At 42.7% G+C, this 268,129-nt stretch overlaps 2 protein-coding genes and 3 long non-coding RNA genes across 9 annotated transcripts; 2 read left to right on the top strand and 3 right to left on the bottom strand.

Annotated features, from left to right (window-relative positions):
* Nucleotides 1-42,618: 42,618 nt before the first annotated feature.
* MET (MET proto-oncogene, receptor tyrosine kinase) lies at nt 42,619-170,514 on the bottom strand. Of its 3 annotated transcripts, XR_006275284.1 has the most exons (22): nt 170,306-170,499; nt 138,767-139,981; nt 116,366-116,557; nt 102,801-102,935; nt 101,356-101,529; nt 94,332-94,492; nt 88,332-88,434; nt 87,965-88,101; nt 85,667-85,831; nt 85,144-85,243; nt 75,322-75,540; nt 68,106-68,252; nt 65,573-65,729; nt 64,902-65,042; nt 62,309-62,539; nt 59,565-59,645; nt 58,236-58,417; nt 55,272-55,381; nt 52,738-52,903; nt 51,774-51,910; nt 50,327-51,662; nt 42,619-42,631 (listed from the first exon to the last, which is right to left on the bottom strand). XR_006275284.1 is itself a non-coding variant. In XM_038384468.2 (21 exons), exons 2-21 carry the CDS (start codon nt 139,964-139,966, stop codon nt 51,452-51,454), a joined length of 4,149 nt encoding a protein of 1,382 aa, XP_038240396.1. In that variant the 5' UTR covers nt 139,967-139,981; nt 170,306-170,514; the 3' UTR covers nt 49,231-51,451. The 3 variants fall into 3 exon arrangements, 2 of the variants coding, with proteins under 2 accessions (XP_038240396.1, XP_038240426.1); XM_038384468.2 differs by lacking the exon at nt 42,619-42,631 and having other exon boundaries at nt 49,231-51,662; nt 170,306-170,514; XM_038384498.2 differs by lacking the exons at nt 42,619-42,631; nt 170,306-170,499 and adding an exon at nt 169,531-169,963 and having other exon boundaries at nt 49,231-51,662.
* Nucleotides 63,525-65,711, top strand: LOC122456376. The gene is made up of 2 exons (XR_006275291.1): nt 63,525-63,819; nt 65,604-65,711. It is a non-coding gene; the product is annotated as an uncharacterized LOC122456376 (long non-coding RNA).
* Nucleotides 170,515-237,273: 66,759 nt separating the features above from the next.
* CAV1 (caveolin 1) lies at nt 237,274-266,834 on the bottom strand. 3 transcript variants are annotated; one of them, XM_043495392.1, is made up of 3 exons: nt 266,517-266,834; nt 265,200-265,364; nt 237,274-239,438 (listed from the first exon to the last, which is right to left on the bottom strand). In XM_043495392.1, the coding sequence occupies exons 1-3, from the start codon at nt 266,544-266,546 to the stop codon at nt 239,097-239,099; spliced, it is 537 nt and encodes a 178-aa protein (XP_043351327.1). In that variant the 5' UTR covers nt 266,547-266,834; the 3' UTR covers nt 237,274-239,096. The 3 variants fall into 3 exon arrangements, with proteins under 3 accessions (XP_043351327.1, XP_043351341.1, XP_043351333.1); XM_043495406.1 differs by lacking the exon at nt 266,517-266,834 and adding an exon at nt 265,892-266,031; XM_043495398.1 differs by lacking the exon at nt 266,517-266,834 and adding an exon at nt 265,733-265,747 and having other exon boundaries at nt 265,200-265,560.
* On the bottom strand, nt 247,132-253,451 carry LOC122456374. The gene is made up of 2 exons (XR_006275283.1): nt 249,647-253,451; nt 247,132-248,870 (listed from the first exon to the last, which is right to left on the bottom strand). It is a non-coding gene; the product is annotated as an uncharacterized LOC122456374 (long non-coding RNA).
* LOC122456373 lies at nt 247,133-266,130 on the top strand. The gene is made up of 3 exons (XR_006275282.1): nt 247,133-247,143; nt 254,898-254,903; nt 266,043-266,130. It is a non-coding gene; the product is annotated as an uncharacterized LOC122456373 (long non-coding RNA).
* Nucleotides 266,835-268,129: the final 1,295 nt, after the last annotated feature.

The following is a 268,129-nucleotide window of genomic DNA, read 5'->3' as shown; positions in this document are numbered from 1 at the left end:
GCGGCCATAGGGGGCAAGAGCGAGGACATGGTAGGATCAGGGAGGGGGCAGGAAGGGGTGGAGTGGGGGCAGGGCCTGTGGTAGAGCCAGGGGTTGATAAGTCAGCACCCTGTGGCGCATTGAAAAGTTGGCACCTGTAGCTCCAACCCCAGAGTTGGTGCCTATACAAGGAGCTGCATATTAACTTCTGAAGAGCCTGATGTGGCTCCTGATCACAGGTTGGCCAGCCCTGATCTAGCCAATATCCCATCTTCCCACAGCAGCTGCTAGATGCTTTAGAGGGAATGAAAAGAACAGGACATTTATCAAATGATCCAACCCCCAGTGTCCAGTCCCAGTATCTGGCAGCTGAATGTTTAAAAGGACACACTCAGCATGGTGTGTCCCAGATGAGCTTGGCTAATAGCCTCCAGGAATTTACCTAATTCTTTCTTGAACCTCATTATATTTTTGGCCTTCACGATATCCACAGCAATGAGTTTGGCAGGTTGACTGCACTGCATGAAGAATTACTTCCTTGTGTTTGTTTTAAACCTGCTGCCTATTAATGTCAGTGAGTGACCCTTACTTCATTTGTTATGTGAATGGGGTAAACAACACTTCCTTATTCATTTTCTCCTCTCCATTCATGATTGGGTAGACTGCTATCATCTCTCTCCCCTTGACTGTCTCTTTTCTAAAATGAACTGGCCTAGTCTTTTTTAATCTCTCCTCATATGGAAGCTGTTCCGTATCCCTCATCCTTTTTGTTGCCTTTTTCTGTACCTTTTCCAAGTCAATATATCCTTTTTGAGATGGAGCAAGCAAAAATGCCGAGTATTCAAGATGTGAGCATATAATGGATTTATATAGTGGCATTATTATATTTTCTGCTTTATTATCTATCCCTTTCCTAATGGTTCCTAACACTGTTAGCTTTTTTTGTCTTCCACTGTACATTGAGCAAGTATTTTCACAGAACTAATCACGACTCCAAGATCTTGTTCTTGAATGGTAACATCTAATTTAGACCCCATCGTTTGGGATACCAATTATCAGAGAGCAGCCAGGGCAGGGAAGGAGTTATTATGAACTCACCCTCACTATCACCCACTCTGGCAGGTTTTTCATCTCTCCAGCTGAATGCACAAGCACCAGGATTTCCTAGAAAGGGAAACTACTCAGAATGTGGTACAGAGGGCTGATAGTGAAGACAGACACCCATGGGAACCATGGAGAGGGTAGGAGGAGAGTGGCTGCTCTTGCTACTAAATAGTCACTAACATGTCTCTCCTGGTCTGTCATTCCACAGATGACAGTAGTCATATATATACCTCTCTGCTGCTGCTATCAGCAGTAACATGATACACATGGTAACATGGACTGACCTCAGGGTTTGGCAACAGCAGCAAAACCGCACAGGAGATGCCACTAGCTCTGAGTTGCACATGGTTCATTGTTGACACAGACTGGGCTGAATTTTCACAGGGAAAAAGCTGCCCATGAAGCAGGTCAGTAGCAAAGACTTCAGTCTATAGCACTCACATTACTGCCAGCCTACAGTATGGGCAGCACGGGGCTGGGTTTGTCTGGAGAACTAGAGCTCCAGCGTGATGCTGAGCACAACAGACCCCCACCCTCCTCAACATTTTCAGAATACACAATATTAATTCCCCTGTGATAGAGCCCGTGCAACTGTCCTTGCTTTTTGGTTTCAATAGTAACATGAGCCATTTAAATATCTCATTGGAAGTTTGTATGGGCAGACACACAGCTGAAAACGCCCAAGTGTTCAGACACCCACTCAGCAACATCCCCATGGCACAGTGACAACTACTGCTGCTTCTGGAAGGGATACACAACTACTGAGGTTGCAGTGTCTGGGCTGCAAGAAGGTGCTTTCAAGGGGACAGTAACAGATAAGAGAGAGAAGGCTATGAACAATAAGTGAACCAAATGTTTACATTGCCAATCCCAAGAATTCAAAAATCATGCATCAGGCCCCCAAGTCTTTTGGGTACTTTTTGTTTGCCTTCTGGTTTTTGAGTCTTTTAGGTTGCACTTGTGTTGTGTTTTCAAGCTTTTCTCCACATTCACTAGAAACTTAGCTTCCATTCAAAACAAAAGTGAGATTCTCGTGCATTCACATGAATCTAGGAGCTGGGACTTTAAGAAAAAAATTCCACCAAATGTTGCAAGACCTGCAATGAAGTTATGAGTGTTGGCACCACTGTGTTCAGAGCACAAAAACAAAGTGTTGTTTTACAATCAGGAAGACTGCTATGCTGTTTATGAAAGTGAATCCTAAATTTGATATTATGCAGGGGAAGCCTCCACAAACATTTCATTTGCAGTAAAAACGTGATATCCCTTCCGAAATTCAAAACAAGCAGCCAAATATTTAATTACATCACATCTAACACTTTTGTTCCCTGTGCCTGCTGGGCTGTACAGGGCCTATTGCAACTGCTTATCTCCCTTTTCAAAAATGTCATGACAGTCCAGAGGCTCCAAAAAACTCTTTTTAGCCACCTGTCCTGGGTCTAGCTGCATCTCTGGCCCCTTTATGAGTACACCCCTTCAGCTGTTGGGCCTCATGCCCTTACCTGTCCTGGGTGGACCTTTACAATTCTCCCATTCTTAGACCAGGAGCAGAACTACTGTACCCTGTGTAATCAACCATTCTTACCCCACAGGTATGACTTGAGTTCAGGCTGCAGTGGTTCTTACCTTCAAGAGTCTGTGACCAGTGGTATATAGTAACAAAACAGCCCTCTTAAAACAAAAGTGTTGTTTATTTTTGCAGTAGGCATTAAGTATTACAGAAAAAAGAACTTTAAAAGAAAGTCTACATACATGTCTAATTTACCTAAAGTCTTACTACACCCTGATGGTAACCCAGACAGGCTTTCTGTATTCAGATACCCCTAGCGAAGTCCTGGGTCTCACTGACTCTGGTTCCCTGCCAGACAACTACTTTCTTTCTTTTGAGAGAGGGTCTCATTAAATCCCACCAGGATTCTTTGGTAATTTGTGTTCATTGGGCTTTTTCTTTTCCTGGTCAAAACCAGGTTTGTAGGTTGGCTGGAGACAGAGGCAAAAATCATCAAAACTAATAGAGCTGACATTATCCCTTAGCAACTCATGTTTTCTGAGGTGGCTATTTTAACCAATTCTATTTCGGATAGCCCCCTATTTAGCTAAACAAGTATATTAATGTACTAAATATTCCAGTAACCAGGCCTCCAATATTAATAAGTTAGCACAAGCAGTTCCAAATCCAGTAAGTCACCCAAACTGCCAATTTTGGCTCATTCAAGCTTTTGAAAATACTCACCGTATTGAAACCAATATCCATCTGTTGCAGGGCGAATGTGCTTCTACCGACTTTTTAGCCCACAAATTGCATGGAGAGTTAAAAATACCTCACACAATTTATTTGCAGTGTTCATTTCCACCACCTTTGCAGACTATGCAGCCTCATCCCAACAGCAACATGGAGCCCCCAGCTCCTGAGACAAGGCGGGGAAAGATCTCCAGTGGCTCTAGCTTACTCTCTTCTCCCCTTCTTGCTTCCTTCCTGTGCCCATCTGGGCTAATGAGTTAATTAGCCTTTTACCTCCTTCCAGGCAGCGCTTTCCAGGCTATCAACTGGGAGCCATTCCCATAGTCAGGTATGCTCTGGGACAACTAATTGGAGATGCAGTGACGAGATCGCTGGCCCAGCTCCTGTTGCCCAGGGTGTCACAGCCCCAACCAGGCCGAGATCACTCTTGCTGGCTGCCTGCTGGCCTTCCTCCTGGGAGGTAGCATGTGACACCACCACCACCAGGTTCTCTTCTGGCTGGGAGCCTGTTGCTGCTACTATTGCTGCCACTGTCAGAGGACTTGCTGCGGCTACTGCTGCTGGAGGAGGCTGTCAGAGGTGCTATTGCTGTGACAGAGACTGCTGCTATTATCAGGACTGAGTTTTGTTCCATCATTGTTTTTGCTGGCACTGCTGTCATCTGGGAGCGGGAGGGGGCATGGAGCTCTCTCCCCAGGCCATCTGCTCCCCGAATACCTCCATCACCTCCGCAACCCATAGGTGTTGAGTTATATGGGCCCATAGTGCCCATGCTCCACCAATATTTGGGATCGTGGGCCCAGCTCCACCAATGTTTGGGCTTACTGCACTTCGGGGGGAAGCATGGTCCTCGGCAGCCTGGGGGATTAGTGGGGGGCCTGGCGCTGCCAGCAGCAAGCAGCCCAGCTCCAGGGCCCCTGTCCTCTGAGTTCTTGAAGATAATTTCTAATCATTCTGAGATTCATAGATACTAAGGTCAGAAGGGACCATTCTGATCATCTAGTCTGACCTGCACAACGCAGGCCACAGAATCTCACCACTCACTCGTACTAAAAACCTCACCTATGTCTGAGCTATTGAAGTCCTTAAATCATGGTTCAAAGACTTCAAGGAGCAGAGAAGCCTCCCTCAAGTCAACCATGCCACATGCTACAGAGGAAGGCGAAAAACCTCCAGGGCCTCTCCAATCTGCCCTGGAGGAAAATTCCTTCCCGACCCCAAATATGGCAATCAGCTAAACCCTGAGCATATGGGCAAGATTCACCAGCCAGATACTACAGAAAATTCTTTCCTGGGTAACTCAGATCCCATCCATCTAATATCCCATCTCAGGGGATTAGGCCTATTTACCATGATATTTAAAGATCAATTAATTACCAAAATCACATTATCCCATCATACCATCTCCTCCATAAACGTATCAAGTAGAATCTTAAAGCAGATAGATCTTTTCCCCCACTGCTTCCCTTGGAAGGCTATTCCAAAACTTCACTCCTCTGCTGGTTAGAAACCTTCATCTAAACTCAAATCTAAACTTCCTGGTGGCCAGTTTATACCCATTTGTTCTTGTGTCCACATTGGTGCTGAGCTGAAATAATTCCTCTCCCTCTCCTGTATTTATCCCTCTGATATATTTATAGAGAGCAATCATATCTCCCCTCAACCTTCTCTTAGTTAGGCTAAACAAGCCAAGCTCCTTCAGTCTCCTTTCATAAGACAAGTTTTCCATTCCTCGGATCATACTAGTAGCCCTTCTCTGTACCTGCTCCAGTTTGAATTCATCCTTTTTAAACATGGGAGACCAGAACTGCACACAGTATTCCAGGTGAGGTCTCACCAGTGCCTTGTATAATGGTACTAAAACCGCCTTATCCCTACTGGAAATACTTCTCCTGATGCATCCCAAAACCGGATTAGCTTTTTTCACAGCCATATCACATTGGCAGCTCATAGTCATCCTATGATCAACCAATACTCCAAGGTCCTTCTCCTCTTCCGTTACTTCTAATTGATGCGTCCCCAGCTTATAACTAAAATTCTTGTTGTTAATCCCTAAATGCATAACCTTTTTTTTTTTTCCAGTTTGTTTATATTGGGCATTTAATGCACTAGTCAATTTCACTGCTTCCCCTGTATAGAGATTAGGACCTCCAGCTGCATCCACTGGGCAGATCCTTGTGCCATGAGGAGTCATGGGGTCAATCTCGCATCACATTGGCTCACGGACTCACCTGCACAGAAGCAGTTGCAGGATCCAGGACTTAGGCAGGACTTAGGAAAGCTCCATACGACAGAGGAGAGGAAAACATGTTTTTAAAAATAGCAAAATGTGGTTGTAAAGCCAAAAAAACTGAGGGTGGGGGGAGGAATCAGAGACAGGTATAGTACTTTCATCACAAGAAGTTGCTCCTAAACAAAGATGCCTAGGCTTTAAAACTTCTTTATGCTTCAGAACCACCTTCCCATCCAGCCCAGAGGTAAGTTTGTGAAAGAGGACTGGTTCTACTGCAATTGCATCATCATCATCATGATTGTGTTCCCATTACACCTCTGGCGTTTAGGGCAGAGACGAAGCTCCTCCACTCCTGTCTGTTTCTGGCAAATCTTTCAATAGTTCCCCAGCTGTGCCCCAGGTTTTTCAGCTCGGCTTCCACAACTCTTCGCCATGTAGTTTTCGGGTGGCCTTGTTTTTGCTTGCCTTCAGGTGTCCACCTTATTGCTACCCTGGTAATGAAATCAGTTTCCATCTGAAGTACATGGCCAATCCATCTCCAGTGCCTCCTGGCAATGAGGGTGCTCATATTCTCTTGGCTGCATTGTGTCAATAGATCTTGTTTTGAGATTGTTCTGGGCCAAAAGATATGGAGGATTTTTCTGAGGCAGGTGTTCTGGAATGAAGACAGTTTGAACATGTCATACTTTCTCATTCCCCAGTATTCTGCACTGTAATGTTGAAAGTACGCAGCTCTGATAAATCTTGAGTTTGGTTTTGGTGTTGTATTTTGATGATTTCCAGACTGTATTTAAGCTTCTGAAGGTGGTCATGGCTTTATTGATTTTGTTCTGGATGTCCTGGTTCGTTCCACCATCCTGACTGATGGTGCTGCCCTAGTATGTGAATGTTTCTACACTGGTGAGAACATAATCTTCTATCCATGCTGGTAATGGTGAGGCAATCTTAAAGGTCATGATATGTATCTTTTGCAGTTGATTTTCAGTCCAATTTGCTGGCTGAATGCATTGTGTTGAGTTGTTTTTTCTTGCATATGGTGTTGGGTATGTGATAGGAGAGCGAGATCATCTGCAAAGTCCAGGTCTTCAAGGGATGAAAAGGTTGTCCATTTAATGCCTTTTGGCATGTCTTCTGTTGTATTTTGCATTACCCAGTTGATGGCAATGTTGAAGAGGATTGCAGACATGACACACCCCTGATGTACTCCTGTTTTGACTTCAAAACTGAGTTCACTGAGATCAACACTGCATGTAAAGTTGAAATAAAAGCTTTTGATGATGTTGATTATATGGAGAGGGATTCCATATGCCCACAGAATGCGCCATAGACTGGTCCTGTGAATGCTATCAAAAGCCTTCTCAAAGTCTATGAAGTTTATGTAGAGCTGCCATTGCCATTCTAAGCATTGTTCTATTTTGTTTCGTAGAGTGAAGATCTGGTTTGTGCATCCACGCCCTTTCCAAAAACCAGTTTGCTCTTTTCTGAGAACTCTATCAACTGCTTCTCATATGTGCTGGACTATGATCTTTCACAATATTTTGCTTGGCACAGATAAAAGTGTGGTGCCACACCAGTTATAACAATCACAGAGAGTTCCTTTCTTTGGTATCTTCACTATAACCCCATTGGTGCACACATCTGGCACTTTTTCCCTTTCCCAGACTGATGTAAATAGAGGGGTCAGGATAGATGCTTACTCAGGATTTACCTTGAACAAGTCTGCATTCAAGTTATCCTTGCCGGGAGCTTTCCCATTTTTTAAGGATGTGATGGCTTGAATGATCTTTTCCTTAGTTGGGGTGTCTGAGTTGATATTGCATCAATTGCAATGGCATCAAAAGGTAATTAATTCACAGGCTACACTCAACTGAAATGATGAAAACTTCTTTATAACCCAATTCTACTTTAAATGTTCTCTGGTGACTAGATGCTGTGAAATACAACTTAATTCTATAACATGCCTTTCAATAATATTTGGATTATGGAGAGGAAGTGCTTTGATGCCATGGTGGTAGCTACTATATTAGAAATAGAGAGCCAAGATTGATTTAGAAATAAAAATACAAGATCTAATCCTACAGTCTTTGCAAATCCCATTTATTTGAATGTTTGGGTTTGTACAAAGGAAGTTGAAGTTGTAGCTGATTTGAGTTGCCCTAATTCCTTCTCTGGCAGGCTTTTTGTCTTGGAAACCCTGTGCCTGAATTTACCCAGGTGTAACCCTGCTTTGAATCTGGTCCATTTCCATTGTCAGCATAGTTAACTCATTTAAAAATAAAATAGATATGATTTTTTTCCTTCCTTTGATGCAAAACTCGGAAGCATCCCATGAAAATGAATTACTGTCATAAAGAGCTGAACAGAATCTCATGCTGGCATGTGGACTAAAACCCTTTTCTGCCCATACATGAAAACTATGAGTACTGATATCTGAAATCTCCAACAGCTTCAAGAACTTCCCCTTGCATCTCACTCTCAACAGAAAGCCAGGTAATCAATAGTGCTCACCAGTAGTTGTACTGTTACCCCATAGTTATTCAGACAGCAGAGACACTCCCAGTCTGTATTTCTTAGCATTACCTAAGTCTCACTGTACAGTTCCTGCATTTTCTGGTATTGATTCACAAGCCATTGCTCAGCTGAATTGAGAATGTCACTTTATTCTTTTCCTGCCCATCCAGTGTGAATGGGAGCCTCCTCCTATTTGCACAAACACTAAAGATACAGGGCTCAGGCCAGTTGGACTTTGCTGGCATCCACCTGTAGAAGGCAACATTAGCATATTTTTCAGTACATTTTATACGTCATCATTGCTTTGCTCATTCACGTTCTTATCCACCAAAGAGAAACACCTATGGCAAAAGGCCTAGCTTTTCAAATGTCTAGTGATTTTTGAGTGCTGCAATTGCAGGGTTCCCAACCTGAGACACCTGAAAGGTACCTGATTATCATTGCTGAGCTCCTGCTCTTTCTAAATCAGGCCCCTTTAAGGATCTAACTGATAGTCATATGTGGGGTCAGAAAGGAAATATCCCCCCGGTCAAGGGGTCCCTTCCTCTGCAGCACGTATACAGGTGGTCATTTGCCAGGTCATTTGCCTGGGTATATCTCACGTAATCAGGCACTGGAGCACCTAAATCCCTCCTAGTCTCTGTCTGTCACACATAATAGCCTAATCTCCTGTGGGCTGTAATATTTTGGTCTCATTTTGGCTGTTGGTTGTAGTATGCAGGTGCTGGGTGGTGGTGGTGGCGGCGGCCTGTGATATACAGGAGGTCAGACTTGATGATCTGATGTGATCCCTTTGGCCTTCACTCTATGACTCTAAATTGCCTCAGATGGGGTACCTTGAAACAGAGGCACTCAGAATCACTATTCATTGCTGAAACTCATAGTTTCAAAACTAGAAGCCTAAAGTTAGTCTTCTGCATCCATATCTGCGCTTGATTTTCAGCAGTGCTTAGCCCTAGCTCCTCCCACTGAGTACACTGGGAATTTTGGTTGTTCAGCACTCCTGCAAATCAAGCAGAGGCCTAAACATGTATGTCGAAAAATAGCTTTAGGCTTCTATTTTAGAAAATCTTGGCCTTTGTGTTCTTTGATTTCTTGTAATACGTGGTACTCAATAGTCTCTCAGTTAGAACCAAGCCCATGTTCCATAGGGTATGCTAGAGCTGAATTATGCAGCAGGGGGCCCTGAATTATGTAGCTCTGTTCGCCAAGCTCTCTCCCAGTAACTAGAGGAGCTCTATAGAGAACAGGAGTCCTTCAGGCAGAACCTTTAGTTCATTCATCTGCCCATGGAGGGAAGTTAGCTCAAACTGTGGTTTCTATTTGTTGGGATTTTATCTTCAGATGAAAGTGAACTCGAAGGAGGGCAGGGAGAGAAGAATGTTGGACTCCTGTTGTGGAACCCTACTGGGTTATACAAACCAGGACATTTTCAATTTCCTGTTGAAAAAAAGTAAGATTGCCAGGCTGTGTCCTTTCTAAAGCACCAGCTGGAAAACTACAGTTTCTGTTTTAGAAACCAAACCAATTTTTGTAAAAAAGAAAAATCAGGTGTGGTGAAAGGGAAAGAAAGCAGTTGGCATGTTTTGTTTATGCAACCTCTGAAAACTAGGGTGGTTATATTGTTCTAATAGATTAGGGTCTGGGAAAATCCTGGCAAGCCCTGCTCCTGCCTTGCTCTGCTTGTTTCTCTTTACTCTCTTACAGCTCCTTGATCTTTTTCCTCTTCCTCCAGGTTTACCCATAGGGCCAGATTCATCCTGGTGTAGCAAGGATGGAGAAAGGCAGCTGGAGGATCCCATATTCAGGGACTGAATCACCCCTTGACTCAGGCTACTGAGAACGCTTGTAGCTTCCTTAAGTTGTGCCCCTACTTTAATGGCCCTGATGAGCCACTGCAAGGGTTCAGGACCACCTTGGCCATGCCTCCTCCCACTCCCAATCTGCCCATTCCCTCTGATGGCCTTTGCCTACTCCTGATCTTCCTGTGCTCCTGTAATACCACTCTGCCTGTGTGGGGGCTGCTGTAGAGATGGCACAGAAATACAGCTAGGTTGGTGCAAAGCAGCACTAGGGCATTTGCCCTTCCCCACTCTAGTGAATACCTCTAAAGTAAAAGAGTCCCTAGGGAGCATAGGACTAGCAGCCAAATTCAGCATTGTTCTTTCTCCTTTCCAGTGGTCCTTCTGCCTCTCTTGGTCTGTTTTCCCTTTTCTCCTTGATCCTGTTTCCCCAGCCTTTGTTTACTTCTCCTACTGATCCCTTCTTGAATCTTTCTTCTTGTCACTGAATGCTCTATTTCATACATATGCCCCTTGGATTCCTCTCCAGCTTTCCGCTGGATTCTTTCCCCATCCTGTTCCATTCCCACCTGAGTTTGTCTCCATTGGTAGCTGTACTGAGGAGAACCCCAAAAGGCTTAGGCTGCCACCTCTGAATAACTGGGTATACATCCGATGAAGTGAGCTGTAGCTCACAAAAGCTTATGCTCAAAAAAATTTGTTAGTCTCTCAGGTGCCACAAGTACTCCTGTTCTTTTTGCAAATACAGATTAACACGGCTGCTACTCTGAAACCTGGGTATACAATGGGAACTCTAATAGGCCTTCTAGTTTCTATTGTACAGTTAGGGCACATTGCTATCATCTCATTCTAGTAAAAATACTTATCTGTCAAGGTTCCTTCCCGATTCTGAATGCTAGAGAACAGATGTAGGAACCTGCATGAAAACCTCCTAAGCTTACTTTTACCAGTTTAGGTTAAAACTTTCCCAAGGTACAAACTATTTTACCTATTGCCCTTGGACTTTCGCTGCCACCTCCAAACGTTTAACCGGGTTTTTTATTAGGAAAGAGACATTTGGAAATATCTTTCCCCCCAAAATCCTCACCAAAACCTTGCACCCCCTTCCTGGGGAAGGCTTGATAAAAATCCTCACCAATTTGCATAGGTGACCACAGACCCAAACCCTTGGATCTTAAGAACAATGAAAAAGCATTCAGTTTCTTAAAAGAAGAATTTTATTAGAAGTAAAAGTAAAAAGAATCACCTCTGTAAAATCAGGATGGTAAATACCTTACAGGGTAATTAGATTCAAAACATAGAGAATCCCTCTAGGCAAAACCTTAAGTTACAAAAAGACACAAAAACAGGATATCCATTCCATTCAGCACAGCTTATTTTCTCAGCCATTTAAAGAAATCATAATCTAATGCATATCTAGCTAGATTACTTACTAAGTTCTAAGACTCCATTCCTGTTCTGTCCCCGGTAAAAGCCTCACTCAGACAGACCCAGACCCAGACCCTTTGTTTCTACCCCACTCCAGCTTTGAAAGTATCTTGTCTCCTCATTGGTCATTGTGGTCAGGTGCCAGCGAGGTTATCTTAGCTTCTTAACCCTTTACAGGTGCAAGGGTTTTTCCTCTGGCCTGGAGGGATTTTAAAGGTGTTTACCCTTCCCTTTATATTTATGACATCATCAGAAAGGCCAAAGCCCATAGTGGCAAGTTTTCAGTAAGGCACAGTGAGCAATCCTCATACTAGTCAGAAAGTTTCCAACGGTCTTCCCCTTAGTCCAGATAACACTGGTGCTGGAATTTCAAGGCTTATCATTTCTCAATACAAGCAAGCATATCTGAATCAAACTACCTTGTAATGATCTCAGAATTCATTTTTATTACACTGCAGTTCTTCACACTTCAAAAAGAAAAGACAACTGGTGCAGCTGCAATTTAAATAAATGGATTAGCTTTGAAACAAAATACACCATAAATCTCTGCTAATCTCTCTTTGCCTAGTAAATGAGATATGAGAATATTGTTTCTTCCCAGAGGAAATCAGGAATATTTCATCAAAGAGTTTTGGACTGAAATGCTTTTGCACATCTGATATGTTATCAACTGTTAAACTCCAAACTTGAGACATGTGGCTGGTGACACAAAGGCAGCCAGGAAACTAAGGGAGTGAGACGGTGCGTATCACTGGGGTATATCACTTTATTGCTATTGATTAACTTTAGGAAGGGCAAAAGAGGAACGCTTTCTGTGCTGGGAACTTGTCATCATGCTTGGTAGAACTCTGGGCTGGTTGGTGTGATTGCTGTGTTTTGAAATCTCAGCTTGGTTGCTGGCTGGCTGAGCTAGGTTGACCTTCAGTTAGGTGAGTAAGCACCTGCTTTCTAGCAAGGCTCTTTGAAGGGCTTGATCAGGGATCTTTGAAGTGGGAGCCGTGCAGTTTCTGATTGGATAGGCCAGTGATTAGAGGCAGCTGATCAACAGGGGTTGAGTTACCCATTCCAGCTGTGTGTGAGGCCCAGGCTTTAAAAAGCACACAGGCTCCCAGTGGCTGTATTAAGATACACAGTTGATGACATGCAGGCAGCTGGGAGAGTAAGGAAGTTCACCAGGTGTAGTTCGGTTCGGTTCGGTTCGGTTCGGTTCCTTAACCTTCAAGTATTCTACAAGAAAGAACCACAATGGGAGGGAAATGGTGTGTAGCCAACACCACTGTTAGCTTTTTCTTTACTTGCACCTGTGGGGCCCTCAACCAAAGGGGTATCCTGACCCTAGAGGCTTCCACCCAGGTCCTGGTCTTGACTTTGCTGAGTATGTGGCCTGTGTGGTCTCCACTGATTAAAGCCAGGCAGGGGGAGCCACCTGGTGTGGGAGGTGTTTGTTGATGGGTTCCTTCAGAAAGTAGGTAAGACAGGTGGAGGTGGCTTGTCTGCACTGCATTTAGGAGCATGAGGACTTCATTGACAGGATGCAGGTGGAAACATCTGGGATGGAGGATGCTAGCCAGTTACAGATGACTAGAGCAGCACCAGAGGAAGAAGGAGAGAACTGACTGCTCTATGGGGAGGAGATTAACTGCTGGCCCTCTTGGGCAGTAGATAATGCTTCTACACCTACCCATATCCTACATCCATTGCAGCAAAAACTGGAGATGAGGAGCAGATCCTAATGACAGAAGAGGAGGGGTCACTTATCCCAAAGGCTGGTAGGCTCATGGCCACCCAGTCCAAGAGGAGGAGGAGGCATAGGCCATTTGTGGTCGGGGACTCCCTTCTGAGGGGAAAAGAGGCATCCATCTGCTGACCTGACATGATGCACCAGGAGATGTGCTGTCTGCCTGGGGCCCATGTTTGAGACATTATGAAAAAGTTGCTGAGGCTCATCTGTTCCTCTGACCACTACCCCATGCTGCTCATAGATGTGGGCACTAATGACACTGCCAGGTGTGGCCCTGAGCAGATCAACAGTGAAAACAGGGCTCTGGGAGCAAGAGTGAAAGAGTCAGGGGTGAAGGTTGGGTTCTTGACCATTGTCCTAGCTGAGTTTAAGGGCCCAGGCAGAGACCCGGACATCCTGGAGATGAATGCATGGCTGCACAGATGGTGTCAATGGGAAGGCTTCAGCTTCCTAAACCATGGGATTCTGTTCCAGGAAGGTCTGCTGGAAAGAGTTGAAGTCAACCTGACAAAGAAGGGGAAGAACATCTTCTCACACTGATTCGCCAACCGACTGAGAAGGGATTTAAACTACTTTCAAAGGGGCCTGGTAACATAAAAAAGATGACCTTAGTAGAAGGCTAGATGTTGGGAGGAATATGGAAAATTACAATAAGGATATAGAAGCAACAAGAGGGAAATCAGTAGGGAATCTACTCAATTTAGATGTCTATATGCAAATGTAAGAGTATGGAGAATAAACAGGAAGAATCAGAAATCTTAGTACACAGTCTAAATTATGACAATTGGCATCACAGAAACCTGGTGAAATAAGTGTCATGACTGCAATATTGGTATAGAGGGGTATAGCTTGTTTAGGAAGGACAGGCAGGGTAAAAAGGGAGAACACATCAAGAATATATAGACACTTGTATTGAGGTCCAGAAGGAGGTGAGAGGAACATCAGTTGAAAGTCTCTGGGTAAAGATAAAAGGAGTAAAAAATAGGGGTGATGTCATGGTAGGGGTCTACTACAGATAACAAAATCAGGATGGGGAGGTGGATGAGGCATTTCTAGAAAAAATAACAAATATCCAAAACACAAGATCTGGTGGTAAATGGGGGACTTTAACAACCCAGATATGTGTTGGAAAAGTAATGTGGCAAAACACAATGTTTTCAATAAGTTCTTGGAATGTATTGGGGATAAATTTTTGAAGTGGAAGAAGGAACCAGCAGGACAGCCATTTTAGACATGATTCTGAGCAAAAGGGAGGAATTGGTAATAAATCTGAAGGTGGAAGGCAATTTAGGTGAAAGTGATCATGAAATGCTAGATTTCATGATCCTAAGGAAAGGAAGCAGTGAGAGCAGCAAAATAAGGATAATGAACTTCAAAAAAGCAGATTTTTATCAAACAAAGGTCCTTGGGAAGAAAATTTAGAGAAAACTGAGTTCAGGAGAGCTGGCAGTTTCTCAAGGAGACAATATTAAAAGCACGACTGCAGATTAACCTGATGTAAAGGAAAGAATAGTAAAAGGCCAATATGACTCCATCAAGAGCTTTTTAATTACCTGAAAACTAAAAAGAAATCCTACAAAAAGTGGAAACATGGACAAACTGCTAAGGAGGAGTACAAAAAATAGCACAAGCATCAGAAAGGCTAAGGCACAATATGCATTAAACCTAGCAAGGAGGTCAATAAAAAAATAAAAGCCAATACAAAGAGGTTCTTTCAATACATTTGGAGCAAGAGAAAGATGAAGGAAAGTGTAGGTCCTCTACTTAGTGGGGAAGGAGAGCTAATAACTAATGACATCAAGAAGACTGAGATGTTTAATGCCTGTTTTGCTACAATTGTCACTAAAAAGGTTAATGGTGACAGATACTCAACACAATTAATATTAACAAGAGGGAAGGAATGCAACCCAAAAAGGGGAACTAACAGGTTAAGGAATATTTACATAAATTAGGTGTATTCAACTCAGCAGGACCTGATGAAATTCATCCTGCAGTACTTAAGGAACTAACCGAAGCAATCTTCAGGGGAGATGGTTGGGAGATGTCCAGGAAATCTCCACGCCAGATTTTAGCATTGAGAGGGAAGAAGATGAAGTAAGAAAAGATACAGCCGTGGGTAGGAGAATGTATATAAGGAGCGAGGGCAGTGTGGATACCAGTCTAATAGGTTATACTGGCTGTAGAATGACTGTGCCTAATAGGGTACAAAACGTGAGCGAGGCCAAACAGCAAAAATTAAGATGTTTGTACACCAATGGGAGGAGCCTAGGTAACAAAATGGAGGAACTAGAGCTACTGGTGCAGGAAGTGAAACCAGATATTGTAGGGATAACAGAAACATGGTGGAATAGTAGTCATGACTGGACTACAGGTATTGAAGGGTATGTGCTGTTTAGGAAAGACAGAAATAAAGGTAAAGGTGGTGGAGTAGCATTGTATATCAATGAAAAATAAAAATAAATAAATAAACCTCCCTTTTTTCTGTTCTCTTTTAGTTATTATAAGTGTAGGGGTTACTGTAACTATATTAGCAATAAAGTTTTCAGAGAGCATGGGTGAAATTCTGGTGCCACTGATGTCAATGGCAAAACTCTCATTGACTTCAATGGCACAAAGATTTCACCGACAGTATTGTGGTCCTGAAATTGAAGGTATCCTAGTGCCTCAACCATATGGAAAATGGAGATGATGATACTTTCTATTGCTACCTACTGTGGTAAATTGTTTGTAAAGTGCTTTGAGATCTTTCAATCTGACTGGCAATATAGAAGTTCAAAATATTATTTTTCAGTGCTTTTGTCCAGAATAAAACTAAAGCCATATTAGAACTCATGGAGGAAGGTTATAGGCAAATGGGCCATGTGTCTAGGAGATTACAACAAGTTCTTCTTTGAGCATTTGCACATGTCCATTCTGATTTAGGTGTGTGTGTGGCCGAGCACAGCTGTCGGAATTTTTCCCCTAGTGGTATCCATTTGTGCCCCCTCATGTCACGCACTCATAGCACGGGTATAAGGGGGCCCGGCCGAGCCTGTGCTCCTCAGTTCCTTCTTACCATCTGTGCGGCTGTTGGAACTTCATCTCTTTGCCTTGAGCAAAGCGTTTTAGTGGTTTATAGTATTTTTATTGTAAATAGTTCATAGTTTATAGTTCATAGCATAGTAGTTTTAGTAGTTTAGTAGTGTTAGTATAGTAGCTTGGGACTCCTCTCCATACTCGGAAAGGTGGTTCATTTGTCCCCTGGTACTGGGGCATCCCTTGGGTGCCGGGGTTTAAGCAGTGTTCTTCATGTGGCAAGCCTATACTAACTAGTGACCCTCACTTGAGTTTCCTCAGGTGTTTGGGAGAGGGTCATAGAAAAGAACACTGCCACATTTGTTGGAAATTTAAACCCAAAGCAGCAGGACAGAGCGGTGAGACTGAAAGTCCTCCTTATGGAGGCAGCACTGACCTGCCTTGGAACCAAGGTTAGACTCAGCACTGAGTACTTCGATGTCAGTGCACAATGCACCGCCGGCCACTGAGAGCTCTCAGCACTGTTCCTCCTCTCTGGTGCCGAAGAAGAGACATCGAGGCCACCGGGAGAAGACCCGCTCTCCAGCACAGAAGAGAGATAAGTGGGCAGAATAGAATAGAATGAGACCTGAGCTGGGCTGTTCTCCCTCCCTGGCATCGTGGCAAACGCCAGTAGTGGCGGCTGCACCAGCACTAGCACCACAGACCCCAGATGTGCAGCCAGCTTAGCAGTGCTGGGCAGACCAGTTCATGGTACCATCAATCCTGGAGGCCTACACAGTGGTGAAGACCTTATTAACTTGTATCAAGCCTGGCCGGGAGGCAGGACACAGCACCTCCAGCACCACCCAGCGACACTGAAGCATTGACCAGCTTCAGTCTCAGGTCTCTGGTCTCAGGGCCAGCCTCCAGGGTCAAGCCACTTTCATTGCCTTGCTGGAGACATCTGCACAGCACTGATCATCGGCATCGGGAGGATTGGTGCTGCCGTGGTCACCACAGTCCTCCTCCTCCTCTTCCAGTTTGGACTTGGGGTCCGATATTGCAAAACACTGGCACTAGCGGGAGGGTCTATGTCAATCCCTGCACCCAGCTATATCTTCAGGGGTGCTGGGAACAGTGATGCCACACACAACACATGGCTCATTGGTCTGTGGGTCCTGGCACCCCTACAATGGTCCTTTTGGAACCCGTGGGGGTTCCCCAGGGCCAAGGCACCAGCTCGAGGCAGTCTTACTTGGTGTGCTTGGTGACCACAGCAGCATCAGGGGCACACTGGGAGACTCTGGTACTGATATCCAGACAATACATCATCCATGTACTACATCAATAGACAGGGAGGGGCTCATTCTTCCCCCTTGTGATGAGAAGCAGTACCTCTATGGGACTTCTGCATTGAACACTTGATCGAGGTCTCTTATCTGCCAGGGGTACAGAACCAGTTTGCGGACTGGCTCAGCAGGTCCTTCTTGACTCATCACAAGTGGTCCCTATGCCCAGATGTCGCGATGAGTATCTTCCACAGATGGGGCTTTCCCCACTTAGAGCTGCTCTCCACACGGTCCAACTGGATGTGCCAGCAGTTCTGCTCCCTGAGGGATCACAGCCTTGGCTCCATGACGGATGCCTTCTTGAAGAAGTGGTCTCATAACCTGTTCTACGCCTTTCTGCCCATCCAACTAATCCACAAGATGCTGACAAAGATCAAGCAGGATCGGGCTCAGTTCATAGTGATAGCTCAGGCATGGCCCAGGCAACACTGGTACACCTTGCTCGTCCGTCTGTCCTGCAAGGCCTCAATTAAGCTTCCCCTGTGCTCGGACTTGATCTCACAAGACTATGGTTGGTTATTCCACTCAAACCTTAGCTCCCTGTATTTGACGGCCTGGAATCTGCGTGACTGAGCCCTGAGGAATGGACTTGTTCAGAACAGGTTCACAAGATTCTTTTGGGCAGTAGGAAACCTTCCACGAGGTCAGTTTACTATGCAAAATTGAAGCGGTTCTCCCTCTGGTCTTCAGCTCATGGGGTCCCACAATGCAAGCGTCGATCCAGCTTACCTTGGACTACCTTTTATCATTGAAGGAGCAGGGCCTGGTCTTCTCCTCTCTAAAGGTCCACCTGGTGGCCATTTCAGCATTCCGCCCAAAGGTTGACAATAGGTTGGTGTTTACACATGAAATGGTGATCCATTTCCTCAAAGGCCTATGTAATGGGATGCCTGCCCCACACTGGCCTGAAAGGGGTTAAAGCAACCCTATAGAGGCTGCGCAGCAGGCAGCCAATTGGAGAGGACCCTACGAAGACTGTGCAGGAGACAGCCTATTGGAAAAGGGCTGCGAGGAGCAGCCAATCAGGACCAGGCAGGCCCATATAAGAAGAGCCACAGGGCAGAGCAGGTCAGTCACTTCCTGGAGCTCCAGGAGGGAGGAGGACTGGCTACCTTGCAGCTGGAAGGCAGCTAGCACCTTGGACAGAGTAGTGCTAGGCAGGATCAGGGGAGCGAGTGTGAGCTCCCGACTGACAGTGGGCATGCTGAGGCCCTGAGACAAGGGTGGAGAAGGTGCTGGAGCTGCGGGGAAGTGGCCCAGGGAATTAGACTGTGGGGTTGGAGGGGATGCAGCACATGGTTGCCATCTGCAGGGTCCCTGAGCCGGGTCCCAGAATATTCGGCAGGCCTGGGTCCCCTCCCTGCCCCCACTTGCCACTGAGGAAGTGGCTGGACAGTGGACTACAGTTCCCCCGGAAAGGGGGAGAACAGAGTGTGACACAGCCAGAGGGCTGTGTCCTGAAGAGGATGCTATGTTCTTTGGGACAACGTGCTTCCTGGAGAAGATGTGACGGCGCAGAGACATTCCCAGATGAGGGCGCACTGGTGAACTAAGCTAATTCCCAGGACAGCCAGCAGGAGGCACCACAGCAGTGAGTCTACCCCGTCACAGCCTAGAAAAGATTTTTCCGCAGATAAGAGAACCTCTCCCTCCATGGGACTTGTATCTTGTCCTCTCAAAACTAATGGGGCTACCCTTTGAGCCGATGGTGACATGCTCTCTGCTGCATCTTTCATGTAAGACAGCCTTCCTGGTGGCGATTACTTCAGCCAGGAGGGTTTTAGAGATTCAGGCCCTCACGGCAGAGCCCCCCATATGGTTTTCTTTATGGACAAAGTGCAGCTTTGGTTGCACCTAAAATTTCTTCCGAAGGTTGTATCCCAATTCCATTACAACCAATTCCATTTCTGCCAGTCTTTTACCCCCAAGCCTCATGCAAATAGGGAAGAACATTGCCTGCATTCCCTGGAAGTCAGATGTGCTCTAGCCCTTTACACTGAAAGGGCCAAACCATTTAGTAAATCACCACAGCTCTTCGTGGTGACTGCCGAGAGAATGAAAGTATCTCATCTTGCATCACATCCCGCATAAGAACATGCTATGACCTCACGGGCCTTCCCCCTCCATCAAACTAAACTGCCCACTCCACAAAGTCCCAAGCCTCTTCAGTGGCTTCCTAGCATAGGTCCTGATCCAGGACATGTGTAAAGCAGCGATCTGATCCTCAGCGCACACATTCTCGACGCACTATGCTATCACACAGCAGGCTAGAGACGACACCCACTTTGGCAGAGCGGTTCTACAGTCGGCTTGTCCTTAATCTCTGAGCCCACTTCTGAGTCTGCTTGCTAGTCACCTAAATTGGAATGGACATGTTCAAGCACTCAAAGAAGAAAAATTGGTTACTAACCTTTCTGTAACTGTTGTTCTTCGATATGTGTGGCACATGTCCATTCCAAGACCTGCCCACTGGCTCCTCTCTCAGACAGGTCAATAAGAAGAAACTGAGGAGCGCAGGCTCGGTGGGGCCCCTTATACAGGTGCTTTGAGCGTGTGACACCAGGGGGTGCCAGAGCCAAGCCGATAGATACCACTAGGGGAAAAAATTCCGACAGCTGTGCTCGGGGCGCACCCGCAACTAAATCAGAATGGACATGTGCAACACATCTCGAAGAACAACAGTTACAGAAAGACTAGTAACTTTTTTTTTTTAAAGATAACATATTGTCTCTAGCTTTTATTTTCACTCACTAGTTGACTTCAGAAAGACTCCTTTCCTTATCTCTAGGTGTATCCCCCTTGTTGTGAGCTGAGTTATGTGAGCTCCAATTGCATGGAGCCCTTTGCAGGCTCAGGGCCTAAGTCGTAAGCAAACCCATCTGCCAGGTGGTGTCAATGGCAACAAGGGCCAGGTTCAACATCTAGGGATTTCTCTTAATCTGTCTAGTAATCTGGGAAAACTAAAAACCACCCCTGGGCAGCTCTAAGAGGCAATATTTCCCCACTCACAAGTACTGAGTCTGTGTATAATAACAGAAAACTTTTATTAAAAGAGAGAGAACCCAGCATTAATTTGGGAAAACACCACAACCTTGTAATCATAAACAGGTAACCATAAGCAAACAGACACCCAACGGTGCACTGTGCAGTGTCCTTTGCCTCAGTTTCCCAGCCTGAGATGTGAAAGCCCAACAAATCAATGTCCCTTTAACACGCCACCCCCTTTCCCTCTGCTGCACCCCATTCACAGTGGGCTGTCTTTGGTCTTCAAAGACTCAGATGCATTCACATGGTTCACCTCCCAACCCTGAAAAAAGGGGTGGGGCAAATGCCTCAGCTGCTGCTGCTACCTCTACAGCGGGTTCATTGCTGCTATCTCTGCTGCCACTTGCTGCTGCCTCTGATCCTGTGTTCTGCCACCCTCGCCGCTGGCCGTGGACTGCCACTTCTGCTGCTGCTACGCCTGATGCTATCACCGTTGCTGCTCGCGGCTCATTGCCACAACTGCATTGCAGCATTCTGAGGTTCTGCCACTTACCCAGCTCTTAGTAAATTCATTGGGTAGTGTGGAACCTCACATCTAGTGCAGTCTCTGCATTGTCCATCACTATAACACTGTCCCCACATCGGGTCTCAGCCCTGATCTACATTACAGGCTAAGGCAGCTTACGTCAACCTAACTCCGTAAGTGTCCAAACTAAAATTTTGCTCCCACTGACGTAACTTACCCACTAGCCTGACTTAATAACTCCAGCTCCGTGAAAGGCGTAGAGTCAACATCAATGTATTAAGGTCAACACATGTCAGTGTAAGCACTATATTACTTGCATCAACTGTTGCTGATTTTCAGAAGCTATCCCACAATGCCTCATGCTGACCATTCAATGGGTGCAAGCGCTTGGTGAGAATGCACGCTGCTGACACAAGGAACAAAGTATAGACACGCACAAGTAATGTAATTACTACAGCACCTATTTGTTGAGTCCCATCAGCTCTGTCATTAAACACTAACAACAGAAGGGTCAAATAATGTCCTCTCTTTAAGTAACATCCACAGCACCAATTAGGAACATAAGTCCCCACTTTCATTTTCTTGTACTAGGATTTGGCATACGTACCCCCTGCGTAGCAACTGAAGTTCAAAGTAGGGTGACCTCAGTTAGGGCATGTTAAATACACTTCTTCTACCATTCAGTAAGGATAACAACATTTCATTACCCCTGCATTCAATACAAAAATGAACTGCAACCCAAAAACCAGCCAAAATTGATCACTTTGGCAAAGCTGCTCTGTCTGTTGAAGACCTAGGCAGAGGAGGTGTGTCTATGCAAATACAGTCTCCTCCTAAAGTCTTTTCCCTCCAGTTCATCATGGGAGACCCTGCTTATATATAAAAGGCCAGCTGCAATGCCTCCTGCTTCTCTCACTTTCCTCAAGTGGGCCCTGCGAGATGGTTCTCCCTTTCCACTCCTATCTCCTAGTCCTTTGGAACTCATCATTGGGCCCCTGCCCCGCAAGTCTCCCCAGCCACCCGACATGCCACTTGAGCCGTCTGCATGACATCCAACTGGTCTGCTTCCTTTACCTGCGCCCAGAAAACATCTGTACATGCTCGTGCTTCATACCATCCACTTCCTCATCCTTGTGTCCTGCTCTGACACCAAGTGATGGGAACTCCTGCCGTGGGTAAGGAACCCTGGTGAGCCAGCCTGTATTCCACACTGGTTCCATGCCCTGGTGGGGATATGAGTTGGCAGTTCCTCCATGGAGCTGTGAGCATGTGTGTGTACCTGGTGCAGTTCATGAACTCCCCTGACTCATGCCACTTCTGAAGCAAGAGGGATACCCTGGTACACATCTATGTGGGGTGCATCAGGCAGCAGCCCCTCTTCCCACTCTTCTTCCCTGCATCTCCTGATCGATGCATGCCCCATCCATGGCCCCACATAGTTGCAGGACCTCTTGTCAGCCTCCTCCTGGTGCTGGCCAAGATGGCCATCCACCATACCAGGAGGAAGGTGGATGAGAGGCTGCTCTGTGACTGTGGGGCCTATTTCCATTCCTTTGTTTGATCATGTCTCCCCTGGGCCATGTCCACTGACTCCTTAGATACCTTTGAGGAGTGGTGGGCACTATCTGGATTTCTCTGCTCGTTGTCCTCTTCTGGTTCCCTGATTTTCAACCTTTGACCTCACTCCCATTCCTGTTTTTTTCATTTGTTGACTCACGTATTCACTTATGGTCTGGGCTTAGTGGTTCCTCCCCGTGAGCTAACTGGGTAGGCCTTTAGTTTTGGGCAGGCCTAGACCCGTCCCAGACCCGCAAATAAAAAAGAAAACACCAGCTGCAAGAATTGTCCGCTCCACAGCTGTACCTCAATGGTGCTTCACTTTGATTTGTTTTGTAGATTTCATATTGACAGCTCTTTACTGTTTTACTTTAGCAGCTCTAAAAGTATTTCCAGTGATGATTATTTATATCGGGACAGAGTTTTCATTAAGGTTATAATTCATCCTATTGCCAATGAAACAATTAAAAAGAAAAGAAAAGTGATTTTTTTTTGTTCTGGTAACTGTGGTGTTGGGATTATAATCTAAATTTTTTCCTAGCTTCTAAAAGGAATGTAGGGCAATTGACAAAGGTCTCATGCAAACCAAGGAGAAATAAATCTCATTACAGTTCTGCCAAGAACATAGACTTTTGTTAAGGAGGACAGCTCAAAGCAAAAACAACACTAGATTAAAGGTCAAATTGTGTTGGTTTTGTTTCTTTCTCCTTGCTACAAGAATGCACACAGGAACAAGCCTTAAAGCTAGTTCTAGCAGGAATCATTGCAATTTTCCTCTTTGTAACCCTATAATAGCACTTGTTTGGGCTGACTGAGATAAGAATCCAGGTGCCAAGATTTTCTATTTTGGTGATACAAGTAGTTGCACTAGAGACTTTCAACAACTCATTGGACTATCAGTCAATATTTTTTTAACTTAAATGTCTTACACATCTTGAAAAGGAATGATGTTGTAATCCACAATTACTATAAATTAGTTCCTCAATTCTTTATAACCTTTTGATTTGTTTTTTCCTTCTTCTGTGTACCTGTGCTCATCTGAACGCCTGCAGATGATGATGTAGTGACATTCCGAGCTTCAGCACTGCATAAACCTTGTTAACAATGATCATTAATCCAAAATGTATCTCTCTCTCTAACAGAAGTTGGTCCAATAAGAGCTACAGAGCCATAACTACGCATTTTAGCACCCGGGGTGAGCAAGCATATTTGTGCCCCCTGCAGATGACGCGTGGAGGGGCATTCAGGGACATGTGCCCCCCCAGATTTCTGCTTTCTATTTAGCACAGAGGTTTTCACACTCTGGGGTGAACCTCCCTAGGGTTATGAACCCCACAGTTTGAAAACCATCGCCTACTCCTGAAGGCATTCTGTACCAAAAAATTAAAAATTCTGTGCACAATATTTTAAAATTCTGCAATTGTATTTGTCAAAATTATGTGGAGGCTCCAGCATGGCATTGGGAGAGCACAACCCACTGGCTGCACAGAGGTGGGAGATGACTGCGCAGCTCCAGCTTGGGACACGGACACAGCAGTGAGGCAGCACCCAACTCTGACACAGTGCAAGGACTGGGCCTGCCCCAGAAACACCCCAGTGCCTTGTCCCTCCATGCCAAATGCACCAGGTGTGGGCAGGCAGGATCCAAGTGTGGAGGGGCTTAGTGTGGAGGGAACCAGGGGTGGGTTGCAAGGGTTCTGTGTGAGGCAATCTGGGTGTGGGTGGCTCAGAGTGGGGTCTGGATGCACAAGGGCTTGTTGGAGGGTTCTGGGTGCAACAATAATGGGACTCTACAGGGGGGTCCAGGTGAAGGTGCTTGGGGCTCAGTGTGGGGGGGATAGAGCTTGGCAGGGGGTGTCTGGGTGTGGGGGTCTCAGTGAGGGGTCCAGATGTTGGGGGAGTGGGGCTCAGTGGAGGTGGGGATCCAGGTATGGGTGACTCATTGGGATAGTGCAGGCACAGGGGGAGTGGGGCTCATGAGGGAGGGTTCTGAGTGTGTGGGGGGTGAGATTCAGTGGGAGGGTCTTGGTAGGAGGGAATCTGGATGCACGGGGTTTGGTGGATGGGGGAGCAGCTCCCTGTACGGGGAACCCTCCCTCTGCAGCTGAGGAGCGATGGGTGCAGGAAGCAGGGGTGGGTAAGTTTTCAGAGCTTCCTGCAGCCCGGGGAGAAATCTGGGTGTGGGTCTAACCTGGCCCTAGATGCTGTGCAGAGGAAGGGGAAGTCCCGTCCTCCCCTGCCCAGCCGGGACTAGCAGCTGAGCCCAGCACAGGGAGGAGCCACCAGCCAGGTCTTCTCCAGTCCTGCCTCCTACCCCACAGTAATTTACCTCTCTGCCAGCTGCCCAGGGCACCCAAAACATACTGCTGGGGAGGGTTGCATGACTGATCTTGTGGCTTCCCTTTGCTTCCCCATCAGAAAGTAAGTTTTCTGTGGGGAAGCAAAGAAATCTGCGGGGATCATCAATTCTGCACATGTGCAGTGGTACAGAATTCTCCCAGAAGTAATCACCTGCTGTCAGGAGTCAGGATGTTATGTCAAAACTTACCACTGACCGATTTTGCTACCAGTAGTTACTGACATTCATGGGTGTTCTCTTTTGCTGCCCTGTCACAATTTGCTACCTCTCACCTTTGTCATCCTCTAGTCCAGGAGTAGCCAACTGGTAACAGATAAGGTAAATTTGTGAACTGCTAGGAGACTTTATGCAAACATATAAGGGGTTCATTTAAACACTGAAAATGTGACACACATATTTTTACATATGCCCGCAAAAACTGTTTCATTGAATCAAGTCTCCTGTAGCACCTCAGTACCTTATATCAGATAGAGAGGAGCTGCTGTGTCTAGGCCTTGGGAAGCCCTGTGCCTTTGAGGACACAGCCTAGGGAAGTGCTTGCTGAGAGGTACTGTCCTGTGGGAGGGGAAATAAAAAGCCCCTCTGCTTCCCCACACCCTGTTTTTGCAAGCATCTGGGGTAACTGTTACCCCTTCTGCCCCTCCCTGTGCTGGGGTTTTGTCTTCTGCCACTGTCTGGCAGCACCTTACCCTTGGGAGGATGGGGGACGCTGAGCATCCTGGGCTCCAACCAATGCTGCTGGGCCTGATCCTGCACCACCCAATTTTGGTGCCCCTGCTGGCTTTGCGCCCTGGGTGGCTGTCCCTCTCATCCCGTCCGGTTGGAGTCAGTCTGAGGATCTGGGGCTATGAAGGCGGGTGCAGGGCTGGAGAGGGTCTGTAACAGACCTGGAGCAAGGTCAGAGTAGGGCACAGACAAGGCTGGAGAGGGCTGGACCAAGACTCAGGAAAGGCTGGGGCAGGAACCGAACCCAGACCAAGGGCAGGCTGAAAGCCTAGGGCACGTGTGACACTGTGAGGTGGCGGCAGCAGGAGTCCTGGCCAGGTAGTTCTGTTGCACACACTAACTTGCAGCTCAGTGAAATACCTGTGCCTGGGGCTCATCTGACCTGGACCCTACTCACGGATACGCTGTTGCCACATGCCTGAGGGCGGAATCACTTCACGCTTTGTTGGTTGAGGTGAGTCACAGCAGCTGAGTGAGCAGCCCTGGGCTGGCTGCAGGTTTGCCTCACACTTCCTGAAACTACAGTAGTAATCTACTGTGAACATATAGTTCCTCTCCTCAAAAATGAACAGGTCTGTTCCAACCTTTTCCCAGGGTCAGGTTGGGATTTCGTGAGGCTGTACACTGATCCGCCTGTCCTTGACCACTATTCTCTTTACACACCTGCAGAGCCATGTGCACTCTTAATTGGGCATTCATGCCTGAGACAGGCATGCTTGACATGAACCAGGGAGTGAGGAGCGTATCTGCATCATCATGTCATCTCTTAAATCTGCTGGGGTTACTGCCTGGTCCCCTTTAAACAAAATCCCATTTTGCACACACAGTTCATCCCTTACCTGGCCATAGGGGTAACCTCCTGTTGCACTTGCTCCTTGCGATCTAGCAGTATGAATTGTGTTACTGTCTGTAGCACATCATCCTGTTCAGTATTTTGTTGGATTGCCTGGAGCTTGCCTTTGAAGGTGCAAAGGCACTGCAGTATGTTGACAGACTATCTTCTGTTCCACAGAGCCATCTGTGTTTCACTCTGGAAGGGAGGCCCTGCTTGGTGTATCTGCCACCAGTAGTGACTTTCCTTGGCAGTACCACATCCTCACATCAAATCGCTGGAGTCTCAATAATATGCATTGTAGTCAGCTGGGTGCACTCAGCAGTGGCTTCTTCTTGATGCTTTCTAATGATTTGTGATCAGACTGCACGTCCAGCTGGTGCCAAAAGGTGAACAGCCAGAATTGTTCCATCCAAAGAGCACAAACAGAAGCTCCTTTGTATCTGACCATATCCTCTTCTGTGTCTGCCAGGGCTCTCCTAGCAAATGCTACAGGCAGCAGGCTTTGCATCAGTGCTGCTCCTAGGCCTCCTTCCGAGGATTCTCCACAGGGTTTCAGTACTTTAGGACTGGTGCCTTCCTGTGATTTTCTTTACTCTTTTAAATACCTTCTTGTGGGTCTGTGACCATTTGCATATCACATCATGTGTTAACTATCTCAAGGGTTCACAGGCTTCTGATAGGTGTATGGAGAATCTGAAAAGATTGTTGGTCTTCCCTCTAAATTACTGGACTTCCTTCACATCCTTTGGGCTGGACATTTCCTTAATGGCTCTGTGACAATCCTCACTCAGGGGCTGGTTGGTTGGATAGTGTCATCTAGTGATCATGGATAAGGCCCGTGACCTGCAGGGAGGTTGTTGGTAGGGGAGCCGGGGCCTTCCCACTCCACCGGGCTCCGATCTAGGCCCTTTGAGGGCTATCAGTGATCTGACAGCCAAGGCTGCTTAAGGCTGCCATCCCTGGGCCACTTCCTATCTTCCCTCCTTCACACCTCTGCCCACAATTGTCCCAAAGTCACCATCCAGGTTCAGGCAGTGTGAAGGGTGCCTGCTCACCACAGGACACCTTCTGGTGGCAGCATGCAGTGTGGTAACTCTCTTTCTCAGATGGCAAGTGCCTCCTTCTGTGGTATGGTCCTTGCTCCTGTGCCAGATCAATCCAAACTGATGGGGTAGTCCAAACAAAAAGTAAAGGGGATTACCACAGCCCAGAATTCATATGAGAGGGAGAGGGAAATGCTTCCCTCTCTGGCTGTCTCTGTGGTAGGTCCTTCCTTCCCTCAGGGAGGGACGTTTGGGCAGTTGTCTTAGGAAGAAATTCTGCCTTCCCTCCACTCTCTGCTGAAGTTGCAGGTCTGCTCTCTTCCCTGGTCTATCACCAAATGAGCTGTTCCCCTGCCTTTTAACTCCTACTCTAGTTGGAGCATATCCTACAGGTATGGCGGGGCGGGGCTGGGCTGGATGGGCCCAAAGTAGTTCCTTAGCCCCTTGTTGCCCAGTGTGGGGTTGGTACACCCCATCACAGGCTCTCAGTTTCTCAGGGTCCATCTGGAGTTTCTCAGAAGCTAACAGATATCCAATGTAGGGGAATTCAGTTCTCAGCTTCAGCCTGTCTGCATTCAGCCTATTATTTCGCTCCTGGCACCTGCTTAGGAATTGTCACAGCTTGGTGTCATGTTCCTGGATTGCCTCTCCTTTGTCATCTCCTTCTCCTACAATAAGAATGTCATCAGCTACATCAGCCTGAGAGTCCCTCTAGTGCCTGGTTCAGATTACACTGGAACACCTCTGCAGCTGGGCTGATGCCCATAGGCATTCGTACCAGCAGTACCTGCTAATTAAGTTCAATATGCCAGAGCCCATTTTTGACATCACAAACAGTGAATACTTGTGCCCTGGTTAGATCAGGCAGTATGTCCTCAAACTTTGGGAGCAGGTAGTGACTTCTTTTCAGTGCTCTGTTAAATGGATTTGGATCAATGCAGTGTGAAAACAGCAGTGTAGATGAGGAAGACACTGCTTGAGCATGTAGAGAGCCATGTAGGATATATACCAGGGGTGGCCAAACCACAGCTCGTGAGCCGCATGTGACTCAGTTACAGTTACAATGGGGCTTGTGAAGCACCCTCATGTTCCCCCGGTTCACCACCTACCAGATTGGGGGGGGAGGGTGGAAAAGTACAGGGCTTCTGCCCTGAGGCAGGGTGGTGGGGCTAGGGGCTTCTGCCAGAGATGACTGGAGCCTGCTGACCATGGGGGGAATACAATTTAAAGGTTCGGGCCCTCCCAACAGCTTGAGTCAGGCCCCCGACTGGCGTGACCCTCTCTTACCCTCAGTGGCCCCACCTCCCTACAACTCCCAGGTGTTAGCTCTGCAGGGAGTGGCAGCAGCAAAAGCAGGAGCTCTCCCTGCAGCTCTCAGCTGTTTGTCGCTGCCTCTCCCCATGGCCAAAGCTCCCAGCTTGCCAGGTCCAGCAGCTGCCATGCAGGCAGTGATGAGCTGGAGCCGGTTTGCACCGGTTCACTAGAACTGGTTGTTAAATTTAGAAGCCCTTTTAGAACTGGTTGTTCCGTGAGGGACAACTGGTTCTAAAAGGGCTTTTAAATTTAACCGGCCAAAAGTGGCACCTTAGGCACTGACTCCACGGGTACTCCAGCCCTGGAGCACCCAAGGGGAAAATTTGGTGGGTGCAGAGCACTCACCAGTGGCTCCCCACCCCAACCCCGGCCCCAGCTCGCCTCTGCCTCCTCCCCTGAATGCGCTGCCCTGCTCTGCTTCTCCGCCCCCCCCAGGCTTCCCACGAATCAGCTGTTCGCGTGGGGAGCTGGGGCAGGCTGAGAAGCAAGTGGTGGCTTCCCGCTCAGGCCCAGGGAGGGGGAGGTGAGCTCGGGCAGGCGGGGGTGCGAGGAGGGCCGCCCGCACTGCAGCAGGTAACCCGGGAGGGGAGGCACGCGCAGGGGAACTGCTCCCCGCCCCAGCTCACCTCTGCCACCCTTGGCCTGAGTGGGAAGCCACGGCCTGCTTCTCAGCCCTCCCCGGCTTCCCGCTGAACAGCTGATTCGTGGGAAGCCGGGGGGAGGGGGCGCGGAGAAGCAGAGTGGGGCAGTGCGTTCAGGGGAGGAGGCGGAGTGGAGGGGAGCTGGGGCCAGGCTTGGGCCGGGGAGCTGCCGGTGGGTGCTCTTCACCCACCAATTTTCCCCGTGGGTGCTCCAGCCCTGGAGCACCAGGGAGTCGGCACCTAATGCGCCACTTTTGATGTGATCAGTGGGGGAGCGGCCGCTCCCCCTGCTCCCTCCCAGCTACGCTCCCCCACCCCTAGGAGCCAGAGGGACCTGCCGGATGCTTCCTGTCGCCCCCCAGCAGGTCCCTCTGACTCTTAGGGGTGGGGTGGGCACCCACTACGGTGGCCCACGAGACCCTCCTGCCCAATCTGGGGGCAGACAGGGGAGGAGGGTGGATGGGGCAGGGGTCCTGGGGGGGTGTCAAGGAATGCAGGGGGATTGGATGGGGTAGGAGTCCCGGGGGGCGGGGGTGGGCAACGACCCCCTCATGGGGTGAGGAGGGAACCCGTTGTTAAGATTTTGGCAGCTCATCACTGCATGCAGGGAGGGGGACTCAGAGGCACCATGTGACTGAGCAGAGCAAGCAAACCCTGTAAAAAATCTGGGGAAGCACGTGACCCCATGTGCACCCCCACACGCCCCCCCACACATCTCCTCTGGCTTCTACCTAGCTGGGAAATGGGTCTCAGGGCTTCAGTTCTGTGGGGAGTACCTGCCGGGGCTCAGGACTTTAGGCCCCACTTCTGCTGAAACCCTAAGCCCCTGCAAGTATGCCCCACTCTTGAACTTCTGAAAATTGTCATATGCAGCTCAGAGGGTCAGTAAGGTTGGCCATCCCTGATATATACCTTAAGGTTCTGGAATATCTTTACTCTGCTTGCCTAAACAGTGCTCACCCTCTACATTGCTAGGTGGGTGTGGAGTGTCTGTATTCTATATGCTACCATAAGTGTAGACATAGCCTTAGAGACATTAGGTTTGAGAGACTTGAATTGCAATCTTGCCTAGAGAATAAAATATGAAACCTAAATAATGCATAATTGACTCTTCTTTTTGCCATTTGCTATATACAGCAATATGTTTGTCATTTTGAGTCTTACCCTACACTATTGCCTATGGGCGTAAGATTAGTAAAGTCAAGAAGGATTATAAAGAACAGTGTGAAATTTGAATCCTCACAGTAGAAAGGAATCCGAGGCAATTGGCATCAAGATTATAATCTTTCTCTTCCTGTTATAGGATTTATAACCTTTATCTTGGGCTCCTTTTTATGGTACAGTCACTCTAAGTTAACAATAGACAATAAACATATATCGTAGGCTAGTGTGAGGCGCCAAATATAATCTCTATGTTATGCTTCATGAGAACTGCAGAACATCGGGTAAGGGAAGCAAAACTAATGTCCAGTGTTCTTGAAAGGCAGCTTTCTTATAATAGGAGATACCTTGAATTAGTCATTCGAACAATACATCTTAGATAAAGTATAAAACAAAACAACAACAAAAGACAAGAGTGCAGTCCTGCAAACCTGTTATTCATCCATGTAGCCCTTCACATGAGTCAGTCAATGGAACTATGCACATGACTAAATGCGGGATCAGCCCTATCATTTTTATCAACACTCTTTTGATTTAACTAAAGTTATTGGGCTCAATTTAGGAGTATCTGGGTGAAATTTAATGGCCTGTGATATACTGGAGTTCAGATTAGATGATCTAATGGTCCCTTTTGACCTTAAACTCTATGAAATCTATAACATTTACTTTATATAAAATAAAATTTTATTTAATTACTTAATTTTGTCTAATATAGAATTGGTACGTAAAACCCCTATGATACTAGCTAGAGAATAGGATCAAAAGGCAAATCTGTCTAACAGATCCCATTATCCACTGAACCACTGATTAGGAAATGTTGCCTTCCTTTTTCCCTTCTTATTTTTACTCCCCGGGATAGTGTCTCAAGAAACACGATTCCGTATCATAAGAGTCTTAGTGGGATCCCAGTCATAAAACTCCAACTGATAGTACTGCAGTGCAGAATAAATAGTTCAATATAATATAATTATACTATCTAACATAGACAACAAGGAGTAGTTCAATTTCAGTTTTATGTAAAGATGTAATCCAATTGTCTGAAAAGTAATTGTTAATGTAGAGTTGTTAACTATAGCAGTTAATTCACAGCTGCTGTAATAATCAAATAGACCAGTCGTTATATTCTTATAACAGCTATTAATAATACAAAAACAAAGATTTTGTCAGTCTAGAAGCCATTTATTTTATGTTGGAAGGACTTTGGGGGGGGGACTTTAAGCCCACTGAGTCATTTTCATTTATGTCATTAGCCATTTCTATTTAGTAGCAGGAGCACCATCTGAAATGTAGAATGTAATACACAGAGCTTTGTTTGTTATTATTTAAGAACATGTTGAGGCACTAGATGGCACTGTTGGTTTTAGTGTATCTACTACTTTCTCTGCGAGAAAGAACTGGTCTTTGAAACTTTAATTAGCTTCCTTTGGAAAATAAACATGGTGTTTCAACAGAAGGTCAGTGTACATTGTTCTGGGCTGCTGCTTTTATGTTTATAGTCATATACTCAATAGGTCGGAAGAATAATTAATTTTTAACTTCAGTCCAATTGTAGATCAAATACCAGTGGAGTCACTGGGTGTAGAAGGTTTAATTTCTTTTGAAGCAAAGATACTGATTAGCTGAAAAAGGAGTTTGCAGTTAGTTGTTAGGGTTACACAAGACCTTGTGCTTTGAAATAGTGAAGCTAACCTTAAACTAATATTATTAAAACAGATTCAGATTAATGATTGGATGCTGCAATACTGATAAAGTTACTGTAACACATCTGCTGTAAGTCTCCTCTAATCATATTTTCTGGAACTTTTAAACAGCTTTTGGTTCCTTTGACTATCATGATCATTATAGTCATAGATGCGGACTCCGTGGGTGCTCTGGGGCGGGAAAAATATAGTGGGTGCTCAGCACCCACCAGATACCCATCGATCAGCTGTTTGTTGGGCCCCGCTCATAAGCTGTTCGGTGAGCCCTGCCAATCTGCTGCTTGGTGGGCCTTGCCAATCAGCTTTTTGGCAGTGGTGAGGAGGTGCTGGGGAAGGGGGTGGAGCGGGGGCAGGAAGAGGCGGAGCGGGGGCAGAGCATGCTTGGGGGAGGGGGTGGGGCCTCAGGGGAGGGGATGGGGGCAGGAAGAGGTAGAACGAGGGTGGGGTCTTGGGGGAGGTGGTAGAGTGGGGGCAGGGCCTCAGGGGAGAGTGGGGGTGAGGGGGAGCATCCACCCAGAAAGAAAGTCGGCGCTTCTACCTATAGTGATGAAATACCACTAAAATACTATGTCACCCTAACTTAATCAAGCCCCCCTTTCTCCTTTTTAACCATTCTTTGCCAATACTCTGTCATCCCAGGCCCTATTTTGAGGTATCTTGATTATTCCCTGCTTCCTTCTGTCCCATCTGGCCTCTTGACTTTGTCTTGTCCTTTCTGTTGATCTCCCTTGCTCCTGTTCTCATTCCCACCTCTTGTGTTAATCCCTAATCTCTTCCAGTCCCCTGGCTTCTTTTCTTCAGCATTCAGGCATGCTCTAGTATTTCTCATAATCAAACAAACAAAAATCCAGTAATCCGCAACTCCACTTGTTTATCCAATTATTTTTTCTCCCTTTTCCCCTTCATCGCTAAGATCAATGAAGGGGCCTATGATGGGGTAAAACCCATTGTGAGCTCAAAAAGGGTTAATAGTTAGTTAATGATGGCATAGGTGCAAGAGGTGTACCTAATTAGCCATGGGGACTAAGGAAAAATCAAGTGGTAGCTTAATAAACACCTGGGCCAAATAAAAGGAGAGAGAATTCAGTCTGAAGGGAGAAGCCACAGGGAGCAGGCAGGCAGGCTCCTGTGAAGGGAGCCAGAGCCAGAGCCAGAGCCAGAGCCAGAGCCAGAGCCAGAGCCAGAGCCAGAGCCAGTTGGAGATCTCAGGAAGCCTTTGGTTGGGCAGGACAGCGCTTGATGATACCAGAGCCAGGGACAGGCAATGGAATGCCAGGAAAGTGCTGAACTCAGGCCCCAGAGGACAGGATGATTCCTTGGGACTTTGGACTATACCTGGACATTGGTTACCCAGGAAAGCATTTGGTTTAGCTGCTTCTCAGCCTGAGGGCTGACTGGCATGCAAAGGTAGACAGCCTGCAACAGTGCCAGAGACAAAAAACCCTGCAACATCACATCCTGATGCAATGGGGTGCCCTGGTGGTGAGTAGCTATGTAATACATTATACCAAAAGTGGGATTAACCATTCCCCCCTCTGGGAAAGGAGGAAAGAGAGACAGAGTAAGGGTTTTATTATTATTAGAGTTAGCCAGCCAAATGGAGAAAAACATCCTCGAGTTGGCTGCACAACAGGAGCAGACTCACATGTTGCTATGACTTTTACCAGGGCAGCAGAAGCAGCAAGAGGCCCAACAGTTACAGCAAGAACATTTTCTCCAGTGCCTTGAGATATGGAGACCTGACAGATGGGTAGCTCCATGGAAAGAGGACCCTAGTAGGACAGTCCTGATGCCATCAAAAGTAGGCCCTGGAGATGACATGGAGACATTTTTATATGCTTTCAAATGAGTGGCAGTAGTGTCAGATTGGGCCTAAGCAGTGGCAGCCCGGGGGGCCCTGCTCCTCTCGGGAGGCACAAGCCACTTCCTGTGCTCTCTCAGATAAATCTACAGAACCTGGCAAAACAGTGGTTGTGTCCATAAATGAACTCATCGGATAAAGTGCTGGATTTTGTAGTCTTAGAACAGTTTTTACAAGTTCTGCCAGTTGCAGACTAAAGTTTGGTCTGAAAGTTTCAACCACAATCCATCAAAGAGGCTGTAGAGAGGACAAAGGCCTATCTAGAAGCCAATGGCATAAAACAGCCTGAGCAATGGCTTAAATTAAGGATATTTTACCAAGGGAGGTAGGATGGAGGAGAACCCCAAACTCCAGAGGGTAAGGGAGATGGATTAGGAAAGACACTTCTACATTTATAAGTATTAGGGACAAGAGGTGCTAAAAACACCCCAACAGTTCCCACAGACGTGCAAGGGACCATCAGAGGGCAATCAGGAACACTGTGGTCTGTTTCTGCTGTGGTCAGCCTTATCTGCTGCCTTATGGAATACACCTCTCTGGGGTGCTATTATAGCCAAGTTTGTGGATGGGGAGGCTCCCATAATAGGGGTCAAACCCCACCATATGTAGTACCCACTAGACTATGGGACTGAGTAGCCCTGGGCTTGGTGTGACCCAGGAACCTCTCTGTGCCAAGGGGGGCATAAAGTCTTACAGGGATCCCCTGGCCAAGTATATGCACAACAATTCACCAAAAGGTGGCATGTAAGCTCTCTGCCAAGAGCCCACTGGCATCATAATCATTGCCAAGTGAATGTACGGATACATAACTTCTTAAATTTTATCTATATTGAAAGCTATGTTCTTCGTACCTTGAAATTAAAGGTTCTGTTCTGGCAGGGGGTAGTAGGCACTTATCTCTCTGTCTGGTCATTGTGTGTCTCACAACCGTATGCCTAATTGCTCATGGAACCAGATGCTGATTAAAAGTTGCAAAGTCAACAAGAGACGGGGGTCACAGGGGAAAAAAATAGTAGCGGGGTTGACCTGTTTACGAAAAAAACTGTTCTTATATATCTAAAGGTACCAAAAAATACTCTGGGTCTTTCACCTAGAAAGCAAGCTGACAGCATGACTTGTCTCATGAAAGGAAAATCATAGCCAAGCCTGGCTGAAAATCGCTGGATGGATTTTGAGTGAGCTTTTTTCATTAAGACATGAAAATATCTAGCTAAATGAGTCGAGGGTCTAGAATGCATGTTATGATTTTACTTTATAAGTAATCATTTGTTTCTAGGTTTCAGAGTAGCAGCCGTGTTAGTCTGTATCCACAAAAAGAAAAGGAGTACTTGTGGCACCTTAGAGACTAACACATTTATCTGAGCATAAGCTTTCTTGAGCTACAGCATGCATCTGATGAAGTGAGCTGTAGCTCATGAAAGCTTATGTTCTGATAAATTTGTTAGTCTCTAAGGTGCCACAAGTACTCCTTTTTTCTTTTTGCATTTGTTTCTAATATTTCTGCTTGGGTCACTTGAATCTCTATACTTGATTGAATAAACTTGTACTTGTTTTCACTATAAACATATTGAAATGCTGTGGGTTAAGCAGGGCTGTGATGTGAGGTGTAACAAGTAGGGAACAGCCAATCTAAGTTGTAACTTTGGGAACAGCCAGTCTGAATACTGCAAGTGTCCAGTGGAACAGGGGCTGGACACTCCAGGGAGGGGTCAGGGGTTGGAGTGTGCCTATTGCTAACCTGCAAAGGAACAGCAGAACCTGCATGGGCTGAGATGGGACTGGTTGTGTGGCTCATGGCTGGTGGAGTCAGGGAACTGACTCAGGGCAGGCACAGATAACGCTTCCTCATGCTAAGGGCGTGTGGTAGTGACGTGCCTCACCGCCCTCGGAATCCTGGAGAAGGGTCACACCTGGTCGACTTGGGCTCTGGACAGACATTGGTCTGGGGGCAACAGCCTTCTATTAATAAAGATGGACAGACACTTGCTGGCACACATTTCTTGTGTGCATGGGAAGAACCATGTGAACCGGAGAGCAGAGGCAGATATTGAAGTACGAGGTCAGCGGTGCTGGCTGTGGGTGGGGTGGCAAGGTAGCTGCCCCGCCCATAATTGTGGGATGAGACAGGTGGGGTTTTTCAACCCTGAGGCAACACTCAGTATTTCCTGAGTTGCTAGGTGACGTCTCAGCCCTGGCCCAGGAACCAGGCTTGGGGTCACTTAGCCTTGCTGAACAGAAGGGAAGTGATCTGAGAGACCTGACTGTCCATGTAGGAGATGTTGAAAGGGCCGAAGAGAAAGCTTTAAAGTATCTTCAAAGCCTGGGGTGAAATGACAGGAGGTGAGGGCCAGAGATGGGGTAAGTGAAAGCCTCCCGGCAGAAGATTATGTTCGGACCAGAGAAATGGGAACAGAGGTTGCTACAAGGTGGAATTGGATCATAGAAGTTTATCCATCAAAGGAAGCGCCAAGACTCAGGAAGTCAGGAACAAGCCTCCATGGGCACTGAAGGGGAAGAAATTTGGGCAGACCTCTGGGAAAAGGAGGTTTTCTGTGAGAGGGCAGAGGAGTCTGCACTAACCATAGAACATGGTTCTCAACCTTGGGAGAAATCAGAGAAGGCTGAGGGAAAGGCTCAGGGAACATGGACTGAAAAACTGCAGAAAAGATTGGTGTCTACCAGTCAGGCCCTACAAAAGGTCACACACAAAAAAGAATGGCTAGAGGAATATAGCAAGAGATCCTGTAGGAAAAAGACCTGTGGTTTATGTGGATGGATGAACTGGAAGCTGGAACTGTAGTTTGGATCACCTGAAGAGTACCCAGTTGGCAGGGCCAATCAGAGGGAGAGCCAGGAGGGCCATTTGGCCAGGGCCTCAAATTTAGACACTTGTTAATTTTTGGGCATTTGATAAGTTTTGCAGCTTGTTTTTATGCGCATCCCCATCTGACCAAAATGCGACACACTCTCTCAGCTTAGAGCTGCACATTTAAGAAATAAGATGTGATTTGGTAAAAGACTTTTTTTTGTTAACTGATATAGATTTTGTCATATTAAAGAGTTACAAATGTTCATAAATTTAATAAAAATATCAGTTCTGATGGCACAAGGTTAGACCATGTGTTGTGATTTTTAATTTTTATTATAGCTAGGGGCCTTAAAATGCTGAAAGTGGCCTGGGCTTCTCTGCACCCCTGAGAGGGCCTGCCAGTTGGGTACTATCTGGAGATGGGGGGAGTGTGGGAGAGATGTGTGATGGGGTGACGTGCATCATGGGCTAGAAAAGGGTTGAAAGTTAATTATGGAACAGATGCAATAGGTGTACTAAAATTAGCCACAGGAATTAAGGAAAGATCAGGTGATAATTTAATGGATGCTTGGGCTCTATCAAAGCACTTGAACGCATTACCTAGGGAGGTGGTGGAATCCCCTTCCTTAGAGGTTTTTAAGGTCAGGCCTGACAAAGCCCGGCTGGGATGATTTAGTTGGGATTGGTCCTGCTTTGAGCAGGGGGTTGGACTAGATGACCTCCTGAGGTCCCTTCCAACCCTGATATTCTATGAAAGGGGAGAGAATTCAGTTTGAAAGGAGAAACCACAGGGAGGTGACAGGCTTGCTTGCTTCTGTGAAAGGCTGAAGAGCTAGAGACTGTAGATCGCCAGAAGACTCTGTTTGGGCATGACAATTCTTGATACCTGAGCTAGGGAAAGGCAGTGGAAGCCCAGGAAAGTGTTCAGCACAGCGCTCAGAGGACAGGACGATTCCTTGGGACTTTGGACTATACCTGGACATTTGTTAGCCTGAAAGGGGTTTCAACTAGCTGCTTCTCAGCTAAAGGGTTGAGTGGTGCATTAAGACAGATGGCCTGCACCACAGATGAAAACCCCTGCAACATCACACCCTGACACTAGTGGTGAGTTAACTATGTAACAACGAATGGCCTACTGACTTCTCTCCATTATATTGAAACTACTCATGCTATGGGCTCCAACAATCTATTTCCTGTCAGGTGTCAGGGCCTGCACTCTGTTCTCATCATGCTTGATCTCTCTTGTATTTAGCTGTGACACTCTGAGTAAGTTTCCCAGACCTGAAGAAGAGTTCTATGTAAGCTCAGAATCTTGTCTCTCTCACCAACACAAGTTGGTCCTGTAAAAAATATTATCTCACCCACCTTGTCTCTCTAATATCCTGGGACCCACATGGCTCCAACAACACTGCATAACTCCCCAGCAAGGCAGACTGCCTAAACTGGCCTGCTTTGTCTTCTTGTCAGAGGATATAAACAGCATAATTGCCCAGGGTTTTAGGTTACCACACAGCTCATTCGAAGACAGCACATTTATTCTTGAGGTAAAAGCATTACAGAGAAAACATATTAAAAACAATAAAAGAACATGCATGCATGCTAATAAGCTTACCAGCAATCACTCCAATTCCAACAAGTGCTCTGGTAGGCGTGATTGCTTTCCTAAGGATTGGGACCTTCCTGTGGGAAAGAAGGTCTTGTCCATTTGCTGGATGAGATAAAAGGCCCTGGGTCAATTCAGGCTATTTATCCAAAAGTCCTTTCTGTGCCTGTTGGCTTCTGGAGAATCCAGTTTGAACCAGTATAGGAAAGCATCTCCAGGAGGTAGCATCTCTCTGGAGCTGTTATAGCCTGAGTGAATTTGTCTAATCACCCCCACTGGGTTCTTAGTTCCTGAAGGAGCCGTGGTTACCTCCCCTGTGCAATTACATATAACCCCTGACCCACAATGATACATTAATTTAATTCAATACAGTTTGTCCAGGATATTATGGGAAATTGCCATACCTGTCACAGTTGCATCGACATTTACACAAAGGAGTGTTTGGTCAGGAGCATTAACTGGAGGAAGTGGAAGAGTCTTTGTTCATCATATTACCCTGATTTCCCTTAATTACCTTGTGGCATTCCCCTATCTTTCCTTCTCCAAGCTCAGTATTTGACAGCCAATTTTGATCTCCACTTCCTTGGACGTTGTTCTTGGATCATGCCTTCATACTGGATGTGTTCATGTGATCTTAGCTGATCCTAGAAGCAGCATGCATTTGCCTATTTTAAAATATTCTTATCAATTTCCCCTTATCACTAAATTAAAATAATTGTTATCCCTTAGGCCTGAGCAGCTAACCAATATTTGAGACCTTGTTGGCGGTTTTTGTTAGGAAGAGGAACTGATGATGGAGTCAGATTATTTCTTGGGTGCTTATTTACCACGAATGTATACAAAGTCCTGTTTCCTTGACACAGGAGGAACAAACAATAGGATGCAATTTCCTTGCTCAGTAATTCAAACCTGTTTCCAACCAGCATTCTATCTAAAAGAATCTCTCTCAAGTTTTCAGTGCCCAATTACCAGTGTTTCTCTCACTGTCTCCTGGCTTTCTCTAGTTGTTTTTCTGCTTCTTTCACACACAGGCGCACACACAGCTGCCCTGCTTGCAATCAGTTCCCAGGGAAACCCCTCTGATTACATAGCTCAGCTTCTGATCAGACTTATATGCAGCCAGTTTCTTGGGCAGTGATGTCTATTGTTTCTGTAATCTTATTCCATAAAGGAGTTTAATTACTTTGTAGAGTTTAAGGCCAGCAGAACCACCCGATCACCTAGTTTGACATTCTGTATTTCACAAGCCATCAACACCACCCAGCACCCACTCTCTAAACCCCACAACAGAAATTAGGTCTTTTGTGAGTCAGACAGGCTGGATACTGCACCCTGGTTCCCCAAGAACACAGAGCTGATAGGTAAGAAATTAGACCAAAGTATTACAGCTCACATGGTACTAGACTTATATGCCATAGGAAGAGAATAGGAGGGACTGAAGCGCACCAGTGCCTAAGAAATGATGGATTAACCCTGGGCCACCAGCGCCTGTGCCCAGGGACCCTGACCAATTGGGGGGGGCCCTGGAAAAATGGGTGACCCTCACCCCGCTCCCCCTGCCTGCCCAGCACTCCTGCTGGGGAGCAGGGTAGGGGTGTGGAGGCTTGCCCCACTCACCCATCTGGCACTCCTGCCAGGGAGTGAGGGAAGCTCCCGTGCCCTGACCCCACTCCCCGGCAGGAGCGCCAAGTGGGCAGGTGGAGCAGGCAAGCCCCCACAAGGACGGGTGGGCATCCTCTGGTGTGTGTATGGGGGAACACAGCAGGCTTCAGCAGGGAGCCCGCTGCACCCGCTTGCCCAGGCGGTACCCAGCTGCAGTAGGAACCCCTTGGTCCAGGTGCAGGACTCAGGCCCATCAGGGGGCTGGCGCGCTGGCCCCCCCACCCCACCAGTGTTCTGGTGGAGCTGCAGCAGCCAGTTTATCCTTTCCCACCTCCCCCCCCCGCCCACTCCTAGCCAGGCACAGGTATGGTAACCCCTCTCCAGTGTCAGCCCATTGCATCTCTGTGCTTTGCAGCTGATCCCTCAGCGAACCAGGCATGGAGGCCGCCTGTCCCTGCTGGGGATCTGCTCCTATTCTGTCCCCTCTCCACTGAGGGTACATCCCATCACCAGCTGCCCGTGTCACTGCAGGTTCAGCAGGGAGTGGTCCCTGTCAGAGCCTGGCTCCAGCCTCCTCCAATGCCAGCCCCAGCAGCTGTGCCCTTAGTAGAAGCTTGGGGAGGACAGTGACCCCCACTCCGCTGGAAAGCCGGGAAGTCTGCACAAGGGGACAAGATTGGTGATGCAGTCCCTCCCAGGGGACTAGGCTAGAGCAGGGCTGCTCCCTTCCCTCCCTGCTGGAGAGGCCATCCTCCTCTCTCTCTCTGCTCACACAGTTACAAGGCCCCTTTGAGCAAAGCAGTAGCCCCCTGAAACTGAGACACCCCCTTCCCCACACAGCACAGGCTCTGGGCTTGGAAGGGAGTCCTTATCCTAAAGACCTCGCCACCTACAAACTGCGTGCAGGCCATTCTAATATTGTTATGGCTCATGTCCTGACCCTGCTCCCTGGCAGGAGCCCCAGGTGGGTGGAGTGGGGACCCTGTTCCCAGGTAGGAGTGTCAGGCAGGCCAGGGAAGCCCCCCGCACCCTGACCCCATTTCCCTGGCAGGAGTGCTGGAGTGTGTGTGTGTGGCGGGGTGAGGGGTGGGAGGGGGACTGTAGGCAGAAGCACTGGGGAGAGGCCCCCACTTGCTGTGGCCCAGGGCCCCACGAAACCTTAATCTGCCTCTGTGCCCAAGGCCCCTGCAATGATCAAGTGAGATATACCCATTTAGTTTTTGGGCTGTATCTAGATTATCTTTAATCTCCTTCCCATCCACATGGCACAGTGGCCCAGCCTCATCCTTTCTGAGTCTCTTTTTATTTATATACTATACCTCTTATTTATTTTAATTTCCTTGGCAAGAGCTAATTCTGCTTGACTTTTAGCAATCCTCACTTTATTCCTACATTTTCTAACCTTTGCAGCATTCTTTGCTCATTGGTCTCTTTTTCCATTCTCTGGGGGCTCTTTGCTTACTCCTCGTAAGCTTTTTCAGGTGGTTATTTATCCAGCTTGGTCTGGAGCCTTTCCCTACATGTTTTTTTCCCGCTGGCTTGGATGCAAATTTCAGATAGTTTTAGTATAGCTGATTTGAAGAAATTCAAAGCTTCCTCTGCTTTTAAGTCCTTGAGCTTTTCAGTCCAGTTGACTTCTTTAACTAATTTACTTAATTTTCCAAAGTCTGCCATTTTGGATTAATAAACCATAGCTGACAACCTGGTTTTGATTATCCTTCCATTTAATTTAAACTGGATGAACGTGATCCAAAGTTATTTCCTACTACTGGCTCGTCTATGATGTCCTCACTACTTATCAAAACCAATTCTAAAATTTCATCACCTCTTGCTGGGTTGGTGACAATTTGATGAAGAAAACTGTCAACTGTCACAGCCAGGAATAACTGGGCCCTATCGGTATTAGTAGCATATAGTCTCAAATCTATAGATGGGAAGTTAGTCTCCCAGTATGACACAATTCCCAGCGGTACTTCTCTCTCTAACAACATTAAAGAGATCTCTATCCATATCTGGGTCTGATCTGGGGTGGAGACCTATAGCAGACTCCTAACATTAGCGCAATAGAACATCTTTTACAATCCTTCGCTACAGTGATTTTGACCCAAACAGATACTGTTTTGTCCATACTATTGCTTATTTCTTAACAGTTTATTGTATCATTGATGTACAATGTTACTCAACCACCATTACCTTTCTTTTCTAAACAGCACATACCATTCAGTACTTGTATTCCAGTGTGAACGCTATTCCATCATGTTTCTGTAATCCCTGTAATATCTGGTTTGACCTTCTGCACCAGTAGTTCCACGTCCTCCGTTCTATTGCCCAGACTTTGCATTCATGTACATTGTTTCCCTTGGACCTCACCCAGTTTTCTAGCTGGGTTAGATGTAGTCCTTTCACTAACTGTGACTACTTGTCCAATCAATATTTGTATTTTCTTTCTCCAGGCTGTCCATGCTATTACTTCTGAGGTGTTCAATTGTCTCTTACTATAGCTTCATTTAGTTGACTTTCCTCCTCCTGTGTATTGATGGCAGGAGTGGAGAGTTCATGAATCTCTCCCAACCTTCTCCCTTCATCTCCTAGTTTAAAGACCTGATCAGTCATGCCAGACTTGATCCCAAAAGATTAGTAGCCCAGGTACTCAAGTGGAGTCTATCAGTTGAGAAGAGTCTTCCTTCTGTGAATGCTTCCCAATGATCGATCATCCCAAACTTTCCTCATGGCATCAATCCTTGAGCCATCCATTGATCTTCATTATCATGCTTTCACCCTCCTTCCCTAGGGACTGAAAGCACTCTGCTGAAAATCACCTGAGCTTCCACTTCCTTAAGTGTCCCACGCACCCAAGCATAGTTATCCTTGATCTATTATCTTGACTGAATGGTGGCTAGAATTCCCATCAGCTTCAGAGTGGTCTGTGATTGGCTATATATCAAAGACACACCTGCACATAGCCTGATGCTCTGCTCCTCAAGAAGTTTTATTTATTTAGATATTGATGGGAATGCTAAAAGCCACTCTACATGCCTTGCACACATCCTCTTGGTGCCTTTGATGTACATTTAAAAACACCATGACATAGGCATTACAAAACATAAAGCATCCAATGCAACAGTGCTTCTCCTTCCTTCCACCCATCATTTACTTACCATTCATGTGACCAATACATCTTAAATCAGCATTGCACTTTCCTACCCTCAACCTCCTATGTCCATCACTTCGTGCTCAGACATGTGGAATTTACAATGTATCCAGAAGATCAAAAGACTGGGGCTAGAAGGGGGAATGGGGAGGGAGGAAGAGCACTATTTAGATCTCAGGGAAGCAGAGCATTCCAAAGGAAAGGATCCTTACAGAGAATGTTCCTCCAACAGCTTTTATAGCTGTTGCCATTATTGTGGTATTATGGGACCACTGAGACCTAAACATTAGTGATGGTAAATAAATACATAACAGGAAAAAAGCAATAATATTAAACTACAAAAGAGGATATCGGGCATCTCAAGCTGTGAAAACCTCTGATCTCATCTTCTTCTTTAATTTCCTGATTGTGGCTGAATGTGTGAACAATGAACAAAGATTCTGTATCATCATTCAGGCATTTAAAAAAAAAGGGGGGGAAGGGGGCTAGTCTTCACTCAGATGAAACAACTCTACAAACTGAATTCATGCTGAAAAATATCACCGTGATTACTCTGCCAGCATATGCCACATTTTATGAATGAGTCTGTTTTATAATATCTCCTTGGCAGAACAAGCACATAAATATTACAGATATTATCTAAACTAAGCATTGCATAAAGCATGGATATTTCCTAGTGTATTTTTAGCATGGGCCATTAACCCCTAATGGACATTCATTTTTTCATGGCATGAAGGTAGTATTATTATTATTTTAATCTCCTTGGGGTTTTATTCTGCAAAATATAGGACCAAATAATCCTCTACAGAGAGGGATAAAATCCTGTGGATCCCAGCAGAAGAGCCATGGATGGGGAGAGCTGCTTTGGCACAGTGACTCCTATGCAGGGCTAGGGATCTGAGCTTATGGAGGGGTAGGACAGGATTCATAATTAATAATTGTGATCCAGAAACCTCCTGGTGCCAACTGTCAGAGGGCACGGGGTACAAGGATCCCGTGTGCACCTAGGGTCTCTATGTAAGGTTTATATTTAAAGCATGTGTCACACTGGTCATCATGATTAGGGCTCCGTGTCTGCCACGGAGATCACAGTTCTGTGACCTCCATGACTTCTGCAGGGACCAGTGTGGCTGACCCCAGGCCTGCTCCAGCAGCTGGCTCCAGGGCCAGCTGCTCAGGTGGCCCCTGGGACAGTCACACCAGCTGCTGCTCTGGCGGCCCCAGGCTACGGTCCCCAGCCGGCCGGAGCATCCACTGGCAGCTGGTGCTGCTGGCCCCAAGTGCCCCCCCTCAGCAACACCCCCATTGCCCTCCCCCGGAGCAGCACCAACCCCCTGCCCCCAAGATTTAGTCGCAGGTATTTTTAGTAAAAGTCATGGACAGGTCACAGGTCATGAATTTTTGTGTATTGCCCGTGACCTGTCCATGACTTTTACTAAAAGTACCTGTGACTAAATCGTAGCCTTAATCATGATCCTTGTGAAGTGGATGTGCAGATAATGTGAAAGGAGTTATGTATGTCTACCGAAAATTATGTTCTTAAAGTAGGCAAATTAAGACGGGTAACTAGATGAGAAACAGATTCTAGGAAGGAAGGGGTTAGTAAACACTTATCTGCCTGGCAGACCTTCGTGTATTGTATACATCCGTGCCAACTCAATCGGCGTAAAAACAATGGCTGTTCTTGGAAACAGGCTATGTTTGCTGTCTGGGTCAGGTACAGACCTGAGGATTTACAAAGACAAAGAAACCCCAATATCAGTCTCTGAAGCAGGGACCTCCTGGGGTAAGGGACCATGTTCTGTAACTGCATAAAAGTGGAAAGGGGACGAGATTTCATCCTTTGGTGTGGGAAGAGAAGCTGTCACCAGGCTTGATCTTATCAAAGGAGTGTCTCAGCCATCCTGGTTGAGAACACTAGGAAAAAGACTTGGGATAAGCTAGCCTAACAGAGGAATGTCTTGTGTGTTACATTTAGGCTATAGAATGAGTGTCATGAGTTTGCTTTATATGCAACTCCTTGTTTTCAGTAGTCTGAGTTAGTATCATTTGCTTTCATAAACTTTATTCTTGTTTTCGCTATATCTAAGTGCTCCGTGTTTAAGTGCAGTGGTGAGTCTGAGGTGAAACTAGTAAGATGATGAGTGTTATTCCTTTGGGAGTAGAGAAGCTGAGATTCCTGTGAGCACTCAGTCCAAGAGGGATGCTTGGAGGACTTGGGAGTCGGTGTGTGCCTATTGCTAACTTGGACACAGAGCGAGGCATGGAAGGTAGGGCTTGTGCTGCCAGAGGCTGGTGGAGTCTGGGAGCTGACCCACAGACTTCCTCACGCTAAGAGCAAGTGGTAGTGAGGTGCCTCACAACCCTAGATACCCCTGGGAAGCATCACAATAACGTCCCAGGCTTTGGAAAACTATCTACCAGTTTGCTGGAACTTGATGTGATTTCCATTATGACCAGTTCTGCTATCAGGGGCTATAGGTTTATAAGGTACATATCTATTTACCATTAAGTTCATACAGTCTCCATACTAATATTACAAACTTCCACTCAGCTTTCTTATTTAAATTGTACTTCGATTTTAGAGCCATAAGTGCGATGAGCGAGTAGAGATCTCCCTAGCCTGAAGTACTTTTTTGTGGCTTAATAAGCCAGTAAGCCCCAGTCAATGTGTACAAAGCATTCCTTTTGACACACACCCTGCACCCTAAAGTTTTTGGCAGTAGCACTTACTACACCGTAGGGGAGTGTTTTCAAGTCTCATTTATTCTGAGGAGGGGTTCAAATGTACTTAGTAATTAAAATGGGCAAATCTGAATCTCTTTTCAAATTGCCATAACCAGACACATTAGCTCTACTCTTGGTCTCAAGGAGGCAGAGATTTAGGGTCAAATCTTCCCTATCTAGGTTATGCCACTCATGTAGTTTCCTGTATATCATTCTGTTGGGAGCTGCCTCCCATCCTGGAATTGATAGGGGGTTCAGACCAAAGAAGACACAGATCCCTCACACATCACTGAAGCCAGATCATGGCACAGTAGCCCAGTGTGAAACGATTTTCCCTGATTCCACATGACCTTTTAGTCCCACAGAGTTTCCCTGAAAGGCTGTGGCAGAGTCAAGGTTTATGCCGCTAAAGAGAAACTTCACAAAACTCCTTCTCTGGGGATTCACATTTATTTTTATGTTATGTTACATACAAGACCACACAAAGTCCAAACTCCATCCCAGTCTCTTGCCACATTCTCCTCATGTAGCTTACATCCTTGAACACCTATGATTTTATCTTTTCCTGATTTACAGAGCTGGGGCCAAATTCCACCCCTCATATGATTTCTGAGGGTAGAATTTGTCATATAGATTAAATCCTTTTGAAGCAGTTTTAAGAGATTCCTCAGCCTTACTAATCCAGGAAACTATAAGAAATGTTGGCATACATTCTTATATACATTAAGTTGTATATAGCAATTACAGTGATATTATCAGATTAATATTTCAACAATAACAAACCTGCAAGAATACCAGTGGGAGGGAGGGAAATACTAGTGTGCGACACCTAGCCAACTCAGTGTGGTGGTAAAGTATCACTGGTTCCCTTGTTTTAGTAGAAACTTTATTGTATTTTTATTTTAAGTATCTACTATAAAATATAAAAGCTGTGTAAAAGAGCTGAGTAAACATTACATTAAAAACATGGGTGAAATCCTGGCACCATTTAAATCAATGGCAAAACTTCAGTGTGGTCAGGATTTCTCCCCTTGATTTCTAACCTCTTGGCTTTTGTGGGCTTGATTTTCTCAAACCTTAGTGTTTGCTTTCTTGTTAGCTTTTGCACTAATGTGCCAGAACTACAGATAGTATTAACTTAAATAGAGTGATGCCAATTTAGGCCAGCTGAAGATCTGCTCCACTATGTTATGTGCATTATATAAAGAAAGTTACTAGAGCACATAACCAAGTGTGTTAGTCTTGTGATTCTGGTGTCCTTTCAGCAGCGCAGCAAACTTCAAGTCTTAACAAATCATGGGAAGGAAGCAGAGGAATGCATTACAAGTCGGTATTTCAGCTAAGTACTACATTTGGCTATACATTGCAATGCAACAGACTGATGACACTGCAACTGATTTTTTGACTGCAGTAAAATCTCCAGGTTCATCGAGAAGTTTTAGATGACTTTTTCCAGTGCAATCTTCAATCCCAACATGTAAGATGTACTAATGGAGAATAACTCACTGATATTAAAATTGGCAACACTATTAGTTGTATTGGGGCTTATGAGACAACAAAAGTGCACTTTCATTTTAAGCCCTTATTTTCAATAACTTTTTTTTTCAAAATTACCTTTGGGGTTGAAGTTGCTCATTCTTGTCCTCAGGCAACAAGTCAGATTTTCTCCAAACAAACTCTTCAGCTATTCCTGAGTTAGAGCACAAAAATGTTGTTTTCAACCAATTAGACATTGATTTTTAACTCCACTTAGTTAACTAAAAAATGGTTTGGATTTAAAACATAGGCAAATCATCTAGGCCAGGTCTACACTACATAGTTCTGCCAGCACAACTATGCTGGTAAAGGGTGTAGAAAATAAGAGAAACAGCTATGTGGCAAAACCCCCATGTAGACGCAGCTTATACAGGCAAAAGAGTCTAGTCTAGGTGGTTTATGGTTTAACTATACTGGCCAAAGCACTCCTTTGACCAGTATATGCTGCATCTCCACCGGGGGGCTTTGCCAGTATAGAAATAACAGTATATAGCTGTATCAGCAAAACCTTTGAGCTGTGATACTCAGAGCTCAGTGGTTCAGGGGCCAAATTAGCGATCAACATTATCCAAAAGAGCCACAGTCGTGTGAATTCATTGTTTCATTTACTATTTTATTTATATCTATCTATCTAGATAGATAGATAAAATCTGACAGCAAAATGACTGACCAAGTATTCTACAATTGGTTAATAACAGTAAAAGCAGCCTAATTAGTTGTTAATTAAATCACAGTGTTTTAATATCATGCGCGCAATATAGAATAGACAGGCCAAGGGACGACTGGCACCTCAGACACTGTTGGTCTACACAACAGAGTGGTTAGAACGCTGGCAGCCACTGGTGCCTTATCCGTACAAGTACTTTCACCACTGCATACGTGAGATCAGAACCAGAGTCAATGCCACTGAATTAGTGATTACGGCACTTCCCTGAATATTTGCTGAATATTGCATTCTTGCCCATGCTCCCAGTCACCCTGGAGATTGCTGTAACTGGGAGAAATCTAACGGAAAAACACTTTTGTTTCTCTGCTTTGTGCATCTGACAACACTTCAGCTGATTCCATCCATCTTGGAGAAGAATTAACTCCCATTCAAATAGCCACCTGGCTTAGAGAGGAGCATGCTAGAAAGTGTAGTGTTAATGTGGCCCTCCCTCTGTTGACACCCTCCTCCCACAGCTCTCATTAACTTGGGATGGAGCGTTTCTGTGGGGAGGGAAATCCTTCCCCCCTACCTACAATCATGTCTAATTATCTATGGCCCTCCCTGAAACCGATTGTCATTGAGACCTGGAGCTTAGAGGGATTCAGGACTAGAGAAATCTAGTTACATTAAATAGGACAAAAATGTAAAAATGATACAAACCTTGCTCCAGAATGGAAGCTGAGCACCAAATTCCTGCTGTCTGGAAGAGACTAATGGACAGGCTGTGCCACAATTGTCCATTATAGGGAATCTTGTGCCTTACTTTAAAGCATCTAGTACTGGCCATTGCCAGGGACCGGATACTGCACTAGACGTACCATTGTCTGATCCACCGTGGCAATCCCTATGTTTTTATGTGGCTAAACTGCTCCCTCAGTCCAGTTCCACAAGTTTCCGATCCCTCTGCTCATGTTAGTGGAAGGGAAGATAAAGACCTATTCAGCTTAACAGTCAAATACAAATAGTAATAACATGAATTATCAGCACACAGAATGTTACGATACTTCATTTTAATAACTTTTATTAGGTCACACCAACAACTATCTCCATAAGTACCATTCAGCTCATTTGCAAATGCATGAATTGACAAACATCAAATCCTTACCAGAATCATATACTCTTACAGGTGTCCCAGACACAACATTAACTATATTAAGCAAAATTCATAAATAGTAAAAATGTTTTTTTTTTTTTTTTTCACATTGCAGCCTTCCTCAAGCATGGATGTACGGCTTTGGAGTATCCTCCCCAAATCTTTGTGTCATAAACTTTCTTAGCCATTGTAATGACCGTAGAGATGATTCTTTTTCCTGCAGTAAAATCTTTTGTCCTTTATCAGTTTACAGTTAGTAGTGCTCTTAGCACACATGAAATGTTTGCATCTGAAATGAAAGTGGTGGTGTAATACAATACAGTATTATCAGCTTGTAGTTTGCCCACACACTCCACCCTCATTAGAAATCTTTCTGTTGAAACACTCTTCCTCAAGAACAATAAATCTCCCTCATAATCAGGTCCTTTCTAAACACTACCTCACCTTGCACATATTAAAGTGTTTGACTTCCAGCAATGGTTATATTATAGTTAGGGTAGAGTATCAATCAGTTCTTTTCCTCCTTAATATTTACATAGTCATTTTTAAGCTCGCTACAATGTATGACTCAAACATTGACATACATTTTCTGAAACGTTCACAGTGCAGTATTTTGTGGCCTGACCAAACCTGATATATGTCATTAAAAATAAACATTTTTTATAAAAATAGAATACTTTAAGTGTTTACACTAACAACCAGTTATATCCTACACCAAACAAGCTATACAGTAAAACGCACAGAATTCCACAGGAACAGAAATGACACATGATGCTTGCCCTAAAGCTACAGTACTCTTCCCTATATAACAAAAACTTTAATTAGTATCTCTTTTTTTGAAAATCACTTCTGGTCATGCTTTAGGAATATACTGTGTATCATAACTCACTGGGCTGGATTAACTCAAGGAGCAACTATGGGTGCTAAAAAATGTTTCTTCTTTTGTTCAGTTTTCTTAATCCTTCAGTCCTGGCATGCAAAGGTTGGCAGCAATCCCACTACATTGCAGTCTTGTTGGCTTTCCTCAGCTGGTTCAGCATCTCTTCTCAAGCCCTTACACACACTATGCTGCAGCTCCTTTGCGTGGCTGGCTGGCAGAGTTGCAGCTACTAAACATGTGGTCATACCAGCTCCTCGGGGTCACTTGGCTCCTCGCACTGTTACTGGTCCACTGTTTACTTGATTACCTCTCCAAATGGTGCTTCCAAAACTGCTGCATCATAGGCTTTAGCCTACTGGTTAATATGGGCTCCTTAAGTTTTTACTCTCATGGAACAATTAAAGCACTTTATTGACAGAAGAGAAGCCTCATAATTTTCAATAAGAAATCTGTACATACAAATTATTACTCAAAGGAGCGATTGAATTTTGGAATGACAGTGACATTAACATTGAGATAGCTTTTTTCTGGGTGTATTCCCTTACATTTTATGTACAGCATAAATATACTGCTCCTCAAAAGCTAACACACATTTTATTTCATGGCATTTTGGAATGTTGACTATCATTTTAGAAACTTGCCATGAAACTGGCTCTAAGGAACCGTATTGATATGATGGGCAAACGAAGAACAAAGGCAGAGTCTATTTTATACAACAGGAGACAATGTACAGTCTTGGAATTCTCATTATCTGGCCTGGTCTTTGTGTGAAAACCGTTACTGCACTGCCCATTGCCCAATAGCACACGCAACATCAAGCTTGAGCGATTGGCACTCTAGCTTTTCCCTTCTTTGCATTAATCGTGAGTCTCTGTACATCCCTGCTCCTCACCTCTCATTCTGTTGTACATGCTCTAAACTACAATAAAACCCAGGCTGCAAAGGGTGAGCACATTCATTTCACAAATGAATGAGAGCTGGTGGGTATTAGCACTAGATGGTGGTAGATGTAGTCTGATAAATAGATACAGCCACCCCAAATATTTGGGATTTACCACTGTAGTGTGTAGAATCCCATAGCTATAAACAACATATCTCATCAACAGTGCAGTTTGGACAACATCAAACATGTGCAACAGTGTTTTCACAAAAACTGGGCAGTGAAAAAGTAGTGGACAAAACATTTACTTTTGTTCATACTACTACTAATGGATTTCTCTCTGGTATTGTATTGTAGACAGACCTGGTCATGTATCCATATCCCTGTCTCTGTTATCTTGTGATGACAAAAGAGAAGGATAGGGAGCAACACATTTCACATTGACATATGTAGCATTGACATGAACATAATGCTCGCCGATAAAAGTGGAGAAGATTGTTGATATATTAGAAACCAGTTCAGAAAATGCTGGGCGCATTTCAGGTTTTGGATGCCAACACTTTAGCATGACTTCATACCTGCCATTGAAATAAAAAGACAGTAAGTGCTCAACTATGAAATATGTAAAATAAACCCAACAACCCAGAATCAATAACACTTGCAGGATATGTTGAAATCTATTTACTTACAGTGGATCAGGGCAGTATTCCGGTTGCAGTAGCCTTCTTCCTTGTAACAAGTAAACAGTTATATCAAAAGAATTCACGTCTGGGTAGGGCGGTGCTCCTCTCGTCATAAGTTCCCACAACAATACACCAAAGGACCACTAATAAAACAAACCAATAGTAAATCACAGGGGAGAGAAGGTTTTGAACTCCATTTGTAGAATATGGTCTGACAGATTTGATCATATCCATTTTCCCTGTGAAACAAGCTATTTTACTGCATGAGCCTATAATGCTGCAAAGAATTGAGGAACCACCTAAATTAGAACCAGAGAAACTGAACTAAGTAAGGTGAAATTGGCAGCAATTTACCGCAGCTGAGGACTGGGCTAATGCCATATAAATAAATATTGGAGAATACAAATGGCTGAAATTCCATACATCAGACTAATCTGAATCTGAATTGAATTTAGGCTAAAATACAAAGTGATGCAGCCAACTAGTGACTTCAGCTAGTAACTTTTTTTCTTCATATGTAGCCAGGTAACATTTGGTCGCAATGGTCAAAGTATTTATAAAGCAAATAAAGCCTCTTCAAGAGGTGTTATCTTTTAAGAATGTGAAAGCTAACTTTGTGTTTTCTACAGTTGCAGACCTAGGAACTAATCCTGCTCTCAGTAAACTCAGTGACAGATTTCTCCTCTGTTTCACTGGGAGTGCGATTAGGCCTCCATTTCTTTTCTGAGCAGCAACTGACAAACATGCCAAACTGCTGTCGCTTTGTGATGAGCACAGATATATCCTGTGCACTTGGATAACACCAATTTCATATTCTTTTGTGAGCTAGAGTAGGATTCCACCCTAGTCTTGGCTTGGACATATAGTCTTAGTGTATTAATCAAATGCCATAAAGATGCCTTTGGTGGTATTTCTAGGGGTGTTTTTAAATGAGGTACATATAAATATATATAAATAGTCTGTACATTACCACATCTGATTTTGTAGTGAACTTCTGAGTTTGCAAACTTTCTAAAGCCATCCATTTCACTGGCAGTTTAGCTCCTGTTTTATTGTGCACACTGTAGTATTCTTTATCATAGACATCTCTAGCAAGACCAAAATCAGCAACCTTGACAGTGAATTTTTCATCCAGCCTATGAAAATGACAAAAATTATTATCTGTAGCTGAGCAGACAGGATTTACAATGACTGTGAATATTCTCTAAATTATAATAAGTGACTTGTGTGTTTGAGACCGTAACTTTTGAAGCCAGCACTCTATCTTGCATCTATTAACTCATGCTAAATTGAAACAAAAGACATGTGATATCCATTTAACAAACTGAATGAACTCAGGAATATTATTGCTATTGCCTTGATCATTCAAATTTCAATTCTTTAAAAACAGTTGCATCATAAAAAAAGGTCTGTAATACTGCCCTGTACATCCAGACAGTGAATGCTGAACCATTTCTTATATAGTTGCTTCTTCTTCTTCCATCTACCTGGAAATCTACTAGTTTTCATATTGAGATACCACCTTTCCCATTCACTGATAGTTTAGACAAGACAACTCCCCTTTATCACACTAATTGTTCAGATTTGATGATAATCCATAGCAAAGGCGGTATTAGGTGTACATATTGAAATACACAGAGCCAATCCATTGGTTGGTGTATTTTTGTTATTTAATAGATAAGTAATACTAGATGGAAAAAGACCTTTAGGGCAAATCCTTCCCCCTTCCTTCCTGGCTTTGGAGGGTCCCAGACACAGTATTATTGGTGTGGTTTTATTGGGTGGGAAGGCAGCATTTGGGGACCCCACACAGGAGGTTCATGTTTCCTGCGTGCTGTGAAACCCAGCTCTATGTGGGCTCCAAGGTTATCCATAAAGCAGGGGTAGGGAAGGATTTGGGGTGAAGGTGGACCCACCAGCTGCTGAGAAGAGTCACTGGCCACTACTCTGTATGAAATGGAGGTGGATAAGTAGCAGTAACTAGTGCAACCTCAAGGCTACGGTAAAAGCCATGTTGCATCCGAGGAAGAAGGATGTTTCCACCCAAGCCCCAAGAGGACAATCCTGTACCACACCCAGCCACCTGGGTGAAGGGAGATATTTTAGCCCTTACACTGTAACTAAAATAAATTTTTGGAGTAAACTTGAGATTGTTTGCCTAAGAAGGAGTCCTATAAGAGGGAACAAAATAGAAGTATGTAAACTAATGCATGTAACAGAGGAAGTTCTGTTCTTTCCTCCTCAAAGAACAAGGGAACATTCAATAAAACTGAACCATGGCAATAAAAAACTGATCAAAAGAAATTTTTTTCACACAACACATGATTACTTAGACAGTGGAACTCATTGCCACATGATATCATTGATGGATCTTGCTAGTAAGATTCAAAGAGGGATTGAACATTTATAGGGATAACAAAAACATCCAAAGAATTCTAATAGATAATGCTAAAGAAGTAGTATTGGAAGAGACATTAAACCCCATGCTCAGTGCTTGAACCAATGTCTAATTATTAGTGATTGGGATGAGACCTTCATGGGGCAAATTATTCCATATCTGCTGAAAGTGGGGTTTCTTGCATATTCCTCTGAAGTATCTGGCACCAGAGAGAGAACACTATACTAGATGGACCATTGGGTCTGATCCAGTCTGGCAACTCCTTTGTTCATAAAAAGCCTGAAAAATAGGTTACCCCTCACTCTTCATTACAAATCCCTGGATCTGCAGAGTAACTGAATTAGGAGATGCTTTCCACAGCAGGCACATTTAAAAATATTATATAGCAAGGGTGAATAACCTTTTTGCTACCAGGGCTCTACTTCCTCACACGTACAGAAAGTAAATTCCAATGATTAATACTGAAGCACATTAATTCCTACTGTAGGTGATGAATCAGCATAATATGGGCAAGGACTATGTCAGTCATTGTGCGAACTAAGCTATCTGGTCACCCAGACACTAATAAGATTCTTTGCATAATTTTGTTTCATGCCCTTTTGTGCAGAATCAAGCCAAAATGATGTCAAGTCCATGCAATGAAAGACCCACTGTCAAGCAGTCTCATTGTTACTGTTTCTTTGTTTTCCCCATTTTGTGTTCCACAAAGTTTCACCTCATTTACCTCCTTACTGCCAGGTGAGGCAGCACAGAAAGGCAGTTTATGAGTAGCTTGGGTGAAAGCACAGCGTTAAAAAAGGCAAGTTGAGACAATGCAGTTTAAATTCCCTCAAAGGATTACTTCTTAATTCTCTGGTAGCTCAACCTTGAGAGCTGCCATCCTCCCTGTCCTTTTCCTTCTGCCTGCACAAAACATGCATATGTGTAACCGTAAATCTTTAGCAGGCTAAAGCAGCTCATTTTTATGTGAGATTAATAGTATCAGTATAACATAAAAAATACATTTCTGCTGCAATATATAGTCCAGGAAGCTTTACATTTACCACAGGGTTACTCTTCCCACAATAATGTGATACTGTGGCATGGAATTAGATTATTGTACTTACATACAATTTCTTGCAGCCAAATCTCTATGGACAAACTTTTTGCTTGCAAGGTATTTCATACCTTTTGCTACTTGAAGGCCAAATCCAATCAAATCTTTAACTGTTGGGTTCTGTAAAACATGGACATTTACAATCGTTAAAAGGATATAGTAAATTATGGGGAGTACTGATTGGGAATGCAGTTGGCCATCTAGACTAACTTTTTGCCATGACCATAATGTTTTGGGGCTTTGTATCCTGCCTTTAATTTGTATTAAAAACTCCCAGTGAGAGGCAGAAGTTGGCAATGAAACCAGGACTAAGCTTCGATCAGGCTCCAGCTAATAGAAGCTAAACACAACTTTTATCTTGATAGGAAGACAACATAAGAAGCAGCAAGTAAAACCAGCAAAACTTCCGGTCTGTGGATTCATGGAATATATAATATAATGGACCAGAACCCCTGGCCTAGTCAAGCTCAGTGCAGTACCAAGGGGATGGGTTAGGTAAAGGCTGGCAGGGGGCCAGTTTGACCCCCTGTATAATTTCAAGCAGCCTGTAGGCTGCACTCAAATTACACCTGGCTGCCATTGTCCCAAAGGATCATCCCAGCAACTGGAGGTCACCAGAGTGCAGAGGACTCACACTTGGCCTTACCTGCCTCAATGCTGGGGCTGGGGTCACATGTAGTTACTATGCCAACTCTATACCAGGAATCCCCAGGTAGCAGATTAAATTTAAAGTTCACATCAGTAAGAGAACAGCATTTAGGCCATTCTCTTTACATACTCACTTCCAATCACTATACAGTCACTACAATCTTTTGTTCCCTGTCACAGTGACTGTATCAATTTATGAATTCTTCTCTGTTTTACGAACAACAATGATGATTGCAACCTTCAGTGTGGATTAGAACCTCTGTTTTGGGGGCAGGAACCGACTAAGGCTGGGAGACTGAAACAGGCCCATTGACAACTGAATAGTTCAGCCCTGGCAGAACAATGAGGTTGCTCTGACACAACCACTGACGTTTAATGACTCTGCCTCAGCAATTCCAGTGGGTTGGAGCATGGAAAATACCTACTGGAAGAGCAGAAAGAGAAAAGGCTTCACATGCCGCTTTTAAAATGACATGCTCTCCAAGCAAGGAGAGTCATTCCAACCTGAGAAACATGACATAGCTGGAGGAGTGGAGGCAGTAGGATCTGGCATTCCCCCAATGCCAATGCCAACTGACCAAATCCCAACACCACTCAGGAATGACAAGGACTTGGGATGGAGGGGTGCCTTCAAGATTGCCTACATTTGCCTACAGGAGTATTGCTTCTATGCTGAGAGTAAAGTGTGGGTGTTAAAGAAGTTCCTGTGCAAAGCCTGCCATGTGTTCACAAGGAGTTAAACTATACACTAGCGTGCCCATGGGGGTAGAGCTCTGGGGGGAGTCTGAATAAATGACTGGGAAGGCCTGGGAGGTTCAGCACTGGTTTCAGGGCCTAGGGCAGGGTCCCACACCTCAAGGAGGGAGCCAGATGGGGAGTATGCACTCTGGGAGTGTGCCTTGAAGACCAGGCCTAGCAATAGTGTTTGGACTCTGCCCAGACCCTGCAGGCCTCGAAATATGTGGGATCCAAAGGTTGGGACTGATGCAGCAGACTGGTGACCATCCACTAGGGGGGCTCAGCCAGGATTGTCACAGTTGTTATTTGGAGTCCAGTCTGAACATATTGCCTAGGCAGACCTGATGCCCAAGGCCAGCAATCCAATTTATTCAATCAGAAATTACATAGACTCAGAAGTTTAATACCAATGTGTAAATTCTGTATCTGGCTGCATGACTGTTTGTTATATGACTATAACACCCTCCAGGTTTCTATGAGGTTAAGCTTGTTCTGGACAGTTCTTTCTGTGAAACACTGTTCCACTGGTTTTTGTTTCTTTATTATATTATCATTTGTATCACTGTATCCCCTAAGAGCCCCAAACACGGACCAGGACTGCACTGTGTTAGCTGCTGTATAAACACAGAGCATCCAGACAGTCTCTGCCCCAAAGAGCTTACCATTCTAGCACATCATTTGTTTAACTGAATATTTACTAAGTGAACTGACTATTTACTAACTGTATCTTGCTACACATATACAGCCTCAGTTACCCAAAGGCTCCTTTACACTGCTATAAGTGAGCAAAAATGCGCCAGAGCCATGTAAAAGAGCCTTAACAGAATGGAGTATCAGGTCCATTATCTTATACTTGGTAAAAGTGCTAAAACACATTCTACTAACCTGTACTCTTAGTACAAATTTGAGAGACTTGAACTGGTACCAACCATTGCTCTGTTTTCTCATTTCTTAAAAAAAAAAATCACAAAGACTTTGTAGTGAGTAAAAAGAAAAGGAGGACCTGTGGCACCTTAGAGACTAACAAATTTATTTGAGCATAAGCTTTCATGAGCTACAGCTCTCTGATGAAGTGAGCTGTAGCTCATGAAAGCTTATGCTCAAATAAATGTGTTAGTCTCTAAGGTGCCACAAGTACTCCTTTTCTTTTTGCGGCTACAGACTAGCCTGGCTGCTATTCTGAAATTTGTTGTGAGTGTGGCACTGACGACAGCAGCCAGATACGATTGTCCCTTTACATCAAAAACACAGGGCCAGATCTGCAGCGGGTGTAAACTGGCACAGCTCCCTTGAAGTTAATGAACTGTGCCAATTTACACCACCTGGATGGTCTCACACACCAACTTGAATCTAAGATACCAAATTTGTTTATAACAAGGGGCTTATGGATGGCAATGGTAAATCTTTATTGTCAACGAGTTTTGGGACTATATTCTGAAAAAGAATATAGGACTCTCAGAACAGTAGTTAATATACAAAAATAATACCATTTTATAAACAGAATGTAGTGGTCAGATCTGGTAACCTATAATACTGTTATAGGGAGTGCTCAAACGTCACCATTTAACAGATCTGATAATATACTTACATGAGTCTCATTCCTAATGAAGTTTTGAAGATCTCCATGTTTCATATATGGAAGCACCACCAAAGGAGACCCCTCACTGGGCAAGCAAATTCCCAGTAGTGACAGGACGTTGGGATGAGTGAAATCTTTCATGATGATCCCTTCTTTGAGAAACTGAGCTACTTCTTCCAGGTCTGTAATTCCTGAGAGATCCGGCAGTGGGAGTTGGGGTGGGGGGAGAGAGAGATCAATTTACAATACATCTAAGGTGCAATAAATTCTAACTTACCAGAAACTAGAGGGGAGAGATATAATTTTGAAAATGGGCCATTTTCTTCCCCTTCTCAAGCAGGGAGATATAGTTGAAACAATGATCCAAATCTGGTTGTGGAGTTTGACACATGGTTCACATTGAAGTCAGGGGACCTGATTCCATAAAGCAGGGGTTCTCAAACTGGGGGTCGTAACCCCTCAGGGGGTCGTGAGGTTATTTCGTGGGGGTCATGAATTGTCAGCCTCCACCCCCAAACTCTGCTTTGCCTCCAGCATTTATAATAGTGTTAAATATTTAAAAATGTGTTTTTAATTAATAAAGTTGGTCAGGTTCAGAGGCTTGCTGTGTGAAAGGGGTCACCAATACAAAAGTTTGAGAACCACTGCCATAAAGCATGACTTTACTCATGAACATGCTCATAAACTACTCATGTGAAAAGCTTCATTGAGGTCAAAGTTACCAGCATGTATGAGTGTTTTCAGGCTTGGGCTGAGTTTGAACTACATACTAATATTTATATTTAGAGTATAGTCCAGTAAGTTTTCAACACTGTCAGGTTCAAAGCAAGCTGTGTAATAGAACATATTCAATAATCCATCATCTGGATATATCTGTCTCTCTCAATACTTGATTTTTTATTCCCCCCTTTTTATATTCATTTTTTAAAAAAGTAATGCCTGAAGATAAAGCCAGGAATGAATCATTACTACACTATGTACAAACTTCCTTCTGCTGGTTTTCAATTTCATTTATAAAAACCAAACCTAAGCCAAGTTAATGGTGTGCAAAATGCTATTTGCCCTCCCCTACCTCTTCCCCCATGCCCGTGTTTGTATTTGGAGAAGATGTGAACGTTCTCCTTGACAAACAAATTTACAGAGCCAAATGTATCCCTTCTGTAGCTGAACTGAAAGCAGAAGAATTACCCCAGGGATGAATTAGGCTCATAGTAGTTGCAGCTGAAGTCAGTCTTTTATAGGTGAAAGTGGAACTCTACAGTGCAATTTGCTATTTTGTGTTACTCTGGCTGCCTTACGAGCTATGATGATATCTCACTATTAAAAAATGTAACTCACTGTTCAAGGACTTCACAGCACAATGAATTTTCCTGCCATCATTATCCAACAATGTCCCATGGTACACACACCCAAAATGCCCTGTGTGAAGAATGAGTAAGGTTAACCTCAATCTCAGTAATTAAGATTAGCTTTATATTACTTTTTACTTTACTGACTAGCAGTTATGCTATAACGTAGTCATAATAGACTCTAATTTCAGACTGTTGCAATGTATATTTTATAACACATTAAGTTGCAAGTACATAAAGCTAAAACTCTATTTGCAGCATAATTGATATTTCTTGATTTAAATGGAAAGAATAAATAAATGACACAAGGCTAGCTCCAAACTGCCTAATATTCTTGCAATGACTATTTTAAAAAACAACATTTCTTCTTTCCCCCCCATACTCTGCTATTTGATGTATTCTGGAGGAGGGGACTGAATGGCTCAAGGGAGCGATAAGGGGGAACTAAGCATTTCACCTGCAGTTCATGAGTTAAAAATCCAGTCTGTAGGGCATGATCAGAGGTCTCTGTGAAATAAGCTGGGTGTCTTGCATTGGGTCAGATTCAAAGCTCTCCGAAGTCAATTGGAGTCTTCCCATTGACATCAATGGGCTTTGGAACATGACCCTAGTTTCCACATGGTGTGTCACCGAAAAATGATAATCACAATTTGCCTTCTTGCTGGCAGTCTCAGCAGAGAAATGAATAGGTGTGTAGAGTAGACTGAAATCCTCTCTCTCATCCCTGGAGAGGGGCCTTTGGGTTAAGGAAGGGGTAGTGTAGAGAAGCACCCCCTGTTACAGCCCATGCTAACCTGCTCTGTGGATTAACAGAGATCTTAGAGCTTCAGGGCTGTGCATTTTCTGAGAACACTTACTTATCACAATTAATAAAAATCGATATTCTGGAGGATCCCAGTCAATGAGGTTGCAGGTTCTTAAACAGGTCTAACTATAGGGTTTGCCTGCCAACATCATGAATGCACATTCATTGGGCACAAGAGGTAAAAGATCATTTAAAGTTAATATTAACATCTGCAGTCACAGAGCTGAAGCAAAAAGAAAAGGAGTACTTGCAGTTTTTCAAGCATTAGCATTGCAGAAAATAAGGCTGAGGAATTCAATTTAGGATCCAGAGTCACAAGTTCTGGGCAAATCCAAAGGCGGCTTTGGTCCTGCAAACTGGAATTGGCCAGGAGTCTGTTTTGCAAAAGCAACCAAAATTTCCCAATCTTGGAAACTGGGCACATTTTATGCAAACCCTCAAGTATGGGTCAGTTAAATTTTTCTGGTTTTGGCCCTTTTCTGGTTTTGGCCCCCTTAAAAAAGGGGATGAGGGGACATAGTAAATTAAATCAATGACATTTTCTGCCAGTTTTCCAATATTTAAAAAAATGTAGGGAATTTTTTATGTTTGTTTGGGGAAAAATGCCCTGCTCTTGCTATAGGAAACAATCTATATCTAGGGTTGGCAGAATTCAGTTTTTTTAAATAATTTCAACAGATATCAATATTTTATTTTTAAGCTTTTTTTTATCAATTTTAATTTTCACAGTTGTGGGAAATTATGGGGGCATCAGACAACAATTATTTAATGACAGACCTTGCGATTCAAAAAGTTAAAGCTATACAACCATTAAAACTCACACTGTCAATATCACGTCAAAATATACAACGTAAACATCCATAAATCACAGGTTTCAGAGTAGCAGCCGTGTTAGTCTGTATTCGCAAAAAGAAAAGGAGTACTTGTGGCACCTTAGAGACTAACAAATTTATATAAATTTGTTAGTCTCTAAGGTGCCACAAGTACTCCTTTTCTTTTTATCCATAAATCAAACTCTATTAAGTTCTCAAGCAGCATTTTTCTTACTTTGCTCATCTGTAAATGTTGATTATTATCAGTAGAAATATTGTGAGGTACGGTGAAATCAACGTTTACGAATTCAGAACCCAATCCTTCCCAGTCTAACTATAATGCGCTGAGGGGAATATAGTGCCTGTTTATTTGATTTGTGACTATTTTCCTGCACCACAGAAATTGAACAAATGGTTTACAGCCAAGTTTCCATCATTGTTCACTGGTTTTCTACCCCTCAGTTTTTGTGTGTGCAACTGGAGACATTTTATGCCTATTTGGAGAGGTGCTGAAAACCCCAAACTTTCACGTAAGTCACTCAGGTATATTGAAGTGCACAAAATTAGTGAACACCTCTAAATATATTGACCTTGGCATGGGGGTCAGGAAGAATGGGGGACCCTGGTGTGCGGGGGAAAGGAGGAGATGGGGGTGGGTCAGGCACACAAAATCTCTGGCATTAAAGGAAAGAACTGGGCCATTGTTATAGGGGGAAGGGAGAATGAGGGGCACACAGAGCCCCTGGCATGGGGGGAAAGGGAGCAATGAGGGGAGAGGGACATGGTGGACACAGAGCCCATGCCACGTGGCAGATGATGGAATGGGGGAGGATGAGACAGAGCCCCTGGCATGGGGGATAATGCAGGGAGTCCATGAAACAGAGGGGGATGGTGGGTAGCACACAGGGAGGTTGGGGTTGGGGTGCATATGGAGGGATGCAAGATGTCCCTGTTACCAGCAATGTGGTCAACCTATAAAGACAACAAAGTGTGCAAGTCTCTGGTTAAATGATTGCAGTATCTTTCAGTGATATGTAAGATGCTGCCTTCAGAAAGGAATATGATGAATGGCTGTGCAAAAATGTTATTTAGCAAGATAAGAGTTGAAATACTTACCTCTTCCTATTATCTCACTAAAATGCACAATCAGGCTGTCAGCACCAATGACTACATGCTGAACTTCTTTGACCAGGTCTGGATTTAAGGCACTGATGTCAATGTGGACATTAGTTTGCAGCAGTGGACTGGCTAAATCCGAGTCCCCACTAGACAGAATGGATGATAGGTCTGTGTGAGGATACTGTACTGGTCTGCATGAGCCATTCTGAGACAAATTTGGAAACTGATCTGAAAGATGAACAGAAATTATTTTAATTCTTTTACGCTTCCTGCTGTGCTCAATGGAAGATCAAGAGGTGTATTTAACTGGTACTTGTGCAAAGTCAGTTATACTCAATCAGTCTAGAAGTTAGCCTGCTTTACAACACACTCCGTCACAAAAGGGAAAAGAAAAATATACGTAGCTGCCTTGCCAAAGCTCATGTAAACTTCATCACCAAAGACAGAAATTTACTCTGGGGCCAACACAGCTTCTTTTGAAGTTAATGGCAAAACTGCCACTTACGTCAGAGGGATCAGTACCAGGCCCTTCCACTTCTAGCCAATGTAAAAAAAAAAAAAGAAGTGTGTAGTATATTTAGACTATGTAGCCATAGGAATACAATTGGAAAAGAACACAGATGCAAGTAGGAAGTAGTAAAGGATGCAAAATACAAAACTTTGGGTTATTGTCAGGTTGTAATTTGGTAGGCAACTTTAAATTGCATGAAATTTCATTAAATTCCCAAATTGCCAGTGACAAGCTATATTTATCTAATGGTCAATATTCAACCAGGGAAATGCCTAAAGGTGAGTCATATCTTGTAGCTTCCAAAGATAATACCGTTGGTGTAACATGAAAAAAAACAACAATTTGTCAACAGATTTTAAATTACAGCAATTGCAATGTTTTAGTTAAGCATAGTAAATGATTTGGGAATAGTTTAAATCAATATAACATTCACTTTTTTGGTATTGTTTCTTAAACATTTGTATAATAGAATCAAAGAGCCAAATTTTACTTTCAGTTACATATGGAATGACTCCAGTAGAGTCAATGAGCATAATTTAGCCCACTGTCAGAGAAAACCCCTAACAGATGAGGCTATTTTATCAAGGAGAAAAAAGGAATTGGACATAGATATGTTACATGAAATTATAAAATACAGATAGTGCTAAAATTATTCATTACATTCCAGATACTAACTTCATGCTGTTATGTTTAGAAACACAAATCCCTCACATTTATGCTGCACAAGGAGGAAATATATCCAATTATCACTATGTAACTGAGGCGAGTCTTTCCAGTTTTGTAAAATAATCTTAATAGCTGTTACCAATGGACCTTGAAGTTTTCCAGTGTTCTTTTCATTTTATTCCTTACAGTAACTGATATGCATATCAAAGGCATATTCAATATTAATTTAGTTCTTGTGATTTTCTAGGAATAAGCTGTAGCTTTCTTTTATGTCAAGAAGATGAAGAAGCCTTGTAGGAGAGTATGGCATACATGTCCTGCATAGAGCGAGGTGAATAACTTATTTTTCAGTTTGCTGGTAGTTCAAAAAAAAAAATTTGGGGAGAGGAAACATCAGTTTGACTTAAACCAAATTAGAAAATTCTGAAAAATTTCAGAAGTCAAAAAAGTCCACAAAAATTATTTTCTAGTTAAACAAAGCATTTACTTTGACCCATAATGAACTGTTTGGTGCCGTTTCTGGACATCTTTTTAACATAAAAGCAAAGGAAATTAAGGGCTAGCTTCACCAAACAGCTGGAGGCGGAGGTGGTGATACCTTTAGCCCATTGGTTAGGGCACTCACCAAGGATGTGGGAGACCCACATTCAGTTCCCCACTCTGCCTGATGTAGACCAGCAATCTGAACTTAGGTCTCCCACATCACAGGAGAGTGCCCTAGTCATTGTGGTCTGGATTTCTTGATTTCTCCTGTATGTCTCCCCTGGTGAATGCTCTAACCATCAGGCTAGCCTCCAGCCCAGTGACTATTCAAGCATTTTGTACAAAGTGGAACAGCTTTGACAGGAGTGACTGAGAAAGACCCACATAACCAGACTTAATCATACAGCTTGATTTTTGAACCATCAGTTGAGTTGCAGTGTTGGGCAATTAGAATATATGTCATTTCATTTTTAAGTGAGCATAACTGATGTAGGAGTCATTGAGACACACTTAATGTTATCCTTGCAGGCTCTTTCTGGAGTAGAATTGCACTTTTACCGGGTAGACCTACATAAACATATAAGAGTAAAAAATTCATAAATCCGCAGCTCCTCATTAAGGTTTGGAATATGGTATTTTTTTCTTTAATTTTTTTACACTGATTTTACAATGTGTTCACTAATCTCATCTCTTTTTGCTACTCAGACTATAGTAAAAATTAAAAAAAACCCTCAGTTTAACATGGTGAAATACCCCTGAAGTCTACTTTCTATAAAAAAACAGGTGAAGGTCCCTAACAAAAGACAGACAGGTCTGATGAAAAATTGAGCAATAAGATATAGTTCAAAACAGGTGGTCATATGAAGATAGCTGAAAAACAAGAAAGTTCAAATATGGCAATGTCTGCTCAGATTAACAAGAGAGACGCACCTTCTAGCAATGTTGATCTGTAGTCTACAGAGTCACTAGAAACCATTTCTGTAGTTGGACTTACGCTCCTTGCGTTCACAAGCCTATCCAAATGAGGAGTGTGCACTCTTCCATCATAACGAACTAAATCACTACCCAGATCTGAAAGGGGGTTTGAAAGAAACAGTGTCAAACACTCATGTTTTTGGCTGTGCTGAGAAGGGAGGCCACCAGGGAAATTCAGGGAAATGTGCTGTCCTGAGCCTCAACAAAAGTTAGAGCAGCTTGGGGGCTGCTTTAATTTATACCAGCTGGTTATAGTCCCCCACAAGGGGACCACACAACAGTTGAGTATAGATGAAGTACAGTTCACTACAGCCATGCCCTCTTCCTGCCCCTTATGCCAAGACTGACTTAGGGAGAGGAATGGCTAGGGTTCTGCCCCACTTGAGAGCTCCCCGACCTCAGGGGAATTGTCAGCTGGCCAGATCTGCTCTCTGGCCCTTCACACAGCCCTGGCATCAAAAAGGAGTTGAAATGCAACCGAAGATTGGACCTATATTTTGCAATTTCTACTGGCAGGGTATATGAGAAGGATATTACATTACATGTAGGCAGTGCATAAAATAGTTTAAGCTTTAATAGAACCCATATATTTTTAAAATTACATCAGAAAGTTAGCAATGATGCACCTTTAATTTGTTTTTTCTTCTTCATCCATAGAACGCCCACCAACAACAATAAAAATAACACTGATGTTGAGACAACTCCAGCAATCAGTCCTGTGAAATTCTGATCTTGCAGAATCATCACTTTCCCAATAAGCGTTGACAAAACTTCTTGCTTCCACTAACAGAAATAAAGAAAAAGATATTGTAATACTATGAGGATTTAAAATAAAAAATCCACCAAAAATATATAATACATATTAGCACTGAAATAGTGAGTCTGAAATACCCTTTATGGGCTAAATCCTGGCCTGAAAGGCTCCACCATGGAGAGAAGTTTGGAGTAATGAATTTACACTGGTGGAAATGAAATTGGAATCTGGTCCTCTGTGGTTCATCACATCCTTTCAAGAAGCCAAGTAGCCGTCACACTGACAATATGATATTATACACATGAAACTCAGCATTTGCACACACAGACAATTACTTTGTTCTTTGCATTATGTAACACATAGGAGCTGCAGGCCTGGACCAGAACCCCTTTGTGATAGGCATAAGCGGCAGGTGAATGTCCCCTTTGGGGAGGCTAGCCCCCAGCCCCGCCCCTTCCGCCTGAGACCCTGCCCTTGCCTGCTAGAGCCCTGATCCACCCCCCTGCAGCTGGAGGAACCCCGACCCCACCCTGTGTCTGGAGGAGCCTACAATCTAAACTGCCACTTTCTGTTAATCACCTTTTACTCAAATTGCACTGGCAAAAGTGGGGGTTTATAGGAAAAAACACTGTAATTGATTTTAACACAGCCCTAGTACATGTCCTTCTGGCTGAAATATGCTGCAGTTCCTGTAGTACAGTTCCCAACGTCATGCGATTCTATCCTTCACAATTTTTAGCTAGTCAACAAGTTTTAAAAAAACAAGCAAACAAACACTGACCAGCTACCAGGACAAAATTATTTTAGGACACATGGCACTATCTCAGTCAACTGGAATGCATTTGGCAATCCTTCGTCTTTCTTGTGTGGAAGTCAGTCTGTACTGACTCTGGGTACTGTAATGAAGGATTAGTCCATCAAAAGTGCAAAATGTCTTCTTTGCTGGGCAGACAGCAATTTCCAAGACTTTTTGCCAATAAACAAGTACACAACATGATTAACCCCTTCACTACTGAGCTCTTTGCTTCCACACGTAGAATGTGCCACACCGGTGGTTGTTAGGAGTCAAAGGGTTAAGGAAATATGACATAATAGAACTGATTAAATAAGTTACATAACCAATGACATAAATGTAAAAGTGCCTTTGTATTTAATATCATATATACATAGATAAAATGTGAGAGATGTGGCATTTTCCATCTTCTATGAAAATGTGTTTGCCAAAGGGAAAGCACCCAAACTGCAGGGCGCACCAAGGAACATTAAGAGGGGTGGGTCAGCCCCCACAGGAAGCGTGGAGGGAGCCTCCCAGCTCCACTCCAGCTCCAGCCCCAGCCTTGCCCCCAGCAGAGGCCCTGGCTTTACCTCCTGTCCTTGACCGAAGCCTGGCCCTGGCCTTGACCCCCGACTGCGGCCCCCAGCCCTGGCCCCACTCCCGCCTGTGGCTCTCGCTCCCAGCTGTGGCTCTGGCTGTGGTCTCAGCCCTGCTCCTGGCAGGGCACGGACAAATTACATTATGGGTAAGTGGGGGCCATGACATAAAAAATTTGGGGACCACCAAACTAAATGAAAGTCATACTGTAGGTTTCGATCCTATTCACTCTAAAGTCATTGTTGATTTTAGTGGAGCAGGACAAGGCCCATAATGTGTAAGCTGCATAGTTTAAAGGAACATCATTTGTGATTTTTGTCTTTTCTCAACAATTTTATCAACAATTTTGAAAGATGCTTGTAATGCCATATGAATCAACACAGGGTCAAATCCTGGCCTTATTTAAATCAATGGCAACACTGTCAGTAACTCAGTGGGACCAGGTTTTGGTTCATAGCGGGTGAAGGACCTGGGTTCAAGTACTTGTCCTAAATATCTGGATTTTATCAAACTAATAAAACTGAATTGTTGTAGGTGGAAAACAGGTTATTTCATGCTTTTTCTACACAAAGAGCCTGATCCCATTGACTCCATGGAAGGCCTTCAGAATCAGGACCAAAACTGTTGCCTCATGGTTGCCTAATGCTTCCCTGTCTCTGTTCACATCCACCTGTTGTCTCTTGTCTTACAATTTGATTGTAACCGCTTTGGGGGCAGGGACCATTTTTTTGTTGTTTGTCTGTACAGCACCTAATACAATGGAGTCCTGGTCCATGACTGGGGCTCCTAAGTGCTACCACAATACAGATAATAATCATGTTTCTCGTAAAAGAATTCACATTTTTCTGAAGAAAGCTGGAACTTAGAAATAATAAGACCTACACAAACACACACACACACACACAAAAGGGACAGTTCGTGAACTAAAACCACCAGCAACATGAGGATTAGATTTGCATTTTAAATTTGCAGGCACCATAATTCCAGTGGGATCGTTATTAGCTACATCATATATGGAGTGAGGGTATCCCACCTCTATATTTAGCTCACTGTGCAATTTCAGCAGATCTCTGGGAATCATACAGAAAACTGATTCAGACTGTAAGTAGATGTTCTCACAACTTCTATTTCCAACTTTTAGCACTTCGCCTTTAATAGCTTCTGAATCAATGTAATTTCCCTAGAAAAAAATTTAAAAAATATTACATTAACAATCATTTAATATAATTCTTAAGGAGATGCTCTACTATTGACTCGGAAAACGTTATTTTAAGGTGGCAAAAGCAACGATTATGAAATCAAACAAAGTACTACACAATTGGTCTTCTATGGCCCAGCCAATGTACATGTTTAATATCTGTTAATGTAAATGGAAATTTGGCAGAAAAACAAAAAGTGAAGTAAAATGTTTAAGGCCAAACTCTGTTCTCAGTTACACTCATGCAACCCACATGATTTCTAAAAATGTAAACATCCAAGGAACATATTCTGCTTGTTTTTTTTACTGTCTGACATTCTTGCATAATTCACATGAGAAAGGAAGCATTATATAGCCCTGTTTACACAAAACTGGCATTCTGTTATCCACTACATTGTAGGCATCTCAAACATTTTGTTTTGCAAATGGCGAGGGGAGATACATTATATTTACAAAGGGAGTGAAACTTAACAGCGAATTGCTCTCACAGAATTGAGCAAATAGTAGGACCATCCTATTTTGGCTGGGACAGACCCCTTTTTAAGTCCTATCCCAGATGTCCCAACTTTTTTGGCAAGACTAGGCATTTCCTGATGATCAGTTGGCAAGAGCAAATGGGACAAATGCCCGGTTTTGCCAAAAAAGTAGGGCACACCTCCCTAGGGAGAGTGCAGAGGAACCGTCTGGGGGCGTGTAGTGACACCAGATGGCAAGGCTCAGGCTATCAGCCCCAGCCCCAGGTGGCAGGGCTTGGGCAAGCAGTGACGTCAGGCAGTTCAGGCCAGCTCCATGCAGGATGGGTGAGGGCTTGGGCCAGCCTCTCGTGGTATCCCGTTTTCACTTTAGGAAATATGGTCACCCCAGTAAATTGGATAAAAAGAAACATGTTCTACAAGCAAAGATGAGCATTTACCAGTAAAAATGACAGCATTAAAAGGATCTCATTCTGCACTCCTTACCTAGGAAAATTGCCCTTCACTATATCCAGACTAAGCATTATTATTGCTACTTGTATCATGTTAGTTCCCAAAGGCCCTGTTCAGGATTAAGGAGCGTGGCCACTCATGCATCCCCAGAATACTGAACATTCGGGTACTTCTGGGAATAGCATGGACCTGCCCCCGGCTGTGAGACTCCACCCCGCCAGAGTGACCTTGCACACACAGTGTGTACAAGGTCACAATGGTAGGGGAAGAGCAGTGCATTCTTCAAAATGGTGTCCCTGTGATAGTGTGCTGGGCAACAGCAGCTGTACTGCTGTATCACCAATTAAATTGCCCTGGAGTGAACCTATGGGGCAAAGCTGTGCCCAGTTGATAGATTGGGGATGGGCAGGAGAGAGCTGCAAGGCTAATTAGCCCAGAAGGTAGAAGGGCACAGGAAGGAAGTGCCCATGGGGGAAGAAAGACTGGTAGCGTTTTCAGGATCAGAGCCAAGAGAGATCTCTCAGGTGGAAGATACCTTGTAAGGAGCTAAGGAGTGTATGCTATTGTAAATACAGAGTTGTGCAAATTTGCAAGGGTGGTGGGGAGAACACTAAATAAATTGCAAAGGTGTTTGACCAGAAGAAAGTTTGTGATTTGTGGCTAGAAAAGAGACAGGATCAGGACTCCGTCCTGTCATAGTCCCCCAGCCATGATAGCAGACATAACCACTGCCGTTTTTGTCTCTGTACCGACAGGGACAAACCATTTAAAAACAGGGCTGTCCAACTTAAATCCTCTCTAGGATTAGTGTCCCCTTGGTGCTGGGCAGTATACAATATTTAAGAAGATACAGCTCCTGCCATGAAGACCTTTCAATCTAATTTGAGACAGACACAAAGAGTAATTTTAACAAACAATTGGAGGGAAGTGGGGCAGGCAGGCTGAGTGTAACAGTAATAAGACCAAAAAGAAAAGGAGTACTTGTGGCACCTTAGAGACTAAGGTGCCACAAGTACTCCTTTTCTTTTTGCGAATACAGACTAACTCGGCTGCTACTCTGAAACCTGTCCGTAATAAGAACACACTTTACATTGGCTAGCTATAGATTTATTATTAATTATTATTATTTTTCCCTAAGAAAGGAGCGCTGAAGAACACATAGCCCTGACCCTGCAATGAGTTACATGGGAGCAGATCCCTGTACCCATGCATAGCAGATCATAATAAATATAGGATAGATTTGTAGGATTAAATTCTAAGATCCTTAATCAAGCCTCTTATTCAATGGCAATTATGCTCAGTTAAGGACCACAGAATGTGTCACATATTTTAGGGATAGAAGGGAGTACTTATTGATTACTACCGGGGTAGGAGAATAAGATGCCCTTTCATATTAGTTCTTTTGTTTTTTAAAAAAAATCTGTTACCCATCCCCACCCTGTTTTTAATAGCTGGTGCCTCTTTAAGCCAGACGGAGCAGTTAGTTACTGCTTGGAGTAGCCATCACAGACCAACTCCATATACCATTTGTTCCCACAACTATAAGTATCTGAAGCATGTTGAACAGTACTGAAGGATTAGAATGGTCCTACAGATCATAAGTAGGAATAATAGAATGCAATTTAAGAATGGAAGATGCAGGCTTAATGTCAGAATAATTCCGAATGGGAAGATTCTAGACTGTAACAATCTGCTAAAGGACACAGAAGGAGATAGATCAATAGAGTCATTTAAAAATGGACTGGACAAGTTTCTTAATGTAATAGGGACTACAAACTCCATACTACGCATAGACAGAGGCGGGAGGAGAGTCTCTCTGGTTTACAAGCTGCAGCTTGATCACACCCTGACATAGCTGCCAGAACTACCAATCCTGGAGGCAGGCACCCACAACTACAACCAATAGAGAAAACAAGACCTACTAATAAAGGGGAGAGCACAGAGAAGGAAAGGGGAGGCAGAAAGGCCTGAGCTAGCAAAGGGGCGACAGCTCTACACCAGGCTGCCTCCAAGAAAACAGCCAGGAGACAGAAGGAGACTACAAGCCCTAAAATTGAAGGGTTGATGGACTTAATTGGATGTGAGGATCCAGGAACTGACCTGATTGAGACCAAGCTCAGAAGGGTCAGTCAGAAGAAGCTGAGACCCCTAAAAAGACCACACCAAGAGGTAGTGACATTTAAGATTACCCCACAGGGAACATCCTACACTGGATTGGGAATGGACAAAGAGGCTTAATAGATCACTTCCATCATTGATTTCCAGGGCAGATGTGTCAAGTTTGATTTTTTTGACATAAAATTGTGACGGTCCCAATATTTTCCATGGCCAGAATGAGTTCTGTTTAAAAATCAAGTCCTGCTATATATAAGTAATACTTGTAGTCTGTCTCTGGTTTGGTATGTGTGTATGAGCTCTGATCAGGCAAAGCCTTGGGCTGTTGCTCAGTCCCTGCTTAGAAATTGAATGGAAATGGGGATTGAAGTTGATATAAAATTGCAGTAAGAGCATGAGAGGAATCCGTGTTGGTGGTGAGGACAGTGGACTCAGACAATACTCTAGAATCTGGAGGACTGGCCCTACAGAGATACAACTGGAGTCAATTACAACTACCTGGGCCCAGTTCTCTGTCCCATTTACACTGTTAATTGAATTGTCTAGTTCTTTAAGCTGATGGACTCCTGTAGAACAGCTGCTCCAGAAAGTGTAGTGCACTTATGCACAATCTTGTAGGGGCTCAGATGTAGCAGCATTTAATTAAATAGCCTGCCTCTGACTCAGGACTGCACTGATGGGCATTTTCAAGAGAATTTTAAGTAATGATCACATGCAGAGCTAAGACAAGTTAAAGTGTCTCACTGATAATTCTGACCTAGAGCTGCTATGGAGTCGGTTGCAGCTGTTTCTTCTACTTCTGTGTATTTGCCTGTCACTTCCTACATGCTGGGGCAAGCTGCTGACCTGATCTGATAGGCTGTTAAAGTTCCTTGTTGCCCTGCTTGCCAGGCATGTCCAACCAGAGGCTTAAAACAAACATTGGTCTGTTCCTATGGCTTCTTTGTGAATGCCACTGGACTGCAGTTATGTACTATGATAATGGATGACAGAAATACCCAAGAATAGACAGACAGATATTGCATTTGGGAGTTTGGAAGATGAAAACATGTATAATTAGCCTATATGTATGATACGGAGCAATTGGTTGAGTGGTGCCATAGAAGGAATTCAACAAAAGGAGCAGGCCATGTGGACAAATCATCCATTCCTTCTGCAGTCTGGTGATGTTCACAAGCAAACTTGGACAGGAGGTAATTTTTCATTTACAGCTAGGATGCACTGGGCAGTCAGCAGGCCCAAAGTTCATAAGAATGGGTCACTGACTTCTTTTGGCAGGCAATAAGTAATTACATTTTCTTATCCAGACCGAGTTTTTGGTTGTCCTAGATTGACAGACAATAAGATTTATCCTAACTTGTGTGCTTTGCAAGTTGGCAGGAGATGGGAGCATTTCAGAAGCAGTGTGCTCAGCTCATTGGGTGGGAACTGACCAAGAGAGTGCCTCATGTCACTCGACCATGACCCCTCTGACCAGCCTACGAGTAGCACTGATAGACTTCAAAGAGAGTCATATACCTGGCAAAGGAAGATGGCTGTGATGAGGGACCTTGACAAAGAGTGTAATATGGAGTTTTGGAAGCCTTCCACTGAAGACAAAAAACATCTGGCACTCCAGGAATACAATGCCTAGCTGGACAAAGTCCTAGATAAAGCAATTGAATAAATATAGTTTTTCTGAGCAATATTTTCTATAAAACATCTTGTGTTCATCAAGGGAAACCAGAGAGAACCTTTCAGTCAGTATCCAGTCATTTGTTGAAAGCTAAATGTGTCACACTAGATTAGTCCGACTGAAAAACTCGTGATAAAAGCTCTCCCCACTTCTAAAACTAATTAAGAAAAAGATAAAAGAACTTTGGTTTGGTAGAACAGTTTGCTCACTGAAGCAAGCTGCCATTTAATTTCATGCTGTGGTTGCTTAATTATTGCTCAAATAAGACCATGAGGCATGTAAACTTACGTGTGTGTGATTTTATCTGTATGTCAGGGGCGAGGGGAAAGTGTTGCCAGTACGGCTTATAATGATCTTTTGGCTCCTGAACATAAATTCTAAAGTCGCCTCAGTGTTTAGATGGAAGCATCCCACTATAACTAATTTTATTTGGAGGAAGATGTTAAATTGCCTCCTGCTCATGCTTTATTCTAGGAGACCAGCTTCGACTAACATCATTCTCTAGTTGGTTGCCAGGAAATCATCCGGGCATTGGACTTCAGAAGGCAGCTGCCTAGGGCACCATGACAAGGTAAACCAACAGAGCTGAACTGTCATTGCGGTCACTCTCCAATAAGCCAGTCCTAAACCAAACTCCTCAACCATCATGACTGCTTCCAACGAAGCAGAAACAGGACACCTCTTGGAGGATGGTAAATATAGTTGTGGGGACTAAGCTAGGTGGGCAAAACAAAGCATGGAGTGAATGGGGAAGCACCAAATCCCAAATCTTCACCTACAGGAGCAGCCTGTCTCCCACGCAGTGAGTGTGCAAGACCTGGAGTGCAATGGCAATGCTATGTTGCCACTGCATGAAGAAGCTGGGTAGAGAGAGAGATTCCATGCTCTCTCTGTACGCTGCACAGCTGAATGCTGTAGAGAGTCTCTCCAGCTGAAGGAGAGAGGATGGTGTGAGCAGGGGTTCCAGGTGAGGCTGGTTGGGAAAATGGCAATGAAATGCTCTTTTGTCAGAATTTGCTGGTTAGTCAAAATTGAAATGTTTTGTGGACATGGTTGAATTTTGTTGAAGTTCCAATGGAACCCAGGCATAGGTCTGACAGAACCCTGCCTGATTTCCTGGCAGCTTGCTCACCTGATTCCTTGGCAGCCTACTTGCTGGACTGTTGCGGAGTCAGGGACCCCAGGTCTTCCAGGGGTTCATGGCTCCAGGACAGTCTGGCAGGTGGGCTGCCTCACAGGTCAGACCAACTTCCCTTTTGTGGAGAATTTTGAAATTTTTGGTTTTCATTCTGAATCAGAATGAAACCAGATTTTGCTCTATCGAAATCCTCTGCACAGTGGAATTACCTTTCTTTGCCCAGCGCTAGTTCCAAGCACACAGCCTGGGCTGTGTCTGCTAGTACACCCACCCCCTGCATTAACCCTATATGCTGGGTTGGGACTAAGAATGCCATTCCTCAGTGCACACAGCCTGGTTATTCAGAACATGCACTCATTATCAAGTTTGCACCCTTCATAAATTCATACATTTTAAGGCCATAAGGGACCATTGAGATCATCTTGTTAGACCTCCTGCATCACACAGGCCATAGAATTTCACCCAGTAATTCCTGCATCCAAGATCTAGAATGCCAGTGCTGCTAAGGCAGTTCCATTTTCCTCCAGAGGAAAGGACACAAAACCATAGAGGAGGAATAGATGAGTCTACAGACCAACCATTTCAAATTCTGAGCTAGATCTTTACTCCTGCTAATTCTTAAGTGTGCAGCTGAAGATTCCCCAAGTGTTCCTGAGCTCATGGTGCGAAGGAGATATTGCTGGAGCATGCTGTGCTCTGGATTATCCATTCTGGTATAACATCTTGTAATAGGCTGTTAGAAGCTGGTGCAATTTAGAACAGTCCTGAGACTGCTCTAACTTGCACTGGGGCTGAATTAGCCCCTGGCTCCTTTGAGGACCAGGAAAGTCACCTTTGCATTCCCAGCCGGTGTGCCAAGTGTTCCCCTGGCATATCTGTGAAATCAGCTCTTTATAGTTCATGACAACTGGGACTTCAGAAGAATGTGGTACAAGGAGAGAACAATGCTCTCAAGATATTTCCTGCTGAACATTTTTCTGCAGAGATCCTTTAGATCTTTTCTCCAAGCCTTCATTAAACATTAGCCCCCACTACACATAAGTGTTATGACAGCTAGTTTGTGTTTTAGTACCTATTTGCTGGTGTAAGCTGCAATATTATTACAGAATATTGTTTATTGAATAGTGTTTCAGTTTATCTGCATAAAGTCTAGTAGATCAAAGCCAACGATTTAAAAGACCATTACACATTTCTTACCTTAATTTCCAGTATATTATGATTGCCCCTTGAGATCACCACTGGCTTTTCAAAAGGTTTAAATACAGGATTATTCACATAATCAAAATCGAAGTATTGGTTGGTGACTCCATCAAAAATGAAAAATACTTTTGTTGCAAAAGGTAGTTGCAGATTAAAGGATTTCAGTGAAGGAGTTGTGCAACAGATTATCTCTGTATTAGAACGATGGTTACATATCTGTAATAAGAAAGGGGTACAGAATAGAGAGATGCATTAATATACTGGAGGTGCATAAACATTTTCAAATATCAGGCAAATACTTACATTAAAATATATTCAATTGCCAACTCTTTTCAAATAAAGTTTATAAAAGCTGCAGAGCAGTAGGTATCTTGCTATAAAAAAATCAAAGTAAAACTATCATGCATCTTATGCAGCATTTTTCTTAGATCTGAGTGATCAGTGCAAAAACTTCACTTTGACGGCATTTACACACTTCTGAGGAAGTATATTAGCAAACATATTTCCTAGCATCAGTGTGCACATTTTAGGTGAATATTTTGCAGATAATTAATGGAAAGTAAATCTCAAAGCCAAGGATCATCAGTATATTATGTTCTGGCTGCTTTGTTACTGCTCCAGTGACCCAACTCAGCCAAAACCCAAAATAACCAGTCTTGGTCAGAGGGCCTCCCATGTGGAGATCTGCTGGAGTGCTTTATACTGCCAAAGTGACATGAAGTGAGCAGAACATGGCTGCCAAAAATGCTATGAGAACCTGTGCCAAAAATTCTCTTTTATTATTATTATTAATTTTCTTTTAAAATTATATAGTTAAGGCTCCAGTCCTGCAACATACAATGCTCAAGTGGACTAATGTGCCCATGCAGAGCACCACTGAAGTCTGCCCGTGTGTTGTATGCTACAGGATCCATTTCAACCTGTATTTCCTGGCAACAGCTGAGACAAACTGATCCCAGGATGAGCTTTTGAAGGGTTGTGTCTTTGGTTATACCTTTAAAAAAAGTGATTAGAGAGGATGATAGAGCTGCCACTGGAGATGGTCAGGAATATTTTGACAAAAGCTTTTTTCATGGCAACACGTTGATTCATTGGGAAGGTTTCTCAGGTCTAGGATGGAATTTTCTAGTCAGAAAGAGAGAGCTCCCACCTCATGATAGCTCACAGGTTCAGAGCAGACTTGAACCTGGATCTGGGTGAGTGCCCTAACTATTGACTTAGTGGCTATTCTGGGGTGGGTCTTTCTCTCAAATATTTTTTGAAAGGTCGCAATTTCTTTCCAATGAGGGATGAAAACAAATTCTGAAATCTCATTTTCCACCCCCACCAATATCTCTCTTCATCTCCATTCCTCTACTGTGCACCTCAATTGGGTGTAAACAGGAGTCAGCTAAGCCAAGGGTAGGAAATACATGAATACCAAAAGCACAGCACTTAATATTTATTTCAATATTCACCTTAACAAAATACTTCGTATTTTGCAGTAGTCGTTGCTGCCAAAATAGGTGGCGCTTCCTCTGATATGTTAACCAGATTTTCAAACGAGGACACTGGTGGTGGATGTCACAAGGAGGGGTTTGGTGGAGGGTGAAGGAGGTTGATTGGAAAATAGAAAGAAAGGAGCCCTCTCTTCCCCCACTTTGCATCCTCCTCATTTCAGAATGAAAACATAGGGCACATTACAGTACAGGACAGGGCACAGAGAAAGGAGTATTTGTCTCCACGGGACTGCTTGTACTCTTGCCTTCTTGCTCCCTACTGTATACCACTGGCTCATCTACATTCACCTTCATTCACCAGTTCCCTCATTCCCAACCCCTATTCCTTCCATTCTCCCACCTCAGCTCTGCCAAATCTTCCCCCTCAATTCCCTCCCAGCAACCGAACTCACTTCTTAGAAATCTTCTCCTTCCCCTAAACCCTCATCCTGGGCAATGCCCGGCTATGCACACAAAACCCCTCCCATCTGATCATGACTCAAAATAACCCCCTATCAGAAAATCCCCTCCATCCCATAGGGTTGCCAACTTTCTAATCCCTGAAAACTGAACCCCTCCCCGCCCCGATCCCCTGGGACTCACCTGCCACCTGCAGAGCCAGGCTGGGAGGAGCTGATGCAGAGCCTGCCCACCTGCCCAATCAGGGCACAACAGGGCACGGCAGGCATCAGTCCCCAGAGCGAGGGGCTTGGGTGGGGAAATCAGGGCACAGCAGGGTGGGGGGCTCAGTCCCTGGAGCGAGGGGCTGGGGAAATTGGGGCACAGCAGGGCAGAGGAATCCCCGGAGCAAGGGGCTGGGGAAATCGGGGCACAGAGGGGTGGGGGGCAGACAGGTTACCCCCCTCGATGGCGCTGGTACCTACTTTGGAGCCCAGACTGGGAGACAGCCAGTACTCTCCATCAGGCTGGGGGGTGGGAAAAGCAGCACCTGCTAAGCAAAGCCACTTCACCATGCTCCAGCAGCAGCTGCTGCTCTTCCCACTCCACCCTACAGTAGCAAAAGCCAGTTACTGCAGGTAACCAAACTTTTAGTGTCTGGTCAGATGTGCTGACCGGATCTTGCCAGTTTTCCTTTTCGACCAGACATTCTGGTCAAAAACTGGACTCCTGGCAACTCTACTGTTTCACATAGCACCCCCTCAGTTCAGAGCCCCCCATTTTTGCTTGGCCTAGTCAAGAGGCAGAGGAAGCAAGGAAGGCCTATATCTACAGTAAACATATCTAGGGGGCATAGTGACTGTCCCTGAGGCTCTAATATGAGTCAGTCCTACAGAAGCCTGTATTTTCTACTTTGAGTCCATTCCCTCTGCTGCCTGCAGCTCATATGCAGATGGGGTTACTTCAGCTCCGCAAGAAGTCCCCCAAAGGTAAGCAAGTGCACTGCACCCTCCAGCACAGCAGCCACTTCTTAGAGACTATACTTGTCTGTAGCATGGCTGACAGTTGGGACATTAATGATGGTTCTTAGCTCTACCAGCTAGGGTGACCAGATGTCCTGATTTTACAGGGAAAGTCCCGTTATTCAGGGCTTTGTCTTACATAGGTGCCTATTACCCCCATACTCCAAGTTTTCACACTTGCTATCTGGTCACCCTACAGCTGCCCCTAGTGTTCTGTACTCTAACCCCCTCACCCAAATCCTTAGAAAACCAATATTACTGTTGAATAACTCTGTATACATAAATAGAGCCAAAATACTCCTTTTTAGTTATATTGGTTCTCATTATAAAATCCAGTCTGAATGTTGCCTTGAAATTAATTTCCATTTGTTTCTTTCATACCAAGTTAATGTAGTACAATTTAGCTCTGTATCAAATTAGTATAATAATGGTTAAAGCTATTTATTCACATTAGCTTAAAAAGTGGGATTAAATTATCTGTCTCTAGATCAGCACTTTTTCTTATCATCACAGTAATTCATGTTTTCATACCTAACAGTGTGAAATCTTAGCTCTGCCAACATTTTTTCAAGAATCTGGAAAGGAACACTGGAGTTTTAAATCTGTACTACAAGTTTTACTTAGCTACGGACTATGGGCCTAGTTCTGTTCTCAGTTAAATGGTTGCAGCTCTCACTGAAGATAATGGGAATTGCACCCATGTAACTAAGAGCTATTTGGTTTTATGGACCATACTCTGCCTTCAGATATACCTACACATTCCTGTTGACACCAGTGTGATCTCTGGGGTGCAACAGAAGGTGCAGAATCAGGCACCATAATTTTATAGTACAACTAAACTATGTTCTTTTCTATATTTCAGTTGCATTTGTTACTTGGCTCCCTGGTCAAAAGGTGATCTACTGCTGTTGGCATGAAAACTGTATTTTAACCAACAGTATAACACTTATTGAACTTCAGTTCTGCAGTGAAGTGCCCCAGTTTCTTTAGTAGTTACAGGTTTCTTTGATTTTTTTTAAAGAACTATCCTGGTGTCCTTCTGAAAAACCAACAGGTGGCAGAAATGTCTCAATGAGAGCAGCTCAGAATTTAACAGGATACATTTTAAATTCCCCTTATTTTTTGACAAGTGTTGGTCCCAGTGTTGCTATATTGACCATTTTCCTGTGCACGGAGATCTGAGTTTTAAATCCTGCTCAGACCTCCTTCTTTCTGGTTTATGGATCAGTCTAAGGCAGAGCAGAATTTCAAAATTAAATTTGTGTGCATGCTGTAGGGAGAAAGGAGATAGCTTTTCTTACTGTTAAGACAATCTGGGATGCAGAAGATTAATGTGAACACATGTAACAGGAACATATTCTAAATGGGTGCTTCTCTCTCTCTCGTTGCTCTTGTGGGCCTCCCTTCAGATATTTAGGTGTGGGCTTTTCACCTTGCCATGTCAAGCTCTAACTGAAGGACCTGCAAAACTCTCATCGACTTCAATGGGAGCAGGAACAGGCCCAAAAGTCAACACCCTGGACGTAACTACATACAGGTGCCTTCCTCCCTGTAATGTCTTTTCAAATTCAGCTGGCTAGGAGCATACAGAGAGTTAATAATTCATAGATTCCAAGGCCAGAAGGGACCATCGTGATCATCTAGTCTGACCTCCTGTATAACACAGGCTGTAGAAGAATTCATAGAGCAGATCTTTTAGAAAAACTTCCTATCTTGATTTAAAAATTGTCAGTGATGAAGAATCCACCATGACCCTTGGTAAATAGTTCCGGTGGTTACCATCTCTGTCTGATCCCCAACAAGTCCAGCTCACTTATCTCCTGCAACATAACCAAGTTTCTTTGGCCCAATGGAACATTGTTGTAGGATTCTCTTTTTAACTCAGGTCTAACACACCCTAATATATTAAACTGACTAGCCTACTATAAATGAATTGTTAAAAATAACTATTAAACAAGGTGGGGTCAAATCCTGAGCTGATGTAAATCGTCATAGCAATTTACTCCAGCTGAGGATGTGCTCTGGTATGTTTACTTCTGAATGCTGAGTGATGGGCCATGTACTGTAGTTCAAGTTTTACTGTGTCTAATGGACCTAGAAGATAATTTGAGTCAATGTGTTAATAACAAATGTATGATGAAAATATAGAATCAAGCTATTTTTTCCTTATTTATGACTATCCTTTTTAAAGATTCCTACAGCATTGTGCTGGTCAGTAAGTCATCACTAAAATACATATGTTTAAACTACCAAATACGTCTTAGGTAATCGTTATACTTATTTGATTAATGTGAATTCATTACACATCTTATCTACTGTACAGTAGTGATGTCTTTTAAATCAATAGCAGTGGTATTCATAACTTTGTTTGTGGCTATCTGTTAGAATTGGTTCTGAAGCCATCTACTTTATCAGGCTGGTCTCTGAAGGGGATGCTCTCAGAGAATGATAAAAATCTAATAATACTCTTTAGAGGTGATGCAATGTGACTGATTGGTAAGGTCAAGATAAATCTTATTTGCAATGCCCTTTTTGTTATGTGATTTGACATGACATTTTTACCTTGAAATTGGTTTTAGCAATTGAAAAATATGATGGTTTAGTTTTCAAGAAATATTGGATTGAGAATCTATAAGGAAAGAATTATAATTCAATCAATTGCCTACTCAATTAAGATACTGCCTATCAGGCAGCACCTTTAACTTTTATTTAATTAGGTTTTAAAATACATTTACTTTAAAAGCTGAACCTGTGTTCTGCTTATGACTATAATCTGCAACAGAAGAAAATGAGGAAGAAAAGATGCCAAAAATGTGGAGTGTTTCATAAGCATATAACAAATAAGTTTACCCAGCAGAGAATAATGACCCTTTGCTTAATGTATTTGACTCACCACTTAAAGATATGTACTTTTGCCTTCATAAAATGTGACTCTTGAGGCAATTAATGAAAGCTTGATTTACAGAATCTAAACTTCAATCCACAGTTTGATTTTTTTCAACCGGATAAAGAGCAGAAATATTACTCCAGATTTAAGGGGTCACCCAGCAGCTGACCCAGATAACATGGGTCAAATGTGATTTGAAACTGTCAGAAGGGGCAGAGAGGAGAACTTCACGTTTGACATGGAGTCTAAAATTTTGGAGTTTTCCAATGATGAATGAAAGATGGATGAGATCTACAGCAATTTGGGAGACTTTTATATTGTCTCTGCTCCCCTAGATATCTGTATCTCAGAGTCCAAAGGGTGATTTCTCAGTAATCTGGTAGACAACAAAATGAGAGGTAGGGATAGGAATTCAATGGCCAGCTTGGGGAGTATAGTCTCCCATCTCAACATGATTTTCTCTCTTGGTGAGAATGTCCGAGGTAACCTTACTTGGTCTGTTGATCATGAAGATCTGTCACAGAATGCACTAGCCTTTGCAAGGACAGATGCTGCTGTTTAGGCTGCTGCACAAGTGGGTATTAATGATTCAGTGGCATCTGCCCCTATTTCTCTTCTAGTCATCTTATTGGATGAAAACACAGAAAAAGAGTGTCTGTTCCAGATAGTACAAACTCCAAGCTGTCAGATCTCTGTGCCAAATAGTAGACAGAGCTACAGACTCACCTGATTTTGGGTTCCTGATTCTGAAGGCCAGACCTGGCCTCAATAGAAATTTCAGCTGCTACCAGTTCTACCACTGGCTTAGGGTCTTTAATGGACTCTACATCACTGGAGGATTGGTGTATCTTCAGCACTCCTCCCTTTTACCCCTCCTGCACAGTCCATATACCAGGAGAGATGCAAGGCCCATGAACATCTGCAGGGAGTTCCCCTCCAACAAGGGAATTCTCTGCTGGGCATTTGTGGCAGGCTTACAGCTGCTGTGTATGACTGAGGTAATCCAGCTAGATAATCTGACCCTCAATATCTGTTAGGGGCAGGCAGAAAGTTCTTCAAGAGAGGAAATGATGAGCTTCTGTGATTTCCATGGAATAGAATAAACCAGCAAAGTTACCTCCAACATTATCTCATAAAGCTACCCTAGAATCACATGATCCCAGGCTTTAGGGTTTGATGGGTACTACAAACAGGGATAGATTCAGGATATCCCAAATCTGAGAAAGCTTTTATACTATTCCTTTAATCTCATGGGAAGTGACTGGGAATAGGCGAGAGAGAGCAGCATCACAGGGGAGCAATTAAAAGGTTCTCAAGGCCATCCAATGGAAGGGGCTAAATATTGTGGACCCAGTTTTGTAAATGCTTGAAATGAAAAAATAATAATGAGAAAAGAGATGATCTTATGCTGTTACAATGCCAAAGCCACAAAATACCTGGTCTGATAGCAGAACAAATCCAAATTGGATCATAGATGTGACAACTGACTATTATTTTACAGGCTGTGGAGGTAGAGGAGGTTTTGTCTAAAAATCTAAGTATTCCTAATTTTGCACCTCAGACACCCTGGGACATTCCTTTATAGAAGAAGTTAAGAGTATGAATATACTGTCCAAATCAATGGATGGGGATGAGCCATACCTCTACAGTAAAAGATTCCCAAATGACCACTTGTTTGCTATTAGGGAATCAATGCAAAGTACAGGCTTTCAAAGAGAAAATATTGACCTCAAATGCTTAGGGGACAGAAGAGATCCATTAACAAGACTTACAGCAGAGGTTAGAGGGACTTCATTTTGCAGGCAGGCACATGAGATCAAAATTTGTTTCCAGATGGTAAGGCCAGATTATACAAAGCCTTTATATAACCGCACAAGAAAGAAGGAGTTTCTCTCCTCCTTCTATACTTAGCCTGGGATGGGGTGTATGAGAGTTCTTCATCAGGGAATTCAAGGCCTCTGCAGAGCTAATGCTATTCTTGAAACTAACTAGTGCTGGTCAGAAAATGGAATTTCCGCTCGGAAGGAAATTCCAACTTCTCAAAATCTGATTTCCATCTGACTTGGAAGGAAGTCAAAATTTCAACATCATAGAACAGAAATGCAGAAAAAATTCAATTTGGAAACATCAAAATGTTTCTTTTCAATAATGCAGAATCATTTTATTACAATAAGGGGAAATGTTGTTTTGATAATGTCAACGTGTTATAATATTTAATATAAAACAGTAAATACAATATATATAATATTAAAATTAACACTTGAATATAGGAAAGTCTAAGTGAAAAAAATCAAAATGATAAAGTTGAAATGAAACTCTTTCATGTTATTGAAATGAAATATTCTGACATAAAGAAATGAGAAAACCTAAATGATTCCTGTCAGAAATTTTGTTATGAAACATTTTGATTTTGAGAAAACTGCATCTTCTGATGGAAAACTATTCCGCTAATTTTTTTTGACCAGCTCAAACACTGACTTCTTCAAAGGGCCGAGGAGAACAGGCAGAGCAGAGCAAACTCTCTCCAAAGCTGGCTAATTGCTGTGTTCCCTAAAGCTTCAGGCTACCCAGTACCTCCAGCAGCTCCCACTGGGGAAGTCAACTTCTGTGCACACATATTGCCCATCATGGAGATGTGGCCCTATGTCATATACATGCAGGGCACTTGGATGCTCTGGATCCTAGCTGAGGGAAATGGAAGGAAGAGTAATATCTTCTCCTTCTCTTGACACTATGGTTGCTCCTCTGTGGGTGTTCCTCATGATTAAGGGCAGCAGCCAAGCCCACGTTGCACCACCCAACCCTTGCAGGATCTGAGTGCTGAGCCTGTCAATATTAACTCTCTTTCCCCCGCACTTCTCCCTTTGCAAAGCGGAACCTGCCTTCAGGAATAAATCTGGGGCAGAGACTGGTGGAGGAATGACTGGTAGTGAAACTCAACAGGAGGTAGGCTGGCACAGAAGCACAAAAACCCAGGGAGCATAGCAACAGGCTCCAATGTTTTATTCTTCTTCAATGATTTAATTTAAAATGTAAAAAAAAAGTGTGATGTGATTTCTTATTTGTGCTTATCTTTATGTTTCTTTTTTTGAACTGCGCTTTGCAATGTAACTTGCAATTTAATTTGGGTTGAATCATCACTCATGTCTCAAGCACAGGTCCAGTCCCATACCATTAAAGTCAAAGGCAGTCTGGCAGTTGGCTTCAATTGGAGCATAATCTGTCCCTAAAATTTCTTTAATTATTTACTTTGCACTATTTTATTGCTCTCAAATTGCAAAACTCCTCTATAGCATCCTTTATACGATATTATTATTATTAGTGCTAAATAGATTTTAAAAATCTAGTTTTCAAATTATCATGAGCTTTGTTGCATGTAGCAGAATCAATCAGAATTATGCAGATAATGAAATCCGGGTCTGATCCTGTTCCCAATGGTGTCAATGGAAAACCTCCCTGTAACAAGGAGGGGCTTCTCCCAAGCTTCCAAAGACTCACTATTATACCCAGTCTCCTTTTGGAAGGCTCATTTTCTGACCCCAACCAAGTACCATAATAGAAAACAGTCTTAACTCACTCCTTTCCCCCTAGCTTCAGGTTCCACTGGTCTCTGGTCCTCCTTCTCCTGGCAGCTTCCCAATTTGAGTCCCCTCTATTTCCTTCCTGGGGCAGTAGTCCCAGGGCTGCTTCCCTGAGCACCTGACCCCCATTGCTCCAGGGACCCAGATACAGCCAGTCCCACCCATTCTGTTCCCTCTCTCATTTCCTGCCCTCTGCCAGCCCTTTATAGGCCCACTTCTAGCCTAGCCCCCTTGAATTGGCTGGATTGGGCTTACCTGCTCTGACACTGGGGCACTGGGCCCAGTTCTACTCACAAGGACCAATTCCCCTCTGACACTTCTGTTGACTCCAATGGGGGCAGGATCAAGCCCCCAAGGTACAAGGTACAAACAAGCCAGGCTGACCAAAGAGAACAAAGTCATTCAGGTTACGATGATGAGATGATATTTTATCACCCAGGAGGATGACTCACCACAGTGAAGTTCTTTCCTAGCTTAGGTACAGTGATCACCATCTGAGGAAGACACACTGAATTCAAGTTGATTCCATGAACTGTGATTGTGCTCCCACCACTGGTAAAAATTAAAAATGAATCATTACCATTGTATTTTCTAGAAAAATCCATATAATCAAATATATTTTAGATCAAATTACAGCATGGAAACAAAATTAAAGACATACAAATGGAATAGGAAATACAAGCTGAAATATAGCTTATAGTAGTGATATTTATTTCTGGGAAGTAAGTTTCTTTCACACTCACAATAAAAAAACCACACAAACAGGAACAAAAGAAAAAAAAGAAGAAGAATTTACAAAACTGAATAATTGCATTTAATTTCTGATACACCAGAACAAAAAAAGAAAATGTACATTTAAAGGAAGATAGAAAAAAGTCCTAAGTATTTGCTAGTGTATTTTACACATTGCTTTCAAAGCATAGCTTAAAAGAGTCTGTCCTTTTCACACTGCTGACTTGAGATACTTTTACTCACCTAAGAAAAGATTTAGCTGGATGAATTTTAAAAACAAAAGGGTCTTCCTTATACGTAAAATGAACCTTAGCTTCTCGAGTAGCTAAATCAATCTTCATTTTAACAGGATATTCTGATGGAATTCTTTGTGCAGGTGTGTAACACACTATGGTGCTATCAGATTCACTGAAAGGAAATTACAGAAGAGGGGAATTTGTCTTGTAATAATCACAAAACACATAATCTGTTTAAAACACACTCCTAAATTGGGCCCTGATTTTGCAGGAGGATCCACTAGCACAAATTGCTACTGGGGTCCAAACAAGCAATTCACATTGCAAGATCAGGGCCTCAAAAGTAAACATGAGATGAGGATGAGACAATAATGCCATTTATGCTAAGCTATCTTTCAAATGTCTTTGTCCTTGTCATCCCAGTCCTGCTCTGATGAAAAAAGACTGACATTGTACAATATCTCTATAATGACCTTGGCCCTTCAAAAACAGGCTATGTGAAGTTAAACTGGGATTTTGGTCTTGGAGAATGTCAGCATTTTAAGCCTATTCCAACTACGTTGCATATATATGGCCACACAAGGCCAGATCTTTAGCTGTAGTAAATTGCTGTAGCACCACTAATGCTGATGGATCTATCCTGATTTACATCAGTTGAGGATTTGGCCCATAGCCTTTAATAATGAGACAAAGGGCTTTTACTGAGTAGGCTTTGAAAGTCACCTAATACTGTACATGTGGAAGTGGCCTAAGATAATTGTTTGTCACCCAGCACAGGTCACAAGGCCTTTCAAAAGGTGAAGGAAGAATGAACAAAGGTCAATACTAAAAAAAAACAAGGACAAAAGACCATATTGTAATCCCATGATGGCAATTTGGCTGCAGTAGAGGCTATCTCAGTTTGTCTTGGGGAGGAGGTGAGAGTCAACTTGTGCCTTTATGTATTCAGGTAGTTTGAGAGATCAGTGGATGTAAGGCTCATCACTTTCACTAGTGAAACTCAGGAGTAACTTAACCAAAATCAGTGGAATTACACTAGTGTAAAACAAGTATGAGTGTGAGGAGAATCAAACTCATTGCCTTAACAAACTGAAATAGGCTGTTAATGGGCAACAATATTTTCATTATTTTGAAGTGTTTTTCAGACTTCCTGCAGTCACATTTGCAAAATGCCTTTATTTTGCATGAGCAATTCTCGTAATTTTAAAAAAACATATATGATACAATACCTTTGCACCTTAGATCAAATTGCTTCTCTGCAAGGTAAGTATCTCCATTTTACAGACTGGGAAATGGAGTTTCAGAGAATTCAAACGACTTGGTCAAGAACGTACATTAAATCAGTGTCAGAGCCAGGAATGAAATACACTCCTCCTGACTCTGGGTCCTCTACACTAACACATAGACCATTGCTCTCTCATGTGTCCCACAAGTGTGAGTTTTTGCCATTAGGTCTCTCCATAACCATGTGGAAAAACTCAATATTTAGACCAATTCTGCCCCAAAGAAAATGGATACAACTTCCATTACCTTAAGTATGCATCACACCCATTTAACCAAGGATAGGAATGGGCACAACATATGCAACAATAAATGCAACATCAGTGTTTGTACAGCACCCAGCATAACAGGGTCCTGGTCCATGATTGGAGCTAAGCACTACAATAATACAAATATTATTATTGTAGATGGCAAAATAACCAGAACTTCATGACATTTCTCAGCCCAAAACCTATAGCTATTATTATTATTTAATGATTATACGGAGGATTTTTAGGATACGTCTACACAGCAAAACAATACCTGCAGCAGCCAGTCTCAGAACCCGGGTTAACTGAGACTTGGTGCAGGGGGAGGCCTAGAGGCCTCAAGCAGGTCAGGGCCCCACTGTGTTAGATGCTGTACAAACATACATAAAAAACCTCAATGGTCTTAAAGACAAGATATAACAGATGGACCAGAAGAACAAATGGGTTGGCGTGGGGGAGGGGCAGACAAAAATAATAGGATGTGTTCAATTCTTAGCCAGTCAGGAGCTATCATCACAACTTGTCATCACCTTTTTACTTCCTCTCAGGCTGTAGTGAAATGTACGCACTACAGAAAAGATGAAATCTTCTCCTGACCTGTAGGGCAAAGGGACTACACCAGAACGGAAAACTAGCACATTCAAATACTCTGCACATATACTACAGTGCCACTTCTACATAGCATTAAGGGATGGATTCATTTACTTTGTTGTCCAAAACATTTAAACAAACCCAGTTCAGAATACAAAGCAAACACACTCTTGTGAATATAATACCTTTTTAAGGTGCATGGTTTCTCACCAACATAAATCTCTCTGGATTTTCCACTCTTTAAGTATTTCCCTGATAATGTTAATAATGTTCCACCAGACTTGGGGCCATAGGTGGGAGAGATACTTGTTATTACTGGATTCTGTAGGGGTAAAAATAGTAAATGGCCTTGTTAAATTGTGCTTCAATATCTTTAAAAAAGGATTTTAGAAGATACAATCATAATATTCTTAGCACTTTAATGAGGCTACAATGACACAAATAGGAACATAGGAATTGCTGTGCTGGGTCAGATCCATGCTCCATCTAATCTCCTGTTTTAATGAATAATTAAATTAATTTTGGCACTACAATTTTAATCAGAGTGCTTACCACATAGGAAAATGTGTTGAAGGGAGATGTGCCATGTCCACTTGAAACACTGCTGGTATTATTAAAACTGGGGTTCTTTGCAGCAGCAACAGTGCATTCTAGCCTTTGAAAAATAAAAAACAAGATGGTTTTTATTTTTTTTTCTGGATTGACTATTTCATATGAAAATGGAGTCACATGAACTCATAATAATATAACATCTATACTAAACAAAAATCATAAATCCATCTCAGTGATGGATACTTTAGAAATAATCTAATGAACTGTAGTTCTTTAGTATCACACTAAACTTCACATTACTATAGTGTTTGTATAGAGCCAGGGAAAATTATGTTGATATATCGAATATTATATTTCTTTAAACACTGAGCATGTGACAGAAAGCCAATGTATCTTACACATGTAAATAGTTACTTTGTTTTAAAAATTTCCCTTTACATCTGAATTTTGTCAGGCAGCAAAAATGTACAACTATTAGCTTCTTTTTTAAATTTAAACTTTACTGAAAAAATGAATTAGAATGTGATGGCAATATGCATCAATAAATTTTTTTTATATATATATATGGTCAATTTCTTTTCCTTAAATTGTTTTATTTGCCATGTTAAACTATTCAGGAGAGTTATCATGGCATAGCAGTGACATCTCTATTAGAAAAGAAAGAGCACATCTTTGCGCAGCTTAAGATAGCAACAGTGGCTATACATGGCATTTTCTATCTGGAACTAGATGGGTAGTGATGTATCTAGCAAGACCCTGAGACAGCAGGTTGCTTTATCAATATATAGGCAGATGTCATCAGCTGAAAGAGAATATTCATAGAATTTGCCAGTTCCTCAAGATGGTAACCAATGTCTCTGTCTTGTCCACAGTGAGCTTAAGACTTTCATCCTGGTGTCTCTGCCAGACATCAGGAAAATACGGAAACAGTTTTGTTAGTGTCTGAGGCAGAGGAGATGTACAAAGAGTCATCAGACTTGATGACAACAATGCATGTATCCCCTCTTCATCTCCCCAGCAGCTTCTCAAATTTGAAAGGGAGAGATGGCAAAACCGAGCCCTATGGGACCTTGACTAAGGTATCTTAGTTATGAAGAGCAGTTATTCATTACCACCTTCTTGGATCTCATTAACAGAAACAAGCAGAACTTTCCTAAGACCCTTTCATCTTTGCCAGGTCCCACAGATGTGGCAGCACACCTCATGGTCAATCGCAGTAAAAACTACTGAAAGAACTATCAGCCTTAGCTAGGATATCAGACCTCCAACATGGAGATCCTCAATGGATTCCCCTTTTCTGAGGAGGTTGTTGCCCAAGACTAATGCTGTTTCTATACTATTCTATGGGTCTGAAACCTGAGAACTGGAGGAAGCCAAATGCTGTTGGAGAGCTACAATCCAGCAAGTAGAAAAGGAGTACTTGTGGCACCTTAGAAACTAACAAATTTATTTGAGCATAAGCTTTCGTAAGCCACAGCTCACTTCCTCGGATGCCTGATATCTGCTGGGAGAGCAATACAGCGGTGCATAGACAATCCAGGAAGTTTTTGGAAAGCGTAGGGGACAATTTCCTGGTGCAAGTGCTAGGGGAGCCAACTAGGGGGAGCGCTTTTCTTGACCTGCTGCTCACAAACCGGGTAGAATTAGTGGGGGAAGCAAAAGTGGATGGGAATCTGGGAGGCAGTGACCATGAGTTGGTTGAGTTCAGGATCCTGACGCAGGGAAGAAAGGTAAGCAGCAGGATACGGACCCTGGACTTCAGGAAAGCAGACTTTGACTCCCTCAGGGAACAGATGGCCAGGATCCCCTGGGGGACTAACATGAAAGGGAAGGGAGTCCAGGAGAGCTGGCTGTATTTCAAGGAATCCCTGTTGAGGTTACAGGGACAAACCATCCCGATGAGTCGAAAGAATAGTAAATATGGCAGGCGACCAGCTTGGCTTAATGGTGAAATCTTAGCGGATCTTAAACATAAAAAAGAAGCTTACAAGAAGTGGAAGGTTGGACATATGACCAGGGAAGAGTATAAAAATATTGCTCGGGCATGTAGGAAAGATATCAGGAGGGCCAAATCGCACCTGGAGCTGCAGCTAGCAAGAGATGTCAAGAGTAACAAGAAGGGTTTCTTCAGGTATGTTGGCAACAAGAAGAAAGCCAAGGAAAGTGTGGGCCCCTTACTGAATGAGGGAGGCAAGCTAGTGACAGAGGATGTGGAAAAAGCTAATGTACTCAATGCTTTTTTTGCCTCTGTTTTCACTAACAAGGTCAGCTCCCAGACTGCTGTGCTGGGCATCACAAAACGGGGAAGAGATGGCCAGCCCTCTGTAGAGATAGAGGTGGTTAGGGACTATTTAGAAAAGCTGGACGTGCACAAGTCCATGGGGCCGGACGAATTGCATCCGAGAGTGCTGAGGGAATTGGCGGCTGTGATTGCAGAGCCCTTGGCCATTATCTTTGAAAACTCGTGGCGAACGGGGGAAGTCCCGGATGACTGGAAAAAGGCTAATGTAGTGCCCATCTTTAAAAAAGGGAAGAAGGAGGATCCTGGGAACTACAGGCCGGTCAGCCTCACCTCAGTCCCTGGAAAAATCATGGAGCAGGTCCTCAAAGAATCAATCCTGAAGCACTTAGAGGAGAGGAAAGTGATCAGGAACAGTCAGCATGGATTCACCAAGGGAAGGTCATGCCTGACTAATCTAATCGCCTTTTATGATGAGATTACTGGTTCTGTGGATGAAGGGAAAGCAGTGGATGTATTGTTTCTTGACTTTAGCAAAGCTTTTGACACGGTCTCCCACAGCATTCTTGTCAGCAAGTTAAGAAAGTATGGGCTGGATGAATGCACTATAAGGTGGGTAGAAAGCTGGCTAGATTGTCGGGCTCAACGGGTAGTGATCAATGGCTCCATGTCTAGTTGGCAGCCGGTGTCAAGTGGAGTGCCCCAGGGGTCGGTCCTGGGGCCCGTTTTGTTCAATATCTTCATAAATGATCTGGAGGATGGTGTGGATTGCACTCTCAGCAAATTTGCGGATGATACTAAACTGGGAGGAGTGGTAGATACGCTGGAGGGGAGGGATAGGATACAGAAGGACCTAGACAAATTGGAAGATTGGGCCAAAAGAAATCTAATGAGGTTCAATAAGGATAAGTGCAGGGTCCTGCACTTAGGATGGAAGAATCCAATGCACCGCTACAGACTAGGGACCGAATGGCTCGGCAGCAGTTCTGCGGAAAAGGACCTAGGGGTGACAGTGGACGAGAAGCTGGATATGAGTCAGCAGTGTGCCCTTGTTGCCAAGAAGGCCAATGGCATTTTGGGATGTATAAGTAGGGGCATAGCGAGCAGATCGAGGGACGTGATCGTTCCCCTCTATTCGACACTGGTGAGGCCTCATCTGGAGTACTGTGTCCAGTTTTGGGCCCCACACTACAAGAAGGATGTGGATAAATTGGAAAGAGTACAGCGAAGGGCAACAAAAATGATTAGGGGTCTAGAGCACATGACTTACGAGGAGAGGCTGAGAGAGCTGGGATTGTTTAGTCTGCAGAAGAGAAGAATGAGGGGGGATTTGATAGCTGCTTTCAACTACCTGAAAGGGGGTTTCAAAGAGGATGGCTCTAGACTGTTCTCAATGGTAGCAGATGACAGAACGAGGAGTAATGGTCTCAAGTTGCAATGGGGGAGGTTTAGATTGGATATTAGGAAAAACTTTTTCACTAAGAGGGTGGTGAAACACTGGAATGCGTTACCTAGGGAGGTGGTAGAATCTCCTTCCTTAGAGGTTTTTAAGGTCAGGCTTGACAAAGCCCTGGCTAGGATGATTTAACTGGGACTTGGTCCTGCTTTGAGCAGGGGGTTGGACTAGATGACCTTCTGGGGTCCCTTCCAACCCTGATATTCTATGATTCTATGTAGTGGAAAATACAGTGGGGAGATTTTATGTACACAGAGAACATGAAACAAAGGGTGTTACCATACACACTGTAACAAGAGTGATCAGGTAAGGTGAGCTATTATCAGCAGGAGAGCAGAAGAGGGGGGAACGTTTTGTAGTGATAATCAAGATGGGCCATTTCCAGCAGTTGACAAGAACGTGTGAGGAACAGTGTGTGTGTGTGGGAGGGGGGAATAAACATGGGGAAATAGTTTTACTTTGTGTAATGACACATCCACTCCCAGTCTTTATTCAAGCCTAAATTAATTGTATCCAGCTTGCAAATTAATTCCCATTCAGCAGTCTCTCGTTGGAGTCTGTTTTTGAAGCTTTTTTGTTGAAGTATAGCCACTCTTAGGTCTGTGATCGAGTGACCAGAGAGATTGAAGTGTTCTCCAACTAGTTTTTGAATGTTATAATTCTTGATGTCTGATTTGTGTTCATTTATTCTTTTACGGAGAGACTGTCCAGTTTGGCCAATGTACATGGCAGAGGGGCATTGCTGGCACATGATGGCATATATCACATTGGTAGACGAGCAGGTGAACGAGCCTCTGATAGTGTGGCTGATGTGATTAGGCCCTGTGATGGTGTCCCCTGAATAGATATGTGGACAGAGTTGGCAACGGACTTTATTGCAAGGATAGGTTCCTGGGTTAGTGTTTTTGTTGTGTGGTGTGTGGTTGCTGGTGAGTATTTGCTTCAGTCTGGGGAGCTGTCTGTAAGCAAGGACTGGGCTGTCTCCCAAGATCTGTCAGAATGATGGGTCGTCCTTCAGGATAGGTTGTAGATCCTTGATGATGCGTTGGAGAGGTTTTAGTTGGGGGCTGAAGGTGATGGCTAGTGGCATTCCGTTATTTTTTTTGTTGGGCCTGTCCTGTAGTAGGTAACTTCTGGGTACTCTTCTGGCTCTGTCAATCTGTTTCTTCACTTCAGCAGGTGGGTATTGTAGTTGTAGGAATGCTTGATAGAAATCTTTTAGGTGTTTGTCTCTGTCTGAGGGGTTGGAGCAAATGCGGTTGTATCGTAGCGGTTGGCTATAGACAATGGATCGTGTGGTGTGGTCTGGATGAAAGTTGGAGGCATGTAGATAAGCATAGCGGTCAGTAGGTTTCCAGTATAGGGTTGTGTTTATGTGACCATCGCTTATTAGCACCGTAGTGTCCAGGAAGTGGATCTCTTGTGTGGACTGGTCCAGGCTGACGTTGATGGTGGGATGGAAATTGTTGAAATCACGGTGGAATTCCTCAAGGGCTTCTTTTCCATGGGTCCAGATGATGAAGATGTCATCAATGTAGTGCAAGTAGAGTAGGGGCATTAGGGGACGAGAGCTGAGGAAGCGATGTTCTAAGTCAGCCATAAAAATGTTGGCATACTGTGGGGCCATGCGGGTACCCATAGCAGTGCCGCTGATTTGAAGGTATACATTATCCCCAAATGTGAAATCAAGAATTATAATATTCAAAAACCAGTTGGAGAACACTTCAATCTCTTTGGTCACTCGATTACAGACCTAAAAGTGGAAATTCTTCAACAAAAAAACTTCAAAAACAGACTCCAATGAGAGACTGCTGAATTGGAATTAATTTGCAAACTGGATACAATTAACTTAGGCTTGAATAAAGACTGAGAGTGGATGTGTCATTACAGAAAGTAAAACTATTTCCCCATGTTTATTCCTTCCCCCCCATTCCTCATACGTTCTTGTCAACTGCTGGAAATGGCCTACTTTGATTGTCGCTACAAAAAGTCCCCACTTGCCCCCGCTCTCCTGCTGGTAATAGCTCACCTTACCTGATCACTCTTGTTACAGTGTGTATGGTAACACCAATTGTTTCATGATCTCTGTGTATATAAAATCTCCCCACTGTATTTTCCACTACATGCATCCTATGAAGTGAGCTGTAGTTTACGAATGCTTATGCTCAAATAAATTTGTTAGTGTCTAAGGTGCCACAAGTACTCCTTTTCTTTTTGTGGATACAGACTAACACAGCTGCTACTCTGAATCCAGCAAGTGAAGACTCTAAGGGATTTATTATGCAGGACATTTTAAGTATCTTACTTGTTTTTGTTGCTAACTCTTACTTCCAGAGTACAAGGCATTCCTCCTATAAGAACTGTTGTATTTTTTAAGTCGAATCTATTATTTTTGCTGAATCCAAAGTCCCAGCCACACACTGTAAGTGTTGTTCCGCCTTCTAATGGAGCGCTCCTTGGGACAATCTATAAGAAAAAAATATACTGTTGTATCAGTTTTGCTAGAACTTCAGCAAAATTTGCTAGAATTTTACAGAATGTGCAAAGGAGAAGAATAGTTTTATAGAAGCACTTCTTCGGGTAGACGATATCCTACCATTTATCTAAATTGTTCATCACCTTTCATTCATCACATTATAGGCTTCCTCAGACAGTAGCAATAAATAACAAAACCTTTGCTAGAAAGCTTTGAGGGATAGTGTTTAGGGGCACTGAACAAGCTGTGCACTGTAATAGCCTTTTTAATCCTCCTGATCTTGTCTTTTACGTCCCATTTCTGGTATGTTAAACATATAATGTATGTATTTTATTACAAGCTGGATGCTGAACAAAAAAAGAGTCCAAAAATGACCATGTCACTTTTTTGTTAGCTTGGTGAAAGGGCAGGTTCATAATGGAGCAGCTTCAAAGACATCTTAATCAGATATTGCTTTGGCAGTTACAAAGTTAATAAGACTTCTACTATTCTTTGACTAAAATCTGTTACATTTGGTTACTTCTAATTCTGAGTTAAAAATAAACTACCTCTCAGCAACATACTGACAATCTAGAAAGGAAATGCTTTTTTTCTGTATATTGTAAATTGTGTTGTAAAATAGAACAATGGTGGGAAAAACATAGGAACACTATAGAAGTTGTACAAACCTCAGTTAAGGTATTCAGCAAAGCACTGCCAATAAAAATCTAAAAGACACGGGGGTTTAGGATTGATGTGGGCTTTTAACAATACTGCCTAAGTTTGCAAACATTCCAACTACATTCAAACATTCACTACCAGATAATCAACAGGGAACAAAAGACTTAACTTATACTTGTGATCATAGTACTTAAATGTCTTTGGCTTAATACTCCTAGAGATAGCACATTTGCCCTTAAAATTCAATACAATTGTGCCTTTCATAAATTCTACTTCCGCACTCTCAAGCTGAAAGAAAACTGCTTAAGAACTACGTGGCTATTATTTCATCTAAAATCCAGTAAGACAGACTCATTTCCTTTCAACTCTCCTAGTAGCTATACATGAAGAATCTCACAAATGAAACTGTAGGTAAAAAGCAGTTGAGAAATACTTCACAGGAATTATATCATATATTCTATACAGTGAAATTTACTACTGTCATCAAAAACCAGAAGAAGGTCATTGAAAGCAGTGGGAGTCTTTCCATTGACTTCAACAGGCTTTGGATCAGGCTGTGACTGACCAAAGCACAGGGGACCTATCCAAGGGTTGGGGGAATGGAGTTAGAGTAAAACAGAGATGCCCACATAGCCACTCAGCACATTATACTACAGCCAGTATTACACCTTCTACAGTACGGTGCACTAGGCCATTGTAGGTTTGTGTTCACTGGTTCTCAGAGTTACATTTTCCTTACTTGTTTTCTGTTTCTAGGTCCCCAAAGTTGAGACTGACTTTGGATCATTGCCCCTGCTCCACGTAACTCAGCATGCACTCTGCCTTCGGGGTAACACTCACCATGGAGCCCTACTAGGGAACGAAATTGTTTTGTAGGGGTGAGGTAAATCCCATTGTCTGAACAATAATGCACAGGTCCGTACCATTTGAATATCCCCATTTGTAGCCAGTCAGCTATCAAATAAGGAAATTAAAAGCAAACTTCACAAAACTATGCAATATTGTAAGCGAAGGGACTTACCTGACCCCTCTCAAATGGCCTTATTCCTCAAAGGTAGGGTGTGACATCAGCCATTTAATGTATGCTAGGGGATGACATGAATCAAGAGATACCAAATCTAGCCATTACATCCTGAAAAACAAGCTTAAAAGGTAAGTTTTAGAAGTGGATATTAAAGGATAAAAAACAATTTCTGATCTTTTGTGTTTTTTATATTGAATAAAAAGGCCTGACATGAGTTTTAATTCATTTATTTATTTTTATTGTTTGTTTTGTACCTTAAATATATCAAGAGTCCAGACTTGTTTTCCAGACTTTTTCTTGGAGGACTCACAGAAACTGAATTGTATGCCTTCTGAAGGGTGTTTAACAAACAGGTCTTTTCTGCAAACTCTTCACAGTGCATTTGCATTAATTAGGTGTTAATAAAGGTAAACAAAAAACAAACAGTTCTAAACAGTCTGAAACTCAGGACCTGTCTACCTGTTTTAATTAGAAGAATTTATGGAATGAGTGGAGAACTAGTAGGAGTAAGAAAACATCACAGATAACAGCAATGAAACCCAATTCATGGCTTGATCCAAAGCCCTTTGAAGTCAAAGGCGGTCTTTCCATCATCTTTCCTGGGCTTTGGATCAGGCCTTAAATGAGAGCAGAAGTGATTTTTATGCAGAAAGTTTAAAGCTCTGGTTTTTTACTTGGTTTTAACAGCCACCATGTTTAACTTCAAATGCCCTGTAAATTGTTGGAAGAAAAAACGTTAAAGATTCAACAGCTCCATCCCTTCAATTAAGGGACAAGAAAGCTCACAATGCACATCTGAAACCTCGAATGGGTCCTCGTATTAAACAGGGAACAAAAGGCCTGACATTCCTGATATTTCTAAGATAAAAAGCCACCCTGTTTAAAAACAACAACAAAACCTCTCAGGGCTTCTTCATACACAGTAAACAAGTAAGATTGGACACAATCCTATTTTTTTCTCCTGTGCAGTTCACATGCCACAGTGACCTGAATCCCACAAATGGAGCATTGCAATTTGTTCCATTACCAAGTTATCTCTGATGAGACCCATCCAAGACTCCTGGATTTGATTTAGCACTCTCTGTACAGGCTGAGAAAACGCACTTATTTGTTGGCATAAGCAATAATTGCAAAACATTTTGATAGGTGTACTGTGCCAAACAGTTGAGTGTTCAAAGAAACCCTCTCTGTGAGAACTGGAGTTGTTTGTCTCACCAACAGCTAGCTGTGTTTTTCTATATGGCACGATGGAGGGATTCAGTCTGTTATTACCATTTAGAGAATGTTTGGAAAGAAGCAGTTTGGAGTGCAAGAATCCTGTTGAGACCTCTCCAGTTGGGAGAATGGTCACTGTGACCCAAAACTCCAAGTAAAGATCTGGGATATTTAAAGCAAGGGGACAACAACTGGGAGATCTACAAGGCTCCTTTTTTCCTTGCTTACAGGGAAAAAATTCCCTAGTAGATTTTTCATGGAATAAAACGCTATGGAATATACTGGGAACGATTTTTTCAGACCCTGATCCAAATCCCACTGACATCAACCATTTACTTCAGTGGGCTTTGGATCAGGCCCTCAAAGCATCTCTTGCATCTGCTTCAGGTGAAAGATATCATATAACATATTTAAACCCTCTGCCTCCCTGAAATCTCGCTTACTTTCTGTGGGATTTTAGGATTGAATGTCAAATATCATGCAAAGCAGGCTTCCTCCATTTGTTAGGAACAAAACATGCTTAGCTCTTGTATTTTATGCACATGGGTTTAAAGATAGAACAGAAAAAGATTAATAATCTGTTTAAAATAATTTTTTCAGTAATAATGTTAAATGTCATGGTCAAGCAAAGCAAGAAATTTGCCTTAACAGCTAGCAATCCACAGGGAATTAAGCACTTAGCTGCATTATTTTCCTTCCAAGTCTTCTAGAAACAAGTTTTACAAACTTGTGCATGCTGTAATACAAACCTTCAGGAGACTCACTTTGAAGATCAATCACTGCCACATATTAACTGAAATTTAAAATATATACACACACACATTTGAATACAGGGCACTAAATTATAAATAATTACGAAAAACCTTATGAGATCTTGCTCTCTTTAAAGTTCTAGGGGTCCAATTGTGCAATCCCCACTTGTACTGAGAAATACTTTATTGAGAGGAATCATTGCATTGAACTTAAAGGGATTACCTCATGAGTCAGCATTACTCAATATAAGGATTGCAGAACTGGGCTCTACAGGACAGGTTTTAAGAATGGCTCAGTACACTCAACTCTGATTGAAGTCAATGTACGTGCTCAGGATATCTGAAAATCAGAGCCTACGCACAAAATAAGCTATGTTATATAGCTTTGAACAGTTTGGTCTTGTAGAAACATCATATGTATATATTTAATTATGATGCAATGGAAACTCTCTGGGCTTGATTCTCTACTCCCTTGTGTCCAATGTTATGCACCCATGTACATGTGTGATTCACAAATTCATAGATTTCAAGGCCAGAAGGGTCATTAGATCATCTAGTCTGGACTGTATAACACAGGCCATAGAATGAGGTGGGCAAACTACGGCCCGTGGGCCACATCCGTGGGCCCCTGAGCTCCCGACCAGGGAGGCTAGCCCCCGGCCCCTCCTCCGCTGTTTCCCTTCCCCTGCAATTATGCCACTGCGCGGGCAGTGCAGCTTGTGCCTGCCCACCTCACAGGCTTTCAAATGAGCCTGTCCTGCTGCTCTGAGCAGCCTGGTAAGGGTAAGGGGACAAGGGAGGGCAGGAGGTCCCAGGGGGCAGTAAGGGGACAGGGGGCGGATGGATGGGGTGGAGGTTCAGTGGGGGCGATCAGGAGACAGGGACTAGGGGGGTTGGATAGGGGGTGGGGTCCTGGGGGGGCAGTTAGGGATGGGGGTCCTGGAAGGAGTTGGTCAGGGGAGAAGGAATGGGGGAGGGATGGATGGGTTGGGGGTTCCAGGGGGTTTGTTGGGGCGGGGGTGTGGATACGGGTTGGGGCAGTCAGGGGACAGGAAGCAGGGGGGATTGGATAGGGTGTGGGGTCCCGGAGGGGCGGTCAGGAGATAAGGAGCCGGAGGGGTTGGATGGGTCGGAGGTTCTGAGGGGGGCAGTCAGGGGGTGGATAGGGGGCAGGGGCCAGGCTGTTTGGGGAGGCACAGCCTTCCCTACCTGGCCCTCTATACTGTTTCGCAACCCCAATGTGGCCCTTGGGCCAAAAAGTTTGCCCACCCCTGCCATAGAATGTTGTGCACTTGTACAAAGTGAGTGTAAAACATTCCCATTCTTATTTTACAGACCTTTGCACAGATGTAAATGACTGCACAAGCAGTGGAGAAGCAGCAACAAAATCATTTTGGTATTCACAATCCTAATATAAACATAAATAAGATTTTTGTAGGTTTGTTTCCCATTAAAATTTCATTGTTTGTTGATTGGGTTTTGCCTCCTTTACCCCCAGAGTGACTTTGTATTTGAAACATGAATGTAGAAAAGAAAAACCACCATTTAAAATGTTTTTTTTACAGGTTATTAACAACTCAAACTTCTTTCAGCAGCTTTGCTTGGATATTATGTTTAAGCAGTTACAGCATGTGAAATCATTCACCTCTGGGTTTAGTGAAATATTATTTATTTTAAAAAGTGTCTCTCTCTTTGTGCTGAGTCTTTCAAGTTTCTAAGTTTCATCCCTATTTATGAGTTCAGATGTGCAAAAGGAATAAGATTTTAACACTGTATACATCAGTAAAAATAATGGCTATAAATGCTATAAGGTTTTATGCTTGTTCTCCACTCCATTTACTAGTGTATTAACTACTCCATGAAACAAGGCCTTCATAATTGTGTCACACTTAACACAAAATGATTTGGTTAAATGCACAGTCAGCCAGTACAAATCTTGCCTTAACCATAGCTAAATGAAAACAGCAATGAGCTAGTGGGCTCTTTGATTATCAGTGTAATTTTGCTCTTGTGTACTTTTTAACATTTATGGGGTCTTCTACAACTGAAAGCAGCCTTCAACTGTCCTTTTTCCCAGGGACAGAGCCATAGACTCTGCCCTGCCCCAGGGCCATGCATATGGCAATCAGGCCTATGGGAATGACACTCAAGAAACTGTCCAGGCTGTGAAGATGTTTGAAAAAGCACCTGGCGTAAAGATGTTCCCTTTCTCTCCCATCAATGCCACAAACCAAAAAGTGGCAGGGGTGGTGGGAGGGAAGAAGGGACAGAGCCATCCATCAAAATGTGAGATGGGATGGGGAGCTCCTCCACATCATCTCTAGCAGCTGTGAGCAGGAAGCTTCTTCTTACCCATTCTCCCTATGAGGAAGGCTTTGAGAGGTGACTTGCCCTCCTTCTCCCCACCAGGAGAAGGGAATTTCCTTTTTTAAAATCACAAACAGATCAGCTGAAAACCTGTCCCAGTTCCACATTTAAGCTTATGCTCAAATAAATTTGTTAGTCTCTAAGGTGCCACAAGTACTCCTTTTCTTTTTGCGAAGACAGTAAATGGTAGTTACTGAAGACCAGGGCTTCTTCCACAGACCCCAGCAGAGGGACAAATCCAGAATGGGAGAGCTGTGGAGCACAGAATGTGGGGTATTTATTTACAAGAGGCCAGCAGCCAGTTAAGGGTAATTACACTGAGGGGAAAGTAAAGACAGTGGAAACTTTATTTATCATAATTTAAAAAAAAAAGAGAAAACATATATATTAAAATTGTATCTATTTGGTTGTAGTCCTCTCCCCTCAGCATCCATGTGTAATTTGTGTTCATACATTGTAAGCTCTTTGGGGCAGGGCCATGCCTTCCTACATGTTTATACAGATCCTAATGCGATGACACCACCAGTCCTGATACTATTGGAATGCAGAATAACAGGAATAAACAGTTACATTAACACAAATTCTCGTCATCACAGACAGCTCTGCTCCTGGTCTTGAAAAGCTCTGAGATTTTTTTTTTAAGGGGAAGGGGCAGCTTGCCCTTTTTACTGCCTAGGCTGGCTAGCTGAAAAGCTAGCATCTGCAGACTTCCAGGGCTCAGAAGGCTCAAGAGGCCTGAGGTACATTCAGTTGGACAGGTATGCTTGAAATAGCGTCCTACCTCTGAGATAGCAGTCCTACCTCTGAGATAAATTTTTGGGGAAAAAAAATTTACCTCATAAACTCTCGGCAAACATGTCTCCTGGGTCCACATTCTTTTAACACACTCCCAGGACCTCAGACACCGATCACTACACCAGCCACACTGCATGAAAGGAGGTGCTGAAAGACACTGACTGCAGGACTTAAAGTGATCACAGCCTGGTCCATTCAACGGAATCTTGGTTATCTGTTGATAAGAGAATTATAAACAGATCTTTACAAAAATATCTTAACTAGCAAGGAGAAACTCCTAATTTATGCAAAGTATAATGATGTTATTCTGGTTTTAAATGTGAAAATTACTCCTCTACTGTAGTTTAGTTCAGTAATTAGAAGATCTGATAAGTAATTTAATTGGCACATACCTAAATTCACTCTTAAACCCTAAAGCCATACTGATAATATCTATAGTCACAATAAACAGCTGTTGCTTACAAAGAGGGGTTACCATCTTGTGATTAGAACTTGGACAGAGTATCAGGAGAACACCTGGTTTCTTCACCCAGCTCTGCATTAACTCACTGGAAAAATCAGTCAGTATAAATCAGTTTACTCATTTGTAAAATGGACATAATACCTACTTCACAGGTATGTTGTGAAGATTACTTGTTATCTGTAACCCATGTTAAGAGTTTTAGAGCAAAGATGCTCTGCAAGTGATTTTCATTTTATGACTTTAATTAATATACAGTTACTTCACCATATTTCCATGCCACATTTAAGCCTATTTTGATCATACTTCGTTTTAAGGTTACATTTATATCTAATTCTTAAAGGATTAGTAAATGATTAATAGATATTTCAATAAATGGTTAATCAATTCTTATAGATTGTTAGAGAATTCAACAGGTCAAGAGGTTGCCTATAACCATGGCTTAAAATCATCTATAACATCTTCTACCAATGTGCTTTCAACCATTTATAACACACAGTACTCATGCCGTAACATACTTATATCATCTATTAATCAATCATTCATTAACCTTTGACAAACTATTGCTAAATGCAATCTTAATATGAATTGTGACCCTGGTTTTAAACACCCACAACTACCCCCCCCCATTTAAATAGTGTTATAATGTTACAATACCAATCCAGAAAGACCAGGAAATTCTAAACACTATTTTTTACTCAAGCCATTGTGTATTTTTCTTTACAAGAGCTTGAATTAAGAACAGGGTGTAAGCCTTAAATTTGCATTTCCTGGCTTTTTGTTGGTTTCTATCACAATTCTCACATTATTTGCACATTTCTCAATGTTAATTTACTTGTTGGTTTAATAGAAAAAAAAAAAAAGCTTTTGAGGAAACCAACATACCCAAGAGACTGGAAAGGATGCAAAGGTTGCATGTTATGAGAACTCAAAATACTGTACTGTCTAACCACTCTTATGTAAAGCTGATACTATGAATGTAGGTTTACATAATACAAAGCGTGATTAGATTATGAACCACTCACCTTCATTCCGGTGACAACCAGAGTATAGCCATCTGCTACTAATGAATGGTGAATAATAACTTGTGGGGATACTGGGTGGGAGTCCAGGGGAAAATTCACATGTGGTGGAGTAGCTTCTGAACGTGAAATCACTATCTAAAACAGAAAAACCCTCAAAATCAATAGGGGCAAAGAGTCCTGTGGCACCTTATAGACTAACAGACGTATTGGAGTATGAGCTTTCGTGGGTGAATACCCACTTCATCGGATGCAGACTAACATGGCTAACCCTCTGAAGCTTAAATTCAATAGGCTGCATGTTACTTGTGTGCAAATTGAGCAGTGATTCCACATTCCCAATATTTTCTCTGTCTGATGGTTAGTACTAACCAGCATTGTTGCACTAACTCCTTTGAAATACATTATGAAGCAATAAAGCCATGCTTTATAACATATGCTTTGCTTAAACAGACCAATCTCATGACTGCCTGAAAGACTTTTATAATATATCATATTTGTAACACTAAGAAGGAATCATCCCTTGCTTCATAATCCTTAAATTTCAGGTGTTTATGAAATAAATTGTAAAAAATTCAGTATCTATTTAATCAGCCTCCCTGCACTTAAGAGAAAAGTAAAGGAATTTTGCCAACAAGGTCTATTTAAAAGCATATTAAACCAGTGAGTTTGTCCCCTCTCTGTTTTAGAAAGGTAACAATATTTTAAATTGTTTTCCTTTTAATCCTTTGGTTTGAAAATTAAGATTTGCTCTATATATTATATATTTTAAAAAAATTTAAAATCTGTATTGAACATACAATATTGAGAGCCCTCTCAACTTCTAACCTGGGATTTAAATTGGTACGTATTTTACTGCATAAACATATTGCACTTTAAAAAACCCCCATTAAAGTAGTAAAAGAAAAGAAAAAGAAGAGCAAGAATTGTACTATCCTTATTTAACTTTTCTTTATGGTGCCAGAGGTGTGCACAGCACCTTACAGAGAGAATAAGAAAGTCAATGATCTGAGCTCAGGCTCATTTAGTTCAACGAGACTCTATTGGCATGACAAGCTGTAAAAGAATTGCTAAAGTGTAAAAAATATTTGTCAGAGGTAGGTAAGATCCTCCCAGGATAGGGCTACAAGTGTGTTTGAGGTTTGAACCTCATGTTCATATGTCACTGCTATCCACTCCTGATCTGGTGACAGGCTTCTGTAGTGCAATGTTATCTCTGCTGTTTGGGTGCATGCTGCTTACTCTGAGTAGAACCACAGGTGATTTCAACAGGTGTTAGGTACCTAGGTGCTTTTGAAAATCCCACTAGATGTCTAGCTCCACCTTTAGGTGCCTAAATACCTTTGACAATCCAGGTCTATAGTTCTGATCCTGTGAAAACATAGGCACATGCTTAACTTTACTACCATGATTAGCCCCACAGATTTCAGTCACTATGTCCGAGAGCAAGGATGTACAGGACTGGGCCCATAATTAGGGCATGAGCTGGAAGGTGATAACATCATGCAACAAGGACAGAGGATCATTTAAACAAACATTACAAGGGTACTTGTTTCCAGAAGTTACAGCTCAGGTTATTTATTTATTTATCTGAAGAATTTAGAATATCAGTGTTTGATGAGAAAGTGAGACTCACTGGATTTCATTATTTAGAGCAGTTTAACAATCATTAAAACACCTAATAAACAAAATGTTTATTTTATGACTATAAAAATTTTTCACCTAACTTCTAAGCCAATCCTAAAACAGCTAGGCCATGGGTTTCGAGGATTTCATTGGCCTTCCACACTGCCATTGTCTTTTGGCAAGATGGCCAACTCCAGAACTAGCCTTAGAAATTCCCACTTTGCTGTCATTCAAAACTTCAATAAAATATGTTCCCAGTTAATTCATGGTGATATGTGTTTCACACCCTGCGGATGTTTAGATTCTTGGGTGGAAACAAATAACAGGGAAAGTTTTTCTTTAAGGTAAAGCTATTTTTGGTAAAGAATTGCCATTCAGGTTTGATTCACAGCACAGAAAAATGCAGTTTTTAGAAATCAATAAGGTTTGATGGTTTTCTGCGACACAGAGCTATGATCTTTGGCACAATACATTAGGAGATGAGCTCTGTTTTTATAGGCAGGACAGAGTGAAAAATGGAATGAACTGCAAAGCTGCATGGAAAAGCTTGATTAATGTTAGTATTATATGAGCAGAGGTAACACCACAGCTGCAAATATCTTTTTAGTTGATCATTAGCCATGTCTCCTCTCAAATACCCACTGCTATAAAATGCTAAGAATTCTTTTCTGTCATTAATCCAGGATTCTTCTTATTGCCAAACATTCTTTCTGATTGAGCAACAATGTTAACCCTTAAATACTTCTGGGTTTCAGCCAAAGAACAATATAAGAAATGATATTATTATTACTGTAATTAAATATCTGTATTGCAATAGCAATGAGGAACCTTAGTCATGGAGGAGGATCTGTTTGTGCTAGCTATGCACTGTGCAAACACAGAACAAAAAGACAGTCCCTGCCTCAAGGGCTTACAATCTACAGGTATGTCTAGACTTCGAGCTGAAGGTGTAACCACCAGTTTGAGGAGACATACCCATGATAGCTCTGATCAAGTTAGTACGCTAAAATTAGAATGTAGCCGAAGCAGTGCGAGAGGGGCTAGTGGCTCCCAGTATGATCATGTCTGAGACCCTAGGTATGTACTCGGGTGGCTAACCCCTCCCACCACTTGCACTGCCACAAATGCACTTCTAGTGTTAGCATGGTAACTCCATCAGAGCTAGTGCAAGTATGTGTCCTTAAGCTGGAAATTACATCCCAGCTCAAAACGCAGACATAGCCTAAGTAAATTTAATATCCTATTTTTATGGTTCTAGAGAATGTTTGGTCTTTAAAACACTGAATGATTCATCACAGATAAAGTTCACATCAGCTGCTCAAAGCTTGAGTAAAATGGTTTTCTACCTGGTGATGTGATCTGAGGTTGGAGAAATAGAATTTACCCCCCCACCCCACCCACATCTTGGGACTATGGTGTGAAATACCCATGCAACTGATCTACAGCCAACACTATGACTATGTCTATACTACAGAGCTGATGTTGGCATAGCTATGCCACCACTGCCTCTAGTGTAAACACAGTACACACAGGAGTTTTTCTGCAGGTGCAGGAACATCACCTACCTGAATGACATTAGCTACATCAACAGCAGCACTCTTCCATTGGCACAGTTGCATCTACACTGGGATTTTTGTTGGCACAGCTGTGTCAGTCAGGGGTGTGTTTTTTTCTACACTCCTCACCAACGTAGCTATGCTGATGCAACTTTTAAGCGTAGACCAAGCCTGTAATTAAGGAACTGTAGAAGTAGCCAAGAGATTCAAAATAAATAAATAAAAATGTGGGGGCCAACGTATCTGTGTAGTTTGTGATCTCACTGGCCAAGCCCATAGAATCAAAGAAATGTAGGTCTGAAAGGGACCTCAAGAGTTCATCTAGTCGAGCTCCCTGTGCTAAGGCAGGACCAAATAAACCTTGACCATCCAGGACTGGCATTTATGAACATATTCTTAAAAACCTCCAGTGATGGGGTTTCCACAGCGTCCCTCAGAAGCTTATTTCAAAGCTTAAAAACCTTTATAGTTAGAAAATATTTCCTAATATCTAACCTAAAGCTTCCTTACTGCAGATTAAGCCCATTACTTCCTGTCCTACCTTCAGTGGACATGGAGAACAGATCACAATCCTCTTTATAACACCCCTTAACATATCTGAAGACTATTATCAGGTCCGCCCTCATTCTGGTTTTCTCAAGACTAAACATGTCCAGGTTTTTTTTTTTAACCTTTCTTCATAGGTAAGATTTTCTAAACCTTTTATAATGTGTGTTGCTCTCCTTTGAGCTCTCTCCACTTTGTCCACATCTTTCCTAAAGTGTGGCACCAGAATTGGATGCAGTACTCCAGTTGAGGCATGATCAGTGCCAAGCAGAGAGGGACAATTATCTCCCATGTCTTACATGCAACATTCGTGTTAATATACCCCAGAATGATATTAGCCTTTTTCGCAACTGCATCACATTGTTAACTCATATTCAGTTGTGATCCACTTTAAGGCCCAGATCTTTTTCAGCAGTACTACCACCTAGCCAGTTATTCCCAATTTTGTAGTTGGGGATTTGATTTTTCCTTCTTAAGTGAAGTACTTTGCACTTTATTGAATTTCATCTTGTTGAGTTCAGACCAATTCTTTGTCAAGGTTGTTTTGAATTCTAATTCTGTCCTCCAAAGTTCTTGCAACACCTCCCAGCTTGGAGTCATCTGCAAATTTTATAAGCATACTCTCTACTCCATTATCCAAGTCATTAATGAAAATATTTAATAGTACTGGACTGAGGACTGACCCATGGGAGACAACATTAGATACACCCTCCCCATTTGACAGTAAATAATTGACAAGTACTCTGAGTACTTTTTCACCAGCTGTGCACCCCCCTGATAGCAACTCCTTGGCCTGCCTAAACCTTGTCTTACATAATCCTACAGAGAGAGCACAAGAGAGACAGACTCCTAAGGCATGCTCTTCATCATGCAGCTGGGTTGCATGGTATTCCTGCACAGTTACTCAGCACCCATCTTCCCTCTGCCATGGGACGGGGTGGTGCGGCTGTGGTATGACCCTAGGAAGCGGTGTAGTGGAAGCGAGGATTACTCCCTAAAAATAACAAATTTGATTGTCTATCTCCTGGGGCACATATACCATTTTCATAAGAAATCAAACATCTCTCCAAAGCACACAAAGAGCAGAACACGTGTGCCAGCTGCCCTCCAGAAAAGCACGTTCATAGACAATAAGCAGTGCAATTCTTGACATTCCTCTCAAGACAAATACAAATATAACATTTTAGCCACTCCATCCTTGAGGGATATGGATAATTCACCAGTTCACTGACTGAACTATAGACTTCAATTTACACTGCTAGCTTTGAAGGTGGGTATGTTTTACTTCCAACATCCAAAAAGACACATACAAAAGGAACCATGGGAACTGAAAATATATGTAGTAGCCTTCTAGTACAGCTCAGAGTATTTCAGTGATGCTGACTTTAGAGATGATAGGCTTTGAAGACAGGAGGTCAATACATTAATTAGTATCTACTTTATACTGGAAATGAATCATCATTTTTATGTCCATGGATATCAGGTGCATTCTTTTAAACTCTATTTCATTATCACAAACCAATCAATGTTCAGTCAGAAGCCTTGACATTTGGTTAATTTATATACAACTTTGCATATTAAGACCATAATAACTTCAGCACAAAAGCATGCATGTAATGTATATTTTACTCATTTTGATGATCAGTCCTGCTAGTCAGTAGGATTGAGTTACAAATGTTACTGTATGCATGTCAGAATATCTTCTGCAAAAATCAGAGGCTACTTAAAACAAGCCAGTCTCAGTATCATATTGTTAGTTTTCCCTAGATGTCTGGCAGGTGTAGGCCATTATCCAGCAGAGATAGGTTCAGGGTTAATGTTATTATGTAACCCCCAAGCGCCCCAGGATATGCAGCATAGCCTTGTAAAGGGCACACATGTAGCTCTCTGGATGCTGTATATATATCATTGTAATCCATTGAGTATAATGGATCCACTTTGAAGGGCATAAGCTTTTCTACTGGAACTGAATATTAAAACATGTGCTCTCTCAAAACAGTAACTTAGTTCCAGGTGTTAATTTTAAACTGCAGTATAAAGATTTCCTCTCGTTTCCCTTTCTATTTGAGTTTACTTTGAGACTATCTAGGCATGCTCTCTATACAGAAACAAGAACTCTCTTCTCTACTCTCTTGCCCTACTCAAAAACCCATTAAATATTAAAAAGTAAGTTTAAAAATATTAATAACTCTTTACTAATATAGATTATGGCATTTAATTTCATTGGTTTAAAACCAGAGAAAGAAAAGAAGCACTGTGATTGATTACACATTCACATAAATGCATATATGTATGTCTTATATTGCCAACTCTGGAAAGTCAAGTCCTTTAGCCATAAAACATGGTATAACAAACAGGTAAAATATAGGAAGCAGGCTTTGCGTAGGGGGGCGGGAGGGCTCCATGGCTCCACCAAACTGCCCCCTTTCTGGGGGGACCGCTTCTAGGGATGTCGGCATTGTTCAATTCGGTGTTCATTCATTCCTTGGTCTCTTTGCCAATGCTTCCAACAAAGGTTGCCATTCATACTGGTGGATTTTCTTACGTGTACACCTGACCAGTAGAAAATGAATGGAGACCACCAACTCAAAGGCCACTGATCAGCCAAAAGATGGTAATGATTTCCTGGGACTTTAGATATGCATTGGATTTGAATGACTGACCTAAAGATGAAAGGCTCTGTACATCATTACTCTGAACCATTGCTGTTTATGAATATATACCATGGGCCTGATCCTTCACCACTGAAGTAATGGCAATTCTGCCACTGACTTACTTCAATGTAAGCAGATCACAGGTTGTGAGATGCTAAGTGTTGAAGGCCCAATTCTGCTCCCATTGAATTCTGTGGCAATTCTTGACTTCAGTGGATACATGGTCCAGCCCCAAATGTAATCACTGAGTTAAACACAGTTGTGATTATTTCTACCTAGCTTTCTTCCAGAAGTATCTATCATGCATGCAGGTATCTAAGCACTGAAAACAAGCATACAGTGTCCATAGCAGTTTTCTGCTCCACAGGTATGGAGAGCAAGACCTGCATGTGCTAGGGGTTTTCATTTGTTTGTTAGTTTTTAATCTGGGGTGGTGTCCTGAGAAAAGGCTTTGTCAAACAAGAGTGCCACACACTTTGAACTGAAAACAAACAGATTTGGGATCAGCATGTGGAAACTCCACCTCTTGTATGGCTATCAAAAATGTGGTGGAAAATGTATATAAAAATATTCCTCCTTGCCCAGGGCCCATTATTATTAACTATTTGTATTAAAGTAGTGCAGAGAGGCCCTAGTGAGGTGTGTTTGGTGTGGCATAAACCTATAGGAAGATATGTTCCTTGCCCCAGAAAGCTTACTGTGCAGCCATACTGCTGCTGTTTCTCTGCAGGAAGCAGACAGGCTGCACAGTCAGGAGCTCTCTGTTCCCTGAGCACCAGAGGGCAGGGTTCTTCCGTGGTTCTCTCTACAATGCTGTGGAGTGGGGTTTGTCAGCAGGCCAAGGGTCAGTAGATCCATGAATGATATGGCTTCCCTGCCAAAGCCAGATATAGAGGGAAGATAGGGAACTGCAGCTGTTCCTACTGCTCTGAGAGGTTGTATGAATTGTAAGGAGAGGTTTCCCGTCCTGTGCTTCCACATGTAGGGCACCTACATGAAGCTCATTTTCCTGGGCTTCACACTGGTGAGGTCAATTTCACTCATAGTGAGCATGCTAGGTGTGCAATTTCCAAACACTGGGAACCTCATTGTTTCCAAAACAGATTTCATCAGGCACATCAAAGACATATTCCTCTTACTGACAATTAAGTCCATTGCAAATCTGAATATCACAGGGTAACTGGCCCTCTACAGGAAGATGGGTCCTTCACTTATGATGGATGAGCTACGTCTCAGCTGACTTTGATCAGCTAGGGACCAGGTGGTTTAAAAGATAGCAAGCAGCACAGTTGCAGTAGAGACCTGTAAGGACCAGGAAAGCTCCTGCAGGAGACCTTGGGGCATGAGGGATGGAATGGGGAGGTGGGGTGGGGTGTGGTGGAGAGAGGGGAAGGGGAAAGCACTACTGGAAGTAGAGTGGCTCTGTGGCAGGGTGACTCTCAGGCAAGTGGCTGGTAGAGAGACAATCTGAGGGGAACAGACTGATCCCTGCAGGAGATCCTGGGTTCCAAGGGAAGAGATGATCGATATGCTGAATTTGTCTTATTTGGAGGAAATAAAGCTAAGAGTCCGAACTAGACTCGTGGTAGGGTGTCACTCCTTCCTGGGCTGGGGAAACAGGTTAGCAGCCTACACTGAGCAGTTAAAAATAAGTCATTTTGACACCCTCCTCCACACCCCCAAAAATCAACAAAATCTCCCATCAGTGAAATGGACTGTTCACATTGAGAGCTCAAAAATGGCCAAACAGAACATTATCGTACTCAAGGGAAAAAAGTTTCCCTTTGGGCTCCAGAAATTTCAGCCCAATTTATTATGTAACTTTTGTGACAATTTCTAATTGCCTGAAAATAGAGGCTTATTATTAGGCTTGGGAAGATTAGATTTTTACTGGTAAATGTCGGTAAACATCACCATACACACACAAACTACTCAGAATTTACCAATAGTCAAAGAAAGAAAAATGCTGCTTTAGAACTTATTAGAGTTTGGTTTAAGGATATTTACATTGCATATTTTGACGTGATGTTGACGTGTTTTAATGGTTATAAAGCTTTAACTTTTTGAATCTTAACATCCAAGGACAGTAAATTATTCTCTGAGCCCTCTCCCCACCCCCTACCCATAATGTTCCCATCAACTGAAAATTTAAATAGATAAAAATAGGAAAAAAGCCTAAAAATAAACATTTTATAATTTCTATGGATAATATCAAAGAAAATAAAATTCTGCCATGCTTATTTATAATGAAAGAGTCTTTTCAGTCATGAGCCAGATCTACAGGTGGTGAAAGATGGTGTAGCTCTTCTGACTTCAGAGGAGCTATGCTGATTTACACCAGCTAAGAATCTGGCTCCATAACTATAGCATCTCCACTGTGACAGTATCCTACTTTCAAATCAAATAACCACTGTGAAATACCTGATTCACTTTGCACCCAACAGCTGTACTTATGGCCTGTGTTCCCAGCCACACACTCAAAACAAGGACAATAGGAAAGGCAGAAACAGCTGCAACCACTCAGAAGAAAAAAAAAACTGTTAAAAAAAGCTTGTTGTCAGACTCCAGCTTAGGAAGGAAGTCAAACCATTTTTCTTTGCCTTCTCATGCATGGCAGCTGTCTTAGAAAAATTATTACTGTTCTGTTTTGTAACAGAAACTCCATAGTATTTAGTAAACTATGAACTCCAAACTATTCATGGCCAAACACAGGTTTAACACTTTTGATGCAATCAAAACATTATCAGTGCATCAATGGGCTGCGACTTCTCTGTTGGAGAACACGGAATTCCCATCTTCCCAATTACTTTCTTTAAAAGAACTTGTGAGTTTTCTGTATCTAGACCATACAGATCAATTTAATTAATCTTAGCTTGGCTGAATAAAAATGCACAACTTTCTACATTTAGTGCAGGAGAATGTGTCTCCTTTTCAACCAGTTCTCAATCCTCAAATAAAATCACAGAAGGTAAAGAATGAGACATCTTTTACTGACTCAATAAAATATACAAGCTTTTGGGCCACATGCAAATGCATTTGTTAAACAAACAAAATACGACTACATTCTGATACCCTTTCACTGATTTAGTATTGTAGCACTTGACTTCAATGGAACCACTCACAAAGTAAGGTATTGTACCTTGTGAGTAAGGGTATCAGATTCTATCCCTAAATAAATACATGCAGCAACCACCACGGTAATTTGGGCCACAAAATCAGTGTGTTAGAGATTACATTTGTTTTGTAGTAGTGTTGTACTACAATTGTATGGAGAGCAGAGGGAAGGTCTGAAAGTTAGGCCACCTATTTAGGTACCTAAATATGAATTTAAGGCCTGGATCCACAAAGAGGCTCTCGTGTTGAAAGACCTAACTTTTAGGCATGTAGAAAATTACAATGAAAAATAATGGGAACCACCAAAGCCTGAGTTAGGTGTCTTTATACAATGAATGGGGAGAGATAGGCACCTAAGAATGGGATGCATAAAAACCAGCTCAATAGGCAGGGCATCATCTAAGTTAGCCAGTGGGAGATACCAATGAGAGAGGTATGTCTTAAACCCAACCTCTCTTAGGAAATTAGGCACCTCAATCCATGCTGCAGGGAGGCACTTGTCTCTATTTGTGATTCAAGATCGACTCTTGGAGTCAGGCTGCCTAGGCACCTAAGCCATTTCTTGTAAGAAACTCTGGAGGAGGAGGTATTGGCGCTGCTTCCCTTATTGCCTTTTAGCCAGAGGCTAGCACACTCACCCAGAATCTGGGGGACCCAGGTTCAATTTCTCCCCCACTACTAGAGAGAAAGGACTTGAATGGGGGTCTCCCACCTCCCAGGAAAGTGCTCAAGCTATTCTGACACAGTGTGGGGTGCTCCCTCAATCTCTCTTGTTAAAGCTGTTCTGCTTTGGATAAATAATTAAATAGTCATTGGAACAGCAGGATTGGACCCTGCGTCTACCATCTGAGTGCTCTAACCGCTGGACTATAGAGTCATTCTCACTCTCTCCCCAGTCCAATAACTCTTTAATATTTATCCAAAGTAGAACAGTTTCTACAGGAGAGACTGAGGAAGACCACTTCCCCCCACATCAGAATACCCCATAGCCTGGTGGTTAGGGCACTCACCAGAGAGATGGGAGATCCCTCTTCAGTTTCTTTCTCCCCAACATACAGAGGAAGGAATTGAACCTGGGATCTCCCACCTCCCAGGTGAGTACTTTAACCACTGGGCTAAAAGTTATAAGGTGGGCACCTCCTCATCTCTGGTCTTGAATGGGGTCCATGCAGGCCTACTAGATAGGGCCATGAAGGCTAGATAAGCAGGCGAATGCCTAGCTCCTGGTGGTTTGTGGATTGCACTGTGTTTTAGGAAGGAGACTGGTGTTGGGACACCTAGTGTGAGGCAGCAGTGCACATACCCAGAGGCAGAAACTTAGGCACTGAGGAAACTTTACAGTGAAAATTTAAGCATGTAGCAAGTTTAAGCACGTATAGGATTAGGCAACAGCCTAGTGGGGCTTAGGTGCCTAAATCCCTTTATGGATGGGGGCCCAAGATTAGGGATCTACATTTGAAATTTTTTGCTTTGCTATTAATAGTTGTCTTGAAAATTTATTTGGTTGAAATAGTATATAGGCACATATTTTCAATGCATGGCCTGTGTTTGTGTGCACTCAAAGTGTAGAAATTTTAGACCTTGATCCTGCAGCTGACTGCCCATTGAAGTTAAAGTGGCTCTGCATGATCACAGTCAACTTGCAGGATCAGGGTCCTAATATGCAAAATCCATTCGTTTGACCACAAACAGATTTTGTGCATATAAATTCAATCATTTACATACACAAATGCTAATCCACTAAATGAATGCAAACGACTTGTGAGAGCAAATATGGATGAGTACAAAGACAGGGCAAGTTGAGGCCCATTGCAAATTTAGCCCATCAGGTAGGTATGGTAAATAAAATCACTATTATGAAATGTGACTTTTCGCTATACAATTTGAATACAATCTTTAGACGGTTGAGTAGCACACTGAATTGTTTCATTGTGAGGTTATCCTGATTTTTAGCAATTACATCCCAACAAGTGGTCCATATGCTATGAATTTATTTCTATTCATTGCAGATACCAGACAGATTACTATAAAAACTCCATTGCATTTTGCCTTTAGTTGAAAATTTGCTAATCAACACATGTTTGGAAGTAATACCTAGACAACTATTAGTGGGGCAAAAAAAAGATTTAATTTGAGTGTATTACATTCTGGAAAATACTGTAATTCCTGTATCCTGGAGACATGGTACCTTTTTTCAAGGCAATAAATATTACATTTGGTTATACAGATGTGCTGTTACGAGTCATTAAAGGCTGTCTGAGTGTTCACTGTGCTGTTGGAGGTACTAGACCCTAAGGCTGTTCAGGATAAAGAAAGGCTTAGAGTGTTATTATAGTATGATCTTCCCGATAACTTCCCCCTGTAACTCAAGCCAATCTAATTCAATGATGTGAATATTTCTGTTAATGGCAATACGCAGCTCACACAATAGCCTTTCTTTTCATCTATGGCTGGCCCTAGAATGAGAAATGTAGACTGGAAGTATTTTAATTGTTATATTTTATTGTTCTTGAGATGGACAAAATCCTGAATAAAAAGTCTGGTTCAAGACATGAATGCATAATAAAAATATAATAAATAAAAGTACTGCTTTGTATTTTCCTCCAGAGATCACCAAAGGCTTTACCCAAAACCCTTTGAAGTCCCACAGTGAACCTTACAAAGAGGGTAGTAAGCATTATTGCCCATGCTTATAGGTGGGAAAGTGAGGCAAGAGGTTAAGATACTTGCTCAGGATTACACAGTGAGTCAGAGATTACGTTCAGGCCTAGAATTTGGGTCCCCTGGCTTGCAGGACTCTGCTCTAACCACTAGGCATCCCATATTGAAAGCAATCTCCATCCTTAAGGCAGTGAGTTCATCACGGGGATTTCTAGTAAACATTACAGCGTAATCACTTCATATTTTGCTAAATTCACATTTGAGATTCATACTGATTTTTTCTAAGGTGTCCCATGTGTCCTTTCCAGTAGGGTGGTGGGATTCCTTCAGCCCCTGAGGGGGGTGGAACAGCAAGTATGACATGTACATGGATGTCCTGTAACAATCTGTTAATAATGTATGTGGACTGGCTTTGGCACGTTTTTTTTCTGAACAAATATCTTTGATTAAAATGCTTCCCAATGGGGGACCATCTGGGTGGGTCAGATGGGAAGGAGAAATGGCTCAAGATCCATTTCCACTTCCTCCGATCAGCTTCCACTTAAGGATGGAAAGAGAAAATGCCAGAACTATTAGCTCTGATGACTCAGTTCAGTTCCCAGACAGCCTATGGAACTAATTTGACCAGGAGATGCCAAAGTCCACCAACAACTGATGAACCCTCCTGGAGGATAAAGAACACTGGCAGGGTTTAAAAGGACATTTTCTCTGGGCTGTAGGGGGCAGGGGGAACCTGACTGAGACACAGGCAACACAGGAATCTGTGGGGGGTGTCGCTAAGCCTGGCCTAGGTTGCCATTATTGGTAGAGGCTCTCTCTTGCTTTAACCTCCTTTTTTCCTCTAATGTTTTGTTCTGACTGCTAAATAAGAATATTTTGTTTTAAGAAAGTTATCAGCATTATAATACTGATTACAGGTCCCAGAAGGGAGGAAACTCATGTGCCCAAAACCAAGGTAATCCTGCAGAGTGTTAAGTGATTAATATAGGTGAAGCAGCCTGACCCTGGTCCCGGTCGAAGAGCGGGAGAATTGCAATATTCCACACAGAAAAAGGTAAGAGCAAGAGGCCTAAGATCCAAGGGGGTGCACTCAGTGAGACCAGAAAGGGGACAAGCTAACCTTATTACCATGGCTACAGGGCTAAAAATAAGAAAGTCATAGAACCCTTGAGTCTTGTGATGAACTCAAAGCTGACTTCCTTCAGAGATGCTGTATCGGGTATTCTGTCGTATGTTTCTTTATAGATGCTTCAATTTATTCAGCTCACCTGATTTTCCATTAATCTGTGACTATACTGCCCCACTCTTTCCCCAACCCCATTTATCTATAATTGGCTTCTTATGGTTATAATTGATCTTGCTTACTCTTTACACTCATGTTAAAGTGTGCTAATGTCACAGATATATTTACCTGCATGAAGCGGCCCTCAGACGTTCCCAGATTAGCAACAGTAAGATTCCCTTTGGTGAAGACAGATATTGAAGTTAGCAGGATACTGTTGAATCGCCCCATAAACAAGTCAACCCGTTGCAAAGGAGTTGTAACCTCTAGACGATATTCATCATCTTGTGCTCCACAGTACGAGGCATTTCTTGAAAATGTCTGTCAGAAAATAAAGTAGATATGAATAGTCTCTCTTCAGCAGGGCACAGGCAGGAAAAGCTCTTTGTTAGAAAAAAGTCATTTGGCAAGTGGACACAAATGCATTTGATCAGAAGTACTTAGAGGTTTCAAACTGCAATTGTTTCACCAGTTATCACGTTCCACAGGGAAGATAATGATTTCTTAACATTATGGGAATATTTCCCATTTGTTTTAATACGTTTTGTCTGGATGCCCAGAAGATAATGATGGTTTTTCTATTCAACAAGTAGATATATGTAAGCATTTATATTAAGATATAGTATAGTATACGTAATATATTTTACAGTACTTTTCATCTGAAGGTCTCAAAAATGCTTTAAACTTAGAGCTGCCCAAATATAATATCTTTTGCAAAAATATACAGAAAAAATTGGGAAGGAATGTTCACAACATTTTGAAATGTTCAACTCCCTCCCCCTGATTTTTCCTTCTCTCCCTCCCCATTTTTATCCTTCCCCCTTTTCCAGTGACAAAAAGTAAAAAAAAAAAAGGGGGGGGGCAAGGGAAAGAGAGGAAGTGAGGGAGATAAAATGGGTAAAATCTGTGTCCTGATTCTGATTAAAAATAAAACTAGGTCAATATAATTACTTAGGCTGAGATTATTTAGATCATCTACTGCTCATACATTATTCTTTTCAATCTCTTTTTATATTTCTCATGAACATTATTAGAATGGATGCTGCATTTGCAGAGTTTTAAAAAAATTCTCTTCTGATTATTAATGGAGAATACATGGATTTTTCTTTTCATTGGAAAAATTTCTTGAACAATATTTTTTAAGTTAATCTTTAGAAAAGAAGATAACTACGCTGTACTGACAATTCAATAGTAATCTATTAACTGATAATTCCATTACTATTGATGCTTCATTTTCCATTTTGATGAAATAATATAGATAATAAACACTGATCCCTTAAAAGATCTATAACCACTTTAAAATTGGAAATAGTCTAGCTATGTTTCTACTGGAACATGTTCTATGACTACATGTATAAAGAAAGCAAAATATCATGGATCTCTCTTTTGAAACCAGTATTGAGCTTGTGTTTTTTTCTTTCAATTTTTATGTATTGATTTTTTTAAAAAAGGAATTTTTGGTGGGGGATATTAAAATTTGATCCATAACTCTTTGACTTCAATGGCAGTATTTCCATTTACTTCAGTGAAGTCTGGATCAGGCCCTTAAACAGCAAGCCAGAATAAGCCTTTACTACAACATAGTTATTCTAATTCTCCTGCTGCAGATGATTTACCTTATATTACTTATGAACAGAATATTATCAAAGAGAAGGCAACCAAATACATAATTAAGTTAGTTCCTTGAGACTTGTCAGTCAGTCAGTGCTGGATAAATGGTCAAAGGCATTTAAGGCCCTTTTCCAACCTACCCAATGGTTTTATTAATTGTAGTGTTTATGAAGAGACCCTCATTGGCAGCACTAGAAAGTTAAGACTCTCTTAATCCTTGGAACAATTCTAGCATAAACTGTAGCAGTGCCAGCTTCCCCCTGCTGCCCAATCAATGTGTTCTGACTGTGACCTGAAGAAAGAATCACATATATGGGTGATGGAAGGTAGTTTATGCATGTAGAACTGTATGCATCTCTACAGCAATACTGCCAAGAAGGGGTTCCAAATTAGTCCTGGTGTAGGGAATGGGGCATGGACGGTCATGCCTAATGGTTAGCATCAGCAGCCTAGAACTCCCAGAGCTAGAGTCAGAGCCAGGCCCCAAGCCAAAGGTAAGAGCCAGAGTCAGGTGCCAAACTGAAGGTCAGAGCCGGAGTCAAAGCCAGGCGCCAAGCCAGGGGTTGAAGCCGGAGTTAACATCGGGGTAAGGTGTAGGAGCAGGGACCTGGAATGAGGCAGGAAATCAAGAACTGGGAAAAGACAGAGGTCTGGAATAAGGAGGAACTAAGAACAGTCTGGGAGGCAGGGCTCAGGAGTCAAGTAGGCAGGCTCGATAGCAGCCACTAGCCAAGGACTTCTTTAGTTGTGCAGGCAATTTCTTGTGCCTCTTTCTGACCTAAGTAGAGTTTCTCCGCCAATCAATGGGGCTTAACGTCTTCCCCAGTCAGGAGCTTTGTGGGTGGGGCCTTTTGCAAGTTAGAGCTTCGCTGGCCCCTTTCTCCAGTCATTCAAGTGACCATGGTCTGAGCACTGCCTGGGGACATGGGCTCAGGTTCAAGGCTGTTGATTCCTCCCACCTGGTCCAGCACTGATTTTTCATTGGGACTGTTTGTATGTTTGAAGTGCTTTGCTGGATTGGTTTTGGTACTGACTGTTACTGTGATGTGGACACCTGCCCATAAGAACTGTTTTGGACAATGAGCTCGTTTCATATAGGCCATCAAATTATCATCAGAGGATAATGACTATAGGTAATTGCCACTACGCTCACTTCCTCTAAAAGGTCATGTTTGATTCATACATAATAAATTTAGCCCCTCTTCTCTTCTGTCCTCAAAAGCAGGGTTATTTTGCAGTTCTAGTCTGGCCAGTCTAGAAGTGTCTTCAAAACATCTGCACAGAGATACAATGAACACAAATAGTTCCACCAGAGCAGGATATACAACTCAGCTGTACCTCCTCTGAACATGTATCCATCTCAGCCTCTGTTCCCTTGCTATATTCCTCTCCCCATATTGAGAAAGGAACTTTGGACTCCTCTACATCTGTACTGCTGACCTCCTTTGAAGATTTCCCATCTGGGGCACAAAATGTACATCAAAACCTCATCTTCTGCAATCTGAACACCCTGCCAGTCCTCATTAAACATTTTCCAATACCTTATTAAGAACAAGTGGCCTATATTTTCCCTCCTGCTCCTAACAGATGACACCCTCCTGTATCCTCCTAAAGACAGATGTGACCAAACTGACCCTCCTCCCAGATGTCCAAGGACATGTTGAACACAAGGCCTTTCCACAAATCCTGGCTCTGCATGGGATAAACACAAAGCTGCTCTTTGAATGGAGCAGAGAGGCAAAAAGGCCACCCCAAAAACTAGAGCAAGAAGTCGGACGGAAAGTTTTAAATGGTCTCACCCATTTCTCTTAGCTTTTGCTAGGCAACCCAAAGTAAATCACTCTTTGAGCTAACACAAAATACTACTGGGAAAAGGAGGTGCTGTTGTTTTAACCCTTTGACCCTGTGAAGCCTGAGTCTCTTCCTGACACGAATACTCTGCCAAGTGTTCTGTGGTAATATGGAAAATAACTGATCTCTGGGTTACACATTTACAATATTATGCCAAATCCTAGTGACAAATCAAACAAATATTGAAATAACCAGGGACCCTGCTGGTATGAGTTTGGGTTTAGTTACATTGTTTTTTATGCATGACTAGGAGTGCAAGTGGTGTATATGACTCAGAAAGAAAAATGTTAATGTGATAGAGGTGTGCCATTGGAATGTGATGAGGTGTAGTAGGCAAGTGTTGAATTCTACCCATACCCAGTATGGACATGAGATAATAATCCTATTTGCTCAAAGGGGAGATTGTAACTACTTGGAATTTGCCTTGGATCCAGTCTGCAAAATACATGTTGCCAGTTGGTCAAAAAAGTCTCTGAACTAGGCTAGCAAGAATTGTCACTGCCTGAAGATTAACTGATGCTTGTACATTCAATTTAGCTGACATAAAATTAAAATGTCTTGACATAAAGTTGCACATTTGAAACCAAATGTCAAAAATGTGATGGCCTCAAAATATTTGCCACCCTCTCTCTTCCAACTCCTCCAAAAGTGACTTTTTACGAAGCTACCCAATTAGACAAGTATCATAATTCAAAATATCCAATATAAACCAGACTGAGAGAAATAAAGGTTTTAGCTAAGGATTTTTACTAAGTCTCTGCAATAGCTTCAGATCCTGCAATCCCCAGTGGTCTGTACTGGGACCAGTCCTATTCAACATATTCATAAATGATCTGGAAAATGCGATAAACAGGGAGGGGCAAAATTTGTAAATGATACAAAACTACTCAAGATAGTTAAGTCCCAGGAAGATTGCGAAGAGCTACAAAAGGATCTCGCAACACTGGGTGACGGCAACAAAATGGCAGATGAAATTCAATGTTGATAAATGCAAAGTAATGCACATTCGAAAACATAATCCCAACTATATACATATAAAATGATGGGGTCTAAATTAGCTGTTACCACTCAAGAAAGAGATCTTGGAGTTATTATGGATAGTTCTCTGAAAACATCCACTCAATGTGCAGTGGGAGTCAAAAAAACAAACAGAATATTGGAAATCATTAAGAAAGGGATACATAATAAGACAGAAAATATCATATTGCCTCTATATAAATCCATGGTATGCCCACATCTTGAATACGTCATGCAGATGTGGTCGCTCCATCTCAAAAAAGATATATTGGAATTGGAAAAGGTTCAGAAAAGGGCAACAAAAATGATTAGGGGTATGGAACAGCTGCCATATGAGCAGACAGGTGTAAGACTGGGTCTTTTCATCTTGGAAAAGAGACGACTAAGGGGGGATATAATTGAGGTCTATAAAATCATGACTTGTGTGAAGAAAGTAAATAAGGAAGTGTTATTTACTCCTCCTCATTACACAAGAACTAGGGGTCACCAAATGAAATTAATAGGCAGCAGGTTTAAAACAAACAAAAGGAAGTATTTTTTCACAATGCACAGTCAACCTGTGGAATTTCTTGCCAGAGGATGTTGTGAAAGCCAAGACTATAACAGGGTTCAAAAAAGAACTAGATAAATTAATGCAGGATAGGTCCATCAATGGCTATTAGCCAGGATGGGCAGGGATGGTGTCCCTAGCCTCTGTTTGCCAGAAGCTGGGAATGGGCAAAAGGGGATGGACACCTGATGATTACCTGTTCTGTTCATTCCCTCTGGGACACCTGGCATTGGCCACTGTTGGAAGATAGGATACTGGGCTAGATGGACCTTTGGTCTGACCCAGTATGGCCGTTCTTATGTTCTTATTATGTTCTAATCTGCAAACATTAATGGTCTCTTCAGGTCTCTGCTTCTGCAGTCCAAAACCCTGCTCCCAAATTAAGTGAGTTCCTCAATCAGAAGAAAGACATAATATTTAATATCTTCAATGAACTAGAAATGAATTATTAATCATGGCAGAACGTTTCATGATTCAAGTGAATGGAGAATGTGTAAAAAAGCACACTGACTTTTCAATACAAAAGCAAAATAATAAATGTGCAGGTAGCAGTACTTAGAGGTTTGGGGAATCTGAAACTAACTTGATAGAGAGAAATGGATTAACATTTTTGAAAAGAGGCAAAAAACATAATTAGAACATGGCAGATATGAAGACTTTATATTTCTATGTATTTAACTAAAATTAGTTAAAATTATGAAGCCAATCAGTTACATGGCATCTTTGTGCAGTCTGCAGTATGCAGCCTGAGGTCAGCTTCATCAAACACAAATGGTAGTGTAGTCTTTGAAGATCTAAAAATAATTAAACATTTGCTTAATTCTTTTTAAGGCCCCAATGCAGGAACATACAGAATCTGTTTTCCATTGAATTATGTTCCACTGAATGGTCCAATTAAGCACATGCTCAAATGCTTTCTTGACTAGGGATGGACTTAAATATGTGCTCTTCAGGCAGGGACTGCCTTTTGGTTCTCATAGAATCATAGAATCATAGAATATCAGGGTTGGAAGGGACCCCAGAAGGTCATCTAGTCCAACCCCCTGCTCAAAGCAGGACCAAGTCCCAGTTAAATCATCCCAGCTAGGGCTTTGTCAAGCCTGACCTTAAAAACCTCTAAGGAAGGAGATTCTACCACCTCCCTAGGTAACGCATTCCAGTGTTTCACCACCCTCTTAGTGAAAAAGTTTTTCCTAATATCCAATCTAAACCTCCCCCATTGCAACTTGAGACCATTACTCCTCGTTCTGTCATCTGCTACCATTGAGAACAGTCTAGAGCCATCCTCTTTGAAACCCCCTTTCAGGTAGTTGAAAGCAGCTATCAAATCCCCCCTCATTCTTCTCTTCTGCAGACTAAACAATCCCAGCTCCCTCAGCCTCTCCTCATAAGTCATGTGCTCTAGACCCCTAATCATTTTCGTTGCCCTTCGTTGTACTCTTTCCAATTTATCCACATCCTTCCTGTAGTGTGGGGCCCAAAACTGGACACAGTACTCCAGATGAGGCCTCACCAGTGTCGAATAGAGGGGAACGATCACGTCCCTCGATCTGCTCGCTATGCCCCTACTTATACAACCCAAAATGCCATTGGCCTTCTTGGCAACAAGGGCACACTGCTGACTCATATCCAGCTTCTCGTCCACTGTCACCCCTAGGTCCTTTTCCGCAGAACTGCTGCCGAGCCATTCGGTCCCTAGTCTGTAGCGGTGCATTGGATTCTTCCATCCTAAGTGCAGGACCCTGCATTTATCCTTATTGAACCTCATTAGATTTCTTTTGGCCCAATCCTCCAATTTGTCTAGGTCCTTCTGTATCCTATCCCTCCCCTCCAGCGTATCTACCACTCCTCCCAGTTTGGTATCATCCGCAAATTTGCTGAGAGTGCAATCCACACCATCCTCCAGATCATTTATGAAGATATTGAACAAAACGGGCCCCAGGACCGACCCCTGGGGCACTCCACTTGACACCGGCTGCCAACTAGACATGGAGCCATTGATCACTACCCGTTGAGCCCGACAATCTAGCCAGCTTTCTACCCACCTTATAGTGCATTCATCCAGCCCATACTTCCTTAACTTGCTGACAAGAATGCTGTGGGAGACCGTGTCAAAAGCTTTGCTAAAGTCAAGAAACAATACATCCACTGCTTTCCCTTCATCCACAGAACCAGTAATCTCATCATAAAAGGCGATTAGATTAGTCAGGCATGACCTTCCCTTGGTGAATCCATGCTGACTGTTCCTGATCACTTTCCTCTCCTCTAAGTGCTTCAGGATTGATTCTTTGAGGACCTGCTCCATGATTTTTCCAGGGACTGAGGTGAGGCTGACCGGCCTGTAGTTCCCAGGATCCTCCTTCTTCCCTTTTTTAAAGATGGGCACTACATTAGCCTTTTTCCAGTCATCCGGGACTTCCCCCGTTCGCCACGAGTTTTCAAAGATAATGGCCAAGGGCTCTGCAATCACAGCCGCCAATTCCTTCAGCACTCTCGGATGCAATTCGTCCGGCCCCATGGACTTGTGCACGTCCAGCTTTTCTAAATAGTCCCTAACCACCTCTATCTCTACAGAGGGCTGGCCATCTCTTCCCCATTTTGTGTTGCCCAGCACAGCAGTCTGGGAGCTGACCTTGTTAGTGAAAACAGAGGCAAAAAAAGCATTGAGTACATTAGCTTTTTCCACATCCTCTGTCACTAGCTTGCCTCCCTCATTCAGTAAGGGGCCCACACTTTCCTTGGCTTTCTTCTTGTTGCCAACATACCTGAAGAAACCCTTCTTGTTACTCTTGACATCTCTTGCTAGCTGCAGCTCCAGGTGCGATTTGGCCCTCCTGATATCTTTCCTACATGCCCGAGCAATATTTTTATACTCTTCCCTGGTCATATGTCCAAGCTTCCACTTCTTGTAAGCTTCTTTTTTATGTTTAAGATCCGCTAGGATTTCACCATTAAGCCAAGCTGGTCGCCTGCCATATTTACTATTCTTTCGACTCATCGGGATGGTTTGTCCCTGTAACCTCAACAGGGATTCCTTGAAATACAGCCAGCTCTCCTGGACTCCCTTCCCTTTCATGTTAGTCCCCCAGGGGATCCTGGCCATCTGTTCCCTGAGGGAGTCAAAGTCTGCTTTCCTGAAGTCCAGGGTCCGTATCCTGCTGCTTACCTTTCTTCCCTGCGTCAGGATCCTGAACTGAACCAACTCATGGTCACTGCCTCCCAGATTCCCATCCACTTTTGCTTCCCCCACTAATTCTACCCGGTTTGTGAGCAGCAGGTCAAGAAAAGCGCTCCCCCTAGTTGGCTCCCCTAGCACTTGCACCAGGAAATTGTCCCCTACGCTTTCCAAAAACTTCCTGGATTGTCTATGCACCGCTGTATTGTTCTCTGTTTGTACAACTCCTAGCACAATGGGCTTCTGGTCTATGACTGAGCCTCCTAGGCACTACAGCAGTGGTTCTCAACCTATTTGTCATTGTGGGTTGTTGTCAAGGTTCCTTCCCCTCTCTGAACTCTAGGGTACAGATGTGGGGACCTGCATGAAAACCTCCTAAGCTTACTTTTACCAGCTTAGGTTAAAACTCCCGAAGATACAAACTATTTTACCTTTTGCCCTTGGACTTTTGCTGCCACCACCAAACGTCTAACCGGGTTTTTTTTATTAGGAAAGAGCCGTTTGGAAACGTCTTTCCCCCCAAAATCCTCACCAAAACCTTGCACCCCCCCTTCCTGGGAAAGGTTTGGTAAAAAACCTGATCGATTTGCATAGGTGACCACAGACACAAACCCTTGGATCTTAAGAACAATGAAAAAACATTCAGTTTCTTAAAAGAAGAATTTTAATAGAAGAAAAAGTAAAAAGAATCACCTCTGTAAAATCAGGATGGTAAATACCTTACAGGGTAATTAGATTCAAAACATAGAGAATCCCTCTAGGCAAAACCTTAAGTTACAAAAAGACACAAAACCAGGAATATCCATTCCATTCAGTACATCTTATTTTCTCAGCCATTTAAAGAAATCATAATCTAATGCATATCTAGCTAGATTACTTACTAAATTCTAAGACTCCATTCCTGTTCTGTCCCCGGCAAAAGCATCGCACAGACAGACCCAGACCCTTTGTTTTTCCCCCCTTTCAGCTTTGAAAGGATCTTGTCTCCTCATTGTGGTAAGGCGCCAGCGAGGTTATCCTAGCTTTTTAACCCTTTACAGGTGAAAGGATTTTTCCTCTGGCCAGGAGGGATTTTAAAGGTGTTTACCCTTCCCTTTATATTTATGACAGTTGTCTATTTATAACATGGGCCACATCCACACAATATATATACTACCTTTAGGGCACTGAGGATGTCACATGGGCTGCAGCTGTGTGCTGATTGGGCTGCAAGTGGTCACAGGCCACAGATTGAGAACCACTCTGCACTACAATAATACAAATAAATAAATAAATAAATGTGCTTAAGCACGTTGCTGAATCAAAGCCTATATTTTTAGCAAAGAAAAGGCAAGGAAATGTTTGCAATATATATCAACACACATACTGTCCCACAATAACATCTCCATGATCAGGCACTCCCATCCACACAGAGAGTGGGCAGGACCACCAGCATTTAGTGGGTCTGGAGATTTGTAAATGATGGTATAAATATTCAAAAAATAAATTTGGTGTAAAGTGCACAGAATAGATAGTCTTAGGTATTGGACTGATTTCCTAGCCTATTTGGAAGGAAGAAAGCCAAGGTCTCTGTAGAGACAGCTCTTCAAAACAATGTTTTGTCTCTATGGTTCCAAGGGTCAAGGAACTAGGATTAGTGATAAACAAATAGTATTGTCACCCATAGAACACAATTTTCAAGGGTGTCTGCCCTCATGAAAGATGGTTAAGAAAAAGTAGGAAGCTTAGATGTATCAAAACAGTCTCAAGAAAAAGAGCAAATAAGGGGAAAATGGGGCAACCCTGGTGGTTCCCCTCTCTAAACAGTCTCGTATATTTTTAATAAAATACAAATACTTTTCTCCCCTAGAGTGACTTCCATCTGAGACGTCAAGACAGTATACAAACAATGAATTAGTTTAGTTTCATGACCCTCCAGTGAGGTAGATGAGTACTATTACCCTCTCTGTTTCACAATGAAACCGAGACACAAAGGATGAAAACCTGGCCCTGTGGACTTCAGAGAGGCCAGGATTTCATCCACAGAGCTAACATCACTTGCCTAATGTCACATTGGAAGTCTGTTGGAAGGCTGGGAACAGAACCCATATCTCCAGTTTCCCAGTCCTGTGCAGAACCCAAAACCCATTACAAAAGTGCCCAAAAGAACTGGACTTTCAGTCACTGCTTGCTTTGGAAGGAATTATTCCTGAGGTTTCACATAACTCATAAATTTCCGCTTCTGTCACATACCGAGCTGTTTAATTCTGGGCTCTGGTAGAGACAACTATATGGTTCTTGCAGTTATAACTCCTCAACCAAAAGAGAAGAGGGGGAAAAACAACGACAAACTTTCCTGTTTCTGACACAATTACAAACCCTATTTGCTTCATCCTTCTCTGGCCTGTTTCCTTAACAAAGGACAACTTGAAGAATCTCCTTTTTCATTTCCCAAGTGGTGTCAAGGCACAGCTGGACAAAATGAATAAAATACAAGGAAAAAGGTAAAGCAGACATGTAAATGGATTTCCCCTTTCATCCCTCAAAGGCAGAAGGGTGAATTTTTTCTACATGATTAAGTAGTACAGAATGTTTGTGAAACTGGACAAAATGTTATTTAAAATCTTGAAGATTTCCTACCTCTGTGGGTATATAAACTGGCACTCACGGTCTGAATTCCTTTCAAGTTACTCACATGACTAATTCACATGATTTCCTTTGGAAGAAAGCAGATTAGAAGAAATCTCTATAGAACAAACATCTACCGTACAATGGACCAAACTTCAAGAAATAAGTACAGTAAATAAATGAGAGATGCAAATTCTGCAGCTACAGAGGCAATTGCAAGGTGCTCTTCTAGAATGTATGCAAATCCTCACCCAGGGCCACATTTAGATCCAGCACCCAGTCCAAGGAGTTGGGTGAAGCAGTTGTGAAATGCACTAGGGAATGAGACAACAGATTTTCCTACCTGTGCCATAGAAGAGTTGCAAAGCCCAATTGCTAACCTCTGGGGGGAACCTATACTGACAGGTGGATCCATGAAACACTGGGTTCCCTGATCCTAACCCTGAGCTACCTCCCTCCATATCAGCCATGGAAAGGACTCATGCTGAGCCATCATTTATTTCATGCCCTGTGCAGACCCTCCCACTCATCCAATACTGTAATCAGTCTGGGTCTGCTCCTTAGTAAAACATTGCACAACTTATGCATGTTCCCAGAACAAGCTGGTGTGTTCCCAAGAAATGCTGCAGCATGTAAATAAGCAGGAAATGCCATACAAACAATATTTGGGTTTTGTTTTTCACTGATCCACAGAGTAAATGCTCATGAAAAGAACAATGTAACTTGTTGGTACCTAAGTTATTGCTGGTGCTAACTTCATGTCCATATCCTCCCATCTGGCTTTCTCAACAAAATATTATGAATAAAGGCACTGATTCACTCCCATTGGTACATTGCACCCTCCTTGCACTGATGAGCTGCTGAGGAGGGCAGGCACTATCCTCCCTGGGTATCCTGGCTTAATAGGGTAGGTTTAATTTGCAGCAGAGACTTCATAGAAGCCTGTCCAGTATAGGCTGTCTGGGGGACTCAATGAATTAGTACATGACCTAATAATGCTGCCCGGTTTTGGGGTAGCTCTGGACCACTGCTCGTTCCCATTGTAAAGTAGGAGTTGTGGTGTCTTGTGCCATGTAATACCCACCCTCAGCCAGGCAGACTTTTTACCACCAGGCATTTACAGCCAGGGGTGCTGGAACAATTTGTATAGTGGGGGTGCTGAGAACCACTGAACAAAACGGTAAACCTTGTATACGATGAAAATCACTTCAAGCCAGGGGGTGCTGCCCCACCCCCAGAACTGCTAGTTCCAGCACCTATGCTTAAGGCTCCAATCCAGGACCTGATTCTTCTGCATGTGTCCCCGTCATAGATGAATTCCACCCAGGAAGAATTTATTGGCTGTCTGTTGGGATTAGAGAAATGTCCATTTTCAAAACGGCGATCAAAACACATGGAATATTTTTCTTTGGCTTCAACAAAGCAGCATTGGGACCCACACTTCTTTATCAGGGCTGTACAGAGGGTTTTGGAGGCCTGGGTCAAAATTTGAAACGGAGGTGTTCCCCCCCCCATCCAAAAAAATTACCATGGAGGTGAAAGAGCTTAAGAAGGGGGGAAAAAAGTGAAGTCAAAGAGGGCCCAAGATTGTGGAGTTGCTGCCCTCCTCACAGGGATGGGTGGGGCTCCACCCTGCATGTGGCCAGGAGCATGCTTGTCCCTGAGCTCTGACCCCACTGCTAGTGGGACTGGTATCTCCCAACCTGCTCCTGCCTCTGGGCTCCTGGCCTGGTGTGTTGCCTCAGGCCTGGTACAATGATGCCAATGGTAGCTATGATGGGATCTGGGCTCCACTAGGGCAGGCGAGTCACTCCATGCAATATTGAAGGCAGACACCAAACCTGAGTGGCACTGTGACCCAGTGTGCCAGGTTGGAATCCCACTCACTCTAATTTAGCCCCTCTGTAACACTGGGGACTCGCTCAAATGGGGGGCCTGAGCAAACTGACCCTTTTGCCTCTTCCACCCAGACCTGCTTCTTGTAACAAATGAAGTGCTGAAACAGAGGAAAAATATGCAGAACGGGACAGATTTTGTTCTCATACACCTGGGCAAATCCACTGGGCTAAATTCATCCCTGGTATAAGCAGATCCATCTTCCACTATCTTTGGACAAGTCAAATCTGAGTTTCTATGAACCAATGAAAGGCACATTTACGACTGAGGAACTATGGAGTTGACCCAGCACTCATTTAAGTCAATGGAAAGAATCCTACAGATTTCAATATATTGTATTGGACCCTCTGTCCTTTTCAAACATTAAGTTTCTAACAAACTTCAGCTAAAACACTAGAGCTTTTCTTTAAAACATAAAAAAAGTTGCAATTTTTTTAAAGCAGAAAATTGTTCCCACCTCCCACTCCTTTTGTGCTTGAAAATGACTCAAATGTTTTTGATGAAACTTTCAGGGGAAAAGTACACTCCCTTTCTGAGAACAAGCATCTCATATTTTGGCTACAAAGGTAAAGCGCTGAGAAAGCTATAAACAACTGAAAATAATCCTTTAGAAAGGAAATGTTTAGGCAACCTTAGCTATAGGTGATGCTACATGTGTTGCCTATAATCACAACTACACATGCAAAAAGTCACATGGAAATAGCACCTTGTAGCAAAACAAAAAACAGACAAACGAAAAGCTTGGAAGGAAGTGTTATATTTACACTTTACACTTTAAAGACCTGATCCCAAATCCACTGAAGTCAACAGAGAGATTATTTAAATTGATCAGACCCCAAATAAATGGTAGTTCTGTGAAAAAAGTCACTGGTGTACATTTCTCATAGCAGTATCATCATTCCAATCAACTCTTAATACTTGTTGCTTTGGTCTATTTCACTGCTGAATAACAGAAAAAAAGAGGTGAGACAGATTATTTTAAGATAACGAGGTAGAAAAGACATACATATTAGTGCAATTAGTTAATACAAATTAAAAACATTGCACATTCTATTGTCAAGATCATTCAAAGAATTATTTGTTTTTGTCACTGACCACCGTTGCATTAGTTCTTGTAATCTAGTTAGTGCATTAGCACTAAGTAAATACTATTGATTCAGTCAGATATAATGGACCTATGCAATCTTTGAATTTTGTCCATTTCCTTTATACTAATTTTATGACGTTTCACTCAGTACACAGATTATCATTCTGGAGGTGTTGGTTCATTATTCAGTTTAATGAATTAAAAATAAGACACAGATGATGTTGGTAAAATATCTCAGTGTCACTGAGCTAAATACAGACTTGGTGTCAGCAAGTGAATCTCCCATGGAAGTCCCTAGGACACATTCATTTGTGACTTATGCCTTGTCTGTGAAAGTTATTGCAGAAAAAAGGTAGGGTATGAATTTACAACGCAATAGTTATTGTGGAATAATTCCATGTTTAGAGAAGCCCTTAAACAGTGGTGTAAGACAGTGCTACTCAAAGTGGTGGTCTGCGGACCGGTGCTGGTCCGCGAGCCATTGGCTGCCAGTCTGCGAGCACATTGGAAAAAAAATCCCCCACATCAGATAGCTTGAGAAGCACTAGTGTAAGACATGGGATGAACGTAGGTCAGAAAATGGGTACGAGTTTAAGGGTAAAGTAGTATAATTTGTACCTATTTCCATTCAGTAAGTGTGCAAAAGCAGAATAACATACACACAGAGTAGGCAGAGCACATCCTCCTGTTGGGTGCTTTTTTTTTGGCTGCAATCTCTTCTTCCGCTCCGTCAGTACTTTTCTTGCTACAACCGTTCATTCTGCTCACCTGCTGCAAGCTAAATTGCACAGCTTGCATTGCTTTGCCACCTGAATTTGTCTTCTACTAAACCATTTATGTCACAGCTTAAGCCACCAATAAATTTGGCCCATTGTTTGCAGTAATGGTATTCTTTATAAAATACAGGATCTGATTCTGGTTTCTCTGAATCAGGTGTAAATCAGGAGACATGGAGTTACAATGATGTCAAACCTGTGTGAGAGCAGAATCTGTCCCAAAGCATATGTTACACAATTGCTTACTTCTGTGACAAGCTAATGCATTTACTGCAAAGGTGCTGAAGGCAGATCTGTACTAAGGAACTGAAGTTCCTTCAAAGTCTCCTGATGCTGAAGTCCAATTTCCTATTGCTGCTCTAGGGCTGGCAGTTGTGAAAGTGCCAAGGAGTCAACTCAGATAAAACTACAAATCAGATTGGACTGGACCTGACTGGAAGCAATGCTGAGAATAGCTGAAGTAGGATAGGTACTGAGGGAGTTGAAGTGCCATACATATGTGTTTGCATGATTTAGACTTTCAGTTCAGACATGACAAAAAGGGGGAACTAGGAGTGGAGGTACATGGGTTATAATACCAACTATCAGAGGGGTGAGATTCTGGAATAGCCTCCCGTTGGGAGTTGTAGGGGCAGACAACAGTTAGTTTTAAGAGAGAGCTGGACAATCGTGTTCAGTTGTATGATGGGGTTGTTTGCGACGGGAGTGGGCTGGGCTCACGTCCATAATAATTATGTTCCTAAAAGCTCATGCTTCAGGGTCTCTGCTGGTCACCTGGGGCCAGGAAGGGAGTTCCCCCTCCTCCAGTGTATTCTGAGTGGGTTTTTTTTAAATCATCTTCCTCTATAGTATCAGAAGAGACAGTGTCTATGGCTGGAGACAGTGGATGGGGAGAGCCAGGGCTCTGAGATGAAAGTGATCTTTGCCTCTCTCAGGTGGCTAGTTCTTACTCACATGTTTAGGGTCTAACTGATCACCATATGTGGGGTTGGGAAAGCATTTTCTCCTAGGTCAGATTGGCAGTGACTTTTGGGGGTGAGGTTCATCTTCACCTGCCAGGATTATCTGTATATATTTCACTTAATCATTCCCCTGCCAGTGCAGGGTCCTTGGGTATTGGTGCACCTTGATCCCTCATATTCTCTTTCTGTAGCATATAATAGTCTAGTCTCCCAGGGGCTGTAATATTTGGGTCTAATTTTGGTTGTTGGGTTTAACATGGGGTTCTGCGTGGTTTTGGTACCCTGTGATGTATAGGAGGTCAGACTAAAGGACCTGGTGGTCTCTTCTGGCCTTAAACTCTATGACTGTATATTCAATGTGGTTACGCAGTAAGGCAAATGTGTACATTTGGACGATGCAGTGCGTTATTATGTTTGTTCATTTTGTTTCACATAGGTGACATAGCAAAAGCGGGTTTTTAGGAGTGATGTGACTGAGAAGGAGGTGACATTAGAAACAGACCTAGGGAGAGTGTCCCAGGCATAGGGGATGGGATGGAAGGAGGGTCAGAGGCAGGAGTGGGACAACGGATGGCATCATTTGTGGAATGGAGGGGACAGAGGAGGAACTTTGAAGGAGGCCAGGTTGCAGACTAGCTGGGGCTTCAGCCTGATATGAAAAAACCTGTTATTTTGTTATTTAATTAATGTTCACATGCTTTAAGAGACATTTAAAGACATTTTACAAATATGAGACAAAAAAAATGCAATTTTTCAATCCACTGGTTAACATCTAGAAACTGTTCATTGAGCTACTAGAAGTTTGGGCTCTGCATTTTCAGAGTATGGAGTACACTCTCTTGCTACACTAGTGACCAATGGGCAGCCTTCTCTTCAATCAAAGGATTTGATTTAAAAGTCTGGAGGTGAGCATTGGCTTTCCTGAAAAAGCAGCGTCTTTGCCAGAAGATGACAGGAGAACAAATGTCAGTTTCACAGAATAACCCGACTTTCAGAAAGAAAATGATTAAAAACAAAAAAAATCCTCATCACGCTGAACAACAGAGTAGGAGATACACAGAGACCAGCCCCGAGCAGGGAGCTCAGGAGGAGGGAAATTCAGCAAGGTTCTCTTTGCAGAGCTTTCTCCCCATCAGGGTAGCAAGTGGCAGCCCCAAACTCCATGGATCCCAGGGATCAGCAGGAGGACATTTCTGCACCACATCTGGGTCTCCAAAAGTCACCTCCTACTTCCTGGCAGTGTGATTCCAATAGAATGATAGGGCTTCTATACCTGGTTCCTTCCCTGGATCTCTCTTTTAATGGAGAATGATCATACAGAGATAAGGAGTACTTGTGGCACCTTAGAGACTAACAAATTTATTAGAGCATAAGCTTTCGTGAGCTACAGCTCACTTCATCGGATGCATTTGGTGGAAAAAACTGTTTTTTCCACCAAATGCATCCAATGAAGTGAGCTGTAGCTCACGAAAGCTTATGCTCTAATAAATTTGTTAGTCTCTAAGGTGCCACAAGTACAGTTTTTTCCATCAAATGCATCCGATGAAGTGAGCTGTAGCTCACGAAAGCTTATGCTCTAATAAATTTGTTAGTCTCTAAGGTGCCACAAGTACAGTTTTTTCCATCAAATGCATCCGATGAAGTGAGCTGTAGCTCACGAAAGCTTATGCTCTAATAAATTTGTTAGTCTCTAAGGTGCCACAAGTACTCCTTTTCTTTTTGCGAATACAGACTAACACGGCTGCTACTCTGAAACCTGTCATACAGAGATAATACACCTTTACACTGTATTATCTTTCTGCCGTGAGCTAAGCATGTTTTCCTAGAGGACAATGTAAATTTCCCATTGCCCCGTCACATCCTGTTTACGCATCCAACAGATGACCTACCGAGAACCCCTACAGATGCTGTAAAGGCGAGAGGGGATGCTGCAGCATACGCCAGTACCCTCTATGCATAGATTTAGTGGGTACAATCAGGCCCTTAACCTTTACAGCTTTTTAATTTGGATTACTGTGGTATACCAACCTTAAGGAAGGTTACATGCCCACAGTTCTTTTTAGCATCACAAGTGAGGATCTCAGATGATATTTTTATGTTTTTTAATATATAGCATTTCCAAAAGCATCAACTAATGAAAAATTAGGACTCTAGTTTCTGATTCTTAGGAGAAATATTTCAGCCCATATTATATTCTACTTGTAATAGAAAATCCATTTCCTTTACTGTGCGAGATTGTTTAAATGAGCTCCTCCAAGCCTTTATAATCACAGAGATGTGGGGCTATTTTTAATTCTGCCAAAAATTTGTAATCCAAATGGTGTGGGAGATTACAGGGCCTCTAAAGAGTTATTTTTCTCTGTTTATTTTATTAAATATTACTAGACATACCCTGAGGATGACAGATCAATAAGGGTCTTTGTGGTTTCCTGATGGAAGGTCACAATTATTTTCTTCCATTATAATATAAGCATAACCCAATTTAACTCATCTATCATCTTTGCAACAGTAATAAAGAAACATCACTGCATGTTTATTTTACTGTCTTTTTCACTTTGTTTTCATTTCACCTTCCTTCAAAATTATTTTTATCTGTGCTCTTCCTTTGATAGGAGTGGTGACCAGTTTGTCTGGCCACATCCCAGGTTATTTGGTGACAAAGAACAGCCTATGGTTTCTCTGTTTGTTTGCAAAGTGCTTTACCATGCTTTGGATCAAAGACACTGTATGGAGTAACTTTGGATCTGAAAACTCACAGGAAAAACAAAACAAAAGGAATCCCTGTGCCACAGGAAATCTAGAGCTGAATTCTGCTTGCAGTTCCACAGGCACGGCTCCATGGGAATTGGATCCACGTAACTGAGAGCCAAATTGGCTCACAATTGTTTACTACATAAAAAAAAATCAATGTGAAAAAACTCTAAATAAAAAAATTCTAAGCTTACTGCTCAGTAAAAATATTACAATGTAGAATACATCTGTACCTGTTGAGCCCAAAACCTGCTCATCTCACCCACCTAAGGAGTCCCATTGAAGTCAGAACTTAGATAGGCACCTTGGGACTATGTGCATAAGTGAGGAAAGGCAAGTAGTATTTGGCTCTTGATCTGAATCTTCATCTATTTTAGTAGCTGAACATGACTAATTTTGAACCAGTGACTAAGGCTCAATCCACTAAAACCGACACCCAGTTTCCACAGCGGGTGAGGATGAGGAGATGCCAGAGCAATGATTCGAAAACCTCCAGGAGAGATTTGCAAACACTTCACAGTACTCTTCTTGCCCTAGCTTAGGCACTAGAAAACCTTTAGTTTTACTCCACTTTTTTATTTCTGATTCAAAACTGATTCTGATTGCTCTCTTGTTCCCATTGAAATCAATGTCAAAACTGGAGCAGATCCTCATCTGGTGTTCAAGGTCATATTTCCATTGACTTAAATAGGGCTATGACGATTTATACCAGCTGTGGATCTGCACGCCTGACTTTAATGGGCTGGGTCTTGTATGAGCTTCCCTGAAAGACAGGGAAAACTGGAGCCAGTTTTGATTCATGTTTTGTAAAAACCGACAGGCTTTTATAACCAAAACCAGTTTTGTCAACCAAACCGAGATGAGTTGAAACATTTTCATTCAAACACCCAAATTAGGGAAGGAAGGGTAGAGGGAAAGTTTCAGATAATTTGTTCTTGTTTGGGCCCATTTCTTGCTTCAACTGCTTCACACCAAACAACAAAAGCACGAGGAATAGTCATTCAAAGGGTTATCTGTTAGCCTAACAGAAACAAAGGCAATGTGTCTTGCAACACTTTCTGCTAATGTGATTTGTCCATCACCTATCAGCCTTTGACTGTAAATGATCATATATTGTAGGATTGCCTTGAAAAGAGTGCTAAAGACGCAGCATTTGGTTTGGATGTTGCTAACATTACTGCAGTACTGTTTGAACTCTCTTATTATTTAATCCTGTAGAAGTCAGTACATTTTCTCTTGCATCAGAGGACTGTGGTTTGCATCTCTCATAACATTAAAGAGAGACATCATTTTGGCTAAATTACATAAAATAACATTCTGATTCTGCCAAAATAAGCTATGACAAATTGTCATAGTTTACACAAAGTTTTATAACAAGTGAAAGGTGACCTACAAAAGGGAAAAGTTGGGTTGTGGCCTTTTAAATTTCTCTATGACGCATAAAGAACGCCTGAAAAGTGCTTTTGTTTGATGAGTTTTTAAAAGGAAATTTTTCCCTTTTTGTTTTTTACATTAGAAATTTATGTCCTTCTAGACTGGAAAAATATGTGAAATGGTGACATTACAAGAGTCAAGAAAATGAAAGCTGAGTAATTGACAGGGGAAGAGATTTTCAGTCAGACTTTTTAAAACTCTTTGATTTTTGTTTTTATAATTTCCTATTGAACTTCAAAAAGAAAAGGAGTACTTGTGGCATTTTAGAGACTAACAAATTAGTCTCTAAGGTGCCACAAGTACTCCTTTTCTTTTTGCGGATACAGACTAACGTGGCTGCTACCGTGAAACCTATTGAACGTGAGTGATTAAAGAACACTCTGGATAAAGGAAACCGTAAGATAAATATTCAAACTCCTAATCTCTTCAATTAAGGTGTTGAACTTCACAGTAAACATCCCTAAAACCACCCAGAGGTTCTCCAGCAAAATCTGAGATTTGACATTCTTGATATTTCTGAGATTAAAAGAAAAAAAAAAAAAGAGAAAAAAAGACCTTTATTTCCCTCCTAAAACCAAACCAAAACCTTTTATGTCTTCTTTATACATTATAATGAAGCAATGAAAGGGCATACTCCCAGTTTTTAAAAATCCTTTGCTAATCACCTACCCTTTCAATCCAGGGCCAAGAAAGCTCACAATAGATATTTAAGCCTTCCAATGAGTTCTCCACCAAAAAAAGAATGTTAATCTTGACAGTCTTGATATTTCCATGGTAAAAAACTACATTCAAGCCTTCTTTATACAAAATAAAGGTGCACAAAAGGCACAGGCCCATTTTCCTCCTTTTGAAGCAATCCTTTATCAATGTTATATAGCTGAAGTAAGAGCAGAAATCTGCAATTCTGATGACATTTCTTGGAAACATGCAACTGTAATAAACCCTCTGTAGCCATAATACATTCAGCTCAGATATGCAAAACGGTGGCAGAGCCTAGAAAGCATTTTGAAGCAGGAAAAAAATTCTTAGAATGTGAAAACTCACAGATTATTCCATCAATATATTAAAGGGACACTTTGCTGTGAAAAGACCATCTTATTAAGAGGCTTGGCTGGGTAACAGGAGAATGAGATAAAAGGATCAAAAGGATCTTAACCCCCCCCCCCCAATAAATAATCTGAGAATAAGGAAGAAAACTATTTTCAGAGAATAAAAATGGATATTCAGAGTGAAACACAAAATGAAAAATAAAGAAGAAATATTAAGGTTTGAGAAAAGACGAGGACAAAGCACTTGAAAAAGATAACAGAAGTTACTATATTAAGAATTTTCTAAACTGTATTTATTTTCCTGAAAATTAGGAAGAAAAATAGTAAAATATAGAATGTGACATGTTCACAGTGCCAGCACTAAGTGGCAACTCTAGTATCTCAGCTCAGTTCTGGGAACCTCTGGCAAGGAATCCTTCACTGAAGGCTGCAGAATCATAATGGAGCCTATTTAGAGATTATTCTAGCCCAATGGCTAGGTGACTCTCCACAGTGGAGCATGACTCTGCCACAAGGGAAATGCCAGAGGATCTGTGCAGTGATTGATTCGCCAAGTGTGACCTTCGCCCCATCCGGGTGCTGAACGCCTAACATCCGCTGCCATCTGGGAGGGACTGTGCAAAGCCTGTAAGGTCTCAGGTCCTTAACAGAATGTGTTACAAACATGTCTACATTTTAAATATTTTGTTTGTAAAATCCTTCTTGTCCAGTCCTGAATACAGGATTCCATATTTCTGCTGACATCACCACAGACCACTCAATAGAGAGGAAGGAGGGGTTTTTCTTTTGTTTCCTCTTTGTTGTTCTAATTGCTTGGGATGCCACCAGCACTATCAGGGAAACCCTCAATATGTAGTAGATTTGTGAAAGCATAGATGTAAAGATATGGAATCCTTCATTATCTGAATTCAGGTTGCATCTTTTGGTAGACAATATTTATCACAAAAAACTCCTCTTACCCAGATTCCCATTTATCTAATAAACCCTACATTGCATTCAGAAAAAATGAGCTTCTAGGTTACTTCTTTAGGACACAATCCTTCACAGAGAAATTTGCAGAGACAAGAGTACATTTGCTTAGTTCTCTCTGCAGGACTGGGACTGTATTCGGGTAGGGTGAGATTCAGCACTTCACTCTACGAGAAATCCTACAGATTGAATTAACTAAACTGACTTCAGTGGGACTGTTTGTGTATGAAACATGAGTAAGGGTAGCACAATCTGGCCCTTAATGATTTAGATTATGAAACAGATTTTTTTTTCCTACCAAAAAACCCCCAAACCTTTATTTCACCTTTAACATTCTCTGTGAGTTGACTCAATGCACAAGAGGACTGATATTAGTGAACCCCTTTTAATGACAGCAGGAGATAAAATTCCCTCATTGTTCCATCTACAGCCTAATGATCCTTAGAAACAAAAGCACACAAAACCAGAAAACAAATTAGTTGTTTTTTAAAAAGAATTTTTTCAGTCCCTTTAATATTTTATTTTATCTCCTTAAGCCCCTCATTGACTCCTGCAGTCGATTTACAGTAATTGCTTTTTGCAAAGATGAATAATTGGCAAACTTGTGCTAATCACTGCTTATTTAAATGGACAGTTCAAATAACCTGTAAATGATTAGGGGCCTTAGCCAGCAAAGACTTGCATCTCACTACTGCAATCAATGGGACAATCACACAGTAATGGAGTAATCAATGTGAGTAACAGGTGGAAGAATCCTGTACCAAATTTATATGTGACAAAGTAATTTTCACTTACCCTTTTCAAACAGTATTTGCTATCTTTCCCATAAAAGTGCTGAAGACATTTCATGTTTTGCTTGTTTACAATCTTGTTGAAGAATTCATTGATTGTTCGGACAGAGACTGCACAGACAGCAGATCTGTTTGTTGGTTCCGAAGAGTCCGGCTTGCTTTGTGCAAAGACACCATACAGAATGTCATCGTTCACACTAAGCCCCATTTCATGGGCCAGAACTGCACCTGGCTTACTGACATATGCAGCCTGCAGAACATTAAATATCTCATTTCGAATTGACCTCTTCCTCCGCTTTTCAGTGAAAATGCACTCAAGAGGCATCTCCATGTAAGAGCGCAACTCGGAATCAAAAGAGCAGAAACGAATGATTCTTGTGTGAAAAACCTGGGAGTCAAGAGATTCACGCTGGACTGTTAGGAAGTAGACGAAGTGGTCATTTTCAAAGGCATGGACATACTTAATGGTATAAGAGTCCCTGAACTGTGGGAGAATATCCATATAAGAATGATCTGTGAGAAACTCAAAACCATCCTGGGTTTCTTTTAACCTTCTAACCGACACTGAATGTAGTGCATGCTGTGGTTGAAATGAAGACTTCACAGTATTCCCAACAAAAAAGTTTACAAATCTGTCCTTTTCGGTCACCAAAACTTTGGTTCCTAAAGTGCTTACAACACAGTCAGGGCAGCTGTCTGACTCGCCATCCCTCTGCTTTGAGTACATGCAGTGCACTTCACTTTCTATGTCAGCAGGGTTGTTGGGGTGAATGATGTGACGTTGACATACACCTCGAGTTACACTACCACAGCTGATGAGCTGATCATCATAGTACGTTTCTAGGAGCAGAGCCATGTTGACATTATCCTTCCAACTACTATTGGATAAATTGGCTCTCTCTTTGCAATCTTCACATGGTGCACAATCAGGATTCTCCAGGACGGGTCCAGTCTTGTACACAGAAATGTTCTGAAGGTTTTCATTTAAGACATAGATCTTGTTGACTGCTCCAATATAGATATGATGCTTATATAAAACTATATTCTGTATTGGCGTTTCTGTGATAAAATGAGGAAGCTGATAATTGATGCTCACATTCATCTCTGACTTTATAGCTGCTTCTTTACATTGTCCACTGGTCCTTTGCACCAAAGAAAACAGGAATATAATAATCCCAGAAGTAAACGCAGCAACAGTCTTCATTGTTATAGATTTAACCTGTCAAAATATATTTAAATAAATAGTGTTTATATTTCATATAGTAAAGCTTCAGTTTATCAATTATCAGAGATCTGCTTCTATGCTGCATGTATATTAGCCATTCTAATCCAGTTTGAGAACAAGTTGCAGTTTTGTCCTGTGTCCTGTTCTAAACTGTTGCCATTACAATGTCTAATGGATACCTATCTCAAAACTGCCAGCACACTTCCCAGCAGCAATGGATTATGATGGATTTTGAAAGACCACTGGTGCATTGTGGGGTAGTAGTGGGGAGCTGATAATATCAGCTACTCTATTTCCACATTGATGCTAAAACAGTTTAGACTGAAATGGCTTAGATCAACCCAATCCTTAAATAGTCTGAAAGAAATTCTCATCAGAGCAGTTCTTGAAACACATATAAAGTGTCTGAAGAACTTTGTGTGGGAAAGAGATGTTCTGCAAAACCTAGGGGTTGGAGTGGTTTTTAGTATAGCTGGTCAAAAAAAAAAAAATCACAAAAAATACTGACATTTGTATTTAAGTGGACTCATTTTGTTCTTTGCTCAGTGTTTCACAACATTTTTATCAAAATCATTATTGAAATGGTTAATTAAATTTTTCACTACCAAAAAGCCATTCTGTTTTCCCCTGTAAATTCCATAAAAGGCAAAAAAATGTTTTGTCTGAAAAGAATTCAACCAGTTCTAGTTCTTGGAATGGTCATTTTCTCTCATGTAAACAAGGCATTACAATATATCCTTAAAACATTCTATGTATGTATTGTGGTTCTTGACATGTGCAAGTTAATTTTAGGCCCTGTACCACAGCGATAAGTCACTTGAGAGAACCTTCAGAAGATACAGGCAAAGCCCTGTGTTGTAAACAAAGAGATATCAAATGAATTAGAGCCATGAAGTGATGAAATCAACAAACCTAGCACATTTCTTTCTTACTTATTTTCCTCATTTATTTGATGTGGCTTTAAAAATCAAAAGCCCATGACTAGTGTGATATTTAAGACCCTCTCATTTGACCAAGTACATGAATTGTGGTTGGCGTGTATTTTGGTTCAGTGTCTACATTATATCATAAATCATACCAGACATTGTTCTCTTAATATCTTGCCACAATTGCTAAGCTCAATTTGGCTTCCTTATGTAGAAAACAATTATACTTTCTAAAAGAAATATGATTACATGCTGTTTAGAAGATTTTATGGAAAAAACATCTTATAATTTGGCTATAGTTAAACAATTGTTTCTGATAGACAAATGCTCACAAGGACATTGAGTCTCTAGAGACCTAAATAGAGACTTAAAATACAAAATATAATCATCAGGAGTTTTGTACTGACTTTTTTAAAAAAAAAAAAAGCAAAATTTTGGTTAAAATGACAGAATTTTACAAGTCACCGAAAATTTTATATAACAAATATATAACTTTTATATTTTCGTTAGATTGGTTTAAACAACACAAATACTTCTGATGTACTCTTTCATATACTTTATTTCAATGTATATTGCATTCTTTCTGCGGCTTACATCATTAATCTATACACATAGTGTTTGCAAACAAGAGAATTGTCCCTTGTCCAAAAACCTCTCAACGGTCTGTCAAGAACCATTTTTTGTTTTGTTTTTTTCTACTCGATAAGTTTATGGAGGAGATGGTATGATGGGATAATGGGATTTTGGTAAGTAATTGATCTTTAAATATTCAGGGTAAATAGGCCAAATCCCCTGAGATGGGATATTAGATGGATGGGATCTGAGTTACTATAGAAAATTCTTTCCTGGGTATCTGGCTGGTGAATGTTGCCCATATGCTCAGGGTTTAAGCTGATTGCCATATTTGGGGTCGGGAAGGAATTTTCCTCCAGGGCAGATTGGAGAGGCCCTGGAGGTTTTTCGCCTTCCTCTGTAGCATGGGGCATGGTTGACTTGAGGGAGGCTTCTCTGCTCCTTGAAGTCTTTGAACCATGATTTAAGGACTTCAATAGCTCAGACATGGGTGAGGTTTTTCATAGGAGTGGGTGGGTGAGATTCTGTGGCCTGCGCTGTGCAGGAGGTCGGACTAGATGATCAGAATGGTCCCTTCTGACCTTAGTATCTATGAATCTATAAACCATGATCAAGAATGGAGAAAAAAAATCAAAGACTATCAGCAACAATCTCTGAAAAACTGCTAGGAAAGACAATCCACTCATGTGGTAGTGAGTAATGAAAGTATTATTTTTTAAGCAACTGGCATTTTCTGCTATTAATTAGCAATACAATAGCAGAATATTGGGAAGAAAAAGAATTTGATTTGGGGAAAAAAAGAGCAAGGATATTATTATTATAAAATAGTGATAATTTGATTTAATATTTTTACCTGTAGTATCTACAGAGTGCTGGCTCCTGGCAGAACATATAGGCAGACACGTTCCTTACCCTAACTAGCTTAAGTTCTAATACTGAACAAGACACAAGAATTGAGAGCTACAAACAATAGGTTGAGAAATTGAAGGGTGGATAGATGAAATTTACAAAAATTGTCACAAGGTTACTTGATTGCAATACACTCATCTTCTTCCAATGTATTAGACAATACACACAAATACTTCCCCTCCTCCCCGGTCCCCTAAAATCCCCTACAGAACACAGACCCCTTACCCAAACCCACCTTCCTAGTCCCTTGGATATCTGAGAGGCGCAGGGAACTCCTGCAGAGGTTGTCCTGGGTGTTCAAGACCAAAAGAGCAAAATGCCAGCTTTTAATGACACTGGGACCCAGAAGATGTAAAGAAAGGGTGGACTATTCTTTTCCCATATCACACTGGTGTTCAGGTCCCAGAGGTAAAGGGAAAGCCCCAGCTGGGTCACTGTCCCCACTTCCCTCTCGGTGTGGCAGCACTAGCTGCTACTAGCAATTATGTAGCTCCTGACGGGAACTGGTTCTACACTGGAAAAAGTGTTGCCCAGCTCCCTAGGTTCCTTGTGGTCTTGAAGAGCTGCTAATCACCGGTGCTAACTAATCTCCTTGCTGGAATTCAAGTCCCAGGCTTGACTCTGCAGTCTGGAACAGACAAATTCCTGCTGAAGTTGATTTACAGAATCAGTTCCAAGGTGAATGAGTACTTGTGGCACCTTAGAGACTAACAAATTTATTTGAGCATAAGCTTTCGTGAGCTACAGCTCACTTCATCGGATGCCAGTTCCAAGGTGCAGAGCTAAATAGCTCCCTTAATTCAGTGCACTGCAACGGGGGCACTAATAAAATGTACCACGCTCAACTCCATGAGCAAGGAAGGAAAATATGAACAACACATGAGAACGAAACTTCCTCCAGGCTTTGCAGTCTGAGCCCTCCCATCATGTTTACACCTTGTCTTCCTTTGTGTTTGTGACATGTGCCAAGAAGTCTCAGATGCCGACTCCTGCAGAGTTCCGTCCATAGAACCCTCAAGGTCAATACATGTATACAGTTGCAAAAGGAGATGGCTCCCCACAAACCCATACACTATGGATTTCCTGCTTCACAGTGTCTAAGAATGGGAAGCAGAAGCAAACTGCTGTAGGCTCAACCTTGGTGAGACAGGAATGATGCTTATAGGCAGAGGGACACAGCTTCAGGAAAGGGTGCATGGTTCAGAATGCACCAACTCTTGGAGGTGTATATCTGGCATTTCAACCTTGGGGTTATATCATCTTCGTTGCTGCTTTTGGATCTCAAGGAGACACTGATGGCACACAATGTCTCTTTTCACCTAATTTTCGGCCTGGAGACTGTCACTATTCCTCTTTTGCAGACTTCTGCATAGTGAGCCATCTTGTTATATCCTCAAGGCTGCAAAATGCTTTACTTCGTGATACCCTTGAAAAGTACTTGGAAGCGTCAGCTAGTAAAAAAATGCAGCAGATCATCTCTTGAGAGATGTTAGCACCCCAAGTCAACAAAGTACTTAAACATATGCTTAACTTTAATTTGATTTCAGTGGGACTTTAGCACATGCTTAGATGCTTTGCTGAATCAGTGCCATAATACCCAGGCTATGGACTTGTTCCATTTTCTCTTCTTGGTGCAAGTCAAGGTATTAGTTAATACCTTTCTGTTGCTAAGGAAAAAAATTAATCTGTTAGTTTCTATGTTGTGTTTTAGTGACCTCCCTTTGATCAGTTTATCCCCATCTGCGTCATCTGTCTAGAAGAGTCTTAACTTATTTTGACCTGTGGGTGCTTCCTATTAAGCTAATTCTGTGGATGGATTCTGTCTTTTGTGAGTGGATATTTTCAAAGGTCATGTCACAATGCCCCCATTTTTCCATTCCTCAGCAGACACTAGCTCATATAACCCATGAGAAATTGGGTTTTGGTCAGCCCGTGGTGCTGGCAGCGTCAGTGCTGTGGTTGATGCTTCCCATACATATTTGGTACTTGGAGTCTGTGTGCTAGTGACTAACATCCATCACTGGGAACTTGATAGCTTTTTTCCAATGACAAGCCTCATTCACACTGTGTCATCATTTGTAAGAATACAAGTGCGATACCTTTTCTTGATGGCAATGAGGACGTTGCTCTTATTGCGGTGATATTCCAGACCAACGCTGGTTGCTAGGTAATGTCAAGTCTGCAACATGTGAGGAAGCCAAATGCCATAGCTGTGCTTGGTCTTATGGCATTAATGTTAACAATTTCTCTTCCTTTTTGGTTTGATCACAGTGCACTTCATGAAACTTCAGAGAGAATGATACTGTTTAACCTACAAATCCAGGCTTTTGTATGTTGTTATTTGGCACATCTCAACTTTCCTTGCTTTATTACCTGACAAGAAATGATAGGGGTCTGTTTGTGTCATATACAAACATAGTAGTGCCCAAAAGTTGGGACTGGATGACAAGTGATGGATCCCTGAAAAATTGCTCTGTTCTGTTCATTCCCTCTGAAGCAACTGTTCCCGGCCACTGTCAAGATACTGGGCTAGATGGACCATTGGTCTGACCCAGTATGACCATTCTTATGTTGTTAATGGCAAGTTTACACTAGAAAACACATTCTTAAAATAGGTCCTTTCCAGTGAGAAATAGCCAAGCTGTGGTAATTCACACTTCACTAATCTGCAAACTCTATGATCACCACACAAAAATGATGGCTTCTTCCCATTTTTAGCTAAGATTTAATAGCAGAGCACTACAGTAATTAATTATGGGACTGTAGATCTTATTAGGAGCATTTCAGACACCACTTACTAAGACACCATGATTTCTACAAAATACATTGCAGAGCACTTAATAGAGAGCACGTCAAAGTACTGTCATAACTAATCAAATCAAAACTGCACTTGGCAAATAAACTAGAGACATAGAGTCATAGAATTTATAGCCACCCAGATCATTCAGTCCAACTTCCTGCACATCAAAGGCTTCCAACACCATCCAGCACCTGCACACCAACCTGAACAACCAAAATTAAAAAGACCAAAGTACTACAAACCCACAGAGATTAGATGATTACGTACCACAGGCAGAGAATTGAAGGGACCCCGATGCACTAGTGGTGGAGGCCTCTGCAATGGCAGAGAAATGATTACGTGAGATATACCCTGGCAAGTGACAAAGAATGTTTTGTGCTGCAGGGTTCTTGCTTTTTATATTGTTTATTCACTTGGGGAAAGTGCACTGTAACATGTTAACCAGCGGAATGTTAAACATAACTTAGCTCTTAGTGGGCTCATCTTTGCTAACTTCTGTACCTTGAGTTAATTGATTGCCAATTAATTTGAGGTACAGAGTACAGTGAGGACACACCCGTTGTGAATAATCACAGGACAGTCATATTAAGAAATGTGTTAGGTAGTTGTGCTTTCTAACTGATTTCTAACATGAGAATTTTTTTCAATGTAGACCTACTCTGAGGGCAAATACAGCCCTTCCACCCCAACTGTGGGGCGTAAGTTAGCAATGGAACTGGTTCTGTGGTAAGGAGGGAGCTGGGTAGGGCAGGTTTGTGTGTGCAAGCTCCATACATGGCAGAATAAATGGGGTGATGGAGCAAAGGTGGGCTGGGCGGAGGTAAGGCCAAGGCTGGAGGATGGGCATACTAAATGAATCATCCAGTCCTCCTCTGCGGGGTGCATGTGTGTGTGTGTGTCTCAGGGGGAGTACCTTAGAGAAGTGCAGGTTTACTTCAGTCATTAGGCTGAAGCAGCCTCCCTGGAATGGCTGTGGAACTTCTCCATGAATTTGGGGAAGGAGGAGGATGCTTTCCCCTTTCCCACTGCATATCTACACAGCTCCCAGCCCAAACTGCTTGAATAAAACATTATGACCTGATCCAACTCTCCGTTGACTTTAATGGGAGATGGTTTTGGACTTCATTCCTTACTTGCCAATTTTCAAAATGAAATAGTTTAACGTGTCTGAGTAATTAGTGCAAATTAGTGAGATCCCACTCTTGTCAAATAAATCTTTCTTCATTTATGAAGCAAGTTTAGACTCAAGTAAAGGCAATAACATTAAGATGTATTCTGCCACTGCTGTCTATACTGAGACTGGCATTCGCTTCAGTTTCAGTTTCTGGGATCTATTTGCTTGTGATTTTTTTCATAAATAACTGATCAGCAGCAAGCAAAACTGGGGTCAAGGTAATGGTATCTGTATATGTGCCTGCTTTTCAGCCAGTAGAAAACCATTAACTAGTTTCTCCCTGCTGGTAGGAGGGGTTTCATTGAAAAGATTTGGGAAGGTTTCGTTTGCTTAACCTTGGCCCAACTATTGCTTATATAATTGATGTGCAAGTGTCCAGAACATTTGATAAGCACATTTATTATATACACTGAAAGAAAAGTATAGGGAATCATACTTTATGCTATCATACATCACTGCTTTATGCTAAAAATGAAATGCTAATCTGAACAATACTGACAATATGTGCAATGGTTTTCCAAGAGATGAATTCATTAGCCTGTTGGGCTGATCTGAAAGCTTTTTACTGTATTCATTCTAACATGAAAATCTAGTACAGTAGAAATCAGATAAATTTATAAACTCAATGCATAAAATATATTAATTAATATGCACAGTCCATTAACAGGTCCAATATATTATTGTCATTTACAGTTGTTTACAGTAAAAAGAGTGTTCATTGTTTTGTCAGGATTATTTTAAACACACACTAGAACACAAAACAATCAATTTATTCTTTGCTAGGGGGAAAACTATTTTTTTTACTTGTTTAACATTAATTTACTGTAAAGTATATTGCAATGCAATACAAATCCCAGCATTTCTTTTGAAACCTCCTGTAGTGCTTAACATCCTAAGGACAAGGCAGGTCTTGAGTCTGTAGCACAATTTTTGTTTTTAATTGCTTCTGCTAGTGACGGATTACAATGGCAGTAGAGGTGCTCTCATAATGACAGAGCTGATTGGTACATTCCAAATGAATGGAGTAGATTGATAGTGTTACATTGTTCAAAAAGGGCTAATTTGGAATTCAGCATTTGTTGAGATTCACTGGGACTACTAGCATGAGGAAGTGCTACTCAATGTAAGGATTGCAGAGCCAAATCCATAATGAGAAAAGATCAGAAAGATGCTGAAAGTATTGAAAGAATAATTGAAAAACAAGACAAACACACAAGAATGGATAGTCCATATGTTAATCTGTGATACTGCTAACATTTTCAGATGGACTGGGACTTGTCAATACAGTAGCGTTTTCCACATCCTGACGTACAAGGACATGGCTTTTCTTTTTGAAGGTGTTATTAGTTGACAATAGCAGGAAAATAGAAAACAGACTTTGAATAGCATTCATTTGGAATATACTAGTCAGTATTTGCTGAGGTTCATTATCATAGAATCATAGAACTGGAAGGGACCTTGAGAGGTCCCCTAGTCCAGTCCCCTGCACTCGTGGCAGGACTAAGTCTTATCTAGACCATTCCTGACAGGTGTTTGTCTAACCTGCTCTTAAAAATCTCCAATGATGGAGACTCCACAACCTCCCTAGGTAATTTATTCCAGTGCTTACCCACCCTGACAATTAGGAAGTTTTTCCTAATGTCCAACCTAAACCACCATTGCTGCAATTCAAGCCCATTGCTTCTTAAGAACATAAGAACATAAGAATGGCCATATTGGGTCAGACCAAAGGTCCATCCAGCCCAGTATCCTGTCTGCCAACAGTGGCCTATGCCAGGTGCCCCAGAGGAAGTGAACCTAACAGGTAATGATCAAGTGATCTCTCTCCTGCCATCCATCTCCACTCTCTGACAAATAGAGGCTAGGGACACCATTCCTTACCCGTCCTGGCTAATAGCCATTAATGGACTTAACCTCCATGAATTTATCTAGTTCTCTTTTAAATCCTGTTATAGACCTAGCCTTCACAATCTCCTCAGGCAAGGAACTCCACAGGTTGACTGTGTGCTGTGTGAAGAACTTCCTTTTATTTGTTTGCCCATTAATTTCATTTGGTGGCCCCTACCCTTGTCCTATCCTCAGAGGTTAAGAAAACCAATTCTTCTCCCTCCTCCTTGTAACAACCTTTTACGTAATTGAAAACTGTTATGTCCCCTCTCAGTCTTCTCTTCTCTAGACTAAACAACCCCAATTTTTTCAATCTTCCCTCATCGGTCATGTTTTCTAGACCTTTAATCATTTTTGTTGCTCTTCTCTGGACTCTCTCCAATTTATCCACATCTTTCCTGAAATGTGACGCCCAGAACCGGACACAATATTCCAGATGAGGCCTAATCAGCAAGGAGTAGATCAAGGCACACAACCTCAAGTAAAGATGTGGGTCCTTTAACAGTCATTTTGTTATAAGTAAAAAAAGTCACCCTGTAGGGAAACAGTTTTCTGACACTTCACTGTTCCTGACAAGTTCTGTCCTTTTGAAGATCTGCTTGCATAAGTGCAAATTTGTTGTGGTGGTCTGCACAGAACAGGGGCAGCCTAATTTCCCTGGTATGCAGTCTTTGCTTTCACGAAGATCCAAGTAGGCAAGCCTGGCTGTAAGCAGAGTTTTATTTCCACCCATTTGACTACCCTGATGTATTACTTTTCCATTTGTGTTCTTGCCATATGCGTAGTTCTTGCATTGAACTAGAAAGCAGGTTTTGTACACCATTCCATACTTGTAGTAAAGCTAGCAGTTTTACATACTGGGATAATAAACAGAATGGAATGGGTCATAAAATGAAAGGGAAAAGGGCAAATAATAAGTAACCCAGGGAAAGTACAAAGATGGTCAAAATGTTATAATAGCAATTATGAATGATCCTGATGCAGGGCATTTCCTGGGGTTTAGTTATCAGTTAATGATTTTAACTGTACCAGAACCAATAACTCTTCCTAGCCAGTTACTAATTCCTAAAAAATGTCCTGCACATCAATGTTTATTGTTCACAGATAGAATATTATCTGAACACGAAGCCAACATAAAGGATCAATCTATGTACATAACATATATTAAGTGATTTATTAATTTTCTCTGAGGCCTTGTCTACAATACAGGGAAAAGTCGATCTAAGCTACGCAATTTGAGTTACATGAATAGCATAACTCAAGTCGACGTAGATTAGATATACTTACCGCGGGATCCACACTATACGATGTCGATGGGAGACACTCTCCTGTCAACTCCCCCTATTCATCTCAATCTGGTGGAGTACAGGAGTCAATGGGAGATTGATCTGCGGTCAATTTAGTGGGTCTAAGACCCACTAAATCGACCACCAAAGTATCGATCGCCACTCATCGATCCGCCAATAAGCGTAGACAAGCCCTGAGAGTCCATACTAGTGTTGGTCAATTGCTTTTTTTGTCCTAAGGGCGGTCTATGGTCTGTGTCCTCACCCATCTTATTCAATATGTCTATGAGGAGAGTTAGTGAGGAGAACCAGGGCAGGGCAGGCCAGGGCAGTCTACACTACAGGGTAAAGTCAACCTACGTTACGCAACTTGTACCTTAGGTCAACTTATTGAGGTGTCTACACCGTGCTGGGTTGATGGGAGAAACTCTCCCATCTACTTACCTTATGCTCTTCGTTCCGGCGGAGTACTGGAGTCGACGGGAGAGCAGGTCTTCACTAGACACGCTAAATCGACCCCCGGTGGATTGATCGCCACAGCGTCAATCCATGCTAAGTGAAGACAAGCCCAAAGAGTCAGATATTTTCAGTAGGCTGCTGTCACACTCCTTTATCATCTAGTGCAGACAGGATGATTGACTGCCCTCACTGTCTAAGTGAAATTGGTGCATAGATAAGACTATGTTGATTAAGCAGGTTAAACCTTAAATACTAAGGTGATAATGGTGGGCTGGGAGAAGCAACCAAAGGAAATGGAGAAGCAGCCTCTTTGCTTATCATACAAATTCCAGGAATCTTGCTCTCCAGCTCCAAAAAGGTCTCCAAAACCAGGCATGTTTTGGCCTAAAGAGTAAGTCTGAACAAGTCTGAAATTAAGTGAAAATCATTTTACAAATGACTCTTAGGACTATTGGTTATGCATTTTAGCCTTCTCAGATATCTAGAGCTGGATGGAGAAATGCTAATGGACCATATTCTGTCAGAGTATGTGGTTCCATTGAAATAAAAATGATTTGTGAAATTGGGCTGATTTTGCCAGATTTTTATTTTTGGAAGAAAACCAGGAAAAAAAGAGTTCTGACAATGGTGACTTTTTTTAAATTAAATATTTCAATTTTTCATTTGGATACAACTTTTTGTTTTGAATATTTTTAAATTTTGTATAATACAAAATAAAGTTGAAATAAAAAACTATTTTGTTGGAACAAAACCTTTTGATTGCCCCAACATGATTCCCCCCCCACCCCTCAGAATTTTCCTTCATAAAACTTCAAAATTTTCAGTTCGTTTTCATTCAGAACAAAGCCAAATGCTGAAATTGCTAAATCCTCACAAAAACAGAACTACGATCTTCTACACACCATTGGTTGGTGGTGTATATCCATCATATGTTATCAAAATTAATATTTTGAGTGTCCGGGTAGATTCCCTGTAGCTTTTGGATGATCAAATAGGTGCAATGTTTTTTTCCCAACTGTGTTTAGGCTCAGTGCTTGTGACTTTCTCTTTTGAATGCTAACCTTCCCTTTCTCACAACAAGATTAGATTATTAAAATGTACTCTAGACAAGGTCACCCACCTTAACTCAGTTTAGAAGCTGAGCTACTGCTGACCCATTTGTTAAGCTAAACAGCTCGCTGTGAGAATGACACCAGTGCTTACTGACCTGTTTTGAAAGAGTTTATGGTATTGGTGATGACTTATACATGCCTAAATTGCCTGGGACTAGCCTATCTGATAGGCCAGCTCTCTCCTGTGCAACATTGTTACAATTAGTGGAGATGGCTGAGCTGGAACTAACTTGGTTCTTGTTGGCAGAGCTTTCTCTTGAGGGGCCATCAACTATAAAATTAATGTCCACTTTTATTCTGAAAGCCCTCCAGTCTGCTGACTTCAGGATCTGCTAGGATGACCAGATTGCAAGTGTGAAAATTGATACGGGGTGGGGGATAGTAGGTGCTTATATAAGAAAAAGCCCCAAATATCGGGACTGTCTATAAAATCAGGACATCTGGCCACCCTAGGATCATATGAAAAGCCCATTTGTTTGGTGCGGAGTTTTGGGATGCTGAGCGGTCAGAGTGTAGGGGTGGGTTTATTTTCATGCTAAGTGTCTGGCTTTGTATTGGATGGGATCTGCTGTCATATTGTTTATGCTTCTCCCTCCATTTTGGATCAGTTTGAAGCTCCTATCTGAGTGCCTAGCACTTGGGATAAGTGTCTATTAAATAGTAAAACTGAAATAAGCAAAATATTTGCTCCTGATACTGCTAGAGCTGTGAAGACAGACTTGAAGACAGACAGTTCCATTAGCTAGATATCTGAAAAGGCTAAAATGCACAACTAATAGTCCTAAGGGCCATTTGTAAAATGATTTTCATTTAATTTCAAACTTGTTCATACTTACTCTTTAGGCCAAAACACGCCTGGTTTGGAGACCTTTTTGGAGCTGGAAAGCAGGATTCCCGGAGTTTGTAAGATAAGCAAAGAAGCTGCTTCCAGACTTCAGATTATTTATCTTTCACACAAGGGTGACATGAGGATAAGTAAGTTCATGCTTGCAAAATGCTTTGAAAATATAACGTGCTAAGTATTACTACTTACAAGTAAAAACTGGAGAGTAGCCTTGGATCTGATGGCAGAGATTATCCTTAAGCATAGTTTCTATAAAAAAATATTGCATGCACAATCAATTTAAAAACTTCAACATCAAGGCCTTGATTTTACCCATTGCCACAATGAACAGGCAGGCCCAGCAGTGTTAGTTGAAGGGCTAATAAACTCTGGCCTTGCTGAACTAAACATTCCAGAGTTGAGGGCTTTCCACCAAAAGCACAGAGACTGCTGGGGCAGAACAAGAGGTATTCTTTCAGGGGGCCAGGACTACCTTCTATTGGGCTTGGATTGCACCTATATAGGTGTGTGATGTGTTTCAGTTGCTGTTAGTCTTGATGAAGAGAATATTTTAAATAAATTAATTAATTATGAAGTCTGTTCTCTATTTGGGAACAATGAACTAACACATGTTAAATCCTGCCACAGACATGCAGGTGGTTATTGACTGACAGAGTCCTACAAATCACAGGGATCTGTACGATTTTGCATTTATATAAACAGATTCCAAAAAGTACAGGTGAGTCCCAAATAAGGGCTTGGAATGGACTGGTGTGGGACACTACACCATAACAGCACCTACCCCAGATTGCTAACTTGTGCACCAGAATCTCAGCTTTCATAAAATAAGGTTGCACCTTCACTAGAAAAAAAAAGGGTTTAACTAACTTGAAAGCAAAATCCTAATGAAGCCAAGGCAGTTTGTAGTTTCCACATGAGTAGGGCAACACAAGTTAGAGACAAAGCTCCCCCTTAGGTTACATCTACACTTAAAACGCTACAGCAGCATAGCTGCAGTTTTGCAGCTGCACTGTTGTAGTGCTTCAGTGTAGACACTCACTCCAGTGATGGGATGGGTTCTCCCATCTCTGTAGTTAATCCACCTCCCTGAGAGGCTGTAGCTTGGTCAACAGAAGAATTCTAGCATTGTTTGCACCAGAGGTTAGTTCGGCACAACTATTTCTTTCAGGGGGGTGGATTTTTCATATCCCTGAGTGACGTAGCTATGCTGGTGTAAGTTTTCAGGGTAGACCAGCCCTTAGTCTTTATTTTGCTTTCAAGTTAGCCGGTCAAGTTAAAGTGACAGGGATAAAACTAGCAGATGCTTATTTTGTATATGTGCGTCACTTAGGACTTGATCCTGCAATGTTTACTCCTGTGAGTAATGCTTGCTCAAATAAGTAACACCATTGAATTCAATGTTTTAATAGCAGCCCCTGGCATCAGTCAGTGAACCTTGTCATGTAACAAGAGTATTGACTTTTGGATCCCTGACCCAGATCATGTAACTGGGGTCAGGAAATCAAGCTGAAGTTTCTTGCCTGCACTCCTGTGAATCAGACCTTTATCCCAAGTTAGACTTCTTGTGTGACTAAGAATTACTCACTAGAATAAGGGTTCAGAATTGGGCTTTTAACTTGCACAGGATACAGCTGCCAGGGATGGGGGAGTGGCAGGTCTAAGTTACTATGCACCTGGATATTTGTAGAAAAGCCTGGGTTTGGAAGTGAGGAAACAACATGCCTGTCTGGGCAAGTGATATCCCTTTATTGTGAATGTACCACCTTTTCCAAGTAACTAAAGGCACAGTCCTGCAACCCTTACTCAGACAACATTCTCATTGATTCCAATAAGAGTTTAGCTGAGTAAGGACTGGAGAATGGGCCCTTAAACATCCTAAGAGGCAGAAGAACTTTTCAGATAACAAAATCTCAATATTTCATCATTTAAAATAAGCAACACTTAATACATGACAAACAGTGAGATGTGCAGGGCATAAGTCAAAAGGATGACAGGGAGTAAAACAATAAATCTTTAAAAATCTTACATATTGTTTAATGAAGAAATGAATTATTCTCTAATGAATGAATGAAAAAACATATTATTTCCCAATAACATTAATTAATGGACATGGGCATTGTCTTTTCAAATATCTTTGAATTTCCTATAAATAAGGCTTTGGGTTTGTCAGAGGTCACGGATTCCATGACTTTCCGTGACCTCTGTGACTTCTGCAGCAGCTGGTGCGCCTGGCCCGGGGGCCACCTGAGCAGCTCAGGCAGCCACCCAGGTCAGGCGCACCAGCTCTGCTGGGGCAGTCTTGGGCCCCTCCGCCCCTTAGCAGCAGGAGTTTGGGTGTGAGGGGGCTCAGGGCTGGGGGGGTGGGGCGGTGCTTACCTGGGGAAGGGGGGGGAGGCTCCCTGGAAGGCAACAGCAACTCCCCTCCCTCAGTTCCTAGCTCCACGTGCTGCCTCTGCCCGCAGGCACCACCCCCACAGCTCCCATTGGCCACGGTTCCCAGATAATGGGAGCTCCAGAAGCAGGGTTTGGGGCACAGTGGATGCAGCACGTGGAGTTAGGAGCTGGTGCCTGCCCCAGCCCCATCAACCCCCCCACACACAGCACCTGCAGCGCCCCCCAGGCCACGACTCCCGCCCTGAGCACCCATGGCACCCCCCAGGATGTTACTCTTCCCCGCCCACCAGCACCTGCAGCTCCACCCTGGGCCACGCCCCTGCCAGCACCCACAGCACTCCCCGAGGCCATGACCCACTCCCCAGCACCCACCATGTCCCAGGGCCACTCTCCTGAGCCACCCACCCCCCAAGCTTTAGTCAAGTGTTTATAGTAAAAATCATGGACAGGTCACTGGTTGTGAATTTTTGTTTACTGCCTGTGACCTGTCCATGACTTTTACTAAAAATACCCGACTAAAACGTAGCCTTACTTATAAATACACAGACTTGTCAGAGACTTGACTGATTTCTCATTTCTCAGTCAATAACTTATGTTCAGAATTGAATTTGAAAAATGCTAAAGATTCACCAATAAGTAGTAGGGAAACAGGTCTCTTATTCTTCAGCTATCTCTTACTGTTCAGTGTTGTTTCCTGGAAGAGGTTTTGTACTGTAGAAAGAATTAACTTGTTGTATTAGCTTCTGTTGTAGCCAGAAGGAACTTCAAGCCAAACATTACTCTCACATAAGCAGGAAGAACTCCCACCACAGCCAATGGAAGTTGTGTGCGCTTATCTGAAGGAAGTTTGGCCCAACTTTTACTTAGTTTGAAAGTAGTGTGGTGTTACTTTCCAGAAAATACATTTTTTGAAAGCATGTTAAGCAAAAAAAATCCTCAGTTTAAAAAAAAAAAGCTATTTTCTCTGGAAGCAGCAAACATGACACTGAACTACTCGCAAGCAGATTTTATCATGACAGCTTAAGGTTTATGAAACAAAATCATGTGATTAATCTTCTAAACACATTCTCAGAAAAACTGAAATGACAGAGATTCACAAGGAATTAGTAGTCCTTCAGACAGATAATGACCCAGCACCATGTTATCACTTTCCCACCCTGAAGAAGAAACAGGGAGTTCAGCCCCACAAAGCAGTCGAACCTCTGAAGAATTTGGATTCACATGTGATATATGGAAATCAATGTGAGGGTTATACACTTCCGTGCTGACTTCCAGCTTTCCAGACTCCTCTGAGCATGATGCCTACAAAACCTACAGAATGGAGGGGAAAACCCAGTAAGTTACTACCAGTAACTTACCCATAAAAGTTCCAAGGGATTGATTAGGCAGTGGGGGGTGGGGACGGTGCTGCGTCTTGTCTTCTGATTAAGAAGTATAACCCTAGTTCAGACCCACTTTATATCCAGGTTTTTACCACACTGCTTATTACCATAAGTATTGACAAGATCTTCCTACTCCTCACCCTGACACATATCCAGCAATTTGCCACCTCCCTGCACACAAGATCCTGACCCTTATGGAGTAATCCTATAGAGTTTGAGAGACATGAAACCCATGAGGTTCCATGGAATTGAATAGAAAGTGTTAACCATAGTACAGCGTGTGGCGGGATTGTCTTGTTTTGTTTTCAATCTATAGAACTCTATAGCAAACATATAATTCGCTATTAAATTCTATAAGGACCACTCAAAGAACCTTGAGTGCATATTCCTGCATTTTGGGCCTGTTCTGCCTAATTTGGGATGGGTGGTCAGCCTATCTGTAACAGGTTGTTGTTCTTATTGACCGTTTATTAGACCTGCGCAGAAAATGCTTTGTTTCCATAATCTTTTTTTTTGAGAAAACCGCCTTTTTCCATGGACACTTCCATTTTGACAACAACAAAAAGAAGAATTTTTTTCTCAGAGAAATATTTCGAATGAAAAAATTGATCCAGCTCTGCTATTTATATTGCAGACTGCAGCCCCATTGTGCTATGTACTGTACAAACTCATGCAAAGCATTGGGGTGAAATCCAGAGTCCATTAAAGTCAATGGCAAGACTCACACTGACTTCAATGGGGCCAGATTTCACCCATGATTCCTGTACCACAAAAGTTACTCAAAGGTTCTAATTTAATATTAAATTCTATAGGATTTTTCCATAAGAGAAGCCTGGTTGAAGACCTCAAAGAGGGACTTTGGTGGGGTCAGGAGAAGGGAGGAGCAATGGTCCTCTCCAGGCAAGGAACTGCTTGATCCTTAGACCCTCCACTCATAGAAGTGGAGAGTTTAACATAGCTCCAAGAAATGTCACTGTACTACGTTCCCCTGCCCATCTTATTTGTAGGGCAAATGCCAGCAACACCAGGCAAAATGGTCACAGGGAAATTTTTTATTCAGATTTGAAACTGCTTGGTAAACACTAAATACTTAGGGTTGCCAACTTTCTAATTGCTGAAAACCAAACACCCTTCTCTGAAGCCCCAGCCCCCACTCAGTCCATCCCCCCTCCCTCTGTCGCTCGCTCTTCCCCATCTTTGCTCAGTCACTCATTTTCACCAGGCTGGGGCAGGAGCTTGGGTTGTAGGAGGGGGCTCTGGGCTGGGGAGTGGGGCCGAGGGATTTGGAGTGTAGGAGGGGACTCTGGGCTGAAGCAGGGGATTGGGGTGTGGGAGGGGGTGAAGGCTCTGGATGGGGGTGCAGGCTCTGGTGTGGGGCTGGGGATGAGGAGTTTGGGGGGCAGGAGGGGACTCCAGGCTGGGGCCAAGGAGTTGGGGTGTGGGAGGGGTGCGGGCTCTGGGAGGGAGTTTGGATGCAGGAGGGGGCTCAGAGTGGGACAGGGAGTTGGGGCGTGGGAGGGGGTTCGGGCTCCAGGTGGTGCTTAACTCCGATGCCTCCGGGAAGCGCCTGGCATGTCCCTCAAGTTCCTAGGTGCAGGTGTGGCCTGGGGTCTCCTGGCCAATGGGAGCTGCAGAGTTGGCACTCAGGGTGGGGGCAGTGCACGGAACCCCCTGACCACCCCCCAGCTAGAGGGACATGTCGCCGCTTCCGATAGCTGCGCGGAGCCAGGTAGGGATGGGACCTTGCCTGTCCTGCTGCGCCGCCAACCAGACTTTTAACAGCCTGGTCAGCAGTGCTGACTGGAGCCACCAGGGTCCGTTTTGACTGGGTACTCGGTTGAAAACTGGATGCCTGGCAACCCTGTAAATACTGGAATTAGAAAAAATGGGGTTAAGGTGTAAATGGGGCTCTAGCCTGCTCTCAGGACACATGCAACACTCCCATTGAAGTTGGTGGGAGTTTTACCTGAGTTTGGAGAGTAGATGGGGTCCTAAATTTGGCAGATGTAGCCCATGTACCAAAAAGCTGAGCGTGTGGATTTAGTAAACTGGAGCAGTGTATGCAAACAAGGACACATTTTATTCTGATGCAACACTCTGTCCTTGCACATTTGCCCAAAGGTAGTGGCAGACAACATTGGCAAGTTTGCCCTCATCAGAAGGGTTAACCAATAATCAAGATAACCATTATGAATAATCAGTTACTATGGGCCAAGTTCTGTCCTTAAATGCACATGGGCATTTCCCAGTGACTTCAGTAGGAGCTAAGCACATTTCCAAGGCAAAACCTGGCCTTATAGTCTCTGGTAGTAGGAGGTCTATTGGATTTCAAAGTCCCCAATGTTGCAATGAGCTTTAGATAGACCGACTCCTGGGTATCCCAAGCCTGCATGGTATGCATGTATGCATGATGCCTGTGAAAGGTTCATTAAAAGATCAGGGCCCAATTTTGTAAGCACAAAATGTACATAAACAATATTAATGTTTGATTGTATTAGTTTTAAACCACAGTTTTTGGGACATCTGGAAGGATGATACCTATGGCACCACCAAACACAAAGTATTAATTACAAACAACTTTCTTTCAACAAGATACGGAGCTCTGGTTTTTAGGAAAAAATGCAAAGAATCTAAAGATTTTAAACAAAGGATTTGCATCATAGTATTATGTAGTATTTAAAAGTAAAATCCACTTAGAATTTGCCAGGAAGCCTGAATACTAGTCCAGTAATTCATTTATCATTTTCAATAACATTTTGGAGAGGTAATTAATCGACTTATGATATATATTCAAGTACTGTCACCTTTCATTGTCTTTAATTAAACTCTCCATCTGGTATTTATCATATGTTCTCTAAACTGATTTACAGAAACTGATTTTTTGGGAGGTGGGGGTACAGGTTATATAAAAATATATGTGGTAACTGTGTTTCTCAAAGCAGAGATTCTAGTCCTGCTTCAGAGAAATATCAAGTCTTAAATAGACAGGGGTAAATTCTGCTCCCATATACACCAGCATAAATCTGTAATAAACTGAAGTCTGTGGTTTTACTCCAGATTTAAACAGTGTGAGTGCAAAAATGTGTTCCTCTACAAATACAGGATTTTATTACACTTACTGTAAAATCTACAAACAGGCCAAGCCACAAACCTCAGATCCAGAGGGGGGTATTTAGATTTAGGCTTTTCCATGTTTTCACCATAAAAATAAGGGCCAATATCAAAATTTTGATCCTGATTCATCTCCAAGTATTCCTGCATTTTGGGCCTGTTCTGCCCAATTTGGGATGGGTGGTCAGCCTAACTGTAACAGGTTGTTGTTCTTATTGACCGTTTATTAGACCCGCGCAGAAAATGCTTTGTTTCCATAATCTTTTTTTTTGAGAAAACCGCCTTTTTCCATGGACGCTTCCATTTTGACAACAACAAAAAGAAGAATTTTTTTCTCAACAGAGAAATATTTCAAATGAAAAAATTGATCCAGCTCTGCTATTTATATTGCAGACTGCAGCCCCATTGCGCTATGTACTGTACAAACACATGCAAAGCATTGGGGTGAAATCCAGAGTCCATTAAAGTCAATGGCAAGACTCACACCGACTTCAATGGGGCCAGATTTCACCCATGATTCCTGTACCACAAAAGTTACAATTTGAGGATCAGATTGTGCCTGGCTCCTAACACGGCCACATAGGGCAGTAAGGAGAAGTAAGTCTCTGTGGCCATGTTACAGATCCCTGCACTGTGGGTTTGGGCATGGGAGGGGAAAAGAGCAGGGACTAGTCCTCTTGTACTTCTCACTTCAAGTAGGCCCCTCTTCCTCAAGGCACTAGCCAGCAGAACTGAGCTGGTCCAAAAGAGAAGGAACATACAGCTGGTAAATGGCTATAGCGAATGACTTCTCCACAGGAGCTGTCATAAATATAAAGGGAAGGGTAAACACCTTTAAATCCCTCCTGGCCAGAGGAAAAACCCTTTCACCTGTAAAGGGTTAAGAAGCTAAGATAACCTTGCTGGCACCTGACCAAAATGACCAAAGAGGAGACAAGACACTTTCAAAGCTGGAAGGGGGGGACAAAGGGTTCTGTCTGTCTGTCTGTGTGATGCTTTTGCCGGGACCAGAGCAAGAATGCAGGTCAGAACTCCTGTAAAGAGTTAGTAAACAATCTAGTTAGATATGTGTTAGATTCTGTTTTGTTTAAATGGCTGATAAAATAAGTTGTGCTGAATGGAATGTGTATTCCTGTTTTTGTGTCTTTTTGTAACTTAAGGTTTTCCCTAGAGGGATTCTCTATGTTTTGAATCTGATTGAATTTTGAATCTGTTTTGAATCTAAATACCTGTAAGGTATTTACCATCTTGATTTTACATAGGTGATTCTTTTACTTTTTCTTTAATTAAAATTCTTCTTTTAAGAACCTGATTGCTTTTCATTGTTCTTAAGATCCAAGGGTTTGGGTCTGTGTTCACCTATGCAAATTGGTGAGGATTTTTATCAAGCCTTCCCCAGGAAAGGGGGTGTAGTGCTTGGGGGGATATTTTGGGCGGGAGATGTTTCCAAGTGGGCACTTCCCCTGTTCTTTATGTAACACTTTGGTGGCAGCTTTTAACCTAAGCTGGTAAGAATAAGCTTGGGGGTCTTTCATGCAGGTCCCCACATCTGTACCCTAGAGTTCAGAATGGGGAAGGAACCTTGACAGGAGCAAAGTGGTGGGAGCCAGGAAGAAATTGTGACTTCCTCCCGGGGGGTCCTCCTAAGGCAGCACAGCTTTGTTCTGCTGCATACACTGTGCAAAGCTTCAATCTAGTCCCTAAACAATTGACATATGGGGGAGAGGTGAGGGATGCATTCAAATGCATACAATGTTAATATATATTTGCAATTTTTAAAATTGTTTTTATGGGTTGGATTAAACCTTGTTGCAACTGGTGGTTGCAACAGCTGTCTTTCATTTAAAGTAGTGGTCAGAAACCAGTCAGCTCCTTTATGGAACCAGTTAGCCAGGGGTGAAAGTAACTTAAAGGACTTACTGGTATGCTGGAGTCCTGAGGGGGGCATGGCCTCAACCAGAAGAGGTGGGGCCTTTAAATCAAGATTTAAAGGCCCTGGGGCTTCAGCTGTGACTGGGAGCCTCAGGTCCTTTAAACCACCCCAGAGCTACCAGCTGCAGAGGCAGCTGAGAGCCCCAGAGATTAGGGGAGAATTAAAGGGCCCTGGGCTCCGGCCACTGTGGCGCTCTGGGCCCTTTAAATCACTGCGGGAGCCCTGCTTGGATGGGGGCTGCCGGGGTAGCAGCGGCAGGGCTCCGGCAGTGATTTAAAGGGCCTGGGGCTCCAGCCGCTGTGGCTGGATCCCCAGGCCCTTTAAATCACTGCCGGGGAAGTCGGTCCAGTCCGGCACAGCATGCTGGCTCTTGCTGGTACGCTGTACCGAACCAGACTGGCTTACTTGCACCTCTGCAGCTAGCTGAAACAGCACAGCCTCCACCCAAAAAACAGGCATATGCAAAGCACATGGAGGCAGAGGGAGTTTACAGGGTATTGTTCTACTAACAGGGCATGTGTGTGCAAGAGAGAGAGCAACAAAAAAATCCACCACAGAAGCAGATCAAGAGGAGAAGCAAAAAGCCAAAGACAATACAGCCTGGACAAACACTGGGAGAGTGGCACTGAGGAAAAAAAAGCCTAGAGAGAGCTTTTGCAAATGAATGTTGGCTGACAGAGGCTTGGAACTGCAAGCAAAGAACTCTATCCTGTTTGATTCCTACTGTGTCCAGGGAAACAGAACTTTGTATATTCCTGACTCCAACAATTTCTCCTATTTCTAATAGCCAAGATGGTCTGGATGCAACTTCTTGTTCTGGGTATCTCTAGCCTTTGATTGCCAGAAGCTGGGAATTGACAACAGGAGATAGATCACTCTGATTGCCTATTCTGCTCATTCCCTCTGAATCACCTGGCACTGGTATATTGGGCTACATAGACCATTGGTCTGAGCCACTATTGCCATTATTATTTCCTCGTAACAGAAACAACTTATAGGACCCCAAATTTTGGCAACTGCTCTGGTCAAAAGGAAATAATGCTTTTATACATAAAAGTAAGTGTCAGCTATCCCCATCTGCCTCTCAACTCAGCCAGGATTAAGTTGGCTGATTTCTTGGAGGCATCTCAGTGTTAAATAAGGATATAAAAGAATAGAGGGTGATAGCCTATTTATTACCTCTCAAAAGATATGAAGCAGCTGCTGCACATTGGGTCAAATACATATTTAGAGATATTTTAAACAGAGACATATTTCCCAACATTATGTTTTTATTTATTATAAAGAAAAAATTACAACTAATTATTGACCCACAAAAGCCCTAACTATTGGAGCCAATGGGGCTCAATGGTGGAGGGGTTGCCCAAAATTTTCAGCCCTGAATCAGAGATGTTGGACCCAATCCTGCAAATCACTTCCTAGTGAGCAAAAATTAATGAGTAAAAGTCAAGTTTTAACCTTTCTGCTCTAACAGAGTCAATGAGTCATTAGGGGAGAATTGTGGTGAGGAGAAAGCAGACCAAGACAAACTCTGGACTAGAGCCCTGTGTGGGACTATTTTTTAATCCTGCTCCTGCCCTGCAATACCTACTCCCACCCTCTCCTGCATGGTCATCCCATTCCCACCTGCAAAAACATTAGATCCTGCAAGAGAGACAGATTCCACATACACGAAATTCAGACACAATTTTTATCATTAAAAGAATAAATACTTTAGCTCCTGTTATAACAGACATCAAATCTCTTTCTAACCCTCGCTTAAATTTAAGTATTAAAACCATTATTGTTTTTTTTAAAAAGAAAAACTTGCTTTACATTGCTAAAATTCTAGTTATGACAAACTGACAAGAGATTTAATGTTTTCCCACAAATTACCACAATTGGGGGGGTTTTCACCCATCAAATCCTGCCGCAACAAAGTACATTTTATCTGCTCCTGCTATTATGGCAGTGGGTGGGATCCTATGAATCATTAGTATTTGTCTTCAGTCAAAAGCTACATGTGTGGGAAATGAGAAACTTACAATGTGTTAGCCACATAAATCTGTCTTGATTTATACCTGTGCAACTTTAATAAGTAAGCTCAGTCAGGTTGCAGGAGTGTAACCAAGGGCATAATTTGGCCCCTATACTTTGTCATCAGCTCCAAATGCACAGTTATTTTGTAAAAATAAGTACTATATCCTGTCCAAAAAAGTAAGCTCATGGGATAGCTCATAACTACCATTTTGGATTACGAAGAAAAGTTTGGTCAACACACAGGGGAAGGTTTAGTTCCAGCAAACACACACAAACAGGAAATCTCTCCACAGTAAGAAGGTGTTTTTCTTTACACAATAGAATTTAAAGATGTGTCATCATGTAGTTTAAAACAAAAATGGCTATTGCTAAGTAAGTTCACCCTTTCCAGTAGGTTATGAGTATACCAGACTTACAGTACATTTCAAAACCTGTTAGAACTTGCATGGATGGCATACAAACACAAACAAATGAAACCTGTCTTAGTCTGTGCCTGGTTTTTAATCAGTAAGCATGTCAAGCTTTGGGGGGGGAAATCAATTTTCAGAAGGCAAATGGTAACAACTGCCGATTTAATCAAATTGCATCTGCAATCCTTTACTATTCTCTATATGTTTGAAATGAAGTAGCTCTGTGGTAAAAAATGAATTTCAATGAATGTCGTATATTTAGTTATATGCCTTATTTTTTTTAATTTATCAAGCTAGATCACTGATCCTTAGCAGAAATTATGCCAGCACATGTCAAAAGAAGTTGGATGCTATTTAGTAGGATAAGTATTAATATGAAGGAGCTATAGTAGAGAAGAGTGACTAAGGATATGAATCCTTATTTGTACCTTACCATACAGGAAGAAAAATTATTCAGACACAGCTCATAAGACAAGAATTGCAGCTGTGGCATACACAACAGAATGCTGCTGGGAATCAAATACCACAATGATGGGCATGGTATAAGAAACTGAATAAAATAGTAATTTTTTGAAGGCACAGCATTTAAGTATTTTTCATTTCACACAAGGTTTCATCTGAATTTGATGAATTCCAGGATTGCCTCCCCTACAAAAAAAAAAAATCTATTTCATGTTGATTTCCTTAGGGCTAGTAAGTAGAAGAAGCTGTATAATACAATTGTAAAACACACTTCAAAGACTCTCTGTTGAAGTTCTTCTGCAACTATTATATATTGCAGCAGTTCTCAAACTGTGGGTCGGGCCCCCAAAATGGGTCGCGATCACATTTTAGTGGGGTTGCCAGCACTGGCTTAGACTTGCTGGGGCCCAGGGCTGAAGCTGAAGCCCTGAGCCCCACCACCTGGGGCCAAAGCCTGAGGGCTTCAGCCTTGGGTGATGGGGCTTAAGTTTCAGGCCCCCTGCCTTGGGCTGAAGCCCTTGGCCTTCAGTTTTTTCCCCCACCTCCCTGCCTGCACAGGGTGGAGGGGCTCAGGCTTTGGCCCCCCCATCCTGGGCCCTGGGGCTCGGGTGGGCTCAGGCTTTGTTTCCCCCCTCCTGGGGTCGTGTAGTAATTTTTGTTGTCAGAAGGGGATCGTGGTGCAATGAAGTTTGAGAACACCAGATATCGGTATGTTATGAAAACCATTGTTATTGAAATCTTCTAGCAAAATTGTACACCACCTACTCTTCGGAGAACTCTGCGCCAAAAATTTAAAAATTCTGCATACAATATTTTAAAATTCCGCAAAATTCTGCATTTTTTTGGTCAAAATAATGCAATATAATCCAGCTGGTTTCAATTATTTTTGTAATTTATTTAAACTACAGTACAATGGATGGAAAATGGGAGTGGGGAGCATTGGAGGAAATCACCACACCAACTCGGCCTAATAGTAGTGTAGCTAGTAATTGACTGTTTACCTCTAGTTATTAGTCAACAAATATATGCATCCATATGCTTAGTGTTACATCCTAGGCAACTGAAGAGCAAGTAGGGGCTGGGGACTCAAACTCACAATTTATATTGGCTACTGACCATCTCCAAAAAAGATCAATAGCAAACAGTTCATGGAGCACATTTTAATAGGAAATTTTTTCAGTCCAAAAACTTAGACCAGTTCTAACCACTAAAGCATCATAAGCATTTATAAGGCCATACTGTCCTTTACCATATAGTTCCTTTACAGCACTCTGGCAATGTAAAAGGAATGTAAAATGTAAAAATGTTTACACCTGTTTTATACTCCGAGGGAATTCAATAAGAACAATGGGAACAATTCACTAAGCAGGCAGGCTGCTACATTCTCCTCTGTCTGAGGGAACAGATTCTGCCCCACGTCTCCCTCTTCAGAAACAACCCAAAGCCCTGCCCCTCCACGCGGAGCACACCACAACAGCAGTTGAGAGAGACAGAGTGTCTCTCTCACACTCATGACTACTCAGACCACCATCCACCTTGAGTGATGATTTACATCTCTTTTGGCTGCTGTGGGTGCCCAAACCGACTTGCTTGCACTGTCAGGAAGTGGGCGCATGACCATTCCTGTGGTTTCCCTTTGCTTCCCCATCAGAAGTCATTTTTCTGCTGGGAAACAAAGATATCTGCAGGGGGCATGAATTCTGCGCACGTGCAGTGATGCAGAATTCCCCCAGGAGTAACTATCGAGTGCCCCAAATTCTCTTGCTTCAGTTTCACGTCCGAACCCAAATATCTGTGCAAACAGTACCCACCTGATTCAAAGCCCATTGGAGTCAACAGGATAGACTGCTATGGGCTTTGTATCAGGCACTATCTGATCACATCAGGTGGCATAACAATATAATTGTGTAATTTAAAAACAAAACAAGAAATGGCCCTCGATCTCCTTGAGCAATATTCATCCTTAAAACAACACCTTTTCCCTCACAGGCATTACACCTGGACGAATCTGGCCCAATAACTTTACCCTTTTTTTCCTCCCATATTTAAAATTGCAGGAAAAATGCTCTATCTTCCTGTACAACATAATAATATTCCTGAAGGCAAATAGCTTGGCAATTTGGGAGATTTGTTAATGTTAAAGGAAACAAGTTAGCACACATACCATGTGTATGACTGCCTTTAGAAATTAGATTGTAACCCTGATTGGATTTCCTAAAAGGTATTTGAAACAAGGAAAGCAACACAAGGTTAGCGATTCTAAGAGTAATGAGAATTTGTGGGATTTCAAACAGCTCTACATAAAACAGGCCTGATGTTCTGGGGAAAAGAGGTCACCTAATTATTCCTTTCTTTAAGGCCCTGTCTACACTACTTTTCCCCTGGGTGACAAAACTGCTTTAAAGACGGTTTCTGCTTACATGCCTGTGTTAGCTGCTGTGGATGAGGTATAGATTTGTTAAAACCATTGCTAAGATAAATACATTCTTTAGAAAGAAAGCCCAACAAAACAGAACCTGATGGTTTGGCTGCACAGTGGGGGATGGGCAGGCCATGCAGATCAATACTTTACATTGAGGTCAGCTCACCTCCACAGTGGCTCACTCCATAGAACTACGTGGGAGAGGAGAGGTTTGGGTAGACTAGGGAACTAGAAAGAGCATGGCTAGAATCTGCAAACTGTGAATTCAATGACTACACACTCTATAAAGGAGGCAACCATAGACAAGATGCACAAGATGATGCCTCCACTGACTGGTAATGGGCTGTTTAAACATTCGGTCTTTGTGCCAATGCTTTAAATGCAGCCCAAAGAGGTAATGACCATAAGTGGGGGAAACCTGGTCACATGGGTTTCATGTACTAAAGCTAGGGGAGCTGGTTTGCAGACAAGAAACCCCTATGCGTTTGTTCAGAGTGACAGGTGGCAAATATCCCTGAGAATTCCCCGCTCTCTTCCCTCCCCGCCAACACACCTTGGAACTGGGATCCTTAAGGCTCCTTGGGGCCAGTGTCTTGGTCCTGGGATCTTCAGAGGATACCAGGCGACTGCTCTTTTATCTCCCCATTTTATCATTGGTATTATTAATATTTATTATGTGTATTACTATTGAGCCCAGAGATCCCAGGCAGGATCCCATTGTGCTAGGTACTGTACAAACATGTGAAGACACTGTATCTGTCCCAATGTGTAGAGTTAAGATAGGTGCCTACTACAAAGGGGTGCTGGGTCCTGAGAGAGACCTCAGAATTCCTTGTGTGGACGCTGCCCTGGAGTCTGCACTGTAGCTAGGGAAGCCCTGATTTCTGAGGTATCTTTCAGGCATCAGGTTCCCTTGGCTGCTGTGGAGTCAGGCATATTTACAGCTACACAGCTGCCAGTTGGCTAGGGTGAGCTCCAGAATGTCTTTACTCTGATTTGGGGTCCAGCAGACCGAAGAGGCCATTCTCTTTCCCCTCTGAGATAAACAATGTGGAGCAGCCCCTGGAGGATCACAGAAGGATGAGGAAAAGCCACTTGGCCCCCCAACAGCACTGGACAAAGCAGAAGGGGGTTGCAGGTCACCATGCAAGCCCCCAGAAGATTACAAATGAAGGAGGGGTCTCAGAGCCAGTAGAGCGGGGGAAAGAGGAGGTTAGGGACTTGTACACTTGATGAGGTAAGAGGCCAAAATTTGCTAACAATTCTTTGTTCATGAACCTCTCAATGAACCTGTGCTAAGTTTTGGGTTTCTAACTGATTTAGGCCTTAATTACTCTGTTTCCCATTGCATTACCATCAACTGTAAGCCATAGGCTGGCTTCAGAACTACCTTTGTAAAGAAAGCAACCTTCTAACAAGAAGATCTGCAGCTGTGTCTCAAGAGAAACAAGTGTTAGGGAATGGTCATAAATTCTGAAAAACACTAAGACAAAAGACAAGACAAAACTTCTGCAACCCTCTGGAAATAGATTTTGATAAGAATTTAAAAGCGATTATTGTACATAACTAATTTGGTGTATTTACCTTTCTTCAAATTATCAATTGTGTACTAAAAGACCTGTATTACAAATTATCTATGGCTATAGAAGTTTAAGGAGGTAATGGGTACAAAGGACAATGAGGTAGTTAATCTCTCAGGTTATTTTGTTTTTAATGTGTGACTCTTGCAAAACAGTAGCGTTGTGGTCTTTATTGGATAACACACTGTAAATATTAGCTGCAAATATTTAAACAGCTCTTATAGAGAAGTGGGACTTTTGTACCTTGCCTAAGTATGAGTTTGTGCCTTTTTGAATCTCAAAAATGATTCCCACCTAATTCTGCTTCCCAGCAATGCAAAAGGACATTTTGAATGAGATATATCAAAAGCAAATGAATTACCACAACATGCAAAGGTATTTTGGGAAAACTGAAAACATCCATACATTGCAGCTTCTCAAAGTAAATCCTGTAGATTATAAATGCAACAAATCCCAATGAACTGCACAGATATTAACATGTTTGTATTATTTAAATATTATTCAACATTTTAGGAGGTGAGGATTAACCTAAATACTTACAGTTTCTAGAACATACATAAATATTTATAAAGAAGAGACCATCTAACTTAATGTTGATATGGGCACAGTACTAAGGTTTCATTACAGAGTATAAATTATTCCTAACTGTGAACAAATTTAATCTTTAAAATAAAAAATCTACAATACAACAGCAAGAAATATTTTAAATACACCAGATCTGTAAAGTACATAATCTGGTCATTTGAAAGATAGTATACTTTTTTAAAAAAAAAAAAAAGCATTTAACTTGATGTAAGCCTGATTGACTATGCAAAAATGTATCAGTAGCCAAATATTTAAAACACATTTTTTTCTAAAATGAACTTTCAAGTTAAATTTGACAAAACCATCTGAATAACCCAAAGCCTTTGACTTCATTTGCATTTCTGCACCTCTTATGCCCCAAACAGCACAGCTAATGGTCTATATGATCATTGCAAACAGACAGTCACAAAGAGAAAGTATAATAGCTGACAAGAAAAATAGTACACAAGATGCATGTTAAAAGCAACATATGTACGGTAGGTGGCTGGCTCCTAGGGACTGACATACAAGCCTAAATATTGTGTTATAGGTTTCAGAGTAGCAGCCGTGTTAGTCTGTATTCGCAAAAAGAAAAGGAGTACCCGTGGCACCTTAGAGACTAACAAATTTATTAGAGCATAAGCTTTCGTGAGCTACAGCTCACTTCATCGGATGCATCCGATGAAGTGAGCTGTAGCTCACGAAAGCTTATGCTCTAATAAATTTGTTAGTCGATGCATCCGATGAAGTGAGCTGTAGCTCACGAAAGCTTATGCTCTAATAAATTTGTTAGTCGATGCATCCGATGAAGTGAGCTGTAGCTCACGAAAGCTTATGCTCTAATAAATTTGTTAGTCTCTAAGGTGCCACGGGTACTCCTCTTCTTATTGTGTTATACAATGTGATGCTTCTTACAACATTTCTGGAGAGAGGGCTTTGTAAGTGTGGCATTTTCTTTCTAATGCCGTTTGGAACAATTACCCTTGTAGTAATTGACTAGGATATCTTAAAAATGAAAAAAGTATAGAGATAATCATCTGATAAAAGTTTAGAAGAACTGGCATGATTATGTCAAAATTAGACTCTGTGACGCTCCTCACACACAGGAGGGGGGTAAAGGGTTTTATTATTACATCTCAAACCCGGGAAGCGTCCAGCTGCTAAAGCAGCGATTGCTGTAAAATAAAACACTACTGCAGAAGACACCAGCGTGGAGTTGACGTTTCCCTTGGTCGGCATTAATCTGAGCCCCTTAACCGACTCCCACGCCAGGGCGGTGCAACATGCATACAGTACCTGCCTCTGCTAAAGCCAACCACGCGGTATGCCAGCCGGGGTCCGCTCTAGGGTTTCTAGCAGGACACCAACGCCGCGCGCCACATTCCCGAGCAGCCGGGTCATCTCATTGGGAATGCGCGAGGGCAGAAGCCGCCCGGGAGGCGCAGCGCTAAGGACGCCAGCAGAGATGCACGCGCACCTGCGGGCAGGGCGAGGCGATCCCCGTTCAGCGCCGGAGGGTGCGGGGGCTCCTGGCGGCTACTGCGCGGCTCGGCCGCTTCCCCGCCGCGGCCGTCAGGCTGAGTCAGACGGCGGTGGTTCCCGAGCGGGTGACTGTAGGCGCCGCGCGCGCGCGCGCGCGCCCCCCGTCTTCATTCACCTTCCCGCCTCTGCCCTCGGCGGCGTCGCTCCCTCCTGAATCCTGCAGCCTCGCTCTCCTCGCGCTCAGCCCCAGGCGCGCGCGGCCCCGCCCCACCGCCCCTGCGGTCCCCGGGCTTACTGACAGCTACAAGTGCGCTAACCCCTCCTCCCCGCCCCCCCTGGCCGCGGGCTCCAGTCCACGGCCACAGCCAACGGGGTCGATTCGGATTCGCACGAGTTTGGGGCCAGATCCTCCCGTCCTCGCTCAGGCTGAGGACGGCGGGATCTGGCCCCTTCCCCGGGCCGCTGAGGCTCCAGCGCGCGGAGCCGGGCGCGGGGGGAATCCCCCTCCCACACGGGGAGGGAGGAGCGGGGGGCTGAGCATGGACCCGGCTGGCGGGACAGGCCGGTCCCCGGCGCTCTCCGTTGGTACCTTGAGCGGGCGGGGAAGCCGAGGCAGCCGCTCCGCATCTGGGTCCCCGACTCCCGCGCTGCGCTCCCGCCAGCTGGAGGCGACCTCGCTGCTGGGGGGGGGGGGGCGCCGCCCTGCTGCTCCCCAAGGCACCTGGAGGCGCCGGTCACTCTGGCGCTGCGCGCTTCCCTCGGCGCCTCTGCCGCTCCTGTGGCGGCTCCCAGCGGTAAATCAGCGGGTGGCCTCGGCTCCCCCGCCCCGCCCCGCCCCGCCCCGCGCGGTCCTGACCTGGCCGTGACTCACCGCCTGCCTCGCAGGGGCCCGGGAGCGCGGGGGAAGCGGCCCTTCCCCCTCTCCCGGGAGGGGGGCGGCGGCGGCGGCGGCGCTGCCCACGTGGAGAGCCCCCCCCGGCCCCGCCCACGTGGAGAGCCCCGCGGCCCCACAGCTCCGTCTCCCCGCGCCCCAACTTTCCAGGTGAAAAGGGGGCGGTTCCTGCGACGCTCCCCTCAACCAGTTGGGTCAGCAGCCCAGCGACTAAGCCCAGGCGAGCAGCGACGAGCCGGACTCAGCGGGGACAACAAGCGAGGCATTGGCTCGGGGAGCGGGCAATGGGGGTCTGGGAGGGGATCCAAACTTGGCCAGGCCCCGCAGAGCCCCAGTGGCCTTTTGGGCCCTGCCACCCGTCGGGATTCCCCTCCACCTTTGCTGCTGTTTGCCTCTCCCTCGTTGGGTAACTGCCCCCAAGCAAACTCCGGGGGACCTGGACTTCCCCCGAAGGGCCACGCACCGCCCAGAGTACAGTGGAAAGACCGCAACTGCCTCCCCACTCCTCATCCCTAACCGCCCCTGAGCCTGCTCCCAGCGGCAGCTGCAGAGCCCCACTGAACTCACTGATCTGGTTCCTGCAAGCCCATCGGGAGAGACTTGCCGGATCCAGCCCTTAGGTGGTTCCTCTAAGGCCGGAAGACAAAACGTGTTCAGACAGAGGGGGGCTATTTATGCTGCCTTCAAAAAAAAAAAAATCGGATTTAAAAGCAGATCTTCTCCCCTGTGTTACTACTTGAGAGTATTGGTACCTGAAGAAATATTACCTTCTCATCCAGCAACTCAGTGGCAGTGTCCCGGCCATGCTGCCCAAGCTACAGCACAAACCAGGCAGTCCTGAGAAGGGGAATTGGTCCATAGTCTCTCCACCGGCAGTGTCAGAGGTGGGAATTGTATTGTGAACATCTGTTCTCTAGGAAATGGATTTAAATAATCCCATATAGATAATTAAATAACCATCTGTCAGTAAAGGTGCCTCTGTGAGTCACAAGGGATACTAAGAAAAGGAGTACTGGTGGCACCTTAGAGACTAACAAATTTTGACAGATTTCCACTCTCTACTCTGAAAAAAGGGATACTAAGTGCTCAGATATGTAGTACTGGGGATTTATCTTCACAACACCTCTGTAAGGTAGGTATCCTCTCCATTTTTACAGATCAGAAACTGAGGCACTGTCTGAGGGTATGTCTTCACAGCAATGTAAGCCCATGGTTTGAACTCGCTTTCAAGCCTAACCTCCCTTCCCATCTACACACAAATTGTGCTAACCCAGGTTTCCGAGTCCACAGGAGTGGAGGGGCTGAGCCTGAGTGAAGCCGAGATCCAGGCTTCAAGCCTTATGGCTTTGCACTGGAGACACAGCCCCACTGGATTTGTGCTCTGGGAGTCTGCCAGAAGTATTCCATATTCCCAAAAAGGACTGACTTTTTTTGTCCTCTTGTCAATCACGTTTGGTGGAAAGTCAAGTTTTCCCATACTGCACCAGGAATAAAGAGCTAGAGCAGCTATAGTTTGGGAAGGTGCTAGAAAGTCTGAGATTTGTACGGCTTAAATTCAGTTGGAGCTGTCTGGAGCAGAGTTCTGGTAAATAATGACTCCAGCCTGATTCTGTTGGTTCTCAACTGGGGGTCTGCAGCCCTTTGGGGGTCTGCGAGCCGGTTTCTAGGGGTGCTTGGGGCTCCACACCTGAAGCCGGGAGCCCTGAGCTGCCGGGGATCCCCCCGTGGGCCTGAAGCCCTGAGCGGGATGGGAGACTAGGAGCTCCAGGAAATATTCTATGAGAATTTAGGCCCTGGAGATATGGGTTGTTGGATTGGGGCTTGCATAATGCTGGAGCCCCAGGTTTGGAGCCAGAGTTCAACAATTCCTAACCTGGGGTTATAAATGGTTGTAGATGCTCAAGCCCTGTGTTAATGAACCCAGGATCTGCTAACTTGAGTTGTACTAGTTCTGGATTTACATTGCATTGTAGACATACCCTGAGAGATTGAGGTCCAGTTTTACAAAGGGACTTTAGCTTTGCAACACTCGACTTTTAGGTGCCTACAAAAATCACTGCAATAACAGTCTGATCCACAAAGCCTTGAGGCACTTCCTCATAACCTTTAGCCCAGTGGTTATTTTTATAAAGCAGTCAGCCAACCTACCACTAATATGCATCATCAGCATTTTCACAATTTGCTTATATGTCTGTGTTTCACACTAACTTGTTGGCTTTAGTGATAGAGGTATCTAACCTAGATGGGAAATGATTCATTGCCAAAAGCAAATGTGTCAACAAACCAGAATTTTACTCTTTTTATTTTATCTGCTTAATTTGTAGAATCTCATACTATAATATCTTGCACTTCCAAAACTAACATAAAGGAGTTCATATTTTAATAAGAAAAACCCTACAGTCCTATGACTACAGGACAACTAAAGGATTATTTTTATTTGTTGTTTCATTATTTCATAAACGCTGACAAAATGTGTGGTGCTGTGCAAAACAAAAATAAAAACAGCCTTTGCCCTCCAAAACAAAATCAACACTAAAGATATCATTTTGATTGATTCAGGGCCTGATATAATTTGTTTCACAGTCAATTGGAATCTTTCCATTGACTTCAATGGGCTTTGGATCAGGCCCTTATAATGTAACAAAATATGATGAGGCCCTTCATTAGTGCTCAAAATACTAATACAGATTAAAGGCTCTTGTCTATTGCCTCTGAACAGGGACCAGCCTTCCAAGGAGGATATGGAGGTAGAACACACAAATGCCCGTCCCCAGAGGCATTCTGTGTGCTCCCAGGCAGACACAATGCTTCCAGAGGTAGTGAAAAACATGATTAGAGGTGCCTTCTACTTCTTTGTGGAGGTACAGTATGTGTACCCCTCTGCCAACCAGTGTAGAAGGCTCTCCCTACCCCACAATTCCCCTTGTGCTCCCATGCAGGATCATTCATCATCCAGCACTAATAGGACAGAAGTATAAACAGCTACAACAGACTTGGATAGATCCTTATTATTTTTAAAAGGAAAAGGTAAAGAAAAAGGGATCAATCGAATGATCACCCACATGTAAGGATAGCCGTGATCAAGAAAGCAAGTCATATGCTCTTTGTCTGCTCTCTAGTTCCTGATGCACCTGCTTTGGCAGAATAATAGCCAGCACCAAAACTGTTATTAATGTCATAGTCAGTGCTATTCTAACGTTAACAAATGGATTGTCACCCAGCATAAAAAGGAGAAACAGATGTTTCCTTTACATTTTTTACCATGCTGATGCCATGTTATTTTAGATTAGCAATATGAGACACAAACTGCAGAACACATGGATATCCCAGATACATATTGATCCTAAAATCAGAGAGATGATTTATAAACACCTTAACTGGAAGCTGAAACCTCTTTCAGAAGCAAAAATTAGGTAGCAGGACCTCAGCTTGATTCCCATTTTTTTCAAGTTCTTCTCATGACTTAACTTTTGCCATTGTCCACAGCTGCACTTTGAAAAGAAGGCTGGCATAGATACGATGGTGTGGAGCATTTTGGAAGCTGGCCCCAGCTGAAAAACAGTTCAATAGTGAGCTGGTGCAATCTATTCAAATAAAAGAAGTGGAATGTACAAATTGTACTGTCAGAGAGTCCTGGCTATATGCTTTCCACCCTTACTTGCTTCAAGATAAAGGTAGGATGAATAAGCACAAGCACTGACCAAAGAACAGGATTAGAAAAATGACACAAGATATGAGTTTTCAAGGTGATCTCTCCAGGGCCAAAGATGGAGAATGAAAATGCAAAAATATGTATTTGTGAGTTACTGCTGCTGTACCTGTGACACGTAAGGGCCAAATTCAGCCACCTTTATTCATTCCAAGTAGTACTCATAGAATACGGTATTATTTAACATAAGCATAGATGACAGAATTGGGCCCTAAGTGCTTTTCTTGCCTAACTTCATATTCTTACATTCAGTATTAGAAATTGGCTATGAACATTTGTATAAAAATATATCATACTATATCTCCTGCAGACAGAGGACCTGATCCTCTGTACCCTCATGTAGTCATTTACACCTGTGCAAAATAGATGTAAAAGGGACTAGGTACTACAGAGTGTTTATAAGACTTGCCAGAGATCACATAGCAAGTCCACGGCAGAGTCAGGAATAGAAATCATGAGTTGTGGTTCCAAGTTCCCAGTTTTAAGCCCTAAATCTCACTGAGCAATTCAGCTCCAGCCAGATGGGCAGGGCCATCCATGGGGGGGAGGGGGGAGAAGAAGGCCAAACCAAGTAGCATTGGGACCTGGTTTATGGGGTTATAGTGCCCCTCTGATTTGGCCCAGCCTGGCCGGGCCAAAGCTGAATGGCGCTGTGGCCCCATGCACCAGGTCTCAACACCTGGAGTGGAGAGCTGGGTCCAGTCCTATGGGACAGGAGCCACTGCTTTAAGGTTAGTGCAGGCCAGGCTTACTCTCCAGTCCCCTCTCCCCCAGGGCTTCTCTCGGTGTTTTTACATTCTTGATCTCATGATTTCTGTCATTTCATGACTCATTATCTCCATGATAATTTCTTTGGAAGGGTGGGGGCCTCAGTTTCAGATTTTGCCCCAGACCTCCCAAAACAGAGCCTTGGAGATGGGATCACTAGAACAATGCAAATGACATAATTAACACGTGTCCAGTGAATGCAAAGTTTCCATTGTGTATCGCAAGTGACATCTTTTCTGTTTTCATTGGCTAAGCAAAGTGAGGCCCTACACTCAACTTGATGGCGTTTCTCTGCCTCTCTGTCTCTGTGGATTTAACATGATAATGTTTGAACACTGTATACGATCAATTCCAAAATTTTAGAGAATATTCTAGGAGTCAGTGGGTAGACCTCTATCGATTTTGGTAAAAACTGGTAAACTGGAAGGGAGAAATCAGGGACACAGAGTGCGCCTGGCATCTGGTTAGCACGCCTAGTAACTTTAAGTCGGTCTGTAATTGTCTATAGAGCAAATAACTGGTTGACAGCAACCATTACCACCTTCCAACATACCCCTCTTCCATTTCAGCTCTGCCCATCCCGCCAATCAAACATAAAATGTTGACACCCTTAATGACTTATCTCTCAGATAGAAAGAAAAAAAATAATTTCACGAATTAAAAATTGTATGAGTTTAACTATTATATATGTCCCTGAAATAAATGGCGATGGGAGAGTGGCACTCAGAGAACTTGTGGAAGGAAATGGAGGAATGCAAGGAAACCATGGTGTGTGCAATGAGCTCAGCCTACAGAAGCAATGGTGTGACCTCTAGTACTTTTCAAAAGTACATTAATTCAGAATAGTGCATGGATCAAAAACCAGCATAATATCAAATACATATCTACTCAGAGCGGTAAATTCAAGCATACATTGCATAGCTTAAAATTAGGTTGTTATAAACAGAAGGAAAATGTTTATGACATATGGGGTTTGGAATGTGTTATAGGCATACTGCAATTTATGTTATATCTTCATTGGATTTGGTTTATCTTAAAGGATCTGATAAATATGGACATTCCTTGACATTTTTTCAGTGCCATCCTTTTTTCACTGGATTTTTTTTGTATCTATTTTCACTACAAGGCAGATTGTATGGAGCTATGTGCTAAAGTCTTTCTGATTAGGATCTTTCCTATTTTGTGCGATTATCTTTAAAACAACTATTCCAGAATTGTCCATGAGCCTTTTCTAGTCTGATACATAAAGTTCAGGTGACAGCATTTTTTTTTATAGTTTACTGTGCCTGTTTACAGAGTTCATAACCTGCATAAAGATCATTGCCCAGGCTGGAAATAGCAAATCTATCTATTTGAAAGCTTTGAGGCAGATTGTGTTCTCAGTTACACACGCACAAATGCATTTGTTGCGCATGGTGAGGCGCATGGTACGAATACGCTTTTGAATCTCTTTGCATACATAAGCAGTCCCATTGGCACTAATGGGACTATTTGTAGCCCCGATCCATCAAGATACATAAGTAGATGCCTAACATTAAGGGGCACTAGCTTCATTGTAACTTCTTATGTGTTTAAGTTAGGTACATGCATAAGTACTTCGCTAAAGCAGGTCATATGTGTAAGTGTTTGCAGGACTGGACCCTGTGGCGGTACTACACCCTATGCTTGACTACGCAGTTCCACATTGTGTCACTTGCCAAACACAAGCCTGTACCACACTTACTCTACATTTAAAAAGACACCATCAACTTAAAAATTCTCCTTTATCTGACAATATTTTAGCATACGACTGCTAACATTACTAGTGGTGCAAGCAACACCTAGAGGAGTATAACTTACAGATATTAAATAAACAGCTCTCTTTTTCCATTTGTTTACTCTTTGTATTTGGCAGCACTTTGGGTACAATCCACAAAGTTCTGAGGTCCCTAAGTTCCGTTTTTGGGCAACACTGCAACCCAGAAAACTCCTGCATGGCTGCTGCTGAACCTTGTAGACATAGAGTTGCCAACCTTCCAGGATTGTCCTAGAGTCTCCAGGAATTAAAGATTAATCTTCAATTAAAGAGTATGTCAGGTGATGAAACTTACAGGAATACAGCCAACCAAAATTGGCAACCCTATTAGGTGCCTAAACTCACTAGGTGCCTACGATTTTGCCTCTGGGCATGCGTTCTGCAGTCTCACTCTAGGCACCTGGGTGCTTATCTCCCACAGGAGCATGCACACTGCTGTCTCCTGTTAGATGTCCGGATGCCTATCTCCCACTCCAAAGCCCCATAGTGATTCACAAACCAGGAAAGATAGGCCTTCAGCTGCCTAAGTCACGTGTGGGGGCCTAAACTGGTAAGTATGCTCAAACCTACTGGATTTGGCTCCTCAGACAAGTTTACATAAAACATCTGGGGGGTGGCAGAGGACCAAGAGTAGGGGATTTCCCTTATAACCTTGTGGACAGGGAACTCCCCCAGATTAGGGGAAGACCCCCTGTTCAAATCCCCTATCTCCTGACAGGGAGAAGGGGTTTGAACTGCAACTATCACCTCACAGGTACATGTGTGATTCCTTCACTCTCTCCTATGAAGTTGTTCCATTTTAATTAAATAACTGAATAATTAAATATTAGTCAGGAGAGTGCAAGAGTTAGACTGTCTCTGTAGCCTAGTGTGTAGGGCACTCACCTAAGGGGGTGGGCAGTGGAACTTGAATCATGTGTGGTTAAACCCAGGACAAACAGCTACAAAAGGGGGATAGTAATTAGTCCCAGGGGATTAAAAGGCCCCTCCCTATCCACTGAGGAGAGAGAACCATGGGACAATAAAGTTCAGCTGAAAAAGAGGTTGCTAGGGAACCAATTAGGTTCAGCTGACTCCAACTACTTGGGACCTTTTTAAACCCTCCCCTGGGTAGTAGGAAGGGGAGAGTAAGGAAGCTGCCACTAGGCTGTTTGCAGCTAGGCACTAGACTCTCCCGGTAGGGAGGCTACAGTTGGTCCCCAGAAGGGAAGGAAAACAAGCACAAGGGACTGACTGATGAGAGGAGTAGCAGGACTCTGTGCTACCTATAAGGATTCGCCTTGCCCCAAACCTGAGTCTCCAAGGCTAAAAAGGACTGAGCCTACTGAGGTGAACAAGGTATTTTGCTACACATGGATCTCCCACATCCTGTGTAAATACCCTACTCACTAGACTAGATGATAGAGAGAAGGTACAACGCTATTTGTAGTAAAGCTAAGCACATGCATATGTGTTTGCATGATCAGGTTCTTATATCCAAATGTAGATTGAAGCAGCCTTTGCCTTGCATCTCCAGTTTTGGGGAGCTGTAAACAAGTTTCAGAGACTTTTTCACCTTTACAGTCTTTCACCAAAAAGTTCCTTGCTGGTCTGGAAAATCTGGCCCTTTAGATACTAATCTGTATATAAAATATATTTGTGCATATCAGAAGAGCACAACTCTGAAGAAGGTTATTAGCTTTTTTTTACTTTGTATCATAAATACTATGTACTTTCCAAATGTAACTTGGAGTGTGTTCTCTGCATTACCTATTTTGATGCAATTTAAAAGATAATGGGACATATTCAGTGATGAACTAATGAAGTGTAAGGCTGGATTTGGCTCATTATTTTTTTTTAAGTGTCTACATTGTTTGGATTAACTTTTTAAAAAAATTATTTTGCACAGATGTAACTATACAATATTTGCCAAAAACTTTCCTTCATAAGGTTTAGGATATAAATTAGTCATAAAAATCTTAATAGGAAACTTTTTCTTTTAATAACTTGCATAATTTAATTAGATGTTCTGATAATGGATCTAATTCTACTGTGAATGAAGTCAATATTAAGCTCCCATTGATTTCAGTTAGGGAAGATCACACTCATATTGTATAGCCTGCATTCAGGAAGCATTTGTCCCCTTAACGTACTAATAGCAATATATTTTTTTCACATTAAAATAGTTTCAAATTGCTCTAGTTCTGTTTGTTAACTTATCACTTGTGCTAGTCTGTCATGCAGTCAAAAACATTGCAGCATAATAGTCATTGGAGAGCTAGGCTTAACAAGCTGTCTGGGACTCAGAAAAGTTTATTGTTTAACTTTGTGTTTGGGAACTTGTTCAAGTCAAACAGTATTGTGGAAGATGTTTAATCCTTTCTAAATAATATTAAAACCAGATCATTGGTTACTAAACTTGAAATGCAATTTCATGTTTTTTATATTTTGTCATGTTAAGGTGTTTGGACTTTGACCTAACATGCCACTAGCCTTGAAGCAAAATTCCATGTTAAAATTTGTTTTTGTAACACTTGGCTTTTTTACCAATACCATCCTTTTAATCATCTACAGGAAAAAGAGAGAAAAGGAAACAATAAATAAGTCAGAACTGGGAGAATTAGAGATGAACAGCACAGACAACATAAATTTTCTAATTAAAAGCTAGAAAGGTGACAGTTTTAAAATGCTGCTGGCAAGGAACTTTTGATTATTAATAGCATGCTTCCACAGGTGTTGGCTTCCTCCTTTCCCTGGAGGTGCTAAGCCCCTGCTCCTGCCCCTCATCTTCCTGTCCCTGCTCCACCTGTCTTTTCCTGCCCAGTTCTCCCCCTCCCCTGAGCCTCCTGCATGCTGCAGAACAGCTGATCACAGCTGGCAGGAGGCACTGGGAGGGTGGGGGATGAGTTGATCAGTGGGAGGGTGGGAGAGGAACTGGCTGCTGATGGATGCTAAGCACCCACTAATTTTTTTTCTATGGGTGTTCTAGCCCTGGAGCACCCATGGAGTCAGCACCTATGCATGCTTCTAATACAGAAAGATTTTTCTTTATTAGACAGAAGATTTAAATGATCTTATAAAGGCTGGAACTACCCTCTCAAACCAACTCTACCTCTGACTTCTTCATAAGTGTCAACTCCATAACAATGTTTTGTCTTCTCTTTCTTATGTACTCACCTGGCCTCCATTACCTAATATCAAGAACCTCAATGTGTAATGTATTTATGCTCAACACCTCTGTGAGGTAGAGAAGTGCTATTATCCCCGTTTTACAGATGGGGATCAAAGGCACAGACTGTGGCCTGGATGCACAAAGTTATTTAAGCTCTTAACTTCCATTAATTTTGAAATCAATAGACATTAGGAGCCTAAATATCTTTGTGGATCTGAGTCCCTGAGTCTATCACTATAAGGCATGCTATCTAATCCTGTGATCATTCTTGTGACTCTTCTCTGAACCCTCTCCAATTTGTGTTCTTATCAACTTCCTTCTTGAATTGTGGGCACCAGAACTGGACATAGTATTCCAGCAGCAGTAGCACCGTACCAAATACACAGGTAAAATAACCCCTCTACTCCTACTTGAGATTCCCCTTTATGCATCCAAGGATCGCATTGGCTCTTTTGGCCAGAGTGTCACATTCGGAGCTCATGTTCAGCTGATTATCCACTACATTTCATGTTCAGTTTATTATCCACTACACTCCAAATCTTTATTAGAGAACTGCTTCCCCATCCTGTAAGCATAGCCAACATTCTTTGTTCCTAGATGTATATGTTTATATTTAGCTGTGCCCACTGCTGACTCAGGCAAGTATCTAGATGCCTACCTCAGGCCTAATCTCCAACGTGATCCACAAACCAGGGGAAGAGACATTTCTCACCTATCTTGCCTGCAGAGCCAGATCTGGTAGGTGTGCTCAGGCACCATTAAAAATCTGGCTAGCAATAGCAGTTTACTGATAAATATCAGCCCAGTGTTAGACCACTCACCCAGGATGTTGGAGACTTAGGTTTAGTTCTTCCCTATGCCTGAATGATTTTTTTTATGGGATATTTTGATACAGGCTCCCTTAGACTCTCCTGTTAAAACTGGTTCACTCTGGATTAAATAGTCATTTAATTGGAGACCCAGCATCCATTCCACTCCTCTAATGATACTTTATTATAAAAAGTGGAACATTTTCCACAGGAGAGAGCCCAATTCGAGGACACCCTCTAGCCAGTCATTAGGACACTCATTTTGGAGGGGGGAGATTCAAATTCAGGCTCCAGATTAGGGATTTAAACCTAGGTCTCACACATCCCTGTTGAGTGCTCTGGCTATTGGGAATAATTAATCATCCTGATCATCTTTCATGCAGGTTAGGTGTGCTTAAAGTATGCCAGGCAAATTGGGACCTGCTGGGGAGACAGGCAGGGGAAACCTAGTTTGTCAATCCTGCCAGGACATAGGCATAAACTAGGTTGCCAAACACTTTGCATCACCAAGATTTAGGTGCTTTCCAAGTGCCCACTGACAGAAACCTAGGTGGCAGCTTGAGCAGGGATTTTGAATGAATATTTGATTTTTCAGTTCAGCAGCCAAACCAAAAAAAAAACAACAAATAGCTTTAACTGAAACTATTTTTGTTTTGTTTGTTCTCACTGAATCAAAACACAAAAATTGCATTTGGGTTGACTGAAATGTCTTGACAGTTTTAACTTTTTTTTAAAACAAACTATTTGCCAAATTACATCCAAAATTGTAAATAGTCTTCAGGTCCCCAAAATGCATTTTTTGGCACATTTACTATTGGCTGAAAAAATTTCACTCAACTTCAGATCTGAAGATCTCAGTGGTGGCTAAATGTTGGATTTAATGGTAGTTGGGCACTTAAATTCCTTTGTGTATCTAGCCCAAAGTTACTTAGGCACTTCTGAAAATGTTACCCCTTGCAAGAATGTATTGTTAATATTTTAATAATAAATACTTAACATTAGAATCTTTTGGGATGAACAAAGTGTTCTCATATCACATAGTCTAGCTGCATTAACTCCCATGTAGGTTTCAGCTTGGAAATATGCTGTGTCCCAAGGTGAGTATGCCACAAAGAGGGTCTGCTTCCCATCTTCAGCCACATCCTGCCCCCAACATACCCCATCATAGGATGACCAGATGTCATGTTTTTATAGGGACAGTCCTGTTTTTGGGACTTTTTCTTATATAGGTGCCTATTATGCCCCTAACCCCCATCCCTTTTTTTTCCACAATTGCTATCTGGTCACCCTACCCCATCACCTCATAGAACTGGAAGAGACCTCAAGAGGTCATCTAGTCCAGTCCCCTGCACTCAGGGTAGGACTAAGTATTATCTAGACCATCCCTGACAGGTGCTTGTCTAACCTGCTCTTAAAAATCTCCAATGATAGAGATTCTACAATCTCCCTAAGCAATTTATTCCAGTGCTTCACCATCCTGACTGTTATGAATTGTTTCCTAATGTCCAGCCTAAACTGCCCTTGCTGCAGTCATTGCTACTTGACCTGTCCTCAAAGGTTAAGGAGAACAATTTTTCTCCCTTCTCCTTCCAACAGCCTTTTATGTAGTTGAAAACTGTTATGTCCCCTCTCAGTCTTCTCTTCTCCAGACTAAACAAACCCAACTTTTCAATCTTGCCTCACATGGAGGGGCTTCCATGGCTCCTCAGCACCAGAGGGCATGTACCAGAGCTTCTGCTTCTATTCCTCAGCCAGTTTCATTTGCTACCCCTTTATCCAACTAATAAGAGGAAAACTGGCTAAGTCAGCAGGTGGAAGTTTATAAACCCATGAATCAGATTAAGTCTCAAGGGGAATATTCCTAATAACCTTTATCTCCAATGATCAAGACTGGAGTTAGAAATTATTTGAGTGTTGTGACAACTTGTTCTATGGCAACCCCCCACCCAAAAAACAAACAAAAAAACCCAGTAAAGTTTCTGGACTTATCCAGCTTGACTGAAGATGCTAGATATTGGATCTTCCTATGAAAGGAAGACATTTTAGATCACAGTGCAGAGTACTCTCTCATTTACTAGTAAATGCAGGGAAAAATAGATGGACATTTTCATTGCCTGTGATACAGATCAGTTAGCAAGTTTTATTAAAGGCAGGGCTAATCAGATGCAGTTGGAATCCTAATCTGTTTCTACTAGAGTGGATCTGGAGATAACATGGCTCATTTAAGGATTGTATTGTTTCCCTTTTGATATTTGTAAGGAAAGATCCATGTGTCTTCTGGGGAGGATATGACTAGAGCTTACTTTTATATTGAACCTATTGGAGATTTTTAAATTTGACATTTCAAATAAGAAATTGCTCATGGAGATTATTCACAAATTTAAACTGTGCCTGTCTTGAGGAGGGTGCAGCCTGCATTCCCCTCACCTGGGTTCACTAATGGTGCTGCTATGCCTGTCCTCTCTGGAGAAGCTAATAGCACAGTGGCCACAAGCCTCTTGCAGACCTTGGGCAAAGCCCTTTGTAGTCACTGAGAGTCTTTCCAGGCCCTGAGGCTTGTTGTGGCCTCTTTCTCTTACGCTTATTTCCTTTGTACCGATTGTAAAGCTAGGTTTTTATTTTTCACAGGGTGTACACTGGAGATGTGTTTTTGGAAGTTTGGGGGCTTGTATGGGAGGATACTTTTTCCTTAAGAAGGCTAGTTATTTTGCATTGATAACTTGTAAGAAAGCATTAAACAGATGTTTTTAAAAACATATTAGTAGGCACATCCTGTATCCCAGAAGACTTTTATTAAAGGGATACTGACAAACAGATTAGGTCTAAATTCAGGGTGCTTGTTGGGGGACTGGCTGGTTTTAGGATCCGCTCCTGAAGGTACTGAGCACCTCCTGTGATGCTCTGTGCACCCATAATTCACTTCAATGATAGTTCAGGGCTCTCAGCACCTTACAGAACTGGGCATTTACACATCTGAGAGATACTGAACATGTAGCATGATTGGTCCCAAAATATGTTACATAGCATTCTGAATTCCCATGTTTTTATTTGACATAGGTGTGGCTGGATCTTGCTACGGTGCTGAAGGCCATTGAAGTCAGTGTCAATTGAAAGCATTCAGCACTCTTCAGTGATCTTAGAACCACCCCATATTGAGCCCATGATAATTAGGGACATGAAAGATATCTTGCAGAAGCCATAGCTCCTCATATAGTTACACAACTAGTTTCAATGAAACTTCCTTATACCTTTAAGTAACTTTGCATAACTGGCAGGCTATAAAAAGGACATAGGCACTAGGAAATACTTCCTGAACATTTTTAAAACTAATTTTCAAGGTAAGGATAATGCTATGAATGTATCATTTAAATGTTTTCTTAACTTATTTCCTTGCTAACTATGATAACAAAACAAGATAACTACGATACTGCCATCTGGTGGTTTCTGTTACAATATAGAGAGGTGTTTCAGAGTAGCAGCCGTGTTAGTCTGTATTCGCAAAAAGAAAAGGAGTACTTGCGGCACCTTAGAGACTAACAAATTTATTAGAGCATAAGCTTTCGTGAGCTACAGCTCATTTCATCGGATGCATTTGGTGGAAAAAACAGAGGAGAGATTTATATACACACACACAGAGAACATGAAACAATGGGTTTATCATACACACTGTAAGGAGAGTGATCACTTAAGATAAGCCATCACCAGCAGTGGGGGGGGGGGGGGAGGAGGAAAACCTTTCATGGTGACAAGCAAGGTAGGCTAATTCCAGCAGTTAACAAGAATATCAGAGGAACAGTGAGGGGTGGGGTGGGGGGGAGAAATACCATGGGGAAATAGTTTTACTTTGTGTAATAACTCATCCATTCCCAGTCTCTATTCAAGCCTAAGTTAATTGTATCCAGTTTGCAAATTAATTCCAATTCAGCAGTCTCTCGTTGGAGTCTGTTTTTGAAGCTTTTTTGTTGAAGGATAGCCACTCTTAGGTCTGTGATCGAGTGACCAGAGAGATTGAAGTGTTCTCCAACTGGTTTTTGAATGTTATAATTCTTGACGTCTGATTTGTGTCCATTCATTCTTTTACGTAGAGACTGTCCAGTTTGGCCAATGTACATGGCAGAGGGTCATTGCTGGCACATGATGGCATATATCACATTGGTAGATGCGCAGGTGAACAAGCCTCTGATAGTGTGGCTGATGTGATTAGGCCCTATGATGGTATCCCCTGAATAGATATGTGGACAGAGTTGGCAACGGGCTTTGTTGCAAGGATAGGTTCCTGGGTTAGTGGTTCTGTTGTGTGGTGTGTGGTTGCTGGTGAGTATTTGCTTCAGATTGGGGGGCTGTCTGTAAGCAAGGACTGGTCTGTCTCCCAAGATCTGAGAGAGCGATGGCTCGTCCTTCAGGATAGGTTGTAGATCCTTGATGATGCGTTGGAGGGGTTTTAGTTGGGGGCTGAAGGTGATGGCTAGTGGCGTTCTGTTGTTTTCTTTGTTGGGCCTGTCCTGTAGTAGGTGACTTCTGGGTACGCTTCTGGCTCTGTCAATCTGTTTCTTCACTTCAGCAGGTGGGTATTGTAGTTGTAGGAATGCATGATGGAGATCTTGTAGGTGTTTGTCTCTGTCTGAGGGGTTGAAGCAAATGCGGTTACATCGTAGAGCTTGGCTGTAGACAATGGATCGAGTGGTATGCCACTATGGATGTAGAAGCCCTCTACACCAACATTGCACACAAAGATGGACTGCAAGCCGTCAGGAACAGTATCCCTGATTCTGTCACGGCTAACCTGGTGGCTGAACTTTGACTTTGTCCTCACCCATAACTATTTCACATTTGGTGACAATGTATACCTTCAAATCAGCGGCACTGCGATGGGTACCTGCATGGCCCCACAGTATGCCAACACTTTTATGGCTGACTTAGAACAACGCTTCCTCAGCTCTCATCCCCTAATGCCCCTACTCTACTTGCGCTACATTGATATCTTCATCATCTGGACCCATGGAAAAGAAGCTCTTGAGGAATTCCACCATGATTTCAACAATTTCCATCCCACCATCAACCTCAGCCTGGACCTGTCCACACGAGATCCACTTCCTGGACACTACGGTGCTAATAAGCAATGGTCACAAACACCACCCTATATCGGAAACCTACTGACCGCTATTCCTACCTACATGCCTCTAGCTTTCATCCAGATCATACCACTCAATCCATTGTCTACAGCCAAGCTCTAAGATATAACCGCATTTGCTCCAACCCCTCAGACAGAGACAAACACCTACAAGATCTCTATCATGCATTCCTACAACTACAATACCCACCTGCTGAAGTGAAGAAACAGATTGACAGAGCCAGAAGCGTACCCAGAAGTCACCTACTACAGGACAGGCCCAACAAAGAAAACAACGCCACTAGCCATCACCTCCAGCCCCCAACTAAAACCTCTCCAACGCATCAAGGATCTACAACCCATCCTGAAGGACGACCCATCACTCTCACAGATCTTGGGAGACAGGCCAGTCCTTGCTTACAGACAGCCCCCCAATCTGAAGCAAATACTCACCAGCAACCACACACCACACAACAGAACCACTAACCCAGGAACCTATCCTTGCAACAAAGCCCGTTGCCAACTCTGTCCACATATCTATTCAGGGGATACCATCAGCCACACTATCAGAGGCTTGTTCACCTGCACATCTACCAATGTGATATATGCCATCATGTGCCAGCAATGACCCTCTGCCATGTACATTGGCCAAACTGGACAGTCTCTACATAAAAGAATGAATGGACACAAATCAGACGTCAAGAATTATAACATTCAAAAACCAGTTGGAGAACACTTCAATCTCTCTGGTCACTCGATCACAGACCTAAGAGTGGCTATACTTCAACAAAAAAGCTTCAAAAACAGACTCCAACGAGAGACTGCTGAATTGGAATTAATTTGCAAACTGGATACAATTAACTTAGGCTTGAATAGAGACTGGGAATGGATGAGTCATTACACAAAGTAAAACATCCAATGAAGTGAGCTGTAGCTCACGAAAGCTTATGCTCAAATTTGTTAGTCTCTAAGGTGCCACAAGTCCTCCTTTTCTTTTTGCAAATATAGAGAGGTTTCAGAGTAGCAGCCGTGTTGGTCTGTATTCCCAAAAAGAAAAGGAGTACTTGTGGCACCTTAGAGACTAACAAATTTATTTGAGCATAAGCTTTTGTAAGCTACAGCTCACTTCAATTATTGATTTTTTTTTTTTTATGATGACACAAAGGTGCATGATTTACACACAAATAAAAAGCAGTTTCTGCCTAGAGAAGCTTACACTCTAAGGGCTAGATTTTCAGAGATATTTTAGATGGCCACCTGTTGGCACCTAGCAGGTGAGGTGCTTAAGTCCCAATTATTTCAGTTAGGTGAATAGGTGGCCTGTCCTCTTCTATGTAATATTTTGTTTTTTAACACTACTGGTTTAGATGCAACTCCTACAGTAATGCAGCCCCATCATCCCATTAATGCAAGTTAATAACCTGAGAGTGGCAGTGATGCCTCCAGATTGCATTTGAGAAGTTATGATCCTGAGAGGAAGAAGTTGTAAAATGTAGGAAGCGGAGAGCATAGCCTCATGCAGCTCTGTGGTTTTGTGATGTAACCAGTGTCTGGCTGTCTGGAGTTGCTCGGGAGAATGAGTACCAACGTCATGGCACGCTGTTAAAGGAGCAGGGCACAAACCCAAAACTGGCTGTGAGTTCTATACTTAGATTTCACCAACTAAGTATCAAATGTAAACTCCTCAGGCACTATAACATCCTATCCATGGAATCAGATAGTCCCCTTTCGGTGCTCAGGTATATCTTGCTAAGCAAACTTGCCTTTGTGATAGATGGTCCCTTTCACCAAAAAATCAGTTTGAAGCAAAGCTGCTCATAAAATGTTGCTGCAGCATGATGTGCAGCATGAATTGTTAAGATAACTCTTATTAAAAAAAATTGCTATGCTCAAGGTAGCAGAATTATTATTTCTGGCAAAACAACTCAGCCTTTTAAGGAAATGAGTAACTCCTTTGAAAATCAGATTTAAAGACACTTATGGAAGGAGGTTAGATTGTGTTATACAAAGAAGAAATCGGAGGTCTTGGCCATAGTGGGATTAAAAACTCCTAAATACTAGAAGGCCATGTTAGTACAAAATTATATGGGATAATAGACAATGTCACCAATTGTTGGCATACGCTTCTTTTTAGTTTGTGCTAAAGCCATCTTTTCATGTGCTGTAAAATATATATATATATATACTGCTTACTGTATTTTCCACTCCATGAATCTGATGAAGTGGGTTTGAGCCCACGAAAGCTTATGCCCAAATAAATTTTAGTCTCTAAGGTGCCACAAGGACTCCTCATTGTTTTTGCTAATACAGACTAACATGGCTACCACTCTGAAACCTAAAGCCAGACAATGATTCATACTTTCACTAGACTCTCAGCATGCTGCAAAAGGCACTTGAAATAATTAACAGAATTAAACTACTTAACTTTCACATCAGACTTAACTTTCTGTAATCTCCACTTCAGCTAATATATTCGCTCCATTTATCCATTCTAATGACAAATATTTGTCTTGTAGTTTAAGTTGCTCATAATTTGTTCTTCATTCAGTCTGAAGAATGACTGAAAGCATTTCTACACTTCCCTCTTGTACTAGAAGTGTTGGGACATTTCCATTAACAAAATATAACAGTCCATCCATTTGATTTATTAGCAGTTGTCCACAAGTTCATAAGCTCAAGTGAGTCTCTCTGCTCTTTCATAAGTTCTGGTTCTGATGGTGGAAGCTTCTGCATCTCTTTTCAGTTTATTTCACATTAAGCAAAATTTCTGCACCAATTTTAGTTCCATTGTCCAACTGAAGTCAGTTTGAACACTTAAGATATTAATCTAGTTGGGGATTTATGAAACCATTCATGTATAATCAATGGTTAACTATTTAACTCCAAGTTACTGAGCATATGGCAAGCTATTTAGAAAGTGTACCAAACAAGTAAACTATCCAAAACTATAACACACTTCATGTACCAATATCATATCCTGCTTGGATAGAATGCAGGATAAGATGCAGAAATAGGCACTTGGTATGGCATATAACAAATATGAGGATAACCTCATGGGGCATTCACCAGTCCAATAGTTGGATTTAGACACTGATAAGTAGGTGTCCTTAATTGTTCATGTGTCAGTGTCTCTTCTGTCTCTAGATGGATGACCTTCTGTGTCAGTGGATTGTTGTGGTGGTCTGCCCCCTTGCACTGCTGGTTTTGTGTTCCATTTTGGCATTCATGTCTTTCTACGGCTGGTGTGAATGTCTCATCAGTCTGACCAGCAGTTTCCAAGTTTACTGTATCAATAACATCATTTCCCAGACATGGATGAAATGTCTCTGCCTCTGGATTCAAAGTCTCTGTGCCATGAGCAGTATCACTGGCATCCAAATTTCTATCTTCCTTTTGATCTCTTCTGTGCTAGTTTATGGTGGTGATTTAGAGAGCAGTGTCATATCCAAGGCAAGAAGTCAGTCACAGAATGTAAAAGATTGTGGTGAAGAACTAACCATGTTTTTCTGCTTTTACTTCCTTTCCTTTTTAGTACTACAAGAAGCTCATCTTCCCAGTAAAATCTTAAATCGCCTGGTCCCCCACTCTCTGAAAGGCTCCTGACAAATACTGTCACTTGGTAATGCATGGCACTGCCCTTTTTTGCTGATCATAGGGAGCCTTACCACAAGTAACAGCTTTTTAAGAACATTTTGATGCCAGTTCATAAGCTTCTTTCACCTGCTCTTTACGTTTCTCAATGTAATCTTTATGATGGCCAGGTGCGGATTCAGAGTTTATCGGTAAACCAAATGTGATGTCAGTGGGTAAACGTGGTGATCTTCCATATAATAAGAGGGAGAACCCTGTAGCTTCATTTTGTGTACAATTATAGGCATAAATGACTTAAGAGTTCTTAGAGTTTGACTTTTGTTCTTCTGGTAAGGTTCCCAACATAACCGCCAAGTTTGGTTCAACTTTTCTAACTTCCTATTTCTCTGTGGGTGGTATGGGCTTATGCAAGATGTTTCAATTTTACAGTACTGCTGTAATCTTTGTAATAAACTGTTTCAAACTCATAGAATCATAGAATATCAGGGTTGGAAGGGACCCCAGAAGGTCATCTAGTCCAACCCCCTGCTCAAAGCAGGACCAAGTCCCAGTTAAATCATCCCAGCTAGGGCTTTGTCAAGCCTGACCTTAAAAACCTCTAAGGAAGGAGATTCTACCACCTCCCTAGGTAACGCATTCCAGTGTTTCACCACCCTCTTAGTGAAAAAGTTTTTCCTAATATCCAATCTAAACCTCCCCCATTGCAACTTGAGACCATTACTCCTCGTTCTGTCATCTGCTACCATTGAGAACAGTCTAGAGCCATCCTCTTTGAAACCCCCTTTCAGGTAGTTGAAAGCAGCTATCAAATCCCCCCTCATTCTTCTCTTCTGCAGACTAAACAATCCCAGCTCCCTCAGCCTCTCCTCATAAGTCATGTGCTCTAGACCCCTAATCATTTTCGTTGCCCTTCGTTGTACTCTTTTTCCAATTTATCCACATCCTTCCTGTAGTGTGGGGCCCAAAACTGGACACAGTACTCCAGATGAGGCCTCACCAGTGTCGAATAGAGGGGAACGATCACGTCCCTCGATCTGCTCGCTATGCCCCTACTTATACAACCCAAAATGCCATTGGCCTTCTTGGCAACAAGGGCACACTGCTGACTCATATCCAGCTTCTCGTCCACTGTCACCCCTAGGTCCTTTTCCGCAGAACTGCTGCCGAGCCATTCGGTCCCTAGTCTGTAGCGGTGCATTGGATTCTTCCATCCTAAGTGCAGGACCCTGCATTTATCCTTATTGAACCTCATTAGATTTCTTTTGGCCCAATCCTCCAATTTGTCTAGGTCCTTCTGTATCCTATCCCTCCCCTCCAGCGTATCTACCACTCCTCCCAGTTTAGTATCATCCGCAAATTTGCTGAGAGTGCAATCCACACCATCCTCCAGATCATTTATGAAGATATTGAACAAAACGGGCCCCAGGACCGACCCCTGGGGCACTCCACTTGACACCGGCTGCCAACTAGACATGGAGCCATTGATCACTACCCGTTGAGCCCGACAATCTAGCCAGCTTTCTACCCACCTTATAGTGCATTCATCCAGCCCATACTTCCTTAACTTGCTGACAAGAATGCTGTGGGAGACCGTGTCAAAAGCTTTGCTAAAGTCAAGAAACAATACATCCACTGCTTTCCCTTCATCCACAGAACCAGTAATCTCATCATAAAAGGCGATTAGATTAGTCAGGCATGACCTTCCCTTGGTGAATCCATGCTGACTGTTCCTGATCACTTTCCTCTCCTCTAAGTGCTTCAGGATTGATTCTTTGAGGACCTGCTCCATGATTTTTCCAGGGACTGAGGTGAGGCTGACCGGCCTGTAGTTCCCAGGTTCCTCCTTCTTCCCTTTTTTAAAGATGGGCACTACATTAGCCTTTTTCCAGTCATCCGGGACTTCCCCCGTTCGCCACGAGTTTTCAAAGATAATGGCCAAGGGCTCTGCAATCACAGCCGCCAATTCCTTCAGCACTCTCGGATGCAATTCGTCCGGCCCCATGGACTTGTGCACGTCCAGCTTTTCTAAATAGTCCCTAACCACCTCTATCTCTACAGAGGGCTGGCCATCTCTTCCCCATTTTGTGTTGCCCAGCACAGCAGTCTGGGAGTTGACCTTGTTAGTGAAAACAGAGGCAAAAAAAGCATTGAGTACATTAGCTTTTTCCACATCCTCTGTCACTAGCTTGCCTCCCTCATTCAGTAAGGGGCCCACACTTTCCTTGGCTTTCTTCTTGTTGCCAACATACCTGAAGAAACCCTTCTTGTTACTCTTGACATCTCTTGCTAGCTGCAGCTCCAGGTGCGATTTGGCCCTCCTGATATCTTTCCTACATGCCCGAGCAATATTTTTATACTCTTCCCTGGTCATATGTCCAACCTTCCACTTCTTGTAAGCTTCTTTTTTATGTTTAAGATCCGCTAGGATTTCACCATTAAGCCAAGCTGGTCGCCTGCCATATTTACTATTCTTTCAACTCATCGGGATGGTTTGTCCCTGTAACCTCAACAGGGATTCCTTGAAATACAGCCAGCTCTCCTGGACTCCCTTCCCTTTCATGTTAGTCCCCCAGGGGATCCTGGCCATCTGTTCCCTGAGGGAGTCAAAGTCTGCTTTCCTGAAGTCCAGGGTCCGTATCCTGCTGCTTACCTTTCTTCCCTGCGTCAGGATCCTGAACTCAACCAACTCATGGTCACTGCCTCCCAGATTCCCATCCACTTTTGCTTCCCCCACTAATTCTACCCGGTTTGTGAGCAGCAGGTCAAGAAAAGCGCTCCCCCTAGTTGGCTCCCCTAGCACTTGCACCAGGAAATTGTCCCCTACGCTTTCCAAAAACTTCCTGGATTGTCTATGCACCGCTGTATTGCTCTCCCAGCAGATATCAGGAAAATTAAAGTCACCCATGAGAATCAGGGCATGCGATCTAGTAGCTTCCGTGAGTTGCCGGAAGAAAGCCTCATCCACCTCATCCCCCTGGTCCGGTGGTCTATAGCAGACTCCCACCATGACATCACTCTTGTTGCACACACTTCTAAACTTAATCCAGAGACACTCAGGTTTTTCCACAGTTTCGTACCGGAGCTCTGAGCAGTCATACTGCTCCCTTACATACAGTGCTACTCCCCCACCTTTTCTGCCCTGCCTGTCCTTCCTGAACAGTTTATAACCATCCATGACTGTACTCCAGTCATGTGAGTTATCCCACCAAGTCTCTGTTATTCCAATCACGTCATAATTCCTTGACATCACCAGGACCTCCAGTTCTCCCTGCTTGTTTCCAAGGCTTTGTGCATTTGTATATAAGCACTTGAGATAACCTGTTGATCGCCCCTCATTCCCAGTATGAGGCAGGAGCCCTCCCCTCACAGACCTTCCTGCCTGTGCTTCCTCCCGGTATCCCGCTTTCCCACTTACCTCAGGGCTTTGGTCTCCTTCCCCCGGTGAACCTAGTTTAAAGCCCTCCTCACTAGGTTAGCCAGCCTGCTGGCAAAGATGTTCTTCCCTCTCTTCGTAAGATGGAGCCCGTCTCTGCCCAGCACTCCTCCTTCATGGAACACCATCCCATGGTCAAAGAATCCAAAGCCTTCTCTCCGACACCACCTGCGTAGCCATTCGTTGACCTCCACGATTCGACGGTCCCTACCCAGGCCTTTTCCTTCCACAGGGAGGATGGACGAGAACACCACTTGCGCCTCCAACTCCTTTATCCTTCTTCCCAGAGCCACATAGTCCGCAGTGATCCGCTCAAGGTCATTCTTGGCAGTATCATTGGTGCCCACGTGGAGAAGCAGGAAGGGGTAGCGATCCGAGGGCTTGATGAGTCTCGGCAGTCTCTCCGTCACATCACGAATCTTAGCCCCTGGCAAGCAGCAGACTTCTCGGTTTTCCCGGTCAGGGCGGCAGATAGATGACTCAGTCCCCCGGAGGAGAGAGTCCCCGACCACCACCACCCGCCTTCTCCTCTTGGGAGTGGTGGTCGTGGAACCTCCAACCTCAGGACATCGCATCTCATGCCTCCCAACCAGCGGAGTCTCCTTCTGCTTTCTCCCCCCAGACATATCATCTGGTCCACTCTCCGCATTGGTACCTGTGGAGAGAACATGAAAGCGGTTAGTTACCTGTGTCTGTGTTACTGGAACCCGGACATTCCGCTTACCTCTTCTGGAGGTCACATGTTGCCAAGCTTCTTCACTGGCCTCTTGGCTCCTCTGTGTAACCTGCTCTACATCTTTAGAGCTTTGTGCCCCTAGAAGGCTATCCTGAGTTTGGTCCAGAAAATCCTCAGTCTCTCGTATACAACGCAGGGTCGTTACCTGTTGCTCCAGACCTTCAATCTTCTCTTCCAATATGGAGACCAGCTTGCACTTTGTACAGACAAAGTCGCTTCTGTCCTGTGGAAGAAAGACAAACATGGCACATCCAGTGCAGGTCACAACAGCTGAATTCCCCCCTTCCATATCACCTACCTACTACGGAGCTTCCTCAGAGACGTTGGCAAGATGTAAGCCTCACTGGGCTCACTCCAGGCGAACTCCCAGGCAAACTCCTGCTGTGAGCTGCTCTGCTGTCCCCGCTGCTCCGCTGGTTCGCTGCCGCTCAGCTGGTTCGCGAGGCTCCGGCTATTTTTAAACAGCCAGGCTTCCCTGACGCAAACACACAGACACCCTAATGCCCGCCCCCTGCAGGCTAGCAGCCAATCAGACACTCACTCAGGCTCCCTCCCAAGACTCTGGTCCTTAGTCATGATGGATCCTTTTGGGGAGATCAAATTTTAAAACAAAAGTAATTGAAGCTGTTGTCTGTCCCAGTCTTGTCTGATTTGGTAGTGGTAGGGCAGGTTTGGACAAACCTAGAGAAGTGACCCACTATGACCAAGATGTGTACATGTATTCCTTTGTTTCTGTCTAGATGCAAGGAATCTATTGATAAAAGCTTAAATGGTTCTGTTCCAACTATGTTAGCTAGTGGAGCTCTGGTAGGCTGGTGAGGTTTCTTTTGCTTGATGAATATACAGGCTCTGTGACAATATTCAATGTCCCTCTTCATCTGCAACCAGTAAAACCAGTCTTGTGTGGGACTGATTACTTGCACTGCTCCTAAATCCCCATCCCTTCATGTAGTTCTTGATACCTGCCTTTTTGTAGCTTATTTGGTCACCTGGTTTTCCAATAAAGAATTCCATTAGAATCATAGAATATCAGGGTTGGAAGGGACCTCAGGAGGTCATCTTGTCCAACCCCCTGCTCAAAGCGGGACCAATCCCCAACTAAATCATCCCTATTCACACATCAGGGTGGAGATCTTAGCACATCCTCCTGTGTTCTCTCAGTGGTTCAGTTTGTGCCCAGAGGGCTTGTGACGAATTGTAACAATTGCTAGATCTTTCTTCTGAACTGCCAAAATCTCTTCTCATGGTATAGACTTTATGGTGGCTTTAATACTCGGAGAATTCTTCTACTGCCAAAAGATTGGTAGTAATAGCTGCTAATCAAAACACCTTGCCATCTCTTTATACATCCAGGACTGTGTGACAGCATTAACATCTTTGCTCATATCTTCTCATATCACATTCTCTCATATATTTTCCATATCAAGGGGAAATCTGGAAAAAGCATCTGCTCCCACATTAGATTTCCCTGGACAATATCTAACTTTGAAGTTAGTCAGCTAATTCTGCAATCCACCAGTGTGCTGTGGCATTCCAAGGTGAAAACAGGTTAGCAGGCTGTTATCACTGTAAACCTTAAAGGATTGTGTGTAGTCAATGGTGGATTAGCCACTGGACTGACTGGGCCCATGCCCAAGGACCCTAGCCAATTGGGGGACCCCAGAAAAATGGGCACCCCTGCTTCCCAGCAGGAGCACCGGGTGGGCAAGGCAAGCCCCAATGCCCTGACCCCACTCCCTAGCAGGAGCAATCGGCTGCAGGGGAAGCCCTAGGGCCTGGACCCTGGCTGCAGCCCCAGGACTGAGGGAGCTCTAGCTCCCTGCCATGGCCTCAGGGCTGGAAGAGCTCTCACTCCCTGCCACAGCCCAGAGGCCATGGCAGAAGGCATGGAAACAGAGCTTCTCTCCTCTTGGAGCTGCAGAGGGGGGGAGGGAGACAGAAAGGAGAAAACTGATTATGAGCTTCAGTATGGAGGGGGTTGAATGGGGCAGACCAGGGTGTCGATGGCCTCCCCCACCCATGGAGTAATGAAGGCTGTGATGTGACAGCTTTTTTCACTCAGGAAACCTTGATGTGAAGCCTTCTCTAGATGCGAGATGGAGAAACCAGAGTTGCCTCCTAATGCATTCAGAACATCTTGGATTCAAGGGATGGGTTGTTGGTCTGGTAATCTATTCAATTCTCTATAGTAGATGCAGAGTCTTGGACTACCATCTCTTTTCTGGCAATGAATAGGATGACTTGATTTTGTGATCCATCCTTTGGATAAGATCTTGCTGATACTCCTTTTACCTCTTTATATAGTGGGTGAGGCACTGGGATGGAAACCTTCTGTACAGGTTGCTGGTCATAACTTAGAGACTAACAAATTTATTAGAGCATAAGCTTTCGTGAGCTACAGCTCACTTCATCGGATGCATTTGGTGATACTAAGGTGCCACAAGTACTCCTTTTTCTTTTTGCAAATACAGACTAACATGGCTGCTACTCTGAAACCTGTGGTCATAACTTGAAACATCTGCAGACTGCAAAAAGAAAATATTTGTGGCATCTTAGACTAACAAATTTATTTGAGCACAAGCTCATAGAATATCAGGGTTGGAAGGGACCTCAGGAGGTCTTGTAGTCCAATCCCCTGCTCAAAGCAGGACCAATCCCCAACTAAATCATCCCAGCCAGGGCTTTGTCAAGCCTGACCTTAAAAACCTCAAAGGAAGGAGATTCCACCACTGTCCTAGGTAACTCACTGCAGTGCTTCACCACCCTCCTAGTGAAAGTTTTTCCTAATATCCAACCTAAACCTCCCCCACTGCAACTTGAGACCATTACTCCTCATTCTGTCATCTGCTACCACTGAGAACAGTCTAGATCCATCCTCTTTGGAACCCCCTGTCAGGTAGTTGAAAGCAGCTATCAAATCCCCCCTCATTCTTCTCTTCCGCAGACTAAACAATCCCAGTTCCTTCAGCCTCTCCTCATAAGTCACGTGGTCCAGTCCCCTAATCATTTTTGTTGCCTTCTGCTGGACGTTTTCCAATTTTCCACATCCTTGTACTGTGGGGCCCAAAACTGGACACAGTACTCCAGATGATGCCTCACCAATGTCAAATAGAGGGGAATGATCACATCTCTCAATCTGCTGTCAATACCCCTACTTATACATCCCAAAATGCCATTGGCCTTCTTTGCAACAAGGGCACACAGATTCATATCCAGCTTCTTGTCCACTGTAACCCCTAGGTCCTCTTCTGCAGAACTGCTGCCTATCCATTTGGTCCCTAGTCTGTAGCAGTGCATGGGATTCTTCCATCCTAAGTGCAGGACTCTATACTTGTCCTTGTTGAACCTCATCTTTTGGCCCAAACCTCTAATTTTGTCTAGGTCCCTCTGTATCCTATCCCTATCCTCCAGCATATCTACCTCTCCTCCCAGTTCAGTGTCCTTTGCAAACTTGCTGAGGGTGCAGTCCATGCCATCCTTCAGATCATTAATGAAGATATTGAAATTAGCTATTCCAGTTTGCTGCTTGGGAGTCATATGGCAAATGTCAGACTCCTGGTAAATCGGATGCAAGAGACTAACTTTGTTTCTGCACTCTTGTGATTTTCCTGCCCAACATCCTGACTGGTGGTGGTTTTTACTGTCACATCTGAAACAGTGGGCACAATACTGTCGCTACCAGCATACCTGCAATTAGTACACCCTGTTCTCTGGGGTCGCTTGTCTACTCATACCATTATAAATTTTGTCCATGTTCTGGGACAACTTGTTCCAATATGTTCATTTAAGCTTTCATAGCTTTGACTGGCCTCTAATTCCTTTTGTTTCATTCGAGTAATCTTTGGAGAGTAGTTGTTGCCGTGTCAGCTCTAGGATATTCAAGAGACTGGGTAGGTGAGGTAATGTATTTTACTGGACCAACTTCTGTTAGAGAGAAGCTTTGCAAACTTGTAGCTGGGATGACCTAACTCTTTTTTGTTTAGACCAGGCCTAACTCTGTCATAATGCTTGCTTGCAATCAAATTTCCCTGGCACCTTTTCCTAAAGCTGCTGTAGAGTGTTTCAGGTAGGTTAGTCATTCATTGCAATTCAGCCTTTTCTTGCCTGCATCTCAAATTTTGCACTCCCAGACCAGGGGCACTTTTCAGCATATCCAGTGTTGTAACAAAGAGCCTGATGAACAGAATGGCAAGATTAGTATTGTAAGACTATATACCCACTAGTATTGCAAGAAGACTTTTCTCAAAAGCAGAAAAAACAAGGCAAACATGTTTCATTATTGTTCCATCAGAGTAACTATCTTAGATTATATAAACTTTTCATCCCTAAGGATCCCATACAAAGGAGCTGGTGGAGATTAACTGTCAGACCCATTATTATTGAGGCCAGATTCTGTCTGGTCCGTGTGTGTTCAGGGCAGGGAGGGCTTTCCACCCACCACCCCTCAACTTGGGCAAACCCACATAAGGTAAAATTCTAGTCCCTGTACTCCCATTCCCTCCCATGTTCCATGTGTATTTGTGCCCAAAGTTGGTGGGAAGGGGCAGGGAGGAGGCAGGGCCATGGCTGTCCCTCTTAAATGCTGGCCAGCAGATGTGTCCAGATGGTGAAGTAGAGTTACACGCATCTATGACCCTTAGACCTCAGAGGTAGAATTCTGCCTGCTGCTTCCCTGGTTCCTGAGATGGAGAGGCTTTTTCTATTGACTGTACCTACAAAAGACAATAAAGAATCGTTATTATTTAGATTGTGCTTAGCTCTAGCTTGTACTAGGTTCTCTTCAAACACAAAGGAAGACACAATCTCTGTCCCCAATGAGCATACAAACAGCTGCTGTAGCAAAACTAGAGCAATCAAAATGAAATTTCTCAGGCTGGAATTTGGCTTGGGGACTGGTGTAAACAACACTGTGCCCAGACTTCTGTGATCTCCAGTCATGAAGACTTCCTCTTCCTGTTCTTGGTATGGCTGACGTTGAACTCAGGGAACAAGATTCTCCTCTCTCGCTGGTGTAAAAATCAGTGTAACTCTGACTTCAGAGGAGTTGCTCCTGATTTACAGCAGAATCAGGCCCTAGAATGTTTATGAATTTGCTAAAAAACCCACACAGCTTGTTCCTATTTTGTCCAGTCCTATTTGTGACCATGACAGATATTGCAACCATCCCCAATATATTTGGGGACCATATTAAGTTTATGAATCACTGTGGGCCAGGGATTTTATGCAGCACTGGGGAGAAGGACGGGGAGGCTTACCACAGCTCCTCCAGGAATTAAAAAAACAAAACAAATCCAGTGGGGGATGATTAAGGCTCATCACTAAAACTGTACACCCCTCCAGAGAGGTACCACTCCTCGGGGAGGCTTGAATATACTAGGTCAAAGCTGGGTTTTCCAGAGACAGATGCAAAGAAAGGGCCTTTTGGTATAAAAAGGCTGACTTTTAACTGGCATGAAGACTTCTTTGATTCAGAAAAAGCACAGAACCTTCTGTCCAAAGGGAGCTCCAACCACTTTGAAAACCTTGGGCTTACTAAGATCCCATAAGACTGAGGGGTGACATCTGGTAAGCTTTTAGTAAGCATGTAGGAACCTTTGTTTTCTCCGATTCTTTTACTGTAAGAAGTGTTCTACTGAGATAGGCATGTGGCCCGTGGTAACTACTTTCAATGCTCTGTTCATAGCCCTTGGAGAGAAACCAAGGCACAAACACTGGCTGTTTGGCAGACTGGCTCATTAGGGTATCAGTCAGTGTAAGGCAGGGGGGCTATGCAGCCTTAAAACCCTGGTCAGAAGAGAGTGGGACAAGGGTACCTACTTAGAGAGGTAAGCTGACTCGCACACCCTGAGAAGACCATGGGAGGGAGGTGGTAAGGGAAATACAGGTGAAGTTACCCTTAAACTGTGACATTAACTGTTACTGTATTGTCTTGATCTGATTATTCTAATTCTATCTCAGTGGAGAATAATTTATCCAGATGTCTGGATTAAGATGATTTACTAAAATAACCTTATCTGCTGTTCTAAATTATGCATAAACCCTTCTAGTAAAACACCAGTGACAAAAGATAATTCCTTCTCTCTTTACTAACATGTTAAACGTGTGCTCTACCTCATGCAATGTATTTATGAAAGACCACCAGAAGGAAGGGGTAGTCTTTTTACACAGTATGGCAAGACTGCTCTTAAATTTGTTTGAGTCAGAAGAATTTTCATATCTAAAGAAGTGTGGATTGAAGTCATTGGCAAAGCAAAGAAGAAAAGCTTGTTTTGATCCATCATCACTGGCACCACTGTTTAACATTGAGCTAACAACGTTAGATACCATAATGTTTAGGAGCAGAGGTACAAATATTTGCACTCAGAATTAATGCTTTAATGTTTTTGCAAAAAAAGCATGCCCTTTTTGTTGTTACAAATATGGAATCACATGGGAGACAAACCTTGAGCCCATAAAAGGTCTACCCCAAAAAGGGACTTACACAGATCTCTTGACTTCAACCAGATCCCAAGTTGGCATGAATAAGGGAAAAACAAGTAATGTTTACAAAATGTTAAATTCAAACAGGCTTCTTGGATCCACAGACATAAGCACGACAAAGGGGGCAGATCCTTCACTACATCTGAGGTGCACACAGTGGAAGTTTGTGTAAAAGGGTGCAAAGGTGACCTGCTGATCACATTTGCACTTCCCTGATCCTGGACTGACTGTGTGATCGCCTAGCATAAAGCAGCCTGAAGGCCACTGTAAATTACATCATTTAACAATGGCTGTAAAGGGCCAAAACACAAGCTGGTGATTGGCCTGATGTAAGGAAACCCTGACCATACCCTTTTTGTTCCTGCTATGCCTGCAGCAGGGAATTTGGATGCCATAAAAGCCTCTTAATCACTGGCTCCCTTTGCACTGGAGTGATCTTTCTAGCTGGTTATGCTAGTTCTACAGGCAGATTTTGCCAGTAGTACAGTAAATCAGCCACACCATGCTACAGAATCTGACTCTGTCTTTTGTCCAGTCTAAATTAACTGTGCACAAAAGACTTAGCAACACAAATATTAGAGAATACAAGGATCAGGGAACTACTACAGAGATGTACAGTACCTGTGAAGATGCTTCTCCCCCCCCCCCCAAGCTATAATTTCTCCCCCAAACCATGCACACATGCATGGAACAAAGCAGGATAATTGCTTGGCTTGGAACTGTGGAACACCTGTCTTTTAAAAGGTGTTCTAAATGATAGGTCCTGGTTTTTTTTAAAATCTATCAAATTTTATAGATTTATTCAGAGTACGTGTCACAGCAGGCGATCCCAGGAAGTAAGCTCTTTGGGCAAAGTAGCACGAAAATTGCCCCTGCTTACTGATGAATAGAGGATGACGTTAGTTCTGCCCTTTTGCAGCAAAATATGCCTCATTCTATTTTCTATCAGGATGGTGACCATTTTGGCATTCCACGAGGCTGAAACCTACATAACTTAGCTGACAATAAGTGGCAAACTGTGTGTTGTAGTTTTACATCTTAAAATTCAAGAAGACTAACAGTTTCCTGCCAGATTAGACTGTAGGATTTGAGTTTCAACAGAAATAACAGAAAAAGCTTCTTGTCTACAGATAGATGATCTTTAGATTATTGCACAATATTTCCTGTATTACCATTGAAATGTGAATAATTAGATAAAGTTGTGGTGGTATAAACAATGGTAAATAGATTTTGTTTTTCTGAATTAATATCAGAAGTCATAATTACCTCTATTCTCTTGCCATTCCCCTCTAAGTGAATTTAGAGCTCATGAAAGATGCTAGGTCAATAGCTGTGGAGAAAGGAAACTATCTACGTAACAGTACATCAAAGGCGATGGCAGTATAAGTTTCTCCAAACTACCTGCCCAGTGTACCTCAATCGTGAGCTGGAGAGAACACCTTGGCTTTAGGGATACTAATGCTATTCGGTCTTCATGTCCGTTCCCCTGCTGACAGCTGCATTGGTCCTCTAGTGGTCTCCCTATTAATATGCAAACAAAAGAGGTAGTTATGGTGGTGAATTTTGATAACATAGTTCCCAACAGAAGTTGAGAGTGTTTTCAGTCTTTCTTGGCAATTAAATCTTGGTAGATGGTAAACATGTAGATTTTTTTTTTTTTCCCCTCGTGAATGTTTCAAAATTTTGCAAAAAAGTTTTCAGGGTCAGCAGAGAAGCAGGCCAGAGCAGGAAGGTTTGCTTTCCATAACCAGTTGTTTCATGCCCTCTCCATGACTAGTCCTTTCTAGGCATGATCGATCTCTCTCTCTCTCTCTCTCTCTCTCTCAGCATTGTCTGGTCAGTGCAGAGACTGTCACTTCTCCCACTCAGTTTACTGGTAAAAATTCATCTTCTGTTTCCCTCAGGGCTAACTTTACAAAGGGAAGGTTTGCAAATCTCATAGGGAATACATAGAATGGTAGAAGTGTTGGGCTGGAAAAGGTCTTGAGGTCATCAGGTCCGGCCCCTTGTGGTGACATAGCAAGTGAACATTGACCATCCCTGACAGGTGTTTGTCCAACCTGTTTTTAAAAGCCTCTACTGACAGGGATTCTGCAGCCTCCCTGTTCTAGAGTTTAAAAACCCTTATAGCTAGAAAATATTTATTAGTATCAAACCTAAACCTCCCCTCCTACAGATTAAGCCCAGTACTTCTTGTCCTTCCTTCAGTGGACATGTAAAACAATTGATCCCTGATTTGTTTTTAACCTTTCCTCATAGCTTAGGTTTTCTAAACCTTTTATCATTTCGGTTGCTCTCTTCTGGAGTCTCTAGTTATCCACATCTTTCCTAAAGTATGGTGCCCAGAATTGGACACAGTACTCCAGCTGAGGCCTCACCAGTGCCAAGAAGAAGGGGACAATTATTTACTGTCTTACATATGACACACTTAATACACCCCAGAATTACGTTAACCTTTTTTCTCAACTGCATCACGTTGACTCAGATCCACTTGGTGCTCCACTGCAACTACCAGATTCTTTTCCGCTGTACTACCACATAGCCTTTTATTCCCTATTTTGTATTGTGCATTTGATTTTTTTTTCCTCAAGTGAAGAACTTTGCATTTGTCTTAATTGAATTTCATCTTGTTTTCAGGCTAATTCTCCAATTTGTCAAGGTTGTTTTGAATTCTAATCCTGTCCTCCAAGGTGCTTGCAAGCCCTCCCAGCTTGGTGTCATCCACAAATTTATAAGCATACTCTCCACTCCATTATCCAAGTCATTAATGAAAATATGAAATAAAATGAATGAAAAGATGTTCAGAGACAAGTTTTAAGAGTGGTGTCTGAGGTTGCTCTAACTTGTGCCTGGGAGTTGAACTGACTACTGGCTAGCACCAAGATCATAAGAGGAGTGTAAAGGTGGCCTACACCCACCTTGTCTCCACCCCATCTCAAGCAAAGCTCAGAAAGATCTGAGGATGTAGCAAAGAAAGAAAGTGTCAGTAAGCAAAGTGGTATTTTAAAAAAAAAAATTCATATTCATTACTTCCCTGAGTACTGCAATAGAGATAGTAAGCTACAGATGTATGACAGAAGAACGGCTATAAACTTGCTAGGAAGTAAATGTATGACAGATGAAAGTAGCAGAAAAATCAAAGCTGAAACGTTAAGCTGAAGTATGTCCTGCATATACTGCAATCCCTCAGGAGTTGCACTGACCAGTAAGGAAAACATGACATTTTTGGGCTGGCATTTCTAGTTTCTATTCCACTAGAATTCAACAAATCTATCCCTGGATCAGCCAATAAATATACTTAGGAACAGATTGTGCCTAGCTGTGAAAGAGTAGACTCACCACTGGGGCACCTCCTCATGGCACAGTGACTCTCTCTCCCCCCCCCCCCCCATCTGGGTTCCCCTGCTGGCAGCTGCTTTGGTCCTCTAGTGCCTCTTCCCATGACTCACCCCTCCAGCGCTGTCATGAATTCTGTTAACCTGAAAGGGGTGGATTTAAAGTCAAACAAATCAAAGTCCAAAACCCTGTAGCAGGAGTTCAGCCCCAACTCTGGACCCCATGGTCTTCACGCTCTTTTTTTCAGAGCTTTGTCATCTTCTCCAGTCTTGTCACAGTTTAGGGCAACTGCACCTGTATTCCTCCTCCATTGTCCACCAATGGCACCCAGTTTAGGCTCCTGGCTCCTCAGCCACCAGCTCCATGGGGCAGAGACCCATGTCTCTCTCCCTCCTGACTGGGTTTTTTCCAGGCTGCCCAGTTCTGGGTGTACACTGGGTTATCCTCTGCAAGCCAGATTGCCTAAAAGGTCAACATCTGTGCTTTGCTTTTTCTCCAGAGGTTATGGACAGCATAATTGCCTGCAATTATAAGTTACCATACAGCTCTTAAGAATAAATGTGCTTTCTTATAAAAGTATTACAGAGAAAATATATTAAAAACAACAAAAGGGACCCTTTAACCAGCCAAGGATTACTTCATGAAATGCATCCGATGAAGTGAGCTGTAGCTCACGAAAGCTTATGCTCTAATAAATTTGTTAGTCTCTAAGGTGCCACAAGTACTCCTTTTCTTTTTGCGAATACAGACTAACACGGCTGCTACTCTGAAACCTTTCATGAAGCTCCTTACTGTTGCCTCCCTGGATTTCTTACTAACTAGCCTTTCTCAGGCCTTCTCTGTTGGTTCACCTTTCTCTCAGGGCTGGGACTCTCAGGCCCTTCTCTGGAATCTAACAAACTAAATGTACAAAGTTAAGCCAACTTCTGCCCTCCTCAAGCTTGGCCATTCATGCCATTTAAATTCCCCTTGCTATTCTCCAATGAACACCTCCCAGAGCTCTCTACCAAAAAGTCTAAATCATGTTGTTTTACCAGGGCATACCACTGGAGCCTTCCCTGCTCCCAATGGCTGCTGAGTCTCTCTCTCTCTCCTGGCCTCCTGCCACACTTCTTGGTTCAGGAGAAGATCCTCCCTGGCCCGGGCTTCCTCCTTTTACCTTCCTGGTGTGTGTGGATATGTAAGTAGATGTCTGTCATCCCAGAGAGTGACTGCCGATTCTCCCCTACAGCTCCTTCTACTCTCAATTTCCTCTGTGTATAATCTTCTCCCAGCCTCTCCCCTGCTGGGTTTTATCATCAGTTGAGCCTGGACCTCCCTCCACCTGCAATCTAGTATGTTAACTGGCCTCTCAGGCCCACATTAATCCTTTGGGAATCGGTGTGAGGTACTGTGGTGTGATGGCTGCCCCACACTGGCAGCCTTGGAGAGGCTGTGCAGAACCCAGCCAATCGAGAGAAGGCTTGCTGGAGCAGCCCATATATAAAGGGCTGCTCAGCAAAGGAAAGGGCAGTCTCTCCCTGGAGGGCAAGGATTATCCGCTGAGGTGCCCTGGAGATATTGCAGTGCTGGGCAAGGTAATGGAGAATAGGGGAGCTCTTGGCTAACCATAGCCAGACTGAGGCCATGAAGCAAGGGGCAGAGAAGGTGCTATGACTATGGGGAAAGTGGCCTGGGGAAAGTAGGCAGCAGGAATAGGAGGAGGAAGAGGGGCAGGGGCAGTTAGTCGCTGCCAGCTATAGGGTCCCTGAGCTAGGACCCACAGTAGTGGGTGGGCTTGGGTCCCCCCCCTTTACTCCTACTTGCCAATGAGGAGAGTGGCCTAAATCCAGATTGCAGTTTGCCCCTGAATCCAGGGGCTGGGCTAGACTAGAGACTTCAGTTGGCCACTGAGGCAAATGGAGGGACTGAGGACTGCCTGTCCCCCAGAAGGAGGGAGACAGTGGGCTGGGACACAGCTGGAGGACTGTGGTCTGAAAAGGACACTGTGGTCTGGCAGCGAAGTGGGTCCAAATGGTGGAGGAAGTGAAAATAACAGCATATGAGACCATTAGTAAAAGGCCCAAGAGAGCTAATTTCCAGCATAACCAATAGGTGGCACTGCAGTGCTACACCCCGTCACACTAGCTCCTTACACATGGGGGAAAGGTATGAGGAGTCTTTCCTCTGTCCTCCAACTTGCATACCCCACATATGGTTCTAGTGCTGGGGGAATGGAAGCACCAGGCCCACTGTGGAATGCCAAAGAGCTGCTATATATCTACTAATGAGATACTGCATAGGAGTAGCCTTCACATCCATGAACAAAGACTTTAACTGTTCCCTCACCACAGCCTTGGAGTGGAGATATGCATGTGGACTCATCCCATCAGTCTGAACACAGGGAAAAGGGAATAATAATTCCTGACAAGAAGAAACTGGATCTCTTTATGCTGCTTGGACTCTGAGGGCAAAAGATTTCTAAGCATAAGGAAGGGATCCCTGGGTGTTTAGCACAGGTTAGCCCTAAAGGACACAGCTTTCATATCACAGCAGCTTCTATCACCTTTTGAAACCTAAGACTAACTCATTTGGGTGTGTATGTTTACCTTTTTTTAACATTGGAAAAACTCGTCTTAATAAATTGTCTATTATAGGATTGGCTACAAGTACTGTCTTTGGTGTAGGATCTAAGGAGCAATTGTCTTGGAATAACCTGAATGTTGTGATCTTTTTTGGTGTAAAGGACTGCCTATCAAAAGGAAATTTGCCTGGGAGGCAAGACGACCAGAGTACCCAATGGGACTGCCTGTGGCTCCATGTTAAGGCTATGACAGTGCTTGAGTAGTTCACACCTGGTACTTGGTTGATGAAATTTAAGTAGAACTCACAGCCAGTTTGGGGTGTGTGCCCTGCTTCTTAACAGTCTTCCCTGAGGTTGGAATTAATGCTCCTGAGCCACTCCAGGCAGTTTGATAGGATGCAGAACCCCTTGTGTGATCTTTTGGCAGCAGTTCTCAAACTGTGGGTCATGACCCTGTTATGGGTTTGCCAGGGCTGCGGTCAGACTTGCTAGGGCCTGGGCTGAAGCCCCAGCCCCGTCACCTGGGTGATGGGGCTCAGGTTACAGGCTCTGCAGCCCTTGAGCTTCAGCTTTGCCCCTCCCCCCCCAGGTAATGGTGCTTGAGGGGGGGCCACCCTTCCTAGGGTGGCAGGGCTTTGGTCCCCCTCCTGGGGTTGTATAGTAACTTTTGTTGTCAAAGGGGTCATAATGCAATGAATAGACCAAACTGGTTCCACTGCCTTCCACTACAGATAGAGACAACCTGGGACTTAGTATGGGGGAATTTTATACAACAGACTGTCCCAAACACCTGTAACTTAAATATTTTTTAAAATTCAGTGAATTAGCATTCATTAAAATAGATGCTTCCCCACACAGCTCTGCCATTTCAACCCCTCCGCTATTGCAGTGCTTGGGCTGTGGCATTTGCTCAGCCCAGAATGTCAATTGTACTAATGATTTTGTAATGTGGACATTGGAAGAAACTGAAAAGGAGTAGGGTGGTCATGAGCTAAGATTTAGACACAGGTCTCCCAAGGGGTTGCACTCACCCAAATTTTCTTCCTTTATTTGCTTTTCTAGTGCAATTAACTTTTAAATAATAAAAGCATTTGCTATCACATTGTTATGCACACCTTGCCCACTTTCAAGCTCATACTTGTCTGCAAATCACTGAAGTAATGCATGGAAAGCTGTATATGCTGAACAGATTCCATCTCAGATAAACATGGATTGATATGCAAGGTCCCATGTCAGGACAAGACTCTAGGTTTCATGGGGGGGGGGGGAATCTAGGGTAAGCCAAATATGAATGTACTTGTACTTAAAGATGTTTTTCTGTGAGCAATTCTCCTCAGAGATTGAACAGGAATAATTTCAACACCTGTTCCTTCCTGCTGTATATATTAATACATTGTAGTGATGCACCCTTGAGAATTTTAAAAAGCTCTTTATACAACTAGAGTTGCTATGGAGGGGCAGAAGGAGGAACAAAGGTGGTAAATTTTTCCCCTCCCCCATCTTCCATGGAGTGAAGAAAGCTTGTATTTAGAATCTTATCTGTGGATGGTATAAAATAAAGGGGGATAATAGTTTTAAAGCCATGACCATAATTACTATTTATTTCAACAGCAATTTGCCTTATTATGGTGTATAGCATTTGTTACCTAGGCAACAGGTTTCTGTAGAGGCCCTGCTCAAATTAAAGTAAGTCAGGCAAGATCTAAAGTCAATATCAATAACATATTTCAAAAACAAAGCCGGACAGCCAGCAATTTGGCCTAAGTGTCCTGCTCTTTCTAGTGGCCCAGCAACAAAGGGTTATGTGCATGTGTGTTACATTTAGATATGCCCCTGCAGCTATGGTGAAATAGAAACAAAAAAACAGATACCGCCCCACTTTGCTGCAAGTTCTGTAGCTTGTTGTAGGGTCAAATACAGTGCACAGCTTTTTTTCCCCCCTGTTACTTGTAAAAAGAATTCCACTTGAGGACTGTACACTGTTTTAGTGGTGTTAGTACTCAAAGGGTTAGATCTTACTCCCACTGTAGTCAATTGCAAATATCCCATTCCCTTTAAAGGTGAAAGACCAAGCCCCAGGCTAGTATTTTCTTTATGGAAATTCTACACATGTCACCACCCCCTCAAAGGGAACTGTTCCTCTTCAAAATTCTAAGGGATCAGGGTTATTAACTGCATTGTCAGACAGTCCAGCGTTCGGGTTATTTTTGTAAAGGTAATACTGTTTGTAAATGCTGTGTGGTTGTGTGTAATATGGACACTATCAACCTTAACTTTTAGAATGAAGGTTTTCTTAATGAATTTTCCTTTTTGAGGGGATGGTTGAATGAGCACTAAACATACATTAAGACACATGCATCGCTGCAGAACATTTTACTGCCTTTGCCCAATACAGGTGAAACCATTTTGCCAGGGGCTGCTAGGAGCAACAAGGGCCAGGTTCAATATCTAGGGATTCCTCTTAATACAAAACTGAACTGGCTCAAGCCCTAACCCAATAATCTGGGAAAAGTAAAGACCACTCTGGGTCATTCTAAGAGGCAATACTTCCCTATTCACAAGCATGGAGTCTGTGCAAAACAAAGGAAAGGGATCCCAGTATTAATTTGTGAAAATACCACAACTATGATTCATAAGCAAAAATCCATCTCATAGTATGTTGGGCAGCATCCTTTGGCTCACTTTCCTACCTTGTGGTGTGAAATTCTGACAAATGAATGCCCTTTTAACATGCCACTCTTTTTCTTCCACTGCACACCACTCACCATTGGTTGTCCTTGGTCAGTGTACACCCAGGGTTCAGAGGTGCATTCATATGGGCTCACCTCCCATCCCTGAAAGGTGGAGTGAGTGTTGAGCAACGTGTCCGCTGCTGCCAAGCACCTTTGCAACTGGCTTCTTGCTGCTGCTGTTTCTCTGCTGTGGCTTGGCTCTCACTGCCGCTTTTGTGTTCTGAGATTCCACCACTTAGCAAAGCTTGTGGTGATTTCAGCTCTCAGTGATTTCACTGGGTAGGGAAACCTCACTTCTAGTGCAGCCTTAACCTTCCCTTTCACTGCAACACTATCCTTGCACCAGTTTTAAGATTTAAGCCTTACACCTGATCAGTGACCCAGCTCTGATAATCATCACTGAATAAAAACAGACTATCAAGTCATGAGCTGTGTCTTTAAACATCAGAGGACAAAGGCTCAAATGACATCTAAGACATACCTCTCTACAGAACTAGGACACTAAGTAAAATCCCCACTCCAAACAGAAACATCTACCTTAACCCCCTTTTCCCTTCACCAGGATGTTGTCGTCCCTACCCCCTGCTTAGCAAGTGAGGTTCAGGTTAGGGTGACCCCCCCCCTTAGTCAGGGCATGTTAAGCACAGTGCTTTACTCATGCAATAAGGACACTTCATTACCCCTGCATTCAATATGAAAGTGAATAGTAACCAAACACCAGCCAAAATTGATTACTTTGGAAAAGCAGCTCTGCTGATCCCCTATGCAGAGTAGGTACACCTATACAAATATAGGCCGCTCCTGAAGTCTTTTCCCTCCAGTTTGTCACTAGATGTCAGGTGAGAGCTTGTTCAGACCCTGCTTAGAACAATTATGATTCCCCTTGTTGCTTGCTGGGATTTTTGGACCAGGCTGAAGAAACAGATAAACCTCAACAAGCTTAAATTTCCTTCAGCCAGCAGGGAAGACAAAATTCCTGACAGTCAAAGTCCATAGTATATATGGCCCTTCTATTTCCTAGGTCTCCTTGCTTCCTGGGCTAAGCAAGCATGTGTTGTTCTTCTGCACAGAATCCTTTTCTTTGGCAATCTATTGGTTCTGGTTTATAACCCTGCTTTAATGAGCCTCAATTAACCTGACTGCCAGGGTTACTGCAACTTCAGGATTGCAGTAGGAATGGCAGACAAACTCTGCAGCTTCTCTGTGGCCTGGCTGGAGATGGGATTCCTCTTTCCCTTATGCATCTCCCCAGTACTAAGCATACAGGCTAGGTACTTGAACAGTATTCTGGTGAGTGGGTTTGGGCCTAATTGAATAAATCTGCTTTATTCTTGCTGCTTTTAGACATTTCCTAGTCAAAGCTGTGCCATTCCTTTGATTAGTCTCCTCTTGTACTGTCTGAGCATGTCAAAAAGTCATTTTAGAGACAAGTGGGGTCCTTAATGCTGAAGCCATTGTGCAGCAATAATTCTGAGGCTGGGAAAGATTCATTAGGATGCTGCAATCTAACCCGTAGGTGATGTCCACTCTCTTGGGTCTTTGCTTTAAAAGTTCACAACTGCCAGTAAATCTAACAAACAAATTAGCTTCCTGATGTTTGAGGAACCCATTTAGAGGTCTCTCTAGAGTCCTTTCAGAGTAGCAGCCGTGTTAGTCTGTATTCGCAAAAAGAAAAGGAGTACTTGTGGCACCTTAGAGACTAACAAATTTATTAGAGCATAAGCTTTCGTGAGCTACAGCTCACTTCATCGGATGCATTGGGTGGAAAAAACTAGAGTCCTTTGTTTTCCTGTGCTCCACTCATTTCTGGTTTCAGAGTAGCAGCCGTGTTAGTCTGTATTCGCAAAAAGAAAAGGAGTACTTGTGGCACCTTAGAGACTAACAAATTTATTAGAGCATAAGCTTTCGTGAGCTACAGCTAGTGAGCTGTAGCTCACGAAAGCTTATGCTCTAATAAATTTGTTAGTCTCTAAGGTGCCACAAGTACTCCTTTTCTTTTTACTCATTTCTGGGCATCAGGATGTTACTTCAGTGTGCTCTGGTATAAATTCTTGGCCCTACTGTCACAAACATTCATTTTATCTGTTGATCCAGAGCTCATTGATAGTACTAGGAATCAGACATAGAAGTTTTGTCTATCATGATAGACAGTTATCTTAATATGGAATGAGAACAAGCCATTTTTAAATCCTTCCCTGATTGGAGAAAAATCAAAGGTTTGCACATCTTTGGCAAAAACAGCCATTTATTAGTATGTTTCCTCAGTCATTTCTGAATTAACACCCCTGCCATATGTGCTTTGTACTGGAGGTGCCATGTTTTGGATGAGGTGAATTCCTGGGATCCTGACCACTTACGGCTATGAAAAGTCCTCGTGCTCTTTTCATCCAAGAGGGGAAATATTAAACCTGATTGAATTGTTTACTTACAGTGTTGCACTGTTGGTTTTAAAGCTGATCAGAATTTTTCCCTTGGATAATTTCAACATTTTGGCAAAAAATTGAAACCTAAAAATTCTGGTTGAAAACTGAAAAGGTTTGATTGGAAAATGTCACCCCCCTGCCTCACGAGTTGTAACTTGGGTGTCTCATGCCCCTATTCTCCTCTGTGGACCAGGCTCCCTAGCCAGACTACATCTCCCATTATCACAATATTTCCCACACCTCTTGCATGATGCTGCATCATGGGAGATGTAGCCTTACTGAGGAACTTTAACTATAGATAAGATTGGGGGTATAAAACAGCTGAACTAACACTTATGGGGCTCTGCAGTGCCATTTCCAAATTGAAATGTTTTAGTTTTCAGGTGGTGGTTTAATTTTAAATTTTTCTTGAACAAAGACAACTTTCTGCAAAAAAGCAGACGCTTTTTGTGACAAAACTTGAGCCGGATATCCAATTTTCCATCAAATTCTGGTGAAAGTTTTCAACCACCCCGAGTTGGCTTGTATTTTTATGTAACATTGTTGTGTCCCATTAGAGCTGCTGTATTTTGCATCAGACACATTAATTAAATCTGTGGTGTGTGAAATTATAGCTGTACATAATTTACAAGGCATAGGTGAATCTTTCAGGAGAAAAGGCACTCTAAACAGGAGGAGTTGTGACAAGTTGTCTACCTATAGATGTGTGGTCAGAGTTTAAGTAGTAACTAGTATGATAACAGAACACCTTAACTGGCTGAAAATGTGAAGCATTTTTACACTAAATAAGTGGTAAAAAAAAATTCAGAACACGTTCCACAGGAAGGTTCAGGGACCTGGACAAGATGACCTTGAATGGACTTACTGACTTACTTAGGTAACTATTTTCCTGGCAGTACTTAGTAGGGCTCTGCATGACCTGTAGTAGCCTTGATCTCTCCTCCCATCTCTGCTTCTACTCCTTTACATTCCTTTCCAGTACGTGTACACACACTCACTCACTCACTCACTCACACTCTCTCTCTCTCTCTCTCTCAAGTCCTCTCTAAGTCTAACTCTGAGAGTGTGTGTGTGTGTGTGTATTGCTGCCCTATGATAACAGCCTTGCCTTCTATGTGTTCATGTGCTCTCCCTTAGTCTTCAAATTTCTTTTCAAAACTCATTTCTTCTGTGAAGCCTTCATATTGTTGTCCGCACTACTGTGGCCTTGTCCCATTCCTTCATGTTTTGTCATGTATTTGACATCTGTCTGAATAAGACTGCAAGCTCTTGAGGACAAGGATCCACAGCAGTCCTTTTTCATGTTTGCAAGGCACCAGGCACACTTGCACCACTCCTATAAATACTAATAAAAATGGGGCAAATTACTTGTTCACTTTCTACATTTTTAGCACCTTCCCTTTAAGCAACTTAGGTGGGTTATGCTGTGCTTAGCTCTGGCTTGCATGTGTTATGAGAATCAAAGATTTTTCACAGCAAAATGATTTGCTTAGGCTTGTAGCAGTTATAAATATTTCTGGAAAAGTCAGGTTTGAGTTTTTCAACTGCACTGTATTTGTGTGACTTATTACAATTCTCACATTTCCTCAGTTCACTTACTAACTGTAATCCTTGTATATCAAACAAAATGACAACCAAGGCTTTTCCATAGGAAACTAGGGATAACATAACAAACTAAGGTTTCATAGTAGCAGCCGTGTTAGTCTGTATTCGCAAAAAGAAAAAGGAGTACTTGTGGCACCTTGGAGACTAACAAATTTATTTGAGCATAAGCTTTCGTGAGCACTCACGAAAGCTTATGCTCGAATAAATTTGTTAGTCTCCAAGGTGCCACAAGTACTCCTTTTTCTTTTTGCGAATACAGACTAAGTTATATTTTCAGCCTAATGAGCGCTTAGGAGCCTAAAATTCATTGAAAACCAATGGGATTTAGGCTCTTAGGTGCCTAAATACCTTTTAAATGGAAGTTAAGTGCCACATTTATAATCAATGGAATTAGATGGCTACACTTTTAAAAATCTGGCCCTGAGTCACTTTAGTGTTTTTTTTTGTTTTTTTTTAAAAAAGTTGCCCTATAAACAAGTTAATATAACTGAAAGGTATTGTACGTCATTTCCTTCCCCTAACCAACTTTGACAGCATGGGCCACATTCATCCTTGGCACTGACTCCTTTGATGTAAATGGAGTTAAAGCCAAGGCTGTATGTTTTCAAGATGACCAAGTTTAATTTCACAGTACCCTAGATGAGAAAACTGCAGCGAATCTCTGCTTTTCTGTACCCTTTCCATGTATTGTACCTATTCAAGAGCTGTCTTTCTGATAATGCTACAATGTATTTACAGTAAAAGCTCTGTTTGGGGAATGAGGGGTGCTGGTTAATTGAATATTCTGGTTAAATGAGTTCTACTTTACTAATGGAACACCAATTTTCAAAGAAGTAGAATACAATAAGTATAAAATAGTATACAGGTACTCACCAATCCAGTAGTAGTACTGCACTGCATAGTGTTGGTTTCCAGAAGCACTTCATTTTCTATACAGTAGGTTACTTGTATACCTCTCGACACTACATATCACTCTGGGCAGTGCATGGTGTACACCCACATCACTAAAAATACACTTAACACTAAAATTACCCTGAACATAATTTATTTTCTTTTATTCAGAAGGCACTTCAGGTTCTTGCAGTGACTCAGGGTCATCATTATCAACATCAATTATTGTTGATGTAAAAGGTTTAGGAGATTGGGCTGAATCTGTAATGACCCTGACACCGTGGAAGCTGCTTTTTTGAATAAATCCCCCGATATCCACTTGTTTGCTTGTCTTCTGCCTCTTTTGCATAAAAGTAGAGTGCAGAATGTACTCATAAAAGTAGAGTGCAGAACCTCCTGGGTAATGTACTAGTCCCAATTACTAGACTGAAGACTTGTATTGGGAGATATCAGAAATGCTGGTTAATGCGGGCCAGATAACAGAGCTTTTTTTATATTGTGCCCAGTAAAACAATCTTGCTCTGCCATCTTTTGGGCTGCTCTCACTCCGTATTCATTTTGCAGTCGGTTTTGCTTTCTATGAGGATTTCATAGACTCTCACTTTGACTTAAAGAGCCAGGATTAGCTGACTGAACAAACTCTAAGGCAGTTCTACTCTGAAATGTGACTGCAAAAACAGGAGTTTCTGGTTCCTTGTTTGTCTCTTTATGGCTTATCAAATCTGATCAATTTACAAGTATAAAGATGATTTCATAGCAGACAACCCTGTGATCTGCCCTTGGAATTTGAAAGTCAAGCTGGATTTCTTCTGACTAATCAGATTCTGCATTCAGCATGTGTTTAATAGTTTTGCTGATGTTGTGTGAACACAAACAGACCAACTCACTCTTCTGGAGTTGTGTTGGTTCTGCAGGGGCAACTGCAGTTAAGAAAAAAAGTAGCAATCTTATGGTAGCCAGACAAAAAAGCAGATAGTTAAAATACAGACAGGGATAAGATTTTATTCAATAAAATATCATTTTACATGCAACTACTTTTCAGAGAACTGCACTTTAAGATAGTACTTGCTTATTAGGCTGTTCAGTCAGCATTGTCTTTTGCTTGACAGAGGGAGTGGATGGATCTAAATGATTGACAAAACTATTTTACGTGGTCTTCATTTTTTCCAAATTATCAAGCTTTTTTCAGACTAAAAATCAATTTTTAATTGAGCTGAGGTATAGAAATCACACCATGAATCTTAACTTAAAAGGCACCTCTTCCATTAGTACCTGTTGGGCACTATAACTGAAGTAGATTTAAAAGCCACCAGAAAACATAACCAGACTAGCTGAATAGTACATAACTGTTTTAAAATGACTTATTGGCTATATCCTAATCTTAACATCTACAGCTGAATAGTCATAATACAATATCAGCATCGTTCTTTTAAGTAGAGAGCCCCCCCCCCATGCATCATCTAGAGCAGGGATGGGCAAACTTTTTGGCCCAAGGGCTATATCTGGTTTAGAAATTATATGGTAGGCTATGAATACTCATGAAATTGGGGTTGGGATGTGGGAGGGCTCTGGCTGGGGGTGAGTGGTTTGGGCTGCAGGAGAATGGTCCAGGCTGGGATCAAGGGGTTCAGAGGGCAGGAGGGGGATCGGGACTGGGGGAGGAGTTGGGAATGGGAGGGGCTCGGGTGCAGGCTCCAGGCGGTGCTTACCTCAAGCAGCTCCTGGAAGCAGCGGCATGTCTCCCCTCTGGCTCCTATATGGAGGCATGGCCAGGCGGCGCTGCGTGCTGCCCTGTCTGCAGGTGCTGCCCCTGCAGCTCCCATTGGCTGCAGTGCCTGACCAATGGGAGCTGCGGGGGTGGAGTTTGGGGCAGGGGCAGTGTGCAGAGCTCCCTGGCTGCCCCTAAATGTAGGAGCCGGAGAGGAGACATACCACTGCTTCCAGGAGTCGCATGGAGCGGCTCCCAACCCTGCTCCCAGGCTGGAGCATGGGAGCAGAGCAAGCCCCAGACCCTGCTCCCCAGCAGGAGCTTGAGGGCTGGATTAAATCAGCTGGCAGGCCTGATGTGGCCTGTGGGCCATAGTTATCCCACCCCGGTCTAGATTGTAAAATAATTCTTTGCACTGCCAATAGTCCATTTAATATGCTGAACCAAGAATGGCAAAGTATCCCTACAAAGACAAGTGTAGGACTTCTATGAAATATTCAATTGCTAATGTCAACACATCTTTCAAGATGTCATCTCCCCACCTCTTGAGACCCTTTCAAAATGGCCACAAGCAAAACTGCATATTGGCTCAGTTTAAATGACAACTCTGAACTAGATCTTCATCTTAAACATTATAAGATTTTATATTTCTTAAAAAGAAAAGGAGTACTTGTGGCACCTTAGAGACTAACAAATTTATTAGAGCATAAGCTTTCGTGAGCTACAGCTCACTTCATCGGATGCATTTGGTGGAAAAAACAGAGGAGAGATTTATATATACACACACAGAGAACATGAAACAATGGGTTTATCATACACACTGTAAGGAGAGTGATCACTTAAGATAAGCCATCACCAACAGCAGGGGGGGGGGAAGGAGGAAAACCTTTCATGGTGACAAGCAGGTAGGCTAATTCCAGCAGTTAACAAGAATATCAGAGGAACAGTGGGGGGTGGGGTGGGAGGGAGAAATACCATGGGGAAATAGTTTTACTTTGTGTAATGACTCATCCATTCCCAGTCTCTATTCAAGCCTAAGTTAATTGTATCCAGTTTGCAAATTAATTCCAATTCAGCAGTCTCTCGTTGGAGTCTGTTTTTGAAGCTTTTTTGTTGAAGTATAGCCACTCTTAGGTCTGTGATCGAGTGACCAGAGAGATTGAAGTGTTCTCCAACTGGTTTTTGAATGTTATAATTCTTGACGTCTGATTTGTGTCCATTCATTCTTTTACGTAGAGACTGTCCAGTTTGGCCAATGTACATGGCAGAGGGGCATTGCTGGCACATGATGGCATATATCACATTGGAAGATGCACAGGTGAACGAGCCTCTGATAGTGTGGCTGATGTGATTAGGCCCTATGATGGTATCCCCTGAATAGATATGTGGACAGAGTTGGCAACGGGCTTTGTTGCAAGGATAGGTTCCTGGGTTAGTGGTTCTGTTGTGTGGTGTGTGGTTGCTGGTGAGTATTTGCTTCAGATTGGGGCTGTCTGTAAGCAAGGACTGGTCTGTCTCCCAAGATCTGAGAGAGCGATGGCTCGTCCTTCAGGATAGGTTGTAGATCCTTGATGATGCGTTGGAGGGGTTTTAGTTGGGGGCTGAAGGTGATGGCTAGTGGCGTTCTGTTGTTTTCTTTGTTGGGCCTGTCCTGTAGTAGGTGACTTCTGGGTACTCTTCTGGCTCTGTCAATCTGTTTCTTCACTTCAGCAGGTGGGTACTGTAGTTGTAGGAATGCATGATAGAGATCTTGTAGGTGTTTGTCTCTGTCTGAGGGGTTGGAGCAAATGCGGTTATATCGTAGCGCTTGGCTGTAGACAATGGATCGAGTGGTATGATCTGGATGAAAGCTAGAGGCATGTAGGTAGGAATAGCGGTCAGTAGGTTTCCGATATAGGGTGGTGTTTATGTGACCATCGCTTATTAGCACCGTAGTGTCCAGGAAGTGGATCTCTTGTGTGGACTGGTCCAGGCTGAGGTTGATGGTGGGATGGAAATTGTTGAAATCATGGTGGAATTCCTCAAGAGCTTCTTTTCCATGGGTCCAGATGATGAAGATGTCATCAATGTAGCGCAAGTAGAGTAGGGGCATTAGGGAACGAGAGCTGAGGAAGCGTTGTTCTAAGTCAGCCATAAAAATGTTGGCATACTGTGGGGCCATGCGGGTACCCATCGCAGTGCCGCTGATTTGAAGGTATACATTGTCACCAAATGTGAAATAGTTATGGGTCAGGACAAAGTCACAAAGTTCTGCCACCAGGTTAGCCGTGACAGTATCGGGGATACTGTTCCTGACGGCTTGTAGTCCATCTTTGTGTGGAATGTTGGTGTAGAGGGCTTCTACATCCATAGTGGCTAGGATGGTGTTTTTAGGAAGATCACCAATGGACTGTAGTTTCCTCAGGAAATCGGTGGTGTCTCGAAGATAGCTGGGAGTGCTGGTAACGAAGGGCCTGAGGAGGGAATCTACATAGCCAGACAATCCTGCTGTCAGGGTGCCAATGCCTGAGATGATGGGGCGTCCAGGATTTCCAGGTTTATGGATCTTGGGTAGCAGATAGAATACCCCAGGTCCTGGCTCCAGGGGTGTGTCTGTGCGGATTTGTTCTTGTGCTTTTTCAGGGAGTTTCTTGAGCAAATGCTGTAGTTTCTTTTGGTAACTCTCAGTGGGATCAGAGGGTAATGGCTTGTAGAAAGTGGTGTTGGAGAGCTGCCTAGTAGCCTCTTGTTCATACTCCGACCTATTCATGATGACGACAGCACCTCCTTTGTCAGCCTTTTTGATTATGATGTCAGAGTTGTTTCTGAGGCTGTGGATGGCACTGTGTTCTGCATGGCTGAGGTTATGGGGTAAGCGATGCTGCTTTTCCACAATTTCAGCTCGTGCACGTCGGCGGAAGCAGTCTATGTAGAAATCCAGGCTGCTGTTTCGACCTTCAGGAGGAGTCCACCTAGAATCCTTCTTTTTGTAGTGTTGGCAGGAAGGTCTCTGTGGGTTAATATGTTGGTCAGAGGTGTGTTGGAAATATTCCTTGAGTCTGAGACGTCGAAAATAGGATTCTAGGTCAGCACAGAACTGTATCATGTTCGTGGGGGTGGAGGGGCAAAAGGAGAGGCCCCGAGATAGGACAGATTCTTCCGCTGGGCTAAGAGTATAGTTGGATAGATTAACAATATTGCTGGGTGGGTTACGGGAACCATTGTTGTGGCCCCTTGTGGCATATAGTAGTTTAGATAGCTTAGTGTCCTTTTTCTTTTGTAGAGAATCAAAGTGTGTTTTGTAAATGGCTTGTCTAGTTTTTGTAAAGTCCAGCCACGAGGAAGTTTGTGTGGAAGGTTGGTTCTTTATGAGAGTATCCAGTTTTGAGAGCTCATTCTTAATCTTTCCCTGTTTGCTGTAGAGGATGTTGATCAGGTGGTTCCGCGTTTCCTTGAGAGTGTGTGGCACAAGCTGTCAGCATAGTCTGTGTGGTATGTAGATTGTAATGGATTTTTTACCTTCAGTCCTTTCGGTATGATGTCCATCTGTTTGTTTGCATTTGGAGAGGAAGATGATGTCTGTCTGTATCTGTGCGAGTTTTTTCATGAAGTTGACAGATTTCCACTCTATACGGCTAAATTCAGTGCCTTGCATAATCACAGGTTTCAGAGTAGCAGCCGTGTTAGTCTGTATTCGCAAAAAGAAAAGGAGTACTTGTGGCACCTTAGAGACTAACAAATTTATTAGAGCATAAGCTTTCGTGAGCTACAGCTCACTTCATCGGATGCATTTGGTGGAAAAAACAGAGGAGAGATTTATATACACACACACACACACACACACACACACACACACACACAGAACATGAAACAATGGGTTTATCATACACACTGTAAGGAGAGTGATCACTTAAGATAAGCCATCACCAACAGCAGGGGGGGGAAGGAGGAAAACCTTTCATGGTGACAAGCAGGTAGGCTAATTCCAGCAGTTAACAAGAATATCAGAGGAACAGTGGGGGGTGGGGAGTGCCAGCCAATCAGGAAACAGAGGGCTGATGCTCATGGCCCTTTGGGCAGGACTTAACCTCTCAGTTCCTCTTGATGGTAACTACCAGAGCCTCTAGTGGTGATGGGGAAGCAGCTTCTGCACCTGCATATACCAGTTATAGGCTTGTGGTTCTTATACCAGGGCTGCTTAAGGCCCAATCCTCTCAGAAATCAATGGGAGCTTAGTACAACTTGTAGAATTGGAACCCAAGCTTTTTTTTTTTTTTAAAGTGTATGCTCCTCAAAGGACTTCCATTATATGAGACAATTGATGACTCATTCCTCCCTATGTTTTCCAGTTAGATACATATGTAGCCATCCAGTCTGCCACTTCCTATTTATTAACAAATTTTCTGAAAAGATTTTCTATCCTATTGTTGTTCAAGCAAGAGTAAAAAATGGGATAACTGCCAATGATTCTGACATTCAGATTCCAGCTCTAACATTGTGCAGCAGATCACTAACTAAATTCCCTCTAAGCATGGGTGATGGACTATTCTTTCCCCTGGCTAGGTTGTTACATTTGTGACTAGATAATTCATCTTCAGAACCTCCCTATCTTTTATTTTCAGTTTAGAAGGTGGATATATTATAGTGATATGTATTGTTTGGAATTTTTTTTGTACTGTCCTAACATGCCTGGGGCAGTGTGGGAGTCCTTCAAATATAATTATTTATCTGAAACTTTGTATTAAGGCAAAATAATAAAATTCTAACATACTACATCATACATTGCTTATTCAGGATCAGGTTAATACTCTAAAAACATGGCTAAAGATTCTGTCTTACTGACTGGGGAGCCCTGACCCCGAGTATGCTAAAAAGGGTGACCAAATTTCTAAATACCTATCTTCTTTTTGGTGCTGCTTTTGTGTATGTACTTAGTGTGAAAGCTTTTCCCTTACAAGGAAAATTCACGTTTTACTATACCACAGTTCCATAGGAGAAGTCACATTTTCCCAATAATGTGCAATATAAAAAGTCTTGCTGCTAACCATAAAAAAAGCCATTCCATTTAAAAATCCAGATCCTTCACTGGAGCATTAAGTAAGCAGGTATGGGGTTCTCTGGGAAACTGAGATCTGTTATAAGATGACTTGCTTTAATAATTTCCTCCCAAAACTGTCTAATTCTTGGATACAATCACCACATGTGCAAGTATGTTCCCTTTCCTCACAACCCCTCCAATAGAGTGCCTCCCTAATAACAAAAATTATAGTTTTAATGAAGTGATAGGCATTTGGAAGAGCTTTGCTAGAATGCATCCGATGAAGTGAGCTGTAGCTCACAAAAGCTTATGCTCAAATAAATTTGTTAGTCTCTAGGGTGCCACAAGTATTCCTTTTCTTTTTGTGGATACAGACTAACAGCTGCTACTCTGAAACCTTTGCTAGAAGGCTTTCCCTTCACCCTCCCACTTCCTGGTTCTTGTCAGACAGACAGCAAGCAGCAGAAGTCCAAAGTGAAGACAATGCAATGTTTATTGGGGTTAGTTTCCAAGCAAGCATCTTCCAAATCCCTTCCCACCAGTCGGGTTTGTCTCTATTATGCTGATAGTCTGTTCCCCAGTGTCCCCATTCTGAGCTCTGACACCACAGAGCATTTACCCCATGTCCCCCTCCCAGCCTGATGCCAGAGTCTTGCCTGTGTCCCTGTTCCCCCTTCTGCTCCTATCCCCCCCAGCAAGGATGATTCCAATCCCCCCCAATTCCTGTTTGGTTAGTTATAGCTGAGAATAGTACTGTATAAACTGGGGGGTCAATCATGTTACTGAAATTAACTAACCAATCCTAACATAGTAACAATCCTCTAACCAATTATACCCCACTACCCTAATTAATTTACACCTAGCAAAAATTATATAGCAGACAAATTAGAGAACCAGACAGATTATAGAAAAGTGGGGGCCATAAAGATAAAATACAGAAATGAGGGTTTCACAACCATTGATAAGTAATTTCTTGCCAGACAGGATGCTATCAAACTAAGTTTTCTTTAACCATCTTAAGATCTGTTTCTTTATCTGGTGGTGATGGGCACTATTAGGACAGGATTGTCTTCCTAACAGCCCAATAGCACCTTATTTCAATGAGACTGGTTTGGAATGCGAGGATGTGACAGTTTGCTTCCCAGCTTATGGCTGCCTCTGCTGCTTAGCCAAAGGTCTCAGACTATCCTGGTGACAGAAGGCTATACACAGGTGGACTGATTTTGATTCTTTGTTTTTATACCCCTGTAACTAGCTAAGTGATAAAAAAAAATACCTACGTTCTTAAAGTATAGGCCTTCACAGGCAGGCCTGAATATCTATATTCTAACATTTTCGAACATAAGATTAAATAAAGGGACTGTAAAGAGAAGGGAGTCTGATCTAATTGTTAGAACAGAGGAGTGGGAATTCAGACTCACAGATTCTAGTCCTGCCTCTGACACTGTTTGCCTTCAGGCAAGTCATAACTTTTCTACCTCAGTTTGCCAATCTGTAAAATAGTTATAAAAACCCCTTATCACTAAGGGGGATATGGAGGATATTCATTAAAGGTTAATGTCTAAGTGATAGCAGTGTTGGTCCCAGGATTTTAGAGACAAGGTGGGGTGAGATAATGTCATTTATTGGACCAACTTCTGTTGGTGACGGAAACAAGCTTTCAAGCTACACAGAGCTGCTTCTTTTCCTCCTCCGGGTAGCACGAAAACTTTTCACTAACAGAAGCTGGTTCAATAAAAAAAACTACCTCACTCAACTAGTCTTTTATAGGCGAGTCATACCCATAGTATTTAGTCCCCCTATTCAAAGATTGTAACAATCATTACACCTTTACAAAGGGAAATGTATTTTTAACTCAAGCATCATCAAGCATTTTATGATGAGATTACTGGTTCTGTGGATGAAGGGAAAGCAGTGGATGTATTGTTTCTTGACTTTAGCAAAGCTTTTGACACGGTCTCCCACAGCATTCTTGTCAGCAAGTTAAGGAAGTATGGGCTGGATGAATGCACTATAAGGTGGGTAGAAAGCTGGCTAGATTGTCGGGCTCAACGGGTAGTGATCAATGGCTCCATGTCTAGTTGGCAGCCGGTGTCAAGTGGAGTGCCCCAGGGGTCGGTCCTGGGGCCCGTTTTGTTCAATATCTTCATAAATGATCTGGAGGATGGTGTGGATTGCACTCTCAGCAAATTTGCGGATGATACTAAACTGGGAGGAGTGGTAGATACGCTGGAGGGGAGGGATAGGATACAGAAGGACCTAGACAAATTGGAGGATTGGGCCAAAAGAAATCTAATGAGGTTCAATAAGGATAAATGCAGGGTCCTGCACTTAGGATGGAAGAATCCAATGCACCGCTACAGACTAGGGACCGAATGGCTCGGCAGCAGTTCTGCGGAAAAGGACCTAGGGGTGACAGTGGACGAGAAGCTGGATATGAGTCAGCAGTGTGCCCTTGTTGCCAAGAAGGCCAATGGCATTTTGGGTTGTATAAGTAGGGGCATAGCGAGCAGATCGAGGGACGTGATCGTTCCCCTCTATTCGACACTGGTGAGGCCTCATCTGGAGTACTGTGTCCAGTTTTGGGCCCCACACTACAGGAAGGATGTGGATAAATTGGAAAGAGTACAACGAAGGGCAACGAAAATGATTAGGGGTCTAGAGCACATGACTTATGAGGAGAGGCTGAGGGAGCTGGGATTGTTTAGTCTGCAGAAGAGAAGAATGAGGGGGGATTTGATAGCTGCTTTCAACTACCTGAAAGGGGGTTTCAAAGAGGATGGCTCTAGACTGTTCTCAATGGTAGCAGATGACAGAACGAGGAGTAATGGTCTCAAGTTGCAATGGGGGAGGTTTAGATTGGATATTAGGAAAAACTTTTTCACTAAGAGGGTGGTGAAACACTGGAATGCGTTACCTAGGGAGGTGGTAGAATCTCCTTCCTTAGAGGTTTTTAAGGTCAGGCTTGACAAAGCCCTAGCTGGGATGATTTAACTGGGACTTGGTCCTGCTTTGAGCAGGGGGTTGGACTAGATGACCTTCTGGGGTCCCTTCCAACCCTGATATTCTATGATTCTATGATTCTATGATCACTACACATTTAATTCTGCAGCAAAAATAGACTTTTTATAATTCTATTCCTTACTGTACATTTCAGAGTTGACACTGATTTTTATGTCATGGTATACAGCACTGCCAGTGGCTTCCCACATTATAATTTTTAGTGCAGCCATTCATTTTTCTTACAAACCATATGATCTGAACCTTCCTTAGCAATCCTTGTAGTATTAGGAACCTTCTTTCTTCTGTTAGCATCAGTGAGAGGGTCAGGTGCATATTTCCTGTTCCTCTAACTGGGCAGGGTAATTACATCTGTCTAATTTCACTGTTAGACAGTTTAGGATCCAGGACTTGACACTGGAGGCCCTGTTCTCTTCTCACACAATGAGCCTTTTACCTCTTTATGTAAAGAGACTTAGATGAGTCTTGTGTGCTTAAGCAGGAGACATCTGTGCAGGATGTGGACTAACAGGTCCACATGTGCTGTCAGGTTCTTCTACACAACACAATTTTTATGACAAGACAATATAAAGCCAACCTATAATTATTTAAACATAACTAAAGAACATTACTAGGAGTCTGATCCTGCTCCCAGTAAAATCAATGTGTGGCCACTGACTTCAGAGAGAGAAGGATTGGGCCATTGATATTAATCACTCTTATGTTCCAATATATTGCTGAAATCTGCCAAAATTTGTGTACATAGAAAGTTTAGACCTGATCCTGCAAAGCCCTGAGCAACTTTTTCCAAGGTAGTGTATGCCCTCAACTTCCACTGAAACCAATGGGAGTTGGCAGTGCTCAACACCTCACAGGGAGTACTCGGCAATCGCAAGTTCAGGCTCTGCATTATGCACAGACAGTGCAGTTCATAGGTGGTGAGTTGTATGGGCCTGTGGTGCCCAGGCATCAGGAATATTCCTGGCTCCCCGCTCCAGCACTGTTTGAGGCTGGGTCTCTCCCTTGGCCCCACCTTCCACCCCCCAGGTGCTCCTCCCCTTGGGTATCCCCTGGGTGATTTAGAATGGCCCTATGGCCCCCACCCACCCACAGACACAGACTTCTGGTGCTGCTGGGTGCTAGACTCCCCCCTCTGCTCTAGCCCTACCCCAACTCCACCCCTGCTCTGCCCCCTCCCTGCCCCATTCAACTCCTTCCCCAAATACCCACCCTGCCTCCTCCCCTGAGCATGCCACATTCCTGCTCCTTCCCCCCTCCCAGTGCTTGCTACAGCTGTTTGGTGCAGTGGGCTGGGAGGAGGCGAGGTCGGGGGGTGGGGAGGGCAGGGAGCTTGGCTGCAGTGGGTGCAGAACACCTGCTAATTTTTCCCCAGCAGTGCTCCAACCCTGGAGCACCCATGGAGTCTCTGCCTATGCACCAGGCACTGCAGTGAAGCAGAGCCGCTTCTGCCTGTTCACTCCATGTGGCTGCTGGCCCCTCCCTGCAGCCCCTGGGCAGGGTGGGTCTGTGTCCACACACGCTGCTCCCACCCCAAGCGCCCCTGCGGCCAATAGGAAGCTGTGGGGGCAGTGCCTGGGGGTAGCAGCACACAGAGGCCCCTGGTCCACCCTGCCTAGGACCCCCAGGTAAGCACTGCACTCCCTCCCTCCACACCTCCAAACTTCCTCCCAGAGCCTGCACCCTTCAATCCCTCCTCCTGCACCCCTGCCCCAGCCCAGAGCCTGCACCCCAGACCCCCTCCCCCACCCAAACTCCCTCCCAGAGCTGTAGGCAGGTGGGGGTGGAGTTTGGGGGGGCAGTGTTTGGGCATCCTGGGCACCACCAAAGTTTCTACGAACTTGCCACGCCTTGCTCCAACTCAAGCCAGTGGGAACTATGCTGGGTCAGCAAGAACTCATACATTAAACATTGTTATGGCAAGTGTCACCAGGTGGAGCAGCTTTCCAAGTTCTTAGTCTGAGTGAAAGCAAAGAATTCAGGCTGGGGAAGACATGCTGTGTATTTGTGTCAGTTTTGTTTATGCAGGGTTCCCTGTAAAGGCAGAAAGGGAGCTGCGGAAGAGTTTGATCTTTACCTTGGTCTCCGATTGCCTCAAGACCTGATGCTAGAGTTGTTCCCTGAGAACTAGGCATTGGTGTTGGGCTGAGATTCGTGAAAGACAGACTTGCCTGGCATACTGTTTGACCACTCATTCCAGGATTGGTGTGAATGTAAATAAAGGCAAATTATTCTTAGAATACATCCAGAGACCCCTGTTACTGACTTTTCCTTCTGTGGAAAGTCAGCCTGCAAGGCTTTGGATGTCTGCTACTGCTTGGCAGAAGGGCAATGATACAAAATACATTGATTGCAGAATGAATGCTCTTCACTATGTGCCTTTTTTTAAGCAAACCTGATGTGAGGGGAATATGGGACTTAAACCCACACAGTACTCTGCCCACAAGCCCATAGTTCACAGGTTCCCTTTTCTGGTTGCTCAGGTAAAGTGCTAGTTTGCAAAGCACCTTGCCCCTGAAGCTACCAATTGGGGAAAACATCTGCACTCCTGATTGACTGGAGAGCTCTTTTTAAACCAGGTTTCAGAGTAGCAGCCGTGTTAGTCTGTATTCACAAAAAGAAAATGAGTACTTGTGGCACCTTAGAGACTAACAAATTTATTAGAGCATAAGCTTTCGTGAGCTACAGCTCACTTCATCGGATGCATTTGGTGGAAAAACAGAGGAGAGATTTATATACACACACACATGTTCTCTGTGTGTGTGTATATAAATCTCTCCTCTGTTTTTTCCACCAAATGCATCCGATGAAGTGAGCTGTAGCTCACGAAAGCTTATGCTCTAATAAATTTGTTAGTCTCTAAGGTGCCACAAGTACTCCTTTTCTTATTTGGTTTGTAGGCAGCCAGTAGATGGCAGTCTGAGCATTATAATTCAATAGGAGCCTTTTAAAAAAAAAACTTTAGAATTTTGTTTTGTCAGCTCCTGGAATGTCAGAACTACAGTTCATTTAACAGAGTCCTAGGTGTATTGGAAGCTCCCTTTCAGTTGCAATTTTGCTAAAAGACCATTATTTTTACACTACAGAACATTAAAATAAAATCTCTCATTATTTTTCCATTGTAGAACATTTACTATAATGAATTTCAGAAAAAAAAATTGAAAGCGCTCTTTTATATAAGGTGATCTATCATTCTAACACCACTAGCTGTGAGCCTCAGAATTCCAGAGGGTGATTTCCTCAAACCTCATCTCAGACCACAAGGGAAAAAACAGACTGATTGCTTGAAACCAGTTAAACTGCATGAGCCTGATTTTGTTCCAGTAAATCAGGAATTACTCCATTTTAGTCAGTGGAATCACACTGGAATAAAAATGACATGACAGGTTTCATTTATGTTCTCATTTTTGGACATTAAGAGTGAGATCTTTAGCAGGTGTAACTCTTGAATCTCAGAAGAACAGGGCCAATGGTGCAAATCGGAGGAGAAATAGTGCGGCAAATCCTGCTTGCCTTACTCACGCCAGTAACTCCTTTCAATGATTCAAATGACACAGTAAAGTGAGCAAGATTTGGTTCAATTACTAGTTTTGGGATCTGATTTTCCATGGTCAATAGTAAAACTCCTTTGACTTCAGTGGGAGAAGAGTCAGGCCAACCTTGGTACTTTGAAATTCCCACCATAGATATACAAGATACAGATGCCTCTGAAATGTTTCTTACTTTGAGGGACATCATTCATTTGAGTCCCGAAGTTCCTTACGTTCTCCCATCACTTTTGATACTGAAAATGATTTACATCAGAAATAGAGAATCATGAAGCAGGGGTTGTATACAGAGCTGTTTACAATAAAGGAGTGAATCCCACAGCATGAATACTCTTTGTGTCCCTCATTTTGTGACTTTGTCAGACATTTGTGCTTTGGTAGGTTGGAAAATACAAGGTACAATGTTTATAAGGGCCAAATGTGTCCCTAATGTAGCTCCAATGTCTTCAAGCATCTGACACTGGTGATGAATTAGGCTCACTTTCTTAAAAATAGGAACGCCTTTTGATTTTGTACATTTGAACTCCAGAAATTATAATGGTTACTTCAGCTCTTGTATTTTTGTTATCGTTGTTGTGAATTGACAAAAATCACACACTAAGCTGAGTTATGACTGAAAGTGTCTCTGTTTGAGAAAGAAAAATGTTTCCCTCAAGAAAGAAAACCTTGTACTCTTTGGTCTTAGTCTTCCTACATTTTTGTCTGTGAGACTCAGGGCTCTGATTGTATGCAGTTTGAAAAATGTCCAGCTCATAGGCACATGTGGGACGGGTTTAGGCCAGCAAAGATTTAGATGTGAAACTAATATGGTCATAGGGTTACACTCCAATTTTTTGCCCATTACTCAGACTATGGCATGGTGTGTATCATCTACCTCTTCTGTTTCTACTGTTGTAGATTTCATTCCAGACAGAATTTACTCCATGTTTAAATATAAATCAGTTTTAATTAAATCTCAGGGAGTTCCATTTATACAAAAAGAGTTTATTTCAGTGTCTACCTTCTTTCCTAACAGTGAAGTTGAAAAGCATATCAAAAAGAACCAGTATTAAAAATGAGAGGGATATTACATGCTAGGTTCACTTATAAGGCTCCATATTACAGCACTGACTTCTAGTTGTATGGATTGCCACTGTTTTCATATTATAATCTGCCAAATATAGAATAACAACACGAATGGAACATGTTCTTGTTATATCAGGCTGTATCTTTTCAGCAACAAGAAGTCTCAGAAGGAAAACTTTATAATTAAAAGTACAGAAGGCAAAAATTCTCATGGGAGCAAGAAACCTACATCATCTAATGATACCATATTTTACAAAGGGACTTGGTCAGATGACTAAATGGACCATAGGATGCAGGTGTGCCCTGATTCAATATTTTGGATTAGCCCCTATTTGTCTTAATAACACTGTGTTCAGTATGTGTTTTAAATGTATTTAACATGTCCTGTAGCAGCACTGTTCATAAGACATTCATCTGTGTAGATGCAACATTTACTTTAATGGGAATTCCACTTTCAGCTTTCATTCAGAATTAAGTATGATGCCATTAACATACAGGGACCAATGGTTGATAGGACTTGAGTGCACATATGCATAAATTCAAGCAAGTGTATAATCCCAGTGAACTCAATGAGACTATGATGTACTTAAAGTAGTACTTTAATGTTCTAAGTACCTTGCTGAATCAATATATTGGTAGGGAAATGGTTGGATAGCTGATAGTTGATCTCTTTGCACTTTAGAATTTCTGAGCAAATTTGTGGCAACAGAAGATTTCTATAAGATACCAAGAACAGGAGTTATTCTTATAAAAAAAAGTTGACTTAGATGGCTTAGTAAATTGGTATTAGATACAGCTGTTCCAGATTTTTTAGTTGAACGCTTTTTAGTGAAAAAAAAATGCCTCTTTTGGAAAAAAAAAAATTTGTTTTGCAGAAAATTTGTCCCTAAAAACCAAAACTATTTCCATTTTCAAAAGCCCCAAATTGAAAATGTTTCATTTTTAAAAAGTTTTCTGTCAACAACCAGAGCATTTCTATGCAAAATTCTGCTTTTAGGTACCTGATTTAAATCTACACCAGATTCATGAGGAACAAAAGACATTACTGTCTAATCACTGTTTAATGGCCTTGTCATAAATATAAAGGGAAGGGTAAACAGCTTTAAATCCCTCCTGGCCAGAGGAAAAACCCTTTCACCTGTAAAGGGTTAAGAAGCTAAGAACCTCACTGGCACCTGACCAAAATGACCAATGAGGAGAAAAGATACTTTCAAAGCTGGAGGGGGCGGCGGAACAAAGGATCCTGTCTGTCTGTGTGATGCTTTTGCCGGGACCAGAGCAGGAATGCAGGTCAGAACTCCTGTAAAAAGTCAGTAAGCAATCTAGTTAGATATGCGTTAGATTCTGTTTTGTTTAAATGGCTAATAAAATAAGTTGTGCTAAATGGAATGTATATTCCTGTTTTTGTATCTTTTTGTAATTTAAGGTTTTGCCTAGAGGGATTCTCTATGTTTTGAATCTGATTACCCTGTAAGGTATTTACATCCTGATTTTACAGAGGTGATTCTTTTACTTTTTCTTTAATTAAAATTCTTCTTTTAAGAACCTGATTGCTTTTCATTGTTCTAAGATCAAGGATTTAGGTCTGTGTTCACCTATGCAAATTGGTGAGGATTTTTATCAAGCCTTCCCCAGGAAAGGGGGTGTAGTGCTTGGGGGGGATATTTTGGGGGGGGAGACTTTTCCAAGTGGGCACTTCTCCTGTTCTTTGTGTAACAGTATGGTGATGGCAGCATTTAACCTAAGTTGGTAAGAATAAGGGGGTCTTCATGCTTGTCCCCACATCTGTACCCTAGATTTCAGAGTGGGGAAGGAACCTTGACAGGCCTATCTGAAATGAATTTGTGGTCTCAGTCTAGTAGTTTTTAGTGACCAGACCTCCAGACATCACAGAAACCACTGACACAATGAACTTGCATTAGCTTCCTAGTTGTCAGTTCCAGCAGAGCCAAAAACTGAATGTCCATGGAATTATCTTCATGCGGCGTCACTTTGACAGCTAAATTATGTTTCTCCAGATCCTTAACCAACAGCAGATGCTCAGTAAACCAGGGGGACAAATGAGTTGTTGGGATCAGTTCAGAATGTACTACTGGATCAGTTCAAAGGCAAAGAGTATGCCTTTGACTCTATTGTCATGAATGAGCCACAAGTAATCCCATGAAGCAAAATAAAAAAAAATCCAGTCAGTTGAAATGTTTTGTTTGGATAAAATTAAAAACATTTTATTCTGATTTTGACTTTTCAAAAGTTTTACAGCGTATAAAATTAAAAATGGAAAAATCATTTGAAAATGGAGACTCAAAACATTCCAGGCTGAAAAGGAGAGTTTCGGCCTTTTTGAAAGGCTTTTAAATCTTTTTCTGTAAGATTTTGTTGATATCAACACATTTCCACAAAATATAGTTTTGGGGGAAAAATTTGCATTTTCTGAAGGAAAAACTTTCAGTAAGAAAATTTCCAAGCAGCTCTAATGATGAGTGTCATATTGTTATAGATTCATATATACCCATCTTATTGGACATGTGGCATAGCCTGTGAGGTGAATCCTGTCCTCCAAAGTCAATCCTCTGTGGTCTTAAATACAAAAAACAAGACACTCATTTTAGTGATTCCGAACATACAACCTAGAAGTGTGGAGTGCTGTGCACCTTAACTTTCCAGCCTGGGCTGTCTTTCACGATGCTTTGCCCGTGACAAATGGCAAACCCCTCCAGTGCTGTTATCACTCAGCCACTCACCCCCCTGACTAATCTAATTGCCTTCTATGACGAGATAATGGCTCTGTGGATGAGGAGAAAGCAGTGAACGTGTTATTCCTTGACTTTAGCCAAAGCTTTTGACAGAGTCTCCCACAGTATTCTTGCCAGCAAGTTAAAGAAGATGGCTGGATGAATGGACTATAAGGTGGATAGAAAGCTGGCTAGGTTGTCAGGCTCAAGGGTAGTGATCAATGGCTCCATGTCTAGTTGGCAGCGGTATCAAGTGGACGTGCCCCAAGGGTCGGTCCTGGGGCTGGTTTTGTTCAATATCTTCATTAATGATCTGGAGGATGGTGTGGATTGCACCCTCCGCAAGTTTGCAGATGATACTAAACTGGGAGGAGAGGTAGATACGCTGGAGGGTAGGGATAGGATACAGAGGGACCTAGAGAAATTAGAGGATTGAGCCAAAAGAAATCTGATGAGGTTCAACAAGGACAAGTGCAGAGTCCTGCACTTAGAATGGAAGAATGCCATGCACCGCTACAGACTGGGGGCCGAATGGCTAGGCAGCAGTTCTGCAGAAAAGGACCTAGGGGTTACATTGGACAAGAAGCTGGATATGAGTCAACAGTGTGCCCTTGTTGCCAAGAAAGCCAATGGCATTTTAGGATGTATAAGTAGGGGCATTGCCAGCAGATCGAGGGATGTGATCGTTCCCCTCTATTTGACATTAGTGAGGCCTCATCTGGAGTACTGTGTCCAGTTTTGGGCCCCACACTACAAGAAGGATGGGCAACAAAAATGAGTAGGGGACTGGAACACTACTTATGAGGAGAGGCTGAGAAAACTGGGATTGTTTAGTCTGTGGAAGAGAAAAATGAGGTGGGATTTGATAGCTGCTTTCAACTACCTTAAAGAGGGTTCCAAAGAGGATGGATCTTGACTGTTCTCAGGTGGTAACAGATGACAGAACTAGGAATAATGGTCTCAAGTTGCAATGGGGGATGTTTAGGTTGGGTATTAGGAAAAACTTTTTCACTAGGTGGTGAAGCACTGGAATGCGTTTCCTAGGGAGGTGGTGGAATCTTTTTCCTTTGAAGTTTCTACGGTCAGGCTTGACAAAGCCCTGGCTGGGATGATGTAGTTGGGGATTGGTCCTGCTTTGAGCAGGGGGTTTGACTTGATGACCACCTGAGGTCCCTTCCAACCCTGATATTCTATGATTCTATGTGGAGCCCCACACCCAGCTAAATTGCATAAAGGCTCACTAAGCCACTCATGAATTATACAGCGAGGGGCACCAGGCAATCACCCTACCAGATGTTAGTCAGCTCAGAGTTCTTAATACGCAGGCTGGATTCCTTTCCTAGCCTGGGACCAATCTCCCCAGTTCAAAGTCTTTGTCTTCCAGACGATCTTCCAGGTGTTGAGATGGAAGAGGAGAGAGGTCAAGTGATGATGTCACTGTCCCTCTTTTATACTTTCTTCCAGCTGCTAGAAAGATCCTTGCTGTGACTTGGGTTAGGTTGCCCTCATTGAATACATGCCCTCTATTAGGCTTTTCTGGGATGGCCTTTGGGAGAGTAGAATTCCCTTAGTGGGCCATCAACACATGTCTGGTTGGTCCTGACGTAAATCTGTCTTACTAGGTGCTCCTTTGTAGCCACTGAAAGGCTGGCTGGGGGTGTTTCCCAACCTCACAGCATATTTCAGTAACACAGTAATACTTCGTAACTTCTCAGACAAGGATAGCACATACAATCCAACAGGATATTCATGTTCAACAGATCAAGCCTTTTAAAAAATGGTATCTCACAAGGCATAGTTTACAAAACATATCAATCATATCACAGTGGTGAAGATGAGGGTCCAGGGTGCTACTCTGAGCTACAGAGTGTCACAGCTTTATGACAAAGTAAAGGCTATAATTGCCTGAACAATATAAGAGGATGATAATTTGCTTTATATGTTTGCAGCATTGTTGTAGCTGTTGTGTTGGTCCCAGGATATTACAGAGACCTTGTGTCTCAGCATGCTTTTTACTTCTTTGACTGGTTTGAGACCATAATTTCCCATTTTACATTGATTCTATTGACAAGAGGTTATTGCTAAATGGTACAAGATCCCTCCCTTCTGAAGGATTTAGTTATAAATATTGGCTTACTACATATTTCTGCCATTTTCAATGGGAGTTTTGCCTGCAAATGGAGCATGGGATTCTGGCCTTGAAGGTGCAAGATGTTACCTTTGCATTATACAGACTCATCTCCTCCTGCCTGGGTAGTACATGTGATTCAGATTTCTGGGACCAGAGGATAATTATTATTTGTATTACCGTAGCCCTTAGGAACCACATTCATTGAACCAGGACTCATTGTGGTAGGTGCTGTACAAACACAGAACAAAAAGATGGTCCCCACCCTGGAGGTCTTGCAGTCAGATATCATCTTTGCAATAACCTGATACAGTGAGAGTTGGAAGATTCTGTGCAACATGTTGGTAGTGATATTTTTATCTATTGTTTTAGTTATATCCATGATCAGTATCAATGGTGGGGAAGGATCTTTGCTTGGAAATTTCAGTGAATTGTCCATCATTGTTTCCAACAGAAAGGGAAACTTCTAAGGAGTGTATGGTAGGAATGACATACTGGGAGCTTCTCTGGGATCCCATCAGTTTCTGCAAAGTACACTTTCTATATGGTGTTACGCTAGCAAAAAAACCCTTCGAAACCTTGACTGTATGTAATCCTGTCTTACCAATGCTGGGACTGACTGAAATGCCAGCAGCAGGAGAGGTGTGAGACAGCTGTCGTTTCAGTGGGATGTTGATTCTGAAGTTTAATTATAGTAATTTAAATATCATCATTGTGACCTGTTTTGCAGCTGATCATTTGAGTACATTTGCCCATGTCACAAGTTAGCTCCTGGCTGGGGCCGCCTCCTGCAGCAGGCCACAGCAAAACAGATGCACCTAACTTAGTTTCCCCTCTCCTCCTCTCAGTGTAAGCTCCTCCCTTTTTCCCCTGAGGCAGGGCCCCACTCTCCAGACCTCCCTGCCAGAGAGAGACCAGTCTTCCTACAACCCTCCACTCAGGTCTGCAGTACAAGAGCTCCCCTTCCAGCAATGTTCTACTCCCCCTCTTGGGATGCTGCCCCTGCTCAGAGATCCACCCTCCAACAACAACCCTATTGCTTCCTGCTCAGCTTTGCATGACCAAGCTCGACTACACTAGCCTTCTGCTCATCAGAGGTCCCCAGCACTGGACAGTTGTCACCAACAGCTTTCTTCCAAGCTCCTCACCGGCAGCTCATGGTTTCTGCCCTCCTTCCAACTCTTTCCCTCAGGTTCCCTCTGCTACTTCTTCCTGACTCTCCTGGTCTCAGGAAGCACTCACCTGTCCATCTTCTGACTCTCTTCAGCTGTTGTCAGGCAGCTCTCACCTGCCCCTTTTCCAGGTTGGTCCCACCATCTCAGTCTCCCCATTTTGTGGCCCAGGTGCCTTCCCTTAACCTCAGCTGGGAGGCAGCTAACCAGGCACAGGTGCACTGGTCTCTTTCTTCTGAAATAGTCAGTGCTGTCCTGTGACAATCTATTGTCTATTTGGAGATGAGGGGTGGGGCTGCGGCTGCATACAGTGCTTGAATTGAGTAACATTGCATTGGCCCCAAATTTGACACCTGGCAGGGGTGTGCAGAGGAATTTAAATTTGACCCCTTTTGGAGGGGCACATGCTGTGCCCCCACAAGGAGCTTGCTCTTCTGCCTCCCCATCTGGCCCCGGCAGGAGCTCGCTCTACCCTCCCCCCTGCACTGCTTCTGGCAGGAGCTTGCTCTTCCCTGCCACCGTGGCCTTGGGGCTGGAGAAGTTCTGTGCCCCTGACCATTATTGGAGGCCCCTGCTTGCCCCCCCCCCCTTGTGCACACCCTTGACTCCTGGACTATTGGTTGTTGTCTACTCCCTCAAACGGTCCAGTCTTTATGTTTGCAGCCTCTTTCTTTGGCTGGCTAGCTGCTGTTCAGACTGTCCCACATTATATTCAGCTTTTGCATGCTTTGGTTTGTGGTTGGCCTGACAAGTTTTGAACCGTTTTCCCTCCAGTATAATTCTATTGCGGTTTATTACTTTCCTTTAAGTTACATATTGACTCTTCAGTCTCTCTTTAGAATACATCTGTCCTGTGCAACGTACCATTTGGTTTTGATTTTCTGGGCTAACTCTTTTTACGTTTAGTTGCTGAACCTTGTTTTCATCTGTGGTTTCCTGCCAGCAGGAATTCTGGCAATGTGTGCACCTGGAGCTCTGGTTGCTAGAAGTGGGGGAGATGGGTGTTTTGATATGTGATAGTCTATATATTTTGCCAATTGCCAGAAAGTTTTCCACTCCCCCCCCGCCCCGCACACCACCTTTTGGTTCATTCAGGCTGCGTTGTGCTGCTTCTTGCATGTACAGCGGCCTTACACCTGATTTAACTGTCCAGAGAAGGGTTCTTCTTGAACAGATCTGGTAAAGGGCTGTCCCCACTCCTGGTTAAGGGATATGACCAGGAAGAAAGTTACTGGCTGTGGCAGTCCTGTACCTTGCTGGTCCCTGCTGCCAGAATAGGGCCTGAGGGCAGTCGGCAGGTTGTATGAAATACAGCAGCTTTCAGTCTGCTTTGTTTTATGCTGGGGACTGGGACTGCATCCAGAAGCTGTGGGATCAGGGAATGTGACCTAAAGCCACCTTTATCCTCATCCCCATTGAGCATAGCTTTTTGGACCAGAGGATCTGGGATCTGAGTCTATAGGGCAGTCTGACCCTTTAGTAATGTACCAACCTAGCAATGTAAGGCCTTGTCTACACTACAAATATAGCTGTGGCAGGCAATCTTCTTACACCATGGTTATAAATATGGTTCCAAATTGTAGTTTAGCGTGGACCTTAACCACGTTTCATAACCAGGCTAAATCATTATCATGACTGTTCCCTGCCATTATTGAACAGCATGGCTGGAAACCTGTTCTGCAGCAAGAGCCTAATCTGCCACGGCAGTGTAATACCCATCTAGTCCTCCCTGCTATAAACTCCAGCTAGTGAGTTGCTACAGAGGATGGAAAAGAGAGTCAGATCCCCATGTTCCACGGAGCCTCTTGCTGATGTGCCATTGTCAGATGGACAAGTTGGACGGATGTTTTTGTCCCAGGTATATCAAGCCGCTTTCAAAGGAAAAATAACACAGCATTTCAGGCATTTTAAATATTGATATCCTGTTTTCTGCACAAACCATCCATATATTCATCTGCTCCAGGTCCACATTTCATTTTTAATTTATTTTAAAATTTTCTCTGTTTTAAAAGCTTTCTTCATTCACACTGCAGGGAAATTAAATGCATTGCTTACTATATTATCATTGAACACACTGTCCTGTGAGTGCAGAATGTAGGAAAACTTACCTTGTGCTAATGTTTGCAATTTGTGCTTTAAAGCATAGCTAATAGATTTATGGGCTCAAAATGTGATATCCTAATTTGTAGCACGTGTTTGTATTATAGTAAGAGGATGGCAGATATCAAGTAATAAACCTGAAGGAAAGAATTAGCCTGTCATATGTTAAAAGAAAAGAAGTACTTGTGGCACCTTAGAGACTAACAAATTTATTAGAGCATAAGCTACAGCTCACGAAAGCTTATGCTCTAATAAATTTGTTAGTCTCTAAGGTGCCACAAGTACTCCTTTTCTTTTTGTGAATACAGACTAACACGGCTGCTACTCTGAAACCTGTCATATGTTATGTCAGTTCAGGACTGGACAAGAGATGCAGTACATAGTACAGTATCTACAATACAAAAAATGCTTACGATAAACAGTGGTATTGTTCCCATTGAAGTCAATGACAGAACTCCCAAGGAGCTCAAGTGTGGCAGGATCAGGCACAATGTCTTTTATGTCAAATGAAATATACAATAATACTTAGCTCTGACCTAGCGCTTTTCATCAGAACAGCTCCAAAGCACTTTACAGGTATTATTACCCCAATGCCTGAGGAATGGGAAGGTAAAGTGAATTACCTAAGCTCACCCAGTAGCAGAGCTGGGACTAGAAGCCACATCTCCCAAGTCCCAATGCCGTGTACTATCGACTAGCTAAATAATGTCAGTGTATAACAGTGAGGGAAACAGAATTTACTGTTGTGAAAATCTACTCCTAGCAAACACTGAGTCACCACCCAAGGTTTATTTACAGGGTCTTTCTCAAGAATCATTTCATGATTTGACTTTTACTCAGGAGATGTTTGGTCTTGCTTCTTAAGGACAGGTTTCAGAGTAGCAGCCATGTTAGTCTGTATTCGCAAAAAGAACAGGGGTACTTGTGGCACCTGAGAGACTAACACATTTATTTGAGCATAAGCTTACGTGAGCTACAGCTCACTTCATCGGATGTGAGATTTATGAAAATGGCTTTTTAGGTAAAGAATAATTCAGACAGGAGCTACCATTAAATGTTTTTTATTGCGTAGATTGTAGGCTTTGCAGTACATGCAAAATAAAAAAAAGGTGGCAGTTAAATCTGTAAGCATATAATAGCAATGTAAATGTCTCAGATCAGCAATGTATTTGGATTAGGGACTAATAAGTCTAAGTGAACAGATGTGTTTCAGGATACACAGTTTACATGATAAATCAAGGAGGCCTTTCAAAGTGATTTTCCTCATATCAAGATAAAATATTTCTTGTTTACAATCTTGCTTGTTTTTAGAACTGCAAAATCTCTATAATAGTACACTCTCAGTTCTGTGCATAGGAAAACCATAAAACTCTACCCATACCAGGGTCTGTTTTAAATGCAAAACAAAAGTAGTTAATAGGTTTGCAATCCATGTGCCTATTAAAAAAAAAAAAAAAAAAAAAAAAAAAGAGAGAGAAGAAGCAGCAGCTGCATCCTCCAAACAGATTTAAATGCACTTGTGGCAGAAATTGAATGGAAGGCACCCCGATTCATATGAAGCATTAGGCAGGAAGCTTTGACGATACCAGACAACTTTATGTGCATTTCAGGTTTTAAGGGTTCAAATGCTTCATGCAAACCTTATGAGGATGTCCTCTGAACTCAGTAACATCACTGTAAGGTCAAAGGCTCCCATGGGTCACAGCATAATATGTTGCAAATGCTTTATTTTCAAGGGCTCGTGCTTTGCAACATTTGACAGTTTCACACAATACCCTCCACTAAGACTTCCTGATGGCTGCAGCTCAGCTAAAAAAGTGGAACACAATGTGGAGTTTCTAAAGCATCTCTTGTGATGGATTAGTTTGGACTCAGCAAAGCGTGAATTCTCCTGAAACTAATCTGTGAGCTAACAGCATGCTGACCTCAGCTGACAGGAAGGTTTTTTAAAGCTGGCTTCTCTCAGAGACAGCTATAGTTGGCATGATATGGCATGAGTTTGGCGCACCTGGATTATTCATTTTTTAAGCCAGTGTCATCTCAGACACATTTGTGATATTTACTGGTGTGATGAACACCTACATATTAGCTAAGAGACATATCATAAGTCACTGCCAGAAAAACATGTTAAAAACAATATTTTTTAATTTTGATCTTCAGTTTGCTTCTGTAATTATAGTGAAGGGTTGACAAACAGTTGGCAGCAAACTTTCAGGATAGCTACTATGACACAAGAAGGCATTAACTGTAGCTTTTTATGGACATTCAGCATTCAGACATGGAAAGTTTTATGTGTCAAAGTCTCTGACCTGATAAGGCATTAAATTTTCAGAACATATATTAGTTAAGTAATTTGTTTATATCTGTCTTTTCATATCTGACCATTACAGTAAATGGCTGTAGTCAACTGACAATACAATTGAAAAAAGAACATTCTTTTAAAACCTGCCAACTTGTCAGGTTCATTCTGCTGCAATAGCTTTATACTGTTTGCCCACAATAAAATGAATGGCATGACAGTGTTGAAAAGCATTTTTGCAGTTCTTTATTATATCATTGTGAATGTATCTTGCAAGGAATTAATGGAGGGCTAAAAAAAAACCCGAACAAAAGCACATCAATATGTTTATCAAATGGTCAGCAAAATGATATGCGGCTGGAATGGGAGAGTATCAATTCAAGATCAGTTTGAAAAATGCAGAGTGAAAAAAAATCCAGTAGGGATAAATATTAGTAATAAAAACCGAACACATGATTCTTTGTTTTGGGCCAGTATATTCACCAGCAGTTACTGCAGATTGATTTAGGAGCCTTGAAATTGGCACACAAAAAGACTCTCCAGACAGAGAGCTGTCCTTGAAGCATCACTTATATTTCTTTTCGTACTGTTGTCCGGATAGTGCTGAACATTTTGCCGATGGCCTCGAATAATCGGTCACAGAATGTGTGGATGCAGATAGAATAGACCCGGCTGATGCATTGGATCTCAATCAAGTAGCTCCTTATGCATGGCACCACTGCCCAGATGTGTAAGAATGACAAAATGGCAAAGTAAATACCCCAGATGAGAGCCAGAGGAATGCCAAAGATTGCCGACAGTAAGCGATAAAACCAGTATTTTGTCACAGTGAAGGTGGTGAAGCTGGCCTTCCAAATCCCATCAAAACTGTGTGTTCCATCAGGTTCAGCAATGACACCTTCAAAATCAATCTGAAGGCAAAGAGGACACAAAAGCAGGTTAGACAGATATTCACAACTGACACAGATGTGTGGATTCCAAATACCCTTTGTCTTAACAGTGATCTACTCATTATGGCCTGGATTCAACAAAACACTTAAGCATGTGTTTAACTTTGAGCATGCAAGTCCCATAGATTTAGATACTTAAGCACATATGTACATTAAGCATGTACTTACATTTTTGCTGACTAAAGATAGGGTTACTCATGTCATTAAAGTCAAGCACCTGCTTAAGTAATTTGCTGAATCACGACTTTAGTCTCTGAATTGCATGGAACAGTCTTGTGGACTGTGTGAAGCATTTGCATGTAAGTGTGTCTAAAATATAAAATGAGCCTTTGCTAATTGTGTGATCTGTTCATGTAACTGGAATGGAAGCTCAGATTCCTGGCCTGGAGTTTCCTCCTATGCTGGACACGATAATTGGGTCATGGACCCCAAAGGAAGGAGCAAAAAAGAAGAACAAATGGGGACACCATTCTCAGGCCTCCAAAGGATATAAGGAGAATTGCACTGTAGAGAAATGCTGCTATCTGATTGTGAACCAATCCTTGAAGGACACAAGAAGATACAGCAGACAAGCATCTGCTTTCCACTTACAACAGTGAAATTTCATAGCTGTGACTGGGGTTTCTCCTAATTTATATGATCAGGGAAGTAAGATCAAGATTAGGCTCCATATAGTCTAACGTAAATATGCAATGCTCTGGAAGAGAAAAGTAGTATTAAAAAGAGGAGCAGCAGTTCCGCATTGCAAAATCACAATATGCAATACGATAGAATGAATGGCTTATAAACAGTAGTAAAGATTTCCATGCAAACCCTCCCATTTTGCAAAAGCATTTAGAATATTTAAATAATTTTAGATTTACTCACACTAGACAGTGAATTTCTGTCCTGTCTCTTGAGACCTCTCTTAATAGTGAAACAAGTTATTGTTGGGTTTATGAAAGTGACAAAGTATTGATGTTAAAGAGTTATAATACGTTCTGTGTAATTTTCTTTGAATTCTAATGAGGCACTGCTCTTTTGACACTGGGCTTATCTGGTTGTTAAAGAAGAAAATTTTCTTAGAATGAAAAATTGAATATTATGAATTTATAAGTCTAAATTTTTGTTTACAAAATAGTTGCTTTCCTAAAGCACTGTGAATGGAGTATTATGTGGTTATGTGAAATTACAAGTCATTTATTTAGACAATTAGTGCATTCGGAAAATCTATTTTAATTTAATAGAATGAGGTTAAAAACCCCAATAAAAGCTTTTCAAATAAAAGTGCATCTTTCCCTTATTTATTTCCTATAAGGTCAATTATAGAGGAGCAAATATTGAGAGAAACAAATTTAAGCCATTAAATATCAACCCAACATTTTCATACCTCCTGATCATGTAAGGGTTTAACCTGAAAGGTGCTGATTGTCTTCAATTCCTACTGTAATCAACAGGATCATGTTGCATGTTCTGCCTCTTGAATGACTGGACCCTTAAATTCCAGCCACTTCACATTGTGACATATATGTTACCATGAAACCAAGCTCCAGACTTCAACAGTGCAACAGGGACTTCTTCTGGTTCATTTGAATCAGGCAGTCATTTTCACATTCCAAGGTGACAGCAATTTAATAGTTGTAAAATGTTGACAGCTCAATGTAAATTGAAAACCAGAAACCCTAGATATAAATTATTTTATTAGATGTATTTGAGGTATTCAGAATCTAGACACATTTTATGTAGCTTACATCAAGAGCAAACACTATTTCCCCAATCATGTGAAGCACACACCTAACACACACCTAATCACCCCTCTGGTAACCAAGTCAACTTCTTGAAAGGTGGGGAAGATCAATTGGTAAACCATATATCTTGGGATTCCAGAACCTGCAATTTGTGGAGGACATGATTAATGAGATTCAGCTTACATCATGTTTTAAAAGTGGCCAGGCTCCAGCTCACTTCAGATAGGAGTGAATTCTAGAAATGAGGAACATCTGCTGGGAACATTTAGTTCCAGAGCCCATTCACCCTTGATAGGCAGGGAAAGAATTTCTGTTAAATGTTGGCATTGTGATGGGGAAAAGAGGGACAGCTGGCCTTTGTGATAACAGGGTTCTAGAACTTTTAGGGCTTTATAGGTAGTAACCAGCACCTTACATTTCACCCAGCAGAAAACTGGCAGCTAGTGGATATGATGGACCACAGATGCAATATGCTCTCACTAGTCCGCTCTGCTCTGAAGATGGGAAACCACATTTTAGAGGAGTAGAAGCTTCTAATGGGCCTTCTGACTGTCCCCTGATCAAGTGTAATACAACAGTCCAACCTTAAAATGATATAGGCATGGACCATTATAGTGAGGTTTGCATCTCAAGGGAAAGGATGAAGTTTCTCAGTCAGTTGAGGAAGACAATGATTTTTCTGACCTTCTGGGAGTAGAGGAATCTACTAGAGGTCCTGAGATGGCAAAAGCAAAATAGGTGAACAGATGCCTTCTCTTCTGGAAATAGCAGCCACAGTCTATGCAAATTCTACAAAATGTTTCTCGCTCCAACATGCATCACATTTATCTTACCCAAAGTGAGCCTAAGAGATCTATCTGGCTTTCATTCAGATGTACCTGTCTCTCCACCAGATTCTAAGGGAGTGATCCAATTCCTACTGAAATCAGTAAGAGCTGGATCAGAACCTAGGATAGCAGGAAATGATTCTGTCTGTCTAGGCCTGATGAAAAGGAGACATAGAGCAGCTCCTTCCTCCCAAGGACCTATGCGTGTGGAGTGCCACAGATTTCAATCTTAGCCCCCTCAGATTCAAAGTATCTGAGAGGGGAAAATTGTGAGACATAGTATGGCATCTTCAGTGTGATAAGTGCCCAACACAACCTTCTGGGAGCTGTCCTAAATAAGTATGTAGCCATCTATAGTGATTACATCCATTTGTGCCACATCATGCAGTCGTCTAACTTGAAGACATGCACTCTTGACTGAATTTTCTAATACCACCCTTAGAACCCTTATTGAATTTTTACAGTCAGTGTGTGGGGATGACAGTTCTTTAAACTTGTGCTTTAAAACCAAACATAAATAGTTGTTAATATGCCATATTTATAACAGCACCTGATGATGCATCTCTTTAAATTCTGGAAGTGTCAGGGGGTTCTCAGTTTGAGTTAAGCATTAAGAACATCTTTACATTGTAGTCTTGTTCTTGCCCATACAGATCATGGGTTGACACTCTGTTGGTAAGATACCTGGCCAGGCTAATATATTAATATTTAGAAGAAATACGCTTTCGTACACATTTCATAGTTTTGACTATTAAAGCCAACCCGTGCAAAAACTCACCTGAAGGAAGTGCTACAATAAAGGGTGCATATTTTACAGGTCTCTGTTGAAATGCCAAAATATCCAGGAAGCTTAATTGTCATAACATTTCCATTACAATATTAACAGAAACATGTTGAGACATAATAGTTCAGCCCCATGTCACACAAGCTAAACATGTGTTTGATATAATCCACCACACAGGATATTTAGTGTGGCCAACATAACCAAGCAGAGTAGGTCAACAGGAAAAATGAACATCGCAATAATATTCCACTGCAAGAAATTAAAACAATTATATATATATATATATATATATATATATATATATTGGTGGAAAGAACAATACACTCATAGGAGCTGATACAAATGAGACTGCTGCCAAGAGTATGGGTTTACTGAATCAGGCTCAATATGCCACACACACAGCAATGGTTCTTTTAATGTGCTTTTCTAAGGCACAGCACATTTGTTAATTACACAATTCTCAGCAGCATCCTACTCTACCCAATGTTTATGGAGTCTGATATTTTTAACCCCTTATGGGATAGGGAATGTAATCATTAACCTCTTCTGTAATACCTGTAAAGATGACAAATCATGCACATAAATGGATAAGCAGCTAAAATTGTATTTCCATGGAGACCACCTCTTATTGCAATATTGGGAATGTGTTTGGCTTGAAAATGCATAGCTCTGATTTCTGACACTGGATGTAAATCCCTGTAAATTTGTGCAGTCTCCACCCAGCTCCAGACACAAGCCACACACTCGCTGTAGCGTCATTAGCTGCCATGTCACCACCATGGAGGATCTCATTTTATTCAAAAATTCCAATATAATAACACTGTCTAATCATCAAACCAACAGCTGGTATACACACAGATGGTGAAATCCTGTCGCCACTGAAATCAATGGGAGTTTTGCCATTCACTTGAATGGAGCCAGGGTTTCACTCTGAAATTCCAATAGTTTAAATCAGTTTCTAAATCAATTTGTTTAAAGGGATACAACTTCCTGGTGTAGTGTCAGTTAAGGATGGATAATATCATCTTAGCTTAATTTGGTGTGTTACTAAGCCTAAGACTTCTCCCCAGCCCTAGCTACTTGCAGGTATCCATTCCCAGCCTAATTCTTCTCCCTGGTTCTGCAAATAGGAAGCTATAATGATACTTGTTTGATCATCTGCCACTCTGAAGAAGGCTCTAATAGCACAAAAGTGATATTTGGTACTTCTCTAAAAGAATTATTTCACCAAATGAAAACAAGTTTTCTAACCAATACAACAGCATATAGGGTGACAGTCTGGCCTCATTGATGTCCATAGCAAAACTCCTGACTTCAAAGAGGCCAGGATTTCATCCATGGAATCAATCTTCCATTAGGAAAACGTGTTATATGTGCAATAGAGACACAACTCTGTATTTTTATAGAAGCTGTGCAGAGCCAGAAATGTATAAGGAGTTTGTAAAATGTAACTTGACCTAATTTAAAATATAATAATAATAAAAATATCAACTTTAAAAGGCAGGATTGGCAAATGTCTTTTCTTAAAATAATAATTAGAAACAGTGTATGTTTTGTAGCTCATATAAATGCATTTTTGTTTTAACTCATTAGAAAATAACTCCCTGTGAAATCAGCTTAGAAAACTAGGGGCTTTTCTGCTGTAAAGTTCTACAGTCATCCAAGTTCAATACCATCATTGAGCAAAGATAGGAAAATGGAATTTTTTTAACTGTAATGAATGAAACATATTGCTATGCTGGCAATCTTGTGAGTGACTTCAAAGAAATAAATATACTCCAATTTCTCTGTATTTCCCTTAAGGTTTTGTTAGGATTGAATGGTTTATATTTTGGACTTTTATAAATGATGTTGAATACTTTTGTGCAGCACATTGGCTTATAAAATAAATCTATGAATTTGCAAGTACAAGTTAACCAAAATCTAGTAACATATGTTAAGAATATGTGTTGAATATGCTTGATGTGTTGTAACATTTGGCTAACATGAACTGTCAGGTGGTGTTGAATCCAGTCAAATACATTACAAAAAAATGTATACATGCAGAAGTGAAAAAAAGCCTCATTTCCATTAGGACAGGGTCTGGATATTATATTTCTGTTTCAGTAGAAAACTTGGAGTTTAGTGATCCATGTGCTGGAATTTAGATGATTCTAAGACCTGCAACACTGATTTCTAGAGCCAACCTTCCTAACAGGGCAGGGAACATATGAGTGTGAATCTATGCAATGTGTATATTGCCTCATTCATGAACATAAAAACATGTTGTTAAAAAAAGACATTTCTGCAATAGTTAAGATAATAAGCTTTAGGTTATAGTAACTCTTTTCCCAAACTATACAAGGATTTTTCTAGTTAAGCACATAAAACCTGTCATCAACATTCACTTTTGTATCACATTATGCTAATGTTGGTGAAACATAAAATGTATTCAGCAACATACATTTGTTTGCTTCCGCAATGAGTCAAGTTGCTCCTCAAATTAGTTCAGTAGTCATCCTGTGCATAAAGGATTTTTAGGATTAGGCCAAAAGTGTTTTCACACATCTAGAAGGACCTCAGGATTGAGTTTGTACGGGCTGGCTGTTTTAGAGGAGAATTTATTTTTTCAACTGGCTCATAGTAGAAACATTAAATCTTACTGGGAAACTCACTTTGCATTGAAGCCCTTTAGCCCTTCTGAGGCTGCATCTTTAACTTACCGGTAGTCAAGCATAACCTTTTTGTTAAAAATAGACTATCTTTTTGGCACCCAAAAAAAGAAACTATATGTTTATATGGAACTCACGGAGCTGTTAAAGTAAATTATTAGAATCACCCATGTGCTCAGGTGTATTTATATATAATTCATTACAATGGTGAAATATTTATTTTAAAAATATGACTCCAAAGCAATCTCATTACTTTTCAGGCTGAAAAGTCAAGAGTGAATGTTCTCTCTAGGCCTGAGTCTCAGTAACTGCTCATCTTACAACACTAGCCTAACTTTATAGACTTCTGTGGAGTGACTCCTGAGGAGAGGATAATCAGGCCATATTTCTTTTCTTGGCAGACATTCCTTTTCTAAGTGTAAGAGATGAAGATGATGTCATGGAATCATGGTACTTGCTATGCCACGGTGGCACAGCTCAAATCACACACAAATGTCCTAAAAGTACATAGGAACTGTTATGTGTGTGAGGCTATACAATGATTAGTTCATGCCACCAACAATCAGGGAGGGATTACTGTTCCAGACTAACTTTAACAAACGTGGGAACTTTTATATCAATTTTAGATTATACTGCACAATACTGAATACACCGTCTCATATCCCATTGCCACATCTTCCCTTTTCACTTTTCTACTGGCCACAAGCTGCTCCACAGTGATTAAGTAGTGATGTTAACCTGACTCCTGAGAGTGAAAAGACCAATGAGCAGCATGGCAAATTAGGAGACTTTCAGTCATGTACAGTATTCATAAATGTAGCGATCAGTCTGCTCATGGCCCCAAACGCAGTGAAATTCATAAGTGGTTAGAGGTCTCAGCTAAGACTGGAGCATCAGTGTGTTAAGTGCTGTACAATCACATAGGATGAGACAGTTCTTGCAGATTATGGTCTAAATAGACAAGACAGGCAAAGTGTGGGAGAAAGGAAGTATTGTTATTATTATTATTATTATTAAGGGAGCACAGCTGGGCTCCACCAATTCTCAGCTGCTATATGTTCATTTAGGAGTTATGCCAGCTGGCATAAGATAGAGCAGCCCCAAGGGTGCTCTACCTCAAAGTGCAGCCAGCGCAGATCAGCCCAAAGAATCAGGGAGCGGGTCATAACTAAGACTACATTTCAGTCATAGCTATTTTTAATAAAAGTCGTGGACAGATCACGGGCAATAAACAAAAATTCACAGTCTGTGACCTGTCCAGGACTTTTACTGTATACCCCTGACTAAAACTTGGTGGGAGGGCGGCTCAGAGGAGCGGCCCTGGGGCCACTGTGGGTGCTGGGCGGGGGGCGGCATGGGGGGTACTAGGGGTACTCGGGGAGGGGAGGAGCATGGCCTGGGGCGGGGGCGCTGTGGGTGCTGGGTTCTGCAACTGCGGGGGCAGTGCCTGTGGGTGGAGCCAGCACTTGGAGCTAGGAGCTGAGGGAGGGGAGTTCCTATTGCCCTTCTGGGGAGCCCCCCTGCCCCAGGTAAGCACCGCCCGGCACCCCAATCCCCAGCCCTGAGCCCCCCCACACCCAAACACCTGCTGTGGGCAGGGGAGAGGGCAGGGAGCCTGAGACAGCCACAGCAAAAGCTGGTGCGCCTGGCCCGGGGGCTGCCCGAGCTGCTCAGGTGGTCACGGAAAGTCTCAAAATCTGTGACCTGACCGCCATGATTAACGCGGAGCCTTAGTCATAACTAGCACCCTGATGCCTTCTGTGAGGAGCAGATTCTGCCCTTAGCATAGGGATCAACCCTGTACAAGCAGCATATGCACTAGGCAACTTATGCATTTTGTTATTCTCATTTCTAGGTTCTACGGTCATTTCCATTGTTCTGACTACATCACTCTTTCTGCCTCTCCCGCAGCATGTTCATGTCTCTTAGCTTTCCCCTCTGGTTATCAGTCCAGTAACACTCTGCGATGATGAGTGTCATCAGACTGATAACAAGAGCCAAAGTGAACCAAGCCATGTAAAAATAGGAGTGAAGTGGCCAGAAATATGGACATTAGGGCAGAGAGATACAACAAAGGTTCCCATTAGCTTTCAGTAGGGAAACTCACTGGCTCACAAGGATAAGATAAACTTTACTTGGGTTCCACTTTTGTCAAATATACCAAATGTAGGTTAGCCTGTAAAGACCTTGTAGCAGCTCCATGCAGCAGGCACAGATTTAGGCAGAGGCCTCCCTAACTGCGGTACATGTACACCAGGGAACTTGTTATTCTACAGCCTCTAGGGTGTGTTGTGACATGGCCATGACACGTCTGCAATGCTAATGAAAATACAGGCATGCTAAATTATGGACACAAGGTAAGGAAATGGGCTTTGACCAATTAAAGGATGCTAATAACTCAAAATAACCTTCTGTTTAGGCCAAAGATTTTTAAACATTACCAACTTCTGTTCTACGTCTACAATACATTTCCTGACCTCAGCGGTTCTTTGTTTCCTACTATTCAGTTTGGTAAAGCCAGTTGTTGCATTGCTTGTAGCTTTTGTTAGGTTTTGCTATGAGAAATACTGCAGTTTCATTTGCCCTGGAGGTGTTTTTTAAACTAGTTTATCAGTGAGTTAAGTCCGTTTGAACAGAGATTTATTTGCAAGGAGGCAAATGATATGAAGAACTTGTCTACTCTTTCAAGGTTTGTTTAAAGAAAACCTCTATTAATTACAGTGTCTTAGATAAGAGTTATTGTTCCAAAGAAGCAGCCTGCTCAATGAAGAAATATGCACTCTTTATATGAGAAAAGAGAGAGAGGTGCAAGAGTGAGTTATAGATCAAAAGCTGTGGAGTCATGCGGTGTTTCCTACAAATTCCAGTCCCAAACCTCCAGCTATCATTGCTACCCCTTTTGAAAGTTTGTTCTTTGAGACATCACCTTTTGCAAAGCAAACTTTACCATTTTGTATTGGCTAGGAAGATACCTAAAGGCCACATTTTCACAGAGGTTTCAATCCAGCCAACATTTCTGCAGCTATGATGATGCATGCCCAAAAAAACACTGCCATATTTTTGGAGCATGTGGTCACAAACGATTCAATTTACATACGCCACTGATGCTCATTTTCAGCATGAACTAGCAAGGTGCTGAGCGCTATGATGAAGTGCTCAAAGCCTGCAATTTCCACTGAAATCAGTGGGAGGGTGTTCAGCTCCTTATGGAAGCATTCAGCCCCTTTCAAAATTGAACCCTTAAACCCCTGATCTAACAAAGCACTTAAGTATGTGCTTAACTTCAAGCACATGAATGGGCCCATTGAAATTATGGGCTTAAATGCTCTGCTGGGCTGCGGGGCCTGATCAAAAGCCAAGTGCTTAATGAGCAATGTACATGCATGAATATAGATTCATAGATACTAAGGTCAGAAGGGACCATTATGATCATCTAGTCCGACCTCCTGCACAACGCAGGCCACAGAATCTCACCCACCCACTCCTGTAACAAACCTCTCACCTATGTCTGAGCTACTGAAGTCCTCAAATCGTGGTTTAAAGACTTCAAGGAGCAGAGAATCCTCCAGCAAGTGACCCGTGCCCCATGCTACAGAGGAAGGCAAAAAACCTCCAGGGCCTCTTCTAATCTGCCCTGGAGGAAAATTCCTTCCCGACCCCAAATATGGCGATCAGCTAAACTCTGAGCATATGGGCAAGATTCACCAGCCAGATACCCAGGAAAGAATTTTCTGTAGTAACTCAGATCCCATCCCATCTAACATCCCATCACAGGCCATTGGGCCTATTTATCATGAATATTTAAAGATCAATTAATTACAAAATCATGTTATCCCATCATACCATCTCCTCCATAAACTTATTGAGTTTAATCTTGAAGCCAGATAGGTCTTTTGCCCCCATTGCTTCCCTTGGAAGGCTATTCCAAAACTTCACTCCTCTGATGGTTAGAAGCCTTCATCTAATTTCAACTCTAAACTTCCCAATGACCAGTTTATATCCATTTGTTCTTGTGTCTACATTGGTACTGAGTTTAAATAATTCCTCTCCCTCCCTGGTATTTATCCCGCTGATATATTTATAGAGAACAATCATATCTCCCCTCAGCCTTCTTTTGGTTAGGCTAAACAAGCCTCCTTTCATAAGACAGGTTTTCCATTCCTCTGATCATCTTATATACGCCATAAAAAGGGGTTATTTATATTTTTAAAACATGTCTAATATGAAATGTTGAGGCTGATTTTAATGCCAGCACTGTGCTGTTTTACGGCAAGTTTTTCCTCACATTAAATAAATATTAAATAAACCAATATTTTTGCTAGATTATATTGTGTCCTTACAAGACTAGTAACAATCATATAGCAGGAAGCAGATAAGATCTTTCCCTATTGTGCTCAGCTTATCATTTAAATTTTTCCATTTACTCAACTTCCTTTAAAAACAATTCAGTTGAAGTAAAGTTGCCTATAGTCTCAAAATGACCATAGCCGCACTGCATTATGAGTCATATCTGGGAGGGGAGAGAAGCTTCAGGACAGATGCAATTCTTCCAGAGGTGGTTAAGATTGGTGAATTATTAAAATTATTATTGGTGAGTTATTAAAAATGGAAGGTCCAGAGGATTTTGTTCTTAGCTATTGTGTCCTTACTTTTTAGATATTGAAAATGTGCAGTTACAAAATCTGGAGAACACTGTTAGGTGGTTGGAACTAGGTAAAAGTTATGCAAGAAGTGCCCAATAGTTGCAGATAAAATGCATCCAAACTTTTAAATGCTTCCCTGACTCAATCATTCCCACTTCCTTTGCAAAATACATGCTTCCACACACAGAATCAACTGTCTTCCTGACAGTCCTTCCAATGTATCAGAGGAACCGAGAAGCTGGAAAAGCACATTAGGTCATCCCCACAGAATGTGCGGAGAGGAGAAGACTAGGAGAGGAATATGGGGTTGATTTGGGGTTGAAGCAGAGGGAGTAGGGTTATGTGTCATTGAGCTGCTTCTTTCCTCTTTTGCCTGGACTCCTAGCAACCATGTGATTTTACTGATTTTGATTTTATGATAAACTGGAGCACTGACATTAAATAGCACTTCAGAGCTTCAAAGCCTTTATGAAAAGGAAATAGGCATGGTGAGCTGCTGTCCATATTACAAGAAACTCCAACAGATATTTCACTCCTTGACCTGTAATACTCCCCCCTGCCCTGGGTTGCACGTGCCTGGGTGGGGGCGGGGGAGGAACTGAGGATTTTCTTCACTTGTTTTCCATTTTAAACAAAAACTCTCTCTCAGATCAGAATCGAGGACGGTGGCAGCACCGTCTGGCAAACAAACATATTCACCTGCATTTCTGGGGATGTTTATATTTTGTCCCTGAAAACACACAGCATGCTCATGCCCAGGTGTCCTGCTTCCCACTGATAACCCTTTTAAATACTGGCCATTTGGTGAAATCTGGTACCTGACAAAGGCAAAATTCTTACTATTCAAAAGTACAGATCCTCATGGTTTGACAAGGACGTTTAGAGATTAGGAGTCTCTAGCAGTATCCAGGTATAATTTTTATCAGAAACAGGGAAATCACCTTGACTTGTAATCTGGTGGATGAAATGTATCAAGAGTCTCTTCCAGCACATGAGACAAAGAGGTAACTTGCCTTTGACCACACAACCAATGAATACAAAAGTCAAGATGAGACTTTGGCTTCCAGCCCTGAAATCAGTCCATCAGAGCACACTGCCTTCATAGAAGCCCGCCAGGTCCCCCAGGGATGACACTTTTCCTTTAGCACAAAAAAAAGAAACGATAGGACCACAAATAGTCAAACCCTTGGTTTTATATAGAACTGGCTCAATGATGAAATTAAATAAATAAAAATATCCCACAAATATGTGCTCAAACTTTTAAGTAAGTTTGTTTTGATTGAGTTTCCTTCCCTTTTTGTGTTCACTTGCACTACAATATTCTAGTAAATTTGTTTCCTAGCAAGAATGTTCCTGGAAATAATGAATCTTCGGTGAGTACTTGAAAATATTCACAGAAAGCAAATGCTGAATTCATAAATAAGAATCCTGATAATAAGGCTGACACTCCTCCAATCAGCAAAGAGAAATATTGCAAGTGTTCAATCAAAACTAACCAATATGGTTCAAATATTCAGTTCTGAATATCAAATCATTCCAATGGGCTGCTTGTAAACAATCCAGAGATACATTCAGTAAATAATTTTGAATAATGAATAAATCTGAGAAAAATCATGATTTGCTTGTGCGCATTTCAGATAAATTATTTGCTTTTAATTCACCCAGCTCCAGGTTTATGTCCTGCCAAGAAGATAGCATCTTGTTCCCTGACACTATGTGGGGTTATTGATTCAGTACCAACCAAGGCCTGCATACATTTCTTAGCACTTGCTTAACTTGATCGGTTGAGCGGTCCCACTGAAGTCACTGTAACTCCTTATGAGATCAAAGTTATGCATGTGAATGCAGAGAGAATTCCACCTGCTTTTACCAACATAATTTCTTGCAACAACTAGGCATTCTTTAGAGGGCCTTTATCCAAGTTCTCACCTGGTTTGCCTGAATATAGCTTGAGAGATTTGATGAACTATCCATCCAAGGAGTCATCTGAATCTCTCTGAAGTACTGCTATATGTCCTGTGCAGATGGTGTATTCCTACCAGCCAATTCCCAAGGAAAATTACTTTGATGTTGCCAGAGTAAATTTGTCATAGAGGAAACAAAGCTGATGTTTCCCTCCCTGGAAACTGGTGTTCTGAAAGCTAGGTTAGGTCACTACATTTTCCCCATACTGAAACTTTTCTCAACTACATTTAACTTTTTTGTATCACTTCGTTTCACACGCCACAATTTGATACATCTGATTCAACCACCTACACCAGGGATATCTGAAAATGTTTCCTACTCAGAAAAAATAAATTATTGAGGTAAAATTCAGGCAACACTGAAGTCAAGGAGAAATCTGCCATTGATATCAGGATTTCACCCTAGGATTTCTTTATGAGAAATAAAGATTTTGGTAAACAGATTTTTAAAAGACTCCACTACTCTTTAAAACAAAATGTCTTGTTTTTAGGGCCCTGATGCTGTTAATATTTCCATTAGCTATAACGGCCTTTGGATCAGGTTCTAGCTCTTGTTTGTGCTCCAGTACCACTTTATACTGTATCTCTAGCCTCTCTCTCATTCACCTAAACCTCCTCACTTACAAACACAAGCTCCTTAATAACAAAATAATCAATAAAGATTTTATTAAACAAATTTAATGCGAATTTGTGTAGAGGCACCAACACATCATTGCGATGAGAAGAAGTATAATTTCCCAACACCCAGTTTCCACTGGGTAGCCACACTACATCAACTGAAATAAACACTTTCCCTTTGATTGCCATAATGATATGTAATAATTTTCTCTCTCTTCTTCCCCTCATGTGCCTCCCCCCCGGCCTGTTTTTTACCTGCCATGCCTAGAACTGAAGGTAGCATTAATACAAGGTGCATAAAGCTGTTTAAAATCTAATGAACTTTTCTGAGCCTTTTAAAAATATTTGTCTCTGCATGTCCTCTGTTAGAATTTTTTTATGGAAGGCCATAAATTACAGATCCTCAAGTTACAGTGTTAAAACTATTTAATTTTAAAAATTACTATAATTTTTATAGATGACACTGTGAGTCTAGGGCCTTGCTCCTGCAATGAAGTCTGCACAGGAACAGAGATGTGTCTGTGTGGAGCTCCTAAAAGGATTGGGAGCAGAGAAATGGGGCCGATAAGAAATAGTAACTGTGTGTAGTGTGAAAGTGGAGCATGTTTCTTGTTATTTTTTGGGAGTGACGGCAGAGATTTTGAAGGAGCCTGTGGGAAGTAGGTGTCCAAACCCCACTGATGCTCCCTTGTGCTAATAAAGTTTGTGGATGACACGAAGCTGGGAGGTATTGCCAATACAGAGAAGGACTGGGATATCATTCAGGAAGATCTGGATGACCTTGTAAACTGGAGTAATAGCAATAGGATGAAATCTAATAGAGAAAAGTGTAAGGTCATGCATTTAGGGATTAATAGCAAGAATTTTTGTTATAGGCTGGGGACGCATCAGTTGGAAGTAACAGAGGAGGAGAAGAAACTCAGAGTATTGGTTGATCACAGGATGACTATGAGCCGCCAATGTGATATGGCCGTGAAATAAGCTAATGCGGTCTTGGGATCCATTAGGTGAGGTATTTCCAGTAGAGATAAGGAGGTGTTAGTACCGTTGTACAAGGCACTGGTGAGACCTCATCTGGAATACTGTGTGCAGTTCTGGTCTCCCATGTTTAAGAAGGATGAATTCAAACTGGAACAGGTACAGAGAAGGGCTACTAGAACGATCCGAGGAATGGAAAACCTGTCTTATGAAAGGAGACTCAAAGAGCTTGGCTTGTTTAGCCTAACCAAAAGAAGGCTGAGGGGAGATATGATTGCTCTCTAGAAATATATCAGAGGGATAAATACCAGGGAGGGAGAGGAATTATTTGAGTTCAGTACCAATGTGGACACAAGAACAAATGGTTATAAACTGGCCATCAGGAAGTTTAGTCTTGAAATTAGATGAAGGTTTCTAACCATCAGAGGAGTGAAGTGCTGGAACAGCCTTCCAAAGGGAGTAGTAGGGGCAAAAGACATATCTGGCTTCAAGACTAAGCTTGATAAATTTATGGAGGTATGATGGGACAGCCTAACTTTGGCAATTAATTGATCTTTAACTATTAGCAGTAAATATGCCCAATGGCCTGTGATGGGATGTTAGATGGGGTGGGATCTGAGTTACTACAGAGAATTCTTTCCTGGGTGTCTGGCTGGTGAGTCTTGCCCAGATGCTCAGGGTTTAGCTGATCGCCATATTTGGGATCGGGAAGGAATTTTCCTCCAGGGCAGATTGGCAGAGGCCCTGGGGGGTCTTCCTCTGCAACATGGGGCATGGGTCACTTGCTGGAGGATTCTCTGCACACTGAAGTCTTTAAACCATGATTTGAGGACTTCAGAAGCTCAGACATAGGTTAGGGGTTTATTACAGAAGTGGGTGGGTGAGATTCTGTGGTCTGCATTGTGCAGGAGGTCAGACTAGATGATCATAATGGCCCCTTCTGACCTTAAAGTCTATGTGTTTTTTGAAAATCCCAGTTTAAACTGAGCACAGCAGCAGTCTGAACAGGGAATGTGATGCTTTCACCTTAAGCTGTGATGGTATCTTCTCACTTCCTATTTGAGAAGCTGAACTTATCAGTTCCCACTTGTCTGAAAACATAGCATGTGTGCCAGATAAACATAAGACTACAGACCAAACTCTTCCCACATACAATTCCCCTGAAGTCAGAGAGTTACACTGTGGATGAAATTGCCTATAATAAGGGCTACCATTTAAAGTTATTAAGAGGCTGGTCATTGGAGGGTACAGAGAAATACTGAGATTAACTTAATTGACATGTTTCAGAGTAGCAGCCGTGTTAGTCTGTATCCGCAAAAAGTAAAGGAAGACTTGTGGCCCCTTAGAGACTAACAAATTTAATGAGCTGTAGCTCACGAAAGCTTATGCTCAAATAAATTTGTTAGTCTCTAAGGTGCCACAAGTCCTCCTTTTCTTTTTAATTGACATGGATTTTCTCTTCGTTAGCAGGTGCCCCTAGTTCTATAGCTTCATCCAAGCCAGTTTAGTATAATGTATTGCTTCTTATTGCTTGAAAAGTGTCAAAGTGTAAAATACTCTTTTTGGACCTGATGTGCAGATCTCTCGGTTGCATACTCCTTATATGTTCATATCACAGAACTCCCAGTTTTGTTAATGAAGAATTGTGAGATAAAGAGTTCAACACTATGCATCATACAGGAAATTCTTCCCCAAAATGACATTTACCCACTGACAATTCTAATTTGTCAAAGTCTTTTTAAAGTTTGTGTGTTACATGTCATCTGTCAAATTATGTTGGCTATAACATTTGCCTTCTGTGAAGCACCTCGTATAATTTGGGGCAGTGTAAAAATGCTAATACAATAAGCATCAGTACTGAATAGTTCATTATGTCACCATAGCAAACAAATAAACATTATGAATCATATTCATTGGTGTTAAACAGGAAGCCAATGCATAAGGGTTTAATTATGGTGAGAGCTTAAATATAAACAAAATATTTTAAAAAGAGGCTTTGATCAGAATAAATACAATTACTGGTTAACCACTGTAATCCCTATGAATGATTAATCTTCCAAGTCCAGCAAAAGAGTACCCAATACTTCCTTGTCTTCCATGTAAAGTGTGACTGATGCTTTGAAAGAACTGTGCTCAGCCTCAATTCCCTATCTACATTACTCCAGTTCCAAACCAGTGTACTCTGATATAACACTGGAGTATTGCAATGGTGAATCAATCCCCTAACCCCTGAATCCAGAGCTAGTTATAGAAGAGTCATTTGAACAAGGCCACCAGAGTGTATGGGTAGGCAAAGTTTGTCCAAACTTCTGGGACTATGTACAATTAAGGAGCCAAATAAACACTTGCAAGTTAATATTTGACATTAAGAAACTATCAGCACTGTGCAGAAACAAAGGAAAGGGACTGTATATTAAATCTCATCCATTCCTGGTGGAAGAAAAGTCCTGGCTGAGCTCTGGATTTTCTCTTATTTCATCTAGTTCAACCCCTGGATTCTATTCCTGGCTCTGCCACTGACTCTGGACAAGCCACAATCTTTTTTTTGTGCCTTAGCACTCCCATCTGTAAAACATGGATGACAAAACTGACTTTCCTCACAGAAGGTTTGTGAACTAAGATATTCCTTCATTCATTAGATGGAAGATGCTCTCTCTGTACATCTACATCTGTCTCCGTATTTATGCTGCACTCCACACACAGGTGTCTGACTGCCTAGGTGCAAAGTATTAGATGAGGTGATTAATTTGAGTTAATATTGCCTTTGGCACTGACTTTCTCTTTTTAGCCATTGATGGGAATCATAAATGTTTTTAAGTAGGCTTGGAAGGATTAGATTTTTATCCGTAAATGTCGGTAAAATGTCAATTTAACCACATACCCACAAACCGATGAAAAATATTTTCATTGCTAATAACAGAAATGTACAGATAGGCAAAGTAAGAAAAATGCTGAGCTAGAACTTAGTAGAGTTTGATTTAAGGATATTTTCTCTGTATATTTTGACATGATGTTGACAATTTCTATTTTAATGGTTATAAAGCTTTAACTTTTTTAAATCAATGTCTATGGTTATTAAATTATTAGTGTCTGACCCATCCTGTTGTCTGATACTGCTCCCCGCATAATTTCCCACAACCATGACATTTTAAATAAATAAAAATAGAAAAAATACTTACAAATAAACACTGATATTATCTATCAAAATTATATTTAAAAAAATCAAATTCTGCTAAGTCTTGTTTTAAGAATCATAAAGGGGGAGTGCCAAGCCAGCGTGGCTCATTGGACAGACTGAATAGTAGTGCCCGCCCTGATACCAGTGTAAATGGTGTATGTGATGTTTGTTCACATCTGATCAAAGTTTCTGGAATATGTTTGATCCTGTAGTGAGCTGAACCGCATCGAGCTGAATAAACTGTTGAAGTGGAAGGACTGAATACTTAATTATATTTGAGCAACAATGATAAAAGCTTTTGCAAATTAAACTAGGTGCAAAAACTCCTCGTTGTTTCATAGAATCTCAGGGTTGGAAGGGACCTCATCTAGTCCAACCCTCTGCTCAAAGCATGACCAACACCCAATTTTTACCCCAGATCCCTAAATGGCCCCCCTCAAGGATTGAATTCATAACCCTGGGTTTAACAGGCCAATGCTCAAATCACTAAGCTATCCCACCCCTGAATTTGTAGATGTAGTTTGTATCTGTAGTAAATCAGGAGACATCTGCCAAAAGAAGGGTCTCTCAGGCAGTAAGTAGTTGGTGGTCATTGCTTTTTAAAAACAAAATAAGAACCAAATTGTGGATGGCCTTGCCTGGGTTTTCCAGAGGGTGCAATGGAAATTTCCTATCTAACACACCCTTGAAGGAGACAGTATTTATCTGGCTGGCTATGCTCATGACCAAGGAGTGGGAACCAAATACTGTAGCTGTATCATCACTGGTAGTGCGTACTGGTACTGAGGCGGCACAGCTGAGTGGGCTGGGAGGCTGGACATAGCCCACCCAGCTTGTGTAAGAAACAAGGAATTGCTGGAGGAGGATAGGCTACATATTTTTTAAGGTGCAAAGAAACCTGCTCCTCGCTGTGCTTTTCCCAGCACCAGTGAAGTTGTTATGCCTTATGCAGGCAGAATGTTTTCCTCCACCACAGTTGGAGCACTCAAAGTGTTCCCCAGGCCACAGTACTCCAGAGGGTTTCAGGACCATAATTTGGCCCTATGATGAAAAAAAATCAAAGTGTGTTGTGGGGCACAATTTTAGGAAGTGCTAAAGTCCTCATGAAGAAAGCACCCCCTCCTCCTCAGCCAGACACAGGTGAATATTGGCTCCCTTGGGGAATGATAAAAGGCAGATGAGAACAATAAGGGGTTTGTGATAAAGGTCACTATTGTGATAAAGACACTAATGGTTGTGTCGCCTCTCACAGAGGTGAAGAACATGGCATAGAAAGTGCAGAGTACAGCTCAGAGTCAATTGTGGTATATGAGCTATATAGCTGTAAGGCTGTTCTATGTACTACAGAATGGCCCCAGGATCTCACAGGTGCAAAGGCAGTACACCTGCTGCTAGAACCCATTACTACCTTCCAGCTGGCCGGCCAATTCCACTGTCGGGTAGTTGGAGCCATTACCCCATCTTCTAGCTTTCTCCCCCTCATCCCAGAGGAAACAGAGAGGGAGCATTGTCTGTCCTCCTGCTGAGTGCTAGGACTACAGTTTTGCCTGGACTTATGTGGGTCTTACAAGGGAGTTGAGGTTACACTCTACCCCTCCTTCCTATACCTCTATCCCAAATGATTTCTGATTGAAGAAATTAATATAGGCCTTAACCCTCAGAAAGTGCCTTTTTGTAGATGTAAAGTCTGGCTTCAGCTGAAAATGATCTAGATTTTGATAAGCAGAGAATCTTTACATACTCATGAGATTCCAGCATGTCTTCATACCTCTCTCTTTATATCAAAATGTTGCACCAACACTCACTTTTAAATTCATTATGCAAATTGAGCTAAGTTTTTAAAAGAAAGCATAAACAAAGACAAGCTAAATTCTGTTCTCCTCCATATATGTGACTCCATTGACTTCAGTGGGTTTGCACACATGTAACTAAGCGTTTTACCCCATTTTTTTCTACGTGAATGAAAAACATCCTCTCAGGAAAATTGTAACTTTAGAATAAATTGTAACAGATCTGCATGATGAAAGAAGAACTTAATATAGATACTACTGAAGGCCTACATTTTGAAAAGAACCAGTTTTTGGTGCCTCAATTTTGGTGCCCAACCTGAGACATCAAGGCATGTTCTTCTGCTCAGCACTCATAAATTAGACCCAACAGGTCTCAAGTTTGGTACCCAGGAGCTGGACAAAAAATTAGTGGTCATTTTTGATAATGTAGACCATACAGCAAATAAAACAGGAAAATCTGGCACTCAGTGGCAAACAATTACTTTTATTTTGTCTCTCTTTAAAAACTTATATGGCCTCCAGAGTATCTGAGTGCATAAGAAAAATAAAATTGCAGAGGTGCTGACTGTTTTATTTATAAAGGACTGTTACTTCAAAGACTAACACGAGACAACAATGTTCAATTTGGAGCTGAGTAAAAAGCTTGGAACAAAAATATGTTTGATAAACGTAGCAGATATTTTTCTGCTCATGAAATGTCCCCTAATGTTGCAGTTTTCTTAGATGTATTTGTTCTTTAAAAATATTTTATTAATTTTATGGCAATTTTTTTCACTCCATAGACATCAAACATCTGCGTGTGAGTATACATTAGTTGAACTCTGTTGGTTAGTGTGGATTGGACAGTCCTTAAAGGCCCTTCTAGCCTTAAAATCTATGAGTCTATGAAATAAGACATGTGGTATTGTTTCTCTTCCCTGATTGGACAAGTGTGGAAGCACACCAGTACTTCTGCGTGTCAGTTTTCAAATTCAATTTGGAAAATAGTCATGCATGTAACTATGAAATTCATGTCCCATGAACATTCATGCCAATAACATTTGATCACATGAATGTTCACTGCAAGCTGACATGAAAGCTGAGCATGTGTCTGAAGCTAATTCATTGACAACACTGAGAATACCCCTGGAAAAGTTTTGCAGTATTCACCCTGTGGTAGTTCAGTCCAAACGGTCCAACACATGTCACTGCTTAAAGCAAGTTGTTTTTCTCTCACACGGCCTCATGAATACACAATGTTGTGCACACATGAAGAGATTTGAGCATATCAATTAATTTAGAACCTCATCCTGCACCATGTTGCCCAGTCAGGGGCACTTGGCATCTTGTAGAACGCGGCCTTTCGTGAGCATGAGGAAATGCCAGATGTTGAAAGATTCTTTCTCCCCCCACTTCCACCCCACAGTCAGAGATTGGACAGGGGTAAAACTAACTATTGAAGGTACTTATAAGGGGGACATCACCGTAGGATCTGAAGCTCAAATCTGAGGCATTTCAATGCCTCCTCTGCTCCTCCAGCTGTTTTGCTTGGCATTGGGTGTGCTCTGAAAATGCCTATCGGATCTGGCCCACAGATGAGATAGACAGGGCATGAGACAATCTTCATCTGGTTTGAGGGTCGTCTGGGGCCCAGGCACCTAGAGTGAGGTGTTGTGCATATGCCCAGCAGCGGAAACTTGGGCAACTTGGGGACTTTTACAGTGAAAATGTCGCTCAGGAGATTTTAGGAGTCTTCAGGGTTAGGTGGCAGCTCAGTGAGGCTTTTGAGGATCTCACTTGTGCCTAAATTTTGGACTTGGTGCCTACTGTGGCTCTGGGCCTGAGTACCTCACAAGCTTTAAAGTATTTATCTTTGGCATATACCTGTGAGATAAGGAAGCACTATTATTATCTGTTAGAAGGGGAACTGAGGCCCAGAAAGACTAAGTGACTTGCCGAGGAGCAAGCACTGTGGCAGGATAGGGAATTGATCCTACAATTTCTAAGGCCTGGCCTGGGGACTTTTACAGTGAAAATGTCGCTCAGGAGATTTTAGGAGTCTTCAGGGTTAGGTGGCAGCTCAGTGAGGCTTTTGAGGATCTCACTTGTGCCTAAATTTTGGACTTGGTGCCTACTGTGGCTCTGAGCCTGAGTACCTCACAAGCTTTAAAGTATTTATCTTTGGCATATACCTGTGAGATAAGGAAGCACTATTATTATCTGTTAGAAGGGGAACTGAGGCCCAGAAAGACTAAGTGACTTGCCGAGGAGCAAGCACTGTGGCAGGATAGGGAATTGACCCTACAATTTCTAAGGCCTGGCCTGGCCTACCCCAACCACTACACCATCCTTCCTCCCACATAGAATCCCACATCATGCTGCCTTTTCACCTTAACTGAGAGGGCCTTATGTACTGGGAGTTGTAATATACACCCCAATGCTAAAATAAATCAGGCCATTTAGTCAGCTTTTCAGGAATTAGTATGGCACTTAGCTTCCATTTCATAGATCTTTTAAAGTCACATTGTGACTGAAGCTTAGGTCACCAATCTCTTTAGCTTTAGAGTCAAGCTCCTCCAGTCCCCTAGTGTCAATACAGATCAGGAGCAGGTATATGCCCTTTTCTTGATTCCTACCTAGCTGACATCACCTTACTTTACTGCTGTGCTCCATACAGCTTATTTATCTGGTGCAGAGGACACTGTGCAAATGCAGTGAACTGTGTGGCTCAGCGTGATGTACATCAGGGGAACGCATCCCCTGCTTCTCACAAGCTCGGGTTATTTTTAAAACTTGTTATGAGATTTTTTTGAATGCAGGCAGCACTGAGGCCTTTTAAAGAGCTGCTTACAGAGCAGATTCCTTGTTCTCTGTCTAATCATTTACTTTTCATGGTTGATTTACTTGCCCCCATGTTACCATCTGACTCTCATAGCATAGTGGCAAGAAATGCATGGATACCGAGTAAAAGGCTGAAAGTTCTGAATCTGGTGAAACACAAATATTTTAAACAAAGTAGAAATAGGGCTGAATCACAACTCTGACTCCATACACCCCTGAACTTGTACTATTTGTTTATTACTTGTATTGTAATATTACTTGTATGGTAGCACCTAGAGACCCCAGCGGAGACTGGGGCCCTATTATGCTAGGTACTGTACTAACACATTCGCTGCCCTGAGACACTCTCTGCCCTGAACAACTTACTGTCTAAGTAGATGAGATGGACAAATGGCAGGGGGGAATAGAAGCAAAATTACCTGCTCAAGGAACACAGCCAGCTAGTGGTTGAGACAGGAGCAGAACCCAGATTACCTGACACCCAGTCAAGTCCTGTCCACTAGACTACACTGCCTTTCCAGAAGCTTTCAGAAAGCTCTGATTTGGATCAGAAACTGGATATGAACTTTATGTTTGCCCCTTAAAGAGCTGAACTTAAAAGCAGTAGCCAAAGAACCCGGAAATTTGGATCTAAAGTTTGCAAATTGGAACTATCTGTGAAATAAAGTATAAATAGCAAAAGAAATTGTTGCCTGTCTTGTAACTAGGTGGGAAAATCTTGTTTTTCCAATTGCCCTATGAATTTTGCAAATGTTGCTATTAGTAAAAAACAAAAGATGGATACCCTGTGTAGCATGAAAGCTTGTCTCTCTTACCAACAGAAGTTGGTCCAATAAAAGATATTACCTCACCCACCTTATCTCTCTAAACTTTACTGAAAGTGGGGATCTGAACACTGTCTTGATATGATACTGACATTCCCTGTCACTCACTCACTCACTGGGATGCGCATACTTTGGAAGCAATATCAGTTTTCTGACTGGTTGGCTGGTGGGGATTTTTAGAGTGTTTGCAAGTGGCACATTTGTGGATAAGAGGGTTCCAGATTGTTTCAGAGAGAGATCAAAGGTTTTGTTTTTTTTTAAATTCCTATAGTTCTTACTTTCTAACTTTCTTTTGGGTCACTGGGAGTAACAAATAACCATCTGCAGGACTTATCCCTGTGGGCGGGTGGAAGGGATGTGCTTTGTAAATTTCAGTTTCCTTTAAGACAGCTATGTTTTTTTCCCCCCATCTGCGATCTGCTTCTTTTCCCAGTAGGATCTTTCTTTCTGTTCTGTGGATATCCAGATTCCAGCCTGCCTGGGGGCTATGACTCATACTCAGAAGTTTTAGTTGCATGGGGGACTTCTACTACCACTGCTGCAGCATACAGTGAGTGTAACACCGACAGTCCCAGGTCACTAGTGGGCAGGATGGAACCTGGGACCTCTGGAGCTAAATGCATGAGCCTCTACTACAATGAGCTAAAAGCCATTTGGCCCTTAGCTGACACGGTAAAGTAGACGCATTAATCTTTCTAAGTGGGCTGGGTGCTACTAGATGGGATAGAACACCACACCGAGGAGATATGTGGGTTACATGAGCACTAGCATGCTCCTCTCTGAACTCTCACATAGCTCTCCCCCTACATCTCCTCTTCCACAACCAAAAGGAAAACAACATTCTTGGTTTATAAATACAAGTTGTTGGTTTGTAAATTGAGATTTGCACCATTCTGTATCTTTTGTAGACCATTTTTCAGTGTGTACAGAATTTAACTTCTTTTGTTTCTAGATTGTAAAGCCAAAGTTATGGAAATAGCTCCATGAGCATTCCATCTGCCTGCAAAAACTTTTAGGGCTTGATCCAGCAAGGCAGAGAGCCTCTGCTGTGATGACTACCTTCAAATCTTGTCGCAGTCAATGAGATTTAAGACTGCTCTGTACCTTTCTGGATTAGACCCTAGAGGTCTAAATCATTTCACCAACCTGCCTTGAAAATCAACAAAAGTGAAATTGTTCTGATACAGAGAGAATGAAACATTTCTTGAAAGTACCTGAATAGACAGACTTTACCTCCCATCCTAGAGGCAGGATGGACTAGGATTGCACTAAATGACTGCTGGATCTGAAACAGGTTAGCATTGAGTGCATATCTGCTGTTTTTCCCAGATTCCAACAAACTTGAAGGATATTGTCCTTGGCCTTCACATGTGTAGTATAAAATTCCTCTGCTAATGAGGGATCAACTCCAGGGTTTCTCTGACCCAGATGGGCCCAGGCAACAATGTCCATTGACCCAGATTTGCTGAAATGATCAAAATTGGAATTAAAAATCTGACCAGAGAGCCAGTCCCAGTGAGTTTTTGCTTGTTTATTGCCTGTTTTTATCATTCCACTGCTGGCGGGGAAAAAATAACCAGGAGCTATGGTTTTGCAAACATTTGGCTTCGGAAAAGTGAGTTGTGTGCATCTGGATCAGGAAAAAGCCGTTCCACAGGAAAGTAGTTTAGAGAACTCACGGTCAATATCCTTAACAGTGTAATCTGAGTTCCACCTGATTTTTGCCTTTTTTTTTTTGGCCATTCCTTTATAAGGCATTTATAGGAATCATTGCTAGCCAGTAAAATCTGCCTTCCTGGGTTAAATATGGTAATGTTCGTTCCATGTCTCACCCCACCAACAAGTATTTGCAGCCAGCGGGACCGCAACAAAAGGACAGGTTTCAGAGTAGCAGCCGTGTTAGTCTGTATTCGCAAAAAGAAAAGGAGTACTTGTGGCACCTTAGAGACTAACAAATTTATTAGAGCATAAGCTTTCGTGAGCTACAGCTCACTTCATCGGATGCATTTGGTGGAAAAAACAGAGGGGAGATTTATATACACACAGAGAGAACATGAAACAATGGGTTTATCATACACACTGTAAGGAGAGTGATCACTTAAGATAAGCCATCACCAGCAGCAGGGGGGGGGGGGGAGGAAAACCTTTCATGGTGACAAGCAAGGTAGTTGTTTCATGTTCTCTGTGTGTGTGTATATAAATCTCTCCTCTGTTTTTTCCACCAAATGCATCCGATGAAGTGAGCTGTAGCTCACGAAAGCTTATGCTCTAATACATTTGTTAGTCTCTAAGGTGCCACAAGTCCTCCTTTTCTTTTAACAAAAGGACAGTTCGCACAGTTGTAGCTGCATTTTGTTCAGCTTGCACTATTGGCGTGAAAGCTACAGGAGCTAGTTGGTTACCGGTTAGAGATGCCCAGAAAACACGTTTCAGAGTAGCAGGCTGCGCGGACCGGGCTGAACCCCCCCGTTTCCCTGGCGCTCCCGCAACAGCTTCCCTGGGTCTGGAACACGTCGCGCAGGTTCATGCACTTAGCGGGGGTGTCCCCCGGTTCCCCCCATTCTGTTGCGCTCCCACGGGTTTCCAGCGCCCCAGCTAGTCACCCTGAATGTACTGCCTCACAGGAGGCTATTTAAGCCGCTGCAGTAAAGTGCCCCCCCCCTCCCGCCCCGCTTTTAAATAGTTTGCCGGGACAGCAGGTGATGGAGAGGGAAGCAAGGAACGGTCACAGATGTTGCCAGCTCGGTCCCTGGCACCTCTGCCAACCCCGTGCCGCCGGCCCCTGGAGCTGCGGTGGCAACAAAAAAGAAATAAATCCCCCCATCAGAACAAAACGGCTCCAGCTTCTCTGCCCCCACCCCCCCCACCCCGCCGGTCAGCCCCGGATCTCCCGCGTCGCCGGGCTTTTGAATCCTTACCTTGACCACGTCGTCGTTGAGCCCGTTGGGGTCCCGGTTGACCAGGTCGATCTCCTTGGTGTGCACGTCGTGCATCGCCTTCTCGTTCAGCTCCTCGGCCATGCTCTTGTTGTGGGGTTTGTAGATGTTCCCGTGCTCCCGGACGGGCGCGCTGTGCCGGAGCCCCTGGCCACGGGACGGGAGCGGGGCAGAGATGAGCCACTCCCCGGGGCTGGGCGCTGGCGGGGAGCGTCACCGGCTCCTCCAGCGGCGGGGCTGCAGCGCGCGCGGAGCCGGGGACCCTTCAGCGCCGAGCCTGCCCCCCCGGCTGGCTTTTTAAACGGATAAAAGCAGCCCCCCCCTTCCCCCCCCCCCGCGCGCGCTCCCGACTCCCACCGCCAGGGGTCCCCTGCGCCCAGCCCGCCCCGCCCCGCCGCGCCCTCGCCCCTGAGGAGAATGTGCCCAGCCCCGCTGAACCCGCGCCCGCTCCGTGCCCCCGCCACCGCCGCCCGGTCCCGCTCTGCACCCCGCTTCCCCCCCCCCTCACCCCCCACCCGTCCCGGCAGCGCCGGCGGGGATCTCAGGTCTGTGCCCCTGTCTCAGGCCGATCTCCAGCCTCCCTTCAGCCATCCTTCCCCAGCCTCGGGCTGTAGCGTGCCCGGCCCCCGATCTCGGCTCCCGTCTCCAGCCCAGCCACCTGCGGCTCCAAGTACCCTGATCTCACCCCTCCTGCCCTCCGCCCAGAGCCCCCGGCTCGGGGCGCCCTGGGCCCTTGTCCCCGGGGCTGCCAAGGGTATGCTCGTCCCCGGGGCAGAGCATAGCCCCTTCCCGACAGGGCTGCAGCGGGCCGAACAGCCTGCTCAGGTGGGGCCTTTTGCTCGTTGTGCAACGTGCCGCTAGTGCTGGCCGGCAAACACCCTGCAGCTCCATGGCCAGCCCCACGAAATAAACTGGCCTGTCGCTTTGCGGAGCGACGCGGTCCCCTACAGAGACGTTTACAAATCCGAGCTAAAGAGCCGGACGAAGGGAAAGCGATCGGCTCCGGCTGGGGAGAGGAACTTTCCCAAAGGTGACAAATAATAGACCCAAATGTCCTTGGGCAGCCAGCAACGTGGACAAACAACCCGCCTTATCTCTAACCATCCCTCCCCATCTCCTTTGCTGGGGTGGGGGGGGGGGTCACGGTCAAGAGCAAGAGCAGTAAAGAAAAGTGCCAAGAATGCCCAGAGAAGCCAAGCCAGCGATAGCTGAAGCAGGTACTTGGAGCCAGGAAGAAGCAGGAACGAGAAGTATCTGACCTGAAACTGACTTTTGAAAGGATCCCAAGGCAAATCCTACCTCTGAGTCTACGTATTGGCTACCAGACATGCTGTCCTGGGCTCGATGGAGAGTCGGACCGCGGTTTCACTGCGCTATACTTTAGACGCGCTGAGAAAGGAAGAGCCTGTATTGTAAAAAGCAAGCGAGGGGGAGGTAGCTGTAAGTGAGACAGCTGGCCGCCGGCCAGGGGTTGTTCTGCTTGCTTTTGGCTGGGATGACAGCCGTGGTGGGTCTAGGCACATCCCCAAAGCTCTGGGAGCAGCAAGGGGTGGAAAGGGGAAACAATAATCCCGAAACTGGACTTTCCCAACCTTGTTCTGCCTGTGCAGATTTTGAAACCTGGGGCGAGGTTGCCTTGCCAACCACTCCACACGGCGATCCAAGTTAGGCGGCTGCTTGCTTCGAAAAGGAAAATCGATGTATTCGCTTTGCAGCACGTCGGCATGTTGCGAGGGCGGTGGTGCTGGAAAGGCACCAAATTTTAGCCCTCAGATGACAAGCTCTTCGGAGCTGTCTCTGTGTTCTCTGGTCGCGGTCAGAAGCCTCCAGTTTCCTTCATAAATCCTCTTGCAGATCACCAGATAGTGTGTACTAAACCGGTTACATTGATGTTTCACAAAAAGAAAAGGAGGACTTGTGGCACCTTAGAGACTAACACATTTATTAGAGCATAAGCTACAGCTCCCTTCATCGGATGCATTTGGTGGAAAAAACAGAGGGGACCAAATGCATCCGATGAAGTGAGCTGTAGCTCACGAAAGCTTATGCTCTAATACATTTGTTAGTTTCTAGGGTGCCACAAGTCCTCCTTTTCTTTTTGCGAATACAGACTAACACGGCTGCTTCTCTGAAACCTGATTGATGTTTCAGTGCGGAAAGCAATGAGACTAGTTGTATTTCACATCCAAACCAAAGTGAGGAGTTTGTATTTTTCTTTGACAGTATTTACATATAAGAACAACTGTGGAAAATGGGGGTCCTTTTGGGGAGGGAGGGAGATTGCAAGAGGGAGATTGTTCCAGTGATTCATTTCACAGCTATGCAAATATTTAACAAATCCGCGATTTTACTGTTGTTTTTTTTTCTGGGAGGAGAATGATCCATGCCAACATATTGTAGCATGTTTGCCATGCATATTATCTTCCGGGATTTTTAAAGACGAGGCATTGAGGTAAACGCTGCAGTGTTTTCAGCATGGGGTTTCTTTATAATCTAAAGCCCACGGTAACTCTGAGGGTTTCGGTTTTATTAATAATAAATAAGAACAATGCTTAGCACTCTGTGGGTCTGAGGTGCCTTTGCTTACGATTACAAAGGCACTGCACTGCTAGGAACTCATTAATTGTTTTGCTATATAAGATTTTGCCGTGTTGGAACGATCAGTTATTTCCTGGAGGCTGTTGTTAAACGTTTGCAGAGATAATCTGACCTTTTAAAAACATGTCCGTTAGCAGAGTATTGCACCAAGAAAACTAGATGTAAACTTTGGTCTAATGCTGTAAAATAGCCCGTAAAGTTCATCACCTAAAAATGAAAATAGAGTTCAAAGATATTATCGTGATGGTCATAAGTGAGAGAGGGTCATCAGTTAAAACGGTAAATTTATCCCTCCTTTCACCCCCCCCTGTTTT

The sequence above is a fragment of the Dermochelys coriacea genome, chromosome 1 (genome assembly GCF_009764565.3).
Source record: "Dermochelys coriacea isolate rDerCor1 chromosome 1, rDerCor1.pri.v4, whole genome shotgun sequence".
Taxonomy (NCBI): Eukaryota; Metazoa; Chordata; order Testudines; family Dermochelyidae; genus Dermochelys; species Dermochelys coriacea.
This window is presented reverse-complemented; position numbering and strand designations above follow the sequence as displayed.

Bases quoted from the DNA above. Each gene is read 5' to 3' on its own strand.
- MET (XM_038384468.2), bottom strand. From the start codon at position 139,966: ATGAAGACTGTTGCTGCGTTTACTTCTGGGATTATTATATTCCTGTTT. The intron at 85,244-85,666 runs GTGAGTAAAAGT...AATTTTTACCAG, and splicing joins CCAGCTAAATCTTTTCTTAG to TGGTGGGAGCACAATCACAG. The intron at 68,253-75,321 runs GTAAGAAATGTG...ATTTTTTTCTAG, and splicing joins ATAATATACTGGAAATTAAG to GGAAATTACATTGATTCAGA.
- CAV1 (XM_043495392.1), bottom strand. From the start codon at position 266,546: ATGTCTGGTAGCCAATACGTAGACTCAGAG. The intron at 265,365-266,516 runs GTAGGATTTGCC...TCCCGTGGCCAG, and splicing joins GCCAATACGTAGACTCAGAG to GGGCTCCGGCACAGCGCGCC. The intron at 239,439-265,199 runs GTAAGGATTCAA...CTTTGCCTTCAG, and splicing joins TCAACGACGACGTGGTCAAG to ATTGATTTTGAAGGTGTCAT.